Source organism: Emys orbicularis, chromosome 10, assembly GCF_028017835.1.
Source record: "Emys orbicularis isolate rEmyOrb1 chromosome 10, rEmyOrb1.hap1, whole genome shotgun sequence".
Classification (NCBI taxonomy): domain Eukaryota; kingdom Metazoa; phylum Chordata; order Testudines; family Emydidae; genus Emys; species Emys orbicularis.
In genome coordinates this window covers 61066541-61354898 of record NC_088692.1, presented here as the reverse complement: position 1 = coordinate 61354898, position 288358 = coordinate 61066541, and the positions used below count along the sequence as shown (strand labels likewise).

General features: G+C 47.0%; 1 protein-coding gene and 1 pseudogene across 1 annotated transcript; one reads left to right on the top strand and one right to left on the bottom strand.

The window, feature by feature from the left end:
• The first annotated feature begins 118277 nt into the window (after positions 1-118277).
• On the top strand, positions 118278-135990 carry LOC135885075 (paired amphipathic helix protein Sin3a-like; annotated as a pseudogene).
• A 19991-nt stretch (positions 135991-155981) lies between these two features.
• On the bottom strand, positions 155982-288135 carry LRRC49 (leucine rich repeat containing 49). Its single transcript, XM_065412155.1, has 17 exons — positions 287998-288135; positions 285549-285611; positions 282689-282776; positions 282098-282295; positions 280266-280368; positions 276503-276706; positions 264638-264704; positions 250558-250701; positions 244671-244732; positions 222358-222505; positions 205064-205147; positions 184977-185131; positions 170130-170367; positions 168198-168383; positions 163295-163404; positions 160366-160519; positions 155982-156185 (listed from the first exon to the last, which is right to left on the bottom strand). Exons 1-17 carry the CDS (start codon positions 288133-288135, stop codon positions 155982-155984), a joined length of 2346 nt encoding a protein of 781 aa, XP_065268227.1.
• Between the last annotated feature and the right edge of the window lie 223 nt (positions 288136-288358).

Here is a 288358-nt window from a genome sequence, read left to right as displayed (position 1 = left end):
CCCGCCCCCTGAGTCCAGCTCCAACCACTAGGCCTGACCACCTCCATCACCTTTACTGACACCATCACTTCCATAGGAAATGGCACTGAGGTTGCCGGGGGAACAGGCATTCTCAGGTTGCCAGGAGCCATTGTTCTATTTACCAGGACAGTCCGATGCCAGGACAGTGCCCCTGAGCGCTGGAGAGGACTAGGGCTGCATTAGGACACCTGAAGTACAGCTGCTGGAGAGTCAGCAGAACCGCCCGGAGACAGCCACGCTTGCCTCCCAGCCCGGGAAGCCCAGAGACCCAGAGCGTAGACGTCTCTCAGAGCATCTCTGCCAGCAGGAGACATTGGGTGAGGAATAGAGCCGTCCCGCCTTCGGGCAGGAGCCATTCAGGAGACCCAGCGTGGGGGGAATCGGGCTGTGTGTGTACAATGTCTAGCACCGCAGGGCCCTGATCAGGGACTGAGCCCTCTGGGCACTGCCGAAATACAAAGGAGAACAGCAGGGCTGGAGGATTTACAGGCTCTGTGTGAGGAGGGCTGGTTGGGTTGAGCCAGCAGTGAGTCCCCAGTAACACAGAGCTGCGCTAGTGATGGAAGATCTATTTTGTCTTCCCTACTTAGCACATTTCAAAACTTAGCACTGACCAGCTGCAAGGATCCTGGCGGGCCCTGGTATGGTTGTAGCAGCAGACTCAATGTTCGGGAAAAGCGAGATATGTGCAATAGGCAATGTAGTTCCATCTGGGCACCAGCCAGCTCCTGTGCCCCAGAGAGCTCTCACAGCTTACACTGAACCAGGGACAAAGGGGGCAGGAGGTTGGAAGAGAAGGTGGCAGCCTGGGACCCACGAGACCCATGGTCATTTCCCAGCTCTGCCACAGATGCTCTGCGTGGCCTTGGGCAAATCCCTTATTCCCTCTGTGCTGCAGTTCCCTGTCTGTTCAGTGGGGGTAGCAGCCAGGCCCTGCCCTGCAGGGGGCGGTTAGAATAAATGCAATCGAGGTTGGGCAGTGCTCTGATGCCACGGGGATGAGGGCCAGGATGGTGCCTAAGACAGACCAAAAGCAAGGGGGAGCTACAGAGCCGGTGGTGAGAGGGGTTTGGCCTTTGACAGTCTGCTCTGGGTGGGGAAGGACAGGCTCTAAAGCCCCGGCCAGGCCAAAAGTAATCTGGGCTGGGGCATCCCATGGCTGGGCAGTCACACATTGGCTGGCTTGTGACTCGCCTGCCCATTGTGACACGCCCCCTGCTGGCTGCCAAAGCCTCATCCCCTCACTGCCAGGCTAGGCTCTGGCAGAGCGAGAGCTGGCACGTGCCGCTGGGAAAGCTGATCCGGCCGTTTCAGCTCCGCCACTGGTAGCAGAAAGTGGGTGGCCCATATACACGCTGGCTTCTGCCCACTCCTGACTCCAGGTAGGAGAATCTTCTATTGCCCGCCTCTGCTTTTCCATTGCATCGCCAGCCACACCGAGCCTTCCCCGAGCTCCTGGCTGGGCGGTGCATGTCTACCAAGTGCCCCTTTATCCCCCCACCTAGAGACTTAAGAAATGCATAGGGGAAACTGAGGCACCCCTACAGTATTCAGAGGAAACATTAAGAACAGTCCCACTTTGTCACAGTGAGGGAGTTGGGGGGCAGTGAGCCAGACACCCACATCTGCACTTCACTCCTTGTCCCCAGGCAGCTCCAAACTGAAACTCTCCAGCCCCTTCTCTCTGGCCTTTGTCTCTTTCCCGGGCCAGGAGGTCACCTGATCTTTGTTCTCCAACACCTTTAGCTATCCCCTTGCAGGGGGGAAGGGCCCCGGACATTAGTTGCCAGGAGACAGAGTGTTGGCCATTTATGCACACTGGCCTTTATCCCCCCACCTAGAGACTTAAGAAATGCATAGGGGAAACTGAGGCACCCCTACAGTATTCAGAGGAAACATTAAGAACAGTCCCACTTTGTCACAGTGAGGGAGTTGGAGAGTCTGTGGGAAGCCCCCTCTCTTGTGAAATCAACCACCCCCACACGGTGCGGGCCGCTCCAGATCGGGGGAAGGGGCCAGCTGTGAATTTGGAGTCAGATCCTGGTTTGGATCTGAATCCACCGGCGCTGCAGAGCGTTCAGATGTGGGGAGCTAGCTCCCGCCCGTGCCAGATCACAAAGTGCCACTTCAGCCAGACGCCTGCCAGGCTCTGGCAGGCACCTGTGTGGAGCTGCAGCTGGGCCCTCCAGAGCCGAGCTGCTGCTCCTCCTCTCTGCTGGCCAGCCAGCCGCAGCGCCTCAGCACCTGCCCGCTCAGCCCCACCTCAGTGCTCCTGCCTCCCCAATCTCCTCCCTGGCGCTGCACTTCGCCCCCTGCACCTGGCATGTCAATACCCAGCGGGGCCGGGAGCCAAGCGTCCCGGGAGCCATCTGTAAGGTGCTGATTCCCTCCTGTGCTGGGCTCCAGCCAATCCACAAGCCAGGAACTGGCCTTGTGACTCCCAGAGCAGGTATATCAGTCTCACAGCAGCAGCTCAGTCTGCTCAACATCACTCCAGGGCCAGGAACTCGCTCCTGCCTGACATAGGCAACAGGCTGAGCCTGCTCCAGCCCTGTTCCTAGTCCTACTCCAGCCCTGGTCTCGCTCCAGCCTTGCTCCACCCATGCCCTGCCCCGCCCCCTGAGTCCAGCTCCAACCACTAGGCCTGACCACCTCCATCACCTTTACTGACACCATCACTTCCATAGGAAATGGCACTGAGGTTGCCGGGGGAACAGGCATTCTCAGGTTGCCAGGAGCCATTGTTCTATTTACCAGGACAGTCCGATGCCAGGACAGTGCCCCTGAGCGCTGGAGAGGACTAGGGCTGCATTAGGACACCTGAAGTACAGCTGCTGGAGAGTCAGCAGAACCGCCCGGAGACAGCCACGCTTGCCTCCCAGCCCGGGAAGCCCAGAGACCCAGAGCGTAGACGTCTCTCAGAGCATCTCTGCCAGCAGGAGACATTGGGTGAGGAATAGAGCCGTCCCGCCTTCGGGCAGGAGCCATTCAGGAGACCCAGCGTGGGGGGAATCGGGCTGTGTGTGTACAATGTCTAGCACCGCAGGGCCCTGATCAGGGACTGAGCCCTCTGGGCACTGCCGAAATACAAAGGAGAACAGCAGGGCTGGAGGATTTACAGGCTCTGTGTGAGGAGGGCTGGTTGGGTTGAGCCAGCAGTGAGTCCCCAGTAACACAGAGCTGCGCTAGTGATGGAAGATCTATTTTGTCTTCCCTACTTAGCACATTTCAAAACTTAGCACTGACCAGCTGCAAGGATCCTGGCGGGCCCTGGTATGGTTGTAGCAGCAGACTCAATGTTCGGGAAAAGCGAGATATGTGCAATAGGCAATGTAGTTCCATCTGGGCACCAGCCAGCTCCTGTGCCCCAGAGAGCTCTCACAGCTTACACTGAACCAGGGACAAAGGGGGCAGGAGGATGGAAGAGAAGGTGGCAGCCTGGGACCCACGAGACCCATGGTCATTTCCCAGCTCTGCCACAGATGCTCTGCGTGGCCTTGGGCAAATCCCTTATTCCCTCTGTGCTGCAGTTCCCTGTCTGTTCAGTGGGGGTAGCAGCCAGGCCCTGCCCTGCAGGGGGCGGTTAGAATAAATGCAATCGAGGTTGGGCAGTGCTCTGATGCCACGGGGATGAGGGCCAGGATGGTGCCTAAGACAGACCAAAAGCAAGGGGGAGCTACAGAGCCGGTGGTGAGAGGGGTTTGGCCTTTGACAGTCTGCTCTGGGTGGGGAAGGACAGGCTCTAAAGCCCCGGCCAGGCCAAAAGTAATCTGGGCTGGGGCATCCCATGGCTGGGCAGTCACACATTGGCTGGCTTGTGACTCGCCTGCCCATTGTGACACGCCCCCTGCTGGCTGCCAAAGCCTCATCCCCTCACTGCCAGGCTAGGCTCTGGCAGAGCGAGAGCTGGCACGTGCCGCTGGGAAAGCTGATCCGGCCGTTTCAGCTCCGCCACTGGTAGCAGAAAGTGGGTGGCCCATATACACGCTGGCTTCTGCCCACTCCTGACTCCAGGTAGGAGAATCTTCTATTGCCCGCCTCTGCTTTTCCATTGCATCGCCAGCCACACCGAGCCTTCCCCGAGCTCCTGGCTGGGCGGTGCATGTCTACCAAGTGCCCCTTTATCCCCCCACCTAGAGACTTAAGAAATGCATAGGGGAAACTGAGGCACCCCTACAGTATTCAGAGGAAACATTAAGAACAGTCCCACTTTGTCACAGTGAGGGAGTTGGGGGGCAGTGAGCCAGACACCCACATCTGCACTTCACTCCTTGTCCCCAGGCAGCTCCAAACTGAAACTCTCCAGCCCCTTCTCTCTGGCCTTTGTCTCTTTCCCGGGCCAGGAGGTCACCTGATCTTTGTTCTCCAACACCTTTAGCTATCCCCTTGCAGGGGGGAAGGGCCCCGGACATTAGTTGCCAGGAGACAGAGTGTTGGCCATTTATGCACACTGGCCTTTATCCCCCCACCTAGAGACTTAAGAAATGCATAGGGGAAACTGAGGCACCCCTACAGTATTCAGAGGAAACATTAAGAACAGTCCCACTTTGTCACAGTGAGGGAGTTGGAGAGTCTGTGGGAAGCCCCCTCTCTTGTGAAATCAACCACCCCCACACGGTGCGGGCCGCTCCAGATCGGGGGAAGGGGCCAGCTGTGAATTTGGAGCCAGATCCTGGTTTGGATCTGAATCCACCGGCGCTGCAGAGCGTTCAGATGTGGGGAGCTAGCTTCCGCCCGTGCCAGATCACAAAGTGCCACTTCAGCCAGACGCCTGCCAGGCTCTGGCAGGCACCTGTGTGGAGCTGCAGCTGGGCCCTCCAGAGCCGAGCTGCTGCTCCTCCTCTCTGCTGGCCAGCCAGCCGCAGCGCCTCAGCACCTGCCCGCTCAGCCCCACCTCAGTGCTCCTGCCTCCCCAATCTCCTCCCTGGCGCTGCACTTCGCCCCCTGCACCTGGCATGTCAATACCCAGCGGGGCCGGGAGCCAAGCGTCCCGGGAGCCAGCTGTAAGGTGCTGATTCCCTCCTGTGCTGGGCTCCAGCCAATCCACAAGCCAGGAACTGGCCTTGTGACTCCCAGAGCAGGTATATCAGTCTCACAGCAGCAGCTCAGTCTGCTCAACATCACTCCAGGGCCAGGAACTCGTTCCTGCCTGACATAGGCAACAGGCTGAGCCTGCTCCAGCCCTGTTCCTAGTCCTACTCCAGCCCTGGTCTCGCTCCAGCCTTGCTCCACCCATGCCCTGCCCCGCCCCCTGAGTCCAGCTCCAACCACTAGGCCTGACCACCTCCATCACCTTTACTGACACCATCACTTCCATAGGAAATGGCACTGAGGTTGCCGGGGGAACAGGCATTCTCAGGTTGCCAGGAGCCATTGTTCTATTTACCAGGACAGTCCGATGCCAGGACAGTGCCCCTGAGCGCTGGAGAGGACTAGGGCTGCATTAGGACACCTGAAGTACAGCTGCTGGAGAGTCAGCAGAACCGCCCGGAGACAGCCACGCTTGCCTCCCAGCCCGGGAAGCCCAGAGACCCAGAGCGTAGACGTCTCTCAGAGCATCTCTGCCAGCAGGAGACATTGGGTGAGGAATAGAGCCGTCCCGCCTTCGGGCAGGAGCCATTCAGGAGACCCAGCGTGGGGGGAATCGGGCTGTGTGTGTACAATGTCTAGCACCGCAGGGCCCTGATCAGGGACTGAGCCCTCTGGGCACTGCCGAAATACAAAGGAGAACAGCAGGGCTGGAGGATTTACAGGCTCTGTGTGAGGAGGGCTGGTTGGGTTGAGCCAGCAGTGAGTCCCCAGTAACACAGAGCTGCGCTAGTGATGGAAGATCTATTTTGTCTTCCCTACTTAGCACATTTCAAAACTTAGCACTGACCAGCTGCAAGGATCCTGGCGGGCCCTGGTATGGTTGTAGCAGCAGACTCAATGTTCGGGAAAAGCGAGATATGTGCAATAGGCAATGTAGTTCCATCTGGGCACCAGCCAGCTCCTATGCCCCAGAGAGCTCTCACAGCTTACACTAAACCAGGGACAAAGGGGGCAGGAGGATGGAAGAGAAGGTGGCAGCCTGGGACCCACGAGACCCATGGTCATTTCCCAGCTCTGCCACAGATGCTCTGCGTGGCCTTGGGCAAATCCCTTATTCCCTCTGTGCTGCAGTTCCCTGTCTGTTCAGTGGGGGTAGCAGCCAGGCCCTGCCCTGCAGGGGGCGGTTAGAATAAATGCAATCGAGGTTGGGCAGTGCTCTGATGCCACGGGGATGAGGGCCAGGATGGTGCCTAAGACAGACCAAAAGCAAGGGGGAGCTACAGAGCCGGTGGTGAGAGGGGTTTGGCCTTTGACAGTCTGCTCTGGGTGGGGAAGGACAGGCTCTAAAGCCCCGGCCAGGCCAAAAGTAATCTGGGCTGGGGCATCCCATGGCTGGGCAGTCACACATTGGCTGGCTTGTGACTCGCCTGCCCATTGTGACACGCCCCCTGCTGACTGCCAAAGCCTCATCCCCTCACTGCCAGGCTAGGCTCTGGCAGAGCGAGAGCTGGCACGTGCCGCTGGGAAAGCTGATCCGGCCGTTTCAGCTCCGCCACTGGTAGCAGAAAGTGGGTGGCCCATATACACGCTGGCTTCTGCCCACTCCTGACTCCAGGTAGGAGAATCTTCTATTGCCCGCCTCTGCTTTTCCATTGCATCGCCAGCCACACCGAGCCTTCCCCGAGCTCCTGGCTGGGCGGTGCATGTCTACCAAGTGCCCCTTTATCCCCCCACCTAGAGACTTAAGAAATGCATAGGGGAAACTGAGGCACCCCTACAGTATTCAGAGGAAACATTAAGAACAGTCCCACTTTGTCACAGTGAGGGAGTTGGGGGGCAGTGAGCCAGACACCCACATCTGCACTTCACTCCTTGTCCCCAGGCAGCTCCAAACTGAAACTCTCCAGCCCCTTCTCTCTGGCCTTTGTCTCTTTCCCGGGCCAGGAGGTCACCTGATCTTTGTTCTCCAACACCTTTAGCTATCCCCTTGCAGGGGGGAAGGGCCCCGGACATTAGTTGCCAGGAGACAGAGTGTTGGCCATTTATGCACACTGGCCTTTATCCCCCCACCTAGAGACTTAAGAAATGCATAGGGGAAACTGAGGCACCCCTACAGTATTCAGAGGAAACATTAAGAACAGTCCCACTTTGTCACAGTGAGGGAGTTGGAGAGTCTGTGGGAAGCCCCCTCTCTTGTGAAATCAACCACCCCCACACGGTGCGGGCCGCTCCAGATCGGGGGAAGGGGCCAGCTGTGAATTTGGAGCCAGATCCTGGTTTGGATCTTAATCCATGGGTGCTGCGGAGCGTTCAGATGTGGGGAGCTAGCTCCCGCCCGTGCCAGATCACAAAGTGCCACTTCAGCCAGACGCCTGCCAGGCTCTGGCAGGCACCTGTGTGGAGCTGCAGCTGGGCCCTCCAGAGCCGAGCTGCTGCTCCTCCTCTCTGCTGGCCAGCCAGCCGCAGCGCCTCAGCACCTGCCCGCTCAGCCCCACCTCAGTGCTCCTGCCTCCCCAATCTCCTCCCTGGCGCTGCACTTCGCCCCCTGCACCTGGCATGTCAATACCCAGCGGGGCCGGGAGCCAAGCGTCCCGGGAGCCATCTGTAAGGTGCTGATTCCCTCCTGTGCTGGGCTCCAGCCAATCCACAAGCCAGGAACTGGCCTTGTGACTCCCAGAGCAGGTATATCAGTCTCACAGCAGCAGCTCAGTCTGCTCAACATCACTCCAGGGCCAGGAACTCGCGCCTGCCTGACATAGGCAACAGGCTGAGCCTGCTCCAGCCCTGTTCCTAGTCCTACTCCAGCCCTGGTCTCGCTCCAGCCTTGCTCCACCCATGCCCTGCCCCGCCCCCTGAGTCCAGCTCCAACCACTAGGCCTGACCACCTCCATCACCTTTACTGCCACCATCACTTCCATAGGAAATGGCACTGAGGTTGCCGGGGGAACAGGCATTCTCAGGTTGCCAGGAGCCATTGTTCTATTTACCAGGACAGTCCGATGCCAGGACAGTGCCCCTGAGCGCTGGAGAGGACTAGGGCTGCATTAGGACACCTGAAGTACAGCTGCTGGAGAGTCAGCAGAACCGCCCGGAGACAGCCACGCTTGCCTCCCAGCCCGGGAAGCCCAGAGACCCAGAGCGTAGACGTCTCTCAGAGCATCTCTGCCAGCAGGAGACATTGGGTGAGGAATAGAGCCGTCCCGCCTTCGGGCAGGAGCCATTCAGGAGACCCAGCGTGGGGGGAATCGGGCTGTGTGTGTACAATGTCTAGCACCGCAGGGCCCTGATCAGGGACTGAGCCCTCTGGGCACTGCCGAAATACAAAGGAGAACAGCAGGGCTGGAGGATTTACAGGCTCTGTGTGAGGAGGGCTGGTTGGGTTGAGCCAGCAGTGAGTCCCCAGTAACACAGAGCTGCGCTAGTGATGGAAGATCTATTTTGTCTTCCCTACTTAGCACATTTCAAAACTTAGCACTGACCAGCTGCAAGGATCCTGGCGGGCCCTGGTATGGTTGTAGCAGCAGACTCAATGTTCGGGAAAAGCGAGATATGTGCAATAGGCAATGTAGTTCCATCTGGGCACCAGCCAGCTCCTGTGCCCCAGAGAGCTCTCACAGCTTACACTGAACCAGGGACAAAGGGGGCAGGAGGTTGGAAGAGAAGGTGGCAGCCTGGGACCCACGAGACCCATGGTCATTTCCCAGCTCTGCCACAGATGCTCTGCGTGGCCTTGGGCAAATCCCTTATTCCCTCTGTGCTGCAGTTCCCTGTCTGTTCAGTGGGGGTAGCAGCCAGGCCCTGCCCTGCAGGGGGCGGTTAGAATAAATGCAAGCGAGGTTGGGCAGTGCTCTGATGCCACGGGGATGAGGGCCAGGATGGTGCCTAAGACAGACCAAAAGCAAGGGGGAGCTACAGAGCCGGTGGTGAGAGGGGTTTGGCCTTTGACAGTCTGCTCTGGGTGGGGAAGGACAGGCTCTAAAGCCCCGGCCAGGCCAAAAGTAATCTGGGCTGGGGCATCCCATGGCTGGGCAGTCACACATTGGCTGGCTTGTGACTCGCCTGCCCATTGTGACACGCCCCCTGCTGGCTGCCAAAGCCTCATCCCCTCACTGCCAGGCTAGGCTCTGGCAGAGCGAGAGCTGGCACGTGCCGCTGGGAAAGCTGATCCGGCCGTTTCAGCTCCGCCACTGGTAGCAGAAAGTGGGTGGCCCATATACACGCTGGCTTCTGCCCACTCCTGACTCCAGGTAGGAGAATCTTCTATTGCCCGCCTCTGCTTTTCCATTGCATCGCCAGCCACACCGAGCCTTCCCCGAGCTCCTGGCTGGGCGGTGCATGTCTACCAAGTGCCCCTTTATCCCCCCACCTAGAGACTTAAGAAATGCATAGGGGAAACTGAGGCACCCCTACAGTATTCAGAGGAAACATTAAGAACAGTCCCACTTTGTCACAGTGAGGGAGTTGGGGGGCAGTGAGCCAGACACCCACATCTGCACTTCACTCCTTGTCCCCAGGCAGCTCCAAACTGAAACTCTCCAGCCCCTTCTCTCTGGCCTTTGTCTCTTTCCCGGGCCAGGAGGTCACCTGATCTTTGTTCTCCAACACCTTTAGCTATCCCCTTGCAGGGGGGAAGGGCCCCGGACATTAGTTGCCAGGAGACAGAGTGTTGGCCATTTATGCACACTGGCCTTTATCCCCCCACCTAGAGACTTAAGAAATGCATAGGGGAAACTGAGGCACCCCTACAGTATTCAGAGGAAACATTAAGAACAGTCCCACTTTGTCACAGTGAGGGAGTTGGAGAGTCTGTGGGAAGCCCCCTCTCTTGTGAAATCAACCACCCCCACACGGTGCGGGCCGCTCCAGATCGGGGGAAGGGGCCAGCTGTGAATTTGGAGCCAGATCCTGGTTTGGAACTGAATCCACCGGCGCTGCAGAGCGTTCAGATGTGGGGAGCTAGCTTCCGCCCGTGCCAGATCACAAAGTGCCACTTCAGCCAGACGCCTGCCAGGCTCTGGCAGGCACCTGTGTGGAGCTGCAGCTGGGCCCTCCAGAGCCGAGCTGCTGCTCCTCCTCTCTGCTGGCCAGCCAGCCGCAGCGCCTCAGCACCTGCCCGCTCAGCCCCACCTCAGTGCTCCTGCCTCCCCAATCTCCTCCCTGGCGCTGCACTTCGCCCCCTGCACCTGGCATGTCAATACCCAGCGGGGCCAGGAGCCAAGCGTCCCGGGAGCCATCTGTAAGGTGCTGATTCCCTCCTGTGCTGGGCTCCAGCCAATCCACAAGCCAGGAACTGGCCTTGTGACTCCCAGAGCAGGTATATCAGTCTCACAGCAGCAGCTCAGTCTGCTCAACATCACTCCAGGGCCAGGAACTCGCTCCTGCCTGACATAGGCAACAGGCTGAGCCTGCTCCAGCCCTGTTCCTAGTCCTACTCCAGCCCTGGTCTCGCTCCAGCCTTGCTCCACCCATGCCCTGCCCCGCCCCCTGAGTCCAGCTCCAACCACTAGGCCTGACCACCTCCATCACCTTTACTGCCACCATCACTTCCATAGGAAATGGCACTGAGGTTGCCGGGGGAACAGGCATTCTCAGGTTGCCAGGAGCCATTGTTCTATTTACCAGGACAGTCCGATGCCAGGACAGTGCCCCTGAGCGCTGGAGAGGACTAGGGCTGCATTAGGACACCTGAAGTACAGCTGCTGGAGAGTCAGCAGAACCGCCCGGAGACAGCCACGCTTGCCTCCCAGCCCGGGAAGCCCAGAGACCCAGAGCGTAGACGTCTCTCAGAGCATCTCTGCCAGCAGGAGACATTGGGTGAGGAATAGAGCCGTCCCGCCTTCGGGCAGGAGCCATTCAGGAGACCCAGCGTGGGGGGAATCGGGCTGTGTGTGTACAATGTCTAGCACCGCAGGGCCCTGATCAGGGACTGAGCCCTCTGGGCACTGCCGAAATACAAAGGAGAACAGCAGGGCTGGAGGATTTACAGGCTCTGTGTGAGGAGGGCTGGTTGGGTTGAGCCAGCAGTGAGTCCCCAGTAACACAGAGCTGCGCTAGTGATGGAAGATCTATTTTGTCTTCCCTACTTAGCACATTTCAAAACTTAGCACTGACCAGCTGCAAGGATCCTGGCGGGCCCTGGTATGGTTGTAGCAGCAGACTCAATGTTCGGGAAAAGCGAGATATGTGCAATAGGCAATGTAGTTCCATCTGGGCACCAGCCAGCTCCTGTGCCCCAGAGAGCTCTCACAGCTTACACTGAACCAGGGACAAAGGGGGCAGGAGGTTGGAAGAGAAGGTGCCAGCCTGGGACCCACGAGACCCATGGTCATTTCCCAGCTATGCCACAGATGCTCTGCGTGGCCTTGGGCAAATCCCTTATTCCCTCTGTGCTGCAGTTCCCTGTCTGTTCAGTGGGGGTAGCAGCCAGGCCCTGCCCTGCAGGGGGCAGTTAGAATAAATGCAATCGAGGTTGGGCAGTGCTCTGATGCCACGGGGATGAGGGCCAGGATGGTGCCTAAGACAGACCAAAAGCAAGGGGGAGCTACAGAGCCGGTGGTGAGAGGGGTTTGGCCTTTGACAGTCTGCTCTGGGTGGGGAAGGACAGGCTCTAAAGCCCCGGCCAGGCCAAAAGTAATCTGGGCTGGGGCATCCCATGGCTGGGCAGTCACACATTGGCTGGCTTGTGACTCGCCTGCCCATTGTGACACGCCCCCTGCTGGCTGCCAAAGCCTCATCCCCTCACTGCCAGGCTAGGCTCTGGCAGAGCGAGAGCTGGCACGTGCCGCTGGGAAAGCTGATCCGGCCGTTTCAGCTCCGCCACTGGTAGCAGAAAGTGGGTGGCCCATATACACGCTGGCTTCTGCCCACTCCTGACTCCAGGTAGGAGAATCTTCTATTGCCCGCCTCTGCTTTTCCATTGCATCGCCAGCCACACCGAGCCTTCCCCGAGCTCCTGGCTGGGCGGTGCATGTCTACCAAGTGCCCCTTTATCCCCCCACCTAGAGACTTAAGAAATGCATAGGGGAAACTGAGGCACCCCTACAGTATTCAGAGGAAACATTAAGAACAGTCCCACTTTGTCACAGTGAGGGAGTTGGGGGGCAGTGAGCCAGACACCCACATCTGCACTTCACTCCTTGTCCCCAGGCAGCTCCAAACTGAAACTCTCCAGCCCCTTCTCTCTGGCCTTTGTCTCTTTCCCGGGCCAGGAGGTCACCTGATCTTTGTTCTCCAACACCTTTAGCTATCCCCTTGCAGGGGGGAAGGGCCCCGGACATTAGTTGCCAGGAGACAGAGTGTTGGCCATTTATGCACACTGGCCTTTATCCCCCCACCTAGAGACTTAAGAAATGCATAGGGGAAACTGAGGCACCCCTACAGTATTCAGAGGAAACATTAAGAACAGTCCCACTTTGTCACAGTGAGGGAGTTGGAGAGTCTGTGGGAAGCCCCCTCTCTTGTGAAATCAACCACCCCCACACGGTGCGGGCCGCTCCAGATCGGGGGAAGGGGCCAGCTGTGAATTTGGAGCCAGATCCTGGTTTGGATCTGAATCCACCGGCGCTGCAGAGCGTTCAGATGTGGGGAGCTAGCTTCCGCCCGTGCCAGATCACAAAGTGCCACTTCAGCCAGACGCCTGCCAGGCTCTGGCAGGCACCTGTGTGGAGCTGCAGCTGGGCCCTCCAGAGCCGAGCTGCTGCTCCTCCTCTCTGCTGGCCAGCCAGCCGCAGCGCCTCAGCACCTGCCCGCTCAGCCCCACCTCAGTGCTCCTGCCTCCCCAATCTCCTCCCTGGCGCTGCACTTCGCCCCCTGCACCTGGCATGTCAATACCCAGCGGGGCCGGGAGCCAAGCGTCCCGGGAGCCATCTGTAAGGTGCTGATTCCCTCCTGTGCTGGGCTCCAGCCAATCCACAAGCCAGGAACTGGCCTTGTGACTCCCAGAGCAGGTATATCAGTCTCACAGCAGCAGCTCAGTCTGCTCAACATCACTCCAGGGCCAGGAACTTGCTCCTGCCTGACATAGGCAACAGGCTGAGCCTGCTCCAGCCCTGTTCCTAGTCCTACTCCAGCCCTGGTCTCGCTCCAGCCTTGCTCCACCCATGCCCTGCCCCGCCCCCTGAGTCCAGCTCCAACCACTAGGCCTGACCACCTCCATCACCTTTACTGACACCATCACTTCCATAGGAAATGGCACTGAGGTTGCCGGGGGAACAGGCATTCTCAGGTTGCCAGGAGCCATTGTTCTATTTACCAGGACAGTCCGATGCCAGGACAGTGCCCCTGAGCGCTGGAGAGGACTAGGGCTGCATTAGGACACCTGAAGTACAGCTGCTGGAGAGTCAGCAGAACCGCCCGGAGACAGCCACGCTTGCCTCCCAGCCCGGGAAGCCCAGAGACCCAGAGCGTAGACGTCTCTCAGAGCATCTCTGCCAGCAGGAGACATTGGGTGAGGAATAGAGCCGTCCCGCCTTCGGGCAGGAGCCATTCAGGAGACCCAGCGTGGGGGGAATCGGGCTGTGTGTGTACAATGTCTAGCACCGCAGGGCCCTGATCAGGGACTGAGCCCTCTGGGCACTGCCGAAATACAAAGGAGAACAGCAGGGCTGGAGGATTTACAGGCTCTGTGTGAGGAGGGCTGGTTGGGTTGAGCCAGCAGTGAGTCCCCAGTAACACAGAGCTGCGCTAGTGATGGAAGATCTATTTTGTCTTCCCTACTTAGCACATTTCAAAACTTAGCACTGACCAGCTGCAAGGATCCTGGCGGGCCCTGGTATGGTTGTAGCAGCAGACTCAATGTTCGGGAAAAGCGAGATATGTGCAATAGGCAATGTAGTTCCATCTGGGCACCAGCAAGCTCCTGTGCCCCAGAGAGCTCTCACAGCTTACACTGAACCAGGGACAAAGGGGGCAGGAGGATGGAAGAGAAGGTGGCAGCCTGGGACCCACGAGACCCATGGTCATTTCCCAGCTCTGCCACAGATGCTCTGCGTGGCCTTGGGCAAATCCCTTATTCCCTCTGTGCTGCAGTTCCCTGTCTGTTCAGTGGGGGTAGCAGCCAGGCCCTGCCCTGCAGGGGGCGGTTAGAATAAATGCAATCGAGGTTGGGCAGTGCTCTGATGCCACGGGGATGAGGGCCAGGATGGTGCCTAAGACAGACCAAAAGCAAGGGGGAGCTACAGAGCCGGTGGTGAGAGGGGTTTGGCCTTTGACAGTCTGCTCTGGGTGGGGAAGGACAGGCTCTAAAGCCCCGGCCAGGCCAAAAGTAATCTGGGCTGGGGCATCCCACGGCTGGGCAGTCACACATTGGCTGGCTTATGACTCGCCTGCCCATTGTGACACGCCCCCTGCTGGCTGCCAAAGCCTCATCCCCTCACTGCCAGGCTAGGCTCTGGCAGAGGGAGAGCTGGTACGTGCCGCTGGGAAAGCTGATCCGGCCGTTTCAGCTCCGCCACTGGTAGCAGAAAGTGGGTGGCCCATATACACGCTGGCTTCTGCCCACTCCTGACTCCAGGTAGGAGAATCTTCTATTGCCCGCCTCTGCTTTTCCATTGCATCGCCAGCCACACCGAGCCTTTCCCGAGCTCCTGGCTGGGCGGTGCATGTCTACCAAGTGCCCCTTTATCCCCCCACCTAGAGACTTAAGAAATGCATAGGGGAAACTGAGGCACCCCTACAGTATTCAGAGGAAACATTAAGAACAGTCCCACTTTGTCACAGTGAGGGAGTTGGGGGGCAGTGAGCCAGACACCCACATCTGCACTTCACTCCTTGTCCCCAGGCAGCTCCAAACTGAAACTCTCCAGCCCCTTCTCTCTGGCCTTTGTCTCTTTCCCGGGCCAGGAGGTCACCTGATCTTTGTTCTCCAACACCTTTAGCTATCCCCTTGCAGGGGGGAAGGGCCCCGGACATTAGTTGCCAGGAGACAGAGTGTTGGCCATTTATGCACACTGGCCTTTATCCCCCCACCTAGAGACTTAAGAAATGCATAGGGGAAACTGAGGCACCCCTACAGTATTCAGAGGAAACATTAAGAACAGTCCCACTTTGTCACAGTGAGGGAGTTGGAGAGTCTGTGGGAAGCCCCCTCTCTTGTGAAATCAACCACCCCCACACGGTGCGGGCCGCTCCAGATCGGGGGAAGGGGCCAGCTGTGAATTTGGAGTCAGATCCTGGTTTGGATCTGAATCCACCGGCGCTGCAGAGCGTTCAGATGTGGGGAGCTAGCTCCCGCCCGTGCCAGATCACAAAGTGCCACTTCAGCCAGACGCCTGCCAGGCTCTGGCAGGCACCTGTGTGGAGCTGCAGCTGGGCCCTCCAGAGCCGAGCTGCTGCTCCTCCTCTCTGCTGGCCAGCCAGCCGCAGCGCCTCAGCACCTGCCCGCTCAGCCCCACCTCAGTGCTCCTGCCTCCCCAATCTCCTCCCTGGCGCTGCACTTCGCCCCCTGCACCTGGCATGTCAATACCCAGCGGGGCCGGGAGCCAAGCGTCCCGGGAGCCAGCTGTAAGGTGCTGATTCCCTCCTGTGCTGGGCTCCAGCCAATCCACAAGCCAGGAACTGGCCTTGTGACTCCCAGAGCAGGTATATCAGTCTCACAGCAGCAGCTCAGTCTGCTCAACATCACTCCAGGGCCAGGAACTCGCTCCTGCCTGACATAGGCAACAGGCTGAGCCTGCTCCAGCCCTGTTCCTAGTCCTACTCCAGCCCTGGTCTCGCTCCAGCCTTGCTCCACCCATGCCCTGCCCCGCCCCCTGAGTCCAGCTCCAACCACTAGGCCTGACCACCTCCATCACCTTTACTGACACCATCACTTCCATAGGAAATGGCACTGAGGTTGCCGGGGGAACAGGCATTCTCAGGTTGCCAGGAGCCATTGTTCTATTTACCAGGACAGTCCGATGCCAGGACAGTGCCCCTGAGCGCTGGAGAGGACTAGGGCTGCATTAGGACACCTGAAGTACAGCTGCTGGAGAGTCAGCAGAACCGCCCGGAGACAGCCACGCTTGCCTCCCAGCCCGGGAAGCCCAGAGACCCAGAGCGTAGACGTCTCTCAGAGCATCTCTGCCAGCAGGAGACATTGGGTGAGGAATAGAGCCGTCCCGCCTTCGGGCAGGAGCCATTCAGGAGACCCAGCGTGGGGGGAATCGGGCTGTGTGTTGTACAATGTCTAGCACTGCAGGGCCCTGATCCGGGACTGAGCCCTCTGGGCACTGCCGAAATACAAAGGAGAACAGCAGGGCTGGAGGATTTACAGGCTCTGTGTGAGGAGGGCTGGTTGGGTTGAGCCAGCAGTGAGTCCCCAGTAACACAGAGCTGCGCTAGTGATGGAAGATCTATTTTGTCTTCCCTACTTAGCACATTTCAAAACTTAGCACTGACCAGCTGCAAGGATCCTGGCGGGCCCTGGTATGGTTGTAGCAGCAGACTCAATGTTCGGGAAAAGCGAGATATGTGCAATAGGCAATGTAGTTCCATCTGGGCACCAGCCAGCTCCTGTGCCCCAGAGAGCTCTCACAGCTTACACTGAACCAGGGACAAAGGGGGCAGGAGGATGGAAGAGAAGGTGGCAGCCTGGGACCCACGAGACCCATGGTCATTTCCCAGCTCTGCCACAGATGCTCTGCGTGGCCTTGGGCAAATCCCTTATTCCCTCTGTGCTGCAGTTCCCTGTCTGTTCAGTGGGGGTAGCAGCCAGGCCCTGCCCTGCAGGGGGCGGTTAGAATAAATGCAATCGAGGTTGGGCAGTGCTCTGATGCCACGGGGATGAGGGCCAGGATGGTGCCTAAGACAGACCAAAAGCAAGGGGGAGCTACAGAGCCGGTGGTGAGAGGGGTTTGGCCTTTGACAGTCTGCTCTGGGTGGGGAAGGACAGGCTCTAAAGCCCCGGCCAGCCCAAAAGTAATCTGGGCTGGGGCATCCCATGGCTGGGCAGTCACACATTGGCTGGCTTGTGACTCGCCTGCCCATTGTGACACGCCCCCTGCTGGCTGCCAAAGCCTCATCCCCTCACTGCCAGGCTAGGCTCTGGCAGAGCGAGAGCTGGCACGTGCCGCTGGGAAAGCTGATCCGGCCGTTTCAGCTCCGCCACTGGTAGCAGAAAGTGGGTGGCCCATATACACGCTGGCTTCTGCCCACTCCTGACTCCAGGTAGGAGAATCTTCTATTGCCCGCCTCTGCTTTTCCATTGCATCGCCAGCCACACCGAGCCTTCCCCGAGCTCCTGGCTGGGCGGTGCATGTCTACCAAGTGCCCCTTTATCCCCCCACCTAGAGACTTAAGAAATGCATAGGGGAATCTGAGGCACCCCTACAGTATTCAGAGGAAACATTAAGAACAGTCCCACTTTGTCACAGTGAGGGAGTTGGGGGGCAGTGAGCCAGACACCCACATCTGCACTTCACTCCTTGTCCCCAGGCAGCTCCAAACTGAAACTCTCCAGCCCCTTCTCTCTGGCCTTTGTCTCTTTCCCGGGCCAGGAGGTCACCTGATCTTTGTTCTCCAACACCTTTAGCTATCCCCTTGCAGGGGGGAAGGGCCCCGGACATTAGTTGCCAGGAGACAGAGTGTTGGCCATTTATGCACACTGGCCTTTATCCCCCCACCTAGAGACTTAAGAAATGCATAGGGGAAACTGAGGCACCCCTACAGTATTCAGAGGAAACATTAAGAACAGTCCCACTTTGTCACAGTGAGGGAGTTGGAGAGTCTGTGGGAAGCCCCCTCTCTTGTGAAATCAACCACCCCCACACGGTGCGGGCCGCTCCAGATCGGGGGAAGGGGCCAGCTGTGAATTTGGAGCCAGATCCTGGTTTGGAACTGAATCCACCGGCGCTGCAGAGCGTTCAGATGTGGGGAGCTAGCTTCCGCCCGTGCCAGATCACAAAGTGCCACTTCAGCCAGACGCCTGCCAGGCTCTGGCAGGCACCTGTGTGGAGCTGCAGCTGGGCCCTCCAGAGCCGAGCTGCTGCTCCTCCTCTCTGCTGGCCAGCCAGCCGCAGCGCCTCAGCACCTGCCCGCTCAGCCCCACCTCAGTGCTCCTGCCTCCCCAATCTCCTCCCTGGCGCTGCACTTCGCCCCCTGCACCTGGCATGTCAATACCCAGCGGGGCCGGGAGCCAAGCGTCCCGGGAGCCATCTGTAAGGTGCTGATTCCTCCTGTGCTGGGCTCCAGCCAATCCACAAGCCAGGAACTGGCCTTGTGACTCCCAGAGCAGGTATATCAGTCTCACAGCAGCAGCTCAGTCTGCTCAACATCACTCCAGGGCCAGGAACTCGCTCCTGCCTGACATAGGCAACAGGCTGAGCCTGCTCCAGCCCTGTTCCTAGTCCTACTCCAGCCCTGGTCTCGCTCCAGCCTTGCTCCACCCATGCCCTGCCCCGCCCCCTGAGTCCAGCTCCAACCACTAGGCCTGACCACCTCCATCACCTTTACTGACACCATCACTTCCATAGGAAATGGCACTGAGGTTGCCGGGGGAACAGGCATTCTCAGGTTGCCAGGAGCCATTGTTCTATTTACCAGGACAGTCCGATGCCAGGACAGTGCCCCTGAGCGCTGGAGAGGACTAGGGCTGCATTAGGACACCTGAAGTACAGCTGCTGGAGAGTCAGCAGAACCGCCCGGAGACAGCCACGCTTGCCTCCCAGCCCGGGAAGCCCAGAGACCCAGAGCGTAGACGTCTCTCAGAGCATCTCTGCCAGCAGGAGACATTGGGTGAGGAATAGAGCCGTCCCGCCTTCGGGCAGGAGCCATTCAGGAGACCCAGCGTGGGGGGAATCGGGCTGTGTGTGTACAATGTCTAGCACCGCAGGGCCCTGATCAGGGACTGAGCCCTCTGGGCACTGCCGAAATACAAAGGAGAACAGCAGGGCTGGAGGATTTACAGGCTCTGTGTGAGGAGGGCTGGTTGGGTTGAGCCAGCAGTGAGTCCCCAGTAACACAGAGCTGCGCTAGTGATGGAAGATCTATTTTGTCTTCCCTAATTAGCACATTTCAAAACTTAGCACTGACCAGCTGCAAGGATCCTGGCGGGCCCTGGTATGGTTGTAGCAGCAGACTCAATGTTCGGGAAAAGCGAGATATGTGCAATAGGCAATGTAGTTCCATCTGGGCACCAGCCAGCTCCTGTGCCCCAGAGAGCTCTCACAGCTTACACTGAACCAGGGACAAAGGGGGCAGGAGGTTGGAAGAGAAGGTGGCAGCCTGGGACCCACGAGACCCATGGTCATTTCCCAGCTCTGCCACAGATGCTCTGCGTGGCCTTGGGCAAATCCCTTATTCCCTCTGTGCTGCAGTTCCCTGTCTGTTCAGTGGGGGTAGCAGCCAGGCCCTGCCCTGCAGGGGGCGGTTAGAATAAATGCAATCGAGGTTGGGCAGTGCTCTGATGCCACGGGGATGAGGGCCAGGATGGTGCCTAAGACAGACCAAAAGCAAGGGGGAGCTACAGAGCCGGTGGTGAGAGGGGTTTGGCCTTTGACAGTCTGCTCTGGGTGGGGAAGGACAGGCTCTAAAGCCCCGGCCAGGCCAAAAGTAATCTGGGCTGGGGCATCCCATGGCTGGGCAGTCACACATTGGCTGGCTTGTGACTCGCCTGCCCATTGTGACACGCCCCCTGCTGGCTGCCAAAGCCTCATCCCCTCACTGCCAGGCTAGGCTCTGGCAGAGCGAGAGCTGGCACGTGCCGCTGGGAAAGCTGATCCGGCCGTTTCAGCTCCGCCACTGGTAGCAGAAAGTGGGTGGCCCATATACACGCTGGCTTCTGCCCACTCCTGACTCCAGGTAGGAGAATCTTCTATTGCCCGCCTCTGCTTTTCCATTGCATCGCCAGCCACACCGAGCCTTCCCCGAGCTCCTGGCTGGGCGGTGCATGTCTACCAAGTGCCCCTTTATCCCCCCACCTAGAGACTTAAGAAATGCATAGGGGAAACTGAGGCACCCCTACAGTATTCAGAGGAAACATTAAGAACAGTCCCACTTTGTCACAGTGAGGGAGTTGGGGGGCAGTGAGCCAGACACCCACATCTGCACTTCACTCCTTGTCCCCAGGCAGCTCCAAACTGAAACTCTCCAGCCCCTTCTCTCTGGCCTTTGTCTCTTTCCCGGGCCAGGAGGTCACCTGATCTTTGTTCTCCAACACCTTTAGCTATCCCCTTGCAGGGGGGAAGGGCCCCGGACATTAGTTGCCAGGAGACAGAGTGTTGGCCATTTATGCACACTGGCCTTTATCCCCCCACCTAGAGACTTAAGAAATGCATAGGGGAAACTGAGGCACCCCTACAGTATTCAGAGGAAACATTAAGAACAGTCCCACTTTGTCACAGTGAGGGAGTTGGAGAGTCTGTGGGAAGCCCCCTCTCTTGTGAAATCAACCACCCCCACACGGTGCGGGCCGCTCCAGATCGGGGGAAGGGGCCAGCTGTGAATTTGGAGCCAGATCCTGGTTTGGAACTGAATCCACCGGCGCTGCAGAGCGTTCAGATGTGGGGAGCTAGCTTCCGCCCGTGCCAGATCACAAAGTGCCACTTCAGCCAGACGCCTGCCAGGCTCTGGCAGGCACCTGTGTGGAGCTGCAGCTGGGCCCTCCAGAGCCGAGCTGCTGCTCCTCCTCTCTGCTGGCCAGCCAGCCGCAGCGCCTCAGCACCTGCCCGCTCAGCCCCACCTCAGTGCTCCTGCCTCCCCAATCTCCTCCCTGGCGCTGCACTTCGCCCCCTGCACCTGGCATGTCAATACCCAGCGGGGCCGGGAGCCAAGCGTCCCGGGAGCCATCTGTAAGGTGCTGATTCCTCCTGTGCTGGGCTCCAGCCAATCCACAAGCCAGGAACTGGCCTTGTGACTCCCAGAGCAGGTATATCAGCCTCACAGCAGCAGCTCAGTCTGCTCAACATCACTCCAGGGCCAGGAACTCGCTCCTGCCTGACATAGGCAACAGGCTGAGCCTGCTCCAGCCCTGTTCCTAGTCCTACTCCAGCCCTGGTCTCGCTCCAGCCTTGCTCCACCCATGCCCTGCCCCGCCCCCTGAGTCCAGCTCCAACCACTAGGCCTGACCACCTCCATCACCTTTACTGACACCATCACTTCCATAGGAAATGGCACTGAGGTTGCCGGGGGAACAGGCATTCTCAGGTTGCCAGGAGCCATTGTTCTATTTACCAGGACAGTCTGATGCCAGGACAGTGCCCCTGAGCGCTGGAGAGGACTAGGGCTGCATTAGGACACCTGAAGTACAGCTGCTGGAGAGTCAGCAGAACCGCCCGGAGACAGCCACGCTTGCCTCCCAGCCCGGGAAGCCCAGAGACCCAGAGCGTAGACGTCTCTCAGAGCATCTCTGCCAGCAGGAGACATTGGGTGAGGAATAGAGCCGTCCCGCCTTCGGGCAGGAGCCATTCAGGAGACCCAGCGTGGGGGGAATCGGGCTGTGTGTGTACAATGTCTAGCACCGCAGGGCCCTGATCAGGGACTGAGCCCTCTGGGCACTGCCGAAATACAAAGGAGAACAGCAGGGCTGGAGGATTTACAGGCTCTGTGTGAGGAGGGCTGGTTGGGTTGAGCCAGCAGTGAGTCCCCAGTAACACAGAGCTGCGCTAGTGATGGAAGATCTATTTTGTCTTCCCTACTTAGCACATTTCAAAACTTAGCACTGACCAGCTGCAAGGATCCTGGCGGGCCCTGGTATGGTTGTAGCAGCAGACTCAATGTTCGGGAAAAGCGAGATATGTGCAATAGGCAATGTAGTTCCATCTGGGCACCAGCAAGCTCCTGTGCCCCAGAGAGCTCTCACAGCTTACACTGAACCAGGGACAAAGGGGGCAGGAGGATGGAAGAGAAGGTGGCAGCCTGGGACCCACGAGACCCATGGTCATTTCCCAGCTCTGCCACAGATGCTCTGCGTGGCCTTGGGCAAATCCCTTATTCCCTCTGTGCTGCAGTTCCCTGTCTGTTCAGTGGGGGTAGCAGCCAGGCCCTGCCCTGCAGGGGGCGGTTAGAATAAATGCAATCGAGGTTGGGCAGTGCTCTGATGCCACGGGGATGAGGGCCAGGATGGTGCCTAAGACAGACCAAAAGCAAGGGGGAGCTACAGAGCCGGTGGTGAGAGGGGTTTGGCCTTTGACAGTCTGCTCTGGGTGGGGAAGGACAGGCTCTAAAGCCCCGGCCAGGCCAAAAGTAATCTGGGCTGGGGCATCCCATGGCTGGGCAGTCACACATTGGCTGGCTTGTGACTCGCCTGCCCATTGTGACACGCCCCCTGCTGGCTGCCAAAGCCTCATCCCCTCACTGCCAGGCTAGGCTCTGGCAGAGCGAGAGCTGGTACGTGCCGCTGGGAAAGCTGATCCGGCCGTTTCAGCTCCGCCACTGGTAGCAGAAAGTGGGTGGCCCATATACACGCTGGCTTCTGCCCACTCCTGACTCCAGGTAGGAGAATCTTCTATTGCCCGCCTCTGCTTTTCCATTGCATCGCCAGCCACACCGAGCCTTCCCCGAGCTCCTGGCTGGGCGGTGCATGTCTACCAAGTGCCCCTTTATCCCCCCACCTAGAGACTTAAGAAATGCATAGGGGAAACTGAGGCACCCCTACAGTATTCAGAGGAAACATTAAGAACAGTCCCACTTTGTCACAGTGAGGGAGTTGGGGGGCAGTGAGCCAGACACCCACATCTGCACTTCACTCCTTGTCCCCAGGCAGCTCCAAACTGAAACTCTCCAGCCCCTTCTCTCTGGCCTTTGTCTCTTTCCCGGGCCAGGAGGTCACCTGATCTTTGTTCTCCAACACCTTTAGCTATCCCCTTGCAGGGGGGAAGGGCCCCGGACATTAGTTGCCAGGAGACAGAGTGTTGGCCATTTATGCACACTGGCCTTTATCCCCCCACCTAGAGACTTAAGAAATGCATAGGGGAAACTGAGGCACCCCTACAGTATTCAGAGGAAACATTAAGAACAGTCCCACTTTGTCACAGTGAGGGAGTTGGAGAGTCTGTGGGAAGCCCCCTCTCTTGTGAAATCAACCACCCCCACACGGTGCGGGCCGCTCCAGATCGGGGGAAGGGGCCAGCTGTGAATTTGGAGCCAGATCCTGGTTTGGAACTGAATCCACCGGCGCTGCAGAGCGTTCAGATGTGGGGAGCTAGCTTCCGCCCGTGCCAGATCACAAAGTGCCACTTCAGCCAGACGCCTGCCAGGCTCTGGCAGGCACCTGTGTGGAGCTGCAGCTGGGCCCTCCAGAGCCGAGCTGCTGCTCCTCCTCTCTGCTGGCCAGCCAGCCGCAGCGCCTCAGCACCTGCCCGCTCAGCCCCACCTCAGTGCTCCTGCCTCCCCAATCTCCTCCCTGGCGCTGCACTTCGCCCCCTGCACCTGGCATGTCAATACCCAGCGGGGCCGGGAGCCAAGCGTCCCGGGAGCCATCTGTAAGGTGCTGATTCCTCCTGTGCTGGGCTCCAGCCAATCCACAAGCCAGGAACTGGCCTTGTGACTCCCAGAGCAGGTATATCAGCCTCACAGCAGCAGCTCAGTCTGCTCAACATCACTCCAGGGCCAGGAACTCGCTCCTGCCTGACATAGGCAACAGGCTGAGCCTGCTCCAGCCCTGTTCCTAGTCCTACTCCAGCCCTGGTCTCGCTCCAGCCTTGCTCCACCCATGCCCTGCCCCGCCCCCTGAGTCCAGCTCCAACCACTAGGCCTGACCACCTCCATCACCTTTACTGACACCATCACTTCCATAGGAAATGGCACTGAGGTTGCCGGGGGAACAGGCATTCTCAGGTTGCCAGGAGCCATTGTTCTATTTACCAGGACAGTCTGATGCCAGGACAGTGCCCCTGAGCGCTGGAGAGGACTAGGGCTGCATTAGGACACCTGAAGTACAGCTGCTGGAGAGTCAGCAGAACCGCCCGGAGACAGCCACGCTTGCCTCCCAGCCCGGGAAGCCCAGAGACCCAGAGCGTAGACGTCTCTCAGAGCATCTCTGCCAGCAGGAGACATTGGGTGAGGAATAGAGCCGTCCCGCCTTCGGGCAGGAGCCATTCAGGAGACCCAGCGTGGGGGGAATCGGGCTGTGTGTGTACAATGTCTAGCACCGCAGGGCCCTGATCAGGGACTGAGCCCTCTGGGCACTGCCGAAATACAAAGGAGAACAGCAGGGCTGGAGGATTTACAGGCTCTGTGTGAGGAGGGCTGGTTGGGTTGAGCCAGCAGTGAGTCCCCAGTAACACAGAGCTGCGCTAGTGATGGAAGATCTATTTTGTCTTCCCTACTTAGCACATTTCAAAACTTAGCACTGACCAGCTGCAAGGATCCTGGCGGGCCCTGGTATGGTTGTAGCAGCAGACTCAATGTTCGGGAAAAGCGAGATATGTGCAATAGGCAATGTAGTTCCATCTGGGCACCAGCAAGCTCCTGTGCCCCAGAGAGCTCTCACAGCTTACACTGAACCAGGGACAAAGGGGGCAGGAGGATGGAAGAGAAGGTGGCAGCCTGGGACCCACGAGACCCATGGTCATTTCCCAGCTCTGCCACAGATGCTCTGCGTGGCCTTGGGCAAATCCCTTATTCCCTCTGTGCTGCAGTTCCCTGTCTGTTCAGTGGGGGTAGCAGCCAGGCCCTGCCCTGCAGGGGGCGGTTAGAATAAATGCAATCGAGGTTGGGCAGTGCTCTGATGCCACGGGGATGAGGGCCAGGATGGTGCCTAAGACAGACCAAAAGCAAGGGGGAGCTACAGAGCCGGTGGTGAGAGGGGTTTGGCCTTTGACAGTCTGCTCTGGGTGGGGAAGGACAGGCTCTAAAGCCCCGGCCAGGCCAAAAGTAATCTGGGCTGGGGCATCCCATGGCTGGGCAGTCACACATTGGCTGGCTTGTGACTCGCCTGCCCATTGTGACACGCCCCCTGCTGGCTGCCAAAGCCTCATCCCCTCACTGCCAGGCTAGGCTCTGGCAGAGCGAGAGCTGGCACGTGCCGCTGGGAAAGCTGATCCGGCCATTTCAGCTCCGCCACTGGTAGCAGAAAGTGGGTGGCCCATATACACGCTGGCTTCTGCCCACTCCTGACTCCAGGTAGGAGAATCTTCTATTGCCCGCCTCTGCTTTTCCATTGCATCGCCAGCCACACTGAGCCTTCCCCGAGCTCCTGGCTGGGCGGTGCATGTCTACCAAGTGCCCCTTTATCCCCCCACCTAGAGACTTAAGAAATGCATAGGGGAAACTGAGGCACCCCTACAGTATTCAGAGGAAACATTAAGAACAGTCCCACTTTGTCACAGTGAGGGAGTTGGGGGGCAGTGAGCCAGACACCCACATCTGCACTTCACTCCTTGTCCCCAGGCAGCTCCAAACTGAAACTCTCCAGCCCCTTCTCTCTGGCCTTTGTCTCTTTCCCGGGCCAGGAGGTCACCTGATCTTTGTTCTCCAACACCTTTAGCTATCCCCTTGCAGGGGGGAAGGGCCCCGGACATTAGTTGCCAGGAGACAGAGTGTTGGCCATTTATGCACACTGGCCTTTATCCCCCCACCTAGAGACTTAAGAAATGCATAGGGGAAACTGAGGCACCCCTACAGTATTCAGAGGAAACATTAAGAACAGTCCCACTTTGTCACAGTGAGGGAGTTGGAGAGTCTGTGGGAAGCCCCCTCTCTTGTGAAATCAACCACCCCCACACGGTGCGGGCCGCTCCAGATCGGGGGAAGGGGCCAGCTGTGAATTTGGAGCCAGATCCTGGTTTGGATCTGAATCCACCGGCGCTGCAGAGCGTTCAGATGTGGGGAGCTAGCTTCCGCCCGTGCCAGATCACAAAGTGCCACTTCAGCCAGACGCCTGCCAGGCTCTGGCAGGCACCTGTGTGGAGCTGCAGCTGGGCCCTCCAGAGCCGAGCTGCTGCTCCTCCTCTCTGCTGGCCAGCCAGCCGCAGCGCCTCAGCACCTGCCCGCTCAGCCCCACCTCAGTGCTCCTGCCTCCCCAATCTCCTCCCTGGCGCTGCACTTCGCCCCCTGCACCTGGCATGTCAATACCCAGCGGGGCCGGGAGCCAAGCGTCCCGGGAGCCATCTGTAAGGTGCTGATTCCCTCCTGTGCTGGGCTCCAGCCAATCCACAAGCCAGGAACTGGCCTTGTGACTCCCAGAGCAGGTATATCAGTCTCACAGCAGCAGCTCAGTCTGCTCAACATCACTCCAGGGCCAGGAACTCGCTCCTGCCTGACATAGGCAACAGGCTGAGCCTGCTCCAGCCCTGTTCCTAGTCCTACTCCAGCCCTGGTCTCGCTCCAGCCTTGCTCCACCCATGCCCTGCCCCGCCCCCTGAGTCCAGCTCCAACCACTAGGCCTGACCACCTCCATCACCTTTACTGACACCATCACTTCCATAGGAAATGGCACTGAGGTTGCCGGGGGAACAGGCATTCTCAGGTTGCCAGGAGCCATTGTTCTATTTACCAGGACAGTCCGATGCCAGGACAGTGCCCCTGAGCGCTGGAGAGGACTAGGGCTGCATTAGGACACCTGAAGTACAGCTGCTGGAGAGTCAGCAGAACCGCCCGGAGACAGCCACGCTTGCCTCCCAGCCCGGGAAGCCCAGAGACCCAGAGCGTAGACGTCTCTCAGAGCATCTCTGCCAGCAGGAGACATTGGGTGAGGAATAGAGCCGTCCCGCCTTCGGGCAGGAGCCATTCAGGAGACCCAGCGTGGGGGGAATCGGGCTGTGTGTGTACAATGTCTAGCACCGCAGGGCCCTGATCAGGGACTGAGCCCTCTGGGCACTGCCGAAATACAAAGGAGAACAGCAGGGCTGGAGGATTTACAGGCTCTGTGTGAGGAGGGCTGGTTGGGTTGAGCCAGCAGTGAGTCCCCAGTAACACAGAGCTGCGCTAGTGATGGAAGATCTATTTTGTCTTCCCTACTTAGCACATTTCAAAACTTAGCACTGACCAGCTGCAAGGATCCTGGCGGGCCCTGGTATGGTTGTAGCAGCAGACTCAATGTTCGGGAAAAGCGAGATATGTGCAATAGGCAATGTAGTTCCATCTGGGCACCAGCCAGCTCCTGTGCCCCAGAGAGCTCTCACAGCTTACACTGAACCAGGGACAAAGGGGGCAGGAGGTTGGAAGAGAAGGTGGCAGCCTGGGACCCACGAGACCCATGGTCATTTCCCAGCTCTGCCACAGATGCTCTGCGTGGCCTTGGGCAAATCCCTTATTCCCTCTGTGCTGCAGTTCCCTGTCTGTTCAGTGGGGGTAGCAGCCAGGCCCTGCCCTGCAGGGGGCGGTTAGAATAAATGCAATCGAGGTTGGGCAGTGCTCTGATGCCACGGGGATGAGGGCCAGGATGGTGCCTAAGACAGACCAAAAGCAAGGGGGAGCTACAGAGCCGGTGGTGAGAGGGGTTTGGCCTTTGACAGTCTGCTCTGGGTGGGGAAGGACAGGCTCTAAAGCCCCGGCCAGGCCAAAAGTAATCTGGGCTGGGGCATCCCATGGCTGGGCAGTCACACATTGGCTGGCTTGTGACTCGCCTGCCCATTGTGACACGCCCCCTGCTGGCTGCCAAAGCCTCATCCCCTCACTGCCAGGCTAGGCTCTGGCAGAGCGAGAGCTGGCATGTGCCGCTGGGAAAGCTGATCCGGCCGTTTCAGCTCCGCCACTGGTAGCAGAAAGTGGGTGGCCCATATACACGCTGGCTTCTGCCCACTCCTGACTCCAGGTAGGAGAATCTTCTATTGCCCGCCTCTGCTTTTCCATTGCATCGCCAGCCACACCGAGCCTTCCCCGAGCTCCTGGCTGGGCGGTGCATGTCTACCAAGTGCCCCTTTATCCCCCCACCTAGAGACTTAAGAAATGCATAGGGGAAACTGAGGCACCCCTACAGTATTCAGAGGAAACATTAAGAACAGTCCCACTTTGTCACAGTGAGGGAGTTGGGGGGCAGTGAGCCAGACACCCACATCTGCACTTCACTCCTTGTCCCCAGGCAGCTCCAAACTGAAACTCTCCAGCCCCTTCTCTCTGGCCTTTGTCTCTTTCCCGGGCCAGGAGGTCACCTGATCTTTGTTCTCCAACACCTTTAGCTATCCCCTTGCAGGGGGGAAGGGCCCCGGACATTAGTTGCCAGGAGACAGAGTGTTGGCCATTTATGCACACTGGCCTTTATCCCCCCACCTAGAGACTTAAGAAATGCATAGGGGAAACTGAGGCACCCCTACAGTATTCAGAGGAAACATTAAGAACAGTCCCACTTTGTCACAGTGAGGGAGTTGGAGAGTCTGTGGGAAGCCCCCTCTCTTGTGAAATCAACCACCCCCACACGGTGCGGGCCGCTCCAGATCGGGGGAAGGGGCCAGCTGTGAATTTGGAGCCAGATCCTGGTTTGGATCTGAATCCACCGGCGCTGCAGAGCGTTCAGATGTGGGGAGCTAGCTTCCGCCCGTGCCAGATCACAAAGTGCCACTTCAGCCAGACGCCTGCCAGGCTCTGGCAGGCACCTGTGTGGAGCTGCAGCTGGGCCCTCCAGAGCCGAGCTGCTGCTCCTCCTCTCTGCTGGCCAGCCAGCCGCAGCGCCTCAGCACCTGCCCGCTCAGCCCCACCTCAGTGCTCCTGCCTCCCCAATCTCCTCCCTGGCGCTGCACCTCGCCCCCTGCACCTGGCATGTCAATACCCAGCGGGGCCGGGAGCCAAGCGTCCCGGGAGCCATCTGTAAGGTGCTGATTCCCTCCTGTGCTGGGCTCCAGCCAATCCACAAGCCAGGAACTGGCCTTGTGACTCCCAGAGCAGGTATATCAGTCTCACAGCAGCAGCTCAGTCTGCTCAACATCACTCCAGGGCCAGGAACTCGCTCCTGCCTGACATAGGCAACAGGCTGAGCCTGCTCCAGCCCTGTTCCTAGTCCTACTCCAGCCCTGGTCTCGCTCCAGCCTTGCTCCACCCATGCCCTGCCCCGCCCCCTGAGTCCAGCTCCAACCACTAGGCCTGACCACCTCCATCACCTTTACTGCCACCATCACTTCCATAGGAAATGGCACTGAGGTTGCCGGGGGAACAGGCATTCTCAGGTTGCCAGGAGCCATTGTTCTATTTACCAGGACAGTCCGATGCCAGGACAGTGCCCCTGAGCGCTGGAGAGGACTAGGGCTGCATTAGGACACCTGAAGTACAGCTGCTGGAGAGTCAGCAGAACCGCCCGGAGACAGCCACGCTTGCCTCCCAGCCCGGGAAGCCCAGAGACCCAGAGCGTAGACGTCTCTCAGAGCATCTCTGCCAGCAGGAGACATTGGGTGAGGAATAGAGCCGTCCCGCCTTCGGGCAGGAGCCATTCAGGAGACCCAGCGTGGGGGCAATCGGGCTGTGTGTGTACAATGTCTAGCACGGCAGGGCCCTGATCAGGGACTGAGCCCTCTGGGCACTGCCGAAATACAAAGGAGAACAGCAGGGCTGGAGGATTTACAGGCTCTGTGTGAGGAGGGCTGGTTGGGTTGAGCCAGCAGTGAGTCCCCAGTAACACAGAGCTGCGCTAGTGATGGAAGATCTATTTTGTCTTCCCTACTTAGCACATTTCAAAACTTAGCACTGACCAGCTGCAAGGATCCTGGCGGGCCCTGGTATGGTTGTAGCAGCAGACTCAATGTTCGGGAAAAGCGAGATATGTGCAATAGGCAATGTAGTTCCATCTGGGCACCAGCCAGCTCCTGTGCCCCAGAGAGCTCTCACAGCTTAAACTGAACCAGGGACAAAGGGGGCAGGAGGATGGAAGAGAAGGTGGCAGCCTGGGACCCACGAGACCCATGGTCATTTCCCAGCTCTGCCACAGATGCTCTGCGTGGCCTTGGGCAAATCCCCTATTCCCTCTGTGCTGCAGTTCCCTGTCTGTTCAGTGGGGGTAGCAGCCAGGCCCTGCCCTGCAGGGGTTGGTTAGAATAAATGCAATCGAGGTTGGGCAGTGCTCTGATGCCACGGGGATGAGGGCCAGGATGGTGCCTAAGACAGACCAAAAGCAAGGGGGAGCTACAGAGCCGGTGGTGAGAGGGGTTTGGCCTTTGACAGTCTGCTCTGGGTGGGGAAGGACAGGCTCTAAAGCCCCGGCCAGCCCAAAAGTAATCTGGGCTGGGGCATCCCATGGCTGGGCAGTCACACATTGGCTGGCTTGTGACTCGCCTGCCCATTGTGACACGCCCCCTGCTGGCTGCCAAAGCCTCATCCCCTCACTGCCAGGCTAGGCTCTGGCAGAGCGAGAGCTGGCACGTGCCGCTGGGAAAGCTGATCCGGCCGTTTCTGCTCCGCCACTGGTAGCAGAAAGTGGGTGGCCCATATACACGCTGGCTTCTGCCCACTCCTGACTCCAGGTAGGAGAATCTTCTATTGCCCGCCTCTGCTTTTCCATTGCATCGCCAGCCACACCGAGCCTTCCCCGAGCTCCTGGCTGGGCGGTGCATGTCTACCAAGTGCCCCTTTATCCCCCCACCTAGAGACTTAAGAAATGCATAGGGGAAACTGAGGCACCCCTACAGTATTCAGAGGAAACATTAAGAACAGTCCCACTTTGTCACAGTGAGGGAGTTGGGGGGCAGTGAGCCAGACCCCCACATCTGCACTTCACTCCTTGTCCCCAGGCAGCTCCAAACTGAAACTCTCCAGCCCCTTCTCTCTGGCCTTTGTCTCTTTCCCGGGCCAGGAGGTCACCTGATCTTTGTTCTCCAACACCTTTAGCTATCCCCTTGCAGGGGGGAAGGGCCCCGGACATTAGTTGCCAGGAGACAGAGTGTTGGCCATTTATGCACACTGGCCTTTATCCCCCCACCTAGAGACTTAAGAAATGCATAGGGGAAACTGAGGCACCCCTACAGTATTCAGAGGAAACATTAAGAACAGTCCCACTTTGTCACAGTGAGGGAGTTGGAGAGTCTGTGGGAAGCCCCCTCTCTTGTGAAATCAACCACCCCCACACGGTGCGGGCCGCTCCAGATCGGGGGAAGGGGCCAGCTGTGAATTTGGAGCCAGATCCTGGTTTGGATCTGAATCCACCGGTGCTGCGGAGCGTTCAGATGTGGGGAGCTAGCTCCCGCCCGTGCCAGATCACAAAGTGCCACTTCAGCCAGACGCCTGCCAGGCTCTGGCAGGCACCTGTGTGGAGCTGCAGCTGGGCCCTCCAGAGCCGAGCTGCTGCTCCTCCTCTCTGCTGGCCAGCCAGCCGCAGCGCCTCAGCACCTGCCCGCTCAGCCCCACCTCAGTGCTCCTGCCTCCCCAATCTCCTCCCTGGCGCTGCACTTCGCCTCCTGCACCTGGCATGTCAATACCCAGCGGGGCCGGGAGCCAAGCGTCCCGGGAGCCATCTGTAAGGTGCTGATTCCCTCCTGTGCTGGGCTCCAGCCAATCCACAAGCCAGGAACTGGCCTTGTGACTCCCAGAGCAGGTATATCAGTCTCACAGCAGCAGCTCAGTCTGCTCAACATCACTCCAGGGCCAGGAACTCGCTCCTGCCTGACATAGGCAACAGGCTGAGCCTGCTCCAGCCCTGTTCCTAGTCCTACTCCAGCCCTGGTCGAGCTCCAGCCTTGCTCCACCCATGCCCTGCCCCGCCCCCTGAGTCCAGCTCCAACCACTAGGCCTGACCACCTCCATCACCTTTACTGACACCATCACTTCCATAGGAAATGGCACTGAGGTTGCCAGGGGAACAGGCATTCTCAGGTTGCCAGGAGCCATTGTTCTATTTACCAGGACAGTCCGATGCCAGGACAGTGCCCCTGAGCGCTGGAGAGGACTAGGGCTGCATTAGGACACCTGAAGTACAGCTGCTGGAGAGTCAGCAGAACCGCCCGGAGACAGCCACGCTTGCCTCCCAGCCCGGGAAGCCCAGAGACCCAGAGCGTAGACGTCTCTCAGAGCATCTCAGCCAGCAGGAGACATTGGGTGAGGAATAGAGCCGTCCCGCCTTCGGGCAGGAGCCATTCAGGAGACCCAGCGTGGGGGGAATCGGGCTGTGTGTGTACAATGTCTAGCACCGCAGGGCCCTGATCAGGGACTGAGCCCTCTGGGCACTGCCGAAATACAAAGGAGAACAGCAGGGCTGGAGGATTTACAGGCTCTGTGTGAGGAGGGCTGGTTGGGTTGAGCCAGCAGTGAGTCCCCAGTAACACAGAGCTGCGCTAGTGATGGAAGATCTATTTTGTCTTCCCTACTTAGCACATTTCAAAACTTAGCACTGACCAGCTGCAAGGATCCTGGCGGGCCCTGGTATGGTTGTAGCAGCAGACTCAATGTTCGGGAAAAGCGAGATATGTGCAATAGGCAATGTAGTTCCATCTGGGCACCAGCCAGCTCCTGTGCCCCAGAGAGCTCTCACAGCTTACACTGAACCAGGGACAAAGGGGGCAGGAGGTTGGAAGAGAAGGTGGCAGCCTGGGACCCACGAGACCCATGGTCATTTCCCAGCTCTGCCACAGATGCTCTGCGTGGCCTTGGGCAAATCCCTTATTCCCTCTGTGCTGCAGTTCCCTGTCTGTTCAGTGGGGGTAGCAGCCAGGCCCTGCCCTGCAGGGGGCGGTTAGAATAAATGCAATCGAGGTTGGGCAGTGCTCTGATGCCACGGGGATGAGGGCCAGGATGGTGCCTAAGACAGACCAAAAGCAAGGGGGAGCTACAGAGCCGGTGGTGAGAGGGGTTTGGCCTTTGACAGTCTGCTCTGGGTGGGGAAGGACAGGCTCTAAAGCCCCGGCCAGGCCAAAAGTAATCTGGGCTGGGGCATCCCATGGCTGGGCAGTCACACATTGGCTGGCTTGTGACTCGCCTGCCCATTGTGACACGCCCCCTGCTGGCTGCCAAAGCCTCATCCCCTCACTGCCAGGCTAGGCTCTGGCAGAGCGAGAGCTGGCACGTGCCGCTGGGAAAGCTGATCCGGCCATTTCAGCTCCGCCACTGGTAGCAGAAAGTGGGTGGCCCATATACACGCTGGCTTCTGCCCACTCCTGACTCCAGGTAGGAGAATCTTCTATTGCCCGCCTCTGCTTTTCCATTGCATCGCCAGCCACACCGAGCCTTCCCCGAGCTCCTGGCTGGGCGGTGCATGTCTACCAAGTGCCCCTTTATCCCCCCACCTAGAGACTTAAGAAATGCATAGGGGAAACTGAGGCACCCCTACAGTATTCAGAGGAAACATTAAGAACAGTCCCACTTTGTCACAGTGAGGGAGTTGGGGGGCAGTGAGCCAGACACCCACATCTGCACTTCACTCCTTGTCCCCAGGCAGCTCCAAACTGAAACTCTCCAGCCCCTTCTCTCTGGCCTTTGTCTCTTTCCCGGGCCAGGAGGTCACCTGATCTTTGTTCTCCAACACCTTTAGCTATCCCCTTGCAGGGGGGAAGGGCCCCGGACATTAGTTGCCAGGAGACAGAGTGTTGGCCATTTATGCACACTGGCCTTTATCCCCCCACCTAGAGACTTAAGAAATGCATAGGGGAAACTGAGGCACCCCTACAGTATTCAGAGGAAACATTAAGAACAGTCCCACTTTGTCACAGTGAGGGAGTTGGAGAGTCTGTGGGAAGCCCCCTCTCTTGTGAAATCAACCACCCCCACACGGTGCGGGCCGCTCCAGATCGGGGGAAGGGGCCAGCTGTGAATTTGGAGCCAGATCCTGGTTTGGATCTGAATCCACCGGCGCTGCAGAGCGTTCAGATGTGGGGAGCTAGCTTCCGCCCGTGCCAGATCACAAAGTGCCACTTCAGCCAGACGCCTGCCAGGCTCTGGCAGGCACCTGTGTGGAGCTGCAGCTGGGCCCTCCAGAGCCGAGCTGCTGCTCCTCCTCTCTGCTGGCCAGCCAGCCGCAGCACCTCAGCACCTGCCCGCTCAGCCCCACCTCAGTGCTCCTGCCTCCCCAATCTCCTCCCTGGCGCTGCACTTCGCCCCCTGCACCTGGCATGTCAATACCCAGCGGGGCCGGGAGCCAAGCGTCCCGGGAGCCATCTGTAAGGTGCTGATTCCCTCCTGTGCTGGGCTCCAGCCAATCCACAAGCCAGGAACTGGCCTTGTGACTCCCAGAGCAGGTATATCAGTCTCACAGCAGCAGCTCAGTCTGCTCAACATCACTCCAGGGCCAGGAACTCGCTCCTGCCTGACATAGGCAACAGGCTGAGCCTGCTCCAGCCCTGTTCCTAGTCCTACTCCAGCCCTGGTCTCGCTCCAGCCTTGCTCCACCCATGCCCTGCCCCGCCCCCTGAGTCCAGCTCCAACCACTAGGCCTGACCACCTCCATCACCTTTACTGACACCATCACTTCCATAGGAAATGGCACTGAGGTTGCCGGGGGAACAGGCATTCTCAGGTTGCCAGGAGCCATTGTTCTATTTACCAGGACAGTCCAATGCCAGGACAGTGCCCCTGAGCGCTGGAGAGGACTAGGGCTGCATTAGGACACCTGAAGTACAGCTGCTGGAGAGTCAGCAGAACCGCCCGGAGACAGCCACGCTTGCCTCCCAGCCCGGGAAGCCCAGAGACCCAGAGCGTAGACGTCTCTCAGAGCATCTCTGCCAGCAGGAGACATTGGGTGAGGAATAGAGCCGTCCCGCCTTCGGGCAGGAGCCATTCAGGAGACCCAGCGTGGGGGGAATCGGGCTGTGTGTGTACAATGTCTAGCACCGCAGGGCCCTGATCAGGGACTGAGCCCTCTGGGCACTGCCGAAATACAAAGGAGAACAGCAGGGCTGGAGGATTTACAGGCTCTGTGTGAGGAGGGCTGGTTGGGTTGAGCCAGCAGTGAGTCCCCAGTAACACAGAGCTGCGCTAGTGATGGAAGATCTATTTTGTCTTCCCTACTTAGCACATTTCAAAACTTAGCACTGACCAGCTGCAAGGATCCTGGCGGGCCCTGGTATGGTTGTAGCAGCAGACTCAATGTTCGGGAAAAGCGAGATATGTGCAATAGGCAATGTAGTTCCATCTGGGCACCAGCCAGCTCCTGTGCCCCAGAGAGCTCTCACAGCTTACACTGAACCAGGGACAAAGGGGGCAGGAGGTTGGAAGAGAAGGTGGCAGCCTGGGACCCACGAGACCCATGGTCATTTCCCAGCTCTGCCACAGATGCTCTGCGTGGCCTTGGGCAAATCCCTTATTCCCTCTGTGCTGCAGTTCCCTGTCTGTTCAGTGGGGGTAGCAGCCAGGCCCTGCCCTGCAGGGGGCGGTTAGAATAAATGCAATCGAGGTTGGGCAGTGCTCTGATGCCACGGGGATGAGGGCCAGGATGGTGCCTAAGACAGACCAAAAGCAAGGGGGAGCTACAGAGCCGGTGGTGAGAGGGGTTTGGCCTTTGACAGTCTGCTCTGGGTGGGGAAGGACAGGCTCTAAAGCCCCGGCCAGGCCAAAAGTAATCTGGGCTGGGGCATCCCATGGCTGGGCAGTCACACATTGGCTGGCTTGTGACTCGCCTGCCCATTGTGACACGCCCCCTGCTGGCTGCCAAAGCCTCATCCCCTCACTGCCAGGCTAGGCTCTGGCAGAGCGAGAGCTGGCACGTGCCGCTGGGAAAGCTGATCCGGCCATTTCAGCTCCGCCACTGGTAGCAGAAAGTGGGTGGCCCATATACACGCTGGCTTCTGCCCACTCCTGACTCCAGGTAGGAGAATCTTCTATTGCCCGCCTCTGCTTTTCCATTGCATCGCCAGCCACACCGAGCCTTCCCCGAGCTCCTGGCTGGGCGGTGCATGTCTACCAAGTGCCCCTTTATCCCCCCACCTAGAGACTTAAGAAATGCATAGGGGAAACTGAGGCACCCCTACAGTATTCAGAGGAAACATTAAGAACAGTCCCACTTTGTCACAGTGAGGGAGTTGGGGGGCAGTGAGCCAGACACCCACATCTGCACTTCACTCCTTGTCCCCAGGCAGCTCCAAACTGAAACTCTCCAGCCCCTTCTCTCTGGCCTTTGTCTCTTTCCCGGGCCAGGAGGTCACCTGATCTTTGTTCTCCAACACCTTTAGCTATCCCCTTGCAGGGGGGAAGGGCCCCGGACATTAGTTGCCAGGAGACAGAGTGTTGGCCATTTATGCACACTGGCCTTTATCCCCCCACCTAGAGACTTAAGAAATGCATAGGGGAAACTGAGGCACCCCTACAGTATTCAGAGGAAACATTAAGAACAGTCCCACTTTGTCACAGTGAGGGAGTTGGAGAGTCTGTGGGAAGCCCCCTCTCTTGTGAAATCAACCACCCCCACACGGTGCGGGCCGCTCCAGATCGGGGGAAGGGGCCAGCTGTGAATTTGGAGCCAGATCCTGGTTTGGATCTGAATCCACCGGCGCTGCAGAGCGTTCAGATGTGGGGAGCTAGCTTCCGCCCGTGCCAGATCACAAAGTGCCACTTCAGCCAGACGCCTGCCAGGCTCTGGCAGGCACCTGTGTGGAGCTGCAGCTGGGCCCTCCAGAGCCGAGCTGCTGCTCCTCCTCTCTGCTGGCCAGCCAGCCGCAGCACCTCAGCACCTGCCCGCTCAGCCCCACCTCAGTGCTCCTGCCTCCCCAATCTCCTCCCTGGCGCTGCACTTCGCCCCCTGCACCTGGCATGTCAATACCCAGCGGGGCCGGGAGCCAAGCGTCCCGGGAGCCATCTGTAAGGTGCTGATTCCCTCCTGTGCTGGGCTCCAGCCAATCCACAAGCCAGGAACTGGCCTTGTGACTCCCAGAGCAGGTATATCAGTCTCACAGCAGCAGCTCAGTCTGCTCAACATCACTCCAGGGCCAGGAACTCGCTCCTGCCTGACATAGGCAACAGGCTGAGCCTGCTCCAGCCCTGTTCCTAGTCCTACTCCAGCCCTGGTCTCGCTCCAGCCTTGCTCCACCCATGCCCTGCCCCGCCCCCTGAGTCCAGCTCCAACCACTAGGCCTGACCACCTCCATCACCTTTACTGACACCATCACTTCCATAGGAAATGGCACTGAGGTTGCCGGGGGAACAGGCATTCTCAGGTTGCCAGGAGCCATTGTTCTATTTACCAGGACAGTCCAATGCCAGGACAGTGCCCCTGAGCGCTGGAGAGGACTAGGGCTGCATTAGGACACCTGAAGTACAGCTGCTGGAGAGTCAGCAGAACCGCCCGGAGACAGCCACGCTTGCCTCCCAGCCCGGGAAGCCCAGAGACCCAGAGCGTAGACGTCTCTCAGAGCATCTCTGCCAGCAGGAGACATTGGGTGAGGAATAGAGCCGTCCCGCCTTCGGGCAGGAGCCATTCAGGAGACCCAGCGTGGGGGGAATCGGGCTGTGTGTGTACAATGTCTAGCACCGCAGGGCCCTGATCAGGGACTGAGCCCTCTGGGCACTGCCGAAATACAAAGGAGAACAGCAGGGCTGGAGGATTTACAGGCTCTGTGTGAGGAGGGCTGGTTGGGTTGAGCCAGCAGTGAGTCCCCAGTAACACAGAGCTGCGCTAGTGATGGAAGATCTATTTTGTCTTCCCTACTTAGCACATTTCAAAACTTAGCACTGACCAGCTGCAAGGATCCTGGCGGGCCCTGGTATGGTTGTAGCAGCAGACTCAATGTTCGGGAAAAGCGAGATATGTGCAATAGGCAATGTAGTTCCATCTGGGCACCAGCCAGCTCCTGTGCCCCAGAGAGCTCTCACAGCTTACACTGAACCAGGGACAAAGGGGGCAGGAGGTTGGAAGAGAAGGTGGCAGCCTGGGACCCACGAGACCCATGGTCATTTCCCAGCTCTGCCACAGATGCTCTGCGTGGCCTTGGGCAAATCCCTTATTCCCTCTGTGCTGCAGTTCCCTGTCTGTTCAGTGGGGGTAGCAGCCAGGCCCTGCCCTGCAGGGGGCGGTTAGAATAAATGCAATCGAGGTTGGGCAGTGCTCTGATGCCACGGGGATGAGGGCCAGGATGGTGCCTAAGACAGACCAAAAGCAAGGGGGAGCTACAGAGCCGGTGGTGAGAGGGGTTTGGCCTTTGACAGTCTGCTCTGGGTGGGGAAGGACAGGCTCTAAAGCCCCGGCCAGGCCAAAAGTAATCTGGGCTGGGGCATCCCATGGCTGGGCAGTCACACATTGGCTGGCTTGTGACTCGCCTGCCCATTGTGACACGCCCCCTGCTGGCTGCCAAAGCCTCATCCCCTCACTGCCAGGCTAGGCTCTGGCAGAGCGAGAGCTGGCACGTGCCGCTGGGAAAGCTGATCCGGCCGTTTCAGCTCCGCCACTGGTAGCAGAAAGTGGGTGGCCCATATACACGCTGGCTTCTGCCCACTCCTGACTCCAGGTAGGAGAATCTTCTATTGCCCGCCTCTGCTTTTCCATTGCATCGCCAGCCACACCGAGCCTTCCCCGAGCTCCTGGCTGGGCGGTGCATGTCTACCAAGTGCCCCTTTATCCCCCCACCTAGAGACTTAAGAAATGCATAGGGGAAACTGAGGCACCCCTACAGTATTCAGAGGAAACATTAAGAACAGTCCCACTTTGTCACAGTGAGGGAGTTGGGGGGCAGTGAGCCAGACACCCACATCTGCACTTCACTCCTTGTCCCCAGGCAGCTCCAAACTGAAACTCTCCAGCCCCTTCTCTCTGGCCTTTGTCTCTTTCCCGGGCCAGGAGGTCACCTGATCTTTGTTCTCCAACACCTTTAGCTATCCCCTTGCAGGGGGGAAGGGCCCCGGACATTAGTTGCCAGGAGACAGAGTGTTGGCCATTTATGCACACTGGCCTTTATCCCCCCACCTAGAGACTTAAGAAATGCATAGGGGAAACTGAGGCACCCCTACAGTATTCAGAGGAAACATTAAGAACAGTCCCACTTTGTCACAGTGAGGGAGTTGGAGAGTCTGTGGGAAGCCCCCTCTCTTGTGAAATCAACCACCCCCACACGGTGCGGGCCGCTCCAGATCGGGGGAAGGGGCCAGCTGTGAATTTGGAGCCAGATCCTGGTTTGGATCTGAATCCACCGGCGCTGCAGAGCGTTCAGATGTGGGGAGCTAGCTTCCGCCCGTGCCAGATCACAAAGTGCCACTTCAGCCAGACGCCTGCCAGGCTCTGGCAGGCACCTGTGTGGAGCTGCAGCTGGGCCCTCCAGAGCCGAGCTGCTGCTCCTCCTCTCTGCTGGCCAGCCAGCCGCAGCGCCTCAGCACCTGCCCGCTCAGCCCCACCTCAGTGCTCCTGCCTCCCCAATCTCCTCCCTGGCGCTGCACCTCGCCCCCTGCACCTGGCATGTCAATACCCAGCGGGGCCGGGAGCCAAGCGTCCCGGGAGCCATCTGTAAGGTGCTGATTCCCTCCTGTGCTGGGCTCCAGCCAATCCACAAGCCAGGAACTGGCCTTGTGACTCCCAGAGCAGGTATATCAGTCTCACAGCAGCAGCTCAGTCTGCTCAACATCACTCCAGGGCCAGGAACTCGCTCCTGCCTGACATAGGCAACAGGCTGAGCCTGCTCCAGCCCTGTTCCTAGTCCTACTCCAGCCCTGGTCTCGCTCCAGCCTTGCTCCACCCATGCCCTGCCCCGCCCCCTGAGTCCAGCTCCAACCACTAGGCCTGACCACCTCCATCACCTTTACTGCCACCATCACTTCCATAGGAAATGGCACTGAGGTTGCCGGGGGAACAGGCATTCTCAGGTTGCCAGGAGCCATTGTTCTATTTACCAGGACAGTCCGATGCCAGGACAGTGCCCCTGAGCGCTGGAGAGGACTAGGGCTGCATTAGGACACCTGAAGTACAGCTGCTGGAGAGTCAGCAGAACCGCCCGGAGACAGCCACGCTTGCCTCCCAGCCCGGGAAGCCCAGAGACCCAGAGCGTAGACGTCTCTCAGAGCATCTCTGCCAGCAGGAGACATTGGGTGAGGAATAGAGCCGTCCCGCCTTCGGGCAGGAGCCATTCAGGAGACCCAGCGTGGGGGGAATCGGGCTGTGTGTGTACAATGTCTAGCACGGCAGGGCCCTGATCAGGGACTGAGCCCTCTGGGCACTGCCGAAATACAAAGGAGAACAGCAGGGCTGGAGGATTTACAGGCTCTGTGTGAGGAGGGCTGGTTGGGTTGAGCCAGCAGTGAGTCCCCAGTAACACAGAGCTGCGCTAGTGATGGAAGATCTATTTTGTCTTCCCTACTTAGCACATTTCAAAACTTAGCACTGACCAGCTGCAAGGATCCTGGCGGGCCCTGGTATGGTTGTAGCAGCAGACTCAATGTTCGGGAAAAGCGAGATATGTGCAATAGGCAATGTAGTTCCATCTGGGCACCAGCCAGCTCCTGTGCCCCAGAGAGCTCTCACAGCTTAAACTGAACCAGGGACAAAGGGGGCAGGAGGATGGAAGAGAAGGTGGCAGCCTGGGACCCACGAGACCCATGGTCATTTCCCAGCTCTGCCACAGATGCTCTGCGTGGCCTTGGGCAAATCCCCTATTCCCTCTGTGCTGCAGTTCCCTGTCTGTTCAGTGGGGGTAGCAGCCAGGCCCTGCCCTGCAGGGGTTGGTTAGAATAAATGCAATCGAGGTTGGGCAGTGCTCTGATGCCACGGGGATGAGGGCCAGGATGGTGCCTAAGACAGACCAAAAGCAAGGGGGAGCTACAGAGCCGGTGGTGAGAGGGGTTTGGCCTTTGACAGTCTGCTCTGGGTGGGGAAGGACAGGCTCTAAAGCCCCGGCCAGCCCAAAAGTAATCTGGGCTGGGGCATCCCATGGCTGGGCAGTCACACATTGGCTGGCTTGTGACTCGCCTGCCCATTGTGACACGCCCCCTGCTGGCTGCCAAAGCCTCATCCCCTCACTGCCAGGCTAGGCTCTGGCAGAGCGAGAGCTGGCACGTGCCGCTGGGAAAGCTGATCCGGCCGTTTCTGCTCCGCCACTGGTAGCAGAAAGTGGGTGGCCCATATACACGCTGGCTTCTGCCCACTCCTGACTCCAGGTAGGAGAATCTTCTATTGCCCGCCTCTGCTTTTCCATTGCATCGCCAGCCACACCGAGCCTTCCCCGAGCTCCTGGCTGGGCGGTGCATGTCTACCAAGTGCCCCTTTATCCCCCCACCTAGAGACTTAAGAAATGCATAGGGGAAACTGAGGCACCCCTACAGTATTCAGAGGAAACATTAAGAACAGTCCCACTTTGTCACAGTGAGGGAGTTGGGGGGCAGTGAGCCAGACACCCACATCTGCACTTCACTCCTTGTCCCCAGGCAGCTCCAAACTGAAACTCTCCAGCCCCTTCTCTCTGGCCTTTGTCTCTTTCCCGGGCCAGGAGGTCACCTGATCTTTGTTCTCCAACACCTTTAGCTATCCCCTTGCAGGGGGGAAGGGCCCCGGACATTAGTTGCCAGGAGACAAAGTGTTGGCCATTTATGCACACTGGCCTTTATCCCCCCACCTAGAGACTTAAGAAATGCATAGGGGAAACTGAGGCACCCCTACAGTATTCAGAGGAAACATTAAGAACAGTCCCACTTTGTCACAGTGAGGGAGTTGGAGAGTCTGTGGGAAGCCCCCTCTCTTGTGAAATCAACCACCCCCACACGGTGCGGGCCGCTCCAGATCGGGGGAAGGGGCCAGCTGTGAATTTGGAGCCAGATCCTGGTTTGGATCTGAATCCACCGGTGCTGCGGAGCGTTCAGATGTGGGGAGCTAGCTCCCGCCCGTGCCAGATCACAAAGTGCCACTTCAGCCAGACGCCTGCCAGGCTCTGGCAGGCACCTGTGTGGAGCTGCAGCTGGGCCCTCCAGAGCCGAGCTGCTGCTCCTCCTCTCTGCTGGCCAGCCAGCCGCAGCGCCTCAGCACCTGCCCGCTCAGCCCCACCTCAGTGCTCCTGCCTCCCCAATCTCCTCCCTGGCGCTGCACTTCGCCTCCTGCACCTGGCATGTCAATACCCAGCGGGGCCGGGAGCCAAGCGTCCCGGGAGCCATCTGTAAGGTGCTGATTCCCTCCTGTGCTGGGCTCCAGCCAATCCACAAGCCAGGAACTGGCCTTGTGACTCCCAGAGCAGGTATATCAGTCTCACAGCAGCAGCTCAGTCTGCTCAACATCACTCCAGGGCCAGGAACTCGCTCCTGCCTGACATAGGCAACAGGCTGAGCCTGCTCCAGCCCTGTTCCTAGTCCTACTCCAGCCCTGGTCGAGCTCCAGCCTTGCTCCACCCATGCCCTGCCCCGCCCCCTGAGTCCAGCTCCAACCACTAGGCCTGACCACCTCCATCACCTTTACTGACACCATCACTTCCATAGGAAATGGCACTGAGGTTGCCAGGGGAACAGGCATTCTCAGGTTGCCAGGAGCCATTGTTCTATTTACCAGGACAGTCCGATGCCAGGACAGTGCCCCTGAGCGCTGGAGAGGACTAGGGCTGCATTAGGACACCTGAAGTACAGCTGCTGGAGAGTCAGCAGAACCGCCCGGAGACAGCCACGCGTGCCTCCCAGCCCGGGAAGCCCAGAGACCCAGAGCGTAGACGTCTCTCAGAGCATCTCTGCCAGCAGGAGACATTGGGTGAGGAATAGAGCCGTCCCGCCTTCGGGCAGGAGCCATTCAGGAGACCCAGCGTGGGGGGAATCGGGCTGTGCGTGTACAATGTCTAGCACGGCAGGGCCCTGATCAGGGACTGAGCCCTCTGGGCACTGCCGAAATACAAAGGAGAACAGCAGGGCTGGAGGATTTACAGGCTCTGTGTGAGGAGGGCTGGTTGGGTTGAGCCAGCAGTGAGTCCCCAGTAACACAGAGCTGCGCTAGTGATGGAAGATCTATTTTGTCTTCCCTACTTAGCACATTTCAAAACTTAGCACTGACCAGCTGCAAGGATCCTGGCGGGCCCTGGTATGGTTGTAGCAGCAGACTCAATGTTCGGGAAAAGCGAGATATGTGCAATAGGCAATGTAGTTCCATCTGGGCACCAGCCAGCTCCTGTGCCCCAGAGAGCTCTCACAGCTTACACTGAACCAGGGACAAAGGGGGCAGGAGGATGGAAGAGAAGGTGGCAGCCTGGGACCCACGAGACCCATGGTCATTTCCCAGCTCTGCCACAGATGCTCTGCGTGGCCTTGGGCAAATCCCTTATTCCCTCTGTGCTGCAGTTCCCTGTCTGTTCAGTGGGGGTAGCAGCCAGGCCCTGCCCTGCAGGGGGCGGTTAGAATAAATGCAATCGAGGTTGGGCAGTGCTCTGATGCCACGGGGATGAGGGCCAGGATGGTGCCTAAGACAGACCAAAAGCAAGGGGGAGCTACAGAGCCGGTGGTGAGAGGGGTTTGGCCTTTGACAGTCTGCTCTGGGTGGGGAAGGACAGGCTCTAAAGCCCCGGCCAGGCCAAAAGTAATCTGGGCTGGGGCATCCCATGGCTGGGCAGTCACACATTGGCTGGCTTGTGACTCGCCTGCCCATTGTGACACGCCCCCTGCTGGCTGCCAAAGCCTCATCCCCTCACTGCCAGGCTAGGCTCTGGCAGAGCGAGAGCTGGCACGTGCCGCTGGGAAAGCTGATCCGGCCGTTTCAGCTCCGCCACTGGTAGCAGAAAGTGGGTGGCCCATATACACGCTGGCTTCTGCCCACTCCTGACTCCAGGTAGGAGAATCTTCTATTGCCCGCCTCTGCTTTTCCATTGCATCGCCAGCCACACCGAGCCTTCCCCGAGCTCCTGGCTGGGCGGTGCATGTCTACCAAGTGCCCCTTTATCCCCCCACCTAGAGACTTAAGAAATGCATAGGGGAAACTGAGGCACCCCTACAGTATTCAGAGGAAACATTAAGAACAGTCCCACTTCGTCACAGTGAGGGAGTTGGGGGGCAGTGAGCCAGACACCCACATCTGCACTTCACTCCTTGTCCCCAGGCAGCTCCAAACTGAAACTCTCCAGCCCCTTCTCTCTGGCCTTTGTCTCTTTCCCGGGCCAGGAGGTCACCTGATCTTTGTTCTCCAACACCTTTAGCTATCCCCTTGCAGGGGGGAAGGGCCCCGGACATTAGTTGCCAGGAGACAGAGTGTTGGCCATTTATGCACACTGGCCTTTATCCCCCCACCTAGAGACTTAAGAAATGCATAGGGGAAACTGAGGCACCCCTACAGTATTCAGAGGAAACATTAAGAACAGTCCCACTTTGTCACAGTGAGGGAGTTGGAGAGTCTGTGGGAAGCCCCCTCTCTTGTGAAATCAACCACCCCCACACGGTGCGGGCCGCTCCAGATCGGGGGAAGGGGCCAGCTGTGAATTTGGAGCCAGATCCTGGTTTGGATCTGAATCCACCGGCGCTGCAGAGCGTTCAGATGTGGGGAGCTAGCTCCCGCCCGTGCCAGATCACAAAGTGCCACTTCAGCCAGACGCCTGCCAGGCTCTGGCAGGCACCTGTGTGGAGCTGCAGCTGGGCCCTCCAGAGCCGAGCTGCTGCTCCTCCTCTCTGCTGGCCAGCCAGCCGCAGCGCCTCAGCACCTGCCCGCTCAGCCCCACCTCAGTGCTCCTGCCTCCCCAATCTCCTCCCTGGCGCTGCACCTCGCCCCCTGCACCTGGCATGTCAATACCCAGCGGGGCCGGGAGCCAAGCGTCCCGGGAGCCATCTGTAAGGTGCTGATTCCCTCCTGTGCTGGGCTCCAGCCAATCCACAAGCCAGGAACTGGCCTTGTGACTCCCAGAGCAGGTATATCAGTCTCACAGCAGCAGCTCAGTCTGCTCAACATCACTCCAGGGCCAGGAACTCGCTCCTGCCTGACATAGGCAACAGGCTGAGCCTGCTCCAGCCCTGTTCCTAGTCCTACTCCAGCCCTGGTCTCGCTCCAGCCTTGCTCCACCCATGCCCTGCCCCGCCCCCTGAGTCCAGCTCCAACCACTAGGCCTGACCACCTCCATCACCTTTACTGACACCATCACTTCCATAGGAAATGGCACTGAGGTTGCCGGGGGAACAGGCATTCTCAGGTTGCCAGGAGCCATTGTTCTATTTACCAGGACAGTCCGATGCCAGGACAGTGCCCCTGAGCGCTGGAGAGGACTAGGGCTGCATTAGGACACCTGAAGTGCAGCTGCTGGAGAGTCAGCAGAACCGCCCGGAGACAGCCACGCTTGCCTCCCAGCCCGGGAAGCCCAGAGACCCAGAGCGTAGACGTCTCTCAGAGCATCTCTGCCAGCAGGAGACATTGGGTGAGGAATAGAGCCGTCCCGCCTTCGGGCAGGGGCCATTCAGGAGACCCAGCGTGGGGGGAATCGGGCTGTGTGTTGTACAATGTCTAGCACTGCAGGGCCCTGATCCGGGACTGAGCCCTCTGGGCACTGCCGAAATACAAAGGAGAACAGCAGGGCTGGAGGATTTACCGGCTCCGTGTGAGGAGGGCTGGTTGGGTTGAGCCAGCAGTGAGTCCCCAGTAACACAGAGCTGCGCTAGTGATGGAAGATCTATTTTGTCTTCCCTACTTAGCACAGTTCAAAACTTAGCACTGACCAGCTGCAAGGATCCTGGCAGGCCCTGGTATGGTTGTAGCAGCAGACTCAATGTTCAGGAAAAGCGAGATATGTGCAATAGGCAATGTAGTTCCATCTGGGCACCAGCCAGCTCCTGTGCCCCAGAGAGCTCTCACAGCTTACACTGAACCAGGGACAAAGGGGGCAGGAGGTTGGAAGAGAAGGTGGCAGCCTGGGACCCACGAGACCCATGGTCATTTCCCAGCTCTGCCACAGATGCTCTGTGTGGCCTAGGGCAAATCCCTTATTCCCTCTGTGCTGCAGTTCCCTGTCTGTTCAGTGGGGGTAGCAGCCAGGCCCTGCCCTGCAGGGGGCGGTTAGAATAAATGCAATCGAGGTTGGGCAGTGCTCTGATGCCACGGGGATGAGGGCCAGGATGGTGCCTAAGACAGACCAAAAGCAAGGGGGAGCTACAGAGCCGGTGGTGAGAGGGGTTTGGCCTTTGACAGTCTTCTCTGGGTACCTGGGCTGTCAGACCCCAGCCAGCCACTGGCATTGCCAGACCTCCCTGATCTCTGGTGCTGCTGCTCTCCCTGCTTCTAGGAGTCACTGCCTCCCCCTGGGCTGAGACTCCCGCAGCCATCATCTCCTGGGGCTGCCATGGCACTGAGCGGCTAGCAAGGCCTGAGACTCAGTTCTGCGGAGGGGTAGGGGGGTGCTATGAAAGCAGTTTCCGTGTTGTTGCCGCGGTGGGATGGGAAGCAGAGATGGGGCCATTTTACATCCTACGGCCAAGGCGCCCAGCAGCTTGAGCAGGCGCAAAGAGCCGCCCGCGTGGGCTGGGAGCTGGGGGAGGGGAGAGTTCGGGAACCCCTGTTCTGCGCTGTCACAATGAGGAGGAACCGGGATGGAACTGATTCTCCCACTCGGGGATCCGGAGACCCCCCCCTGGCTCCAGCTGTATGGACGCCGGGAGGGGCTCTGGCCTGGGGTCTGCAGGAGCTGGGACTAGATGAGCCCAGCGGTCCCTTCCGGCCTAACGTCTGTGACTGTGGGGAGCGGAAGGTCCCTCCCATGAACCCAGTGGGGAAGGAGAAGCTCTAAAGCCCCGGCGAGGCCAGAACTAGTCTGGGCTGGGGCATCCCATGGCTGGGCAGTCACACATTGGCTGGCTTGTGACTCGCCTGCCCATTGTGACACGCCCCCTGCTGGCTGGCACAGCCTCATCCCCTCACTGCCAGGCTAGGCTCTGGCAGAGCGAGAGCTGGCACGTGCCCCTGGGAAAGCTGAGCCAGCCATTTCAGCGCCGCCACCGGCAGCAGAAAGTGGGTGGCCCATATACACGCCGGCTTCTGCCCACTCCTGACTCCAGGTAGGAGAATCTTCTATTGCCCGCCTCTGCTTTTCCATTGCATCGCCAACCACACCGAGGTTAGATGAGAAGGTACCAGCCTCCCTGCCGCTCTCCTGCCTTCTGCTCCTGCCCCTTCACGGGTGTGTCTGAGCAACTCCTGCTGCTCATGAGCCCGCCCCAGCTCCCCCACCCCGCTGGCCTCACCCACCTGCAAACTGCCATGGCCCCAATATTCCTGGGGGAAGGGATCAGGGTCATTTCATTGGGCAGGAAGAATCCTGAGTGGTTGGATCCAGCCTGTCTGCTGTGCAGCTTGTGAACCAGGAGCAGGAGAGGTGGGAGTGACCCAGAGGAGGCCGTTTGGCCTGTGGGATGGGCTGCTGGCCTGGGAGTTCGGAGACCTGGGTTCTAATCCTGGGTGACTTTGAGCACATCCCTTCCCTTGTCTCCCTGCTGGCTGCCTTGGCTGGTTAGAGTCTGAGCCCTACAGCCCAGCCATTGTCTGCAGCACCTGGTGCAACAGGGCCCTGAGCGCAGCTGGCATCTGGAGGTGCTGGTGGGACAGAAATAACTGGGCTGGCCCTGATGCTGAACGGGGCAATCGCCTCTCGTCACTCACAAGCAATGCCTTGTCCTGGCTTCTTGTAGGATGGCTGAGGAGGGCCCCCCAGAGCCCAGGCGCGCCTGGGAGGAGACAAAACCTCCCCCAGGGAAGAGTCGGCGGAAGAGGCCATGGCAGCAGCAGGAGCTGTGTGTGTCTCAGCCCTTCCGTGCCGGTGAGTGGGCGCCTTCTGGGTGGGCGGAGGGGGCTGCAAAAATGGCTGGGGCCATGGCCCTGCATTGGGGTGGGGCTTGGCCCCTGTGGGGGTTGGGTGGCAAGACTAGGGTGTCACTGGGGGGAGAAGACTCCATAGCCCTTGTACTGCTCTGGGTTGCCACGAGATGGAGAGACAAACAGGAAAACCCAGGCAGGGGGGAATGGCCCCTCCTGCTGGCAGCAGCTGCAGCCACTAAAGCTGATCGGGGCATAGCGGCAGAAGCATCAGGTGGAGACTGACTGAATCGCCCACCCCGATCTGTCACGCTGCAGGGTTGGAGGATGTTTTCCACCAGTCGAAGGGGATGCTTGGTGCACGGTGGGTTGTTAAAGCCTAGGATTGCAGGGCGCCGGCCAGAGCATAAGATGCTCCCTGATGTTGCAGTCCCATCTGCTGGCTGGCTCCTTTGTCGCATGTCGCAGCACAGGGCATTTGGGGGGGAGTGTTGACGATGGGAGCCCAGTGCCTGCCCAGGTTACACCCAGTGGCTCTGGCTGGCTGTTGGTGGCAGGAGAGGCAGTCAGAACAAGCAGAACGGGCAGGCTCTGGGTCCCCATATCCCATGCAGACTGGGCAGCTGTTCCCTCTCCTGCCGCAAGGACCAGACCGATTCACTCCCAGTCCCTCTGCCCCCTCCAGCAATGGCCCGGAGAGTGGGGACACCCCTCATGGCCTGACATCGTCCCTCCTTCCAGGTGTGGCGCTCCCCAAATCCCCAGACTGAGCCTGCATGCTGGGTGGGGAAGTGGGGTGGCCGCTGGGAACCAGGGCTCCGACTGGGTCTTTGCTGGGCTGGGCAGCAAAGAGGTGGGGAAGCCGGGGGTCACTGTGCCAGACCCTGCCGTGCATCGGGGCTGCTCCCCTGCTGGGGCGGGAGTGGGGACAAGGGTTTTCTCTAAGATCTCTGTCACCCAGACTGCAGCTTGGCAGACCCAGGTATTACCACTGCTCTGTCTTTGATCAGATTCACCATCCTCCTGCTTTAAGGGGCTATACTTGAATGAGAAAGAGGCCCTGGAGTGCATAGATGCCTTTCTGAAGGACAATGAACAGGTACCAAGAGCCCTCCTCTGACCTGTCAGCTAGTGCCCTGTCCACATGCACATCTGCCCTTCTCCAGATGATGCATGGATTCTAAGGCCAGACGGAACCACTGTGACCTCCTGTATAACACAGGCCAGAGACCTGCCCCCAAATAATTCCTGTTTAAACTTAAGCATCTTAAAAAGTCCCGTCTTGAGTTACAAAAGGTCACCCACCATGCCCCTTGCTCAGTTGTTTCAATGGTCTATTACTTTCTCTGTTAAAAACGTACATTTCCAGTCTGAATTTGTCTAGCTTAAATTTCCAGCCCCTTGTGGACTTGTGCGCACTGGATTTGGCCCGTCCCTAGTGTGACGGGTTGCCCCCCTTTGAGGTGCCACCTGATGTACCGGGATACCACCGAGCCCACCTGTTCTGCCAGCCTGGGCCCCCTTTACCTTGTCTTGCTGGGCTAGGCTCACAAGCCTCTTCCAGCCATGCACTCAGGCAGGGCCACGCCCAGCTGCAGAAAGACACAGACACTGAGATCAGCTCTGGCAAGACTCAGCTGAAGGGACTTGTCCCAGTACTCTGGTGCCCACCTCCTTTGGAGTACAGACCCAAAGGTTTTATGAAATTCGCCCCCTCCCTCGATGTGGAGAGAGGTATGCACAACTCTTTGCCCCTCCCCCCCAGTTACTAATTGCACAAACTGGGTTATGGTATAAACAAGAAATAAGATTATTAACTACAAGAGGTAGATTGTAAGTGGTTATAAGAGATAGCAAACGGTACAAAGCAGATTGCACTAGTAAATAAACACAACACGCAAACTAAGCTTTCCACACTGGATAGATAGGCTCTACATTAGCAAATTCTCACCCTGAGTGATAAACAGGTGGGCAGATTCTTAAGGCACAAGCTGCCTTGGCTTTGCAGCTTGGATTTCCCAGGTTTTCTTACACAGGCTAGGAATCTCTCTCCAGCCTGGGACCATCACTTCTCATAGTTCAATCTTTGTCCCTCAGGTGTTTCCAGGTGTCTTATTGCAGGGAGCATGAGGTCCCCCCCGATGTCATTGTTCACCTTTTATCTCCTCTTCCCACCCGCTGGAAAACTCTTTTGCTGTGACCTGGGTCCAACAGTTCCCATTGTGTAGCGTTCTCTTGGAGAGGTTTCTATTGAGTACAGTTCCTGGGGTAACCCTTCTGCTTATGTGCATTTCCTCACTAAGCCATTGTTTGGCGTTTTTACTGTTGTACCTGAAAGGCTGTTTTGAACCTCACAACATGTTTCAGGAACACAGACATAGCTGAACTTCATAACTTCACATACAACGATAGCACATACAATCCAATGAGACATTAATGTCTAGCAGATAAAGACTTTTAGAATGATACCTTACAATACGTACTTTGTACAAAACATATCCTAATGATATGACAGTGGCGAATATTGGGGTGTCAGGGTGTCCCACCCAGCTGTTCCTCCCACTCTGTCAAGCCCCCAGTAACACTGTCTGGCTGCTTAGCCCCCATGTTGCAGTTCCTCTTTGGACACCTACCCCGTGAGATCTGCTCCCTCTCTGGTCCGGTTTCATACAGAGCTGCCCTGCCCTCCCCAGATAGTCACTCCTGTTACCAGATGAATGGCCTTCTGCCATTCGGCATATCAAAGCCTGAGCAGCACTGGGGGGAAGCTTTCTAACATCTCTCCCACTGGCAGCTCCTTTCCACGCTAACCTTCCTGTTTGTGTCTAATCTCTGCGGGGCGTAGGACGAGGCCCAGAAAATGAAATTTTTGAAGGACATCATCATCCCCAGCAGAGCCATCTGGGCTAGGAGCCCAAAAAAAAACATGGATAATGTGACCAGCAAAGCCCTGCTAGTGGAGAAGATAAAGGTGAGTAAAACACACACTGGGGCTGTGTTACCTGGCGGGTTTAGTGATTGGCCTGGAGATCTCTGCAGATTTGTCTAACTTGAGCTGCCAATCATTGGATCGTGTTAGACGTTTGTCTGTTAGACTGAAGAGCCCATTATCAAATATTTGCTCCCCGTGTAGGTACTTACAGACTGTCATCAAGTCACCCTGTAACCTTCTCTTCGTTCAGCTGAACTAATTGAGCTCCTTGAGTCTCTCACTATCAGACATGTTTCCCAATCCTCCAATCACTCTTGTGGCTCTTCTCTGACCCCTCTCCAATTTATCAACATTCTCCTTGAATTGTGGGCACCGGACCTGGACACAGGATCCCAGCAGCGGTCGCACCAGTGCCAAATACAGAGGGAAAATAACCTCTCTAACAACTGGAGTTTGCCCTGTTTCTACATCCCAGGATGGCATTAGCCCTTTTGGCCCCAGCGTCGCACTGGGCGCTCATGGGCAGCTGATTACCCTGACTGCCAAGTCTTTTCCAGAGTCACCGCTTCCCAGGTTAGAGCCCCCCATGCTGTGAGTGTGGCCTGCATTCTTTGTTCCTAAACATATAACTGTATGGAAATGTAGAGTGTTCCCTTGCACCCAGCTTCCCAAGTCACTGGGTCGCTCTGTATACGCCAGTCTCCCTGCCCAGAGCCCCAACACTCCGCAGTCAGTGCCCACTAGGGAACTAGCAACAAATCTGCTCCGTAGATTTGGCAAGTCTTTGCTCTCCAGCACTGCAGAAAGCTTTCCAGAGCTCACCTCCCTTCCCTGAACGTGAGACAGCGTGGGCTGGTGGGTGGTCCAGTGGGCTGGGGCTCAGCACACCCGGGTTCTACTCCCAGTTCTGCAGTAAGACCTTGGGCAAGTCACTTCCCCCTCTGTGCCTCAGTTTCCCTCCCATGCCTTGTCTCGTCTAGTTAGCTCGTGAGTTCTCTGGGGCAGGGACTGGCTCTCACTGTGTGTGTGCAGCACTGGGCACAAGGGGGCCTGATCTCAGGTGGTGTCCCTGGGTGCTAATGCTGATGGAGCCTTTCAGTGCACTGGCGCGTGACACTGGGGCACTGACCACAGGCCCTGCACTGCGCTCCCCGGCTGGAGCCCTGCACACCATCAAGTCCGCAGTAGGACGACCTGGCTGCCGAGCCCACATGTTGCAGGCCCTGCGCTTTGCTCCCCAGTCGGAGCCTTGCAGGAGCTTGGAGCCCGGCTGGCATTTCCCCACATTGTCTCCCCAGGAGCTGATTCATCACGAGTCCGTCGACTCCCTGACCAACATGGTGCGTCAGCAAGCGATGCTCGCCATCATGGAGCTGAGGTACCCAGCCTGCCCGGCCGAGCCCCAGCCAGTGCTGTGTGCAGCCAGACACTCCAGCCTCTTGGCATGGCCAGTTCTCCAGGGCATTCCCCCCTCTGCTCCTCCCCCATCTTCTGATTCCGCCGGGCACGTGGCACCAGGTGATGGTGCTGGTGCATGTGGGCTGGCACCAGTGGGTAGATGGTGGAGGATTCTTCGGTGCCTGGCGACCTCTCCACGTGGCCTTATGAAGATGTGGGGGAGGGAGTGAGGGGGTTAGGACTGGTCCCCTCTGGGACCCCGCAGGCGATGGCTCTGGGGGGAGAGGGGCAGTTGGGTGCTGCTGGAGCGGAGCAACCGAAGTCACTGCCAGCTGTGCCAGCTGCGTCACACCGGCAGCTCAGCGACCCCCTGTGGCTGAGAAGTTGGGCAGGCTGAGCCCTGGCACGTGGCACTGCCTGTGCCATGGGGGGCTCTCTCTCAGTGCCGCTGGTGCCCTGCTCTGAGCTTCCCAGAAGCCTGCCCATCAGGCGTCCGGAGGTGGCAGATGCTGCGGGCTGGAGCTGGGCTCTCGCTGTTGGCTCAATAGGTTCCCCAGGAATGGGAGGGGGAAGCGGGGCAGGCGCTGGAGCGGCTCTCCCCACTGGGCACTGGCTTCCTGACAGCGGGGCATGGCCACGATCCCGTCTCTGCTGGGGCGGAGGGGGGTGATTTGCGTCAGCAGTGGGCGTAGCTGTTCCTCACTGGCTGCCGCCTGCCACGAGGGGCACGGCTCTGTCCTGCAGGGGGCAAGTAGTCACCTGGCACCTCATTGCATGTGCTGGGGCCATGCTCTGGCAGTGGGGGTGAAGGGGTTAATGCTGTCTGGGCTGTCCCCACCTTCCTGCCCCCCTGCACACAGCTGGGTGCCCTGTCCAGCAGGCTGAGAGCTCTGGTCAAGGGTCAGGGCTTGGATCCCTGCCTGGATTCTGCCCTGCTGCGGGCTGATGCAGCATCTCTCTGCTGGCCTGGACTGTGCAGCCACAGTGCAGATGGCTCTGGTGGGAGGGTCTCTTTGCCCCCAGCGGGACAGGACTGGCAGACTCCTTTGCACTGTGGCCACTTGTTTCAGAGGCACTTTGGTGCCAGCAGGCTCTAGTCTCCCGTCCGTGCCGTTTGCGGGATGTCGTTTCTCGGCGAAGCGCAGCGATCTCTGCCCCAGCTGGTGAGTCCTGGTGGGGTCACAGCAGACAGCTGCAGGCTACACTAAGTCCCTGCCTGTTGGTATGAGAGAAGGCAGCACCAGCTCCCTCCACCGCCCCCTGACCTGTTCTCATCCGCCACCTCCCATCCGGAGCCCCCCCAGGTGTTTCCATGTCCTGGGAGCCTGACGCCAACATTAGCGCATCAGTCCCGCCTCAGCCCTCCAATCCGCACGTGTCTCTTCTCTTAGCAAAGTGAAGCCACCGCTGCGGGGCCTGGAACAATCCAGCCTGCTGGCTACCTGCTTCTCCAGTGTCTCCAGTGTCTTCTCCCTGCCTCCAGCAGAGACCATGCAGGGCGTGGAGGCTGCTCTCTACACCAAGGTAAGCCCCAAATCGGCCACGCGGAGCCGCCCCAAACCGAGTGGGAATCCTGCCAGTCGCTCGTGTACCTGTCCCCTGGGTAACCTGGCATTGGCAGGACTTCAGCTCAGGACCTGCAGCACCAAAGCACAGGCCCCACCGCTGCAGATAAAGGAGTAACTCCCTCATAGGGTAGCAGTAGTAGGCATTTATCCTTCACATGCACCGACAATTAGTGGGGAACAGACACTCCCTTCACAAGCACATTCATCCCCAGTGCCTGGCTGGGGGCACAGGCCTGCGATCGGCTGCTTCAGACGCACACAGGCCAGGGGAACCGAAGCTTGGCTGGAAAACTCCCCCCCAAATGTGCAGTCCTTTCTGACTCTTCCAGTGGGTTAGACTGCATGCAGTGGCCTTTCTGGGGACAGCAAAGGCAGGTGGCGTCCTGTTGCCAGGAGGAGTTTGCAGTAGGTCCCCTGTGGGTACAAGTGAGTGGGTGAGCTGGAATACCAGGGGCTGCTGTGGCCTGGGGGGTGTCACACGCCAGGGCATTGGTTCATCTCCTGGCTGGGTAACGCCACTTGCTCTGGTGTCTCCTCTGCTCTGCACACAGACTCTGAGAGCCATGGACGAGATGGTGAAGGCCTTGGTGTGCGAGGATCAGGAGCCCAACCTTCTGGTGGTGGAGAACATCTTGGAGGTCTGGAGGCGTGGGGGCAGGAAGGGGACTAGTCCTGTAGCTGGGGTGGGGCTCAGGGACCAAGGCTCCATTTAATCCCAAGCATGGGACACTCCCCCCTCCCCCCCTCCCAGTGCCTTTGGCTCCTCAAAGTACGTTCTATACAAAGGTTCTTGGGCTGGAGGGCCAAGTGCCCCCGCTATATCTGAAAAACGTCTGCACGGGGTGGGGGTGGAGGAGTGCAGGATCTGCCGTGTTCTCCACTGAGCCCCCATCTGACCCTGGCATTCATTTGTGTTCACCATGGGCCCCACCAACCTGGCCAGAGCCCAGAGCTAGATTCCCCCAACGTTCTAGTTCTGGGGCCACAGGAAGTAGATTCTGTGGGTGGTTTGTGCTCCAAAAAGAGGGAAGCAACAGAGGGTCCTGTGGCACCTTTAAGACTAACAGAAGTATTGGGAGCATAAGCTTTCGTGGGTAAGAACCTCACTTGCATCTGAAGAAGTGAGGTTCTTACCCACGAAAGCTTATGCTCCCAATACTTCTGTTAGTCTTAAAGGTGCCACAGGACCCTCTGTTGCTTTTTACAGATTCAGACTAACACGGCTACCCCTCTGATAAAAAGAGGGAAATGTCCTTGACAGAGATTCGGTCTCCTCGATTCCAGAGCCTGGGAAGAGGGAACAGAGAAGTGCAGGGCTGGAAGGGATCTCAAGAGGTCATCTACTCCACCCCCTGCACTGAGGCAGGGCCAAGCATTCCTAGACCGTCCCTGATGAGTGTTTGTCCAGCCTGTTTTTTAAAACCTCCGTGATGGGGAGTCCACCACTTCCCTAGGTCACCTGTTCCAGTGCTTAGCCACCCTTAGACTTTTTCCTAATATTTAACGTAAATCTCCCTTGCTGCAGATTAAGCCCATTACTTCTTGTCCTACCTTCAGGGGACATGGAGAACAATTCGTCACCATCCTCTGTATAACAGCCCTTAACGTATTTGAAGACTGTTACCAGGTGCCCCCTCCGTCTTCTCAAGACGAAACATGCCCAGTTTGTTCAACCTTTCTTCACAGGTCAGGTTTTCTAAACCGCTGATCACTTTTGTCGCTGTCCTCTGGACTGGCCCCAGTTTGTTCACATCTTTCTTAAAGAGTGGTGCCCAGAACTGGACACAGTGCTACAAGCTAATACACCTCAGAATGACATTTCCCTTTTTCACAACAGCATCACACTGTTGATTCATATTCAGTGTGAGACCCATGATAACCCCCAGATCCTTTTCTGCAGTACTGCCACCTAGCCGGTTATCCCCCACTTTGTTTTTATGCATTTGATTTTTCCTTTCTAAGTGCGTTACATCACATTTGTTTTGACTGAATTTCATCTTGTTGACTTGAGACCAACTCTCCAATTTAGCAAGCTCATTTTGAATTCTAATCTGTCCTCCAAAGTGCTTGCAACCCTTCCCAGCTTGGTGTCATCCGCAAACTTTACAAGCATACTCTCCTCTCCATTAACCAAGTTCTTAATGAAAATATTGACTAGTACTGGACCCAGGCACACCCCTGGGGGACCCCACTTGAGACACCCTCCCACTTTGCCAGCGAGTCAGTGATAACTCCTCTTTGAGTATGGTCTTTCCATCAGTTGTGCGCCCACTTTATAGTAATCTCATCTGGATCATACTGGCTTAGTTGGCTTATGAGAATGTCTTGTGGAACTGTGTCAAAAGCCTTACTAAACTTCATATACATCATCATATACTGCCTCCTTCCATCCACTAGGCAAGTAACCCTGTCAAAGAAGGAAATTAGATTTGTTTGGCATGGTTTGTTCTGGACAAATCCATGGTGCTCTTCCTTATCACCCTATTATCTCCTCTAGGTTCTTACAAACTGTTTAATCAGTTGTTCAGTATCTTTCTGGGTACCAAAGTTAGGCTGACAGGTCTATAATTCCTTGGGGCCTCCTCGTTCCCCTTTCTGAAGATAGGTTCTGTGTCTGCCCTTCTCCAGTCCTCTGGGACCTCAGCCCTCCTAACGGTTCAGAGATTGCTTTGCCTAGCTCCATCTAGGGTGAATATCATGTGGCTCTGCCAGCTTGAATTCATCTAACCGACCTAAATTGTCTTTTACCTGTTCTCTCCCGAGTCTGGCCTGTATTCCTTCCCCCTTGTTGTTAATATTGTGTTAAGCATCTAGTCGCCATTAACCTTTTTAGTGAAAACTGAAGCAAAAAAGGCATTAAACACCTTGGCTTTGTCTGTGTCATCCATTATTTGCTCTCCTTCCCTGCTGAGTAGTGGCCCCTCAGTTTCCTTTGTCTTTCTCTTGCTCCAAATGCATTTATAGAGCTGCTTCTGCTTGTCTTTTATGTCCCTTGCCAGTTAGAACTCATTTTTGCCTTAAGCTTTCTGATTTTCTCCCTATGTGCTTGTGCTATTTTTTGGTACTTCTCCTCAGCAATTTGTCCCAATTTGTTTCTCTCAGGTCCTGCTCCCCTGGACCGCATCCAAGGAGGTGCATGAGCGGCTGAGGGCAGTGGAAAGGATCACCTGCCTGACGGAATTCATGGCTGAAAAACCCAAATTCAAGGTGAGCAGCCTGTGACCCTGGCCGCCTCCTAACTGCACTGAGCAGCCTCGCGGTGCAGCGCACCCTGGCAGGGAAAACCCGCGCCTAGAATAGTGACTCAGCAAGATCCTCGGTAGGAGTCCAATCTACCGAGCACTGATGTCGATGGGTCTGTCCTCTGACTCCAGTGGGCTTTGGGTCGAGCCCCATAATTCTGTCTCCAAGGACTCTCCCCGCTAGCATGGTTCCCCTAGCACCAAAGTCTGCTCCACAGGGTCAGTGCATTTACACAGGATGGCCCTGAGAGCCGCCTCTGAACCCAGGTGTCTGTTCACCCCCTTTGTCAGTCGCCCGCAGGATGCTTTGGCATCAGCTCCTGCCAGATGAACGCCCCCTGCTCTGGGTGCTCAGGGCCATTGAGCTGCTCCAGCTGCTCCATCCCCCCTGTGTCAGGGCCTCCCCTCCGGCAGCTGGAGGGGGGCGCTTGGATGATGTGCCCCCAGAGGCTGGGGCAGCAGAACAGAAGGAGGGAGGTGGGAGGGGACACACTGAAAGGGATGGGAGGGGCCAAAGGAGCCAGAGCACTGGGGAGTGGGTGTGGGGAGGCTGTGCAGACCCCTGGAGAGGAGGGCAAGGGGCTTGGTGCGAGGTGGGGAAGAGCAGGGAGCCAGCGCAGGGGCTGCAGGAGGGGCAAGGGAAGGTCTGGCAGGAGGGGGAGACGAGAGGACAAGGCTGCAGGAGAGAGCCGGCGGGAGAGAGCCGGCAGGCTGGGGATGGCGCAGAAAGGGAGGGCTCTGGGGAGCTCCAGGATGGAGTGAGAGAGGCGGGATGCAGAGCAGAGGAGTCCAAGGTGACCCCAAGCTCCTGGGCCTGAGGTCAATGGAGGGAGGGGGATGGGAGAAGGGGCTGGGATTAGGCGCTTGCCCTTGAGATGGAGACTGGACGATAGTTCATTCGTTACCCGGGTCCCCACTCGGGAGCAAGGTTTGCTGACTTTGCTGACCAGATTTCCCCGTCCCTGCTGAGCTTTCCTCAGCCCCTGGTGATGGGCCCCACGGCTCCTCCTGCTCTCATTGTCCCCAGTCTCTCTGTGCTGGGCTCTGCCTCCCCCAGTTCTAAGCCATTGCTAGGGCAATGCCAGGGGGACACGCTGCGCTAGGCCTGCAGGGGCGAGTGACTCCCTTTGCGCCCTCTCTCCATCAGGGAGCGGAGGAGTTCAGAGTCCTGGGCCAGCTGGTGGGGTGTGTCACTCTGTGCCATCTGGAGCAGGAGATCTGTCGATCGTCAATGTTGGCATCTTACCACCTCTACTCCTTCATGCTGCAGCTAAAATGTAAAAGCCCTGGAGACCCTTGTCCTTCCTAAATACACTGACATGGGGTCTCCAAACACGGAAAACATATTTCTTGTACACTTCTGCCTTTTCTGCAACCTTTTAAACAGTCTCCATCTAGTAATGAGCCTACACCACTGCTAAGATTTCTTTTGTTCCTAATACACTTTTTTTAAAAAACCTCCTTATTATCCTTAGTCCTGCAAGCCTTGGAGTTTCCCCTGATGTCTTTAGCTTCCCCTATCTATATTCTACTCTTCATAACTCACATAAGAATGGACATACTGACTCAGACCAATGGTTCATCTAGCCCAGTATTGTGTCTTCTGATAGTGGACAGTGCCTCATGCTTCAGAGGGAATGAACTGAACAGGGAAATTTTGAGTGATCCATCCCCTGACATCTAGTCCCAGCTTCTGGTAGTCAGAGGTTTAGGGACATGCAGAGTATGGGTTTGCATGCCCTGATTATCTTGAACCCAATTATACTTTTAGCCTTCACAACATCCCACGGCAACAATTTCCACAGGTTGCCTGTGCATTGTGTGCAGAGATACCTTCTTTTGTTTGTTTTTAACTTGCTGCCTATTCATTTCATAAAGTGACCCCTAGTTCTCGTGTTATGTGCAGGGGTAAATAACACTTTCCTATTCACTTTCTTCACATCAGTCATGATTTTATAGACCTCTATCATATCCCCCGTTAGTCATCTCTTATCTAAACTAAATGGTCCCAGGTCTATACTACAGACCTATATTGTTATAACGACATTGCTCAGGGGTGTGAAAAATCCACACCCCTGTCGGCAGGAGCACCTCTCCCACTGACCTAGCTAGCGCCGCTCCGGGAGGTGGATTAAGAGCTTGTTGGCATAGGAGCATCTTCACTTAAATGCTACAGCGCCGATGCAGCTACGGCGTGTGCTGTACCCAACCAAAAGAGTGAGAACTCTGTTATTCTCCGACAGGCGATACAGTGTTTGAAGTGTAGACTTGCCCCCAGTCTTTTTCATCCTTCCTCATATGGAAGCTGTTCCATCCCCCTAATCATTTTTGTCGCCCTTCTCTGCACCTTTTACAGTTCTGGTATATCTGTTTTGAGATGGGGCGACCAGAACTGCACGCAGTATTCAAGGTGTGGGCGCACCATGGATTTATATAGAGGCATTATGATATTTTTCTGTTTTATTATCTATCCCTTTCCTAATGGTTCCCAACATTCTGTTTGCTTTTTTAACTGCCACTGCAGTTAACTGCCACGTTGAGTGGATGTTTTCAGAGAACTATTTACGATAACTCCAAAATCTCTTTCTTGAGTGGTAATTTAAACCCCATAATTTTGTATATATAGTTGGGATTATGATTTCCAATGTGCATTACTTTGCATTTATCAACATTGAATTTCATCTGCCATTTTGTTGCCCAGTCCCCCGGTTTTGTGACATCCCTTTGTAGCTCTTCGCAGTCTGCTTTGGATTTAACTATCTTGAGTCATTTTGTATCATCTGCAAATTTTGCCACCTCACTGGTTACCCCTTTTTCTGGATCATTTATGACTATGTTGAACTACACTGGTCTCAACACAGATCCTTGGGGGACCCTGCTATTTACCTCTCTCCACTGTGAAAACTGACCATTTATTCCTGTCCTTTGCTTCCTATCTTTTAACCACTGACCCATGAGAGAACCTTCCCTCTTATCCTATGACAGCTTCCTTTGGTTAAGAGTCTTTGGTGAGGGACCCTGTCAAAGGAGTCCAAGGACACTATATCCACTGGATCACCCTTCTCCACATTCTTGTTGACCCCTTCAAAGAATTCTAGTAGATTGGTGAAGCATGATTTCCCTTTACAAAAGCCATGTTGACTCTGCCCCAACAAATTGTGTTCACCGACGGGTCTGATAATTCTGTTCTTTCCTATAGTTTCAACAATTTGCCTGGTACTGAAGTCAGGCTTACCAGGGATCACATCTGGAGACTTTTTTAAAATTCACTGTCACATTAGCTATCTCATACAAAGGCCGATTTAAACGCTAGGTTACATACCACAGGGCACATAAGTCTGTCTGGATGTCTCGTGAGAGCTGCAACCTTTGCACCAGGCAGGCAATTTACCATGTGGTTCTCCCAGTCATCACAAACCAAACTGCTTATATGTCTATTGATTGAATCCCTGGCTTTTCTTTGTAACTGGGGTTCCTACCTCAATTTGAGAGGACATCATGACTTCATCTGGAAGGTGGGTCCCAACTATGGGATCGTCTCCCTCTGCTCTAGCTCGATGTTCTCCTTCCCCGAAACTTTCACCCTCCTCAGCAGCACAGAGGCTGTCAGACTGGGGGTGGGACCACTCTACTGTGTCCCTAAAAGTCTCCTCTATGTACCTCGCTGTCTCCCTTGGCTCCACCAGTTCAGCCCCTCTGGCCTCCTGGTCTCCGAGGGCCAGTAGCTCCTTGGGCCAAATGCCCACATATGCTACCTGCCCATAGGGCTGGTAATCATACATGCTGCATTCAGTGCAATCAACTGGAGAGCCCCATGCTGCTGCTGCCCTTCTGCCTGGTTTATTTTTACTCTTCCAGGGGGGTTCGTTTGTTTAGTTTTGGTTTTGGGGAGGGGGTTATTGGCCTGAGTTTACAGTATGGTTGTTAGATGTACTTGTCTCTCACACACCCTCTCTAAACTTTCTTGCAAAACTCCCGTTTGCTAACCGAACATCTGATTTCTATTGCCTGCTGTCTGTTTCCCCACCCTGGTTCAGCCACAATGATGGTGGGGAACAGTGCAGAGTATCGGCAGTTCCTCGAGGACGAGCAAACCCTGTACGGCTCCTGGGACACCTTGTTCACCAACACCAGCGATATCGCAAGCGTAAGTACAGTCAGTGCTTCATGGGATTGTTGTGCCCAGAGTTATCAGGAGTCAGAAATTAACACCCTAGGAGTCGGGGGAAGGGACAGACCCAGGCGTGTGACTGAGCCCATTCATCTGGGCCAGAGCCCTGCCTATGGCCCACTCCACCTCATAGAATCATAGACCTCAGGAGATCATCTAGTCCAACGCCCTGCTCAAAGCAGGACCAACCCCAACTAAATCATCACAGCCAGGTCTTTGTCAAGCCGGGCCTTAAAAACCTCTAAGGATGGAGATTCCACCACCTCCCCAGATAACCCATTCCAGTGCTTCACCACCCTCCTAGTGAAATCGTTTTTCCTAATATCCAACCTAGACCTTCCCCACTGCAACTTGAGACCATTGCTCCTTGTTCTCTCATCTGCCACCACTGAGAACAGCTTAGCTCCATCCTCTTTGGAACCCCCCACCCCCTGCAGGTAGTTGAAGGCTGCTATCAAATCCCCCCTCACTCTTCTCTTCTGCAGACTAAATAAGCCCAGTTCCCTCAGTCTCTCCTCATAAGTCATGTGCCCCAGCCCCCTAATCATTTTTGTTGCCCTCTGCTGGACTCTCTCCGATTTGTCCACATTCTTTCTCTTGTGGGGGGCCCAAAACTGGATGCAATACTCCGGATGTGAACTCACCAGTGCCGAATAGAGGGGAATAATCACTTCCCTCAATCTGCTGGCAATGCTTCTACTAATGCAGCCCAATATGCCTCCCTACATGCCACATCCCAAGATGCACTGGGGCTCATCCAAACCTGATCCCAGCTCCTTGTCAGGCATGGTGGGAGCTTCCCCAGAGATTAATGCAATAAAAGGCATCATTGCATCTGTGCACCAGCACCAGCCCCTGCTGAGCACTAAAGAGTGTATCCGTGCTGTGCAGTATTGTGCCCCCGTGCACTGCCCGGCTGGCCTCTGCCATGCACGACAGTTCCTGATTGCTGGCTGGGTACTGTGCTGCCCAGGTGCAGTAACCCAGCCCTGTCCCGGCAGAGTGGGGTTTGCCTGCACTCCTGGCTGGGCCAGTCCTGGCTGCTCGGCCACTGACTGGAACCGCTCTGGGCAGCAAAAGGGGTTTCACTGCCAGGTTTGTTTCAGATGTTTGGGAAGTACTTCAATGGATCCGAGCGCATGGACTTCCTCCTCACTGCTATTGACAGCATGAGAGACACCAGCGTCCATGACTCGGTGGTGGCCAGGCACATGCTGCATGGGATCCTGGGGGTCCCCGGCCCAAGGTTGGAGGGGGTAAGAGCTGCAGTGAGAACACCCTGCTGGGGGAGCCCATCCGTGGGAGACTCTAGGTGTTATTGGGGGACAGGTCTCTCGCTTGTGCAATGCGGGGGGGGAGGGGGGTCAGTCTAGGTCAGGGATCTCAAACACGCGGCCCATGAGCCACATGCGGCCCGCGAGGTAATTTTCTGCAGCCCACGAGCCCCTCGCAGCCCCCGCTCCTGCCCTCCCCCAGCGTTTACCTAGAGCGGCTCCGGCCCGACGCGCACCGGGGGCAGGGCAGGCTCCCTGCCTGCCTGCCCTGCCCCCGCGCCGTGCCGGGAAGCGGCCGGAACGTGGGGAAGGGGGGGCACATTGCTGTGTGTGTTGATGTTGCTTCAGGCACCGCCCCCAGCAGCTCCCATTGGCCGCGGTTCCCCATTCCCGGCCAATGGGAGATGCTGGGGGCGGTACCTGAAGCAACAGCAATACACACATCCCGGAGCAGCGCGGGGGCGGGGCGGGGCAGGGAGTCTGCCCTGCCCCCGGTGCGCGCCGGGCCAGAGCCCGCCCCCCGAACTCCTCCTGCAGCCAAACGCCCTGCCCTGAGCCCCTTGCCGCATCCTGCACCCCGACCCCCTGCCACACCCATCCTGCACCCCAACCCACTTCCCTGAGCCCCCACCGCACCCCGACCCCCTGCCCTGAGCCCCTGTCGCACCCCACACCCCTCCTGCACCCCAACCCCCTTCCCTGAGCCGCCTGACGCACCTTGCACCCCTCCTGCACCCCAACCCACTGCCCTGAGCCCCCTGCTGCACCCCTCTTGCACCCCAATCCACTGCTCTGACCCCCTGCCACACCCCTCACCCCTCCTGCACCCCACACCCCAACCCACTGCCCTGAGCCCCCTCCTGCATCCCTCACCCCTGCCCTGACTCCCTGCAGCACCCCTCACCCCTCCTGCACCCCACACCCCAACTCCCTGCCCTGAGCCCCTGCCACACCCCACACCCCTCCTGCACCCCCTGGGGGCAGGGAGGGGGCGGAGTTGGGGTGGGGATTTCGGGGAAGGGGTTGGAATGGGGGCAGGGAAGGGGTGGGAAGAGGCGGTGCAGGGGTGGGGCCTCATGGAAGGGGTGGAGTGGGGGTGGGGCCGAGGGTGGCGGGGAGAAGGTGTCAGTAATGCGGCCCTCGGGCCAATGTACTAGTCCTCATGTGGCCCTTGTGGTCATTTGAGTTTGAGACCCCTGGTCTAGGTGATCACCATGGCCGCTTGTGGCCTTGCAGTCTATGAATCGATAGGCCGGGAACTGGTCCTGTGCTCTAGGTCTGGGGCTGGCGAAGAGGATCTGGGAGGGCAGATGGCTCTCAGGTGCAGCAGGTCCCTGGCACCCCAGATCAATAGCAGTGCGAGGAAGCCGAGGCCTCCATCTCCTCATTTCCCTTCCAGGTGTCGGAGGCTGTGAGGAGTATTTACAAGAACCTGGACTCCATCAGCGAGCCGCTGTCCCGGAAGGAGCTGTTCAGGACCCTTCTCGTGCTGGGCAACCAGTACAGCGAGGAGGTGGTCAGAACCCTGCTGGGCTGCTCGCTGTCATGTGACAGGTACGGGGCTGGGGCTGCCGCCGCTTGCGCTCTGGGTCCCCTGGACTGGTCCCGCTGCCAGGGACAGGGGAGTGCAGAACCTTCCAGAGATCTCCTTCTCCCTGCAGAGCTGCTGCTTCTCCTGGAGGGTTTTGCAGGCTGGCTTGCCCTGGAGACAGGCCAGCCTGAAAAACCCTGTATGGCATCCCTCAGCCTCCCCTGGGGCTGACACTCAGACCCGGTCCCTAGGCAGCCTGCACCAGCAGCAGCGGGAGGGCAACAAAGAACTGGCCGGTGTGAGGAGACCCAGCAGGGTGCCAGTGCCGGGGGGGGGTTACAGGAGGCTGGCGGGGCTCTGACCAAGTGCCATTGGCTCTCTCCCTTTGCAGCGTTGCTGCGGAGATGTGGAGGATGCTGAGATCCCACTGCCAGACCACAGGAAAGATCCTAAAGGAGCTGCTCAACACGCTGCAGGAGCAGCCGCTGGACCACCATCATGTCTCTCAGAGAGAGGCCCCCTGGGCCGTAAGTACCAGCCCCTGCAGCAAGGGAAGGAGCGCCGTGTGTCCCCATCACTGCCTGAGGGTGTCTCTCAGTCTCCCATGGGGTGTAGTCATTGGGCCGAAGAGAGAGAGAGCGTGTCGCTAGCCAGTGCTATAGTCGAGCCGGAACACGCCGAAACACTCTCCTGGTGCTATTCAGCAGCACTCCTAGAAGCACAGGGTGAGAAGGGATCGCAGGGTCAGCTCGTCCAGCCCCCTGCCACGATGCAGGACTTGTTGTGTCTAACCCACCCCAGACAGATGGCTCCAGCCCCCTTCTGAAAACCTCCAGCGAAGGAGTTTCCACAAGCTCCCTAGGCGTCTGTCCCATCGTCCTACTCTTCTTACCGTTAGGAAGCTTTTCCTGAGGTTTAATCTACATCTGCTGTGCTGTAGTTTGACCCCATCGCCTCTTGTCCTGCCCTCTGTGGAAAGAGAGAACAACTTTTCTCCATCTTTTTTTATGGCAGCCTTCCAAGTATCTGAAGACCATTATCAAGTCCCCCCTTAATCTCCTCTTTTCCAAACTACACATAGCCAGTTCCTTCAGCCTTTGCTCGTATGGCTTGTGTTCCATCCCTCTGATCATCTTTGTTACTCGCCTCTGGATCCATTACAGTTTCTCCACATCCTTTCTAGACATTGGTGACCAAAACTGGACACTGTCCTCCAGCTGAGGCCTAACCAGTGCTGAGTAGAGCGGTACTATCGCCTCCCATAACTTGCATGCTATAGCTCTGTTAATGCAACCTAAAATTGCATTTGCTTTTTTTGCAACAGCATCGCATTGCTGACTCATGCTGAGGTTGTGATCCACCACAGCTCCCAGATCCTTCTCAGAAGTGCCACGGCCAAGCTGGTTACCCCCATTCTGTATCTGTGCATTTGATTTTTCTTCTCTAAATGTAGCACCTCACATTTGTCTTTGGTGAATTTCATTTTGTTGTCTATAGCCCGGTCCTCCAATTTACCATGATCCCTCGGAATTTTAGCTCTTTCCTCTAAAGTATTGGTGACTCCTCCTAGCTTTGTGTCATCTGCAAACTTGACCAGTTTGCTCTCTCTATCTACATCCAGGTCATTAATAAAGATGTGAAACAACACCAGACAACAATGTTGTAATCGAGCCAGAACGCACATAGTAGGCAAGCTAAATGACATGATTCACATCTCCGGCACAACTGTCTGTTACAGCCAGCAGTCCTCTGATGCAGTGAAAAGAGCATTAGGAAATTCTTCTCTTCCTAACTACTTCTTTGAGAAGGCTAAAGGTGCTGACGAAGACAGCAGCAGCCGTGCATCAACTGCAGACACAAACACAAAAACAGAGCTCTTCCTGTAATGGAGTTCACTGAGGTGGCTATTGCAGTGAGAACGAACCGTGAAGATTACCCTTCAACAGCCAAAGACCAGCTGGCATGAATTCTGGTTAGTGGATGCTGAAGAAGAGGGATTATCCTTGGTTGTCCTGCCATGATGGTAAGCTTGGATGCCTTAACTGTAGCAAAGTTTCATCAAGGTCTCTCCATAGCAGTAGGATGGTGGTAGTTTTCTGTTTCTCCTTATGGACCTAGCTGAGAGTCCAGATTAACATCTCTGCCAATGAAGATAAAGGAACACAAAGATTCAACTGCATCTGAGGTAGCTTTACAGCTTTCAACAGAAGCAGAAACCTCAACTTTTTGAAGATGAAGTGGTTAACATGACAAAATCAGAACTTGACACAACTGTGCAGGTAAAGCGAATGGCCTATTACATTGCTAAACATGGCAGACCCTACTCTGATCATCCCGATTTAACTGAATTCCAGATACTGCATGGTGTAGATATTGGTATCGGTCTGTGTTCACAATTCAGTGCTACAGACATGCTAGACCCTATCTCATCTGCAATGCACCGAAAGCCTTGCAAATGACGAATGTGCGCACAGATGCCGGAGAGTGACGGAAAGATAGCCATGTCTGTTGATGAATCAACTACTCTGAGCAATGAATCAACAGTTAGAATCTATTTAAAATGTGACACTTTGAAGGATGATTATCCTCACTTCATGTTTCTTGATCTGATTGCACTTCCACATCAGACGGCTTCAGGCACTGTAGATTGTGAGCTGAAATGCCTCAATAAATCGAATTCTGATTACAATTACTCTTGTAGTATTTGCGAGTGATGGTGCTAGTATTATGCTTCGGAAGAACTCTGGCGTAGCGAGCTGTATTGTGAAGAAGTACCCAAATGTTCTAGCGAGGTAGTGTGTGAATCACAGGTTGGATTTGGCAGCTGCTGAAACGTTAAGTGAAGTAAGAGCTGTAAATCACTTGGAATTCTTTGACAAACTGTATACGCTTTACTGCCGGTCACCTGAAACCAAGAAAGAACAAGAAGAAGATGTGAGTATCAGCAGAGGGAAAATTACTTTTTGTAGTGACCCATTATTCTTAGATAAAGTGAAAAGGAGGTAGGGCAGCTGTGCAACCGATTTGGTCTACCAGTGACAGGAATAGTCAATGCCTAGCATGACTTTCTTGACTATACTGGTCAGAAGTGCCAGCTCAGCTGAAACCTCTGTTCAGCTCCACGCGTGTGATTTCATGCAGCACGGCTGAGTGTGAGCGTGGATTTAGCCACATGACTATGATTGTGAATGGCAAATGTGGCAAGCGGCTTATTCCGCATATGTCATTGCTCATGTTTAGCAAGCTACGTGGCCCTTCATTTTCCATGTGGCATCCTCTCAGCTGTGCCAGAACTTGGCTCAGACATCCTTGTTCTCCCTCTGATTCACAGACACATAAATTACAAGATGGAGAAAGACGCTTTGTGGAAATATTTGTAGAAATTAGATAAATGCATTACAGCAGGCCTTTGCTACTACAGCCCCTGTTATGCCTTGATGTATTTTGTGTTACTTGTGTAGCCTACTAGCTAGTTTCAATTTAAAATAAACTTTTATTATTTCCGCCTGATAGACTAATGTCTATAGTGCAGCAGCGTGATTTATTTTGTATTTTCATTAGCTTATAGGCTAAAGTAAAAAGAAAACGTGCTACGCATTCATTGGGTTTTTATCACTGTACTGTCTAGATTTATATCTTTTACATAGTGTGCTGTGTACACATTAATGGCATTTCAGCACAATGATTTCAACAGTTAAAATGAATTGAATAGCTACTATAGGTGTGTGTGTGTGTGTGTGTGTGTGTGTGTGTGTGTGTGTGTGTGTGTGTGTGTGTGTGTGTGTGTACCAGGGGTTGGCAACATTTGGCACGCGGCTCGCCAGGGTAAGCACCCTGGCGGGCCAGGCCAGTTTATTTACCTGCTGACGCGGCAGGTTCGGCCGATCGCGGCCCCCACTGGCCGCGGTTCGCCGTCCCGGGCCAATGGGGGCGGCGAGAAGCGGCGCGGGCGAGGGATGTGTTGGCCGCGGTTTCTCGCCGCCCCCATTGGCCCGGGACGGCGAACCGCGGCCAGTGGGGGCCGCGATCGGCCGAACCTGCCGCGTCAGCAGGTAAATAAACTGGCCCGGCCCGCCAGGGTGCTTACCCTGGCGAGCCGCGTGCCAAACGTTGCCGACCCCTGGTGTATACAATTAAAAAAAAAATCCAATACCTTGTTATTTTGGACAGCCGGCCTGTCTTCAGCCATGCCTGGTTTAGCCAAGAATTACTGTACCAGAAATTCAGTAGACAAATAAAATGTGAATTTGTATAATTCATGTTTATGAAAATCAATATTTTAGTGGCATTCCAGTACCTTCAGATTTTGGACTACACCACTGTCTCTAGCCGAGTGGTTAGGGCACCCAACTGGGAGACCCGGGGTCTAAACTCTGCTCCAATGACTATTTAAGTGTTCCCAAGTAGAGATAGATACCGAATTCCCTTTGGGGGTGGGGCTTAGGCCACACCCCTCTCCTCAGCATTTCCTATTGGCTGGTTTAGGCAGCTCCCCACTCTTAGCTTCATAGATTTCAAGGCCAGAAGGGACCTCTGTGATCATCTAGTCAGATCCCCTGCATGACACAGGCCAGAGAACTGCCCCCAGAGCATTCCTAGAGCAGGTCTTTGAAGAAAAACATCCCATCGTGATTCAAAAATGGTCAGTGATGGAGAATCTATCACCACCCTGGGTAAATTGTTCCAATGATTAATTACTCTCACTGTGACGTGTATGCCTTATTTCCAATCTGAATGTCTACCTTCAACTTCCAGCCACTGGATCATGTTAGACCTTTCTCTGCTAGATTGAAAAGCCAATTAATTAAATATTTGTTCCCCAGGGAAATACCTATAGACAGTAATCAAGTCATCCCTCAACCTTCTCTTTGTTAAGCTGAATAGATCGAGCTTCTTGAGTCTCTCACTGTGTAGGGTGACCAGATGTTCCGATTTTATAGGGACAGTCCTGATTTTAGGGTCTTTTTCTTATATAGGCTCCTATTACCCCCAACCCCCGTCCTGATTTTTCACACTTGCTGTCTGGTCACCCTATCACTATAAGACATGGTTTCTAATCCTTTAATCATTCTCACGACTCTTCTTTGAACCCTCTGCAATTTATCAACATTCTTCTTGCATTGTGGGCACTGGAACAGGACCCAGGATCCCAGCAGTGGGTCACACCAGTGCCAAATACTCCCACTCGAGATTCTTCTGTTTATTTATCCCAGGATCACATGAGCTCTTTTGGCCACAGCGCCACACTGGGAGCTCCTGTTCAGCTGATTATCCACCAGGACTCCCAGGTCCTTTTCGGAGTCTCTGCTTCCCAGGAGAGAATCCCCCGTCCTGTTCCTAGATGTATTCATTTACAATGAGCCATAGTAAAACACATACTGTTCGATTGCCCCCCAGTTTACCAAGCGATTCAGATCGCTCTGTATCAGTGACTTGTCCTCTTCATTATTTACCACTCACCCAATTCTTGTGTCATCTGCAAACTTTATCAGTGATGATTTTATGTTTTCTTCCAGGTCATTGATAAAAATGTTAAATCGCGTAGGGCCAAGACCCGATCCCTGCAGGGACCACACTGGAAACACACCAGTGCAATGCTGATTCCCAGTTTACAATTACATTTTGAGACCTGTCAGCCAGTTTATAACCAATTCATGTGCGCCACGTTACTTTTGTATCCTTCTAGGATTCCGATCAAACTGGAGTGCGGCGCCAACTCAAGCGCCTTACAGAAGTCTACATACATTATGCCAATGCTATTTCCTTTCTCTACCAAACTTGTAATCTCATCGAAAAACAGATCGCAATTATCTTGGCGGGAAATATTTTCCATACACCCATGTTGATTTGCATTAATTAAATTATCTTCTTTAATTCTTTATTAATTTAATCTTGTACCAGCCGCTCCATTATCTTGCCTGGGATCGATGTCAGGCTGACAGGCCTGAAATTACCCAGGCCATCCCGTTTACCCTCTTTAACAATTGGCCCAACTGACTCTCCCTCTGGAGCGTATATGGAGCCTGGGCACTTAACTCAGGGCTGTGAGTCCACTGGGCAGCAGGGCACATGAAGCTAGGCATGGCAACGCTGAGCCCAAGTCCCTTCTGTGGTTCTAGCCAAGGTCACACAGGCTAGGAATTGAACCCAGCATCCCAGGCCTTAGCCCCCAGCCCACCCCTCCTCTCTAGGTGCCTTGGGGGAGTGTGGGAAGGACGAAGGCCCTGCAGTGACATCTGTCTCCTGTTCTTGGCTGCAGGTCACCAGAGTCCTGTACAAGATCCTCAAGCAGCAGGGCTGCAGTCAGAAGGTGAAGGAGCTCTTCCCTCAGCTCTCCGTCGCCCTGCTCTTCCAAATAACCTACACGGTGGAGCCGTCCATGGATAACCAGAGGGTGCATAACCAGGAGGACACGCCCGCACCCCTCAGCCCCGTCAGGTACTGCCAGCCCGACACCCCGCCTCGGTTCTGCACCGTTGCCCGCAGGCACGCGGCAGGGCCTGGCTTGGGCTCGCTCAGTAACAAGAGGCTCGCTCTGCATGCAGGTGTGCGGTGAATGCCATGCAAGCCTTGCTCCAATGTGCTGGCTACGGGGACCAAGCCACGTTCATCCAGAAGCAGGGTGGCTGGAGCATGCTCATGAACGCCGACATGCACCACAAAGGCGTCTTGCTGCTTGCCCGGTGAGTGTCTTGTCCCTGGGGCTGCTGCCCAGAACTGACCGCAGCAGCATCTCCCGTCCCTGGGCCCAGGACACGGCCACATCGCCTTCCCCGCTGGGTGAGACGCGGCTCCCAATCGCCTGCGTGGAACAGGCTGCAGCCTCTGTGCTGTCAGTCGGCTACTTCTCCACCCTGCGCTGCCTGGCGTAAACCGCTTCCTGCGTGGCTCTGGCAGGTGTGGCTGGGCAAAGACAGCCTCCGTCATGTCTGTCTGCAGCGTTGGTGTAGCCCTGTCAGGCTCAGCACATGAGAGAGACAAGGTGGGGGAGGGAATGTCTTTGGCTGGCCCAGCATCTGTGGGTGAGAGAGAGAAGCTAACACAGAAAGCTCCAACACTTGTCTTAGACCAATCTAAGATATTCCCTAACCCACCTTCTGTCTCTCATCACCCAATATCTGGGCACATGAGAAAGGCCACCGAGCCCACCGATGCCCTTCTTTGTCTGCAGTTCTCTTGCAGCCTGTCACGGAGTCCCCGGGCAATGCTCTGGAACTGCTCCCCACAAAGCCAGTCAGGACTTTGGGGAGCCTCCTCTCTCTCGGAGCAGGCTGTCTTCAGGGCAAGAAGCTCACACGGCTTCACCTTCCTGGGTCTCTCCTTGGAGCATTCAGCATATGCCCCTCCGTGCGCTTCCCACAGCGAGTCCCCCCAGGTGGGGTCCTGAGGAAGCCAGAGCGCTTGCCCCGCTGGGTGAGAGTGACTGTCACAGCGTCTCCTCCCCATGTCGTCTCTTGCAGGTGTCCAGCAGGCTCCGGGTGCTCTCCATCACCCTCTTTAAACACCTGCTGGAGCTTGTAAGGGGGCTCAACAGGAGGCGGATGAAGGAGCATGTGCTCCAGAGCCTGGTCCCGCTGCTCCTCCTTGTGCATGATGGGCGTCCCAACGTGTCCCAGGTGAGGCCACGGGCTGGAGCCTGCAGCGGATACCGTTACAGAGTGACCAGTAATTTGTTTTGAGGGGGCAACATGTGACACCCCCCCTTTAAAGGGTCTCGCTGACAGAGGGCAGGTGCTCAGTGCTGTGACAGTCAGGCGCTCAAAATCACTTGAACGTTGAGTGCAGTAGCGCCATGACCATGGCGCCCCACCCAACTGTGGAGTCTTCCCTGCATCCTCTGAGCCCAACGCTCCCCCCCTGCAGCCAGGCAGAGAGATTGTGTGGGGGGAGGGGTCGCCTCACCACTCCTACAGCCACTGGCCTCCACACATTCCCTGGCTGTGCTGGTGGGAAGAGCACAACCCTGGCCATGGCCCCTACCAGGAGCAGGGCTACCCAGTCTCCAGATGGTGCGCAGGACCCAGTGTGCCCTTGGCCAAGCGGCCCGGACAGCCCGTACTAGACATGAGATGCCCAAGCCGCGCCCCCCCCCCCCCCCCCGCCCCAGGTGTCTCTGCACATGCTAGCGCTCATGGCCACCATCACTTGGGAGCCAAATGCCACCAGCACTAATGAATTCACCCTCCTACTCACCATGAGGTGGGGAACTGAGGCACAGCATGAGGCCTAGCGCCTCAAAAGTATTGATCACCCATAGGCATTAGGCACCTAAATCCCTTTGCACCCCTGGGCCTAAGCAACTTGCCTGAGTTCCCGCAGGGAGAGCTGGGAATTGAGTCACGTCTCCAGCCATTGCCTTAGCCACACCACTGCCCTTCCGCAAGCAACCTGGGGCCGGGAAGCATTCAGCACGCACGGCCTCCGGGTAACGAGGCTAGTGGCTTCCAGCTCCCGTAACCATGGCCGGCTCGCCCTGGCCCCACTTGTTTTGCAGGTGTGTTGGGACACCCTCAGCAGTGCTGCGGAATTCCTGAAGTGGCACCAGCTCGGTGGCTTCATCCAGCACAAGGATATCTGGCAAAGCTGTGACTGCCTGGTGAGGGAGCCCTCAGGTCATTCACTGCGCAGCCCTCGCTGGTAGGAGCGGGGGAATCGGTGGATAGGGCACCCCCCATTGCCCGGCTCTGTGCCCACACTGAGCCCCAGCCCCGGGACCACTCCTGGCCCTGGGTGTAGTCCCTCTGCATGATCCCCCCGGCACAGGAAGGAGGGGTGAAAACAGGACGTGGGCTCCACACACCTGGAACCCGGCCTGCGGGACAGAAAGGCCTTTAATAACCTTGTGCTCCCTTGTTCTGGTCCTAGCTGACGCGCTACAAGGGGAGAGCCAACAATTTTCTGTGCCAGACCATGGCCTTTCTGGAGAACCCACAGGCTCCAATTAGAGAAGCGGCCATCAGGTTCATAGGTAACCACAGAGCAGGGGTCCCTTTAGCAGGGGGGCTGGATCTGGTCCCAGGCTCTCCTCAGTCCCTGCCAGCAGCGAGAAGTAACCCTTGGGCTCCTGATTGTCTAATGAAGGATCAAGGGTGTCAGAAGTCCGCAGGAGCAAGCTCACCCCAAACTGCCCTGATCGGCTGATGGGCCCCCTCTAACCCCACTGCTCCCCATGCAGTCCCCATTCCCCCCCCATACCCCACCATGGGCTCTTGGTAGTGGACCCTCAAGGTGCTGTGCTCTCCTTTGGCAACCAGCCCTGTAACCATTCCTGGGGACTCACCCTTTCCCCTGGGGACCCTTGGGAGCGCATCCTGGCCAGCGAGGGGCGGGGGAAGCGAGGGGTTGTTTGGAGGGTGACATTTGACACCTTCGCTGGGGATGCGGGGATGTGACGAGCTGTTTGTATGTGTAGGGCTCACTGCCCGGCAGCTGGACCAGAGGAGCCAGGACAAGCTGGATGCCATCTGCAACGGTGAGTGGTACCTGGTTTGAGCACTGAGCGCTAGGGGGATGAATGGCCCAGGGCCGTGGGCTGGGTTCGATCTCCGACACCAGCAACATGATCTCAGGCGAGAGCCACAAAGGGATGCAAAATGTAGATCCCCAAACCCCTGATCAGCTGCCCCCTCACCCTGTCGTGTCTGCTGGTTGGCATGTGCCAGGCACTTAGCCCTGACCTCAGAGCTGCGGCCTGGCAGATCCCCAAACTGGGCCTGAGCTGGCTGGCCTTTGCAGACGATTGCCCCCCCCCAAACACAGCCGAGGTGGGGTGCTGCCTCCCCCCTTGCACTCACTAGCCCAGTGTTTGGAGCAGTCACCTCCACGTGGGGTGCCTGGGGTCAAGCCACTGCTCCAAATGAGGCCGAGGTGACGTCCGGTCACCTACCTCCTTGCTGCGTGCCCGGACCCCTGGGCAGCGCAGGGCAGAGCAGCATCTCCACATTTGTTGGCGAATGGCGGGGGGGGGGAGTGATATAGATCAGACTCCTCACTCCCAGAGCAGGTTCACAGCTGGGCCTCCCAACCAGAGCTAGAGAATGGCTGAGCTCCCTCCTCGGCATTTCCTGGATGCCAGCAGGGCACCTAAAGTTAGACATAGCCTAACAATGCCCAAGCCCCCTTTGTGACTCTTCCCCTCTCTGGACCTAAGTGCCCATCTGTGCATTGGGGGGAAGGCGGAGGGTAAATACAGGCAGGGATGAGGTGCTCAGATACTGCAGGGACGGGGCAGTCCTAGAAATAGTGAGTGAATGGGGTTCATTGGGACTTCTTGCCTGTGTCTGGAGGCTCCCCCATTTGTGGAGGGCAGCAGGGATGTTTAGTGAGGGTTGCTGGTTGTTCCTGCTAGTCCCCTGCCTCCCGCCTCCCAGCCTGCTGCCTCCTTGTCACAGGCCGAGAGGTACAGCGCTGGCTTGGTCTGCTGGGGCTCTCCAGAGGGCTTTGGCTCTGACCTCCATTTCCTTCCTTTCAATCTTAGACCTCAAAGGCTTGCAGGAGGACAGCAACTCCTTGGTCCAAAGCCTGGCTTATCAGACCACCTTCATCCTGGAGGCGTTCAAGAACCACCCTCCAGCCCGCTGCAGCCTATGCACATTTTTTCAGTGGATAAGAACAACGTGTACTAAGGAGAGCCCGGTCATTGAAGCTGCCCAGCTGCCCTAGCTCTGGGAAAAGCCAACCTCCCTTCCCTGGGAGCTTCGTACCAGAGCATGGCTTCTTCCCCATTGGCCGCCTGCCCTGCGCAGCTATGTGAGTAGTTAACTGCTCGATAGCTTTCATCACCATGTACTTTTTGACAGGTTTCCATGCACTGTGTAGCATTTACGTCCCGCCCTCCGTCCCCGTTTCCGGTTGTGTATGTTTTTGGCGCCGTCGGCCATTTTGAAAATTTATTTTGTATTATTTTTCTGTGTTTGGCCGGGGGAAGGTTGTGTGCCTGTGTTTTGACATATTTAGAGAAAAAGTATGAATGAGTAGAAAGAGAGACTGTAAGGGGTTCACGACTCCCTCCCCTTCCGTCTGGGCGGGAGACCACGCCCTTTGCTATGATAGTAGTATAAGGGCCCTACCATCAATCAAACCCTAACCCCGCCCCTTGGTCCCTCCCACCTGTCACCGGAAGTCCCACCCCATGGGGGTATTACTTCCGGGGTCAAGGTGCCGCCTGACCGGAAGCAAGGTGTGTCACGTGACCCCTCTAAGCACTCCCCCCACCACCCTCTACCAATCAGGAGGGGTTTCGTCCCGATAGGACCGCCCCGAGAGGAGATTTTGACCAATCAGGGGGACTTCCGGGGCGGGGGTGACCCGTCCGGAAGTGGGTCGTGTGACCCCTCTAAGAACTCCCCCCACTACCCTCTACCAATCAGGAGGGGTTTTGTGCCGAAAGAACCACCCCGAGAGGAGATTTTGACCAATCAGGGGGACTTCCGGGGCGGGGGTGACCCGTCTGGAAGTGGGTCGTGTGACCCCTCTAAGAACTCCCCCCACCACCCTCTACCAATCAGGAGGGGTTTCGTCCCAACAGGACCTCCCCGAGAGGAGATTTTGACCAATCAGGGTGACTTCTGGGTTGGGGTGACCCCTCCGGAAGGGAGTCGTGTGACCCCACTAAGAACGCCTCCCAAGGCCTTCTGCCAATCAGAGTGCAGCACCATTACCCCATAAGTCCCAGCGCCAGACAGAGGAGGCGGCCATCTCTTACCAAGGACACGTGTTTTCGAAAGCGCGGAAAGGCTGCTGAGAGGAAACATGGACTCCTTCACCACCCCCGTGAGAACTTCGGACTTTGTTTTAGCCCCAACCGTCTTTGACCTTGTGTGGAGCAGGCGTTACATCAGCGACAGTTCCAAGGAGGACCCTTTGACCCAGCCATTGATGGATACGTCGGAACCCGACCCCGAAACCCTCGTGAGACAGCCCGATGAACGTGACGGCCTCTCTTTGTCCACCCCCTCAGAGGTGGAAGGCGATCGCGGCTCGGGGGAGGCACCGGCGGACAAAGCGAATGGAAAAGATGGCGCTCAGGTAAATGAATGCTTAAGAAGCGGCGGTCGAGGAGGGGTGGGTAATGGGGTAGGAAGCGGGGGTTGCATAAATTAAAAAAAAAAAAAACAAGCCGTGGAGGTGCTTACACGGTTTATTTTCTGAAAATCTCTCAACAGGTCGACGATGCCTTTTTAGAGGCCTTTAAGAACTTATACATTGGAAGCCCTGTGGGAGTAAACATATCGTGCGTCAGCTGCTTTTGCTCATGTCTGAGACACAGATCTCAAGCCGAAAAGGACAAAATGGAAGAATGAACCATCTGAGACTCCCTTATGGTAGAGGTCATGGCATCCATTTTATAGGTGGCTGTAAAAGGTTGTGTTAAACCAGGCGATTAATAAAACTTATTTAAATGTGTCAATATGAATGTGTCCCCTTTCATACTCGTGGTAGTAAAAGACGGTACCAGTAACAGTCATGTCTACACAGACAGCGCTGTTAAAGAAAATATATTACGCCCCCGGGGAAGTTGGGAGCTTCGGCGGGGTCAACCCTCTTTTTCAAGCGGCCAGAAAGCATAGTAAAACTTTAAACAGAAGACAGGTAACAGCATGGCTTTCAGACCAGGATGCTTACACTTTACACAAACCGGCTCGAATACGTTTTAAAAGAAACAAGACCATTGTTTCAGAGGTGGATGCGCAGTGGCAGGCAGATTTGGTGGATATGCACCGGTTCTCTAAACACAACAGCGGTTTTAAGTACATCTTAACAGTGATAGACATTCTATCCAAATATGCCTGGGCCTTAGGCCTAAAAGACAAGACGAGTGGTGAGGTATCCAAGGCCTTTAAAGCTATTTTCAGTGAAGGTCGCGTGCCTCAAAAATTACAAACCGATCGGGGGATTGTTAAAGCGGCATGGAGTTCACCATTTTGTTACCAATAATGAAGTCAAAGCAGGGGTTGTGGAGCGATTTAACAGAACTTTAAAAACTAGGATGTGGAGATATTTTACAGCCCATAACACCTTTCGCTACATTGACGTCTTACCTGACTTTATAAAGAGTTACAACCAGAGCTTTCACAGAACTATACGTACCAGACCCGTTGATGTTAACCCTTCAAATTCTCTGAAGGTATGGAAAATGGTTTACGGAGATGATTTTAAAATAAAACCGGTTGTTGCCCCTTTTAGAAAAGGTGACCATGTGAGACTATCTAAAACCAAAGGCGCTTTTGAAAAAGGTTATGAACAGACATTTACCGATGAGATATTCATAGTGGATGAAGCCTTAACCAGGGGCCAGAGACCTGTATACCGCTTAAAAGATTACGAGGGTGAGGCAGTTACTGGATCTTTTTACCCTGAAGAATTACAAAAAGTAAACCCCAAACGAGACAGGATTTACAGGATTGAAAAAGTTCTAGCGGAGAAAGGAAAAGGGAGAAAAAAAACAGCTACTGGTGAAATGGTTGGGGTGGCCTGATAAGTTTAACAGCTGGGTGGAAGCTTCTCAACTCTGTGACATCTAGACACGAACAAACAAACAAACAAAAAGATTCCTTCTGCAAGGACAGAGAGAGAGAAATGAGTGACGGCGGGTTTTACATTACTTTGCCCAGCAATGCCAGCTCTGCAGTTTTTCCCCAAAACACCAGCTCGAACTTTACAATACGGCTAATTAAGCCCTTGGATCTCCCAGGTGCCTGGGAGGTGGGGTTAGTGGAAATACAATACCCGCACAGCTGGAATACTATCAACGCAGACACCCCTTTCGAAATCACCTTTGGAGCTATAACGTGGAATTTCATCCTACGACGAGGTTATTACTCGACCATACGCGAATTACTGGAGCATATGAACAGCAACGTGGCTCGTCATCCCGGACCGCCTGAGGTGGTCATGAACTACGACCCTGTGGGTAGAAAAGTGAGACTTAAATCTACTGATTTTATGTACATGTTTTCTACTGGTGGGGAGCTAGCTAACATTCTGGGTTTGGGCCACAAACGTAACGTCCAAAAATTTCCCTTCTCGGCAGACATCACAGGAGGTTTTAACTCCTTGTATGTATACACGGATATCGTAGAACACCAGTTTGTGGGGGACTTTTCTGTTCCCCTGTTACGCTGCGTCCCTGTCCGAGGAAGGAACAACGAGTTTGTTACCATCACCTACGACAAACCTCATTACGTCCCTGTCAGTAAACACCACATCGACACCATCACCATTGAAATAAAGACAGATCAGAACAGAGATGTCTCATTTCGCTTCGGCAAGGTGATCGTCAAGCTGCATCTGCGTCCGCGGAGAGAGCGAGGTTTCTAAAAAAGCAAAACCCTATTATGGCGATCCCAAAAAATTATGGCGACCCCACCATCTACAGGAACTATTACAAAGCCCAGGCTGGATACGCCCTTCCTGGATATCATGGGGCCCCCGTGATGTACGGGGCGGGTGTGAGTGGAATATTTCGTAGCCTCTTTCGAAAAGCCGTACCGCTTTTGAGGAGGGGGCTAGAGATTATTAAACCCCACGTAAAAACCGCCGCTCAAAACATAGCTAAAGATGTGGTAGGTCATGTCTCCCGGGCTGTTCTGGAGAAGGTGGGGAATACAGCTTCACAGGAAGGATCGGGGGTGATGTACATTAAAAGGAGGAAGAGAAAGAGAAATACATCATACCCGCAACGCACAGGTCCCCCGAAACCCTTTAAAAGAAGGGCTTTGACTCGCAGGGCCGGCCAGAAGCGAAAGTCCAAGAGGAAGCCTGGGCGAAAGAGGAGACGCGCTCTGCCTGGTAAAAGAGACATATTTTAATCAACATGGCTTTTGTTCACTGCGGGTCTGAAGAGTGCACCAAATCCGAACTAGACTTGTTTCAAATAGCCCCTACGCAGACCAGCATCGAGAAAAGCATCTACATCGAGGTGCCGCCTCTATCGGCCATTACGGAGTCTGCCCCCATTGACTTTTTTATAGCAGGGAATGGCATAGATTATACGGATTTAAACAACACGCTGCTGTACCTGTGTTGCAAGATTGTAAAAGGAGACGGAACTGAACTCGCCGCGGACACCGAAGTGGGTCTGGTGAATTACCCCGTGGCCTCTATTTTCAGTCAGTTGGATGTCACGCTGGGAGACCGCCTCATAAGCCAAAGCAACAACTGCTACCCTTACAGGGCCTTTATAGAATCGGTGCTCAATTACAGCGACGACACCCTCGCCACGCAATTTTCCGCCGGCCTGTTTTACAAAGACACTGCTGGACAACATGAAGAAACAGAGTTGGATGGAGGGAATCTAGGGTTTGTGAGGCGTGCAAAGCTGACGGCCGGGAGCAGAACGGTAGAGCTGCTGGGCCATTTACATAGCGACCTGTTTTTTCAAGAAAAACTTTTGTTAAACGGAGTGGATGTGAAAATTAAACTGACGCGCAGTAAAGACGCTTTCTGTTTAATGGGCAGTGCGGCTGAAGGCTTTAAACTGCGCATTGTATCAGCGTCCCTTTTTGTGAAGAAAGTACGGGTGGCCCCGGGAGTCCGTCTGGGGCACACGGAGGCCCTGCTTACCGCTAATGCTAAATACCCCGTGGACCGTGTGGGAATGAAAGTGTTTAGCATCCCCGCGGGCAGCAGGGTCAGTAACCAGGAGAACCTGTTCTTGGGACAGTTACCCAAAATGCTTGTCCTAGGGTTTGTGGATAACGATGCCTTTAGCGGAAGTTACGCTAAAAATCCCTTTCATTTTAAACATTACGATATTAATTTTGTAGCCTTGTATGTGGATGGTGAACAGATACCGACCAAGCCTCTGCAACCGGACTTCGAGGCAGGACGCTGCGTGAGAGAATACATGAATTTGGTACAGACAGCTGGTAAACACATGAAAGATCGTTCTCTGTTAATCGACCGTGAGGAGTTTGCACAGGGTTACACCTTGTTTGCCTTTGACCTGTCTCCCGACCAGGAATGCGCTGATCACTATTCCCTGATTAAAACCGGGAACCTGAGAGCAGAAATACGTTTTGGGAAGGCTTTAACAGTTACCGTCAATATGATTGTGTATGGGGTTTTTGACAACGTCATAGAAATAAATCAGAGGAGAAACGTTCTGTTTGACTACATGTGAACATGGACACCGTGCAGCTCTCACGTGTCTTATCAACGAGTCCTCACTACAAAACCAAGTCGTTTCAGATAGTCGGTCTTGAGCTGCGTCTTGTAATAAAGAAACCCAAAAAATGTCCCCGTCATAGGATTTTGTGCTTTTTCACAATAACAGGTGACACAGCCATGGAAAAAACACCCGTTAAACTCAAAGGCTGTGCGTATCCCATCAACATCGGCATAACCATCTAAAAAGTAGGGGCCTACCTGTAGTTCCCCACCCTGTAAAGCGTGCCGTATTTGTATATTTTCTTTGTGAGAGATATACAACAGCCACTGAATAGATGGGGTCGAATATCTCTTTTTCTGCCTGTGATAGTTGTCTGGAGGGAGACGAGCTACTGTGTTAGGCTCCAAAATCATAAACCTGTACATAGCCATGCAGACAGAGGCCAGTGTTATGTACCGGAATGGATCTATACACAGTTTTATCTCGGTGAATTTACCAGGTTCTTTCTCTACTACATTTCCCTTCGCCGTCATTTTCATAATCTCTTTTCTGTATAGGATACAGGCCTGTCTCAAAATTTTTACATCCTGCTGACAGTAATATGCGAGCTCTTTCTGCAAGTCAAATGCCTCAGAGCTGTGGTCCCGATACCAGTCGAGAAACTCTGCTTTTTCTCTGGGCATCATGCTTTCTACACCATAGTGCTCCATACTGGGCATAGGCCCCACGTAATTTTGATTTTCTAACATGTTAAAAAAGTGTGGAAAATACCCTTTGCACCCTTCAAACCCCATCGCCTGCGGTAGCTTGCTAAGCTTCATGGGCAAGAAGTTTAAAGAGTCTATAAAACGAATGCCCAGGGCCTTAACTTCCACGCACATTAGTTTACTACCCTGAGTGATCAGTTCTAGGCCCATCTTTTCCTTGAGTAACTGTCTAACAATAAAGTATGCATCATAACCTTTAGAATTGTGTGCTAGGAACGTGTAGTCCCGAAACTCTTTGCCAATAAAGGTCTTCACAAACACATAAAGACACTCATCGCCCTTAAATTCCCAGGATTTTTCTGGCTTTAGGGACATAGCAAAAATGTAATTGGGAGTGTGCACCCCGGTCTCCTGCGTGCATTCGAAATCATAAAAAATATACTTTTCTGAAGATTCAGGCTTTCTAAGGCTGTCCATAAAACAGAGGTGACCGTCTACATCACCCAACGATCAAACCCTGACACTGCTTACACCGTCTCCCTTTACACCTATGCAGCTTATCCACGTAAGACTGACACTTCTCACACAAAGTTTTAGACAGGCATTCAACTTGGTTTTTTGATGCACAGTTGATATGTCTGTCTAAACACTCTTTGGACCGACAATACAGTCTACAGCTAGGACACCGCTGCTGCACGCCCACGCTGTCTGAGCACGTTACGCTCAAGCAGAGGCGGCAATGATACCTGCAAGAGTGGTCGTGGCTGTACACCATGTGGCAAAACTCACAATAATTTTTCGCTCCGAACAACTTTTTTACATCCAGAACCCCATAGTAATGCTCATCGTGCAACAGGATAAAATAAGTCTTGGGGTACACTGTGCCCCCCGTTTTAAAAAAGCCCCAGCCGCCTTTCGCCGTATACAGCACCACCTGTATGTTAACTCCTAAATGCTGTTCAAACTTTGCTACGTCGCTGAGCATAACCTTTTTTTGATCTGACCACCCCAGTTTCTCATGTAACTTTCTCGCCTCTGCTAACAATTCCGCGTCCGTAGGTTTACGATCGGACATGACGGCCAAGAGCCCACCCGCAAAACACAAATTGGTACCGGTGTAAGTCAGGTCTACTAAACACTCTTTTTTTATGAATAATTTGACTATTAAGGATAGTATTTAAAACTCTACGAGCGCCCCCACCCCTGTTTTTTACAACTGTCACAACAAGGCGCAACGTCCCATCGAGATGCAACTCTCTATTGCTCTGTAGCAGTTTTGAGGTCTGATTTAAGAAATCCTCAGCAGACAGCTCATCCCTAGTTCTTTTGACCGAAAACAAAGCGTTAGTTAAATTACGGCTCTCTAAACGTAACTGAACATAATCATCAGGGCCTACCCTACCATTAATGTCATCGAGCACTAACTGTATCCCCCGGTGTATGGCTTCAACAACCTGCTGAGCTGGATTTATTTGCTCAAGATTAACAAAATGAAATTCCTCACAATACACTGACCCCCCAAATCTGGATACTTCACGTTGCCAACTTCTCACTCTCTCCATATACACCTCAGCATTTTCGGGGTTACTTGGGGGTTCCTCTACGGGATCATTAGGGGCATCTTTTACATCATATGCTATTTGAGAGCAAGTCTCTGAGGCGCCTCCATGAGGGTCATTGGGAGTAGAACGGGACCCGTCTAGAGAGCCCTCTGGGGAATTTGCTAAACCAGAGTCTGATTCCGCCTCCCCATTTTCAGACAAGCCAGTTTGAGAGCCTCCAGTAGGGGGCATCTCTTTTTGTTTTTGTTTTTTTTCCTCATTACCTCTTTAGCCCTTTTTAAAATTTTTACAACAACCCGGGCCTGGAACTTTTTGGCAGCCATCTGTTTATCCCCCAAGCGCTGTCCCCCCTTTTGTTTACACATGAGCTGATGTGTACCCTGGAGGGTGCCCCTTTTACCCAGGCCCCTTTTCACGACTAGTCATGCCTGCTCAGAGCCACCCTTTCCAGCCCTTATGTTTTTCAGCATGGCTCTGAACCAAGCATCATATTTTTCCCCATTTCTTTCTAGAATCCCGTTCTTTTAGACTACCCGAGGATACATCCTCCACCACTTTTCTGAGGGAAGCCTCAACCCCTTCCCAACTACTAGAATATGGGGGAGCTGGGACAAGCTTATGGTTTTGGGAGAATGGTTTGTCAGTTCTTGGTTTTTTATTCACAACCCCTAGAGCGCATGCAACAGTGTTTAATAAGCTTTCCAAACACAGCTCAGCACACAGGCCCCGGAGCTTGCAGTTTATATCCACTGAAGTCCAAGTCACACAATCATGGTGCCTTTGGCCTGGCACATCTATGACACAGCCCTCACAATCTTCAAAAAGCTTTTCCCTAAGGCAGTGTTTAAGGATAGCATAAACAGCAACGCGTACAATAGTCCGCATGACTTTTTTACGCCTTCTACCTCTGAGGGGGTGGACAAAGAGAGACCGCCATGCTCATCGGGGTGTCTCACGAGGGTTTCGGGATCGGGTTCCAGCGTATCCAGCAACGGCTGGGCCAAAGGGCTCCCCTCGGTCGCTCCCTCCTCCTCCTCGGAACTGTCGCTGATGTAACGCCTGCGCCACACAAGGTCAAAGACGGTTGGGGCTAAAACAAAGTCCGAAGTTCTCACGGGGGTGGTGAAGGAGTCCATGTTTCCTCTCAGCAGCCTTTCCGCGCTTTCGAAAACACGTGTCCTTGGTAAGAGATGGCCGCCTCCTCTGTCTGGCGCTGGGACTTATGGGGTAATGGTGCTGCACTCTGATTGGTGGAAGGCCTTGGGAGGCGTTCTTAGTGGGGTCACACGACTCCCTTCCGGAGGGGGTCACCCCAACCCAGAAGTCACCCTGATTGGTCAAAATCTCCTCTCGGGGAGGTCCTGTCGGGACGAAACCCCTCCTGATTGGTAGAGGGTGGTGGGGGGAGTTCTTAGAGGGGTCACACGACCCACTTCCAGACGGGTCACCCCCGCCCCGGAAGTCCCCCTGATTGGTCAAAATCTCCTCTCGGGGTGGTTCTTTCGGCACAAAACCCCTTCTGATTGGTAGAGGGTAGTGGGGGGGACTTCCTGTGACAGGTGAGAGGGACCAAGGGGTCAAGGGGTGGGGCTTAAGGGGTGAAGGGACGGGGTTAGGGTTTGATTTATGGTAGGGCCCTTATACTATTTATGATACTTCCGGGTACCTTGGTTCAGGGGAAAATTAGCTCAGCTCTTCCGGGTACCTTGGTTCAGGGGAAAATTAGCTCATCTTGCAGCTCTGTCAGCCCCTCTGGGTCTCTGTCAGGATAGCGGTCTCCATTTGGCTTCCCTGGGCTACTTCCTACATTCGATTCCATGTGTACATGGGTTCCAGGGTTGTTGTTTGCTTTGCTGGGGTAGACGGCTAGTGGCAGCCCCACCAGCTCGTCGGAGACCCCGGCGTCTTGCAGCTCTGTCAGCCCCTCTGGGTCTCTGTCAGGATAGTGGTCTCCATTAGGTCTGGGGTCACGCAGCGGGGAAGAGATGTCCTGCTCCTCCGGCAGCTCTCTCCCGACTGAGCTGGAGGACCAGCCTTTTATAGTTCCGCTTCCTGTCCCGCCCTTCTGCTTCCGGTGGGGTGGCCGCGGAAGTCCTGGTTCTGCCCAACAGGGGGCGTTCATGGCTCCCTCCCTGTCTGTCAGGGCGGGAGACCACGCCCCCTCGCTACAGAGGCCTTAAAGGAAAGGAGTTTAAAAAAAAGAAAGATTGGTTAGGCTTAGAGGAAATGGTTCTAGCCTGCAGTCAGGCCAAGTAATGGTAGAGAGTCTGTTTGCCCAAGGCCATCAATCAGGGCAGGGCAGCAATTGAGTAGGGGCTCTGGCCTACGGTCAGGCAGGTAGAGCACCAGAAGGTCCATTTGCCTGGCGCTTGATCAGGGCGGGGCAGCAAGCAAGTAGGGGGGCTCTGGCCTACAGTCCGGCAGAGCTGTCGCAGTCTAGGGGAGGTTAGCTCTCTGGTGGGAGAGTCAGCACAACTGTCTGGCATCCGGATTCAGGCGGGTGCCAGACCAATGCAGGCCTCCTGACAACCAGGTGGGGAGGCTACCACTCCTGACGTTGGGGTGGTGGGGGTAGAGGAACCCAGGCCCTCCCGCTCCACTGCGTCCCAGCCCAGGGCCCTAACTGCAGTGGAGTTGTCCGACACTGGGTCAGCGGCAAAAGTCCAACCGCAACGTGCTGGCCGGCTTGTAGTCAATAACACAGCTGAATCTGATTTGGCTTCCCTGGGCTACTTCCTACATTCGATTCCATGTGTACATGGGTTCCAGGGTTGTTGTTTGCTTCGCTGGGGTAGACGGCTAGTGGCAGCCCCACCAGCTCGTCGGAGACCCCGGCGTCTTGCAGCTCTGTCAGCCCCTCTGGGTCTCTGTCAGGATAGTGGTCTCCATTAGGTCTGGGGTCACGCAGCGGGGAAGAGTCGTCCTGCTCCTCCGGCAGCTCTCTCCCGACTGAGCTGGAGGACCAGCCTTTTATAGTTCCGCTTCCTGTCCCGCCCTTCTGCTTCCGGTGGGGTGGCCGCGGAAGTCCTGGTTCTGCCCAACAGGGGGCGTTCATGGCTCCCTCCCTGTCTGTCAGGGCGGGAGACCACGCCCCCTCGCTACAGAGGCCTTAAAGGAAAGGAGTTTTAAAAAAAGAAAGATTGGTTAGGCTTAGAGGAAATGGTTCTAGCCTGCAGTCAGGCCAAGTAATGGTAGAGAGTCTGTTTGCCCGAGGCCATCAATCAGGGCAGGGCAGCAATTGAGTAGGGGCTCTGGCCTACGGTCAGGCAGGTAGAGCACCAGAAGGTCCATTTGCCTGGCGCTTGATCAGGGCGGGGCAGCAAGCAAGTAGGGGGGCTCTGGCCTACAGTCCGGCAGAGCTGTCGCAGTCTAGGGGAGGTTAGCTCTCTGGTGGGAGAGTCAGCACAACTGTCTGGCATCCGGATTCAGGCGGGTGCCAGACCAATGCAGGCCTCCTGACAACCAGGTGGGGAGGCTACCACTCCTGACGTTGGGGTGGTGGGGGTAGAGGAACCCAGGCCCTCCCGCTCCACTGCGTCCCAGCCCAGGGCCCTAACTGCAGTGGAGTTGTCCGACACTGGGTCAGCGGCAAAAGTCCAACCGCAACGTGCTGGCCGGCTTGTAGTCAATAACACAGCTGAATCTGATTTGGCTTCCCTGGGCTACTTCCTACATTCGATTCCATGTGTACATGGGTTTCAGGGTTGTTGTTTGCTTTGCTGGGGTAGACGGCTAGTGGCAGCCCCACCAGCTCGTCGGAGACCCCGGCGTCTTGCAGCTCTGTCAGCCCCTCTGGGTCTCTGTCAGGATAGTGGTCTCCATTAGGTCTGGGGTCACGCAGCGGGGAAGAGACGTCCTGCTCCTCCGGCAGCTCTCTCCCGACTGAGCTGGAGGACCAGCCTTTTATAGTTCCGCTTCCTGTCCCGCCCTTCTGCTTCCGGTGGGGTGGCCGCGGAAGTCCTGGTTCTGCCCAACAGGGGGCGTTCATGGCTCCCTCCCTGTCTGTCAGGGCGGGAGACCACGCCCCCTCGCTACAGAGGCCTTAAAGGAAAGGAGTTTTAAAAAAAGAAAGATTGGTTAGGCTTAGAGGAAATGGTTCTAGCCTGCAGTCAGGCCAAGTAATGGTAGAGAGTCTGTTTGCCCGAGGCCATCAATCAGGGCAGGGCAGCAATTGAGTAGGGGCTCTGGCCTACGGTCAGGCAGGTAGAGCACCAGAAGGTCCATTTGCCTGGCGCTTGATCAGGGCGGGGCAGCAAGCAAGTAGGGGGGCTCTGGCCTACAGTCCGGCAGAGCTGTCGCAGTCTAGGGGAGGTTAGCTCTCTGGTGGGAGAGTCAGCACAACTGTCTGGCATCCGGATTCAGGCGGGTGCCAGACCAATGCAGGCCTCCTGACAACCAGGTGGGGAGGCTACCACTCCTGACGTTGGGGTGGTGGGGGTAGAGGAACCCAGGCCCTCCCGCTCCACTGCGTCCCAGCCCAGGGCCCTAACTGCAGTGGAGTTGTCCGACACTGGGTCAGCGGCAAAAGTCCAACCGCAACGTGCTGGCCGGCTTGTAGTCAATAACACAGCTGAATCTGATTTGGCTTCCCTGGGCTACTTCCTACATTCGATTCCATGTGTACATGGGTTCCAGGGTTGTTGTTTGCTTCGCTGGGGTAGACGGCTAGTGGCAGCCCCACCAGCTCGTCGGAGACCCCGGCGTCTTGCAGCTCTGTCAGCCCCTCTGGGTCTCTGTCAGGATAGTGGTCTCCATTAGGTCTGGGGTCACGCAGCGGGGAGGAGACGGGTGGGGGTGGGGAAGAGAACTTATCCTTGCGGCTGCCCCCGGGAAAAGAGAGAGCTCCCAAGGCTCACAGCCCACAGCATGGTTATCTCCGCCTCTCGGGCGGACCAATCAGAAAATGTTCTACAGCTGAGTCATAGAATGCATTTTCCTGAACCAATCCTATCAATCCAAGATTTTTAAACAATAGCCCTCTCCCTCCCCTCCCCTCACTACGCACCCCCTTTAACTGCCTTATTCTTATCTAAAAACACAGGCCCCAAGCATCTTTCCCGATAGATAGATAGATAGATAGATAGATAGATAGATAGATAGATAGATAGATAGATAGATAGATAGATAGATAGATAGAGGGGGTGTATGGGGATAGATAGATTAGATAGATAGAGGGGGTGTATGGGGATAGAGAGATAGAGGGAATGTATGGGAATAGATAGATAGATAGATAGATAGATAGATAGATAGATAGATAGATAGATAGATAGATAGAGGGGGTGTATGGGGATAGATAGATTAGATAGATAGAGGGGGAGTATGTAGATAGATAGATAGAGGGGGTGTATGGGGATAGATAGATAGAGGGGGAGTATGTCGATAGATAGATAGAGGGGGTATATGGGGATAGATAGATAGATAGATAGATAGATAGATAGATAGATAGATAGATAGATAGATGGGGTGTATGGGGATAGATAGATTAGATAGATAGATAGAGGGGGTGTATGGGGATAGAGAGATAGATAGATAGATAGATAGATAGATAGATAGATAGATAGATAGAGGGGGTGTATGGGGATAGATAGATTAGATAGATAGATAGAGGGGGTGTATGGGGATAGATAGATTAGATAGATAGATAGAGGGGGTGTATGGGGATAGATAGATAGATAGATAGATAGATAGATAGATAGATAGAGGGGGTGTATGGAGATAGATAGATAGGGGGAGTGTATGGGGATAGATAGATAGATAGATAGATAGATAGATAGATAGATAGATAGATAGATAGATAGATAGATAGATAGAGGGGGTGTATGTGGAGAGAGAAAGAGGGAGAGAGAGAACCCCATTGGCTTTAAGCCCTTTTACATTTTATGGGACTTTTCTGTAATCTCAGCTCCTTGAACTTTTTCGTGGTCCGAAGCAAACAACAACCCTGGAACCCATGTACACAAAGAATGGTTGTGTAGGAAGGAGCCCAGGGAAGCCGAATCAGATTCAGCTGTGTCATTGACTACAAGCCGGCCAGTGTGTTGCAGTCGGATTTTCCCCGCTGACCCAGTGGCAGGCCACTCCGCTTGTATTAGGGCCCTGGGATGGGACGTAGGTGAGTGGGAGGGCCTGGGTTCCCCTACCCCTGGCAACCCACCATCAGGAGTGGTAGCCTCCCCACCTGGTTGTCAGGAGGCCTGCATTGGTCTGGCTCCCACCTGAATCCGGACGCCAGACGGTTGTGCGGACTCTCCCACCAGAGAGAGAACCTCCCCTAGACTGCCACAGCTCTGCTGGACTGTAGGCCAGAGCCCCCCTACTTGATTGCTGCCCCACCCTGATCAATGGCCAGGCAAATGGACCTTCTGTTGCTCTGCCTGCCTGCCTGTAGGCCACAGCCCCTTCTCGATTGCCGCCCCGCCCTGATTGAGGGCTCTGGGCAAAACCCCAGGCTGCAGGCCTAGATAAAGGCCTACAAAAGGTACTCGGGCTGCAGAGGGGCAGCCCAGAGATAGGCAGAGGCAGCTGGTCCAACCCCCCTTGCCGATGATGCGTGGTTTATATACTGCAGTCCGCCCCAGTGAGCGGGGGCTAGACAGTGACTGGCAGTAGCCACTGAGGCAAGGTGTAGTTAGAGGGTTGGGGGTTCCCCATGGCCCCTGGACACCCAGATAGTGGGTTACTGCCGGGGGCAGGAGCCTGACGTAGAGGGGCACCGGGGTCTGGGAGGTACACCGGGACCAGCGGCAGGCGAGACACCAGCCTGTAGAGGGCACTTAGAGGCCGGAAGAGGTCATCCCTCACCGGTGAATCGTTGCCCTGCGACACAGACTCTCTGTCTTTGCTCGGTCTGACTGCAGGCCTGAACCATTAACACTGAGCTAATTTCCCCCTGAACCAAGATATCCCAGAAGTATCTGTGACGGTGTACCCCATAAGGCTTTATGGGGAGGGGGTGCTTATAAATGTATGTATGACATAACTGGAATATGTTTTGTGCTGCCTGTGCCAGGTAACAGATCTCCGTAAAGGTTATGGTCTACTATATCTATTCATCCTATTTGTACATATATATGTATCATTTTCTACTTGAGGTTAAGAATATGGGCTGTATGCTTGCTTGGTTTCTAAGTAAGCTTTGGGAGGCATTTGGTCAGCTTCTTTAGAAAGGAATTTGCCAGGTTAAGTACCTGATCAGGAAACACTTGGGGAACAATGCATCTTGGAATGCTCCAATCCACATAAGAAGTCTTCCTGGAGACATGCAAGATACCATGTGGACAATGGCTTCAGCCTGTAAAGACTGAGTCATGCAGGGACATGTGACTTGCCCAGGTGACTCCAGAACTCCATCTTGGAGCTGGACTTTGCATAGGAGGGAGGAGGGAGGTCTCCACCCACAAGAGAGAGTCTATTTAAACCTGGGGGAGGCCCCTCCATTTTGTCTTCAGCTGGCTAAAGAAGGAGCCTCTCCACCCCCCCAGGATACTTGAAAGAAACTGAAACAAAAGACAGTGACTACAGGGGTTGTGAGAGATTGCTGGACCCAGGCTAAAGGGAGATTAGCCTGTAAAAGGGAGCATTCTGGAACTGGTGAGGAACTTATCTGTATTTAGTTTGATTAGACATAGATTTGCGCATTTTATTTTACTTTACTTGGTGACTTACTTTGTTCTGTCTGTTACTACTTTGAACCACTTAAATCCTACTGTCTGTATTTAATAAAATCACTTTTTATTTAGTAATTTACTCAGAGTATGTATTAATACCTGGGGGAGCAAACAGCTGTGCATATCTCTCTATCAGTGTTATAGAGGGCGAACAATTTATGAGTTTGCCTTGCATAAGCTTTATGCAGGGTAAAACGGATTTATCTGGGTTTAGACCCCATTGGGAGTTGGGCATCTGAGTGCTAAAGACAAGAACACTCCTGTGAGCTGTTTTTGGGTAAACTTGCAGCTTTAGGACAAGTGATTCAGACCCTTGGTCTGTGTTGGAGCCAGACAGGAGTGTCTGACTCAGCAAGACAGAGTGCTGGAGTCCTGAGCTGGCAGGGAAAACAGGAGCAGAAGTAGTCTCGGTATATTGGATGGCAGCTCCCAAGGGGGTTTCTGTGATCCAACCCGTCACAGTATCATAGCGAGGGGCGTTGTCTCCCGCCCAGACGGACGGGGAGGGAGCTGCAAACCCCTTACAGCCTCTCTTTCTAGTCTTTCATACTTTTTCTCTAAATATGTCAAAACACAAGCACGCAACCTTACCCCGGCCAAACACAGAAAAATGGGGACGGCGCCGGCAATGGGGACGGGGCGTGGAAACCTGTCAAAAACTATATGGTGATGAAAGCTATCGAGCGGTTACCTACTCACATGGGGTTGTCAGGGAGGGGTAGTACCTCTGATGGGGGAGCAGTCGTACTCCTAGGAGTAGCTCATCCACTTTGGTCCCCACTTGACAACACCCAGCTCTCACCTGTGGCTCCAAGTAGCTGTCAGCATGCGACAGCGGCCACACCCCGGAGACCGTCTCGACTGGCGGGCTAAACCAGGTGAGGGTAGCCGATGAGTATGAGACTCTCGGTGAGTTAGGGCCTGTCTACCCATTGCATGTGAAGGCTGGATCCGGCTGACTGAGTCAACCTGGTTCAATGGTCAGGAAGGCGATGACAGCAAGCGTTGTGGAACGCTTAAGAGCACGACAAGACACGTAGGCGTCCTGGTCATCCACTGCGCCCTGCCCTATCTCCAGCCATCTCGACTTCTGTCCTGCCACTGGATACAGATAGGAACTGGGAAGAGAGAGTGAGGCTGACGTCGCGCAACTCTCCCTCACTTTAATCCAATTCACGCGCAAGTCTCGACATCATATCATATCATATTACATCATATCAAGTCCTGTGGCGATGGGCGAGCGACGAAGCAGCAGGTGTGGATACACTGGGAGCTGTAGCCGCGGACCTGCACATAGGCGGCTCAGGCATAATGGTCGTTCCTCACTGACCGAAGCAGCAGTGGAGCTCGGCATCTTCTTGAGCGACTGAGCAGCCCTATTCAGGATTGCACTGCTCACCTCCGTAGAACGAGGAGGGGGCTAGAAAAGGTGCCCTAAACATTGCCTGCTTCACCAGGGCCGGCTTTAGGAAGTGCGGGGCCCAATTTGAACAGTTTCGACGGGGCCCCAGCAAGGATGACTAAAAAAAAAGCCACTTAAAAAGAACCCTTTCATTTCTTCCATGTATTATTTATTTTCCATGACTATATAAATAATAACAAAATTATATATTACATACATTGCATCATATATTAATTAGCTGATTTTCACTTTCATATTAGGAAAATAATTTATATTTTGATAGTTGTACAACTGATTTTCTTCAATAATGTTTATTTTATTAAAATTTATAAAATATTTCCTTATTAATATAAAATTGTGCCCTCCTCCCCCCCACCCCCCAGCGCCTCCTGGCCCGCGGAAACAAACCCTGCTTCCCCAGCGCCGCCCCGCCGAAACAGCTGTGGGCCGAAAAGGAAGGTTGGCGGGGGGGGGGGCGGGGGAAAGAAACGGCACACATAGGGTGACCAGATCACAGCAGTAAAATAGGACCTGACCCCTCCCCGCTCGGCCCCACCATCACACCCCTCTTCACCCCCTAGCCCCCCGCTGGCTTGCTGCATCCTTCCTAGTCAGTCCCCCACCCACCACTTGCCTCCTTTCACCTTCTCCTTCCCCTGCCAGAAACCCCCATGCCCGCCCTTAGAACCCCTGCTGGCTCACTGCTTGCCTCTTTACCCACCCGCCGCTTGCCCACCCGCTCACCCCCCCCAAAGTATAAAGCCTCATTCAAAGACCCAGGGGTCACTATATTACTGCACACAGCAGTCAATCAGTGCAGTTGTAGATAAATCGCTGCATTATGCATTTTTGTATAACTTTTATATGACTTTGTATTGAATCTTGGTAATGTTATAGCTGGCCCCTAAGGTAGTATAATTAAGGTAAAATAAAAATGTCTTTTTGCTAGAAGTAGAATAAGATCTTCCCCCCACTTTGTAATCAATTGACCTGAATGAATGAGGTGTGAATGAGGAAGGTGTGGAAGGCAGGCACTTCCAGACAGCTGCAACCCTTGGAGAGGGGCTGAGAGCCAGCCAAGGAGAGCTTTGCCCAGGGCTGAGTGGGACAGAGTTTGGGTGCAGGGTCCGGGCTGGGGCATGGTGTGGGGTGCAGGATGGGTGGAGGGGTGCAGGCTCTGGGAGGGAGTGCGGAGGGGTGGATGCAGGCTCTGGGACAGAGTTTGGGGGCCGGAGAGGGGGTGGTGGGTGCTGGGGGGGAGGGGACTGCCATCACATGTGGCTTCCTTCCTCCCCTGCTGCCCCTCACCATAGCCTCGGTGGGGGATGGGGCTGCCCCTTGCCCAGTGTTTGCAGGAGTGGTGGCTGGGGGGAAACCCAGTCAAACTCTGGTTTTACTCTTTCGATGATGGGTCACTTTAACCCCTTACAAACCCCTTCCCGCCTCTCTCACCCCCCTTTTCTACTGGGCTTGTTTGATCTTTCTGGTGGAGCCAGATGAAAACCACAAACCCCAGCGAGAGCAACAGGCTGGAAGACTAGACTGAACCCCCACCACCCACCCAGCCTAGTCCATCCCAGAGCCCAGGACTGAGGGCAAATGTCCCCCCACCCCCGGGCCACCTGCTTCCACTCCTGGCCTCTCCTAGCGCCACCAGCGATTCTGTGTGCCTGCATCGGGTGGGATTTCAACCGGACCCCCCCCTCGCTAAATTCACCCCTGTTTTGCGACCACTCTGCACCAAGAGCACCTTCCTTCCCTGCCCTAGAGCTGCTGGATGGCTAGAAAGCTGAGCTGGGTGTTTGATCGATCCGGAATATTATCGTGGCCCCCCCCAAAAAAACTTAATGTCCACACAGCTTTGGGGGGGGGATATTCCTCCCCCCCAAAACCGGTCTATTTTATTGTTGCAGGGCAAATGAAGAAGCCAGAGTAATGGAAATATTCAGCCCCTACAGTGGTCTTGCAGCAGGGGAAGCAGAGTTGATGGGAAGGGAACTGGTTTGGATAGGAGCCCCCGTCCCCCTCCTTTGCAAAATAATTTGGAGAGGGGAATCAGATCACTCCGTGCCTCAGTTTCCCTCTCTCGGGGGAGGGGGGAGAGATAAAAGTCTCAGCCTGCCGTGTTGCAGACCTTTTGCATTCTCCCCTCTGGATGTATTTGATTTCCTCCTCCAAACCTCCCTCTCTCTCTCACCTGGAATTCACAGCACTAAGTACTGGCTCGGGGCTTTCTTCCTGGGTTACATGATCCCGAGTTTAGTTTTGAAACAGACACAGGCAGGCACAAACTCACCCTCAAACAGCAACACCACCGAAAACCACAAAACCAACCCAATATTACAAACCTATGGGGAATCACGGGGTCAAACACTCACCGACCGAAGCCCCAGCAGCTGCTAAGGTGAGTGAGGTCCACTGCAGAGATTCCTGTCTCCCACCGGACCGGAAGCCCCCTCGGTGTCTCCTCCAGGTGAGTGCTGGGGGGAGGGGAGGGGAAGGCTGCAAAGCACATGTGCCTTCTCCCCCCCTCCCACTCCTGACCTGCAACAGCCGCTGCTGCCTCTGCTTCAGCCCCCTGCCGGCCAGCGTCTCTGGTTGCCTAGCAGCAACAGCTGCTGCTTCCCGGAGAGCCACAGAGCTTTGCTTCAGGCAGGGACGCTGCCCGATCTGCGCGGGGCCCTCTTAGGGGCGGGGCCCAATTCAGGGGAATCGGTGGAATCGGCCTAAAGCCGGCCCTGTGCTTCACCTTACCCTGGCCAGCACACCGCGGCTGGCGGGGATCCCACAAAAGCGGTCGAACAAAAACAAAAACAAAACTTAGAGTGACACCGATCGCTATTGGCACATGGAATGTGCGCACGTTACTGGACAACATCACGGCAGACAGACCGGAGAGAAGAACAGCACTTGTTGCTAGAGAGCTCGCACGCTACAATATTGACATTGCAGCCCTTAGCGAAACTCGCCTTGCTAATGAAGGACAGCTGTCCGAGTCAGGCGGTGGCTATACATTCTTCTGGAGTGGCCGCAGCAGTGATGAGCGTCGCGAGTCTGGAGTTGGCTTCGCCATCAAGAATCATCTTGTTTGGAAACTTGCCAGTTCCCCCAAGGGTATGAATGACCGGCTCATGACAATGCAGCTTCCGCTTCAAAAAGGAAAACAAGCTACTTTGATCAGCGCATATGCTCCTACAATGACCAACCCAGAGGATGTGAAGGATAAATTCTACGAAGAACTAGATACTCTGCTATCGTCAGTGCACTGCACAGACAAGCTGATTCTGCTTGACGATTTTAACGCAAGAGTTGGATGCGATGCCGCAGCCTGGGAAGGAGTCATCGGGAAAAATGGAGTGGGAAAGTGTAACAGCAATGGCCTGTTACTGCTGAAAACTTGTGCAGCACATGACCTTCTGATCAGCAATACGGTCTTCCGCCTTCCTACCCGTAACAGGACTTCGTGGATGTATCCCCATTCCAATCACTGGCATTTGATCGATTATGTCATCATCAGGAGAAGGGACAGACAAGATGTCAGGGTTACAAAAACTATGTGTGGCGCTGACTGTTGGACGGATCATAGGCTCATAGTATCCAAAATAAAGCTCCGTATCATGCTGAAGAGACAACCACAAGGCTGTAAGGCTCTCAAAAGGATCAACGTGTCGAAGCTGAAGAACAGCGGCATCACTGAAAATCTAGCGGAAGACCTAGAGAATGAGCTTGCTGATCTTCATATTGAGGATGACGCTGAGAAAGACTGGGAGCGATTCCGCAACACTGTCCATACAGCTGCATCGAAGATATTGGAGCCCTCCACATGCAGGCAACAAGACTGGTTTGATGAAAATGATGCAGAAATCCAGGCCTTACTTGCTGAGAAACACCGCCTGCATCGTGCATATCAAAACGATCCATCCTCAGTGGCAAAGAAGACCGCCTTTATCAACGCTCGCAGAACAGTACAGAACCGACTGCGCAAAATGCGGGACTTGTGGCTGAGCGTCAAAGCAGATGAAATACAGGCATCTGCGGACAGGAACGACTATAAGCAGTTTTATGAAGCCCTCAACACACTCTATGGTCCACAGTCTTCTGGGAGCTTTCCCCTCCTGAACTCTGATGGTACTGTGCTCCTTACAGAGAAGACGCAGATTCTCCAGAGATGTGCTGAACACTTTGAAGCAATTCTCAATCGCCCCTCAGTCATCAATGACGAGGCCATTGACAAGATGCCCCAGGTTGCAGTCAATGACTCCATGGATGCTTCACCAGAAGAGGACAAAGTGAAGAAAGCTATCAATCAGCTGTCAAGTGGCAAAGCCCCAGGGTCAGATGCCATACCAGCAGAGGTGTACAAAGTCGGTGGACCCATGCTGCTGCAGAAACTCACTGAGCTGTTTCAGTCCTTCTGGAAGCAGGGAACCATTCCACAAGAATTTAGAGACGCGTCCATCTTGCACCTCTATAAGAGGAAGGGCAATCGCCAGGTATGCGACAATCACCGTGGAATCTCGCTGCTTTCTCCAGCGGGGAAAGTTCTTGCACGGGTTCTGTTGAACTGATTGATCACTCACCTGGAGAAGGGCTTACTGCCAGAATCACAGTGTGGCTTCTGCAAGGGACGTGGGACTATTGACATGATCTTCGCTGTGCGTCAGCTACAGGAGAAATGTCAAGAGCAGAATCGTGAACTCTACACAACATTTGTGGACCTCACGAAAGCATTTGACTCTGTCAGTCGCCAGGGCCTGTGGAGGATCATGTCGAAATTTGGCTGTCCAGACAGATTTATACGAATGGTACGTCAATTTCATCACAGTATGATGGCTCGTGTCCTGGATTACGGTGAAACATCTGAGGCCTTCCCAGTCACCAACGGCGTCAAGCAAGGGTGTGTTTTAGCACCCACTTTGTTCAGCATGATATTCTCTGCCACTCTGACTGATGCCTTTCAACACTGCTCTGAAGGAGTAGGCATGAAGTATAGAACTGACGGGAAACTATTCAATCTGAGGCGACTGCATGCCATCACCAAGGTGAAGGAAACTGTACTTCGAGACTTTCTCTTTGCCGATGATTGTGCTCTGATTGCTAGTACAGAGCCAGAAATGCAAGCCAATATGGACACGTTTTCAACTGCATGCAACAACTTCGGTCTCACCATTAACATCAAGAAGACTGAGGTCATGCACCAGCCAGCTCCCCACGCTCCGTACTCAGAACCGTCCATCACTGTAAATGGACAGAGACTTCAGACAGTGAACCACTTCATGTACCTGAGCAGTACCCTTTCCCGAGCAGTGTCAATCGATGATGAAGTAAACTGCAGAATTGCTAAAGCCAGCTCTGCATTTGGCCGATTGCGCTCCAATGTTTGGGAACGTCGAGGGATCAGCCTACCAACGAAGCTGAAGGTCTACCGAGCAGTGGTGCTTCCAACTCTGCTGTACGCCTGCAAGACGTGGACTGTCTATCGGAGTCATGCACGAAGGCTCAATCACTTCCACATTTCCTGTCTGCGAAAGCTTCTAAAAATCAGATGGCAGGACAAAGTGCCCGATACTGATGTCCTTACTAGAGCCAGTCTGCCGTCAGTTCACACATTGCTGATGAGAGCCCAGACCAGGTGGGCCGGACATGTCGTGAGAATGTCAGATGAACGCATTCCTAAACAGCTCTTCTACAGAGAACTCACTCAGGGAAAGCGCTCCCATGGAGGACAAAAGAAGCGGTTCAAGGACACACTGAAGACCTCTTTGAAGTCCTTCGAGATCAACACCGCCACATGGGAAACCTTCGCACTGAACCGTCCAGCATGGCGCAGCCTCATTCACACAGGCAGTAATACCTCTGAGGTGAGGCGTATTGCTGAGGCTGAAAAAAAGCGTGAGCTGAGCAAGTCCAGAGCTGCTTGTACATCATCGACAGTGCCATTACATGTCTGCCCGAGGTGTGACAGGACGTTCCACGCCCAAATCGGACTGATCAGTCATCTTCGGACGCACAGAGCCCGGTCATCGAAAGGATGAGTTGTTGAGGTCTTCATCGATAACGATGGACGAACATCACTCACATGCAATCCCCCACCCTGTACATAGCAATCCTCTGTTTCATTCTGATGTTTTTTGATGTACTTTAATGCTTTTATTCATTTTATTGATTAAATAATTGTAATTACAGTAATACATCAAGGTATAAAAGATCTACACATCTTGTCCTGTACACAGAACACAGACCGCTCCAATGGATCCCACAACCCATACAGCGAGAAAGCCGTAGCAAGCGTTAACATCTCCAAAATCATATCAGGGCAGGAAAATACACCTGCTGTTTGCAACACTTGTACAGTATAGACACAGGGTGAGGGCTAGACAAAGTGACCACGATTAGTCCTGCTCCATCTCTATGTGACGAAGTGGGGGGTTTTCTTGTTTTCTGTGGAGTTTCAATGGTTTGCATGCAGAGGGGGTGGGACTCAGTTTCCCTGGGTGTTACTGGTTTAACGAGGTGAGGGGAGAGGGAGTGTGTTTTGCAGAGGACCGGAGAGAGGACGTGGGGACCCAGCCAATGGCTGGGAGGATGGATACCCCAGTGACCGGTGACCTGGCGACCTGGTGACCCAGAGGCCCAGCTGAGGAGACGCAGCCGGTTCTGGCCAGTGGGAGGACAATGGGCTGCAGAGTGAGGACCCAGTGACCTAACCAGCCGGTTCCAGCCAGAGGACAGAAGCAGGAGAGGAGGCCCCGGTTTACGACCCTGTTTACCTGGAGAGAAGACAATGGACAGAGGCGGGGCCTGGGGCCAGGGATCTCAGATGCCCAGCTGCGAGCAGGGGGGCTCTGGGCTGGAGAGGGGAAGCAGGCAGAGCCCACCTGGATGCAGGGAGACTGGGATGTGCTGTGCTGAGGGAGGCCAGGCCTGAGGGTCAGGAGAGGAGGCCCCGGTTTACGACCCTGTTTACCTGGAGAGAAGACAATGGACAGAGGCGGGGCCTGGGGCCAGGGATCTCAGATGCCCAGCTGCGAGCAGGGGGGCTCTGGGCTGGAGAGGGGAAGCAGGCAGAGCCCACCTGGATGCAGGGAGACTGGGATGTGCTGTGCTGAGGGAGGCCAGGCCAGAGGCCCAGAGACTGGGATGTGCTGTGCTGAGGGAGGCCAGGCCTGAGGGTCACCCTCAGGCCTGGCCTCCCTCAGCACAGCACATCCCAGTCCCCACGTCCTCTCTCCGGTCCTCTGCAAAACACACTCCCTCTCCCCTCACCTCGTTAAACCAGTAACACCCAGGGAAACTGAACACTGTGCTGTGTTCAACTCTCAATAAACCCTCCTGTTTCATGCTGGCTGAGAGTCACTCCGGTCTAGGGAACAGGGTTGCATCAACCCCTTCGGGGGTGGAGGCCCCGGGGGTCCAGAGCGAGTGGACTCCCTGAGGGGGCCCACAGCAGAGACAGACGTGCTAAGGCTCAGAGAGGTGCGGATCCAGGAGGTGGAGGGGCCTGACCCCGAGAGAGAGTGGACCCCCAAGAAGGGCTGTCTCACTAAAAGGGGCACCCCCCACGGACCGCACGGGGCCAAGAGTGGGCACGATCTGTGAGTCCGTGACACTCTACTGTCTGGGTTTCCATCTACAGCTGTTCACACTGGAAATGCAGGACGGGCTAAGGTTAGCCCATCACCAAAAGAACCTTAATGTAAAGCAGTGCTCCTGCCAGTGCCTGGTGGGGATCATGCAGACAGACTACACCCCAGGCTGGGCATTGTCCCAGGGTAAAGCAGGGCTGTAGTGGAAGGTGGAGGAGCCCCGGACGAACAGGGTGAAGCATGGGACAATTCAGCTAAGAGTTGCAGGGCTGGGCACCAGAAGAATCGCCGGGTGGAACTTTGGGGTATGGCAGGGAGGGGTGGAATGAGCCCCGCTCTGGGTCAGTCCCAGTGCCATTGGCCCACTGCCTTTGAAGAGGCCACCGATGAAGGCTATTTGTCCTACTCCCCTGGGTCCCGCAACCCAGCTCTCCCCGGAGAGAAACTTTGCCTTGGAATCTTAAAGCAAGTGACTTTGTTGTTAGGGCTGAAGGGGGTGGTGGGATGGGAGACGCTGTCAGCTCAGAGAAAAATCTGACCCTTGTGCTCTTTGGGGGATCGTACCTGAAATGGGGGTCAGCGGGAGGTGGAAGGGCTGAGTGTAAAGGACCAGGAAGGAAACAGGGTCCTGGGAGAGAGTCAGTGCTGGGACACCCCATTGCTCATAAGACTCCACCTTCCAAGTAGTGCGGCCCCAGGTCTGTAACCCTTACGCTGGGGCACACTGCCAAGCAAAGTCTCCTGCTGCAGGCGCACGGCCTGCCCAACATAAGGGCTGCAGAACAGGGCCCTCAGAAGGGGGGTTACTACTCTGTCCTGAGGAGCATGAGGGATGGGACCGCTCGGAACCACAGCCTTCCCCCAAGGCTTTGGGGGCTAAAGGAGTCGGCTTCTGAACTGGACACTGTGCCCTGTCACCAGTGATTAGTGGGAACGGGGCTAGCACTCTGGCTCTACGGTGCTAACAGCTAATCAGGGATCTGAAAGGGGTGAGCCGTGGGGTGCTAGACTTAGTCAGCCCTGCCCCTGCAGTGCACATGGTAGCAGATGGGGCAGAGTGAGTCCCAACTCCAGGAGGATACCACAGCCAGTGCTGCGAACGGAGCTGCACGGCCCGTACGGCTGGGAAAGGACAAGGGTGGTCATGGGGGAGAAAAGAGCCTGGCAGAGACAAAGTAGCACGAATTCCGCAGAAACAGGGCTGCAGCAACTGAGCTCAATTGTCTCCAGTGTCCGTTAGGGTGGATTTCCCTGCGCCCAGCCACATAGGAGAGCTCTGCATGAGCAGGGGCTGCACAGACAGCAGGTAAAGGAACAGGGCCCCTGAGTGCCACGCTAGGGGTACATGCAGTGCCCACAGCCATTCCAGGGAGGCAGCTCAGACTTGTAACTTACATCATCATCTCCCCACTGGTTAGTTTCACCATCGTTCTGCAGGAGGCGCCATTGCTGCAAAAGCCCTGAAGGCTACCTGCACTGAACTGTCCCTCCCAATGAAGGCCAGAGCCTGGAGCCGCTCCCTGAATTCAACCCCCTTCTTGTGCAGTGGGTAGGTGAAGGCAGCCAATGGCCTGTCAAGTCTTGGATGGTTTCAGGGCCAGAAAGGGGGATGGAGAGAGAGGGGGTCGGGGAGAGGTTACATCCACCTTGGGCTCCTCTCTGCATTTCTCCCCGAGTTACTAAGCTACAGCCTCTCCCCGGCACTGGTGCCAATGCTGAGGAGACTCTTGGGAGTGAATTGGTCTCCTGTGCCCTCGCTGTCCTGCCCTGTTACCTGCTTCCCACAATAGACAGACACAGTTAAACTCTCCCAGTGTCACAGTTACTGTCACTCACTGCCCCTGCATGGAGGCATTTGTTCCCTGTCTTCCCAACTTATATGGTAACCTCACCCAAAAGAACCTCTTGATTTGTTCTGTCCTTTCGCCTGTATTGCCCCCTGAAAGCACAATCACATGCAATCACTAGGAGGCAGATTTTGAAGACAAGAAACCAATATGACTCCACATTTCTTCTAAGAGGCTAACGCCCCCAGCTACAAACAATAGCAGGGGTACGCCAGAGGGTGTGCTACGAGTTACTGCCCCGCAGAAGGGGTGCAGCATATATAGTTTAGGGGAATGTGCTTCCCCTTTGATTGTACATTACAAGGCTGCCCCTTATTCCCATGATTAAGCAGCATTGTGCTTTCAGCTGGGGCTGTTCCAGGATTTGCACTTTCGCATAAGGCATGTCGGTGGGGGGTGTGGTCTGGACCCGGTACCTGGAATTCCAGTCTCCAGGGCTGGCGAGCTGCCCAGCACTACGGGTACAGGCCACGAGTCCTGGGGGGCTCGTGGCATTTCTCAGACACTGGGTGGCCTATGCAGATGTGCTCAGCACTGGCCTCCTTCTGCTCCCACTCAGGTCAACAGAACGGTGCCTTCCCTCCCGCCCGCCATGGGAGCAGAGTTAGGCTGCCGCTGAGTGCTCTGGACTACCCCATCCAGAGCGTCCCCTCCTTGCCAGGCCTTTGGTGGGCAGCAAGCCCCTGTAGCTGGCACATACAGGAGAGCGGAAGTACAAAAGGCGGGCTGGAGAACTCAGCTGGGAGGCAGGCGCCGGAGGAGCCAGACGCCTCCTGTGAGCTCCGAGCTTGGAGGCTGCTGCAGACCCCGAGGGAGCCGAGGACTGGCCAGAGCCATTTACAGACCCAAGCAGGGAGGAGCTGCAAGCGCTGACAGAGGCCTTCTTCCCCAACGACAAGGATGACCCTCTCCAGAGCCAGGTACACCCTGAGGGGGACCTGGGAAGTGGCCCAGGGGTAGCCAACCCTTGTCTGGCTGCAGAGTGAGTCAGCACGTTGCGGTCAGGATCCCTGCTGACCCAGAGGCAGACTGCTCTGCCACTGCTAGGGCCCTGGGCCGGGACACAGTGGAGTGGGTGTGCCTGCGTCCCCCCGCCACCCCAAGCCATGGGTGGCAGCCTCCCCCTCCCGTAGGCAAGACGCCTGAGCTTGTCGGCCCCCCACCAGAGCTAGGAGGCCCGACTGTTTGCTGCCTAGCCTGAGTGCAGGCCTGAGCCAGAGACTCTTTGCTGCCCCACCCCGACCAGGGGCTGGGGCTCCGTAACTGTTTGTTGTTCAGCCCTGATCACAGGCCCAAGCTCACGTCTCCCGTCACCCCGCTTATTCCCCATGTCAGGCGGCCCACGGAGACGTAGTGGGGCGGATTGGTCGCCCACAGACCCAGAGGGGGAGGAGCCACTCCCCCCAATGGACTGCAGCAAGATAACTCATGTAAGGTTGTCACGGAGTCCCCGGGCGATGCTCTGGAACTGCTCCCCACAAAGCCAGTCAGGACTTTGGGGAGCCTCCTCTCCCTTGGAGCAGACTGTTTTCAGGGCAAGAAGCTCACACGGCTTCACCATCCTGTGTCTGACCTTGGAGCATTCAGCATATGCCCCTCCGTGTGCTTCCCACAGCGAGTCCCCCCAGGTGGGGTCCTGGGGAAGCCAGAGGGTCCTGCACCCCCACTTTGCAGTCAGACGTGACTCTTAGCCAGCCAGTAAAACAAAGGTTTATTCGATGACAGGAACACGGTCTAAAACAGAGCTTGTAGGTACAGAGAACGGGACTCCTCAGCCAGGTCCATTCTGGGGCCCAGCGAGCCAGACAAACCCATCTGCATTCACTACTCGTCCCCAGCCAGCCCCAAACTGAAACCCCCTCCAGCCCCTCCTTTCTGGCCTTTGTCTCTTTCCCGGGCCAGGAGGTCACCTGATCTCTTTGTTCACCTTTAGCTATTCCCTTGCAGGGGGGAAGGGCCCTGGCCATTTGTTGCCAGGATACAGAGTGTCGGCCATTTATGCACACTGGAGACTTAAGAAATGCATAGGGGAAACTGAGGCACCCACACAGTATTCAGAGGAACCATTAAGAACAGTCCCACTTTGTCACAAAGGTTTCATTGGAAAGATTATGTTTTACTGAATATGGTTATCCTATTTGTATGCATATAACAGCCTCGCACCTGAAGTTAAGAATATTAATTATTTATCTGTATTTCAAACTTTGCTACCTTGGGTGACACTCCCTGCTAACACTTCAGGTATAACAATGGAGAAGCCAGCCAGTGCTGATGGCCCATCAACAAGGACAATAGCTGGTGAAAAGGTCTAGCCTTCCTGTGGACTTGCCTGGGCTCAGGGACTCTGTGATGCTATAGGGTCAGGTGGTCTGGTCACCTGATACTGGACTCCATCTTGGAATACCAAACTTTTCCACTGGGAGGTGGGGGGAACCAAACAAAGAGTTCCCACTTTATGTCAACTCTATTTAAGGCGGGGAAGAAAAGCAATCAGGGTCTTCAGTTCTTCCTCCCCTGACTCCAGCACAAAGAGACACTGGAAAACACCTGAGAACAAAAGACTGGACTGAGGGAGGAAACAGCTGCTGATCCAGGCTGGAAAGGCCTGTGAAAGAATCTGCCTGGAACAATATTTAGGGTGAGAAATATTAGTTGTAGCCAATTTCTGTAGTGTACTAAGGATAGCAAGCCTGTTTTGTTTATTTACTGAAGTGATTCTGCTTGTTACCACTTATAACCACTTAAAATGTACCTTCTTTTAGTTAATACACTTTTCTTGTTTATGCTATAAGCCAGTTTGTGCAATTAATATCTGGGCAGGGGCAGGGAGCCGTGCACATCTCTCTTCACACTGAGGGAGGGGGCAACTTTCATAAAACCTTTGGGTCTGCACCCCTTAAAGGGGGAGTCCCTGGGTGCTGTAATAAGCCCTAAAGCTGGTCTCTGTCTGTGCAGCTGGGCGTGGCCCTGCCTATGTGCTTGGCTGGGAGAGGCTAGTGAGCCTGACCCAGGAAGATCAGGTAATAGGGAGCCTAGGCTGGCAGAAAGTGGGGGAACTCAGTGATTTCCAGGCACATCAGGTGACTCCCCAAAGGGTGCAGCTCGTCACAGTGGTGACCTTGGGCCCTGAACACAGAGCACCCTGGGGATACCATGTCCCTGGGCACCATGGGCCGCGATCCTGGCCTCAGGTTAGGGGCAGACATCTGGGCTTAGGAGCAGTGTCAGCGGGGCTCAGTGCACCAGCCAGTCACCCCAAGGGCTGCAGCGCTGGGTCCTGCTTTCACCCATCCTTGGGCCTGATCATCTACCCCGGGGACCTGCCCCAGCAGCTGCTGTAGTGCAAAGCCCTAGCGCAGACGGACTAAGCTGCTCGGGGTTTGTGCCAGGGCAGCTGCCCCCGGTGCCAGTCCTGCCTGTGGCCCTTCACCCTGTCTATGCTGGGGGCCACCCTCCTGCTCCCCCTCCACCGGGATTCTGGCTCTGGGGTCCCTCCTAAGAGCCTTGGCGCTGAGGCCAATAGTCCCAGGCCAAATCCATCCCTGCCTCAATAACACAGCTTCCAGCCAGGAGGGAGCAGGCCCCAGCCCAGCACAGAATGGCTGCTCCCTCTGTCTACGCAGCACCCGTCTCCCTCCCCACAAGAGCTGCCCTCACCTGGGGGCCCGAGCTAGCCCCGTCTGGGCCCTGGCGGTGCCGCCACGACCTGTTGAGCTCCCAGATGTAGACGGGGTGAGGGATGGCTCATGGAGGGCATGAGATTGTGCTCCAGTGGCTGGGCCCAGGGAAGATGTCCTGGGCTGGATGGGGTCTGGATCTCAGCTCTCTGGACTGGCGGCATGGCAGGGAAGAGCATTCCAATGCCCTGCTCCAGAGCTGTGCAGGGGCTGGGCCGTGCCAGTTGCACCAGCCGTAGGCTCTTAGAGGCTCACATCGGCGTCAACGAACCTGCTGCACTAGGACTTTGGAGACACGCTCCTTCCTGGTGCTTTCAATTAACTCCTTGCGGTGGAGCCTCTCCTGACTTGACTGGGAGCTGGGTGGAGGGGAAAGGATGCAGGAGCTAAAAGCGTTTCCCGGGGAGAGGTAGGGCGCTGGAGCTCAGCCCGCATGCAGGGAAGAAGGGACTACAAGGAGCTCCTTCAGCCTTACACTCTTCCTCCATTCCTAACTAGGACGGGTGTCTTGGGGAGCAGCTTGGAGAGTGCCCCTGAACTGAGCCTTGGGAGGGTTTGTCTCTGTCCCTTTCTGCAGCTTCCCCTTGTCTCCTCTCTGCTGCTTCTGGCTTGTGTGGGGTTATTGTCATGCCTGTCTGCTGCCTAGCTGCAGGGAAGTTGTGCAGCCATGAGGTCTAGTGGTTGAAGCTCAGGAGCAGGGAGCTGAGGTTCTGTTCCTAGCTCTGGTGTTGTGTGACCTGGGGGAGTCCCTGGCCTCCTTTGTTTCCCTGCTAGTTAGTTGGTGATAATGATCCAGACCTGCTTTTGAACACAGTGGATGAAAGACCTTTTATAGGGATCAATATCACCGGAGCTTCAGCCTCCAGGTGCCTGGGATTTCTTCTCCCTCCTCTTCCTCACACTGTGGTTCCTCAACCCCTGCCAGCTCCATGGCCAGAAAGAGCCCCTGCCCCTCCCCCCCATGCATAGCACCTGCTGCCTCTGCCAAGCTCTCTCACACCATCACTGCCAGCCAGGACTCTGGGGGAGGACAAGGCTGTGGTGCTGGCCAGGGGGATTGGCCATATGGGGTGGGCCAGGGCACCCCCTGTGACGTTGCCCTCCATATATTTATGGAAATATGCTTATGAGTGTAAATATAATGTAACTGGAATATGCTTTATGCAAAAGGTCTCTTGTAAGGTATCATTACAAAGCTTATAATCTACTGAATGTGTTCATCCTGTCATTCTTGTATCTGAAGCTAGAAATATGAAGTATTATTCTGAAGTCCTATTGTAACTATGCAAAATGTGGGCTATTAATGGTGGCTTGGAATCTTGATGGCTTCCATTAACTAGGACAATTGGTTGTAAATGGCTCTGTTTACTTGTAAGCCTACCTGTGTGCCAGCCAGTGGGTAATGAAGTCTCACAGGACATGTGAACATATCACATGATACTGGAATCCATCTTAAACCTGGTGCTTTTCCATTTAGAAGGAAAGGTGGGAACCCAGAGAGAGACAAAGGATTCCTGCCTTGTGCCAAAGCTATAAAAGGGGGTGGAACAGAATAAAGGGGGCTGCAGTCATGAGAAAACCCCTAGTTACTACCAAAGCTGGAACTAACAAGAACTATACCAAGGGAAAGGATTGGGCCCAGACTAGGAAGGAGTCTAGTCTGTGAAAGATGCTTATTGGAACATCTCTGAGGGTGAGATTTACCTGTATTCAGTTTCTTAAATGTATCAGGCTTAGACATGCGTGTTTTCTTTTCTTTTGCTTGGTAACTTACTTTGTTCTGGCTGTTATTACTTGAAACCACTTAAATCCTGATTTTTATACTTAATAAAATCCCTTTAGTTTATTAATTAACCCAGACTAAGTGATTAATACTTGGGGGAGCAAACAGCTGTGCATATCTCTCTATCAGTGTTATAGAGGGCGGACAATTTATGAGTTTACCCTGTATAAGCTTTATACAAAGTAAAATGGATTTATTTGGGATTTGGATCCCATTGGGAGCTAAGTGTCTGGGTGCTGGAGACAGGAGCACTTGCTGAGCAGCTTTGGGGACATGGACCAGACCTGGGTCTGTGTTGCAGCAGACTACCATGTCTGGCTCAATAAGGCAGGGTTCTGGAGTCCCAAGCTGGCAGGGAAAACAGGCTCAGAGGTAATTCCAGCACGTCAGGTGACAGCCTCAAGGTGGTCTCTGTGACTGAACCCGTCACACCCCCTATTCTCCCGTCCCTTAACGGACAAAGAAGACTTAACACCTATCCTGGTACCCCCCATCCCCCCCACTCCTTTAACTAGGCTCCAACAAGCACCTCTGTAGGTGCTGCCCATAGACAGAATATCTAATTCCCCACCTGGGTACAATTGTCTGTGTGCGCTCCCCTTCCATCTGTGCAAAAATGCACCTTCATGGGGGGGGGGGGGGGAAATAAGAATACAGATAAGAATCTGTTTCATAAGCCTGGAATTCCAGAAGTTAGCTGTTTTGAAAGGTACAGTCCAGTTGTGTACACTGCTTTTCACTGCATTTGTATGCAAGAAAAACTACCTTTGTGTTTAAATATAAATCAAAGGGATACAGTGTACTATTTATTGTTTGAAAACAGTATTTTCTATGCTCAGTTTTAAAAGGTTTTGGGGGGAAAAAAACAGAGGAATACTGCATTGACGCTGATTTAACAAATATTAGAAGGGATAGGCTAATATGCATGTGTTATCACTGCCCTCTCCTGGAATAAACCAGAACTGCTGAGTTGTAAACCGTAGGTCCTGCAAACCCACTAGCTAACTTTTGCTCAAGTGGTGGGGCCTGTGCTTTTGGAGCAAGAGGATCAGGATTTATTCTTGCTGTCCTTGTCAATGCTAAGTGACCACACCTAGTACAGCATAAACACAACCATCCGGAGCTCAGATACTGCAGCAAAGGTGCTCAGCGGGCGTTACCTGCTAGTACCTAGACAGACAGAACCCTAAAGTCTTAAGGGACCAGCATTTTGTTATAACAGATTAAAAACTCGAATGCAGTTTTTAAACATTATGGTCAGAAAAATAAATATATTTAAGAGATCTGGGTGAGGGAAGGAATTAAGAATTAAAATTCCAATAAGCTCCCCTCACAAAACGCTCTTACTGAATTCCCCTGCTCTGTTATCACACACTCATTTGCTTGGGCAGGTTAATCTGCTGCACATCTCTCCAAACCTGCACAGGAAGCAATAGTGGCTGGTCAGGGTTTCCCAGCTGCTTATGCGGCCAGTGCATGTAATGACTGCAGCGTGCATGCCAAGTAATTGGGACATCTCCCAGGAGACTGACTGCATCTAGCGACTGGGAAGGGGAACAACGGCTGCTCAGGTGAAATAGATTGCGGGGGGGATAAAACCCATTAATCAGAATGCCTTTGGCTAGCTCCAGGGGGTTAAATCCAAAGCTCTGCCCTTTTAATACTGAAGCTGCCACAGAAAAATTAAAAGAAGAAATGACAGTGGAAGGGAGTGAAGACCATGTTCTTATCATTTATTATCTGTATTGTAGTGACACCCAGGAGCGCCAGAGATGGACCGGGCCTCATCGCGCAGACGCCGAGAGTTTCCAATCTAAGTACAGGAGTTTAAATCGCTTCAGACTCTTCTAGCCAATAGTCTAATAGATGAACATTGGCTCTTACTGACGTGGTATCCAGTGAAGAATAGTCTCCTGTAAAAATAGCCTTTAGCGGTTGCCAAACCACTGATGGTAGTTCACGTTTATAGGACGCTTTTTGTCCTGAACATTACACACTTACACGTGCAAGACTAATTCCCTGCACTCCTGAAATGCAGCCCGCTATGGGTGGAACTCAGCAGCTGTTCAACAATGGACAGTAACACCAACACAGAAGCTAAAAGGCAGCGAAGAACACCCTGGCTAGTTGAACTAGCAGGGGACTCTAGGTAGGAAGAATGCAATTATCCACAATGGACTTTTACCCAGAGACCATTTCAGCTGGGCACAGGCAGGTCTGGATCAAAGCCATACGGGGAAACATCCCCCACCGCAACCACCCCAGCAGAAGGAGACCCACCCCCTCCCAAAGCAGAGTGGGGGCCTAGGCTTTTCTGAGGCTGGGTCTCCGGCCACCTGGCTTCCTCCTTGGCGCGAGCGGTTGCTGCTCCCCCTCCACTGCAGGCTGGCTGCAGACTCAGGCAGATATCACGGTTACCCTCAGCAGCACGGCTAGCAGGAAGACTAGAAACGACAATGAAAGCTGAGATACTGGCATCGCCACATGGACAGGGGTGGGGAGAGGCAGCACCTCGTCCTGGGCCTCTCTGCCTTAACCCGGCCAGGGGACAAGCACTTGTCTGTCCGTCTATTGCTGTTTGTGGGGCACCCTTCGCTGTAGCCTCTCAGCCCCAGCTGGGCACAGAAAGCCACCTGCTGCCGACCATTCTCCCAGGGGGCGGCTCTGCAGACCCCACCCCAGGGCAAGCAAAGGAATCCAGGCCACGATCTCCTCCCCCAGTTCCACGGGCAGCCCAAGGACGACGTCTGCTGTCAGACAGGAGACAATCCCAGAGGGGACTTTGTTGGTGGGGGGGATCCAGATCCCACAGCTTGTTTCTCACAGGATGTAAAGCCTCCTGCTTCATGGTTTAAGCCATTCTAACTCGTAGGGAGAGGGCTGTGTAGGCTCTGTAGACTCTGGGCCTGGCCCAATCTGGCAGCGTCTACGTTCCTAACAGTAACAGGAGTACTTGTGGCACCTTAGAGACTAACAAATTTATTAGAGCATAAGCTTTCGTGGGCTACAACCCACTTCTTCGGATGCTCATGCACTGTCCCAGTGGCAGGCATGTCTACAGGCTTCTCATGAATGGGATCTGCTTCCCACCTCCTGTCCAGCCCCAGCCATGCCTGTGTGGTTTCAAAGCTCCTTCCACATGCACAGCTCCGTCGCCGCCTGGGCGATCCCGTTCACACGGCAGCACGATGGTCCCGGCCAGCTGGTGAAACGTGACCATGAGAGACCTCCAGGCTCGGAACAAAAAATAAACCAATAAATCAGATGTTACGGAGAATCTGGAGGCGAAAACAGGAGAAAGAGCGACAGCTGGAAAGATCAAAGCACCCTGCCCTGCTCCTGACCCGTTCTCTCGCTCCAGTGCACGAGAGAGAGAAGCCGAGTGAATGAGGATAAGGGGTGTCTGCAGGGGAGTAGCCCCCTGTGGTGTGTGCGTGGTGCTCACACACACCCCAGAGGTGGCTGCATTTCACAGGTGCCGGCTGTACACAGGGTAGTTGGAAAGCATTGTGTGAGCCTGCTTTTATAGAGCACCCAAAGAGCTGCCATGTGTAGAGCCAGCACCCCTGAGGGCAGCCCAGAGGACAGCAGAGGAGGGGGATTTTTGGTTAGGACAGTGGGGCAAGCCCCTGGCTTAGGGAAGCCCCCTGGGAGCTGCATGCCATCACTGCTGAGTTGGTCTCGTCACTAAGGCGCGGCAAGGAACTCGGCAACGCACGGGGCGGGGTGCTGGGGGGGAGGGGGAGAACTGAAGCAGCCCCACTGGAATTGGAACCTGCTGTCCCAGAGCGTTTATTAAAGCCGGACTCAGAGACTGTGGCACCCGGCACCCCCTGTCACGAGCCAGCTGGAGCGGGCCCGATCCCGGGCTGCTTGCATGCTCCCAACTCCCATTGGCTTCAAGGCGAGCTGGCTTTGAACATCAGCCTTCCTTGTGCTCTGTCTTAAGTGCCCAGGGCCGTTGCTGGCCATTCCCCTAGCCTGGCAAGGGAAGCCATTTGCAGGGCACAAGAACCAGGGGATTGTGTCAGCCCAGCTACAGTGCTGCTCCTTCTCCAGCCCTGTCCTCTATTAACCCTTTACGCATACAGACGTAGCTTGCACAGAGGCTTAGATCGTATGGTGGGAAGGCCCATTGTGATCGCTAGCCTGAGCTCCTGCATAGCACGGGCCAGGGGACTGAGCTGAATTAATTCCTGCCTCAGTATAGCAGATCTTTCGGGAAACCAGCCAGTCTCGACTGAAAAATTGCCTCTGCTGGCTGGGTAACCCGGATGCAGACGAGCCAGCCCCAGCTGTGCCGAGGACTTGAAAACCGGCCCCGGAGCCCCTTCCTATTCTTACATATCTCAACTGATTCCAGTCCTGTCCAGAGTCGGACGCCCTCAGTGGCAGCCCCTCCGCACTGCTGTGCTAATGTAGGAAGGGCACCTGCGGTAGCAGCCAGAGCTCCTGGGTCCTCAGCACACGTGCTGCCTTGCAAGGTAAAGGTGGGGAGCAGACCTAGGGCCAGACTCAGACTCGAGGGCTGCACGCCTGCATCGCCCAGACGTCAGTGGGAATTCTGGGTGCTCAGCCCCTCTGAGAACCAAGCACCTGGTGTTTCAAGTCACCGAACCCCAGGTCTGTGCGGTGACATACGCTCCCAGACAGCCCTTTGTAATGAGAGGTGCTGGGTGAAGCCCAGACACCAGACAAAGCAAGCATGGCTCATTGTTCAATATTACAGCAGCTGGAGGACCCAACCAAGAGTGGGGCCTCCCTGTGCCAAGCACTGCACAGCCACACAGCGCGAGACAGTCCCTGCCCCAAAGAGCTCACAGGCTAAACAGACAAGACAGACAAAAGGTGGGAGAGGAAACTGAGGCACAGAGCAGGGAAGTGACATGCCCAAGGTCACCCAGCAGGCCAGTGGCAGAGTCCCCTGTGACTCTCCTGTGTCCCCGTCCAATGCTGTGACCACCAGACATCCCTGCCTCCCATCACCCCATGTATTTGCTCTGGTTAAGCAGCTCCCCCTTCCTCTCCTCAGCGTTAGCTTTGCAGATGGGCATATTCCGGGGTATCTCTCGTCATACCAGGGTTAATTACAGCCCAGACTCACCCCCTCAAATTCCTGAAACACTTGCCATCCTCCAAGGAGCCCAACGGGGAATAATTTCTCCCACCTCTGAAATGCAGCCAGCTCTGGGGTGCAACGTGACAGGCAGGTGAAACAGCATGCTGCCCCTATAGGAGGGGAAATGTTGCCTGATGACACAGAGCCAACTCTCTTACACTTGAGAGAGGTGCATTAGTCTCGTCTGTGTTACCGGAGTGCCTCCATTGTGCGGGGGGCTGTACAAACCCACACCAAAGAGCTGGTCTGTGGGCCCAAGCGCCCACAGGCGGGTACAGCGAGAGAAGGAAGCAATGGGACAATCCTGATCAGCACCATGGCAGCTGGTGGGCTGCACCTAGGGACCAAAGAACAAGTGTGAAAAATGGGGATGGCGGGGGGGGGGTTAATAGGCGCCTCTATAAGACAAAGCCCCAACGATCAGGACTCACTGTAAAATCGGGACATCTGGTCACCCTGGCTGAGCTCAGAGCCGGAATCATTGTCAAGTGTGTTATCAGCATCACAGCAAAGGAGGGATTTGCAGGACAAGGAGCGGGTTTGTGGGGGTTTCCAGGGAGCTGTTGTGTTAATTTCAAAGGATGAATGGCCCAGACAGTCAGAGGTGTGAACATGAGCCTGTTACCACCCCAGGTCTGGGGTCCAGAGACCTCGGCCTGCTTAGTCCCATGGCAAATGCGCTCGAAAGTTCACGCCAAAGGCTGGGAATTATTGATCAGGGGACACAAGAGAAACAGGTTCAAACCCAAACCCGAAAGCCTTCTGCGATTGACGCGGAGTGGTTCTGCAGGAGAAACGATCCAATGTATCACAGGGCATTGGCTAGAGTCGCTTATTCTGTCCCTCTTAGCAGACAGGAAAGGGTTCGTTCTGTAGCCGGATTGCTGTGAATGGGGGTCACTTTCCTGGCTTTTGACCCAAAAGACCGATGCAGAAGGAGGAGAAGAGACAGGGTAGTAAAGGTGGGGCAGTATGGCTTTCCACCACCTTCTTAGGATACAAGTCACTGGCTGATACCTGGGCTGGCAGGTCGGCCTCCCCCCAGCTCACTTCCCCAGGCTGGGGTGTCATCTGGCTGGTCTGGCCCCTCTCCTTCGCTGGCAGGGCAGAGCCGGGGGGGACTGTCTCCTCCTGTCATGCTGGTGTTGGGCCGTGCCAAGAGCAACACCACCACATGCCCAGTTCCACCCTCCCTTTTCTCTCTATGCAGATGCTTGTGCTCTTGCTGCTTTGGTTTCAGATTTGCTGGTGGTGGTTTGTGTTTGTATTGTAATAGCACCTAGCCCCGTCCTGGACCAGGACCTCACCGCTAAGCATGCTGCAAAACATCCTTTTGCAAATGTTTTGGTGTGTGGGAAGAGCATGGAAACGAGCTCTTTCTAGAGTAGCACGAGGTGCCCCCAAACATCAGCAAAATAGTGAAGTAGCTTGCTAATAAATCCACAAAGTAAACACTTGAAAGCTGTTTCGTCTACTTTTTCTGCTGCAGTGATTTTTGTCAAGTAACGAAATGGCCAGAGGAGAAGTGCAATAGTTCAAGTGGATGGTGATCCCTCTTTAGTGTGACAAATCATACGCTTGTAAGCTCCATTTTAAAAAGCAAAACGTGTCACTGGTACATTGTAACGCCCATAAGACTCTACACTTGCACCTTTTCCACTACCTGGAACTGCACCCTAAGCATCAGAGAATCGGGTGGAGGTAAAGGAGCAGTGAAGAGGACTCCAGTTGTTGTTTGACTTCACCTACTGCAGAACTGCAATCTTCTCTCATTGTGCATGTGGCAGTTTAATAATGAAAAGCAACCCTACAGTGTGGCAGGCAGCGAAGAATACCTTAAGCAGTCCAAACTGCTGGGGAAATTTAGCTGCACAGAATGCATTACTCAAATTGGAACTGATTTAGAACCGTGGGACCAAACTCCCCACCCCATGTTATTTTTCAAAAATGCCACAATCTATAATAGAGACAAGGGAGGTGAGGTAATATCTTCTTTGGGACCAACTTCAATCTAGAATAATCTCTAATCAGAAGTGGTTAAAACCTCAATTTTATTTAGGTCTCATCTGAAATATAGGAACTCCACAAAATCACGCCGTGCCATTGGGTCCCTATTGACCCAGAAGGAAGAGTGCCATCTACTGAATTATTAATACAAATCTTTGCACTCCACTGCGCTATCGCTGGAGATTCTCTCTGTATACTGACTATACCTGAGTCTGCTTAACTTACAAGATCACACAGCCTGAGACTACCTAGCTTCGTGCCCCACTGTAAAGAAACAAATCACCTTTTCCAGAAAAGAAGTTGCTTGCTGATCCAAATCCCAAGTGCCATCTTCCTCTAAAATAGAAAGCTGGCTCAGATACTCTCTATAGAGGTATCAGTGTTACCAGTAGTTTTCCTTCCCTCACACTAATGCAGTGTTTGGGTGTGTGGCTAATCCTCTGCCTTCTCTAACCAGTGATGTTAAAGCTTCTTATCAACAGACTTCACCAAAGCTGAGAGTTAACAGAACTTAAAGCTCACGCTGATGGTTTAGAGATGATTTCAAAGCAATCTGTCAGGGGGGAAAAGGGAACCCTGTCTGAATAATGTAAATCGGGTGACAAAACAGCCTTAAGTGGGGGTTAGACATGTTACAGCAGAGAGATCTATTTCACTGACTTGTGCCAAGTACTGTATGTGGCTGGATAAAAATAACCATTGCACCACTTGTAGTAGTACTTCATGTCTGGCAAAGTTGGTTACCTTTATCCTGTGCTATTACATTAATTAATGGTTTCAGTCTTTGTGCCATTTGATGCTGCTGCAACCAGCAAGAGGATGGCAAAAAGCTTTATGGAGATGGTCATTTAGATCCTGAAGGGAAAGAGAGCAAACACGAAAGGCAAGGCTTGAAGGGGAATTGTCTTCGAGACAAGAGCACGAGTGTCAATGTGCCTGCATGCCCCATGTGTAACTGTATCCCTCTAATGCTAGGCATGGGAAGAAGGGAGGGGTATGGCACCCTCCTCTGGGGTGGCCCTGCTTTCCTAGAGTTCAGGCATTACATTTAATGTCAGGTTCCCTGTCTCGGATTGTAGCTATACCCGGGGAGCTGATAGAAGAAAAACCCCGCTGTGCCTGCTTGCCTAATAGCCCAACCACTAACAGCATGATGGCACATCAGTAACCAGGCTGTAATTTAACATTGCACTTACATATTGCCTTTTAGCAGAGGATCTCCGCAAGCACTTGTCACAGTTTCAGGGTAAGTGCACCTGTATCTGCCCTCTGGTCTTAAGCCATTATATGTCTCTGGGCAGGGACCTTTATCCTAGTCCCTTCTGCCTGAGGGCTTTAAAGCTGCCAAGCTCCCTGCCTTGTGCTGTGATATCCCCAGCATACCAGGCTGCCTAAAGCCCAGCACGGGTGGTTGCTTTCTCTCCAGGGGCTATGCACAGTATAGTTACCACCTGGTTCCTTCTAAGCAAGCACATTTATTCTTAAGGTAAAATAATTACAGAGAAAACATCAAATCCCAGGTGGTGTTTGGGATTTGGCTGGTGCCAGTGGAGGTGGCCGTGTCATCTGAATCCCTCTCTCTCAGGCCTGGTCTGGACAGGACATTTCTCAGCATCAGGATCAGGATCATGAAGGCCCAACAGCGTTACGGTGGATCCTGAGGTCCCGAGGAGATGGTGGATGTGGCAGCCATGCGGTGAAGTTCACTTCTTCCTGTCCACCCATCTCCCAGTCAGAGCACTTCATTCTCCCCGAAGGTCTTTTTTCTAACGGACCCCAAAGGGAGCGATGGGTGGAATAATCCTTCCCCTTATTATTTTGTCTACCAATTAGACCTCATTTCCGACACACCAGTTTTGGTCCCTTGATTTCCAGCCCCACAGTTCTCTTGTTGACCAGGCATGATCTTAACACTGTCCTTGAGTTACTAGTTGGCCTTTCTGTTTGGGCTCATTCAGTCTGTCTCCCTTTCCTCAACATTCCCTGTTATGAGTTATTGGAACATTTGATCAACTTTTTATCCACTTACCCAAAGTTAAGCTTACAATCGGGTTAGGCGTACGAGGCCCAAATTATTACAACAGGCTCCACTAACCCGGCTGGATCATAACGTGGTGGCTTGTCTTGCTCTCTCCTCCCCTTGAGCCATTTCTTTATCCCTTCTTCTCCCTATGATTTTTATTCCCCCTTCATCTTCTCCCTCTCTCTCTCTCTCTCTCTCATTCTTTTCTATTCTCTTCCTCTGCACCTCCTCCAACCCCTTTCCCTAGGGCCTGTGGGCTCTTCCCCCCCACCCCCCGCCTCTTTCTTTCCTTCTGTCCCTTTTTGGCTCTTCCTCCCGCAACCCACTTGCTCCCCATTCCCCATGGGTGTCTTTCCCTAGTGCCTGTCTCTGCTCCCTGCCTCCTCTTCCTGCTTTTTCCTACCCATATAGGTACACACCCATGCACTTTCTCTCTGTGTATCCACACACTCACACAGAGTGACTGAGGAAGAGTCTAATTTAGAATGAATCAAAGCTCTTGACTCCCTTAAGGAAAAGCTGCCAAACTATAGGATGGTCCCTGGCTCCGGCTTTCTGATCATCTCAATGTTCCTTTGTAACAAGAATACCCCCCAACCCCAGGCAGTATTGTCAGGGGCATCTGCTCTTCCAATGTACCACTGAGGAGCAGTTTAGTGGCCATGAGAGATGCAAAGGCAGTCTAGAATTGTTCAGTGGACGCATATTTTCACTGGGCATTCCAGGGACTCAGTCAAAGGGGTGGGAAGCAATATGGCTGCTGCTAGGTCTCTGATCCGTGTGTGAGGAAAGTTCCTCTCTCTCTACAGTCTCTCCAACAAGCATTACCAAGTGTTCGTCATTCAAAGTGCTTTAGCAAGGTGGGTGAGGAGTATTATCTCCATTTTACAGATGGGGAAACTGAGGCACGGAGAGGGGGAGGTCAATGTTCTCAAAAACAGCTACTGATTTTTGGGTGCCTTCATTTCTTGTGCCCAACTGGCGACACCTGGGGGCTGATTTTCAGTGGGGCTGTGGAGCCAGTGTTCCCATTGCCTTCAACTGAATTTGGGGATAGAGCTGGTCTGGAGGTAAAAGACCTCTGCATGGAGAGCCCTGGCCTTCTGCGGTGCTCTGAGGATGTGCAGGGCTTGAGGGTGGGCCTTGTGGCTTTGTTCCCTCTTCGCCCCCTACCAGGATGATGTGGAGGTATCTCAGCTAGGGTCTCCTCATGGAGATTTCCTCCCCCAGAGCCTTCTACCATGGCTTTGACCATGGGGGTGGGATGACTTAGCTGCAGAATCCCAAGAAACTGCATCCTGAAAACAATTCGGGTCAGATCAAAACCCTCATTGGACAAAGGATCACGGTGCAGTATGAGTGAATGGAGAGAACAAGCAATGGCGGTGTGGAACTTTCTGTACTCTGCTACTTTCTGGAAGCCAAATTCTGCAACATGGGAAATTCACAGGGCCCAAATTCTTCTCTTACAGAGATGTATCTTTAAATGACTGCCCTTGTCTGATTTCTAGCCCCATAATAGCCCATGCTTATTAAACTCTTAGGGAACAACGTGAATGCCTATTGAGCACATTTGCAGAAGTGGAGATAGAGAGTGTATATTTTAATGCATTCTTGAGTTCAAGCTTCTCTGGCTGCTCACACTTCTGGGAATGATTTCAGCAACTGTTCTGATCATCAAACAAGTTGTCACAACGAAGGCCCTGATGTTACAAGCTGATCATTGTGGGTGGCTCACTGCACCTAGGATGAAGCTCACCGAAGACTCTGCGGGCGTCCACCTACACGGAGCTGCTAGCAGGGTTTGAGCCTGAGAGTGTGTGAAATGGGGTCCCCTTTCTACCTAGGATTCATTTACAATGCAGCTGATGTAACAGTGACAACATAGTGGTGTGAGTAAAAATATTTGAAGGTGTAAAATTGCCATGCAATGGGGTCAAACTCAGTAGAAATCCCAGTGCTATCACTAATTAAAATGGATTAATCATCTCTCTTGCGTGCAGTGATGACTATAAAGTAGCACATTAAAGGGAGATGTTTGTAAATGCTGAGATGAAAAAGCCATATTCTTTCAAAGGTCCCAGTTTTACAATGAGATGAGTGTGGGTGGACCCCTGCGGCTGTACGGAGCTCAAACAAGTTTGGGGGCCAAAGCCACTGATCCACATGGAAGGACTTTTGTGCATGTGCAGAGCCCCAGTGAAGTCAATTAGACTATTCACATGAGCAAACTCATGCGGAAGTGACACAATCCCGCAAACGGGTTCACTTTGGTGGATCCCTGCATGCGTGTGGCAGACTCTCCTTGGCTTCCATGGAGCTCCTTGCAGGTGTAAGGACTCGAGTGCACAGGGCAGCTTGTGAAATCCTGGCCAGTGTTTGCAGGGACAGGGCCAGATTTAAAACAAGATGCAACAAGTGAGTGTGACAAACACTAGGAGGAAAGGACCTGTGAAATGAGAGTGACAGGAACAAGTTCAGCCTGGGCCATGGGCTAGTTGTGTGTGGTTGGTTTGTGGGTGTTTTTTATAACATACATTACCCTGCATGGTTCTGTTTGGGACTGGTGTGTGTGTGTTTCTCATCTGTATGTGTGTGTGTGTTTTTTCTCATATCTCTGCCTGTTTGTAGTCTGTCTCAGGTATTCCTGTGGCCCCATTACTGTAGGAGCTGAGCACCTCCCAATCTTTAAGGTCTTTATCCTCACACCACCACTGGGAGGCAGGGCAGGGCTGTAACCCCCACTGCAGGGGTGGGGAACTGAGGCACAGAGAAGGTAGGACTTCGGTGGGATTTAGGTGCCTAAACCCGTGAGGATCTGGGCTCAAGTGACTGGCCCACCCTGGCACTGGGAGCCTGCGGCACAGCAGGGTCTGGTTCCCCCGGCAATCCCGGGGCTGATCCAATGGCTGTTCACAGCCGGGCCCGGGGCCCTTCCCCAGAGCAGTGCGAGGGACCCCGCCGGGGTGCGCGCCCTGCTCTCTCCCCGCAGCGGCCACATGGGGGCAGCAGGGGGGAGTCCGGGCCAGGAATCTGGGATTGCCCGTTGCTAGGCGACAGGGCGAGGCGGGACCCAGGCCCCGCCCCCGGGGCGCTCACTCCCCACCGTACCCCGCACATGCGCAGTAGCCCACAGGTACAGGCTTCCCCTGTTGCCGGACTCCGGAGCTGTGGCTCGGCCCGTGTTCGCGCTGTTCCGCGGGGCCATGGCCGGGTCCCAGGTGCTGAAGCGGCGGCGCACCGCGCTGGAGCGGGCCGAGAAGTTCCTCTCCGAGCCCCGCTTCCCCGACTGCAACCTCCGGGGCAGGTGGGAGCCAGACCGGTCCGCCGCGAGTTCCGCCCCCTCCGGCCGGGAAACAGCGGCCCGCGGGCATCCCCCGGGCCGGGCCTGCGTTCCCGTTCGGGGCGGGGTCCGGCCGCCTCCAGCCCCTGCGGCGGGGCTTGCCCCCCTCCCCCACTCAGCGCCCTCACTTCCAGCGCCCCTCCCCCCGGTGCCTGGAGCGGCCCGGCCCGGCGTGCCAGGACCGAGGTGGGCGCGGGGCTGGCTCGGGACGCTGGGCGGGGGGGGGGGGGGCGCGCTAGCTGTGGAGCGAGCCCCGCTGGCCGGCGGGGGACCCGAGCCGCCACCGGCCCCTGGTTCCTGCTGGCCCGGCTATGAGCACGGGCCGGGATCGGACGGGTCTGGATGTGGAAAGCGACGTGGCTTCTCCCCCGGGAAACCCGCTGCTCGGGCTGTGGGTCTGCCTGAGAGTCGCAGTGACTCCAGCCGTGCCCCGGGGAGGGGGGCGATCGGGTGGGGTGTTCCCACCTGCTACAGCCCGGGTGTCGCTGCTCTGAAAGCTTGGAGCAGGCGGGGGAGAAGGGACACTTGCAAAATCCTTTTTGTGCGTTTAAAGGCTTTAAAAATCAAAGGCTCTGCTGCTTTTTCTTTCTCCTTTGCTGTTTCACTCTCCAGTTAGGCTGGTCAGTTTCAGTTTTGCTGCTTCCTTCTCTCCGGTTCTGACCAGCCTTTTGGGTTTCTCACAGTGTAGGACGGAGGTTCTTCTTTTCACCCTGTGGAGCAGCCCATAACAGAGATCCTCTCACAGACCCATCTGCCTTACCAGCACCACAATCTTCCTGTTATTTAGCTCTCAAATATTTAAACAAAAAGACTTTTTTCATAGACCCTACCATGACTGCATCTGTTCCTGGCAGCTGTCACGTAAATCCTTGCTCCTAAGGCTTCGTCTTCACTACCCGCCTGAATCGGCGGGTAGAAATCGATCTCTTGGGGATCGAATGATCGCGTCTCGTCGGGACGCGACAATCGATCCCCGAATCGACGCTTGTACTCCACCAGCGCAGGTAGAAGTAAGCGCCGTCGACGGGGGAGCTGCGGCGGTCAATTTGCCGCCGTCCTCACAGTGGGGTAAGTCGGCTCGGATACATCGAATTCAGCTACGGTGTTCGCGTAGCTGAATTTGCGTCTCTTAAATCGATTCCTCCCCCCTTCCCCAGTGAAGACGTAACCTATAACTGGCTCTGCTCAGGAGGACCCCAGCGTCGAGGCTGAACCTCATTGAAATTAATGGGGCTTCTGCGTAGACGCACAGCCCGTCCACTTAAAATAAATTGCAGGATTGGGGCCTGAATCTATGCATGCACAGGAAGCTAGATGTGAGATCAACAGGATTGCCACATGTGTGTGTCCCCCTCCAATCCTGCCATGGGGCTCAAAGGAGTCAGTCTGCGTTGGGTGGGAGAAAGTGGGAACCAACCAGCCTCAGAGCGATACAGTAACCCCTCGCTTAATGTTGTAGTTATGTTCCTGAAAAATGCGACTTTAAGCGAAATGATGTTCAGCTAACCCAATTTCCCCATAAGAATTAATGTAAATAGAGGGGGTGAGGTTCCAGGGAAATTTTTTTCACCAGACAAAAAACTATAGGCTGTATTATATAGCTATACACACAGTATACGTTTTAAACAAACAATTTAATACTGTTCACAGCTATGATGATTGTGAAGCTTGGTTGAGGTGGTGAAGTTAGAGGGTGGAAGAGGAAGGGATATTTCCCAGGGAATGCCTTACTGCTAAATGATGAACTAGCACTCGGCTGAGCCTTCAAGGGTTAACACGTTGTTAATGTAACCTCTCACACGAGGGAGGGGAGACAGCATAGCAGACAGAGACAGACACACACCTTGTGTGTGGGAGAGAGAGAGAGAGAGATGCACACTGCCCCTTTAAGTAAGCTGACCCACTCTTAAGTGCATTGTCTTTTTAAGTGGATCAGGAAGTTGAGACAGCAGCTGCTGTCCCAAGCTCTCTCTGTCTCCCTGCTCTATATGGAGAAGGGGTAAGCGGGGTGCAGGAGCAGGGGAGAGGGGGGACACCCTGATATTAGCCCCCCTTCCTCCCCTGCACAGCAAGCAGGAGTCTCTGGGAGCAGATCCAAGGCAGAGGGCAGGAGCAGCACATGGCAGTGGGGGGAAGGACAGCTCAACTGCCAGGAATTGATACTCTGCTGGGTGGCTGCAGCACAGGGAACTTAGGGGAGCGGGGAGCTGATAGCGGGGCTGCCGGTCCACCCTGGTTCCAAGCCCCCACAAGCTAGCTGCAACGGGCTGCTCTTCCTGCAAGCAGTGGACAAAGCAGGCGGCTGCCAAAGGACGTTAGAAGGGAGCATTGCACAACTTTAAATGAGCAGCATTTGATCCGTAATGGTATGTGGTATGTACAGGAGAGAATGTTCACCAAGGAAAAGAGACAATGGATGTAGGGAATCGGAGATTCCTTGTCAGAGAAACATGTGATAATATAAATTTGGGTGTCTGCTCTGATGGCTCAGAGAAAAGATCCATCAGTCTTCTGCTTTGCTCCTTCACCTAAGGTTTTGAATGATACTTGGGTCTCCTTCCCTTCCCGGTCTGAGGATTCTACCTTCGTTAGCTCCAAGAAGACACAATACGAAGAACACATCTACAGATGTGAGGACGAGCGTTTTGAGGTAGAATTCTTCCAAAATCATTTCTTGGAAAGCCTGGGATTCTATGAACTGGTTAGCTATATGGTATAATACTGCTTAAATACTGATGCCCGGACTTTTTTTCTTGGTTATAGGATCATAGAGTCATAAAAATGTAGGGCTGGAAATGACCTCAAGAAGTCATCAAGTCTAGCCCCCTGCACTGAGTTGGACCAAGTAAACCTAGACCATCCCTGACAAAAGTTTGTCCAACCTGTTCTTAAAAACCTCCAATGATGGGGAGTTCACAGTCTTCCTTGGAAGCCTATTCCAGTGCTTAACTACCCTTATAGTTAGAAAGTTTTCCTAATATCTAACCTAAATCTCCCTTGCTGCAGATTAAGCCCATTACTACTTGTTCTGCCTTTGGTGGACATGGTTATGCTTCTACCTAAGGACTGTTCAACCTCTGTGAATACAAGAATCAAAATCCAAGTAACTGCTTCTGATCACCAACTCCTTCCCCTCCAACCCATTGACTTTATCGTGGTCGGTAGCTTTGGCACAGCTTTCTTTCTCTTCTCTTTAGGTCATTCCAAATGAAACTGTTCAATGGCAGATGCATAATTGATGCTTCCTTTTATTAGTACATAGAGGCTGAAATATATTTCTGTGTTAAAAATCTGAAAAATGACATTCACAGAGTGTTAAATGATTGACACTCCAAATGGAACTCAGCACAGCAATTATTTGCCTATGCTAAGATTTATCGCTTCCTTTTGTAGTAATGCTGTCAATTGTGTACCTCCCACCCATGGAAAATCTTATTTCCTGAAGGAAGCATTTTAGTAGCCTGTAACTTCTTGTGAAAAGAGGCAATACTGTATAGGAAGCAGATGAAATATAGGTAGATTAGAACAACCAAATGTGGAAATATTAAACCATTTCTCAAGTGCCTCCTGTTTTATGTGCACAGCATTACAGAAGTATTAAGTTCTTGTTTTGGTTCACTTAAATGTTAGGGTAAGTCGACACTTAAAACACTGCAGCTGTGCTGATGCAGTGCTTAAGTGAAGAAACTCCTATGCCAACGGGAGAGCTTCTCCCATCAGCTTAGTTAATCCACCTCCCCAAGACGTGATAGCTGTGTCGATGGGAGAAGCTCTCCCGTTGACATGACGCTGTCTACGCGGGGGATTAGGTCGATGTAACTGCGTTGCTCAGTGTGGATTTTTCACACCCCTGAGCAACGTAGTTACACCAATATAGGTCTGTAGTGTAGACCCGACCTTTATTTCCAGAAAGTAATATTGTACTATGGCTAACACATCTTCCCTTTCAGCTGGATGTTGTCTTGGAGACCAACCTGGCAACAATCAGAGTCTTAGAGGCAATCCAAAGAAACTCTCCCACTTGTCTGCTGAGGAGCAAGCCAAATTCCGGCTGGACAACACTCTGGGTGGCACGTCGGAGGTGATCCACCGCAAGGTGCTGCAGAGGATATATGCTGACAAAGCGGCCGACATCCTAGACGGGCTGAGGAAAAACCCATCTGTTGCAGTTCCTATTGTGCTGAAAAGGTACTTCCCAGGTTTCGGCATTATTACTTGTGTTTGGGTAAAACTCATCGTACGCTAGGCACTATTCAAACGTATAATACACACAGAGGCTCCAGTTGAGGAAAGCATACAGTCTGAGAAATGCGGATGCTTTTTATGTTCTAATAAGTTGTTGCGTTTCATAGTACCCAGCTACTATTGTGTCTAGTAAAGCCAAAACATCACTGGCCCTGCTGGCAGGGTATGGATTTTTTATTTTTCCTACCCAAGATAGGGCAGTCTTGAGTTCAAAAATCAAGCTGGGGTGGGGTTCTGTATTGTCAGTTTTGGACACAACTGAGTTTGATCCCATTATAAATCCCATCTGTGAAAGTAAACAAGGCTTTGACGTGTAGAGTCTGTATTGGATTCAGGTTCCAACTCAAAAATTACGATGTTCTACTGCCAGCCAACTGATCAGAAAAAGGAAGTGAGTGCACAATATTGAGGGGGGGCCAGAGACCGCTCTCTTGAATAATAGTTATAACGGGCAATTTCAACTCCCCACATATAAAATGTCAACCTCTGGAGAAGGTGAGGAGAAGGAGTTTTTCAATATTTTAAATGATTGCTTCTTGTAATAGCTAGTCTGTAGCTACACAAGAGGAGAGGTTATTGATTTAGCCCTGAATAACACTTAGATGCTGAATCAAGAAATAACTGTGGTCAAACCATTGAGTGGTAGCGATCACAATATATAACAGTCCAGCATCCTTGGTGGAAGGGATTATACCAAAAATTAGTACTGAGATACGAGATGTAGGAAAGTGGAAGCTAAGTCAAAAGTTGGACAATTTTACAATCTTTAAAGCATAGGTTCCTGATCTATAGACTACAGGTCATCAGTGTGGTCTTGAATAGAAAGAGAGGTGGTTGACAGAATCTTCTTATACAGCCTCAATCTCTGCTATGAATTGAAGCAAATATGCCATTACTGTATATTGAAAAAACTAACAAATCCCCCACCTAGCTGGAATTCTGTGTTGTGGTCACCCTATCTCAAGAAGGACATCTCAGTAATAAAGGACTCAGAAATGGGGGGGAAGATGAGGCATGGGAAGACTGTGAGAAGTGATTGATGGTAATGAGACTGTTTAGGTTTGAGAGATAGTGGTATCAGAGGCGTTTTTACAGAGGTATACAAAATCTGATTGCTGCTGCTATTTACCTTTTCATATACGGACAAGGGGATATGAAAATGTGAAAATGAAAGGCAGGAAATGTAAAATTGATGAAAGGAAGTACTCTTCTCTAGTACCATCTGTGTAGGACTTTTTCTCTTGTGTCTTAGAACCTTAGCACAAGACTTTCCGAACTTCCCTAGCTCTTCCTTTTTTTACCCTTGAGGGCAACCATGGTAGAGTGGAGTAAGAGCCAAGCCCCCTAGTGGTCACCACGTGTCACTCTTGAGTTTAAGTGCTGTCTTCCACCCAGTTCCTTGTTGAGCATGGTCAGTGAGCTGTAAAGAGAAGGTGGAAATTGAACTACAGTATTCAAAGAATGTGCGGAATGTGCCCCTACTAAACTGGCTGAAGGGGATAGTCCATAAATGAATGGAAACTAACCTTTGTGTTCTTTATAGCTTCTCTGTCCTCCTGGCTGGTTCTGGATTTACACAGCAAGAGGCTACAACAGCATTTTGATGGAACCGTGTCATCATACTTTTCCGATACATCTCTAACAATGTAGAACAAAGGATAATTAGAAATGAAAGTAATTCCCTTTAGCATTGTAGTTGCGGATTGTCAGATCTTTATTATGGTGGCTCCCTAATGTCCCCGTCAGAATTGGGGCCCCGTTATACAAATGCAGAAAGAGAACTCATGTCCGGAAGGACTTGCTTTTATGTTGCATCATGTTGAGGACGTCTGCAGTCTCCAGCAGGTTCTCTACTGAGGCAGGGCATAATGTGAGAACTAGACGTAAAGAAATGAGAGATGAAAGGAGAGGGGTAAGACTGTGAGGAGGTGCTCTTAGACACCAGGGTATGGACATGGTATGAAAACTAGATTAGAGGAGGGATATAGGTTTGCGAAGGGACTGCCAAGTAAGAGGTACTTCTGGGATCTGTGTGCTTCTAGACTCCTGGAACGTTCAGCAATTATATCTCTGCAAAGTTCCTATGTCTCATCAAAAGTATGTAGGCTGCCTAGATGTAAATTGTGATTCCTTAATTCTCAGTGAAGAGAGAGAGAGCTGGTTTTTACATTATGTCAAGATGTGAGAGGTCGAGGGTTGTCTGATTCCCAACTTGTGGTGTTTTTCCTTTAAACATGATCAAGTTGGTTACAGTGCACTCTTTGTGAAGTGACAGAATGGACTTATTTCTTCTAGGCTAGGTATAAGCTGGCTGAGAGGTTCAGAGTTTTGTGTATGCCTGTGTTGCATGGGGTGAAAAGAATATCTAGTTACAAGACCATAACAAGTATCAGAGAAGTTTGAGAGCTCTGAAATGTCTGGCAAGTGGTTAAATCCATGTATTAAATAAATGATGGGATGTCACAGATACCAGGGACTCTTTGGGGCAGCTGGTTACAACAGTTGAGATTTCTGTTATTTGTAACTTCTCACAAAGCAGAATTCTGGGATATTGACAATGAACTCAGACCCAGTCCTGGGACTCTGTAGGAGGTATACAGGGGGAAAAAAAGTTTGGTTTATGTTCTGTTGAATGCCCTCATCATCACCCTGGTTAGTGGGGTATAGCCATGCATTTGTGGCCTATTTAACCTTCTGTAAAATAACATAGCCACAAAACCAATCTAAAGATTCATGGCCATTCCTGGAGAATTTTGCTATGCACGTTGTACCTCATTTGAAGTCCTTCTGAAACTTTCTGCTGTTTCAGTGGGCGATGGGCACTGAGCAGAAGCCTTACTGCCTCCAGCTTGTCTGGTCTAGGTTTTTATCCTACACCCATCAATGTGGTATCTTAGCATCTCTTAGCTTCTGTTTGTTTTTTGTTGCTGCTAAGGTTAAAGATGAAAGAGGAAGAGTGGCGAGAAGCCCAGAGAGGATTCAACAAGGTCTGGAGGGAGCAGAATGAGAAACATTACCTGAAATCCCTGGATCACCAGGGCATCAGCTTCAAACAGAATGACACCAAGGCCCTGTATGCAATATGTGTAGGCCCTTGACACCAGAACTTGGGTTGTTGTGATGGATAATGTGAACTCTGGCCCTTCCCCCATAGGGTTTGGGGTTGTAATGAAAGAGGAAATCCAGTTCACTGCCAGTGCTTTGTACAAGGGTCTTAAAGACATGGTAAGTTGCATATGTGAGACTTACCCATGCTCTGTGTATTTGCTCTTCCTCCCTCAGAGGCAAGAGCAGGCATCAGAAGATAATGCTGGAGTACCCATAGGCCCACACCTGTCACTAGCCTATGAGGACAGGCAAATCCTGGAGGATGCTGCTTCTCTTTATCATCCACCACGTGAAACAGCAGACAGGAATTCAGAAAGAGGACAAGTACAAAATCAAGCAGATCATGTACCACTTCATTCCGGACTTGCTGTTTGCTGGGCGGTGCGAGCTCTCAGACGTGGAGGAGGAAATGGATGTGGATGAAGCCACTGGGGCTGCGAAAAAGCACAACGGAGTTGGGGGCAGCCTCCCTAAAGCCAAGCTGCTGTTCAGCAACACAGCGGCCCAGAAGCTACCGGGGGGAGGGGCGGAGGGGGGACGAAGTGTACAACCTCTTCTATGTCAACAACAACTGGTACATCTTCATGCAGCTTCACCAAATCCTATGCTTGCTGCTGCTGAGGATTTGCACCCAGGCTGAGCGGCAAATCGAAGAGGAGAACCGGGAAAGGGAATGGGAGCGGGAAGTGCTAGGCATAAAATGAGACAAGAATGACAGCCCAGTGTGTGGATCTGGTACTTGATCTGTTTCCTGGTGTCTTGAGGAATCTGTGTTCCTCCCTCTCACCTGCCTTTAGGTCTTGTCTCTGTAAAATCCGGTACCTGCATTTTGGTAGTTTCCAAAATGTGAAATATAAGGATGCTGGTGGGCACTGAATGTAGCACAGCATGTTATCAAGGAGGAGATCTCTAGACCTGACCCTGGGACTTGGAACATCCTACTTCATGGGGCTGTGGGCGAGAGGCCTGGTATTTTGTATTGCTTTAACACTCCTTGCCAGCTGAATTTCTTAATTTTGGATTGCGCTATTTTTCTACCTCATGAATTTACAAGTTGGATAAAAATCTTCTCTTGCCCCAAGCTTGTTATAAACTATCTCAATGGAGGAGTCAGCCCCTGGCAATTGACAAAGCAGTCAGTTTTGGCTCTGGTATTAAAACGTGTGTGTCCTTTTAAACTGGTGTTCAAATGATTTACCGACTAAAGAAAGCAGGGCAGGCCAAACCCAAGTAAGTCCAGGCAGTCCTATGTAGACCAGTAAAGAGCCTCCTTGATCTTCCATTTTCTGTTACAATATTCATGTAATCTGAGTGGTCTCAGGAAATATATGTATTTAGAATTCTCCAAGGGCTGGTTTCCTTAGTGGTGATAATGCTACAGTACTAAACTGCCTATGGCTGCCTGTTTCCTGCCAGCTAAAACCAGAGTAAAGTAGCTAATTTGGATTAAAGCAAAGGAGGAAGTGTGGACAGTCTTTGTTGGCCTTGAGGGATGCAGAGGTGTTTGAACCTATAACAATTAAAAACAAACAGAAAACACAGAGAACTTTTCAAATTCCCTTTAAAATGGCATTGTTCCTTAACCAGTATTTTTAACAACTTTATTTTCATCTTCCCTTGATGCCTATACCGCAGTGATGAGTGTTAGTTCAAAACTGGGTGTACCCTGAATGGCTTTTTTCATTTTCTTCCCCTTTTTACTGTGTTTCTGCTACAGCCCACAAAATCTTTTAGAAGCTACATTGGCACATTCAGCTTTGGAAAGGCGGTAACTGTCCGTGTAGCTTGCTCTGGATAAGGTGCTGGAGAAACAGGAGACCTGGGTTCTAGTCCGAGCTCTGCTACTTAGTTACTATGTGACCTCGGGCAAGTTGCTTCCCCCAACCCCCTTGGTCTCTGTTTTACATTCTTCAAGGCGGGGACTAGTTGGTTGTGTGTCTGAATGGTGGCAAGCACAGAGGGGTCGCAGATATAGTTTGGGACCTCTGGGTGCTAGTGAAATACAAGTTAATAATAATGTGCAATGGGTATATTTCATAAGAGCCTTAGGACATATCTGCGTTCATATCTTTTTGGTGAGGTCTCTGCTTTAATGGTGTGCATAATGTTGTTTTGGTAGCAAGAACCTCTTTAGTTCTCTTTAGTTCTGAGAATTTTACCACCTCTGCCCTCCTCCGTGAGGCCTCTGATGGGTTACAGACCTGGCATTAATTTGAAAAGCTCTCATTTAAAGTCTTACAGTGTTGTTCCTCATTTTATTGACCATTCTGGTAATTCATCAATTTGTCTGAGACCTTCAACATGTGGTCCTTTTGCTCCCAGAACTCATAGTGGGCCTATAGGAACTGCCTTTGTGGGGTGTTACAATGTAGTTCATGTTGCACCTTCTCTTCCTCTAGTGGATATTGATGTGGAGGATTACTACTCAGCTTTCAGAGGGGTAGCCGTGTTAGTCTGTATCAGTAAAAACAACGAGGAGTCCTTGTGGCACCTTAGAGACTAACAAATTTATTTGGGCATAAGCTTTTGTGGGCTATAACCCACTTCATCAGATGCACGGAGTGGAAAATACAGTAAGCAGGTATAAATATACAGCACATGAAAAGATGGGAGTTGCCTTACCAAGTGCAGACTGTCCTCCACTATCCAAGAGATGCCTAGTATGAGATGGGACCACATTTGAAGTGTTCTCTTGCTCTTAGAAAACCTGAAGCATTTGTAAACACAAGAACCAAAACTGTAAGGACTCTTGGAAAAGGTTCTGTATTTCTTTTGAATAACAACTTCCTTCTGGATTTCACACACGCTGGCTGGCTCTTGAAGCTGGTATATTTGTGGCTTTCAGCTGCTTGTTGTCACTTGAACTCTGTAAGCCCAAGTGTCAACTCTCACATGCTGGCTACCTCGATGATCCAATTTCTATGGAGAATTGTTAAGCACAAATTAGAGTATAAAGACAGGGCTAAAAACAAGTTCTTAATTTCAGTTTTGACAGGAAATCAGCAGTCAACCGGCTCTTTATTTCAATTTGGGAATATAATTAATAATTAGAATTTGATTTAATTATTTTTAATTTCCCCTCCACAAACAACCAACTAATCAACCTTTGGATTTGGTGTAGCGATTCCATGGCAAGAGAACTGCCTAACAAGCCCTTCCCGCGTACCTTGATGGTCTAAATCTTTGCCAGCTGTCAGGCTTTTCCTTCATAATGCTCACTTAAAGGTTATTAATCCGTAGTTACTTTGTATGTGTGACTGTACTTTGCCAGCATCATTATTTATTTTAAAGGACACAATGTTTTCCAATGGGTGTAGTAGTAATTCACAATAGAAGAGGCTACTATGTTCATAACCTAAATAATTGTTTTTTAGTTTTAATACTTAGATGGCTAGAATTTTTTTTTTGCTGTGGTTTGACCAGACAGAGGTTTGAAGCAGGAATTTTTAAGGGTATGTTCATTTCTAATCTGCATTGATGGACATATTCTTTAGCTGGTTCTGAGACTTGCATGGTGCATAGTGGAGAAGAACTGGAAATCTGACCAATTCTGCCACAGCGTATATGTATGTAGGGGAGATAAAATAGTTCCTCTCTCATCAATTATAGCTTTTGACATAAGTGTTTGCATGCAAACATGTAAGTCTAGAAGTGCAGGCAAATGATGAAGGCTCAGCCTGGCTTGTTTTGATTAATGTCAAACTCTGCTTGTTGCCACATGGAGAAGTTTATTTTGGAGATTTTCTTAGTGTTCTATTTTGTCTACGGCCTGACTGCAGAAGGCAGGTTGTCCATAGTGCACACAAGTGCAAAGCCCTCTGACTGACTTGGGTTGGGGAAAGGGGGCTACTGCAGTATACAGTGCACCAAGTCCAGAGGCATTTAAAACCACTTCACTAACTCCTCTTCTCTGTGTCCTTCCTGCTCCCAGCTTCAGCACACAGTGAGCGAGGAGATCTGCATGCAGGTGACAGAGCTTTACCTGTCGGAGAATAGCAACGGAGCTACCGGAGGCCTGCTGTCGTCACAGTCATCTCGGGCCCTTGTGGAGGCCACGTACCAGCGCAAAGCCGAGCAGCCCATGTCAGACGAGAACTGTTTCAAGGTAAAAACCATATCTGCCTGCAGTGACGCTTGGAGGAGGACTCCTGGAGGAGCTTGCTGAGAGAGGAGGGGAAGAACGAAGGCTCGCTGAGAAAGGAGAATGGGCTCAGCTTTTCATTTTACGTAACTATCCAAATATCCCAAGGACCTCTGGACACCTGTGTGCTCCACAGCTGTCATAGAGCTTGACAGGGCGACCTGATTGTGCATTCTAGCCTGGTGGAGCTGCTGAGTACCTGCTCTGTGACTGTCGGTCTTAATATAGCCCTTGGCGGGGCTTGCATCAATCCAGACAGGAACTGTAGAACGAACAGAAAAAACAGATAAATATTTCTATAAAGAGTTCCTCGGAAATGGGACATTTGCAAGGAAGATGGAAAAATACGTATCCTGAAGTAAAGCTGGGATTTGTCCCTGTATTTCCCAGTGTCCCAAAGCCAGAGTAATACTGTATTGAGTGATTGCTGTCACTAGGCTTTTAATCTCTGTCTCTCCCTCCCTCCCGTGGGGTGGGTCACTGACGCTTTCCACCTTTTTCTCCATCTCATCCATTGTAGACTGTAATGGTCTCTTACTAATATTTGTCACCTATGCGTTAAATAAACCTGACTCACAGTTCAAATCAAATTCATACTTCTTGTCACTGTGAAATCAGAAGTGGCCGGGCCCATCTTGAACTAGTGAAATTCATTGATAATGGCTTTGATATTTATAGGGTGTCTCTGTGTTCCCGCTGAGAGTCTCAAAATAAGCAGGGAAGCAAAGAATTGAAACTGCACAAATTGATCAGAAAACAGCATGCTGCTAAAAGGGGTCCAGCTCCTTGCTTTGCCTTTATAAACATCCCAATTTCGAGCTAACTCTGTGGGTAACAGAGATTTTTTCTGATCGTTAATAAAATACCAACCGTTCACTGCAGCAATTCATGCTTTTTTCTTCCACCTCTCTTTAAGTATGTCATGGTTCTCTATCCAGGAATTCTCTTCTGCCCATATATGTAGAATAATTTCTTTATCCTTTTACCCTCTGTTAGATTAGCTCCTTAGTGATCTAGAACTTTCCACTCATTGTCAAAACTCCTTCTGTGTTCAGATTGTGTAACTGGGGCTAGTATCCCCCCGTTGTTCCCAGCAAAGTGGAAGGCACAGTATTATGCTGGAGAGTTGCATAAAGTTTATTGGATTTATTTTTCTGAATAATTGATTACTAAGTCCCCTTCCGCATTCTGCTTTGTAGCTGATGTTCATTCAGAGCAGAGGTCAGGTCCAATTAACTATCGAGCTGCTGGACACCGAAGAGGAGAACTCGGATGACCCCGTAGAGGCAGAGGTAAGAGCCGATTGTCCTCGGAGTTCAGCTGCAGCTATTAAGCATGTAAAGTTTAAATGGGGGTATAACTGGATGAAGATGGCAGAGCTGTCAGTGTTTCAGATGCTATAGTTTATGACCTGCTTCTAGTCCTACAGGACACATTGATTATGTGACACAGTGCACTCAGTGAATTGCTTTGAACAAGCCTTGTTGGCATCTCTTCTTAACAATTTCAAAAACCAGACAGTGCAGGTGCATATAGGGGGAGGGATAGCTCAGTGGTTTGAGCATTGGCCTGCTAAACCCAGGGTTGTGAGTTCAATCCTTGAGGGGGCCACTTAAGGATCTGGGGCAACAATCAGTACTTGGTCCTGCTAGTGAAGGCAGGGGGCTGGACTCGATGACCTTTCAGGGTCCCTTCCAGTTCTATGGTATAGGTATAGGTATATCCATCCATGGGGGGAGAGTGAGTGGGACCTGTGTGAAATATATGGAGTCTCCAAAGATTGCTTTTCTTTCATCCACTTCCAACCAAACCCCTTCAGAGTTGGGTTTGAATTGTTTGATTTGGCAGATGTTGGTTAACCCCTTGTGTTCTGTGCCCAATTTCAGCGTTGGTCAGACTACGTAGAACGGTACGTCAGCTCTGATTCTACCTCTCCCGAACTTCGGGAACACCTGGCCCAGAAGCCGGTTTTCCTGCCAAGGTGAGTGAACAAGCTGTGGCTGTGAAAAGTGACACACAGACCACAAGTACCCATGTCAGCAGAGGGAGAAAATCTTACTCTGTCACAGTGTTGGCTATTGCAGTCTCTTGTTTGTTTTTAGTACTCTGCCACTTTAGAAGACATTAACCTGGGAGTAGCATATGGAGACACAGTGCAGCTGTTTATTGCAAGAGCCCACCCTGGGCTCCTGCTCTCCAGTGACTGAGGCTTTGTCTTCACTACCCGCCGATCCGGCGGGTAGCAATCGGTTTATCGGGGATCGACTTACCGCGTCTGGTGAAGACGCGGTAAAATCGATCCCTGATCGCTCTGCAGTCGACTCCGGAAATCCACCTCGGCAGGAGGCGGCAGCGGAGGCGGCGGCAGCGCGGCAGCGGTCGACTTTCCCGCGTCCTCACCGCTAGGTAAGCCGACCTAAAATACGCAACTTCAGCTACGGTATTCACGTAGCTGAAGTTGCGTATCTTAGGTCGGACCCCCGCTGTAGTGTAGACCTAGCCTAAGAGAGGGCATAGTCCACAGGCAGCAGAGAGGTCAGGGTTTGGGGAGTCACCAGCCCTGGGTTTTTTTTTTGGAAATCCTGCCTTTGCTTACAATAGCCCTCTAGCTGAGTGCGGAAGGTGCTGAGTCAGTGCTTTTCGCTAGCAGGAAGTTGGTTGCAAAATAGCTTTGAAAGGCCCTCACTCTCTGTAAACAGCTGAGATCAGTGGGTTGGCTTATGGTAGGCACATGAGCCTAACCGACTTTAATTTGTGACCATTCCACTCTAAGCAATACTTTGGGTTCCGAAGGGCTGGCCTGGAGCCACCAGATATGCCCAGCCTAGTGGACAGAGAATGAGCACTAATCCCAGCAGGGATTCTCTGGTTTACAGGAACCTGAGGCGGATCCGTAAGTGTCAGCGTGATCGGGAGCAGCAGGAGAAGGAAGGGAAGGAGGGAAACAGGAAGAAGTCCATGGAGAATGAGGAGAGTTTGGACAAGCTGGAGTGTAAATTCAAACTGAATTCCTATAAGATGGTGCACGTCAGGGGTCGGCAACCTCTGGCACATGACTCGCCAGGGTAAGCACCCTGGCGGCCGGGCCAGTTTGTTTACCTGCTGCGTCGGCAGGTTTGGCCGATCGCGGCTCCCACTGGCCGCGGTTCGCCGCTCCAGGCCAATGGGGGTGGTGGGAAGCCGCGGCCAGCACATGCCTCGGCCCATGCTGCTTCCCACAGCCCTCATTGGCCTGGGACGGCGAACCACGGCCAGTGGGAGCCGCGATCGGCCGAACCGGCCAACGCAGCAGGTAAACAAACTGGCCCGGCCGCCAGGGTGCTTACCCTGGCGAGCCGCATGCCAGAGATTGCCGACCTCTGGTGTACATGATCAAATCAGAGGATTACATGTACAGGAGGACTGCTCTGCTGTGTGCTCAGCAGGTAGGAGTTGAGTGAAAGGAATGGGATGAGCAGCTGGTGTTTCCCTGAACCTCTTGCTCCCAAAGGGCATCTGGGGAGAGTCAGATAAAGTGTCCGGGGTGGCGGGGGAGGGGTTGTTCTCCTGTAACATTTAGTAGTCTTCATATTGCTTTGAGGACTGGACACGACATAGTTTAGTCCACTGGACGCTGTAAACTTCCTCTGAATGTTCCTGAGATGTAACCCTTCCTTTCCTCCCCCTCCATTTTCCAAACTTTCCTGTTAGAGTAGGCAGCTGTTAGCATCCTTTTACTCGTAGGTTTCTTGCCTAGGGGCACCTCACATTGGTTGGTAATCCCCCTTGTTAGGGTGGGCCTAAAAAGGGGGATAGCAAAGAACTGAAATGCTGAAAAACTGACCCGTGTTCTGACATAGCCTTCCAAGCTCATCTCATCAAGGAGCTGTGCCTCGTCCCTGCAGTCACTGAGAGTGGGAGTCTAGGGTTGCTCCCGGGCAGCGGAGCACTGCAAACAAATATACCAGCTGCTTGAAAGTGCTGGGTCTGGGACTAGGATAGCCGCAGTGATGTCATAATTACAGAAAGGTCCAAGGTGGATAAAAATTGGGAGACCTTTTTTAAAAATTAAATAAAATTCCTTTTTAAAATTTTTTGTTACTTATAAGTTTTTCTTTTTTAAAAATGAGCCAGTTTAAAATGAAATCAGAATTTAATACAAAATATGTTGAGGCCTAAACTTAGAAGATTATAATAAGACATTTAAATAACAAATAAATATGCTGAATCCATGACCCTCTCTTAAAAAACAACAACAACAAAACCCCTTTGAATTAAAGGCTTCATTTCTATATCAAGAAAGAGTCAGGGAAAGAATCTAACTTTTGAGGTCAAGTTTCAAAAATATGGTACAGTTGGTTAGCATAGGTAATTTAGGAGATTGTCTTCTTTTCAAGAGACATAAGCAAGACTAGAAATTTAAGCCCCAGTTACTTTCACTTAGGCATATTTGAAAATTTTCCCAGACCAACCTGAAATAATCAGTTTAATTCACTGACTACAGTTAATCCCTCAATTTAATAAATTATTTAATTGTCAATGTGAAGCATCTTTTGATAAGAGAAGTTTGTGTCTAAAACATTTAAGGTTGTCTTGTCTAATACAAATACATTTTATATACTGTTTTGGTTGTTTAAATTCCAGTTACCATTCTAATGCAGGTTGACACAAAACATGAGCAAAAAGTTAATTATCTAGTAAATAAGCAATATATCGTTCACCATTTTCTAACATACTAAAAGTGTTTGGTTAATAAGAATCTGAAAATATAGTTATGGTGTACACTTCTAGGTAGCAAACAGATGTACCAAATCTACTGTAAAGTGTCTATTTAGTTGTAAGTCAAGGTGTTTTAATGGGTATATCAACTAATGAGTGCATCTTTCTTTAGAAAACAGCTGAAATACAAATGCTGATTTAAATCAGTCCACCCTGGAAATGTCACAATGCATATTTTCCCAGGACTCAGAAGTTCAGGTTCTAACAGAATAGCACAGCAATGGGAATATGTGTAGTAGTTACTGGGACTGACTACTGTAATTAAGTCAGTGTTAAACTTAACTAACCCTTTATTAAATTACTCATAACTTTACTCCGATTCCTTTTTGGTTTGAAATTTCTTAGGCTCTGTTTCGGTCCAAAAATAACTTTATTTTAGTGGGGGTGCCGTGTGCATGCGCGCATGTGCTGTGAGAGGTTGGGAACAAATATATCCGTCTCAGCACTCCCCTCTTCTATTCCAGCTGGAATTCTTGCACGCACGTGAGACTGTTTCTGTATTGTTTTTTATAAACCCCTGCATTGAAGGCTGAACACAGACTTGCATCACCTGACACTGCCATGAATCAGGGAAAAGATATGAGAAGCTTAGCATTATTGCAGCGTTAGGGTTCTAATCAAGCAGTCAAGTCAGGAACTTCTGGAAATTACTTCTGTTGAGTGTTTAATTCTGCTCTGGTGCACATGTATGTTTTGTGTGTCCCTGTTTTGATCATTAGCAGAGTGTTGAATCCATTTCATACGATATACAGGATATACACTGTGGCAGAGTTAACCTTCTAGTTCAGAGTTCAACAAACATTTGATGATTTTTGAATTTGATGACTTCTGAGCACTTGATTTCACGGACTTAATTTTCATTAACACTAGGCTTTGGGGGATTTCCAGTTGGGGAATAAGGATGGCTGTGCCTGCTTGTTCATACACTGCCTCCAATTTACTGACGCTTTCCCTTGATCGGTCGGCAAGGGTCAGTGTTTGTATTGCCAGTTCCCCAGCAGAGCTAAACATCTCAAATCTGTTGGCCTAGGGAAGTGGATTTGTTTTCACTTTTTAAGTGTTTCGGGATCTTTTGTCTCTCCCATTTCTGTAGTCCCATGAAAGAGTGAGCAAGCGGCTGCACCAGCGGTTCCAAGCCTGGGTGGACAAATGGACCAAGGAGCATGTGACCCGTGAAATGGCAGCTGAGACAAACAAGTGGCTAATGGGAGAAGGGTTGGAGGGTTTGGTGCCCTGTACCACTACCTGTGATACAGAGACCCTGCACTTTGTGAGCATTAACAAGTGCCGTGTCAAATACGGCACAATATTCAAGACACCGTAAAGTCCCTGAGCGAGGGAAGATCACGTGGTGTGTGTATGTGTGTGCGTATCAAGGAAACGAGGAAGATGCCTTTCTCCCCTCACTGTGTATCTCCGTAACATGGCCAGTTGACTAGTGCACAGCTGGTACAGCCTGTCACCAGCGGGATTCGGTTTAGGAAAACGGATCTCTACAAACCTAAGCTGGAACTGTTGCCAACAGGCCTCTGACTTCAGCGTGCACTGTGGAGGGAAGGACCCTTTTCAGAACTGAGTGATCCTAGAGAAATGCAGCTAGCTCATATGCACCAGCACTTTTGAGACTAACTCCTCAATGGCCTGAACTTCAAGGGAAGAGAACTGGATGTTGCATACATCCTGACCGGAGTGGTGCATTTAAAGTTATATGCTCAGATATGTCGTGAAACCCAGAGGTGCCTATCACAACTGGATTCTCCTCTGTTAGACTGCTGCAGGTTTGCCAGGATCTCACCCGGGGTCACCCAGCTCTGCAGTCCGGCTGTCGAGAACAGCATCTCCTGGATCTGACCCTCGACTCCTCCCTCCTTCACCCTGCTGGACTCCTGATTCAACCAGCTCAGATTGGTCTGTCCTTTCTAGTGCCAGCGGGATTGTTTTGTACCTGCTTCTTTACTAGTCTCTCCTAGTGCCATGCACCAGCTTTTCACACACATACGCACACACAGCAGAAACAACACAATTTTAACATGTTCCCCTTCCTCTTTTGTAAATAAATGTACATATTGTCAATTTTTTTCCTTTTTTTATTAAAGGAAGTATGCTTGATGTGCTAGCATAACTGTACCAGCTTCTTGTGTACCATAGTACCAGGTGGCTTGAGAGTTAGTACCAACAAACAGACCTATGGAGACATTTATTACACTTTTTACCAAAGGGAGTTATCGTTGTAGTGCTTTTGTGTGGAAACTGTTCTCTCCTTTCTTTTGTAAATAAAAATACATCTTGGTTCTTATTGAGGAAGACACTCGCTCACCCACGGCCCTGCTCCTGTTCTGAAAGGCACCATGCAGCTTGCAGTGCGGAGAGGGGACATTTGACCATTTTATTATTGGCTTCATAATCTGAAGTGTTGCTGAGCTACCTAGCTGGAGTTGATTGTGCTTATGTATTTTCCCTCTCAGTATTGGAGAAAACATCCTAAGTACCAAACCAGTATTTCATTAGAGCTGCTTTGTGTATGTATCTATGTCTAGGTCTGTGTCTGTGTGAGAGAGAGAACGGCAAGGCGGGTAGGCTGTGTGATGCATTTCACTAGTGAAATCCACAAATGGGATATATATATTTTTTAAGCATAGAAGTTTAGTGCTGGCAGATATTTAAGCATTGGAAGATTTTGGTTTTCAGACAAGTTGGCATGGACTTCGTAAGCCACGACAGACCCAACTGCACTGTCTCTCCTCCTCAAAGGAGGCAGCCTTTCCTTGCACAAAACAATGCTGCCAGTTGAGCCCGAACAGCTTCTGTTGTCCCAGCTGGAGAGCTGTGAATGCAGCTTTGCTGCTTTTCAAAGTCCACTTCTGAAATCTGTCCCAGAGATTTCAAGACAACTGGTTGTCCCCTCAGAACTGAGCTCTCTTACCTTCCCCGGCAGAGAGATGGAGAAATTGGGGAGAGAGGGTCGGGGGAGGGCAATCGCTCCAGCCTTTGTGCAGCCTGGGAGAGCAGAGTGGTGAAAATGCATGGCCTATAAGGGTCACTAGTCATTGGCAGCCAATATACAGAGAGTAATTCCAGCCATTGTGATGAATGGGAGCCTCCTATGGAGAGAGGAAAAGAGAGTAAAGAGCCCACAGGGGAGTTTTCAGAGTTTGCCAGCAATAAGTTACCTGTCCCGTTTCTCCTCCTTTTGCTGTGTTCAGACAGGAAGGGGGTTTTATTGTGTCCTCTTCCATTTCAAAGGTTTTACACATGCTCCCCTGTGCCTCACCCCACCCTCAGGTGTTTCTTTTTAATGTATGTTAAAGCTGATCTGGAAGTGGAAGTCAGGATGATTTAGACTTTACCAGCTTGGAAGTAACAGCTGCTGCTACTTTGTGGGTGTTTTGTCCAAGAGTCTGTGCCTGCATGTTATTTGAGCGGAATGGGGTTAACATGGCGGGATTCCTGCTGTTCAAGGTACCCGGGGAAAAAAACCAATAAAACACAAGGAGATCTCCTCCTGCAGCAGGGTTTTCACCTACCGCTTTCACCCCTCCCGATGTCGGACTTCTGAGCTCCAAGCTCTGATCCCAGCCTGTACAATAGCAAGATTTCTTTTTACTTTAAATTGCTTTTTGTATTCTGTAATGTGATCCTTGGCCACCTATCCATGTGATGATTTCTATACAAATGTTGTAAACTTGACTGTAGTGCAGTATTTCCATTAAAATATCAGGGCTAATCATTGTGTACAGATTTTTCTTCCTTCTTGATCATACACAATGAGATTTTGAGACACACTCTCCTGAGGGAAGGGAGGAAGATGCATCTGATGGAATCACTCCTTTAATAAAAACAGAAGTAGAGGTGGTGGGAGAAGATAGTAGTAGACCTGAAAGTTTGATCTCTGTTTAGGACACTCACAAATGACCAATGTTTGACTTACCCTAGCAGATAAATGTAAGGGTATCGCCTCTGGATTCCAGATACTAATTTGTAAACAATTCCCAGTTCCTGTTCAGAGGTGTTAAACTCTTTTTATTTTGTAGCAGTTGCAACATTTTGTGGTGGTCGAGAGCTAATAATTAGCCACCTCTTCCGCTGGAGTTGGGAGGTCATCCCAGCTGCTATAGATCAGAACAAATAAGGAAGTTATCAGCCCTGTAAATTTCAGTTCCGCTAAAGCTGCTGGGGGAAGGGGTTGCCCCCCTCCCCCCAAATCCCTTGAGTCATTCTGGGAAATGGGGTAATACAATTTACCAGCCAGTGGAAATGTCAAAAAAAAATCTATCCCTCCGTCTTGTTAGCAGCAGGGCTGTTAAGTAACAAATCAATCCTTTTTGGTTCCTTAACAAATTAACAGTTCTCTTTAGCCTGATTCTTTTTTGATTTAGAGCTGTCTTCAGCACTCCCTTTGCCTACATCCAGTGCTTCGAGATTGAGGTCTATCACATACACAGTCATGGTGTTTAGGGCCACTAAACACCCAGCCCCCTTGACGTGAACGTTGCATTTTTTTAGCCTAAATGGTAACATTGCACTTTATATGGCTCAGTATTTTGTGGAAGAGTTTAACAGTTTTTCCTCCCTGCTTTCTGTCTCTTCCCGTTGGGTGAGGAAGCCCCATGGGGTACTTGTGTTGTATAAATACTGTACACAGGTAAAACTACCAGAAAAGCTCAACCAGCTGTCATTGGGTATCCAAAGCCATAAGCTAAGGAGCACTGAATACAGACTGTAAGTCTATTAATAACGAATAGGGGGACCCGAGAGATGCAAATAATGGCAATGTCGGAAGGTGCTCTAAGTTACTGGATAGCCTGTCTGGTTTTCAATAGTGCTTTGAGCCTCCCTTTGAAGTCATCCCTTTTGGACTCTGAATTTAGGGATGCCAGCAAGCAAGGGTCATAGAGCACAATGATCCCTTCTGGCCTTAGAATCTTGTCTGACTGCCTGTATAACCCAGAACTTCCCCCAAAACATTCCTTTGGAACTGCAGCTTTAAAAAAAAAAAAATCCCCAAAAGATGCGTGTGGAAGTGCAGCCCACTGCCCCACATGCATGTCTGTAAAGCTGGGCCGTTGGAGTACTTTCAAGGGAGCCAGAAGATCTGGTGAGTGCTGTCTTGACTCAGTGATGCTGCCAAGCGTGTTTGTGTGGCCAGACCAGGAGCACTGCAGCGTGTGCAGCTTCCTTCGCCAGCGGTTGGTGACAGGTCAGCAAAGGTTTGTGACTTCAGGGTAGCCATTCTGTGTCTCCAGGCAGTTTCTTGCTTGTCTCTGTAAGGGCTGCCACATCTTACTGAAGGCTGAAAATCTGAGGAAGCATTTGCCTCTCTGGTGCTTAAAGCTGCAGCGCTGTCAAAGGTTCTAAAGAATCTGTTGTTCCTTCCCCTCCCAGGCAAAACCAGATTTCTGTATCTAGGTCAAGCCAAACAGCTGCTCGCAAACCACCGTGTTTGCCTTTGCACTTTGTGATGTCCCTGGCATGCTGGATTAGTGACATGGTACTTGAGGCAATTAATCCTGGCATTGTCTGGTAATCAGAGGAGTTTCACCAAGGGGTGCTTTAAAACTTCTCACTCTCAGCTTCCAGGAATTTGATGTTTCGGCCCGTAAGCGGTCCCGTCTTTGACACATATGGAGACTTTTCCCAGTTGGGTGGTAGAGAATCTGTTGGAAGTACATGTTCCCAAGGCAGCTGTAGCACCTCTCTCCTAAGCTGCTTTCTGGAAGGTGTCCCAAATGAAACCTAGTCTCTTTGGATTCCCCTAGGAAGTGGCTGTGTAGTAGAAGCAGTCTATTGGTCTTCCAGGAGCATGTTTATAAAACATCACCTCTATGACTGCAACCCCACCCTCGTATCTTCACATCCAACCAGCAGAACTTGCATGGAGGAGGGAGTTGGCTTTGTATTGTCCAAGCATTATTAAAAGTCTGCCTTGTGTGCATTTACCCTATTTTGGACCCGGATGGTGCAGATACTGTATTCTCATTCTAGATCAGTGGTTCCCAAACTTTAACAACCTGTGAACCTGTCAAGGCTCCTTCCCCACTCTGAACTTTAGGGTACAGATGTGGGGGTCTGCATGAAAACTTCTAAGCTTAACTACCAGCTTAGATCTGGTCCGCTGCCACCACTCCCAATGGGCTAACTCCCTTCCCTGGGTAGCCTTGAGAGACTCTTCCACCAACTCCCTGGTGAACACAGATCCAACCCCTTGGATCTTAAAACAAGGAGAAATTAACCACCCCCCCTCCTTTCTCCCACCAACTCCTGGTGGATCCAGATCCAATCCCCTTGGATCTAAAAACAAGGAAAAACCAATCAGGTTATTAAAAAAGGCTTTTAATTAAAGAAAAAGGTCTAAATCATCTCTGTAAAATCAGGATGGAAAATAACTTTACAGGGTAATCAAACTTAAAGAGCCCAGAGGAACCCCCTCTAGCCTTAGGTTCAAAGTTACAGCAAACAGAGGTAAACACCTTAGCAAAAGGTACATTTACTAGTTGAGAAAACAAAGATAAAACTAACACACCTTGCCTGGCTGTACTTACAAGTTTGAAATATGAGAGACTTGTTCAGAAAGATTTGGAGAGCATGGATTGATGTCTGGTCCCTCTTAGTCCCAAGAGCGAACTCCCCCCAAAAACAAAGAGCACAAACAAAAGCCTTCCCCCCACCAAGATTTGAAAGTATCTTGTCCCCTTATTGGTCTTTTGGGTCAGGTGTCAGCCAGATTACCTGAGCTTCTTAACCCTTTACAGGTAAAAGGATTTTGGAGTCTCTGGCCAGGAGGGATTTTATAGTATTGTACATAGGAGGGCTGTTACCCTTCCCTTTATAGTTATGACAACTGTATATAGCTATGGTAGGTCAATTTGACAATACGAAAAAGGTGAACACTGAAAGCAAAGGGAAGAAATAAGATCTCCACAAAGCAAGTCATCCTTCACTTTCACTATCTTATGGTCTTGTTGTTCTAGTTTTCGCTGCTCTTTGCATAAACCCAATAGTGATGGCAGTATTGTAGCATTGTGTCTGCACAGGTAAATTTTCTACATATACATGCCTGCCAAGGGGTTGCCATCCTGTCAGGAGAGGTTTTCATGCTCACCTCCTTAAATTGGCAGTTATGAGATTTGCCATGTGTGTACAGGGTCCATAGTTTCCAAAGGATCACACAGAGAATACAATTGCTTTAATAAATATTGTGTTCAGTAGTCAATCCATGAGGCAGCTGGAGATCCTTTCTCCATTCCCCTTCCCCATTCCCCCTTTTCTCCAAAGAGGCAAGCCAACTCCTGTCTTCCAGATTATACAATACAGTGAAAATTCACTTTTGATTATAATGATTAATGTCACCACTATTACCAAATTGTTAGCGCCTGGACTCTAATGCATCTCTGTAGGGACTCCATAGTGTAGATCTACACGGTAGCTTCTTACTCCTTGGTGACCTGACAGTCCTAAAATATGTATTTTACACTAACTATGACAGTTGCATGATGTTTATTATATCTTGTTGATAAGTGTTGAATTAGTAGGAGGGGGAAGGTTACGTTTAGTCCTCTTTTGTTCCCATCACTTTTTAAATCCTTTTATGACTCCATTAGGAAAAACAGGAAACTCGAGATTGGTATAGTGGGCTTCCCATCTATACGCTGTGGTTCAATGCCTGCTGCATGGATGCAGGGAGAGCATAAATGGAGTACACTTCTTAATCTTTTAACTTGATATAGCAGCTAGCTAACAAAGCCACAATGATTCATTATTGGCAAGTCAGAGCTACTCTATATGCTGCCACGGTTTGTTTCACTGAGTGTAAATTATGTTAATACCGTAAAGTCAGTTGCATACTCAAATAAGAAGTCTAGACTATGTGAATGTATATAAGTAATGCAAACATAACATTCACAGGCACAATTTCCTCACCACTTTGAGAATGTATTTTGAATTAACTTTACAATCACTTGTCTAATGGTATATTATAAATAGATGGAAACCATATGTGAATCTGGGCTATCCTCCCTTGTGCTTAAGAGTTAAAGGCCAGTATTACATACAGAAAGGTTTTTGTTATCCTGATCCTCGTAAAGGTATAGTTCTCACAGTTTTGAAAAGGTTACTGCTGTTTATGTTATCCACATCTAGCATTCCAGAAAGAGAATGAGTTTGTTTATGATCTGTTCAGTGTTCATATATGAAGCCCCACATGTGAGAGGGGTAAAATGAAGTGTGACTAATGTCCCAGCATTTCACATTGAGGACGCTAAACTGAAGGGAATAATTTGTCTGAAACTAAAAAGTTCTCACATTTATAGATGTGACAATTTACTAAGCTCCAGTAAAATGCACCTGTAATTACATATCGATAGACTGATTATACACTATATACCAGGGTAAAGTTCTATTCTAGTCTATATAGATTCTTCTACCTTTCTCATCACTGTAGTATCTGAGCATCTTCTATTAGTGGATTAAGTAACATGACTAACATCTGTCAGATGTTTGCTCTCTCATCACACAAAACTACTTTTTTCTCACTATTATTAGGAGGAGGCCAAGGAGGTCAGTATGAACCAAAGGATACGCAAACTAGGCAGGATTAATCTCTGGCGCAACTCTATTAACCAAAATGTAGTAGCACCAGAGATTCATTTGGTTCCACTCTCTTGATTATATTCTTCTTTTGTACTGTACCTTAGCCAATTAATGTCCAAAACACACTCAAAGCCATCAATTTTATTTTTGCAAACAAACTGTAGAGCATACTAGTGCATTGGGTGGCCTCGAGTCAATGCAGTCACCAGGTGGAGAAGCCTATCTTGTACAATGGCACTCCTTGGGTACATTGCTTCCAATGTAATCATTGACTAAGGCCTTGTCTACACTACGAGAGTACTTCGATTTTAGTTAATTCGACTATGTGGAATCGATATTACTAAGTCGAACGTGTGTGTCCACACTAAGGACAGTAATTCGACTTTGTGAGACTTTGTGAGTCCACACTAACGGGGCAAGCGTCGACATTGGAAGCGGTGCACTGTGGGCAGCTATCCCACAGTTCCCGCAGTCCCCCCCTGCCCATTGGAATTCTGGGTCGAGCCCCAAATGCCTTCTGGGTAAAAAAATGTGTCGAGGGTGCTTTTGGGCGCCTGTCGTCATCCGTCCGTCACTCAAGCCCTCCCTCCCTCCCTCCCTGAAAGCGCCGGCGGGAAATCAGTTCGCGCGCTTTTCTGATTACTGACAGCGCGGACGCCACAGCAGTGCGAGCATGGATCCCGCTGCGACCATCGCTGCAGTTGTGGCAGTTCTCAACGCCTCGCAGCTTCTCCTCCACCTGTACCAGAGGCAGCTGCAGATCAATCATGAGAGGAGGCTACGGCACTACCGTGACGGCATGAAGTCGGACACTAGCTCCGACCTCTCTGAGAACATGAGACCCAGCGCCCAGGACATCTCGCTGTCACTGGGTCTTGTTGATACTGTTGAACGGCGATTCTGGGCCCGTGAAACCAGCACGGAATGGTGGGACCGCATAGTGCTGCAGGTCTGGGATGAATCCCAGTGGCTGCGCAACTTTCGCATGCGGAAGGGGACTTTCCTCGAACTGTGTGAGTTGCTGTCCCCTGCCCTGAAGCGAAAGGACACCCGGATGCGGGCAGCCCTGACTGTCCAGAAGCGAGTGGCCATAGCCCTCTGGAAGCTCGCAACGCCAGACAGCTACCGGTCCGTCGCTAACCAGTTTGGCGTGGGCAAGTCTACCGTGGGGGTTGCTGTTATGCAAGTAGCCAGGGCAATCGTCAAGCTACTGCTATCTAAGGTAGTGACCCTGGGAAACGTGGAGCTCATCAGAGATGGCTTTGCCGAGATGGGATTCCCAAACTGCGGTGGGGCTATAGATGGGACTCACATCCCTATCCTGGCACCGGACCACCAGGCTAGCCAGTACATCAACCGGAAGGGCTACTTTTCCATGGTGCTGCAAGCACTGGTGGACCATCGGGGACGTTTTACCAATATCTACGTTGGATGGCCTGGCAAGGTTCATGACGCTAGGGTGTTCAGGAACTCTGGTCTGTGTAGACGGCTGCAGGAAGGTATTTACTTCCCGGACCACAAAGTAACTGTTGGGGATGTGGAGATGCCTACAGTCATCCTCGGGGACCCTGCATACCCGCTAATGCCCTGGCTCATGAAGCCCTACACTGGCGCACTGGACTCAGGGAAAGAACTATTCAACTACCGGCTCAGCAAGTGCAGAATGGTGGTGGAGTGTGCTTTTGGCCGTCTCAAGGGCAGATGGAGAAGCCTACTCACTCGCTGTGATCTCAGCGAGACCAATATCCCCATTGTGATAGCTGCTTGCTGTGTGCTCCACAATTTGTGTGAGAGCAAGGGGGAGACCTATATGTCGGGGTGGGAGGTTGAGGCAAATAGCCTGGCTTCTGATTACGTCCAGCCAGACAGCAGGGCGATTAGAAGATCACAGCGGGACGCACTGTGCATCAGGGAGGCTTTGAAAGCCAGGTTCCTGACTGAACAGGGTCTCCAGTGACTTTTTACTTTGTGGACAGAGATGCTGAACCTGCCCCCGTTTCTTTACCCAGTTACCGTTGACTATCCTTCCAAGTTACATACCCCCTTCCCCACCTTCCCAACAAATAAAATCTGTTCTGTTCTGTTAATGAAGAAGGTTCTCTTTTTTACTGTTTTCGCGGGAATGTTTTAAACTGGGGACGCAGACTGTGGCGGGGGGCGGGCTTACTGTTTTGATGCAAATGATGCTTCTAAAGTCCGGGAATGACAGGCTCCGCAGTGCTGCATTGGTTGTTTCAACGCAGCCTGCCAGCAGTCCTGGGCGGGACTGGATGTATGTGTCGGCCAAGTGACTTTCTGGCAGGGGGCGGAGGGTAACAGATCCCCTGCTGCGTGGCTCTGTGATCCAGGATAAGGACCGCGGCATAGGATCTCTAACTGCCCTCCCCCGACACAAAGTCACAGATCAATCCCCCTCGCACCCCAGAACAAGAAAACCGCCTCCCAGACTGACCAGGGTAACTGGTGACTGTGCTGTGTATGTGTCCTGATGCTGGACCTGCCCCCGCCTCTGTAGCCTGCTACAGGTGACTGTCCTGTCCAAGTAACAAACCCCTTCCCCCCCTTCAGACAGAATCCCCTCCAAAAGACACTCTCGGAAACAGTACTTAACAGAAACCGATGTTTTATTACGAACCGCACATGAAAAGGGGGGGGGGGAAGGAAACTTGGACATGGGCTAGTGTGAGATGGGTAGGAAAGGACTTTTCAAACTTTGTGGAACGAGAGCCTTCCAGTGCTGCAGCAGTGTGCAGGGGCCGACTGAAAGTTTTAACGGCCCTTGCCGCCCCTCCTTCTTTGTACTTTTGGTGAGGGGGGTGTGGGACTTGGTGGCGGGGGAGGGCGGTTAGAGATAGACAGCAGCAGTGCTCTGTCCTCCTGCCTCCGGTCTTGCAGAACATCCACTAGGCGCCGGAGCGTCTCCGTTTGCTCCCTCATTAGTCCAAGCAGGGTTTGAGTAGCCTGCTGGTCCTCCTGGCGCCACCTCTCCTCCCGTTCCATGACTGCTCTGTGCATTTGTGACAAGTTCTCCCTCCACTGTGTCGTCTGGGCTGCCTGCTCTCGTGAGCACTCCATAAGTTCATAAAACATGTCTTCACGAGTTTTTCTCTTCCTTCTTCTAATCTGCGCTAGCCTCTGGGAGTGTGATGCCAGGCTGGGTTGGGAGACAGTCGCAGATGTGTCTGTTGGAATGGGAAAAAGGGAGTAAATTCCTGAGACAGATAAATGAAGTTGCTAACAAAGAGCATAGTCTTTCTCTGTGAACAACACCATGCACTGCACCTTTCACATGCGCACTCAGGACAAGGTCGAATTTTCGGCCCTCGCCTTATGTGTCTGGGGTCCTGCAGTTGCGATCAGAGAAGCGTTGCAGGACACCTCTACTTCTGCTGCGGGAAAACATGGTAAGCCGTAGACTTGTGGCAGCTTAAACATGTAATAGTAGCACTGGGCTCCTTTCGCACTGAATGCAAGGCCACTCTCTGCTGGCAGCAATCAGGGAAGCATGAGCTCTGCCCCTGTCCCACCACCTCGCGGCTGTCCCCGGGAAAGATCCCTGTATGCTGCCCCTCTGCCGCCTCCACCGCGTGGCTGTAAAGCAGTCCAAATACTAACATTCCCCTCCCTAATTTAAAGCAGGGCGTCATGTGTGACATAACCCTCATGAGGATCTCGGAGACCGAGAGGGGAAGGATGCTGCGTGAATGCATGCAGAGGCCTGGGCCATATGCCGCCATGCTGTGCCGCGCACTGATCCCCGACTACCTCATGGACTCATGGCGTGGGAACGTGTGCTACCACGGGGGACCAAACAAGATTGCCCTGCCGTTGAACCTCGTGCGCATGCTGGAGCGGTACCTCCAGGAGAGCTATGCGGAGCTATCACAGGAGGACTGTCTGTCCATTCCCGGGCACATTGACCGCCTTTTCCTTTAAATTGAGCATAACGGACTACAGAGTGGAGGGGCCGTGTTGTGGACTAATCATGAATATCCGGACAGTACTTGATTTTCTATACATAGTTAGTAGAAAAAAGTTTACTAAGCCAACTAAATCATGAACAACAAATTACTGATATAGTTATTATTCCTGTTTTGTTATTAATAAAAGTTTCTATGTTTAACTGAGTGACTGAAAAGCCCATTCTTAACAATATAAATATTCCACTTATGTTAAAATGAAATGTTTAGATGTTTAAAGCACTCACTGCTTGATCCTTCCCCTGATTCGGTGTCCGGGGTAAGGGCTGTGGACGGTTGGTAGGGGATCTCGGTAAGGGTGATGAAGAGCTCCTGGCTGTCGTTGAAATCAGCGGTGCAAGCGCTGTCGACTGCCTCGTCCTCCTCATCTCCTTCCTCATCTTCCCCGTCACCTAACATTTCCGAGGAGGAACCGGCCGTGGACAATATCCCATCCTCGGAGTCCACGGTCAGTGGTGGGGTAGTGGTGGCGGCCGCACCTAGGATGGAATGCAGTGCCTCGTAGAAACGTGATGTGTGGGGCTGGGATCCGGAGCGTCGGTTTGCCTCTTTGGTTTTTTGGTAGCCTTGTCTCAGCTCCTTGATTTTCACGCGGCACTGCGTTGCATCCCGGCTGTATCCTCTCTCTGCCATGGCTTTAGAGATCTTCTCATAGATCTTTGCATTCCTTCTTTTGGAGCGCAGCTCTGAAAGCACGGACTCATCGCCCCACACAGCGATGAGATCCAAGACCTCCCGATCAGTCCATGCTGGGGCCCTCTTTCTATTAGATTGCACGGCCAACTCTGCTGGAGAGCTCTGCATCGTTGCTAGTGCTGCTGAGCTCTCCACGCTGTCCAAACAGAAAATGAGATTCAAAGTGGCCAGACAGGAAAAGGAATTCAAATTTTCCCGGGGCTTTTCCTGTGTGGCTGGTCAGAGCATCCGAGCTCAGACTGCTGTCCAGAGCGTCAACAGAGTGGTGCACTGTGGGATAGCTCCCGGAGCTATTACCGTCGATTTCCATCCACACCTAGCCTAATTCGATATTGCCATTTCGAATTTAGCGCTACTCCTCTCGTTTTCGAGGATTACAGAAGTCGAATTTAAAAGAGCTCTATTTCGAACTAAGTAGCTTCCTGGTGTGGACGGGTGCAGGGTTAATTCGATGTAACGGCGCTAAATTCGATATAAGCTCCTAGTGTAGACCAGACCTAAGGTGTCCTAGCCTGAGCTGTTTTCTGCATCTCTGCTCAGAGAGAATCTTCGCTAGCTGAAGATATTCCAGCTTGCAATATGTCTATGGGTCATATAGTCTGCAGACAAGACAATAGATGGACAACCCACATCAGTGACTGGATCCCCAGACACCACAAGCAACCACTGGACAGACCGAAAATGTGCTGGGCTGATCCCATGACAAAACTCTTTGGCCAGAAATGGAAAGAACGTGCTCACAACAAAACAGAATGGTGTGGCATCGACTTGCATTCGTGGAGGGACAGATGAGCACAAGCTGGACAAAGACAAAGAAATAGGTCTATCTGTTACCACCAGGTAAGAAGAAAAATGCTTTCCTCCCCTTTTAAATCTCTCACTCTGTTTACTAGGACTTTCTGAACCAGTACTTCCCAGGTGTGGTGTCCATCCACCTCTCTCTCTAGACACACACAGCAAATATGGCAACTCAGAACATGAGTGGTAACATAACACTCTGATGTTTTCCCATGGCTCCTGTAGCACATTTACAATGCTGGACCAAATACAGAAGTGATGCATGAGGTGGTATAAGTTACATATTGGTAAGTGAGAGTAAGGAAGTTGAAGCTGGTGTAAGTTACATGCCAGAGAACTGGAAGAAGGAACTGTGTGGGGTTTTCTTTACCTGCACCTTCTTTCACCAACTGGTTATCTGCTCTTCCTGCTATACTTTATTTTGACACAAACCCCCACACATCTTCCTGATGATTGTGGGGGAGGGGGAGAGACAGGACAGGACATCACTTCAACTCCCTTAGACTTGTGCTCAGAAAGCCAAACTCAGAGGTGATGCGCAAGTGGGTACTAGTTACACAGAAGTAAGCTGTGACATATACCTTCCTCCCCACTCCTCAGTATGTAAAATAACCAGCTTAGACTCACTTCTTAGTTCAAATCACTGTATTGCCCAATAGTAAACAGTCACAGCCATTGTATTCGTTCCCCTCATCCTCCAGTTTTCTCTTGTTCTGTGTGTATAACTCACCAAAACTTACACACCCCAAGAAGAAAAGGGGAAGAACTAACATCACTGAATCAGATATAACCACTGTTGTATTATAAAAACACAAATATAAATAGCCAACATTTTTCTTTAAATCTATAATCATTTAAATTCAGAGAAAAAATAAGAGAAGAAATAGACAAACACATGGCTTTTGACAAAAAATATAATCTAGAGAGAAAACATTTACACCTGAAACTGTGTTACAAGACACAGTATGGCTCACTCAGTCAAAACTAACTGCAACCACTCCAATGTTGAACTCCCACTGAGCTGCTCTCAAACCAAATTCTTCACACAAATAGTTTAGTGAACAATTTCAAATAGCAAATAATTAGTTTTATTTTCTTTAAGAGCTGGTAGTTCAACTATGCAAGCACATAAGTATAGCAGAAAGAAGCAAAGTAACCTACCAATTTGACTGATGAAAAATGCATTGCTGAAGACAATGACTATCAAAGTAATTGTTAGTTAATTCTCTTGTAGAATGCATTTAATATTTATGTCTGGATGTTTTTTGTACAACAGCTTCAGTATAGCTCCTTCTATAGAAATCTAAGGTTTTAAGGGCTTTTTGTTATAATTAATGTGATGAAAACAGAATCACTCATAGCTGTGAGCCAAGGTACTTCTGAATTATATCAGAGACTAACAGGATGGAGAACAAAGAGTTGATCTTTTTCAAGATACAAATCTAAACTCTTTGTCCTGGAAAGCAAAGCAGCTTTACTTACTTTATTGCATATAAATAAAACCTCTTCCTAGTGCTTTTCTCCACATAACTGGCAGGATTGTCTTGTGGTTCCTATCAGATGAATCACCACTCCTTTTGTTCTGTAGAGACTGGATATATGAGTGTATCCACAGCTCTGTTCTTTTTTAAGATCCCATATCAAAAGGAGCGTAGGAAATATTGCTCTGCAACTGAAACCTTGATCCTCAGCAAGGAGAGCTATGCATAACAAACAATAAGTCCAGCAAAAATAAAGTATTTTAAATGAATTCAGATAATGGTCTAATTAACACACGGAGTAAAAGCAAGAAATAGACATATCTGTCCTTGTCCTCAAAGGAAAGATCTTGTCTCAGATAACATATAAAGCAAAAGCTTCACAAATAACCCAAGACAAAGTGGGTTTTCAGAAGGTTTGGAGGTCAAGATCATACTGTACCTTTTCCACCTTTAGGAGTATTTCAGATTGACATAGGCAACAGAATTGTGATTTAAACATGCACACAAAGGTCTTAGTTAAACCATCCTCAAACAAGACAGCTTTGCACATAATCAAGTGGTAGATTCATCACCACTTGGAGTCTTTACATTGAGCAGGGATGTCTTCCCAAATTATACCCACTAGTTATCAGGCTCAATAACGTTCACTTACTTGAGAAGAAGAATTTCCTTCCACTGCAGGAATTATTGGTGGGTATTCTACGGCCTGTGGTATGCAGTGTGGTCCCTTCTGGCTTGGAGATCTATGGATGTATGCATCATTCCAAATAGCAAGGCTCATATTTGCCTATTATATATTAGGCTTTTCATGCTGAAAAAGAACTGCTTTTCCAGAAGTGAAAATCAATGTATTTTCTCAAGGTGGCACATGGCCTTCAACTGGACCCGAGTTTACATATGGAATGTTAGAAAGAGTTAAACAAAGAGGGGCCTGAGTTTCACAAATGTTGAGCCCCTGCTGCTCATGCTGATTTCAAATGGAGTTGTGGGTGCTCAGCAACTCAGGCCTCTAGTGATTAGCACAGTGGCTGCAGTAACCAAGCACACATTTCTGTCCGAATGGACTGAAGTAATTTCAATATGTACATTAACACCATATAGTCTATTCAAAATGTTATTTAGACTGTATTGCTGTTAAAATTATAAGCTCTTATTTTAAAAACCACACTACTGTCCAAAACCCAGTTGTTTCCTAAACAGCATGTGGAAATTTAGGGGGGAGTGGGGGAAAGTGACTGAACATATTAGCCCTACTAAAAAAAAATTAGTAACAGTTATATAACTGTTCCAATTGTAATGTTTTTCATTATAAACTGATCAGCTACTATCATTTAGCCAACTAATAATCCTACCATGACAGCTGTCACTGAAGAGGACAATTTGGGCAATGTGGACCTGCAGCATTCACACCTCATAGTGAACACAGCACCCTCAAGAAAGGAGGTTCTACAGCCCACCCTTGTATTTTCAGGGTCACTTCATTCAGCTTTATCAGGGTCCTTAACTCAAACCACAAAGTCCTGAAGCAGGACCATACGTCTTAAGGGCTTAATATTATTACAGCCCTGGCTCCCTCTGGAACCAACTATTTCCAGGGTGACTCCTTCCAGCCCTACAGATTATTTTTTTTCTAAAGAGGTTTCAACCTTTTATTGCTGCTGAATGGGAGCAAACAGAACCTATCTGCTCTGGCTACATCATGGGAAGAGCTCTGCACCTCCACACAGCTGGTGATGTTTCTGTCCCCCATGCAGAAGCAGGCTTGAGAAGTTTCCCCCCACAGGGCCCCCCAATATGGACATGCTGCAACAGGAACTGATGTACCCACAAAGTTTTGTAAATGCACATTTTCCAGATCATTTCAATACCCAAACTGCATTTCTACAGTGTGAACTCCACTTTTCTTAAGATTTTGTAGGGAATGGACTGTCCCTTATGGAAAAGTACTACAGGATTTTATAGAAAATAACTTTTCTATTGGGATTTTTGGATCATCCTAATGATTTCATACGTAATATCCCTGCTATAAATTGAATTGGATGGTTCAAAAAGCCCATTGAAAGGAGATCATTCTCTATTAAATTCTACTGACTGGAGTAGTTTATATAGACTTCTTAAAATTTCTATAGGACCCAACTGATTTAATCTCTATTAAATTCTGCAGGGATTTAATATAAAGGGTAAGATCCCAGGCATCATAGTTTTCCAGTTGAGGAATGAAGGTATTATACTTAATAGCAGTGAACTAAAGCATGAATTAAAGAGCAGAAAAACATACATAAAACAGGAAGAACTTTTCTGAAGCAGGGAAGTCAGCTATGATGCTGGCAGGCTAAAGAAGTGCTCAGAGTCACCCAGGCCTTTGTCACCCTCAGATTGCCCTACTGTGATGTGCTCTCAACATGGAGCTATTTCAGACCACTCAGAGGCTGCAATTGATGCAGAATACGGGACCTGAATTGCTTCGCTGGGTTGGTGAGGAGAGTGTACTACACCAATGCTCCCATGACTATATTCAGAGCCGGTGCTAGGCATAAGCAGACTAAGCAATTGCTTAGGGCCCCGAGCAGCTCAAGGGGGACCCCTATTCACTTTTAATTATGTGTTGTGAGGGGGACAAAAATATTCCTGCGAAGGGCCCCCAAAGAGCTAGCATCAGCTCTGACTACATTGTCTCCCTCTAGTCACTTCCAGCTACATTTCAAGGCATTGATATTGAGTGAAGATCCTATATTTTGAGTCTCTACAGGTGCTCTGACAGCTGAGGCCTTATCTATACACAAGGAAAAAATACAAGCTGATTTAGTAAACCAGTGCAACCCCCTAAGTGGCCATTCTTATTTTGCTTTAAGAGTATTTTATCTCAGTTTAGCAGATTTGTAATAGACTTAAGATAAAAGGAAATAATCCCCGTTTAATCCACGCAGGCTTTTATATTGGCTAAATCACACCTGGGTTCAATTGGTGCAACTGTCTCACGTAGATGAGCCCTAACCGTTGAAATCAGTTGGAGCACTTGAACTGACAGTCGCTACCTTTAAATATCTAGAAGCAGCTGGCAGGGTGTTGTCAGGGGATGTCCCTGTACTCTGAAATTTGTCTCTCCCATAAGAGCTCCCATCAGCTGACTTCTAGGGCAGCATGCACCACACATCTCTGCAGGCTTTTGACTGATGGTTTATTTTTTGGGAGGTGGGGGAGGAAGACATTAGGCTTGTCTTTTGTGAACTATGTTTTTTAAAGTCTCTGTGCCCTGAGAAGCAGTGAAGGATGTATTTTTAATCAATTGAAAAATACATAAATAACGCAGTTGGCGGGCAATGGTGACTCTAGGTGATAGCCAGGCACATTTCCTTACCAAACGTTTTTTGTCTCTTTAGGGAGTGGTTAAGCAGTTTGAAGCAGCGGCAGGGGAGAAGCTGCAGCTTTGTTTGAGAAATTACTAGCTGGCTGCAGGTTAAAACACCGGACTGATTTCCTGGAGCCGTGAAAGAGAGGCTGCATTTCTGTGTGTGTATAAACTTTTCTACTGCTTTTAACCATTTTTAAAAAAATGTATTTGTTCTTAGCAATAACAGGATTTGTATGTATAAAGGGGAAATGCCTCCCCTTCCTCAGCAGCCATGGAGAGCCCTGGGCATAGTGGAAGCAGTGCACTTTTGCTCTGTGAAGGCTGGGCATGGCTAGGAGCCTGGGAGCTTGCATAGGGGGTCTCTCTGCATTCCTGGAGGGGTGAGGATAGGTGGATCTCCTACTCCAAGGACAGGGAGCACCAGAAAATCACCCCCCAAACAGGGTACAACCAGAGGGGCTACTCAGTTGTGGAGTGTAGAACTGGGGGCAGGGGAGCAGAGACTTTCCTGCCCTCATATCATAAACTATCTGGGCTTGGCACTGGAGACAGGATTTGTCCTACTGCAAATAAAAAACTCTAAAAAAAGAACATCCCTCAGTCTCAGTTTACCCATTTCTCTCCCACAAGGAGTCTGAATAGGGTGACCAGATCACCACACTAAAATATCAGGACACACTGGTGTGCCATCAGCCCCCACTCCTCCCAGGCTCTGCCGCCACTCTGCCCCAGGTCCCTCTCCATCCCCGCTCGGCCACCCCACCGTGCCCTTCCTCATCCCCCGGCTACTGCTGGCTTGGTGCGTCCCTCCTCAGTCCCCCACCCACTGCTCGCCTCCCCGTCCGCCCACTCGCTTGCCCGCCGCTCGCCTCTTCACCCCCCTGCCCACCACTCACCCCTACCGTGCCTACTTCCCCTCTGCCGGGTGGGTGCTCGCCCACCCACCACCTCTTCCCGCCCCTGCACCGCCCTCGCCCCGCCCCCATTCCAACCCTCGCCCTGCCCCCATTCCAACCCCTTCCCCCAAGTCCCTGCCCCTGCCCTGCCTCTTCTCCGCCTCCTCCCCTGAGCATGCCGCATACCCACTCTTCCCCCTCCCTCCTGGAAAGCGCTAAGCGCTTGCCTCCTTACCTGAATATCGGGACAAATGGTCCTGATCATACATTGATCAGGATGCGGGACAAAGGTTAAATATCGGGACAGTCCCGATTTTATCGGGAGATCTGCTCACCCTAAGTCTGACCATTCTTAACTGCTCAAAAGCCAGGGCCAGTACTGTGAAAACAGTACCAGCAAATGAGGTGCTACACTCTACATCTGCTGAGAAGACAACTATCTACAGTACATTGTTAAGGCCCAGATTTTCAAAGGTATTTACGTACTTAAACACGCAGACAGACACCCAATAGGATTTTCAAAAGTGACTAAGCCCATAGGCACTTAATGGGATTGTGCCTATCTGCATCTTTAGGCATATAAATATCTTTAAAAATCCAGCCCTAAGCACTAAAAAGGAAACATCCTGTTTCAAGATGGAATTTAATATATTGTTTCCATGTCTCATGTTTCAAAGAATGTGGGGGTGAGCTGGAAATTCATCATTTACTAGCCAGAAGGCAGAATAAATTATATAAATATTTTGTATGTATCCTAACAGAACAATGATAAAATTCATGAAAGCCCCCTTATTTTACTTTGGTATTTTACACATTATAGTTCACATTTATAAACATATAAAAGAAAAATAATGAAAAATATCTGGAATTAAAACTAGCATCGCAGTATGTTTAGTTGAGGATCTTCAATTAGTTTTATTTTGGTAAAATGTACTCCTTTTATAACAATACTGAACTGACAACATGCAGTTTTACAATCCATTGTATTAAATAATATTAAGTCTTAAATGATTAGGCTCAGGGAGTGTAAACATAATAATTTATTAGCTTCTGCTCATAAAAAACAATATTCTGAACTGTGAATATTTTTAACCACAGCAGCAAATAGTCAAAAAGGAAACAACTCAAAAGTGTTCAATAAAAACCATAAGGCAAGCATCAGAGTGTGAACTTCTTCCTTTAAACCAATGCTTTAGCACTATAGCAGTAGCATCAGCAACAACAAAAAGCAAAAAAGAAGACTTAGTAAACCATGGCACAGCTGTCAAGTTATTTCTATGTCATCACTTTAGCTAAGGATGCACCGTTAGAATTTTATACAAGAAAACTTGTATAAAAGAAAACTTTTGCTTTGAAAACTAGAGAGAGAAACATTAGCTGTAAAAACAGAGCTCATTGAATTTAAAGGCATCCTTTAAAAAGTGTCCTACAGTGATGGTAATTTTATATTCTTTTGTTTTATGTCTTTGTGAAACATAACATACAATACTGACCAATAGCTTGCAAGTCAGCAGGAATCAACTTTGCTATTTTTGATCAGTGATCCGCTGTAGGCAGAGTTTCATGTAGGAATTTTTATTACGTATTTCTATCACCGCATCCCTGACAAGCTCAATGAACATCTGAGGCCACAGCTTCTGCAAAGACTCATTTTTCATATTGATATCAGCAGCTTCTTTCACTAAGTCTTGTATGTATGTCTGGCAAAATTTCTTTCTCTCCTTGATTTCCTGGATGGGAGAACCATAATAGATGACATAAGACAGACAAAAAAGGCTAAATAACAATAATGTTTTATTAAAAAGGGCCAAACGAACTTTAATGAATCAAAGAAAATAGTGATCTGCACAAAAACAGAACACTCCATGCTTTTCTCTAACAAATGAATTTAATTGCAAACTGTACAGCCAGGTTTTTTTAAATGAATAGGGCTATAGATCCAAGCTTTATAACCATTTAACTAACTCAGGGGTAGGCAACCTGTGGCACGCAAGCTGATTTTCAGTGGCACTCACACTGCCCGGGTCCTGGCCACTGGTCCGGGGGGCTCTGCATTTTAATTTAATTTTAAATGAAGTTTCTTAAACATTTTAAAAACCTTATTTACTTTACATACAACAATAGTTTAGGTATATATTATAGACTTATAGAAAGAGACCTTCTAAAAATGTTAAAATGTATTACTGGCAAGAGAAACCTTAAATTAGAGTGAATAAATGAAGACTCGGCACACCACTTCTGAAAGGTTGCCGACCCCTGAACTAACCACTCTCAAATTGTTTTTTCTGAAATTCCATTTGGAAGTAACAATGTTAACTTTCTCTAACAGAATTGGAATGTTTTGTTGCTGTGGGGGATAGGAGTGATAGCATATTATGCAAACTATTAAATTTTAGATTATTTTTAAATCTAGGCACTGCAAACGCATTGACAGAGAAAAATATCTGTTTGCCTACTGCGCTGCTGTTTGAAATTTTACGTAAACTACAGTAGGGAGAAATAAACCGGTACACATATACCTTTCCATATTTTCTCTGATGTGTGCATACCATGCAAGTAATTTCCCACAACTGTGAAAATTTAAATCAATAGAAATAAAAAAAATGCTAACAACCCATAATTTCACTCAACTGTGAAAATGTAAATAAAAAAATTGAAACAAATTGTGATGGGGCAGAGCGGCCCCACAGTGGTACAGCAGGGGTTAACCCTTCTCTCCTAGCAGAGGAAGCCACGCCCCGGAAGCTCTGCTGGGCATGCTCCAACTGAAGATCAGATATAAAAGCCTGCAGATCAGATCAGCCTGGGCTGACCGCTGGAGGAGAAGGACGCACGCCGCTAGCTTCTGCAGAGGGAGGGCCTGCGAGCCAGGATCTGGGAGGCAGCTAAGCTGAGCCACTACCTGAGACCCCGACAGAGGGCGTCACCGGGGAGGAACAGACCGGAGGACCCCCTGCCGCAGAGGAACTGGTATTCACGGTAGGAAGTGACCCAGGGGAACTATAGAGATAGACTGTGTTAAAGCTGTATTGACGCTCGGTGTGTTGAGGGCGGATCCCCGCCGAGCGAGTGGCAAGGAAAGCTTGCCAGTACCTGGGTCAGGGCTCTGTGGAGAGGGCGGGCCCGAGTCCCCCTACCCCCTCATCCCCGAACCGTGAGGGATCTTATATGGACTCTGACCACTAGGCCACGCTACCCCGCTTGTAAAAGGGTTTATATAGACTCTGGCTGCTGGGACACGCTACCCCGCTTGTAAGGAGGTTTATGTGGACTCTGGCCGCTGGGCCAGGCTACCCTGCTCGAAAGGGGGTGTATATGGACTCTGGCCGCTAGGCCGCGCTACCCTGCTTGAAAGGGGGTTTATATGGACTCTGGCCACTAGGCTGCGCTATCCCGCTCGAAAGGGGGTTTATACTGACTGACCGCTAGGCCGCGCTATCCCGTTTGTAAGGGAGGTTATATAGACTCCGACCGCTAGGTCGTGCTACTGCTCCAGACAGGGGGACAGTAGAGAGGAAGGCCAAGCGGGGCGGACCCAAGGACTGTAGAGTGGTGAGGCGCCGACACCCCATTCTACCCCTGCCACAAGGGGGCGCTGCGGTGCCAGGCCTGCCACACAAATCCTTAAAATAAACATAAATATTTCCACTGAAATTTATAAAAAAAATAAACATTGAATTCTGCCAAGCCTATGTACAACATACAGTATGCACTGTACAAAAGCCATCTGAACTTCTAGAAACTAACTTCATGACAAAAAAATACATTTTGAGTAACTACTGGCACCACATTTTAGTCATTCTTCAATTATACTAATTCTTTTTTATGGAGGATTTCCAGAAAGTGCCATAAAAAGTTGTCCTTTGAATAGTTATACTGGTGCTAAATACCTAATCCATCTGATTTACAATATTGTTAAAAACATTAGGTCATGCCTTGGCCCATGAAAACAACACAGACCATTTTTTATGGGAGAAAAAGGAGAGTAAATGCTTTCCAGCTGCTTAGTTTGAAAACTTAATAATCAATAAACCTCATCTACTGTCTTCAGTAATTAGGTCTGACTTGATCACATTTAGTATGTTAGTTTAATGTTAATGTGAAGCGGGAATTGGCAGTTCTTGCCTATCTTGCTTTTCCCTTGTGACAACCAATAAAATCGGCAGCCACATATGGAATGAAGGACAAGGTGTGAATTACTATACTGGTAACAAACACATCTATAGTTTTAATGTAATCACATGAACACCAAAGCATTATTTTATTACTGTCCTCTATTCTGGTAAAGTGCAAACAGGAGTAACTCAGTGGCTTACGCCATTAATTATTTTAATTACCTTTACCATTTAGCCATCACTACTACTCCTTTCAAGACTAAACAGCTTTAATATTTTTAATCTCTCCCATCACACCTCCATGCTATGTCCTTTTTGAGATGAGGTGACCAAAACTCAATGCAATAATCAAGCTGAGTATGTACTATTGATTTACTTACCAGTATTGTGATGGGATTTATACACCTCATAAACCTGAGGAGTAAGCAAGGGACAAACCTGGGTACTAGAATGTATCTCAGTAGGGACTGGAGACAGCTGCTATTAAAGGCTGTCCCCTCAAAAGGAAGAGGAGGGAAAAGATGTTCTTTTGCCCTGCTTAAGGACAGAGGTTTGCAGCCAGAAAAGCAGACCTAAGATGGGCTTGGTTGAAACAAGACAGTCTGTCATTTTATTATTATTTACATATGGGCTGCACTAAGATTTCCTCTACTGAGATTTAAACAATTTTTGTCATGGCTCTATTCTATATTGAACAATACTAACCCCAGTATTGGATCTATAAGGCACTCCACTGTTAACCTTTTCCCAAGCTGAGAAATGATTATTTATTTCTACTCTGTGTTTCCTGTCTCAGTCTTATTTTAACACACCACATGTATCTCGCCACATGATAACTAGGTCTCTACCAGTCTCTTTGGAGGCACTGTATTAAAAGCCTCTGTCTAAATTAAAGGATTCTAATGTGTGAGAGAAATCACTATACCCTTATAAAAGCTGTGCTTATTTAACCCTATCGTATTCCATTATTCTAGGTAGTTTAAAATTCCAGTTTGAATGGTACCAAAAAATTGGAGAGAAAATCCAAGTAAGGCTGTACTTGCATACTCCATGTACAAGTCCTGGATCCTGAATGTATGATCCAAGTATGTTTCACAGTATGGGTAACACCCTTTTTTAAGGGATACAGCGCTGACCACCTTGCCGTCTGGTATAGTTGCTATTTTTATACTGTTTGATCATGTGGTTGAAAAACAAACCAATATGACACACAGGGATATGTAAAAACTAACACTCTAAAGACCCCCACTAAAATTGACCTATAATATTTCATGGGTAATCTTTGTACACAGGGCTAGTAGAAGGATAAGTTAAAAGGACTGTCTGATGACAATTTCTTGAAATGCTTAAGTCTGCAATGCATAGTCCAGAACTCAGAGAGGGAGCTCACAAGCAGAGCAGAACTGGACTGAGAGCTTCGGGGTGCGGAAGGAATGACAAAGATTGCCCTTGGTTGAAGTCAGTGGGAGGAGCCATGCCGGCACATCTGAAAGCAGAAATTGGTCTATATACTTATTTTTAATAAAACATTATTTTTAACTGTGTTCGATTATTAAAATTTACAGATTTTTCATGGCACCGTTGCTATAATATGGATGTTAGTCACTGGGTTCCAGAGAAGTCTGGAAGTACCCTGTAAACTCTTTCAGTTGGTGAAAGTGAATAACATTTCAGGCAAATAAAATATATGAAAACTGATTAAAAATTAAACAAGCCACCCAAAAGAAAAAAAATATATATTTGGAATGTTTCAGAGTATATGATCGTCACAGGATCCTCAAACTAACACATTTACCTCAAGCTTTTCTGTATGAAACTCCCTTGTGGTATAATTCAGTATAGCTTGATTTGCATTTTCTCCTCCAACTCTTCTGCTGTCATTACTTTCTTCACTGACAATCCCAGATTTCTTCCCCTTTGCCTCTAGCATATAACAGAATTGCTTCTTCCTGTAGAAAGACAGTAAAAAGATTTACAGATTTAATTATCTGAGACTTTATTAAAGCGCAAATGCTTTTCAGTCATTTTATGTAACGCCCCCCCTTTTTTTTGGCGGGGGGGGGGTTTGCTCTGAACATTGAGTTTAGGAGTTTTTGGTTTATTGCATCCTGCTGCCTTGATATATACAGAAGGTCCCAGAGATATCCGTCCATTATTTTGTCCCATCACAACTGCAGACTATTAAGACAAATGCTTGTTTTGACACATACCATAACAGGGCTCCAAAATGGAAAAAAATCATACAACTTAAAGGTACTTAAAGTAAAAGTATCCACAGAAATCTAAAAATACCATCGAAACTTCTTTTCCACAAACTTTTAAACACCTTTTATTTTACGTCAAAACTCAAAACTGTTAATTGTCATATATTTCAACTATAAAACACCCATTAAAATTATTTCCGTGTCTCTAGTATGTAACTCAGTAAGTGCTGCCCAACACATGACACTGGAATCAAATAAACAGTACACTTACATGTTTGGACATCTTCAATCATGTCCTATATCAGCTCCCTATTATCAGAAATGCATATATATAGTACATTATAGAACTTCGTTCAACTTGTATGCTACATTCTATTTGTGAAATCAAGAAGAAAGTGCTCAATATTTCTGCAATGTACAGAAAAATTTATGGTTTTTTTTAGTAATTTTATACAGTGGGATCTGTTTAATATTTGTCATTTTACTTAAAGGGATTTTCATAAGAGTATGTTAACCCATGTGTTCTGGCCAAATTCTTAGTTAATTATATTTTGCCTACGTAAGTTTCAACTGTCTTTGCTTTCTGTCCTAAAACTTCTAATCAGTATTGCTTTATATTATTAAATAGATGCTTAGGAGACCACAGTTCAGTGGTGAATGAAGAAATCCATATTTTTATATACCATTAGAGATCTCTTATCTCTCTTAATTACCTTGCAAGCTCTCTAGCAAGGCTTAATAAATGTTTACTAAGTACTTTGAGATCCTTGGAGGAAGCAGTAAAAGTGTAAAGAATTATTTGTATATTGTAAATGTGAAAACAACAGTACATGACGGAACAGACCTTCAGAAAATAAATGTAGGCAAACCTACTTCTGCTTGTGACAGAAATGCTATGGAGAAGTGGAACAAAATAAAGTAATGTTAGTAAAAGTATCTCTCTTCCAAAACAAAACATTTCTCACAGTTTAAGTAAGCAATATATATACGCCAACAAATATCTGCAGGGTTGGGGACATCAAGGGAAGCAGTTGCCCCACTCATGAAGACAGGGACAGTTCAGCTGGTCACCCAGTAAAACGTTGTAGTGGGTAAGTTGTGGGGGACAGGGATGGAGACAGCACTTTTCGGGGCACAAGCAATGCGTGGGAGAGCAAGACTCCATGTGAGCTTAGCACAGGAAGTGCCGGTATGTTATAGACATGTAGGGGGTTGCAGGACAGCAGTACTGGGGAGTGGAACTAGTTGGACCGGTTGTCCCTGAGAAAATATTAGAAAATCTTCAGTGTAAATGTCTTAAGGAGATGTGGACTTGTTAAGGTCCAAACAGTAACAGGCTTCACACCCCGGCACTTCCATGGATTCCAAGAGAAGAGCTCAGTAGGGCAGATCATAGCAGGCACTTACATTGTGGACCTTTTAAATGCCATCACCTCTAGCATTCCCTAACTCCATTCCACTTCTACACTGCTTCCCTTAACATCCTCTGCTGATCCCCCCCCCCATCTGTTTCCTTCCTATTCTCATCCCCTGCATTCTCCTCTTTTCCACGTTGCCCTGTCTGTATTCCACCCACCCCCTGTCAGTTTTCTGCCCCAGGCAATTTAAGCATTTTAAAATTAAATGTTTATATTTCTGAACATTAAAAAAAAAAAAAAAAAAAAACATAAAAGGACCAGAAGAAAGCACATGACCCTAGTGGGAATAAGAGTTAAGAAAATAAAAGCATTGACTTTTGTGGAACAAGAGAGAAGCGAGCAAGGCATCTCATTCTCCCTCCAGACCTGGTCTGCACCATCCCCCACAAGATTTGGAAGGTATCTGGTGTCAGGAAGGCTATGGAGTACTAATTCTGATTAGAGTGGGTGCTCTGCAGCTGCACCTGCTAAGTAGCACTCATTGAGTGTCCTAAACCAACCAACCAAACAAACCTAAACCAACTAAACTTGCCGTCTCTCCTGTGTGGTCCCCAATGAAGAACTATCAACAGTTTTTATAACCTGTAAAATGCAGAAAGTAAGATCAAACTTGGCCTTATACAAGCCAATATGAAATTTACTTTTGCTCTTCTTCATTATGTTAATATAATACCCCAAACAGTCTAATTGTATGTGTAAGGAATTAATGTTGGTCTGAATAAATATAGGTCGAGCCTGTAAGTATTTCTAGTGCACACTTAGAGTACAGGACCTTTGAAACTATGAGCCACTGAAATATAAAGTGGCATCTCCCTCTGTGATTATTTTCTGTATCATCCTAGAAGTTCACTGCACATATCAATTTGTAATTGAGCTTTTTGGGTGTTTTCTCTATTAACTACTTTATTTTATAAAAAAAAGAAAATCAAGTTCTTTTTGAAAAAACTGATTGATTAATCTAACCTAACCAAAAGGAAGGGTGGACTGATTTAACTGTTAATTTTGTTTGTATAAGTGTGTTAAGAATTAAGTTATGGTAAAAAATATCATTTCTATGGTTATAAAAGCATTCCATCTTAAGCCGTTTAAAATAACTTTTTACCTGGATTCTCCAAGTAGTGAAAGCAGGCGATACTGGGGCAATTCAGAAGATGCTACATGTGCGAGAATGCCAAAGAGCCTTTCAGCCATTACTATATCATTCTGAGTAACCTGTGAAAAAAATAGGAATGGAAAATTTTCACAAATAGTAAAACCTGCTCATGTTCAGAAATGACCAGCACAAATCAAATCAGTTAAAATATGTGCTATAAAACACTGCATTCCAGAGATATTCCAGGCATATTTAAGGAAAGGAAACAATATATCCCTACAACTTTTTCAAAACTTAGATTGACTTTTATTGGCATCTTCAATATATTCAAAGAGCAATCACACAAGTTACTTTTGCTTCTTTTACTTATTTTCTACCAACTCTGGAAACTTTGATGCATACAATATGATATTCTATGTTTCAAGATACTGCTCATTAAATGACCAGTTCTTCCATCCTGAGTGTTCCAGCCCACACAGATTAATTCTTTACCATGTTGCATAAATTTACAGAGATATACTGGAAAAGTTTCTGATCCAGTTGTGATGCAGAAGTGAAAGGTCTCTAAGCACTTAAATGATGGAAGATAAGCCATGGTCTCTGTGACTTTGGCAGCACTATGGGGCACTCTTTACAGAAAGATTTTTTTTCTGTAAGGGCTAACTGACTGGCGGCCTTTCCCAGTCCAGTAAAATTAATTCTTCCCCGTAATACTTTACTTTCCTAAACATGAACTATACTGTTGCTCCAGCATAAAATTACAGCTGTGTTTTTAAGATAATTTCAAACTGTTGATGAAATGACACCATGTACTTTAAACATCTGTGTTCAAAGCCCAATTCTTTTCCCCTCCAAACTCTCTAATGATGCTCACCCCTCCCGACATCTAAATAAAATCTATTCAATTTCAAATAAAAAATGAGCAACACAAACATTCCCCTTGTCTGATGTCTTCTTTCCCAGCATCGTGTTATGCTACTGTAAAATTCCCCAAGGCAGTCATTGTGTGCTATATGCAAATGTTAAATAAGAATGCTATTCTTTAGTGAAACCTCTAGTGTGTTCTTGGTACTATTTACCACCAAAGGATGTAATGGTAACAGCACTTTGGGAACAACAGATGCATTATCAATGCTCCTTACTAGCATATAATAGGTCAAGAAAATATGCATACAATACTCAATCAATCTATCCTGTCATTTGCAAACTATACAAAATGTTTAACAGCAAAGATGTAAAGTTCCACAATTAAATGTACACTGGTTTGTTATGTTGTCCAGGGGTTTGTCTAGATTAGGAAAATTTACACTTGTGAAACTACATTAAAAGAGGGTTGGGCACTTCACAGCCAGCCCATATAGTAGGGTGAGGTCTGGGAGTAGAGACCCTTTGCTGGGGGGAGGGGAGGGGTTTGGTTAGCACACAGCTCTTCTCTCAAGCCTGGGTTTGGCTTGTGGATAAGTTTCATGGCTTTTCTTTCAAACCTGAGTTTGTTGACAGAGCATACTGGAAGGCCTAATTACTTAGACTTTTTCTGAGGAGTTGTGGGATAAGCAGGGAGGATTTATTTTCTATTTTGTTATTGTAGGCTGAAGAACTCTTTAAAATCTAAAAACATGTTTGCACTTTAAATGGTGCAGTAAATGTTGCATGGAGATACAACATTTAAATACATACATAGAATAAATTGAAAACAAGCTTTTAAAAGCCATATTCAGTCTTACAAATCCAAACTTTTTAACAGGCACCTTTTACAAGAGTTCATGATCAGTAAATTTAAAAAGGGAAAAAAACAACCTTATACTCTGCTACTTATTAAAAAATGTTCTCCTGGGGTTATTTATGTTTAAGAAAAAGTCCACACAAAAATAGTATTAGAAGTTTAATGACTTGTTTTCTTTTTAAGATATAGCACAATTAAAAGGAGGCATTTTTGCTTTCTATTTTCCTCCACGTGGGAGCTTTTAGTTCAGTTTAGCTCTTTAACCCTCTCTTCCTATGTTGCATGATTAATATGTGCTGGATACAGCTAAAAAAAGAGTAAATTATAGAGTTCAAATTTCTATAGACTTTATTAGTTATCTGATAGAGTCAATTAAAAACAAAATATAATGATGAATTTAAAATACTAGACATTTAATTTACTATTTCTCATAAGATTTTTACAATGTAATTATTTAAGTTTCTGGTAGATATTTTGTTAATGAGAAATATGGAAAAATAAATATAACTACTGCACTTTAGCTTCCTAACATCCATAGGTACAACTTTTTGGAATGATACTCCATATAGACAGCTCAAATCACTGTAATCCTGAAATTGGTATGATCATTTACACAAATGCAAAGTGAGATTTCAGTCCTACAAGGTGTTGAGAATCTTGGCCATGATCCCACAAAACACTTAATTGTAAAGCACCTGACTAATCTCATGCTTAAGTTTAAGTATGTATTTGAGTGTTGTATCAGGGCTATAGTTCTCAGCACCTTGCTTGCTTGAGCCCTTGGTGCACGACAGATGTATAATTTATCCAGATCAGATGGTAGCTTTTACACCCACTTTGCACTGGTGCAAATGGGTACACAAGGTGCAGATGTATACCAGTATTAATGTACTCCCTTTCTTTGCACTTTAAACAATTAATGATTTTGTGTAAGAGGTAAAAAAATCAAGGGTTCCATTTCATGGAGTGGTGATGAAGAAAATATTTGAGATTTTATGGATATGCTGTAACTGGAGTTAAAAAATACTATATAAATAATAATGTGCTGTACTAAAACCAGCTGTCAAGTATGCTTATATATATTAGGGCTGTCGACTAATTGCAGTTAACTCACGCGATTAACTCAAAAAAATTAATCGTGATTAATCGCAGTTTTAATCGACTGTTAAACAATAGAATACCAATTGAAATTTATTAAATATTTTTCTACATTTTCATATATATTGTATTCTGTGTTGTAATTGAAATCAACGTGTATATTATTTTTTATTACAAATATTTGCACTGTAAAATTGATTAACAAAAGAAATCGTATTTTTCAGTTCACCTCCTACAAGTACTGTAGTGCAATCTCTTTATCATGAAAATGCAACTTACAAATGTAGATTTTTTTTTTTGATAAATAACTGCACTCAAAAACAAAACAATGAAAAACTTCAGAGCCTACAAGTCTATTCAGTCCTACTTCTTGTTCACCCAATCGCTAAAAAGAAGTCTGTTTACATTTGCAGGAGACAATGCTGCCCTCTTCTTATTTACGTCACCAGAAAATGAGAACAGGCATCTGCATGGCACTTTTGTAGCTGGCATTGCAAGATATTTACGTGCCAGATATGCTAAACATTCGTATGCCCCTTCATGCTTCAGCCACCATTCCAGAGGACATGCTTCCATCCTGATGATGCTCATTAAAAAAAAATGCATTAATTAAATTTGTGACTGAACTCCTTGGGGGAGAATTGTATGTCCCCTGCTCTGTTTTACCCTCCTTCTGCCATATATTTCATGTTATAGCAGTCTCAGATAATGACCCAGCACATGTTGTTCATTTTAAGAACACTTTCACTGCAGATTTCACAAAATGCAAAGAAGGCACCAATGTGAGATTTCTAAAGATAGCTACAGCACTCAACCCAAGGTTTAAGAATCTGAGAGGGATGAGGTGTGGAGAATGCTTTCGGAAGTCTTAAAAGAGCAACATTCTGATGCGGAAACTACAGAACCCGAATCACCAAAAAAGAAAATCAACCTTCTGCTGGCGGCATCTGACTCAGATAATGAAAATGAACATGCGTCGGTCCACATTGCTTTGGACTGTTATCGAGCAGAACCCATCATCAGCATGGACACGTGCCCTGAAATGGTGGTTGAAGCATGAAGGGACATATAAATCTTTAGCGCATCTGGCATGTAAATATCTTGTGATGCCGGCTACAACAGTACCATGAGAATGCCTGTTCTCACTTTCAGGTGACATTGTAAACCAGAAGTAGACACCATTATCTCCTGCAGCTATAAACAAACTTATTTGTCTGTGATTAGCTGAACAAGGAGTAGGACTGAGTGGACTTGCAGGGTCTAAAATTTTACATTGCTTTATTTTTGAATGCAGTTTTTTTTTTTTTTTTACATAATTCTACATTTGTAAGTTCAACTTTCATGATAAAGAGATTGCATTACAGTACTTGTATTAGGTGAATTGAAAAATACTATTTCGTCTGTTTTTTACAGTGCAAATACATGTCATAAAAATAAGTATAAAGTGAGCACTGTACACTTTGTATTCTGTTTTGTAACTGAAATCAATATATTTGAAAATGTAGAAAACATCCAAAAATATTCAAATAAATGGTATTCTATTATTGTTTAACAGTGCGATTAATCACACAGTTAATTTTTTTTAATCGCTTGACAGCCCTAAATACATATATTCAGTGCCAATATTTAAATTTCTTTCAAACATATTATAATAAACCAGAGAAAAACTTGTTACAAGAAACTGAAGAGGTGAAGTGTATGAATTCTTTAAAATTAAAAAAAAATACAAACACAAACTGATTTGTGTTTCTTTATCATATGTACTCAGGAACAGGGTTGAATTGTCTTTTTCAATTACCAAGAGCTATAGCAACAATAGGTATTTTTGGGGGCTACATAAGTAAAAACAACAGATTTAGTTTGACGAATGCAGAGCAGAGTAATTTATGTGGGGAGGTATATTTACATCTTTTTTACTTTTGCATAAGAATGAATGGAGTGGCTCTATTAATTTTATTAATATATAATCAATATAAATTTATGAAATAAGAATCTGTTCTTTACATTAATGAGCATTCATTTTATAAGAATAATTTTGAGAGGGAAGTTATACGTTCTTTGTATTCCTAAAAAAATATTACTTCCTCTTACCTCAGTTCCATTTATCTTCTGCAGATTAAAATGGTTCAGTCTAAACAGAACATAGTATTTCCAGAGAGTAAAGTTGACAACTGGATTTCCCTGAGGATCAACTGTCAACTGTTCAATGCGACGCACCTGTGCTAATGCATTAAACTGCTGCAACGTAACAATATTTGTCTCCTTAAACTTCAGGTGCTGTAACAAAAAACCAGACATGAACTATGTTATACTTACTGAGGAGGACACATAATAGTAAGGCAACACAACTGTGTTACAGACATCAAGCTCAGTGTTAGATCAGATCCATTCCATGCTACTTCAATTCTCCTTAGACATGAATAACCAGCTCTTGGGCCCATCTAAGCAACTGGGCTCACTTGATGTGTAGAGCTTTTAATACCTCTTCAAAACAATGTGGCACATGATGCCTTCCCCTCTTTAAAAAGAAGCCCTCTCCCTTTTGTATCCAATAAATTAAAATAAAAACTAGAAAATAAAATAAAAGATCTTAGTGATACAGACATCTGGTGGTCTCCGAGTGGGAAAACCTTAGCATTTACAATCTTCTTCACTTGAAAGAATAAGTGCACAGTCATAGCTAGTCTGTATTCTTCATGAAAAAAAATGATGAAAATTCATCAAGGGAGTATTAAAGCATGTAAAAATACAATAGGCGTTAATTGGTTTGTAAGTTTTCAGAAAGGTGTGACCATAACTTTTTCAAGTATGTATAATGCTATGGTCACTTAATACAGACACTTAGCCTTAACTGTTTTGATTAAGTTACAGGTGTATAGGATTCAATTCCCCAGTTTTTTGGATGATTGGTTTATCACACATTTATTATACCATCATTGTGATTCCTTGGGTTTAAATTGGGTCATTAGCAATAAGAGGGGCAAAACCCCACGCCCCTCTGTAGAAGTGTTGCAACAACAAGATTTGCTTAAACTTTGTATAGAAAGAAGAGTGGGATATTTCTACACTGTAAGCAAGGAAATAAGCAAGAAATATTTTGAGTATGTAGAGTCTGATTGCTTCCTGATTGTGCCAGCTGTATAGGTCATGGAATCACTCAGTTATTCTGCTCCTTCCAACACTGCTTCAGTAGCACCCCTAAAAGGAGGCCACGATGAGCCAGATAGCAGAATGAGATTTTGAGGGGTTAAAAACCTTTGCTGGGATTTTGAAGTCGTAGCTGGAAATACCTGCCTGAGCTGAAGCAAGGTACGCTCAATTAAGCTCAGAACCTTCCAAAAAAAAAAGCATGGGGTATCTTTATGAGAAGGAGAGACAGACGTTTGTTGACCAGAAACCAAGAGAGGGAACTATGAAGGCACATGAGCCTACCTGTTTATACTGTTCTAGTTAGTTTTATGTTATTTGCTTTGATTTTACAGACCCAAATTGCCTGGAGGGAATGTGGCCAGAGACTTTGCACATTTACGTTTTTTCGGTTAAGCAAGAACCACAGAACTCCAGAGAGTTATTTGCTTAACCAGCACCACCTCTGACCTCTCTGTCTCCAGCTGTTCAGATGACGGCCTTGATACATAAACAAATACTTCTTGATACATGGAAATAATGGATCAACAATGTAAAAGTATTGTATTTCCATCTCACAATTTAGCAACCCTTTTCTATTTTATGAAGGGCCAAAAGAAATGTTTGTGTCAGAAATAAATTTCCAACCTAAGAGGAATCCCTCAATTCCCTTTGAGAATTCTGACTCAAGTCTCTTGCTCAATCAAGAAGGCCTTATCAAGTTAAAAGTACAATATAGACAAAACTGAGGAGTTATATAAATAACCCAAACTCATGTACATAAGTGAGGATAAGCTGAAAACTAAAGGTTACTTGACCAAAATAAGGTGTTAATAAAGATCATTCATATATTCTGTAGCTATTCAGACTGCTGAAGTCTCAGAGAAAATGTCTTACCACAGAATTAGGAAATCTGATCTTCAGTTTTGGTAGCACTTGAACAATTTCATCAAATTCTATGAACATAAAGGAGACTGTGATGACAGTTCCAGCTGTCTGAACGCTCCAGTTTCGATCGAGGGATTCCAGAGCTCCAGAACCATACAAGTAAAGAGTGTCTCCTTCCACTTCGACTAAGTGAGAATCGAGGACAGATAAGCCTTGTACAGCATTGCTCAGTATTGTGTCAAGAGACCTGTGAGGGGAAACAAACAGATGTAATATAAAAAAGATCTTTTGGGGCATTTGATTGAAGTGAATATTAATATTCCAGAAGTCCTACGCTTTACCAAAGCCTAACCTCTCAAAAATATCCACAATTTTGGGTTTCCAACTTGAGACACCTAGACCTTGATTTTCAGAGATGCTATAAATGCCATCAAATAATATGGATGCACAGTATCACTGGAGCTGGGCACCCCAACTCTGTGGCACCCAAAATTAGCAATCATTTTAAAATTGTGGCTCAAATGTTTGACTATTTTGTGTTGGTTTTGATTGCTACAAACAAAACTTCAACACACGCATTTGCTCAAATGACTTTACATTCAAATTCAGGGAACAAAACTAAGGACTCGATCCTGTGAAAATTTACCCAACATGAATAATTTCTCATGCAACTAATCCCGTTACATTGGTAATTGTTTGCAGGATCAAACCCTGTTTTAAGATCAAACACAGACTACAAAACCAAAGAAACAGGGATAATAATGCTATTAACCAAAAATGTTGAATAAATAGGCAGTTTCATTTTTTCTTATAAATTGCATCATTCACCCTTAAAAACCCTATGCCATGTCTTCTGACCAAGACATTACTTGACTTAAAGATGAGAATACTAAGTCATTGCCTACACACCTTGGGTCTTATTGACCCGATTTAATCCTGTGGGACTGGAAGCGAGGATGACTTCTTAACAGCCTAAGGCTCTAGATTAATTTAATATTAAAAACAGTGAATCCAACTCCATGACTAACTGCTTTATCTGAACACCCTGTTGTATCATCTACAATCTTAAGTCACACACACATGGGAAAATGTCTTGTTAAAAGTATTTTCTACTTACAACTATTCTTTTGGGGCCTGATTCAAAGCTCATTGAAATCAGCAGGAAATCTTCCATTAAATTCTATGCCATAGAATCTATGGGCTTTAGAATAGGGCTCAGAGTGATGGTCACCCAGCTCCAGGCTTGGTTTGGGGTTTTTTTCCCCCCTTGATCCATCTTGTCATATTGAAGTAACAATATGTCAAGGTGCTGTAGACAGCCATTTATAGGTTTCAGATAGAAAAAAAAACAGTAACACTGATTCTTTCAGGGACCATTGTTTAGGCCTGGTTTATTTCTACCAAGCAAGAATCATTTTTACCCAACAGGGCATTTTCTCAGGCCTGCAGTAAGGGCTATACACACAGGCCACACATTTCAACTACTTCCTTACCCTGAAAGGGCAAGGTTATTGCTCCTTAAAAAGAGCCTGTCAAAACCTCTTTTGATTGACCAGCACTACTAAATTTTTGAAGATCAGCCAGACACTTAAGTCTAATAGCCTCACAACTTTCCCAGCTTCTTCTGGCCTGAAGGAAATCTAACATTTTAAAGTGACTAATTCTGGTGGTATTAAAATAAATTATAGCCCAGACCCATAGCTGGAAGAACCCCCTTTTTTTTCTTCCCAACTAATCAGCATCAAATGTGCTAACTTCTGGAGAGGTAGGGCTCAATTTTTCACAAACTATATGTTGGCTCACTACTACTTAATAATTTTTTTAAAAAAAGGAAAAAGTCTTGTACAGGTGTGTTGAATTGTCTTCAAAGATAATATATCAAATTCCAGCTGTGCATTTTCTCTGCTAGATATCTTCATTTATTGTAAATCTTCATTTCTCTTGAGAGACAGTGTATCATTCTTGAGAAAGAAGATGAAGAATTAAAGTGGACATATCTTTCACTCTAGCATCCACCTATACGAGTAGAGCCAATTGCTTTTTATCCATCTCCAAAGCATTTTTGACTTTCTTCCACTTTTACAGCAGTCAGACTTCAGATGTGCAACTGTCACCTCTCCCCTTTGACTATTAGAACTAACTGCAAAAAAATTTGATGAAACTTTCTGTGTTGAAAAATTCCATTTTGTTGAAAAATTAATCAGGAACATTTCTCAGGACCAAGATGGATTTTTTTTTATTTTTATTTTTTGAGAATGGAGGTGGGAGGGGGGCGGGGCAGCGCACGGACACACAGCACAGAGTGACTCTACAGCTGAACTGTTAGGGCATAGATATTGAAGACCCAGATTCAAGTCCCGTCTTCAAATCAGGCAGGGCAGGGATATGAGCCTCTGTCTCCCACTTCCCAGGTGACATCCATAACCACCAGGATGTACGTGTGAGTGAGGAAATTCAGAAGATCTCCTGTTTATCCCAATGTGGAACAAAAACAAATGTCAAAATACTGAAATTTTTTGCAAAACAGAATTGTTGTTTTCTGGCTAGCCCTACTGACTATTCAATTTTAGCACAGAGCATAAGAGAAAGCTATTCTGTTTCTCTAAAAGTTCTGACTGGTTTGATCAGGGAAGAGGGTTTATACCTCACACCATCACCCTCCACACCAAAGCCAGCTGCTGCAGTTTATCACAGCGACATGGATTCAGAAGTATCTCCACTCTCATTGCATTATTTAATTACCTACTGGCCAGATAAAGGATAAAAATGTTTCCTTCACTGATTGGGCTGGAAGAAATGTTCTTGTTTTGTAGAGGAAAGAGAATACTAAGATTTTATAGAAATAAAACAAATTCAAAATGCAAAAGGTGGCTGAACAGCTTAAAACTCACTCAGGTGGGAGCCCCGTAAGTTGGTACTAGGCATACAGAGGGAGAGAGATCAGTCTTTAGTGCCTAGATCACCAATACAAAAAGTTAAGACACCCAGAATTGCATGAAGACATTCTAAAAGGTGCAGATAAAGTTTGCTTTGTTTGAATGTTTTGTATAATCTGACATTTTTGTAATTTTTTTTTTAAATAAGCAGTATGATTTCTACAACACTGATTTTACAAAATTAAATTACAACTTTCAAAAGAGCATGAAAGTTTATTTTATACATTGTATTTTATTATAGTAGGTTTGGCTAAAAAAAGTCACAACATTCATAGTCAGGAAATTACCAAAAATAAACCAACTTCACAACCAGTATCCAATGTAAGTAAAGAAAATATTACACCAAGATCTTTCCTATAACTGCATGGAAATTTTTTTTTTAAGTTCTATTAAAGAAGAGTCTTCTCAAGCAGTCAAAACAGTGAATCCATTAACATATTAATGTTAATCTGCTGCAACTGTAATATTTTGCATCTTGTATTAATTAAGATATAATTTGCACAAGTGATTTAGAGTTTGGATAGAGGATTTCGTTGCAACTTGTTCCCCACTGAATTTGAAAATGAGAGGGTCCTTGATTTGTGTAAAAGTAATTTCTGATGATCAATAAATCAGCACCTCCTGTGGTTATGAGGCAGTACATACTTAAAACATGCAGACTCACCACTTTACTCACTCCCTGCTTTAATCCTAAAATAGCTGATATATGGATATTCTAAAGCTATGTTGGATATACTGTGGAATTACTGTATTAAATACCCTGGCTGTACATGGCAATATCAATATTAGGATACAATAATGTTTGAATAAGGTGTCTAATGCTAACAGTGGTATTATAATGAAGTTTTGAGATGTTTGGTTAGAGGAGCATTCTAATAAATCCAGTTATTTAGCTATCGTGGTGGTTAGCTAGTTAGATAGCAACAAAAAATAAAAATAAAAAAATAGCAGCATTGCATCTGGAAAGCAGAATTATACTTCAAACATTTTGTGGTCACACAACTGAGAAACAGAGTCAGAACTCCAAGCAAAGGAAGTGTGGGAGTGGGAAATCATTTGGCAACCGTTGATATAATTCTAGACTAGAGACTGGAACATTTTTGTAAATTACCAGCTGAAGGATCTATGGGTTAGTGGCAAATAACTGCAGAAATCTGGGACCGGGGACAGCAACTCCGGACTGTAAAACTATTGTTCATCATTTGCATGATCAATGTATAACTGTGGCGTAAGTATTACTAGAAATTGTGTAATCCTGTCTTTGTACGGTTGACATAAATCAGCTCTTGTCTATCACGGATTCCTACCACTTACGAGCATTCTTATATGTGCCCTGGCTGAGATGATTTAGTTGGGGATTGGTCCTGCTTTGAGCAGGGGGTTGGACCAGATGACCTCCTGATGTCCCTTCCAACCCTGATATTCTATGATTCTATGTGTGAGAAGTTGCACTAGAAATAACTGACCTATTACTACTATGACAGAGCAGAATAAAGGAAGAAGGGTGGGTTGGAATGACGTAATTCTTTACATTTTGAAAGCACAGTTTTCTGAAGTACATTGAACAAATCTGCCTTTATAGCAGGACATTAATACCTCTCAGATTACTATTGGTATCACCTTCTCTGTGGAAATAAGTAACAAAGAATTACAATTAAAAGCTTGATTTGGACATGGGTTTTATTCAGTTGAAGCCTTTTCCCAACTTAATTAAATTTAACAATTTTATGTGATTCATAGAAATCAGCAAGAGTTGTTTCATTCAGTCCTCTTTTACTTTTAATATTTATTTCAAAATTTTTAACAGGTCTTTGTGCTCCCTTCAATTCTGAAATCTTACCATTGTTCTCTCATGCGAAAAGAGCAGTGTATATTTCACAGGGGAGGAGACTAACTATGCAAGTGTATAGTCACAAAGAACAATAGGGCCAACAGGGGATGGAAAGGGATTAAAATGAATGAAAAATAGTGATCTAACTTCCTAAATTGTCTAAAAGTTTATCACAACTTTGAAGTTTGATATACTTTAACTCACTCTCAGTTTTGCCCAATTAGTAGCAAGAATTCCTTTATAACAAGGTAGAGATAATGCCTCTGACACCACTAATGAAACTAAAAGAATTATGCAACCATCAATGTACATAAGTAGCAGGAGTCCACACCAGTGCACCTTATGCAGGATCTGAGCCTTTGTCTGCTACTTATGTGAATGTGAGATTACGTGTCTCTTTTTTTTTTCCCCTGGCATTATCAGAAACATTGTTCTCTGACAAATCATGGCCTAAATATCCATCTAGGCATATTAGACATAAATTGTTTTCTTCTAAGTAGTTGTACAATAAAAAAAAACACACCAGATTACTGCTTCTCAGGGTGTTAGATATAACAGATACTGTATATTAGAATGAAAATATTACAAAAGATGTTAAAAGGAACATTCAAGTTGCTAGGTCCTGCACTCAAAAGTTAGGAAATGTCAGAATTAAAGTTGCCCATGTAACATTAAATTGCCCCTCCTGTGATTATTAATTGTGATACAGTCTTTATGTATATGATCATATAACTTTTTCTACAGGACCCCTGCCTCATTCAGTCCACAGAATGGGCAGTGATCAATTAATGAGCTACTAATCAATAGCTGTTGTTTTTTCCTCATTGTTCAATGTCCGGTCATAGGCCTTATTTCCAGCACATTATTCAAACCCTGCTCTGAAGATAGAATTAATAATTCTCTCATGGGCTTTTCCACTATAGTAGCTGAGTGCTTCACACATTAATTTAATCTTTGCAAACTCCATGAAATGAGTGGCACTATTATCTCAATTTTACAGTTGGGAAGCTAAGGAATACAAAGATTAATATCAAAAGCATCCACTAATTTTGAGTGCCCACTTTGAGATGTCTAGGACCTGATTTTTCAGAATACTTACCATTATATAGCACTTTATATATTCAAACATAGAATCCATTAACTTCAATTGCAGTTGAGAGTAGACTGCATTTGATAATTTGAAATCTTCTGATGAAAGTGCTATATAAGAGCCAGGTATTCCCATTAATATTAATAATTGATTTTTCAGTTCATTAGCCGAACTGAAAAATATTTGGTTGGTTTCAAATAGAAACTAAATTTTTTTAGTTTTTCTTCAACGAAATAACTGGAAAAATTTCATTCGGATTGAATGGAAACACTGAAACAGTTTTGACATTTTCAAAATGAAATGTTTCAATGTTTTCAAAATTTTTGTCTACAGTTTTATTCCAGGCAAAACTATACAATGAATTTGACCCAAATTCATTGCAGTGCTCCAAAAAGTGCTATTTGCTGGAAACATTGCTCAGATCTAGCTGTGAGCATTCAGAACTTCTTCAAAGAGGTCCCAAGGGTCTGAAGTTAGACCCCCAGAAAATGAGGGAACACACGATTGATTAGTCATAGCCTTTAAAAAGTATCGTTTAAATGACTTGTTTAGTATCACATAGGAACTCTGTGGAGATAGAATCCCATTCTCCAGGGCAGTACTCAACTGCTTTAACCATGAGTCCTCCCTTCTCTTCCTGCAATCCCTTACCTCATTCGCTACACGTAGGGTTACCATTCATCCGGTTTTTCCCGGACATGTCCGGCTTTTTGGTAATCAAACACCCGTCCGGGGGAATTGCCAAAAAGCCGAACATGTCCAGGAAAAATACCGCCGGCCGGGCACTTCCCCTCCCACGGCTGCTGTGCTCCTCCCCTGACTCTTCGGCTCTGTTTAAGAGCCGAGCTGCCCGAGCGCTACCGGCTTCGGGCAGCCCCCATGCCTCCGGAACCTGAGCCGCCGGCCGGGCACTTCCCCTCCCGGGCTCCGGCTGCTGTGCTCCTCCCCTGACTCTTCGGCTCTGTTTAAGAGCCGAGCTGCCCGAGCGCTACCGGCTTCGGGCAGCCCCCAGGCCTCCGGAACCTGAGCCGCCGGTCGGGCACTTCCCCTCCCGGGCTCCGGGGGCGCAGGGTCCAGAGGCATGGGGGCTGCCCGAAGCCGGTAGCGCTCGGCTCTTAAACAGAGCCGAAGAGTCAGGGGAGGAGCACAGCAGCCGGAGCCCGGGAGGGGAAGCGCCCAGCCGGGGGCGCAGGGTCCGGAGGCATGGGGGCTGCCCGAAGCCCGAGTGCTACCGGCTTCACGGTTTGCCGGGCAGCCTCCAGACCCTGCGCCCCCTGCTGGGCGCTTCCCCTCCCGGGCTCCAGCTGTGCTGGGGAAGCGCCGGCCGGGGGCGCAGGGTCTGGAGGCTGCCCGGCAAACTGTGAAGCTGGTAGCGCTCGGGCAGCCCTTTTCGCGTGGCTGGGAGGGAGGAGGGGGAGTTAAGGCGGGGACTTTGGGGAAGAGGCGGGGAAGGGGCGGAGTTGGGGTGGGGCCGGGGGTGGGAAAGGGGCGGGGCCAGGGCCCGTGGAGTGTCCTCTTTTTTTATTTTTTAAATATGGTAACCCTAGCTACACGCTTTGCAACTTCTGCAACAAATGAGGCAGGAGTCCTACAGACAATAGCCTCCTTTACAACACTAGTCTGCCCCACCCTGGACTGGAGCAGCTATTACACAGGGAAAGTTTTTCTGGGTGCTCCCATGAGCCCTGGCCTGCAGCATGTTCAGTTTGTTTGTGGGGAAGGTACATGCTCAGTGAGGACAGAGTTTTTGGAGATTTTAGCTGTTAAAACCGAAGTTCTCTCTACTGAGCATGTGTGAACTGCTATTTTTTCAGAGGCTTATAATGGTGGCCAAATTTGGGCAGATTTTCACTGGGACAGCAAAAGGCACATCCCTGAAATCACCCCCCTGCCAAATTTCAAGTCCCTGGTCCAAAGCATGGGGTACTTGAACATTTCAAACAAAAGGTCCCAAGAATTTTTTAACATGGGGAAAAAGCCTTGTTCATGGAAATAGCCGAACCATTTTGGCTGAAATTTCCCTCCAAAATATTTAGCCTGAGGCAGACACCCGGCACGGAAAATTTCAGCCCAAATCATTGAAGTTGCAGTTATAAGCCACTGAAAATGGGGTCTTATAAATAGATGTTTCGGGCAACCTTAATAGGAGGCAGTGCTACCAGCCCCACCCATAGTACATAAAATATGCATAAACTACTATTATGTATATAAATATATATATATATATCCTTTTTGCAGCAAACTTTCATAAAAGAATGAGCTTACATTTACCTTCTTTCTCATTTTTCCTTTCCTTTGGTCTTTTTATTTCTTTTGCTCACTAAAAATAGCTACCCCTCGGTCTCTTTTAATGTGCCCCCCTTAACCTAGTAATTCTGTATTCAATATTTTCTAAAATGTAAGTATTTAAGAACATCATTTATAACTTTTCCTCTCGCTTCAAGATTCTATTTGCTTTTCAGAATCTGCCTCTCTTCAGCCTCTTCTCTGTTCCCTTCCAGTATACGCTATCATTTATTACCATATCCTTCTCCCCCCCATCTCACACACAGAAGACCCCACTATGGCACTGTTCTCTCAAATTTTTCTAAATGTACTACCCTCTTTTTCCTATGATCATTCACTTCCTTTCCAACACTGTGTGAATGCCAGGGCTATAAATGGTCAAAGTACTGTATTCTCTCCATTTTTAGAGGCCTCCTAAGGTTTGTGAAAACCCAAAGATTCTTTTCATAGCCCATACAGGGATGATGCATAGACATTAAAGAATAGATCTATGGGCTGTAATTATCCTTTCATGTCTTTTAATGCTTTCAGTGGAGCTATGTCAATTTACACAAGCTAAAAAATCTGATCCTGCTTTTTACAAGCAGCAAACATTGGGGGTGTATATTCTTTCTTCAATGCACTTTTATCTTCTTACACAGTTACTTTTATAACTTCCAATAATACAAGTATCATGTATCAACTAGAATACACTGCTAGGAGATGACAAAAAGATATTTGCTGGCAGGGACATGACTCCACTCCCTCATCTCTACACATGAATACTGATAGTAAGTAAATCTACCATAGGTATACTTGGTCCTGCCTCAATGCAGGGGACTGGACTTGATCTCTGAAGATCCCTGGCAGCCCTAAATTTCTATGGTTCTACAATGGCAGAGCACACCTTCCTTTTATGATCTTTTGAAAAGACGCAGATTTTTTTAAGGCCAGAAGGGACCATTAGAACCTCAAGTCCAACTGCCTGCAAAACACAGATCATAAAATTCCGCCCAAATACCCATGTACTGAACCAAGTAACTTGTGTTTGTCCAAAGCATATCTTCCTGAAAAGCATCCAGTCTTTATATGGAGACATCAAGAGATGGAGAATCTACCCTTCTCTTGGTAGTTTGTTCCAATGCTTAGTGGCTTGAAGGCAAAGCAAACTTGAAAATAAACATTAATTTATTGGAAATCTGTTCCCACCTCGACAAGTGTGGGAAAGATGGAGATTGTGAATAGATCCCTTAGGAACAATATTTTCAAAACTTCTCCCCCCCCCCTTTTTTCCAATTAAAAAAATAGATACATTTCAACTAGCCCTATCTAGGATATTACAAGTGGGACTGAATGGGACAATGACCACCTCTTGTGAAAGCAAATGCTATTTTAGGACCCCTAATCTGAAGACAGAATTTGGTCTATTTTCCTTTATCCAGCATGTTCAGACACCAGTATGCCCACTGGTAGCTAATATCTGGGACCTTTGCAGGTCAGCTTTCCAGTGGAAGAGAAATCAATGCTGTAAAGATATAATAAACTGCCCTTTCTCCCTCAAGGCACACCAGACTTTAAGCAATCTCAGTACTTCCCAATAACTTATTGATCTAGAAAGCAAGCTTCCTGTGTACCCCTTTATACCTATCAACTGAGAATTGAGGTCCCTCTCCTCTCACCTCAATTAAAACTACTCACGTACACCTAATAGTAGCCAATGTAAAAGTAGGAAAAGCCAATGAATGGCAGCAAAGCTGTGCTTTCTGTAAACTCTGGGGGTATATCTACACTGCAGTAAAACACCCACAGTTGGCCCTTGTCAGCTGATTTTAGCTCACAGGGTGTGGGTTGCAGGGCTATAAAATTGCAGTGTAGACATTAGGGCTAAGGCTGGAGCCTGGGCTCTGGGACCCTGCCTCGTGGGCCAGCTATGGGTGTTTTATTGCAGTGTAGACATACCCAAAGAAGTTTGGTGGCCTTTTATTCTGTTTTTCATTTAGTTTTGAAATTGTAGCAGAAGCCTGTTCAACTTGAACTGAAATCTTTTCATCATCATAACACACATCATAAAGGGAGTGTAATGGGCTCCCTTGATAAGCTCACATTATAAGGTATAACAGTGTCCCATGATTATTCTGAATCACATCATATTGAAATGGGAACATAACATGAGTTTTCTCAATAATCTTCCATAGCAACATATTTTAACAGGGACTGCATTTTAAGTTTGTATTATATTTGTAATGGACTTTGAATCACTGTAAAACAATACATATACAATATTAGAAAATGCAACATCTGCACTTGCACACTGTTAAGTTTCAGCTGAAGTCTGTTTGATTTTTCAAAATGTGAAAAGGCAGAAGGATCACAGTAGCAAACTGTGAGGAAAGTTGAATTTTTAATCAAGTAAGCAATTTTAAATTTGAATAATTTAAAAAGCACATAGTTTTGTAGCTGTATGGCTACATAACTAACTTAAAGTTTATGTAGAAAACAACATACTTGAATGCTTTGAAAATATGTACATCCACTATTTTTGCAAGGCATACCTGGAACATTATATTGGTACCTTCGTTTGAACAGATTTAATATAGAATACTGCTGATGGATATATATGTTTGACCTATTTACAGCTGCCCAATCAGTTCACACTTTTTTCTTTTAAAACATCTTGTATCCAGGCTGACTTTTAGGCCTGTATAACAAACAGATGCTGTAACAGAGGGCACTCTGGCAGAACACTAATGACAGCAGTGGAATCAGGACAGCTTGATATATGATTTTTGTACAAAAGAAGAATTTATATCAGGAGTACCAGAGTTAGACACATCACTACACTAACTCTGCCTTAATAGTCTACTATCTTCGGAACTATTCTAACTAAAAAGATATAATGCAGATACCAATATAAAGCAGCTCAACTTTAGGCTTAAAGCCTTCATGGCACATGATACTACTTTTTAAGATCCAAGTTTTTAATTTAACAATAGTAAACATGTTCAATTGTTCTTTTGAGATTTTTATTGAAGGAACTGGATGCAAAAGTAAAAGTGTGAGATTTATTTACAATAAAGAGTGAACAAATACCTAATCATAAATTTATCAGTAGCAATCATGAATAATATTTAATGCTCAAGCACATATTCATGCATACCTAGCTAACATGCAGAAGCAAAAAAGTCACCTAGATCCTTTTAAATTTTGATAAAACACTAATACTCTGATCAGTTTAACATGTTCTCTAATTTTTACTGATAGAAGCTACTGAATGCATCAAAGTGAAAATGCAGAAGAAAAATCAGCCTAAAGTAAGCCCTCAATTTAATGAGTACTCTATATTCAGCAGAAATCATACATGGGCTCTCAAATGAGAAAACACTTCGAGTGACTGGGGGGTAAGGACATAAGTTGATGAAAGGATGGAAAATGGAAGATTTTCTGAAGTTCCACTCAAGCATCCCGTCTGCTAATTAAAGCTCAGGAGAAGCCTATGATGCACGTTTGTTTTGCAGGAAATGCACTTAAAGTCCTGGAGAAAACCAGACTGGTACTTCTCTAGTCATACAACAACATACACAACCTTTCGCCATGTATATCATGCATAATGTCATACTTGAAACCCCTCTTCCATTTACAGAGAGCATAGCCTAACACATAGCTTTGACCTAATCATCTTGAGAGGCAGTATGGCAAAATGGATGAGATGGATTTTCTTTACAACTCTGTCAGAAATTATCTTGTCCAACCTCATAGATGCTCAGTTATTTCATCTGTAAAACGTGGGAAGGATACCTAAAGCTTTACTCAATAAGGGTGGGAAGTGCATAGAGTTATTCCAGTCAGAAAAAGAGGAAAGAACTGAACTCATGGTTTCCTTGACTTCGCACAGTGCACTCTCTTCTTCGCTAAAGAGTATTTTTGAAAGGGTACTCTCTCATGCACACTAAAAAACAGCAGCTTTGTTTAGCATTTAGTAGAAATTGTGAAGTTTTTTGAAGAGAAGGTCTAAAAGACTTTGAAAAGGGGGAAGTGAATGGCATGTCTACATCTGTGTGAATTTTGAAGTTGGGAATGCTATAATTTTTGTGAAAAAGGGGTAATGATTTTGAGAGACATCCCAGGCAAAATTTCTGAAAAGTGAATTTTACCATTTATTTATTTTTCCAGAATCACTTATCAGTGATCATAATACCCTTACAAAAATTCACAGATGCCTCCTCAAGGAGTGCTTTCCATTTTTAGTTTAAAGCAAGCCACTGTTGCAGCTCCAGAGAAGTTTTTCAGGTCTTGTCAAATGGCAAAAACCTGGCTCGACCCCACCTATGGTGCTATAACTATCAGTGTCTCCATAATATCTACACTCTATACAACTATCTCAACTGTTTAGGGCCAAGATGAAAATGTGTGCATGTGTGTGAAGGAGAAAGGGGGAGAAAGAAAGTGGATTTCATAGCTGCTATGTATGAGAGAGGCTTGTGCACTATGACCCTCCTGAATGAAAGCCATGTATTGTAGCACCTGGAGGACCTCAAAACAGGGAGCAATATTACATACTACAGGTGACATCCTGGATACACTGAAATCAGCAGCAAAACTCCTACTTAATTCACTGGGGCCAGGACTTTGTTAAAAAACCCAGGCATGAGTTAGGTACAGTTTTGTATGTGATCTTTTCTCCTTTTTAATGCTCATTATCTCAAAATATCTACATTGTTTTAACACAGGTTTTTTGTATTTAATCCCAATTTAGTGTAAAATTTGTGTTATACCGAATGAAGGTAAAGAGGCATGTACAAAGAAAATAAGTATTGTCTTTGTATGTGTTTGAAAAAAAGATGAACAGTGAAGATTTTCAAAAGCACTTAAGTGACATAGTAGCCTAACTCCGATTTACAAAGAGGCTCCTAAATGCCTAAGTCCAAGTATAATTGAAATCAATGCAACTTAGGCTCCTATCTGCCTATGTCACTTTTGAAAATGGGACTTAGGCTCCTAAGTCTCTTAATCACTGTTGAAAATTATAGCTCTAGTCAATAATCTTCGGTTCCCTGCTTCTGGATCTCAAACTGCTCCTTCAGTCCTAAGTGTCATCAGTGGCCATAGGCATATTTTTCAGTCTGTATTTCGCTACATTCTTGTGAATAGCTCTTTCAAATATGGACCCAACCACTGTTACGAAAGCACCTGTGAGCTACATATTTATAACATACTCTTTATGGAGCCACAATTCCTCTTGTAGATCACTTGCAAGGTACCGCTAGTGGAGAATGCAGCTGCTTGCTTAAACAATGGTGCTAGATGTAGAGAGCACATACACCCATTCTCCAAAGTCTTCCTAGGCTTCTTGATACATGTCAAGGTATTGCTTTTGACCTACAAATTCCTGACTACCTACTTAAGTTTTCCTATATAACAGACTTGGAGCTGCTCTGTAATAATTCATGAATACTATATGTTGACTGGGTTATTGGGGATGTTTATAGTATGAATATATGTTGGTTCTGTAGTAAGAGCATTGTCCAGAAAAACAAGCAAGAAGGAAAACAATGACTCAAGGTAAACTACCCTCAGTAAACACTTACAGATTGTTAAGAGACAGTGCTGGACAGGAAAAGACCCAGGAACACAAGAAAAATCAAAAGGACTATAGCAGTTGAGAGAGAAAGAGAGACAGAGACAGCGTGCGCATAGTTTGTTTGGTTTTAAGGAGGGTAGCTGAAGGGGGAGTGGGGATAGGGGCTGTTCTGGGAAACCAGACTGACACGCAGACACTCACTGGGTATTTGAAGAAGCTAGACCTGCCTACGTTATCATCAGGCAATTGTGACCCTCAAATAAGAGGCACACATAGGTAAGACACTTTGTGGTTTGAAAATCCTTTTTCTCTTATGCTTCATTCCTTCTTACCATTAAAATAAACAATACTTTGATATTCAGGATGCTGTCTGGTCACTAGACACAGCCATTGGTCACAGACTCCCAAAGGAATGAATGCATGTACCAAAACCAGTCGGACCTGCAGGGGTAAGCACAGCTGATAGACAGCACATTGTAACCCAGAGCCAGGTCTGAGAGAGAAAAAATGGAAACCCATCCCAGGAGAGGTAAAGGCACATGGCCTGACATTTTTGGGGGGGTCAGGGGGAAGGGAAAGAGAGAAAGGAAGAGGGGAGGAGGGGGAGAGAAGAGAATGGGGGGGGGCACTCAATGAAACAAGAAAGGGGACAGAAGTGCAGCTAGCCTTGTAATCGTGACAGCAATGACAGCAGTTTCTAAACACTGTTCATAGGGATCAGTCCAGGCTACTTAAAAGACCAGTTGTCTTGAACTCTAAAGTTGAGACTGTTGAGATCAGCTGGGTGCTTTTGTACATGCACTTCACCCAGACTGACCATGTTGAAGTTGTTCAGGCTACTGAATCTGTTCTATTTTTTTCAGACTCTACCCTGAGCAAGCCATGGGAAGAATGTGTTAGTCTGGAGTGGAGTCCATCTGAGGTAGACATTGTTCAGTAAGTCCTGAAATTGTTTTTTTTTTTTTAATTATGTAGAGTGCTAAATGGACACATTTTAGAAATCCAAAAATAAATACACATCTTTATATACATACACTACTTATAGACGTATATACACACACACACACTTATATGAATGGAAGGATTAGTGTTTCCCATTTTTATTATATACAAAACGTTAGCTAGGAAATATACTTCCAAGAAAATACTTGTATACCTGGTTTCTTCAGGAAATACATATGCGGCACTGCCATTAATCTGACAGGAGTCACTGTCTTTTTTATCTTGATTTGAAGAAGTCACAAGGGCAACTCGATTCTGCTGAATCTCCCATTGGCGAGCAATGTTGCCAATTGTCAATCGTTTCTTTTCCTGAAACATGATATAAAAGCCACATGAAATTCTCCGAATGCATTGCTAGTATGTTGGTTTGCACCAGAAGAATACATTCCATAGTCAAACACTAATTGATAGATGGGAGGGGGTGCCTTACTCCTCCTCTGCTCCTGGTACTTGCATGCTGGACGGGCCATGATCTCGCCCAAAATTATCCTTCCTGAAACTGAAGCCTCATCACTGAAAGAATAACACAACCACTAACTAATCCTCAAACACTGGAGGGAGGCGGGAGAACTTTTGCTCTGCTTTAGCAAAGAAGAGTAAGCTGTCTCTCCCAAGATCCCCCTTCCCTTTAACTCATGGGCAACAGCAATTTACATATTGACTTTTTTCTGTAGATGTAGAAAATTTGACAAGGGATTAAGTTCAAAAGCTGTCCCCTTTTTTCCTTTTGTCACCAAAGGATTACTCCAAGAACAGCATTCAAATGACATACAATTCCAGACAATTAATCAATGAAATAATCAATTATATGTTATATTAAATGTTTTATGTTGTTGTATGTTCACGCAACTCAAGACAACTGTCCGTGTATCGGCCTTTTAATACACCCAGCTGTCTGTGTGGAACTCATTGACTGTGAGATTTAAGTGTAAGGCAGGGGAGGGCAAACTACGGCCCACAGGCCGGATCCGGCCCATCAGGGCTTTCAATCCAGCCGTCGGGATTGCCAGCCCCGTGGTGCAGCGGGGCTAAGACAGGCTCCCTGCCTGCCCTGGTCCCGTGCCGCTCCCGGAAGCAGCCGCCACCATGTTGAGGGCTCCGTGCGCTACCCTTGCCTGCAGGCACCGCCTCCCACCGCTCCCATTGGCTGGGAACAAGGAACCACGGCTAATGGGAGCTTTGGGGGTGTTATCTACAGGCAAAGGCAGCATGCAGCGGAGCCACCTGCCCCACGCCACTCCCAGGAGTCACTGCCGGGCATGCTGGCCACTTCTGGGAGTGGCGTGGGGCCAGGGTAGGCAGGGAGCTTGCCTTAGCCCCACTGCGTGCTGCTGCCACCCTGGAGCTGCTCAAGGCAAGCGGCGCTGGGCCGGAGCTTGCACCCTGCACCCCTCCTGCATCCCCTGCACCCCAACCCCCTGCCCTGAGCCCCCTAACCCCCGGCCCTGAGCCCCCACTGTACCCCAACCCCCTTCCCTGACCCCCCTGCCACACCCCAACCCCCTGCCCTGAATCCCCTCCTGCACCCCACATGCCTCCTGCACCCCAGCCCCTTGCCCTCAGCCCCCTTCCCGCACACTGGACCCCCCCACACACCCTGCACTCCCACCCACACCCCAACCCCCTGCCCCAGCCCCAGCCCTACGTTCATGGCACTGCATACAATTTCTCCCCCAGATGTGGCCCTCGGGCCAAAAAGTTTGCCCACCCCAGTGTAAGGTGACTGTTGATTTTACTAGCTCATGGACCTGCTTCTGAACTGTTCTCAGATTGAAACTTTAAACAATATAAATGTTTTCAAAAGGTAAATTAATTGCTTGTTTCAGTTCGGTTGATTTTGCTGAACCAGATCTAACTGGCATGGCTTAGCCATCCCACTGTTACAGTGCTTCTTAATGAAACTTGAATAGATATCAGTCTCTGCTATATAAAAGGGAAAAACTGCAAAGAACTAAGTACAAAACACCATCTCTTTCTATAGAACATCAAGGTTATAACACATTGACAAAAGCCAGGAATGTCAAACATTAGTTGATAATATTTCAATCTAAGTCATGCTGCCATAGTAGGGTTGCCAACAATCTAATCACACAAACCCAAACACCCTTGCCCCGCCTCTTCCCTGAAGCCCCGCCCCTGCTCACTCCATCCCCCCTCCCTCCATCACTTGCTGTCCCCCACCCTCACTCACTTTCACCAGACTGGGGCAGGGAGTTGGGGTGCAGGAGGGGGTCTGAGGTGCGGGCTCTGGGAGGGAATTTGCATGTGGGATGGGGTGTGGGCTCTGGGCTGGGGTGTGGGAGGGAGTGAGGGGTGCTGGCTCTGGTTGGGCGGTGCTTACCTTTGGCGGCTCCCAAAAGCGACCGGCACATCCCTCTGGCAGCGGCTCCCTAGGTGGGGAGGGCCAGGGGGTCTCCGCGTGCTGCCCCTGCCCGCAGGCACCACCCCCACAGGTCCCATTGGCCGCAGGTCCAGGCCAATGGGAGCTGCGGAGTTGGTGCTCGGGGCGGGGGCAGCACACGGAGACCCACTGCTCCCCCCTGCAGGGCCACAGGGACGTGCCAGCTGCTTCCGGGAGCGGCACGGAGCCAGGGCAGGCAGGGAGCCTGCCTTAGCCCCGCTGTGCCACCGGACTTTTAGCGCCTAAAATCTCCCAGTTTGGCTTCAGTAGCCTCCGGGAGATAAGCCTGACTCCGGGAGACTCCCAGCAAAATTGGGAGAGTTGGCAACCCAATGCCATAGAAATGGACCCTTTGAATTAAATGCATAGAAAAAGATTCTAAGGCATGTATACTCTTGCCCTGCAGTTTGGACTACTGGGGTTTGAACAGTAGTGCACACCAAAGTGCTGCAATGTAACACTCCCCCGTGGATGCCACAGGCACAAACTAAAAGGTTCCTGTTCACCGTCTTACTGTAATCCTGTTTGAAGAGGATTACATTAATGCAAATTAGTTCATTCCAGCAGTGCCCACACAGAGCAGTTACAGAGCGGCACTTTGGTGCACATTTACACCCCTCTATTCTGAACTGAGGGGCAGTGTAGAGAAGCCCTTAATTTAAAATGTGCAAGCTCTGGTTGGCATTTGTCAGAATATCAGTGTTATTTAAAGAAAATCTGTAGGGAACTACACAGAGCTCTTTTTAAGGTCTGGGAAAAGTACAGCAAAATGCAAGGTGGAACAGATTGTTTAGCATAAGTAGTTAGCACATATTGTAAGGAACTGTTCAAGCTAGAGTGACCTGCTAACACCTCTGCAACTTTTTTATGGTTGGCTAGCTATTCTTTGTCCACATTTTATTCAACTGCTAAATCAAAACCTGATGAACTTTACAAGTCTTTCAATTCCAGATTGTTTTTACTTTGAAAAGTAACAATGTTTCTACTAATCAGAGAGTTGTTTTTAACCTTCCTTCTTATAAAATAAAGCAGCTGGTCAACATGACTAACAAGGAAAAGCTCTCAATAAAAATACTGAATTCAATGAAGCCATTAAATGTTTAATAATTTATCTAAAACACTGTTGCCATTGTTTTATTCTTATTTCAATGTTTACTACACTGCAATATATTACTGCATGCTTTCACCTCTTGTTTATGAAATTCTTCATCTTGAAATACTGTTAAATTTTCCACAAACTCTATGTGGGGCTACACTTTGAAATGATTTGGACCATGGTGTAGTATATGGTTGCCCATTTTAGACACGGTTTTATGCAAACAACACATGGTGCTCCAAAACATGCACAGGCACCTGCATGAACTTCTCATTTTGCACCACAGAATCACTTGACAACCAGCTATCTACCTACCCACTGTTATATCCTACTGTGCATCTAACAGCCACGAGTCATCACTTTAGCTGTATGTTTCTACTAAAATACTTAACCCAGAGGGGGGCAAACTACAGTCCTGGGGCCACGTCTGGCCCACGGGACCCTTCCCTCTGGCCCCCGAGCTCCTGCCACGGAGCGGGATCAGGACAGGCTTGCAGAGGAGCCAGCCCAACTCCCTGGCAGCATGGTGAGCAGGGCGGAGGCTAGCCCCTGGCCCCTCCCCTTCTGCTCTCCTCCCTCCCTGCCTCCCTCGCAGTCACAGTTCCCCCAGCACCTGGGCAGTGTGGCTGCAGCTCTGTCCGGGCGGCATGGCTACAGTGCTTCAGGGCGGCACGGTCAGGGAGAGTTCTGGAGAGGTTGCAGGGGGGCGGTCAAGGGGCCTGAGCCCTGCTGCCAGGGACAGTGACAGAGCAAGCCAGGGCCCCCCTCCACCTCCAGCATGCTTGGCCCCTGTCCCCAGCAGCCAAGCCCAGACAGGGAGCGAGCCCTGCCCGACTGCCAGGGAGAGCAGCCAAACGAGCAGGGCAAATGCTCAGGGAAAGGACTGAGCCCCCCCTTTCCCCCACCCCACAGGTAAAGTGGAGCGGGGAGAGCAGGGAGGGTTGGATAGGGGGCGGGGGGGCCGCAGGGGGACGGTCAGAGGGTGGGGAGCAGGGGAGATTGGATGAAGGGGGTCCCGGAGGGGGGGGGGTCAGGAGCTGGGGAGCAGGGGGGATTGGATAGGGGACAGGCGTCCTGGGGGAGGGATGGTCAGGGGGCAGGGAGCAGGGCTGTTTGGATAGGATGTGGGAGTCCTGGGGGGCAGTCAGTGGTGGGGAGCAGGGGGAGTTGGATGGGGGTGGGGGTTCCAGGGGGCTAGATAGGGAGCGGGGGCCAGGCCATGCCTCACTGTTTGGGGAGGCATAGCCTCCCCCAGCCTTCCCTACCCAGCCCTCCATACAATTTCTGTACCTGATGTGGCCTTAGGGCCAAAAAGTTTGCCCACCCCTAGCTTAAACCCTAACCCTAGCAACATTTGGCTTCAGATTTAACAGCTCATTTAGATTTAGGTGAAAGGGAGCAGTTTGCAGCTCCTTTAGAGCTATGTTTTAGGCTACTGGTTTGCAGACTCAGGAAGAAAACAGTATATTGATTTACATTTGGAAAGTTATCTTTACAACCAAAAAGGTTAGAAGCTTTAATTATTTTTTAAACTAAAGCTTACACTTTGTAGTAAGGAACAGATTCTGTGACCTGTTCTGTAAAATGGAGCTATTAATGTTTTGACATCTACGTCAAGCACTTTGACATCCACAGAAGAAAAAGCCCTATGAAGTCACTGGTGCTGGAACAATTTTTATAGTGTGGGTGCCGAGAGACATTAACCAAAAACTGTAAACCCTGTATATAATGGAAACCACTTCAAGCGAGGGGGTGCTGCACCACCCCTGGACCCTTAGTTCCAGCACCTATGTATGAAGTGAAAAGTAGTATTATCCCCATTTTGCAAATAGGAAAAATCAGAGACAATGTTTGAATGATTTGCCTGTGTAGCACTGTAGAATACTAGGTTAGGCCTTAGCCTGTGAACCAAAAGACCTCAGATCAATGCTTGCTGGATGTGTGACCCTGGCCAAGTCCCTAAAGCTCTGTTTCCATTTGGAAAATTAATCTTTTGGGCAAGGACTGCCTATCACTATGTGTTTGCATAATGGCTACCCAGGGGGGATATGTGGGCACTACTGTAATGCAAATAGATAATAATTTAGCTACAGATGTGAGAAGAACTTAATGACTGTACAGTTCTTTGAAAAGAGAAAGCAGTATATAAACAAACAATACTTGGCATTTCCTGACTTAGGTGCTTATCTATGTAGCCTAAACATTTTCTTTAAAGAATTTTTTGTATGGAATTGTTTTTAACTTACCCATTCATTGTTACACAATAAAGGGGTTAAAGCCAAAACTTTGAAAAGCACATCATCACCCTCAGCCTGTAGTTACTGAACTTAACTGTGAAAGGTTCATTTTCCCCCTTTCTAAAGCAGGGGTTAGTCGACTACATTTTAAAGCCTTATGAGAATATGAGTTTCAAGATGCCTAACAGGAAAGGTCTTCACAATCAGATTTAAAGTCTATGGGAACTACAGCAGATTATTCAGAGAGGTAGAATTTAAAATGTTTCTACTGGTTTTCAAGTCTTTGCTACTTTGAGACATGTATACTATACATGCACTGGGGAACACCAGTTGAGCCAATAAGATCTTTGAAACCAGTACAAAAACTTTTTAAATGCAACCACTACATATGACAAAAAGACTGAGAAATAATATAAAATCATATGAGCAAAACATAAATTGCAAGGTTCAATTCAAAGGTTTACACTACTCTTCCAAAGGGTTTCAGATTAAAACCAGCAGAATTACATCTCTTTGGAAATTAAAGAGATTTGAAAGGTAGGAATTATTTTTTCACTGGAAAACAACTACGAATGAGAGACAAAGCCCTTATCAGTCAGTGTGAACATCTAATTTAGTTCAAGTTTATCAGACTAAACCATTATTTTGACAGCCTTCTGTATATATTACATCTCGTGAAAAGAAACCAATGCTGTTCTCTATGGCTAATTGTTTTGTTCATGCTTTAGCTAATCACTAACATTTTATATAGCAAACTTAGAGACAAGCCCAGGAGTTTACTGAATAACTGCTATTCAGAAAAGGAAACAAATGAGTTTCAGATGAAGATTTCCATTAAAGAGAAAGGAATATTGAGAAATATGACAGATATTTTATTTTGTAACCACACCGTGAACATTATCATACAGTATATTGATCCATAAGACTGGACCTACATAAGAATACACTACATAAAATGTGTTCTAATTAACCAAAAATGACATTGGGCCAGATTCACCTTGGGTTTCTGCCAACATAAACTCTGCCACACAAGTCCTTGGTGGTGGAAAGACAATCAGGGGTTGATGTCACAGAGGTGTAAACCACCTCAGCATCCATTACAGTGGGGAATCATTGAATGCCAGTGCCACCCAAAAGCGGACAAGATGAAGCTGGCATGAAAATGGAGGTTACCTGTCTGTAACTGAAAGTTCTTTTGAGACGTGTGGCCCTTATCTGTATTCCACATGTGGTATGCATGCACTATATGCCTGAGTCCAGCAATTCTAACAAGCAGTGTCCGTTGGCCCACACCTGCGCAGTAGATCTCCTCATGCTCCCAACCGGGAGTATAAGAGGCAATGTGTACTGATGCCTCTGAAGTTCCATTCCTTACCATAAGTCCAACAGGACCTGAGGCAGAGGGGATGGAGGGCAGGCAGTGGAATATAGATAGGAACCACACTTCTCAAAAAACTCCTAGTTACAGGCAAGTAACCGCCATTTCTTCACTGAGTACTAGTCCCTACATGTATTCCACATGTGGGTAATTGACAAGCAGTGCTCAGACTAGAGGTTGAGAGGAAGCCAGCAGCAAAGATGCTCACAACACTGCAGTTCCCACTGCTGCAACAGCAGCACAGGCCTGAACTAGCATGTATCATCTAGCGAACATGCAGACGGAGCTCCAGCTGGCTGCTCTGCATATGTCTAATATTGGAACATCCTGCAGGGATGCTATACAGGCAACTTGCACCCTCATGGAGTATGCCCTGACTCCATCAGGAGGAGGCAGGTGAGCTAACCTGTAGAACACAATGATGCACCCAGAAACCTACCTATAGATTCTCTGAGAAGATATCATTTGACCTTGCAATCTTTCTGGTACGGTGAGAAAAAGTCTTCGTGATATTCTAATAGGTTTGGTCTGTTATAGGAGCAGCAGTGATCTGTATGCTATGTATAACCTGTATGCTCAAAAGGTCTGTTACACTTCCCCCGCCCACTTTTGTCTCCTCTCCCTCTCTGAATACATGTGAAGTGGCTTTCCCCCTCCTCCTCCCTCCTGGAATGCTTGTAGGATGAATGGGCTGCTTGAACAGCTGGAAGATCAGAAAAGCTCCCAGGTAGACAAGATGTCTGGCACTGTGATTAGGCAGCGATCATACGCCCAAGGCATGGACACTGCCCGAGGTGGAGTGTGACCAACCAGACACGGCCAAGTCATCTCTAGTCGCAGGCCATGAGGAGCAGGTCCTTAAAAGGGGAAGGGGCCATGTGCTCGGGAGTGCACTCCCAAGATTGTACCTCCCGTGAAGGCCCTTCGCCTGGACCGCCTGGCCAGTGGTTCACAGCACTGCATTCCATCGTGCCTCGGGAAGACTTACCTTCATCGCACCGTCCATTTCTGCACTGTGGGACACTTACCTTGAAGGATCCTGACATCTCCAGTGCCGTACCTGTCCTGGGAGTGTGAGTATGTGAGTGTGAGACACACACCCCTTTTTTGAGCTTAGCTATCAGTATAATAAACATGCTGCTTTCTGCCAAACTCTGGTGGGTCATTAGTCCTCCCTAAGCTTACTAGCTGACCCAATTTCGGGTAACATGGTCCTCTGCGGGTAGAATGCCAGGGCACATCTGACGTTGAGAGAATGAAATCTTTTCACTTTGACAGAAGAGTCGGATTTCAGAAAAAGAACAGGAAAGTGGATACTTTGGTTGACATGGAATTCAGAAATAACCTTAGGGAGGAACTCAGGATGGAGCTGAAGGGATTCAAGGAGGGTCTGCCATGAGTGCTCCCAACTCGCTCACCCTCCTGGCCAAAGTGATAGCAACTAGAAATGCAACTTTCATGAACAGATGGGACATGGAGCATGCAGCCAAGGTTTAAATGGTGGCCTGGTGAGTGTTGACACGATGAGACTGAGGTCTCACTCAGGAGTAGATTTGACCACTGTTGGAAAGGTCCTGACTAGGCCCATCATGAATATTACTGTAGTTGAGGAAATCTGTGGACACAGGAATTCTGACTCAGGCCAGATGGCAGTAAAAAGGAACTGAGGCCACAAAGCAGTAAGAAGGAACTGGAGACGGGTCAGCCTGGTATGCCTCTTATACCTTCGGTCAGGAGCATGAGGAGATCTGCACATGTGCAGGCCAATGGACACTGCTTATCAGAATTTCTGGACTTGTGTGCATGATTCACATGCATATCCACATGTGGAATACCCACATGAAGAGAAGGAAGAGAAGCACATGAAGAGAAGGATGATGACTCAGCACCTCACAGCATTCCTGATAAGTCTCCTGTGTGAGTTAAAGCTCACCCAGACACACATCCCCTTCCTAGATTAAAAGTCAGAGAAGGAAATGGCAATGTCATTCACCCAAATGGGGAGCAGGTGATCGTTCCTGGGTAAAAGGCGCATCACTAATACAGGAAAATGAAATGTATGCCTATATGCAACAGGATCTAGTGATGTTAGCCCAATATCCTCACTATAATTTGGAAAAATATGTATTCATATAGAAAATAAAAAGCCTTTATCAGAATTCCTCTGTAGTATGTAAAGAATTAGTGTACTTTTCCTTTTTCCTAGTTATTTATACTTAAGTACATAACCAGCACTAACATTCAAAATGCCTGTTTTTATTTAATTGCCTCCACCATCCCCTTATCATAACTAGTCCAAAGGGAAGTAATTTTGCCATTATCATATTTACTAATTTAGAAGGCTTCTTGTGGAACACATGCGTTAAATACCAAATCTGGTAGAGACCCTTTTTCTGGAACTGTAAGGCCTCATGAAGAAACATACATAATACTTGATAATACTATCTGACAAGAAAAGTATTGGAACATTTCCACCAAACTCTTTCAGAGCCCTCATAGTACCTCATGGTTTCCAAAATATTTACTTTGTTTACAATTTTTCACAAAATGTTTTTAAACTAAGAAACTTGGAACTCTAACCTGCCAAGAGAGTTATTAAATACTGAGTCAAAAAAGCAGTTGAAGTAAGCCACAAAGAGGCTATGTAATTTATTTCTCATTTAAAATTGGAAATAAACAAAGATACAAGTTCATCAGATGCAATTTTAAATTAAATGTGTATATACAATAACAACATACACAGAAAGCAGACAAAGAATAAAAAGTGAGTCAAAGGGAAATTACGTGCAAGAACGCAACGTGGCCTGCCTATTCATGCAAAGTACCAGAATGTCCTCCAAAGACAACAATACAAGCACCAGTGGAAGCCTGGATAACAAATACTGAAAAGAATAATTTCATCAGGATAGTACCAAATGCAATTATGATGGCAACCAGCATTGCAAATGGCGATATTTTATTCTATTTGAAAAACTAAGTAGTAATCGGCTCTCTCTATATATCATTCTATATACTGACAGGTTCCATGCCCTCTTTTTGATTTATGTCCTGCCCTCTAGTTTCATTTGTGGATATGTACGCTTTTGGCATGGCAGCCATTTGGAATTCATTTTATTTTATTTTCTATGGGGAGTATTGTGCTTGTGTGTTGTTTTATTTTCACATTTAGAGCCAGTTTAAAAGTTAAGGCTTTTTTAATTTTAATCTTGTGATTAAAAATTCTCTCTGCAAAAGTTAAGTTTTCAAAAAAAGCAGGAGAGCTATTGGGAAACATGCTGCTTCAAATATGCCACATGCTCATCTCTCTCCTTACCACAGTTACTCAATCCTTCATGTTGACACATGGCTTTTGTCTTTTTAAACTAATTTTTTTTAGGAAACCACATACGTAAATATGGGCTATCTATAGTGACATTTTCCTCTGTGCTTTAAATATTTAGAAAGTCTTAAATTATTCTTTCAATGACAATAGTAGTTTTAGCAAAAAGGAGGAGATGTTTCTTCAGATAACAAAAGTGAAAAGGGCCAATCTTTGAATAGCTTCTCTTTTTAAACTTTCATTTTTATTGTAAAACTGCTCTGTAAATGAACATTTAATATATTAAGTTCTTATTTTTATCTTTGTTTTTTTAATCAATTAAAAATGCCAAGCTGGATACATTTTATTTTTAAATTTTACTTTTATTGTAAATGTGTTTTGCATATTGACATGTCCTTATTTTTATATCTTTGCCTATTAAGCATTTCGAAAGTTATGACTTGTGTCTTTTAAAATAACACACATTTGTAAAGGGAGATATGATATTCCTCAGGAACTTATTTTTTCACAAATTACAAACTATTTTATAGGGTTTTTTTCTTACTATGTCCTTTGTTTAAAGAAAAAATTGCTGAAATCTTTCTAACTGGGTTATGACAAAGGGGTGCCTCTGCTGCAAAATGCTGCTTTCTTAGTGTCATGTTTACATCCAATATAAATATTTTTTGGTTTCAAATATGATATAATCTCCTTTGAAGATGCCTCTGTAGTGTTTTTTTTAAAAGGGTGAGGGGCTGTTGTCATTTCTGGACCATTGCTTCTCTGAGAATATGAGTAAGGAAGGAAAGGAAATGCCCACTGAAAACTCTTGATTTAGGCTGATCATAGGGAGAAATCTGGGAATAAATCAAACATGTGTGCTTGCACAAGAGGAACCTGGGAAAGGCTGTGGAGAAATAGAAAATAGAAAAAAGCTGAGGGCAGTTGCTCCCTTGCATGCCTGTTGCCACATGTGCTCCAGTGAAGTTTGCTCCCTTTGAGGTTCCACAGTAAGCAGGAAAGGGTGACTTCTCTCTTCCAGTACTGCAGAGGAGTACTCCATGGTGAACTTCATGTCAGCAGAGTAAAATGGGTCAGAAATGTGGAAGGAAGGAGGCCTAGGTTAAGGGTGACCCTTCTGTGGCTCCAGCATTTTTGGAAATGGGGAGAACATTCAGGAGTACTGAATTAGAAGAATACATAGTCTGACACATCAGTGAGGCATCTTTTCCATCTTGAGAGTCCCTGTTGCTTTTCGATTTCATCTTCTGTGCTGGTTGGCCTTCTTGTGAGCCCTCAGCTGTGAAGCTGCTGATCTCTTGTAGTGCAACTAAACTAAAATATCCCACCCAACACCTTATTCATTTGAAAGCCAATTAAATTTAAAGTTTTGGTGGCAACTGATCATTTTTATGCCACAAAATACTCAGATAAGACCCTGTCAAATGGAAGCTCTTACCCTGTGCAAGCCTCTAGAGGCAGAGAATTCTGGGACAGGTTTTTCTAGAAAGCACTGGATTCCACCTTCAAGTGGTGGAGAGGAAGAAAAACCCACCATGCAGACAGACAGGCATGAACAGGGGGAAAAAAGGTGAGTTAGAACTTGTGAAATGAATATGGGAATGTTTATGAAAATTCAACAGTTGTTATTAGCATGGTAAGCTTGATGGCAGACACTTTTGTAAAACAGCAACAGTTACCTTATTAAATGGGCAGTATGCCATGACATTTCATTTAAAAGGAAGCAAGGTAAATTTTATAGTTTTCTCAAGAAAGCTTGTGGAGGAAAATATATTTTATTGCTGAATACAACTCCACAAAATTTCCATTCATTGGCTGAATTTTTACACTTCGCAAATTATTTCACAGCCACTTAATCCCACTGTTAGATCTGTGGGAAAGAAAGTTCCATTAAAGTAAAACAAGAGTCTGAAACAGAGAAAACAAAATCTAAACACACAAGGATGGAATGGAAATTTACATAGAAGAGAGATAAGAATCAGCTTTTTGAAGCAAATAAAAGAGAACAGCAGTTGGCTGTTATGCTTCTTTATCCCCTTGAAGACAAGAAAGAAACCTTCACTAAAAAGAATGAAAACTTCAATTTCCTGTTCAAGCTTGAGCGAGTATGGCATTACACATTAACAATACATGCCCCTTTCCTCCAATGGGAATTTTCATTGGCAAAATGGTTTGAAAGATCTAGGGCATCAAGAAAAACAACAGCATCTCCTACTGTAAGGAAGCATACCTCAAAGCTTAAGAAATAGAAATAAAAATAAATCACACTTTCAAAAATTTCTGTTGCTCAGTAAGTGGGCCAACACATCACCACCAAACCACCAGATGTATGTGTCTGTGTGTACTTCCCTTCTCTATGCCAGTAGGAACTGACACTAAAACTTCAAAACCAGATACATTTAAAACATATCAGTCATCTATAGTAAAAATAAAATAAACTATGCAAGTATTAATTTTTAGAATGTGTGTGTCTGGGGGGGTATTTTCTGGAATCTGTTTTTGAACTGAACAAATCCAAACTCAGATAAATCTGTTTTAATAGGTAAGATACAGAAAAACAGAAGTATACTAGACACACTGTTGGATTACCATATAACAATTAACTCCACCTCTTTATCTATTTACTTTTTCCTATTTTTTAACCTATTGCTTCCAGTTTACAATATGTACTGTTAAAATTCTGCATGTGTCCCTTGGTTTGAACAAAGTCCAATTTTACACACATGCTATATTTCTCACCCCACCTCACCTCCAGCTACTCCTTTTCTTTTAAACTCCTAAATGGTGGATATTGAACCCACATTCTCCAGATCCGTGATACGAAATCTTACCTTGACAAACCACAGCTTACCTAGCCAGTACCCTAAGTCATGGGTGAGTCACCCCTTCGCAAGATTCTTCAGGACAATACTATCCCAAACTCTAGTAGAACCTTTTCAGTACTCAACATGGCCAACCATAAGATAGTGCTGTCTCACCTGATAAAGGTAGCGGGCCCAGGGTACTGTGTTAAAATGGTTTTAGTCTTTCCTGGGGAATCACACTCAACAAGCTGTAATAGGAAATTGCACTTCCACTACTAGACCTCTCATGTGGAGTGTCCCACAGGGATCAATTCTCTTACTAGTCCTATCCAACATCTACATGAACTAGTCAGACAACATGGACTCAAGCATCAGCAATATGCAGATGACACATAGCTCCATCTATCATTCACCACTTATGGCTATACCACTACCCGAAGATGGCCAGTTCTTGGATGAGATCAGGTCATGGATGAAGAAGAGCTGGTTGAAGCTGAACCCGAATGAGACAGAGGCGATATTGGTGGAACAGTCTCCTCCTTTGATTAAAGGTACACCCCACAATTGGTTAATTCAGTCTGTAGCTTAGGAGTGCTCCTGAATGCCTCACTAATAATGAGCTCTCATACAGCAGTGCTTTCTACAGTCTCCAGTTGGCTAAGAGACTCCATCCAAACAATGACCTAGCCTCAGGTATTCATGCCCTCATTAACTCTCAGCTGGACGACAGCAATATAACATATCTGGTAGCACTTAGAAAATTCCAACTGCTATAGAACACTAGTACATCTCCTCAGCAACACTGGCTATTGTGAACATATCAAGTCTGTCCTCTGCTCCCTACTCTGCCTTCCCTTAGACTATCAAATCAAGTTCAAGGTCTCAGTCCTTATTTCAATGCACTCAATGACCTGGCTCTAGGGTATCTAAAAGTTTGACTAAAGCTCTGGGGTGAAGCACATGGTTGTCAATTTTGCTCCACTGGCGCAATGGAACTCTCTACAACTCAGGGTTGCATGTTTTGTAGCTTCTGTAGGCTGAGCACATTGCACCCAGCAGGGGCACTTTACATTCCGCAATTCTCCCCCACAAGCTACCTCTGTACTGCCTCCCATCCCCCTCTATTTCAGGGACTCCCTGACACTCCCCCCATTTCTCCTCTCCCAAGATTCTGTGTCCGTCCCCCCCATGGCACCCTCTATCACATGCTAGGGGACTGTCAGAGAGAGCCCTCTCCCCAGACCACTGTTCCTCATTCTTCCCCACAAGGCAGTGGCTCAGTGCAACCCTCCATTCCCTCCTTCTTCCCATGGCAGGGCCTCTGTGGGTATGTCTACACAGCAAAGAAAAGCCCGCGGCTGGTCTATGCCAGCTGACTTGGGCTCACGGGTCTCGGGCTCAAGGTTCTCGGGCTGTGAGGCGGTTTCATTACTTTGTAGACTTCAGGACTCAGACCCTGCATGGTGGGAGGGTCCCAGGGCTTGGGCTAAAGCCCAAGTCCTGAAATCTACACAGCAGTGAAACAGACCCTTAGCCCAAGCTCTGCAAGCCTGAGTCAGCTGGCACGGGCCAGCCATGGGTTTTTCTTTGCTGTTTAGACATATCCTCTGTGCACCTGTTTCTCCCTCCTCAATTCCATTCCTCCCCGATCACATATCTCTATCTTCCTCAATCCCCGCTTTCCCCTCTCCAACTCCATCCCCCACCCCCAAGGGCTCCACTTTGTCCTCCTCACCTCCACTCCCCTAATCCTAGGTCCCTGCTTCCTCACCCACCTACCCAGTTCTCCCCTTTGGGTCCCTGCTTCTGTAGGAGCTGGATTTTATAATGTACTATGAGAATTAATGTATAATTTGATTTCATATTGTCAGCCACCCTTTTTGAATAGCAGAAAGGAATGACAGACCAGAACAATCCTTATGACTAATTATGGTCATCCTTTTGTTTTAGAATAAGTTATAAAGCTACTATGGTTTCCTATATGTATTACAAATTAGGAAGTAAGAGACAGGATTCTCTATTGTGTCTATGTTAAGTAGATTAGAGGAACATTGAAGGCCTGGGTCTCACTGTAAATTGTCTTGGTTATTGATTGTAAAACTTAGCAAGGTTTAATTTGCAATACCCTTTTGCTCAATATAAAATACTACTGTTTGTATTCTCAATCTGTTTGTGTGAATGAGGAATGTATGCATTAGAAAAAGATAAGGTGTGAAGGCCATTGTTATAGCCAGAGTCAAGGAAGAAGGAGTGAAGAAACTTAAAGGACATCAAAGAATCATCAACACGCATCCATAATGAAGGGCAGATTGACGACCCTGAGGTAAAGGCTGGCACCCCTAAAGACAATTGATTAAATCGGAACAAAGGACAGGATGACCCTCTCGGAGGTGTATTGGAATGTTTACACCAATTAAGAAGTAACCGGTCACAAAGTGACGGGTTCGTCTTGCCACACTCCAGGAGCATCGGATTGCGACCGATAGAACCCCGCTCCCCTCTGCGACCAATGTGGCTGGCCACTAGATTGATCCAGACTCTGGACTGGTAACTATAAACATCACTGCCGGAGAGAGAGAGAGAGAGAGAGAGAGAGAGAGAGAGAGAGAGAGTGTGTGTGTGTGTGTGTGTGTGTGTCTAAAAAGCACATGCTAACTGTGGTATTCTCAATAAACGCTGTGTGTATTTACCTTCCTCTATAAAGATCCCGTGTGCTTTGTATGAGCATAACATTTTCATCATCATCACCATGCCAAATCTTCCCATCCCCTTGCGGGTCATTGCTTTGTCACTCCCAGTCACACACTTCCCTCCCTCTGGGTCCCAGCTTCTCTCCTCCGTTCAATCACCAAGTCCTCTTCCCCCACTAACCCCATGTCCCTGCTTCTTTCACCACTACTACAGTACCCCTGTCCTCTCTGAGTCCCAACTTCCCACCTCCCGACCTGTGGGACTCTGCTTTCCTGCCTCATCCCTCCAGTCCCTGCTGCTCTCTCTCCATGCTCACAGTTGCCCCCTCTTCCTCCAGTCCCCATTTCTCAAAATCACTCCACTTCCCCTGACCCTGGATCCTCACTTCCCCCTACAAACCCTCCCTGTGAGACTGATTTATGTTAGAGTTCAAGATACTGACAAATCTCCCCGTGCCGAGAGTTAAGCTACTACCTCTGATATATGTCGGCGGCAGCAGAGGCAGATGAGAGATTCCTCTGCTTGCAGCACCAGGCAGTCTGCGAATCAGGCTTTTCCACTGGTCCAATTTGCTCTAAAAAATCAACAGACTTATGCCCATCGATGCTTAGAACATCTGCTGAAATTTTAGAATTGATCAGATGTGGTATTCGAAAGTTATCATCATGTTACAGACAGAAATCTTAATGAGTTGAGTGTTAGACTTCACTTTGCACAGACAGTAAGGGCAAAACTTTTGTGTGCAGGAGACCGATTTCCTGGGGGCTGGCCCAAGACTGTGGAATGAACTCCCACAGAAATTAGGGCCTGGTCTACACTACCCGCCTGAATCGGCGGGTAGAAATCGACCTCTCGGGGATCGATTTATCGCGTCCCGTCAGGACGCGACAATCGATCCCCGAATCGACGCTCTTACTCCACCAGCGAAGGTGGGAGTAAGAGCCGTCGACGGGAAGCCGCGGAGGTCGATTTTGCCGCCGTCCTCACAGCGGGGTAAGTCGGCTGCGATACGTCGAATTCAGCTACGCTATTCGCGTAGCTGAATTTGCGTATCTTAAATCGACCCCCCCCTGTAGTGTAGATGTAGCCTAAGACTATCACAAATCTCAGCACCTTCCGTTGTAACTGCAAAGGTGCATTTCTTTGACCTACTTTTCTTTGACAAACATATGGCAATATGTGTACCTATAGAATGGAGCAAGCAGTGTATACTATTCCACTGGTGCTGGTAATCATCTCCAGGGTACCCACCAGTACCACTACACATTTCTATGCTCATTTGACCTGTGAACTCATCTATGGAGTTGTCATAACTATAAAGGGAAGGGTGTACAGTGCTATGGAATCCCTCCTAGCCAGAGACTCCAAATCCTTTTACCTGTAAAGGGTTAAGAAGCTCGGGTAACCTGGCTGACACCTGACCCCAAGGACCAATAAGGGGACAAGATACTTTCAAATCTTGGGGGGGGGAAAGGCTTTTGTGTGTGTCCTTTGTTTAAGGGGTTGTTCGCTCTTGGGACTGAGAGGGACCAGACATCAATCCAGGTTCTCCCCATCTTTCTAAACAAGTCTCTCTTATTTCAAAATTGTAAGTAAAAGCCAGGCAAGGCGTCTTAGATTTACTTTGTTTTTCTCAGCTTGTAAATGTACCTTTTACCAGAGTGCTTATCTTGTTTGCTATACTTTGAACCTAAGACAGAGGGGATTCCTCTGAGCTCTTTAAGTTTGATTACCCTGTAAAGTTATTTTCCATACTGATTTTGCAGAGATGATTTTTACCTTTTGCTTTAATTAAAAGCCTTCTTTTTAAGAACCTGATTGATTCCTCCTTGTTATAAGATCCAAAGGGGGTTTGGATCTGTATTCACCAGGAGTTGGTGAAAGGAAGGAGGGGGGAAGGGTCAATTTCTCCTTGTTTAAGATCCAAGGAGTTTGGATCTGTATTCACCAGGGAATTGGTGAAAGGTTTCTCAAGGCTTCCCAGGGAGGGAATCCATCGAGAATGGTGGCAGCGGGACCAGAGCTAAGCTGGTAGATAAGCTTAGAAGTTTTCATGCAGGCCCCCACACTTGTACCCTAAAGTTCAAAGTGGGGATACAGCCTTGACAGGAGTATTGCAGGGTTCTAGTCTATGAGGCCTACTGGTAATGTGCCCACTTTGCCACTGGTAATTACTGGAAGAGAGTTTGTTGGTGGAGTTCTTACATGGCTAGTGAGATCTTTAATATTTTGGCTACTCCACGGTCTAACCCCATCAAAAATGGTTTTCTACTTAAAATTTTGCATGTGTTTTGTTCAGATAGAGGAGAATTATTTGACTATATTTAAGGTATACCTTATATTATGTGGATTATAAGAGTTGGTAAAATAGAAGCTCAATTTTTTCAAAGCTCATAATGCACAATATACACATGCAAAATCAACTTCCATGTGTGCACACGAAACACCAACTTGTGTGCGCAAAAGTCTGCATCTACTTTTGAAAGTTTGGCCCTAGATGCAAGTTATGGGCCAAATTATGCCTGGATGCTCCAGGGGTGCAGGATGGGTGGGGATAAGAAGCTTTATATCCTTTGTAACAGCCAGATACAAATGTAGTCTCTGTGCTCAATTGTGTACAAAGACTGATTCCCTTAACTTGCCTTCCTTGGGGTGCAAGACAAATCAAGAAGGCATGGAGGAAGTCGGGCTATGGCTCTGTCCCATCTATGTACCAGCTGCTCCACAGCCCTGAAAGTTCTCTTGGAGTTCCCCCTTGGGCTGTGCAGAAAAATTTGAGCACCTAAGATCAAGTGCTCGCTTTGAAAACATTAATCAAAAATGGTTTCCAGAAAAACCTGAAGATGGGACCCATATTTCTGAAACTGACAGCGGCAGATGACACCATCTGGCACACAAGGCTCTTAGTCAAACTGTCAAGAACACTCCCAGCATGGCTAGTCAACATCATTGACATTCTCTTCCCCAACAGAAGTTTCCAAGTGCACATAGGAGACAGAGTTAGCAAGAGGAAAAGTCAAACCAATGTTCTATCCCAAGGATCTGTGCTGGCACCCATGCTTTTCAACCTATACACAAACTTATGCTTTTCACTCTGTTCTGCAACTTCACATACACAGATGACATTTGCTTAGACGTCTAAGCATGGTCATTTCCAGAACTTGAAGATGCCCTAAACGCTGACTTGATTGAGATGGCTGAATACTGCAGTTGGTGTCATTTACAGCCAAGCATGTCCAAGAGAATTTCGTGTGTGTTCCTTTTTTACAATGACAGAGCAGACCAAGAATTCAATATTCTTCTCAATGGACATCACTTGAAACACAAATCCCACCCACTCTACCTTGGAGTCACCCTAGATAGATCTCTCACATAGCTTAAACACCTGAGGAAAACTGTGAATGAGCTGAGGACGAGTAACAACCTTCTAAGCAAATTGGCTGGCACTTCACAGGACACTAATGCTCAAACTCTGTGAGCATCCAGCTTAGCCCTCTGTTACTCTGCAGCAAAATATTGTGCTCCGGTGAGGCTCCATCTGTCTCATATCAAGTTGGCTGACACACAACTACACTCAATCACAAGCATTATAACCAGGACAATTCGACCCACACCAATACTGTGGGTCCCCATGTTAAGCAACATCACTCCTCCACAATCTGTCTTGAAGATATTACAGCTAGAATGGTTGAGAAAATCAGGGCAAAACTTAGCCTACTGCCATACACAGACCTGTTCGACCACCCAAGAGCACACTTTTCATCAAGGCACCTGCTGTGGGCCCTCTTGCCTTGCCCAGATTTCTCTGTGACATCATTGTGGCATGAGGAATGGTCCGCACGTGAAATCAGAAACCAGTCTCTTATAACTGACCCTGACCATGCATGTACCCAGCTCTGATTTGCCATGCTGCTCATGGACCATTCTGAACAGATTTCAAATGGGCCAGGATCAACATGAGCGAGTCTTCACACCTGGGGCCAATGAGAGTCTGTGGCCAAGGACTGACAATATTACACATCACTGACGATTGCCTTCTTACCAGATTTGATGGTGGTCTGAGGGCTCTGCACTTTGCTCATGAGGTTGCCACAAATTGGCTTTGGCAAGCTCCGCATCCAAGAAGAAGAAGAACTGATATGTCAGTTTTGACTTATTATCATAGGTGTCATTTTTCTTTAGGTTAATAATAAAAGTAGGTATAAGTAAACTACAGTACCAAGATATCAGAATCTACCTTACTATGGTCAATACAACTAAGAATTTTATGAAACTTTATCTCATCTCAATTAGTGTTAGAAAGAACAGAAAATACCTTTAACAAGGTCTGTTTGTGGCTTTCACGCTTCTTCTCTTCTTCTTTTCTTGCTGCAACAGATGCCATGCGCCTTTCTTCTTCCTAGATGAAGAAAAAAAATCAACTTTACTAAAGCAGGAGTAACCTATGGAAAATGTAATTGACAAGCTTGTAAATTCTGATGTTTGAAAGGCAAATATATCTTCAGTGTCTATTCACCAAAGGGTGACATGCAGGCACTACTAAACATGGCTTGGTAACACTCTTATTTCTATCTTTATCTGACAATTTCCAAAGCTAACACTTCTATTCAGGATGTGAACCTGAATGCTGTGTCCTGTAACGTTTTTGGTATAGAAATGTAAAGCTTTCTGTATGCTAAATAAAAAGTGTTAGTTATTCATTGAAATGTTTTAATAAGTAAAATATACTCCCTCCAACACTTTTAGTGTTTACACATTCAATTTTTATACCAAGAATTTACAGGAGTTTTGTAGTTTAAAGGTGATCTGAAAAGGGAGGGAAAAAATGAACATGTTCCCTTTGTTGCTTCTTTAGAATATATAAAGGCAGCCTGAAAGTTTTTGTTGTTGTTTGGTTGGTTTTTCTTTTTTTAAAAAAAATTCTGCTTGGTTTTTACATTCAAAATTCAGATAATGGAAAACTGGAGCAGTGATTAACTTATATTTACTTAAAGAACTTAAATAATTGAGAGGAGCAGCAGTGTTTAGTTGGACTGTTTGAAACTCTGCTGTGGTTTTATTAAAAACACAAATATTTCTCTTACTAAGGCTTAAAAATATTTTACATATATTGAATTTTTTTTTATTATTTTATTAGCACACACTTATTTCAATGACTTGCATTTAAATAAAGCATACCTCTGTAAAAGATTCAGCACATCCACACCTTCAATTAAGGTGTTACAGCTCACAAAATATGTTGTGAGAATGACTGCACCACAAGTAAAGTGGGGCAGAGTTTGTCTGGGGCTTACCCAAGGAAGGGCAGCTCTGCTTTTTTTGGGGGGGGGGAAGAGGGAGGAAGGTGGAGGTCAGAAACTGCTGTAAAAAAGGTGTTCAGTGGTCAGCTTTGCACGAGTGACTCTAATATCCCCCCCCTCCCCAGGAATGTGCATAAAAGTACGAAACCTAGGTGGGGCAAGTCTCTTTGCTCCACGCAGTGAGGAAGCATCCACACCTTCAATTAAGGTGTTACAGCTCACAAAACATGTTGTGAGAACTCCCAGTGGATCCCCAAGAAAACCCAAGGAAGATTAGACTTGACCTTCCTGATTTTTCAATGCTGAAAAATAAATAGAAAAACCAAACAAACAGAACAAAACAAAAACAATGCCAACAAACAAATAAACCAAACCCTTTATAAAATATTTCAGGGTTTTTTCCCTACACCATAATGAAGCAAAAAAGAGGCAAAAGCCCAGATCTTTAAAGTCTTTTGTCTTTAAGCATTATAACAGTAAAAGAAAGATCTACTTTTATTACTTATTACTCTGGGCTTTTGATTTTCTTTCCTGGTTCTTTCCAGCAATTTATTTTCAACAATATATAGCGTCCTCTAATTTTAGCAAGCTGCAGCAATTGTGTGAAGTTTCTTTTAGTGCTGATTCTTGTTATAGTAGATTTCTATCACTATGATACAATAAGCTAAATTGAAGGGGGAGAGAGATTAGGGTTTTTGTATTTATATAATTATTACTAATAAATAACTTTCCTCTTGTTTATCTATTTTCACATATTGAACAGGAGTACTTGTGGCACCTTAGAGACTAATTTCAGAGTAGCAGCCGTGTTAGTCTGTATCCGCAAAAAGTCTCTAAGGTGCCACAAGTACTCCTGTTCTTTTTGCGGATACAGACTAACACAGCTGCTACTCTGAAACCTTTCACATATTGAGTAATTCTAATGCTATCACCCTGATATATGCAGAACAACTGTCTATATAGTCATAACACATTTGAATATTGTTTAGAACATTATTTATTAACATTTTACAAATGAAACAAAAAATAAATAGTTAATCAATCCTTGTAATCTAGACCACATTTCTGGCATAAACACTTCATCTTGTATGCAGTAACAGTAAACAATAAGATTTTTCTAGAAAGGCTCCAGTTTTCCTCAGGCCTCTGTCCAGGCACCCAGACCAAACAAAGAGAATAATTTCTCAAGGTTAAGTAGGAATTTATCCCAACTATTTCAGGCTGTGCCGTACTACACATTGTGAGTAAAAATAAAACAGGTCAGGAAGCCAATTAGCCAATGCCAAGAAAAAAAATGAGACAATTTAACAGACTCAGATACTTTAAAAAATTGCTACTCAAACAGGGGCGCCATTTGGGGGGGGGCAGGGGGAGGTTCCAGCCCCCCCGAGTTTCGTATCACAAGCTGGGAGAGACGTTGCTCGCTCCACTCCCCCCTCCCCTCACTGGCCTATTATTTGCTCAGCAAAAAGACTGTAGAGGTGTATCTGGCAGAGCCAATAGCAGGACTGGTAGCTTCTGCTGCACTTTTTCATTCCTGAAACAAACATGCTCAAGGAGTGGTGTTGGGAAGGAAGCTCTCAAGCTCTGTGCTTTGGTCGGAAGATGCTTGCTATAGATTTCATCATGATCTGCCCCTTACCTTCACATGTCTGTGACACCCTGGCACCCCATATTCATCACTGTCACATAATTAAGATACGTTTTGCACAAAGCATGCCTCGTGAGATATTCTAAAAGTCTTGATCTGCTAGACATTAATATCTCTTTGGATCATATGTGCTATCATTGTATGTGAAGTTATGCTATGTATGTGGTACTAAAACATGTTGTGAGGTTGAGAACACCCACAAGCAGCCTTTCAGGTACAACAATAAAAAAGGCCAAACCATGTTAATGGCTTATTGAGGAAATGCACACAAGCACAAGGATTGCCCCAGGAACTGTGTACAATAGAAACCTCTCAGAGATAGCACTAGGCGATAGGAACTGTTTGACCCAGGTCACAGCAAAAGAGCTTTCCAGCAAGTTGGAAGAAGATATAAAAGGGGGAAATGACATCATGACTGGACCTCACTCTCCCTACAACACCACACCTGAAAGTACCAGAGGAAAAAGACTGAAGGGCGGGAGGGGAGGGAGCTAGATTTTAAGTGTCTTTGGGCAATTAATGCAGTAGAAATCTGGCAACCCTGAATACACATATCTAAAATGTGAAGTTTGACAAGTCATGTTCATTTTGCTGATTTCTCCCAACCTGTTCCTACAAATCCCATAATCCACTTCCTCATGGCACTCTTCAATTCAGTTGGAAATTTATTAGTTCGCAGTACCAGTTCTTTAGTTGAAACAGTCCCGCATGTACACACACACTGCTGAAGGTTGAAAGAATTCCGCTTTTCAGATGTGGTTTTCTGTTCTAAACTTACACATAATCTTAAAATATAGCTTTAATTGGTGTTTGTATATATTTTTTCTTTCAGGGCTGTCGATTAATCGTGTGAGTTAACTGCGATTAATCGCACTGTTAAACAATAGAATACCAATTGAAATTTAAATATTTTTGGATGTTTTCTACATTTTCAAATATATCAATTTCAATTACAACACAGAATACAAAGTGTACAGTGCTCACTTTATATTATGTTTGATTAAAAATGACAAACAAACAAAATGGTATTTTTCAATTCACCTCATGCAAGTACTGTAGTGCAATCTCTTTATCATGAAAAAGAACTTTCAAATGTAGTTTTTTTTGTTACATAACTGCACTCAAAAACAAAACAATGTAAACTTTAGAGCGTAAAAGTTCACTCAGTCCTTCTTCTTGTTCAGCCGATCGCTAAGAGAAACAAGTTAGTTTACATCTACGGGAGATAATGCTGCCCACTTCTTAATTACAGTGTCACTTGAAAGTGAGAACAGGCGTTCGTATGGCACCGTTGTAGCTGGCATTGCAAGATATTTACGTGCTAGATGCACTAAAGATTCATATGCCTCTTCATGCTTCGGCCATTGTTCCAGAGGACATGCTTCCATGCTGATGACACTCGTTAAAAAAACATGCATTAATTAAATTTGTGATTTAACTCCTCGGGGGAGAACTGTATATCTCCTGCTCTTTTTACCTGCATTCTGCCATATATTTCATGTTATAGCAGTCTCGGATGATGACCCAGCACATGTTGTTTGTTTTAAGAACACTTTCATTGCAAATTTGACAAAATGCAAAGAAGGTACCAATGTGAAATTTCTAAAGATAGCTACAGCACTCGACCCAAGGTTTAAAACTCTTAAGTGTCTTCTAAAATCTGAAAGAGATGACGTGTGGAGCTTGCTTTCAGAAGTCTTAAAAGAGCAACACTCCGATGCGGAAACTACAGAACCCGAACCACCAAAAAAGAAAATCAACCTTCTGCTGGTGGCATCTGACTCAGACGATGAAAATGAACATGCATCCGTCTACACAGCTTTGAATCGTTATCGAGAAGAACTCGTCATCAGCATGGACGCATGTCCTCTGGAATAGTGGTTGAAGCATGAAGGGACATATGAATCTTTAGTGCATCTGGAATGTAAATATCTTGCAATGCCAGCTACAACGGTGCCATACGAACGCCTGTTCTCACTTTCAAGTGACACTGTAATTAAGAAGCAGGCAGCATTATCTCCCGTAGATGTAAACTAACTTGTTTGTCTGAGCGATTGGCTGAACAAGAAATAGGACTGATTGGACTTGTAGCCTCTAAAGTTTTACATTGTTTTATTTTTGATGCAGGGTTTTTTTGTACATAAGTTCAACATTAATGATAAAGAGATTGCACTACAGTACTTGTATTAAGTGAATTGAAAACTATTTCTTTTGTTTTTACAGTGCAAATATATGTAATAAAAATAAATATAAAGTGAGCACCATACACTTCGTATTCTGTGTTGCAACTGAAATCACTATATTTGAAAATGTAGAAATAATCCAAAAATATTTAAATAAATGGTATTCTATTATTAACAGCACAATTCATCACGATTAATTTTTTTAATCATGCGATTAATCACAATTAATTTGTAATTGCTTGACAGCTCTACTTTTTTTATATGGGAATTAGATATAGTGCTTTTGTCAGCTAATTTCTAACTTATTATCTGCAAAAAAAACACTAAAATTTTCAGGTGCCTAAAATGTAGCCCCTGGAATCACAGTTAAAGTTGGACACCCCTCCCCCCAAATCTGAAATGGCCCCTGTCCTTCAAGCAGCCTAAAGACCCGATCCTAACAGGTTATAAATCTCCTCGACTCTCAATGAGAGTTACTTGTGCTAATCACCTCTCAGAACAAGTCCAATAAGATATAACAATCAAGGTTTTGGGATAAGAAAAATGTTGTAAAGTTGGAGGGGAACAGCTCTTGTTTTCTTTAGGTGACTGATCTTACACCCATAAAAGACAATGGGAGTGTTTCCATTGACTTTAATGGGTTGGATTAGGCACTTAAGAGGTAAGTGTTGCTAAAAATCCTGCAGAGCACAAAGCTGGAACATAAAATGCCTCCGAGAATCTACTCCCCAGTAAATATTGGTTCTAATATAGAACATTTATGACTGGACTAATCAAAGGCTGTCAGTTGTGAATAAACTTAAATTTGCTGTAGACCTATGTTTTCTCTTCACCTCTCCCACCACTTTTGCAGACTGTAATTCTAATACCACAATATTAGATTATCTGGTATATTTTCACAATGTTTCTACAAATAAATTCATTACTAAAACAAAACTAAAAACTATACAGAATCAGTAGTTAAAAGAAAAAAATATCAGGAAATGTACACATTCCTATAATGAAAATATAGAAGATAATAAAGCACCAAATTTGGTGTTTTCTACAGATTAACATTCGTACAGTGCTTTGAAAAATGTAAAGTTCTGTATATATGTTAAGTACTCTTCTTACTCAGAGGGCAGTTATAACATATTATTTCATTACATCCCAACATTGTAAATGGAAATATTTGAGAGTACTTTTTGTAGGCAACTAATTTTACACAATTTTTTTGGTAAGTAAAATACAAATAAAATGAGTCTGTGGTATTCAATTTATGTCTGAATCATAGTCCAAAAGATTCATTTTAATAGTTAAACTGTTCCTGCCCCCTATTGTTCCAGTGATTTAACTAGAATTAAAGAGAGAGAAAGCAAAGGGTCTTTTCTGCAGACCATTGACTAGACTATATTAACTATATTCTTCATATAACATTGCTACTTACTAATGCTCAAGAAACCACATATTTGTCCCTAAATACAGGCATTTGGTAATGTTTGTCTCATATCAGGACAATTAAATAACCAGTAGAGCCATATTAGGCTAAATGTTCCTTGTTTACAGAAATCCAAATATTCTCATAGCACAGTATTTTTAGAACACATATTTTCCAAGTAACAAAGAAATGTTAGCTATGAAATGAAAAGCAAAGAGGTTCTCCAACACAAACATTTGAGAAGTATACTTTTTAAACTTACCGTATATACTCGTTCATAAGCTGAATATTTTTGGTAAAAACGTGACGCATCAAAGAGCAGGGGTCGTCTTATAAACGGGTCTACACCAAAATGTGATGATTTTAAACTCTATGGAATCATTGAATTGAATATCTAATACATTGTTGTTTTGTTTACCTGGAGCGTCTGCAGGCACGGAGTCCCTCAGCTCCCAGTGTCCGTGGTTTGCCGTTCCCAGCCAATGGGAGCTGCGGGGCCACTTCCTGCAGCTCCCATTGGCTGGGAACGGCAAACTGCGGACACTGGGAGCAGAGGGGCTCCGTGCCTGTGAACGCTCCAGTTAAACAAAACGTCCAGGCCCGCTAGCGGCTTACCCTAACAGTCCAGGAACCAAAGTTTGCCAACCCCTGAAATATAGGGTCGGCTTATGAAAGGGTCATACAGTTTTTGCTATTTTTACCTAACCATCTTGGGGGGTCGGCTTATAAATGAACAGGCTAATGAACGAGTATATATGGTAATTTTATTTACTTCATAACCCCCTGAAGTGTTTATATAAAAATATCTTCCAAAACCGTCAGAGAAAAGTTTTTTTGGGGGGTCCCTTCTAAAATAGAAAGCGCCTGTAAGAAACAACAGACTTTTAACTTTTCACTTCCATTTTTCAGAAACTTAAGACACTAACAGAGAATTTAGGCAATCTCAAAAAATAATCTTGATATGTTAAAACTACTGTACAAATATAATAATTCATTTTAAGCTTTAAGTAATGTGAAAGCATGCAAATCAATTGTATAGTTGCTTATTTTAAGATGAAATAAACAGGAACTTCATGACACACTTATCCGATTAAACTTCACTACTACTAAGTCATTACCACAGTATCCGATGGAAAATGAAGTAGAGTACAATATTCTTTAAAGTATGTCCACAAAAGGACTGTTTCTGTGTGTGTGTGTACACAGCACCTAAGATAAAGGGGCCCGCAATCCCTGACTGGGGATTGAGAACTGCTGCAAAATAAATAGAGTACATCGCAGCCACTCCAGGACTACACATATCACAAATACTATGTACACACTATCAGTGCAAAACAGAAAAATGTTAATTAAATGTTATGTTTACAAAGTTAAAACACAAAGTTTTAAGAATCACAAATATTAAGATTCTCATAACATTAAGTTTACCTCAATTACACATCCAGCATATTAATAATAATATCCTCATATAAACGGTCTAAAATAGCCCTACCATAAAATATATACATAATGATAATGGGGACAAGTTTAATGATACTATGATTAAGACAACTTTATAAATTATGCATTTCCTATAGATTTTGTATTTAAATATATCAACTTGACATTTCATTTATATGTTTTTTTTTCTTTTAAGTTCTTTTGGTCTTTTAAAGACAGACACTATTACTCGCCTTCCTTATTCAGATTCCTCTCAACTTCTCCAACGATCTTCCCTCATCCTAGGCTACCTCCTCCATCTTGGTCCACCTCCCTCATTTAACTGCAAACTCAGCCCCAAAACTGTCTCCTCATTGCCCCATTCCTAATGCCAAGGCTGAGGGATGTTGAGAAGAATACTGACTCCAGCAATGCTGCATTCACTTGGCAGCTCCATCCTCCATTGTGCAACCCAATGTAATGGAAGTAGTAGAGAGCAGCAAGGAATTGGATGAGCACACCGATGGAAAAGATGCATTAAGATTTAAAATTATAATCCACTCAGCCATTTATGAGTTATATATCCTGAACATTCCCTCCAACACACACTTGTGAAAAAATTAAGGAAACTACTAGGGAAAAAATAATAATATGGATGCATGGTAGAGACCTCATAGGTAAAATTGTCATTCTTAGTAAATCGCTAATGTTTGCAAAGCACAGGGAAGATGAAAGATAAATGTTAAGTACTATTGTTAATTTGTTTTCATGGTAAGTTTGATACTTCCATCCCTTTAAGCTTCTCGTGAAATTTTCTTTAAACCTGAAACTTCTCATGTGTGGTCTTTACCTCAAGCACATTTGGGGGTGGGGGGTTTTGGTTAGTTTCTTTGGGTTTATTTGCTTTAAGAGGAAACTTGTGTTTAACTGGACTAGACTTTAAAAAAAATGAAATCCTGGACTCGGGCGGGAGGGATGGGGGAGAAATTTCTTTGTTTTTGTAAAGCCATACTAAAAAAATTACTCATGCCCGAATTAGTAGGCTCCTTAAAATAAATCCAGAAGCCCGAGCTTCACTGGACTCATATGCCAGGTTGTAAAAAGTTTCCTTACACCCAAATCAAGAAGAACCTGGAAGATCTTTTGGTCTGAATGTCTGCAGAGAAAGGTTAGGAATAAGAGAAATTACAGAGATGAATGTGAATTTTCAAACTCAAGGGGTGTAGATACTAAACATAAAATAGAAACAGTAACCCATTTATGAAAAATATATTTAGAATACATTGCAATCATGATAGTTCATCAAAATACAAAAATGAGGCTAATTTCCCCAAAATTGATTAGTTTAAGGTTGCCAGCAGATATACCTTCAACACAAAATGCCTCATTAGTATACTATTTAAAAAAACAATCAGTAAATTTAAAAAACAATACCACTCACCATCTTGAGGCAGATCAGAAACCCCCAGCATACACCTACAACTAGTTAACCACTCTGACCACATTCACTATCCAAAAATTGGACATTCTGGACCTTACAATATCTCATTCACTAAAACAGATTGTATAAAATATGACTTCAACTAGTCTCCACAAAGAACAGAGGAGAGTTGACACATGCATCAAGTGTATTACTTCTCCATTGTTAAATATTTCAAAAATTTTGAAGAGTAGTTTACATATTTATAATCCCCTATCTAGTTTGGGTGGATTTTTCATAGTTTTGGCAGGATACAGGGACAGCTTTAAGGCTATTTGTGGAAGATTGACCTTGAATTTCCTGACTTTCACCATACATAAATATTAAACAAAAAAACTTTTTTAGAAGACTGGAATTTGAATAACACGTTTTAAACTTTGAAGGGAGTGAAGGTCAGGAAATTTGGAGTTACAGATCTGTATGAAATGGTTTGTAGAAAATCACAGAGAAGGTATCGTTTCAACATTTTTTTCCTCTAAGTATTTTGTTTGAGACTAGTAGGTAGCATTACCACACACTCTAGTACAGAGGTTGGCAACATTCGGCATGCGGCTCGCCAGGGTACGCACCCTAGAGGGCCGGGCTAGTTTATTTACCTGCTGACGCGGCAGGTTCGGCCGATCGCGGCCCCCACTCGCCGCGGTTCACCGTCCCGGACCAATGGGGACGGCGGGAAGCGGCGCGGGCCGAGGGATGTGCTGGCCGCGGCTTCCCGCCGCCCCCATTGGCCCGGGACGGCGAACCACAGCCAGTGGGGGCCGCGATTGGCCGAACCTGCCGCGTCAGCAGGTAAATAAACTGGCCCGGCCCGCTAGGGTGCTTACCCTGGCGAGCCGCGTGCCAAACATTGCCGACCCCTGCTCTAGTACAAAAGGAATCTCCTGACAAAATATAGCACTTAAAAATCTTAAAAAGGTAGATAAATATCAAATAAGATAACTGGAATTCCACATATGAAATTATGCTAATTAAAAATAGGAAATATCTAAGATCTGCACAAGTTTTGCAGGTCTCAAGAAACTCACTGTAAATACACGGGAAACCCTCAAAATTCCTCTAATTTTCTAGTACAAAGTCAGTACAGTATTTACTTTGCCAGAGTTTCGTTGAAAGAAGCTTGGTCTTCTTAGAATACATAAGAAATTTACAAAATATTTTTCATTTGTATGTATACATTAGATATGTTTATTTAATAACATCACACAGGAAAGCAGAAATATTGTGGTAAACCAGACACTGAAATACATGGGGTTTAAAAGTTCTTAAAACTAATAACAGAATATTCTAAGAGGGTGATGAATTTCTGCAATAACAAATACACTGCATACTAAATGTGACTTTGGAACTTTGTATCTTAAAATGAAATCTACTTAGCTGAATGAAGGTTTTTAAGAAACATCAATAGAACAAACAACTTGAGCCATCGCTACTCTGTAACTGGGAGAGACAATAGTTTCACAGCAAGCATTACCGTGCTTCAAGGGTAAAAGTGTGTGTTGAAAGGACCAGCACAAGGCCTATGACACCACTTAAGTCCTATTTTGAGAGCTGAACTGATATTAAGTGGTGCATATACCTTCTTACAGGGATGAATTTCATCCTAAATTAATAGAATGAACTTTTGCTCCAAAGTTACAACAGATTACAGGAATGGAATGCAATTTTTCATATTTCTGTAAATATTCCTTATGATTAAGAAAGCATAAGAAAAAAATCAAAGTTAGCAAGTGACACCCACTAATCATTTTGCCATTGTTCATTCTTTTACTGTGGTTCCTAAAGATTGCCTTCATTCTTCTTCTAGCCCTACTTCCCTGGATGTCTCTCTGTTCTTCTAATATTTTAATCCTCATCATAAAACTGCCTCTCTTTTATTCTTCCTACTGCTATGTTCTTTCAATGATTTGATCTCTTTTCTTCTTGATAGTCCAATATTTTATTGGGTTGAATATGCAGGAAGATAAGAGAAGACTCGAGGGATGTGGTTTAACCAGGCTACACCTTTAATCATTGATCTGAAAAATATCTGACAATGCTTTGTACAGTGTAGCTCGTATCTCTTGCTAGAGAGCTGCCATCAGCCCTTCCCCTCTCCAAAGTGGGTCCCAGCATATTGGTGGGACCCCACTACCCTCTCCTTGTCTGAGTACTAAGGCTCTGGGGAAAGGAGATGTCTTCTTCTTGTACCAGATATTAGAAACCCCAACAGTGTTTCCCAGCTTCTTTAGGGGATGCCTTCCCCTGAGTTCACTTCCAATTCCAGTTTATCAGGGGATGAAACCCCTATTAAACAAGTATCTGCAATGGACATCTGCCAAGATGCAACAATCTGAACCTTACTTTCACTCCCACTGGGTCCCTCAGTTGGTGTGGGAAAGATGGAAAAACCCATCCCTCTTGGCCAATCTGGCAGTGAAGAAAAAATTCATTTCCAGTCGCAAATAGCACGATGCCCACAGCAGACCCCACAAAAAACAGTCCCATGACAATCCTAGGGGAGGAAGAATGGGGGGCTGCTTTTCCAGCATGCAATGGTGTCCTGACCCCTATCCTCTGTTGCACACGAACCACTGGGCTTTCTCAGAGCTATTGCCCACTCACTCCCAAATGGCTAAAGAGCTGAAGGGGGAACCTTCCTTAAAGGGGCAACAGTACTTTCCCTCCCTGCAGGTCCAATCACTCTCACCCTTGAGGATTCAGGTGTACTTTTCACTCCGTAACAGCCATGGTGATTTCTTTGTATTTCCTTGTTGATTCTTATTTTTGCGTTTTATTACTGTGTCCTTTTGTTACCTTCACCCAAAGTGTATTCAACCTTTAATATAAAAAACAAGAAAGTGACTATATCTGTAGGTCTACCATGCTAGCAGCTGCCCCTGATGCTAATATGGCATAACATTGATAGTAGCACTCCAGATACTAATTGCAGCTGAACCCATTGCCATGCGGTAGGGCATGCTGGGGAGCATTACAGATGAGCGCTGAGTAGGATGATAAATAGAGCACACCGGGATGAACCTTCTTTTCCCACTTTAGGGTTATTTTATTTTATTTGTTGTATGTTTATCATTATTATTATTCAAGGAGGTGCTTCTAGTGAATGCCACTACCTGAATATCCAGTGCCAAGGATAAACCAACTATAACTCCAAGACTGTGAACTAGCTTAGCTAGTTGAGGACAGCTGTCCACCCATATTTCCATAGCATGTCTTATATAAAAATATTCCAAACAGAGAGTTCTGTTTAAATATCTGTAACAAATATCTTATATAGGTATACATTTATGTTCAAGAACATACGTTAATATATTAGAACTAAATAAAATACAACTACTGATACTAGTCAGCTCTGTGATCTTGGGGAACCAGGGCGCAGTATCTAGCCTGTCTGACTCATGAAAGACATCTCCCCCCCACCAGTATCTGCATGAACCAAAACCAATCAGAGAAAATGCTTGCAGAGAGCAGTGAAGGGAGTTCGGAGACACACCTAGACCCCTCCTGACAAGGGTCACAAGATTAAGACATCTCCATTTGCATACAGAATGGAGAGCAGAGACAACTCCCCTAGCTTCATCTGCATGAAGGATGGGACAGGGATTAGCATACAGAATGAAGAACAGAGAATCGCACTGAACTCTGGGACCAGAAAAGCAGGGAAGCCCTGCATCATGGGAATCTCTGCACCAGATGTTCATGAACCTACACCTGCTCACACCCAGCTCAGCAGTTATCGGCCCAATTCTAGTAATGAATCCGTGATTGATATCCAAAATACTGAAGCAGCCTAGTTTCATTGTGAGCTCCCTGGAAGAAACCACCACCCATAGCCAAGAGTGATCAGCTCCTATTGTCTAGCCTAAAGAAAACTCTTGAGTCATCAGTTTACCCTTGAACCATTGTTGTTTCTCTACAAAGACCTCTACCTATGTTCAAGTAAGTGTTCTGATGCATAGACCCAAACTCTGCATCAGTTCCACTGGGACTCCATCTTCTCCTGACTGATCGTGCTGGGGACTCTGCCTGTCTCCAGCACTCAGGACCCTGAGCTACCACCACTACCTGGGAACCCCAACCAGTTCAAGCCTCATGGAGTGGGTGAGACCCCCTCTTTCTCTCTCTCTATTTTCCTTGGTTTAGCCCTCCTTGTGTAGTTATCACTATTATTCAATAAATAACTTTTATGGTTAAGCTGGTTGCTTCTCTCTCTCTTGCTGAACTTTACTCTTTTGTGTTTTTAGTTTCCCCCATTTACTCTGCAGCAATGCTTCTTTTACCTAAGCTAAAAATCCCTGCAGCACCCAAAATACTGTGGGGTTTGCTCACCAAGTAGGTTACTATCAGTACAACTGTGATGTGAGAGTGGGGATAGGGACGTGCTGAATCTGGGACACATAAGGGGGGGGGGCAGCTTGAAAGTGCTGTTTGACCCGGTCCGCTCAGACTTCCTCTATTAATGTATGTGTGGGTGGATGTGTGTTCATCTGGTTCTGGGGCTGGAGGAACCCAGCCCTAGGGAACCTAGGTCCTGCAGGATAGCTCCATTGGGAGGGGACTTGCAGAAGGGAGAAGTAGAGCTCCATATGAAAACACAAGTGAGACAAGCAGTACATTGATAGAATTACAGACCTCCCTCCCCCCCCCCCCGAAGAGTAACCCAAATAAATGAGCATACCCCAAAGTAACAGGCAAATCTGGTAACTCTACCTAAGTCATAAAAATCTGAAGAATGGCCTGGGATACATATATGAACTATAAACTCATAGGGAGATTGAATGCAAAATATAAAACAGTACACTTCTAATACCCAATAAGTTCATATCATCTGTATCTTGGAGATAACATGCTGCTCATTAATGGAAGTTATAGCATTTTGGTTTGATGTAATACAGGAATGAACAAAGACATGCCTCCTCAGAAGATAGAGAAGCCAATTTTTTTTAAGTTTTCCTGATCTACAACTGTTCTTTGAAAAAATGGTATTTGATTAAAAAGGTGTATCTCCCATTATTTTTGATACTAGCCTCTAAGGTTCCTAAAATATGTGAATTAAGGGACAGGATTATTTCTTCTAATAATTTATTAGGAAATTCCTGAGAAGTCTGTTTTTCTCAAAGTTGCGAGGGAGATTTTGTTTGGGGTCTTTCTATAGCATTGCCCTATCAGTGCTAAAACACTTCACGGGTGGAAGGTCTCTCAATGAAAAAATGTAACAGCGCCAGAAGGGAATTCCATTCTGAATAAAATAGGAGAACCAATTCCTTATTCTGGAAAAATTTTCAAGCAATAATAGCATGGCAAAGCTTTTTAAAATATATGTATTGTACTTAACAGATTTTGTTGGAAGGGCAAATTACATACATGGTACACAGTCCATATATTTCTTTCTGGTTAACTCCTCCACAGTAAGTAGGCTTAGAAGGAGTAGATTTTTTTCAGTAAATGTCAGTAAACGTCAATTTCACCGTACGCACACATATCAACAAAAAATATTTTCATAGATAATAATCAAAATTTACATATAGGCAAAGTAAGAAAAATGCTGCTTGAGAATTTATTAGAGTTTGATTTAAGGATATTTACTTTGTATATTTTGACATGATGTTTACAATTTGTGTTTTAACAGTTATAAAGCTTTAACTTTTTGAATCTCACCATCTACTGTCATTAAATAATTACTGCCTAACCCCCTTGTTGTCTGACCATCCAGTAATAGGGTGTTCAGGGGGGCTGGGTGGATTAGGGCTTAGTGTACCTGGTTTCCAGACACTAGTTGCAGAAAAAAGGGTGGGGAAGGACAGAAATGCCTGGTCCCTACCCCAGAAGCGTCATGGCCTCAGCCCACCTATGGGCCTAGTTCTCAAGCAGGATGTGGTAGGGGAACCAGGGCCAACCCTCTCCATGGGATCCCAGCCCAGGGTACTGTGGGAAACAGCACCAGAGAACCCAAGTCTGCCACCCTGGACCACTTCCTATCTATCTGCTCCTTCAGCTTGGGGAATGGTCCCCTAAAGTTCAAACAATCAGAAGTTTAACAGAGTTCAAATGAGCAGAGCCTCTCAGGACCTGTCGGTTCTCAGAATTTAAAAAAAAAAAAAAAAGGTGGGCGAGAGGTAGGTTAGAGAAAGCACCGCCTGTGGGGCTCACCAGCACCATGGTCCCATCTCAAGCTCAGCCTTCAGTGTGGCTTTCAAGAGAATGGCCTGCCTTTCCCCCAGACTGTTTGCTCTCCCTCTCATTGCCTGGATTTCTGAGCTTCTTTTTAACCTGTACCTCCAGCCAGAGCATGCTCTGTAGGCCTGGCAGGGCAGGACTACCTGGGCCCAGTATTGCCCTTTAACTCCTTTGGGCCCAGTGTTAGATTTGTATACCCCATCACAAAAACCCCATAATTTCCTGCAACTGTGAAAATGTATATAGATAAAAAACAAAAAAATGCTTAAAACCAAAACATCAATGTTATCGAAATTACAAAAAAATGAATTCTGTGAAGCCTATTTATAAAGCTGCACCATATTCAATTCAAATTTAGACGTTTTCTACATATCTGCAAACTGTTGTAAAAAGGATATCTTTGATTTACTTTTCTCAATGGTAGATGGCAGAAAAGGGCCATTTTCCTGCTTTGAGAGAAAAAAAAAAAACTTACAAAGTGTGTCATCCAAAAAGGTTCAGTTTATTTTGTCAACTGAAGTTTGAGGGGTGAAGAGCTAAAGACTTTCAAATCCCATCCCAATTATCTACAGGTTAAACAATTGGATAGGTTTGTTTTTCTTAACTGGAACTGGTGTGGACAAGAGATATACACTTGCAGCCCGAGGGTAATATTTTCACAGTCCAAACATGACTTAGGAGCCTAAGTCTCATAGGAAGTTAACAGGACTTAGGTGCTTTTGAAAAATGTTACCCTTAGCCTCTGCTCTCACTTCAATGAAAACTTTTGCCAGCAGAGATGGCATGCCAAACAGAAATGAAGGGGAATATGCAGTAATAGCACCCACTATAAATAATTTTCAGACCAACAGCTTCTACAACTTTCTTGCAGAAGAAATGAAGGAATTTCTAAAAGAGCAATGACCAGGTCTATTAGTTGTCTGCAAGGCAAAGCAAGACTGGGGAATTCAGGATATTCAGGTGGGCCATACAATAAAGGAGAAAAAAATTACAATCCAAGTAGAGTTTTGGTCTATTCATCAAGTGAAGTTAGACAATGACCACTCATAGAAACATCAAGCTAGATATTGCCCAGTGTATACCAGTGCAACATGCTGTTGCCACTCAGAACACCTGAATTCAGTGTTGCCCACTCAATTTTATCATGAGCTTCATGATATTTGGTATTTTTCTTACAGACCTAGCTCCTGAAGTCATATATGTGAGAAACTCAGCTTTCATTTAAAAAACAAAACAAAAAAAACAACAGAATTTTAAGTCCTCATGCTTGTGGGAAAAGCTTGAAAATGTGAAACCGTAAGGCTCAAAAACCTGAAGGCACATAACGAATGATATAAATAAATCTCATGGTTTGGGGGGGGGGCAATTCTTTTTTGGGGGGGAGGGGGAGCCTTGAGTGCTTAACAATACTGTGGATTTTAAGACAACTATGGGACAAAAAGCTGGCAGAGATCAGACATAACAGAGCTGAGGAACTCAACAAGGATGTGGGCCTAGTTAGTTAAAGGTATTAACAGAGGGCTTGTTCTTCCAACAGGTGATAACTCACCAGTATAGTGGTTGTGAGGACATGTACTGTTACTTAAATCTGCAGAAGGAAGCCAGGAATGACTGGGATGGGGAAGGTTCTAGGCAGAAGCACTATACTGAACCAAGGAGTCAGTAGTTTTAGAGATAATATATTTTCCTTATTGTAATAACATTCTTTGTTCAATGTTTAGAAGAAAATACCTCTGATATTCTTTACCATTGTTAGGGAACAGTTGTCACAGTATGGGTGAATAAAAATAAATGTGTTAGAGTTAAGCAAGAAAAATACATACTCATGTAGTATAAAACAAAACCAAGTTACAATATTGTAATGTTCAAGTTATTCAGAGGTAGATATAACGTACAAGTTTTTCCATACATAGAGCCTAGCAATCCTATTCGCCAATTTTAATGCTTACAGCATCTGATGAATACTTTTTCAGAAAGTTCCTTACCGTGATTCTCTTCATATCTAACTGTCGGAGCTGCATCATATGATGGAGAATAGTGTTCTTGTACCATGTCTCCTGAGCTATCGGATTGCCATCAAGGGTGATATCAGACAGGGATGAGGAATCAGCAAGGCACAGAATGTTGTCAAAACTGCACATAAAAAAGGGAATTGCTTTTAACGCAACTGAGGAATCAATTTTCTTCACAAAGACATACAAGCTACAGGAAGGCATTCTCTAAACGCTAAATATGCTTACATCAAAAGTGTGTTACAAATGAATATGAATTGTTCTTGCTTCCCTCCCCTCTATCACTAATTCTTTAGGAATTGGTAGTTTTTTGAAACAGGATCTCTGAACATGTTAAGCAAATATTTCAACAAGGCATTTAAAAAATAAATGAGTAGCAACAAAAACTATCCTTGCTCAATTAATTTCATGATTTGATAACACTATTGCTCTTCATTTTATATCTTTATATATTGGTTGATGTCAATTAAAATAAAATAATAAAAATAATAATAGAAAAGGAGTTACAAGATGCATTTACTATTTGTAGCATGACGTTAGCCCTGTATTCACAAGATACTGTCTCTTGGAAGAATCAGAAAACTGAAGTTCATAACCACTTGCAGGCATTATAACCCCCAAAATAAGAACGATTGTCATTTTCTTGGCTAAATTTTACTTTGAATACTTAATTTTGCCTAAGTAAATTTCCCCACTACCAGCATTGGAGAAAGATGTTATTTTTCTTAATTTACTGTCCTAAAAATATTATATAGAGCTTCTCAGCACTGCTAAACATCTGCCATAATTCACTTTAACGGAAGCTGATTCAGTGGTGGGTGAAGGGATTCCTTTTTCCATAGTTCGCACAGTAGTTTGGAATTTTTCAAGATCTTAAAAATATAAGATATGGCAGCATTTTTTTACCTAATTAGAATCACAGAATATCAGGGCTGGAAGGGACCTCAGGAGGTCATCTAGTCCAAACCCGCGCTCAAAGCAGGCCCAATCCCTAGACAGATTTTTGCCCCATATCCCTAAATGGCCCCCCTCAAGGATTGAATTTACAACCCTGGGTTTAGCAGGCCAATGCTCAAACCACTGAGCTATCCCTCCCCCCTGTTCCAAACTGCTGAATCGTGTGAATTAAAGCAAAATAAGGAATTAATTCAGGATCCCTGTATCATAAAATATACATTGTTCCTTTATTTTGACACACCTTTTTTTCTGATATTTAATAATGTGCAAGAACACGCACTGCTCAAATATTTTGTAAAAAATAAATTCTTAGTAATAAGACCTTAGTACAGTGCTCATCTATTTATATATTTTCTGAGAAGAGTGCAAAGACCACTAATGTTTGTGTGTATTATAAAATGTGCAGATTAGTGAAGTTCTGCTCATATTTCATGTTTCTGAGGCTAGGTCTACACTACGGGGGGGGGGGGGTCGACCTAAGATACGCAACTTCAGCTACATGAATAGCGTAGCTGAAGTTGCGTATTTTAGGTCGACTTACCTGGCTGTGAGGACGGCGGCGAGTCGACCGCTGCCGCGCCGCCGTCGACTCCGCTTCCGCCTCTTGCCACGGTGGCTTTCCGGAGTCGATGGCAGAGCGATCAGGGATTGATTTTATCGCGTCTTCACTAGACGCGATAAGTTGATCCCCAATAGATCGATTGCTACCCGCCGATCCGGCGGGTAGTGAAGACGTGCCCTGAGTATATCAGAAGTTGATGGATATTTTTCTTAAATGCCATTAGTTAGATAAGAGCCTACGCTTGCCAGCATCCGAAGGACATTTCCAATCGTATTATTATGTACATTTATATGTCCTCTATGTAAAACTATGGCTGCCAAAATTTCATTGAAACCTGGCTATGTGCTGGTCTAGTTAAAAAACAAATACTATATGAAAATACAAGAAGACTCCTTTGAGAAGTGGAGAGACAGATTCAAGACACCCTTTCTAATCCTTCAAAAAAGGAAAAGCAGACAGTGGAAAAATCCAAATGTTCTAAGATAAACATTGTAAACAATAGCAAAAACATTTCTATATGAAGGTATAACAACATGCTGCCGCTTCGATCTGTGTATGGAAGACCACTCCATGCAGAAAAAGGGCTCTGGTGCCTTCATCCTCCCAGAGGGCAACAAAAAATATTGTGCACCCTACAGAAACTGCAGCCAAAAGGGGACCTTGCAAGTATGGCTCCATTGCAGACACTGGAGACCAGAGCCGTAGGAGAGGTCCAAGGCCTCCATGCAGATGGCCAGGCCTCCTGCAAATCCTGGGCGAGACATCATATGAGGTGCCTTACCACCCCATAACAGTAGACCTTTGTGCGGATACAAAATTTGTATCTGCATCTGATCCACAATCCGCAAAAATGGTCCATGGATATAAAACGGATATCCGCAGATTTGCAGGGCTCTACAGAACAGCGCAGGAGAATGTCTATAAGGAAATCCTTACAGAGTTTCTGTGAATGATAAATCCCCTCTTTTAAAAGACAACTATTTAAACAAGGGGTGGGCAAACTATGGCCCACGGACTGGATCCGGCCCGCCAGCCATTTTAAGCCAGCCCTCATGCTCCCACTGGGGAATGGAGTCTGGGGCTTGCCCCGCTCCAGCCCCGGGGGGCGCAGGGTCGGGGACTGCTCCACGTGGCTCCCGGAAGCCATGGCATGGCCCCCCTCCGGTGCTCCAGCCAGGGATCAGGGTTAGGGGCTGCTCCACGAGGCTCCTGGAAGCAGCATCATGGTCCCCCTCCGGCTCCTATGTGCTCCAATGGCCCCCTCTGGCGCTCCAATGGGAGCTGCAGGGGCAGTGCCTGCCGACAGGGCAGCATGCAGAGCTGCCTGGCTGCACCTCCATGTAGGAGCCGGAGAAGGGACATGCCGCTGCTTCTGGAAGTTGCTTGAGGTAAGTGCCGCCCAGAACCAGCACCCCTGAGCCTCTCCCCAACCCCCTGCCCCAGCTGTGATCCCCCTCCCACCCTCCGAATCCCTCGATCCCAGCCTGGAGCACACTCCAACACCCCAAACTCCTCATCCCCAGCCCCATTCCAGAGCCCACAACCCCAGCTGGAGCCCTCCCCTGCACTCCACTCCCCCGCCCCAGCCCGGAGCCCCGTTCCCCACCCTGAACTCCTCATTTCTGACCCCACCCTGGAGCCCGCACCCCCAACCAGAGCCCTCCCGCACCCCAACCCCAATTTTGTGAGCATTCGTGGCCTGCCATACAATTTCTATTCCCAGATGTGGCCCTCGGGCCACAAAGTTTGCCCACCCCTGATTTAAACTATGATTCTTTAATATACACAAGTGCTATGATTTAAATATCAGCCCAGGGCAATTATGCCACATGACCATAGAAAACCATGGTAGTGTTAAAGCATCATGTTATTACCTAATAATCATGCAGTTAATACTTGCGACCACAGTATAAAAGATTACAAATATCTTCTGTATTAAATGCTTCCTCTTTTGGTAAACTTTAAAAAAGTATTTTCTCCATCCAGTTGCTAGTTTTATGAGTAAGTACTTGTTTCAGTACTGCATTTTCCACATTTCTCAACCGACAGCTTGATCTACCTTATAGATCTACAGGACACATATGACTAGACTGCAAATATGTCTACATTCCATACAGCAAGAACTGCTTTGGTATGCTGTCCTTTGTGACTCACAAGATCAAAACAAAAGCTACTTCTTTATCCGAAGATACATATTTCTAAATACACTATATTAAGTCTTGCCGATTTAAAACAACTTACAAAAACAAATGTTAGTATAAAAAATTAATAAATGGGCAAAACAGGTTTCACATAGTGATACGTTGCTGAAAAATATAACACAATGAGCTACATAAAAGGTGCACTCATGGAGTGGATGAATGGCACTATGTGCAAAAAGTTTTAGTAATACCCACTGCACTAAAACTGGATAATGAAACTCGTGCTGGTGAAATTATTTGAGAAATGATATAAGCAATGAAGAACAGAGGAGAAAAGACTATTGGGATTTGTTAATAATTACATTTTGCACTTCTATAATGTCTTCCTTCTGAGGGCCTCAAAGAATTTTACAAAATAAATGACACCAAGCCTTATTACGTTTTCTATCACATTTCTGTGTAACAACAAACTAATGGATATAGCACCTACAAGAATGAACCCATGTGATGGAGCACCATAAGCTCTAAACAAAGGAGTTACTTGGCAAAGGGGAAAAGCAACATCCTTTCACATCTAACTATATTTTAATGAAGGGAAACTGATCAGCTAAAAGCTTTAAATACCTAATGTGAAAGCCTGGGCCTAGTGAAATCAGTGGAAGTTTTGGCACGGACTTCAACAGAGCCAGCATTTCACCGACAGAGAATCCTGTGGCACCTTATAGACTAGCAGACGTATTGGAGCATAAGCTTTCGTGGGTGAATACCCACTTCGTCAGATGAACGTAGTGGAAATTTCCAGAGGCAGGTATAAATATGCAGACAAGAATCAGTCTAGAGATAATGAGGTTAGTTCAGTCAGGGAGGATGAGGCCCTCTTCTAGCAGCTGAGGTGTAAATACCAAGGGAGGAGAAACTGCTTTTGTAGTTGGCTAGCCATTCACAGTCTTTGTTTATCCTGATCTGATGGTGTCAAATTTGCAAATGAACTGAAGCTCAGCAGTTTCTCTTTGAAGTCTGGTCCTGAAGATTTTTTGCTGCAGGATGGCTACCTTTAAATCTGCTATTGTGTGTCCAGGGAGGTTGAAGTGTTCTCCTACAGGTTTTTGTGACTGAATGACTGCAGAGTCCATGGTGTGAAAAAAACTCCGAAGTAGAGGGGAGAAGGGAGAGTAGTGGAGCACCCACAGGGACAACCATATTGAAGAACCTCAGTTACTGCACAGGGTGATTAATCTTCTCATTCTTCGACGAGTGTCCCTCTGGGTGCTCCACTTTCGGTGACTGTAGAGCAGTGCCTCTTGGTGGAAGGGAGGGGCTTTGGAGTTGCAGTGGTGGTGGATGATAAAACTGTATGTCCAAATGAAGCGTTTGATGACATGTGCTGCTCTATGGCATAATGATGGGTGAATGTATGGGCTGACGCCCAGGTTGCTGATTTACAGATGTCCATAATGGGCACATTGTTGAGGAAGGCTACTGAGGCAGAGAGTGCTCTGGTGAAGCGTGTGCAAGTCCCCGGTGGGGGTTGTAGCTGTTGATGGCAATAGCAAAAGTCAATGCAGCCGGAGAGCCATTTAGACAGCCTCTGTTTGTATATGGCGTCTCCCTTAGATCATTCCGTGATGGAAAGAAATAACTTTGGTGACTTTCTGAAAGCCTTCGTCCTCTCAATGTAAAATGCTACACCCTCGGACATTCAGGGTGTGAAGCATTGCTTCTTGTTATTCCCGTGAGGTTCTGGGAAGAATGATGGGAGATGGATGGGTTAATTCAAATGGAATTATGAAACTACCTTATGTAAAAATTTGGGTGTCTGGTCTTAGGGTAACTTTGTTTTTGAAAAATATTGTGTGTGGGGGGGGGTGCTATGAGGGCCTCGTTTCTCATTGAGCGGATGTGATAGCAATGAGAATGGCCGCCTTCATCAAGAGATGGAGAAGTGAACACGTCGCTAACGGTTTAAAAGGGGGTCCAGTAATGCATCGCAGCACCAGATTGAGGTCTCATGATGGAGTAGGGGTTCGTATTTCAGGGTAAAGGTTATAAAGACCCTTGAGAAAGCATTTAATGGTCAGGTGGGCGAAGATCGAGAACTCGTCCACTTTGCGTTGAACGCCGAGATTGCTGTGAGGTATACTCTGATCGAGCTCATTGAGAGACCAGATTTCTTAAGTTCCAGTATGTAGTCCAGTACCAGTGGTAAAGGAGAGGTAGTCGCCACTTTTTGTCTATTCTGGCACCATGTATGGAATCTCTTCCAAATTGTGTAGGCAGATATGCCAGACTTTCTGCTGTTTAAAAGAATGTCCCTTTCCTCCTCTGAACAGGTCATTTCACTGTCTTGAAGATGGCTGTGCGCCCACCATGCACTCTTTCCCTTCTACCACATCTCCGGTCTCAGGACGCAGGCCAGGTCTACCACCCAAACCTGGCAAGACTCGACCGGAAGGCATGACTACTCCATGATTCCAAGAGGTAAGGAAACCACATTTGTCTGGGCCACAGGGGGTGGGGGGTAAGGGGTTATCAAAAATGACTCTGGTGTTGTCGGTCCTGATCTTGTGTATGACTCTGGAATAGGAGAGGGGTCGGGGGAAAAGGTGTATAATAGGGGTGCATCCCATCTGACGAGAAAAGCAAAAGTGTGGGCACTTGGCATTTTGGGATGTCACAAAGAGGTCTATAGTTGAGACTCCCCAGTGTTTGAATATGATCTGTAGTACTCTGGTGTTCATTTCCCACTTGTGGGCCTAGGAAAGTTTTCTGCTCAGTGCATCTGTAGTGGTGTTTTGACATCCTGTAGGTAGGAGGTTGAGATGTCAGTGTTGTGGAGGATGCACCAGTTCCATAGTAGCATGGCTTCTGTGCACCCTACTTATCGGTTTATATAAAACATAAAAGTGACGTGGTCTATCAGAACCTATATGGCCTTGTCCCTGATCATGGGTAGAAAGTGTGAGCATGCACTGCGGACTGCCCACAGCTCCAGCTGGTTTATGTGTAGTGTTGATTCCGATGGGGACCAGAGGCCTTGAATCATGTGGTTGTGCAGGTGTGCCTCCCCCCATCCCAGCCCTGCAACCTAGCAGAGAAACGTCTGTTGTGAGTATCATTGATGGAAGGGTCTGTATGACGGGAACTCCTGTGCAAACATTGTGTGGTTGAGTCCACCAATGTAGATAATTTTTTCTTTGGTTGGCATCATAAGACGCTTGTTTATGCTGTGTCTGTGTGGAATATACACTGTCCTGAGCCACCCTTGCAAGCATCGCATATGCAGTCTGGAATATTTGACGACAAATGTCATCACTAACATGTGCCCTAAGAGTTGGAGGCAGATCCTGGCCAATGTCTGTGGGCTGACTTGTGGTGATTAGATTGACTAGAGTGGTAAATCTGCATCAGGGCAAAGAGGCAGTAGCTTCCAGAGAGTCCCTGTCATCTGGGGTGGATCTGGAATGGGACTGTCTGCCCCGCTCATTCATGGTCTCTACCACCAGAGAGTTTGGTGTAGGGTGTGAATATAGAAATTCCATCCCTTTGGAAAGGACACAGCATTTTTTACCCACTCTTTTGCAGGTGGGCATAATTGTTGCTGGGGTCTGCCAGATGGTCTTGGCTGGGTCCATAAGAACCTTGTTTATTGGGAAGGCAATCTTGAAGTCTGGAGAACGTCCAGCAATTTATGTTGGGACTCCACCACTTCTTCCAGCAGTATCGCCAGGAAATCTGCAATCCTGTATAAAGTCATCCCCCATTGTGGGTGGTGGGGCATGATAGCTTCATCCGGAGAAGAGGATGAAAAATTGGCAGCTGGTGTGACTTCCTGATCCGAAGTCTTCTCCAATTCCTCTACTGCCTCTTCTGGAGGTTCAGAGGGTGATGGAGAATGCCTCAACCTCTCCTTGGGTGGACTGGGAAGATAAGGATAGTGTTGGTGGTACGTTGCCCATGGGTCCCAGTATGGCCACTGTGGTGGAAATGGCATAGGTGGCAGCATCCATGGATGTCTGTACCATCCTTGAGTTTCAGGTCTGGGGTGGTATTCATGCGCTTTGGCAGACCTGGTCTGGTAGCTGTGTGGAAAGGCAAGATTTCCCCGATATCATCATCATCATCACTGGATAAAGGAGGAGCTGATCTGGGTGGGGTGGTAAGTTGGCACAGTACCAAGTGTGCTGGAGTGAGCTCAGTACCAAGGAGTGGAGATTCCAGTGCCAAGGAGACCAGAAGATCTTTATGGCAGAGAAATTGCTGCAGTACCAAGAGCAATGGTACCAAGGAGGGTGTTGTCGGTGGTATCGATGCCTTTACCTCAGTTGTCGGTGCCAACGGTCATGTGCTATGAGCTGTGGAGGCAGAAGGTGGCACCATAAACTGCAGTGCTGCCAACCTGCTTGGTGCCACATGTTTGAGCGTCTCCAGCAGTACCGAGACAAGGATAGTAGGTTTCCCTTTAGTGCCTTTTTCCAAGCCAGCCCGCTTAGGGTCTTTGGCTCGCACAGTACCCTTGGTACTAGATGGTCCCACTACCTCAGAGGTTGATGGTCTTGGTGCAGTCTATACCAATAGGGTCTGACAGATTGGGGAATGTCTCTTTTTGGCAGATTCACGAGGAAGGGAGGTCGGCACCTGCTTCTTTGTCACCTTTTTGGCGGAGTGCTCCTTCCTCTAAGAGGGTGTTGACGAACCTCTGTCAGATGCCACCGTTGGAGACCAATGCCCAGAAGGGGTCTGTGATCCTGAATCGGACACTGGGTGCAGAGACTTCTCCGTCATGAGAAGTTTTAGGTGTAGGACCCTTGCTTTCCTAGCGTGAGCCTTGAGATTGTGGCAGTGTGAGCACTTTTGTGGTATGTGTGTTTAGCCAAGGCAGTGGACACACTGAGGATGGGGAGCCGGGCATGCCCCTTAGAATAGGGTTTCTCCCAAGAGGGCGGGTAACTATACTACACTAAGGGGTATCCTAATAACTGAAAATTAAAGTCCAAAGATAAGATTTTTTTTTTTAAGAAAGAATGAATGGGGGAAAGGTAGGGTAGTAAAATACTGGCTGTTAACTATTGATTAACCAGTATTCTAAAGTTAAAGCTAGACTATGATAAGCTCAGAGGTGCTGCCAATTGCTCAGTCTCAAGCCAAGAGCCATAGAGAAGGAACTGAGGGAGGTTTGGTCGCACAGCGCTATGTAACCACCTGAGACAGCGCGAGACAGGGACAACACAGGTGCAACCCAACAAGGCACTGCTGCTAAAAATCTCCAATTACAAGAGCAAGGGTGCAGATTCACCTAAAGTGGAGCACCCACAGGGACAATCCTCAAAGTAGTGGGGGGTTTTCCCCAAAAAGAAGGGCACTACAGTTCAAACTATCATATACCAAATTAAACATGTTCTTGAAGGCTCTAATGACTTGTTCAATTTTTTTTCTTCTCTAATTAGAGCAGGAAAAAATGTGTCTATATCCTAGATATGCCAGTCATCATGAACTAAACTCTGGAGATCTACAAAGAGCTATAAATATCCATCTGTAATACAAATGCACAAACAATACAGACTATGAGTAGTAAAATATTTCCCGCAACCGAATGAAGTACTGTAACCATTATTCTCTAATTAGCTGTTGGTTTTGATTATGACCTATACGTGCATGTTTAAACAGACTTTTTAAGAAGAAAAAAAAAAGATATATTTGATATTATCACTTCTCTAACAACAGATTCTGCAAGGATCTCCCCAAATTACTTTGGTGACATAACATTCCAAAAATATTTACAAATGATAGAAGAACATTACTAATACTAAAGATTTTCTTTGATAAATAATAAATACTAAGCCATTCTTGACATATAATGAAATATATTTTTCCTAATTAACCTGCAAAAAACATGAGAGGAAGGATTGTCTTGCCATTCTTGAGGAGGAAGGATTGAGATTCTCCCTGTGAAATTCATAACGTTGACCATGTCCAGTGTTTAAAGGTATCAAAAATTCCAGGCTAATCATAAAATATTTTAATACAGTATTTGTTTAAATAAGTTACTTTACAAACTACACAGGGTTTTTTAAATAACAGTAATATATACAATCTTCTCTCTAAAGGAAAATAAACCAATTTTTCAGTAAGTTTAAAATGTCCTACTTCCCAGAAGATGGCTCAATTTCCTGTTTGAGGCAGGAGATGGTAAGGGGCATTGGACCATAAACATTGGGACAATTTCCTCTCATATGACAGGCAAGCCATGAAGGGGGACCTCTCTCTCCCTCTAATGACTTAGCTATAGAGCTGGGCAGAAAATGGTTTTCCTGTCTCATGAACATTTTCAAGACCTCCACAATGTTTGTGCTCCATATCTGGGTGAAACTGAGACCTTTTCAAAGTTTTATGTGGAATCGGGGGAGAGGGAAGAGAGAGAGACACCCCAGAAAAGCCAACATATCCTAGATATGCCCGATTCACAGCAGGAACATGAATATGAGTCTCTCACATCCCAGGGAGTACCTTAACCACTGAGCTATTGACTATTCTTGGGTGGGTGTCCCCTCATGAAATTCTATCCTGGACATAAGAAACCATCCTAACAAAAGTTCCAGTGAAACAGACCCTCTTTTCCCTCAAAAAGTTTCAGTTTCAACTAATGAGCATTTTCTGACAAAAAACATTTCATCTAAAAATTCCTGACCAGCTTTACATAGCTAGAGCCTTAAAAGAACAGGACTCTTCAGCCCACTTCTTAGTTCAATAACATTGCTAAGAGTATAACAGCAGAGTTATAAAAGAAATTGGAGGAAATATATTTTTGAAGAAAAAAGATTTAGTGGGGAAGCATGTAAAGATGCAGGCAATAACTGGACTTAGTTATCAATATGTATCCTCTTGTTTATTGAAATTGTGTCAGTGGGAAAAAGAAGATAAATGTACAATTTTCTTGAAACTAAATTAAAAATTCAATTTTAGATCTATTTAACTTTACCATAGACTTCAAAAATATTTTGTACACGTTTCTGCCACTTTCATTAACGTAATGAACTCCACAATAATCACTTTTACTGACTTTAAAAGATATTCTAAGGTATTATCTCAACTCAATTACAAAGTGAGAATGAGCATGAACAAGGCAGACATGAGTCAAACTATGGCATCAAATTCTTTAATGTTATTTATATAATCAAATTGCTTGTTTTATAACAAAAATTATGTATTTCTATTTTTACTACTCAAATATTTTGTTTAAAATTAAGGTCTGGTAAAATACCTTGGTTATGCTTCATTAAGCTAAGAAATGCTTAAACATGCTACTATGCAATTCTAAGAATGATCAATTTAGATTTTTGCTGGACATAATACTGAACTAAAATTATTTTTAAGTTAATAAAAAACTATAAAAGATTCAAAACTCAGTTAAGGAATACACATGAAGATTTAAAATTACAAATAAATACAGTTTAAAATTAAAGGGTATTTACTCATTTAGTTACCTGCTAAAACTATATTTTGGAATTGTGGCCTTTCCTTGCTACACTTGGCCATGTCAAAACCACCTAAAACAGGAAAAGGAATTAAGAGAATGCAGATTCCAGCATTATGCCGGGTGTTTCTGATATGATCAAATGATGCAAGAGAAACAAACGTGACCTTTGATAATTATAAAAAGGATCTCAATTAACCTTTAAAGCTGATCAGTCTGTTGGAAAAAATACAGTGCAATATAAGGCTCAACTCCATAAACATTTCCTCCTGAGTAACTTTATTGATCTGAGCAGCCTCAACAATTTCAGTGGGATTATTCATGCATGACAACATCTTTATGATCAGGCCAATAGTCTGCAACACATTCTGATCACCTCGCTGGTAATTCCATAATCCAAAGGGAAATAGTGTATTTTCAGTAAAGTTATTATTTATACAAAATTTGTTTCCTTCTAAAAGTTTGTTATGCAAGAATGTCTGTAAATAGAACAAAACTGTTCACAATCTTACATCAATGATATTACTGATGATCAGACAAAATGGTGTTAAGCACAATATGAAAACCTAAACAGACATATTTGTGGACTGAAAATAATAACTGCATTAAAATAATTCCTCCTTCACTTACTGAACAAATCTGATTCTGTGATTTCCTACAACAGTTAACAATATAAGCACCTAAGAATCAATCTTGCCCCACTCAAGTCAATGAGAGTTTTGTTATTGATTTCAATGGGAGCAGAACTAGGCCACTAAGGCCAAGGAGGAGTGTAAAATTACACTTGCTTTATGTGCTGGTGGTTTGATACGATTTTAAAATATTGTATTTAAAAGTGTATTATTCATTTTCAAGTTAAGCAATCACTCGAGGGATCAATAAACATTGATCTTGTAATAAAGTTGTGCAGAGTATTTTGTATTATTACTTCATACGTTCTATCAGTGCATCCTGCTCTAATCATTCTGTTAAACATTAATCTAAAAAGACCCCTAAGATAAATATTATCAGGAGGGTACCAGTTTTTAAACTGTCCTATAGACATACAACTTCATTCTGATGTCCTCCACCCCTTTAAAAAAAAAGTGAGAAAGGGATTTTATTTCTAATGCACAGAAGAGCTCTACATTAAGTTTAAAAATAAGTTACTGGCCCCAGGACTGGAGTTTGAGGAAGTCCTGAGCTCTGAAGACAGGGGGCTCCTGGCTGGAATATTTAAGGGAGAAGGGTTCTTATAGATTATATATTTTGTTTGGAGTCTGAAGTGTTTTCATTAATGTGGGAACAACCTTTGCACTTAACTATCAGTATGGACATTAACTGATCATTAAAGACAAACTTTCTCCAAGCTACAAATAATGTAAGAGTCCTGTGATATAAAATCCATCATCTTTATGCCTAATTTCTTCTGCACTGCTTGAACTGGGGAATTAAAGTTCTGTCTTCATGCTAAGAAAGATCATTTGCAAACTGTAGTGGAAAAAAATAAAAAACAAAAAGCCCATCAAGAGTCAGTAATCTAGAAGGCAAAGTACCACTTACTTTAGGATGGCTGGAGACTGTAGAAAAAGTCAACAGCAACACTAGAAGCTTCTTTTGTCCAAGATGAAGTATTTACTAAAATAATGGTAAAATCTGTATTGTATTATTGACGTGTTAGGGTGCACAGTCTCTTGGACAAGCATCTTTTTATTATTTTAATCTAAATAAATAATAAATACAATAATCTTTCATGCAAAAATAAGAAGTCTGAAGAATCAAATGTAAGGAATAAATGTTTACGTGCTAGGGTTCCCAGTAAGGTGAAAGATAGCAGACTACAAGTTTTTTGGGTCTGATTTTTTTTCCAAGAACTGGGCATAAACAGTGAGAAAGCTCTGCTATATTGTTAACTGGGTACAGCTCCCTGAAATAGAGAAGAAAATGGTAGAACACAAGAGGTATTGTTACAGATTACTGAGACCCGAAACACATTCCGTGGACATCAAGGGACAACTGAAAGGAATACAGGGTTTGTTTGTTTTTTAAACCTAAACCTGGGCTTTCCACCTAGGCAAAAACAAAATACTTCATCCCTGACAAGTAGCACATTCTAAGACATCCATGCAGCAATGCTACATCAGGCTATACTAAAAGATGACTGACCTACCCGGTATGTAAAATTTTATTTTAAGATGCAGAGTCTGTATCCTTTTCCTTTATTGATGGAAAAATCTGAAAAGGTGGCAGGTGACAGTTCTCATAGCCTTGGATAAGTTCACTTAGGCAAAAAGTGTCAATTGTGGCTGGCCAAAATAAGACACTTAAATAGGTGGTCTCATTTTGAAAAGTGCTGAGCACCCTCAGATTCCATAGGCATCAAGAGAAGCTAGGGATGTTTAGCACCTCTGAAAAATTAGTTACAGTATCTAAATGTATATCTAAGTACCTACCTCTTGGCACCTAGGTCTGAAAATGTTCGTCATAAAGGTAGGCAACTAAATCCATATTAAGGGACCTAAAATAATAGCCTGATTTTCAGAGGTGCTGAGCACCTGGCAGCTCATATTGAAGTCAATCCATGTGCTCTGCACCTTTGAAAATTAGGCCTTTTTGATGCATAGGTTTAGGAGCCAAGTTTGAAATTTTTACCCTCAATTGCTCTGTGGCTTAATTTCCACTCCGCAAAATAAAAAAGTTCCATGCGGCATAAATAAAATTTTCAAGTTGCGGAAAATATTGCATAGCGTACGAAAACGCAAAGTACTGTACTGTAGTGCGGTGTGCGGAGGAATACAGCAGTAGCATCTCCTACAAGGGAAGGCTTTGCGCTCTCACAGCCTCGTGTTATTTCAGTGATACTGTATTTCTGTTATTTCACTCTATTATTTCATTCAAATCATTCCTGGAAAGCGACCAAGTGATAGCAAGAGTGCAGGAACAGTTTGTAAGCGAAAGAAGATTGATTTAGAGCAGAAAATGTTGTAATTGTTTGTTTTTTATGCTTGCATAATATACGTTTCCGACTTACATAAAATTTGGGTTACGCAAGGCTTTCCGGAATGGAACGATTGCGTAAATCGGGGAGTGTCTGTATATGCAGAATGCAAAAACAAACAAAAGCAAACGCCTTCAGGAAACTACTAAAAGAACTTTTTAGAAAGGTTAGTTGTGTCTTCAACCCCTTATGATAAATGTGTACTGACATGCTCTGAGCACTTCAACATACCTCAGAACGTTAGTGAAGGAACTGAAACAGATGTCCCTCCTTTTTCCTTTTTTTAGGGCATGAACCTTAAAAAAAAAAAAACTCCTTATAGCAAAATGTGCTTTTAATTTTTTTTTTGTTTAAAAAATAATAAATTAACAAGTAAATCCTCAAAAAGCCAGTGCTAAATGAAGAAAACCCCTCTAACTATCACATCGTCTCCAACAATCCATTTCTAAGGACTTGTCTTCAATGAAGTATTAGCTTCAGTTATCTACACGTGAGCGATCTCCTCTTAAGTTAGCCTGGCCTGAGTGAGAGTGGTCTCACAGCAAAACACTGGAGCAGCCCAGAGTGACTGGATTAGCAGCACAGAGTAGCTGTATCCCCACGGCATTACTAGTTCAGGAATGGGGAGCACTCAAGCTTTAGTCCAAACCCCCTGACAGGTCAGCTGGCTCAAGTAGGAAGCACCAGTTAACTTGAGATAGATTTTTGTACATGGATAGGATGGAGTTGGGTTAGAGGCAACACTCTAGTTATACCTCAAGCTAATACTGCAATGAAGAGAAGACCTAAGCAAGTTATGCGCAAGTAGCGACAAACAAGCTCTAATGTGATATTTGCCAGCATCCTGAATATTTGCAAATCAGGATTCAGACTGTGGCACAGCACAGAGATAGCCCTAAAAGATGACCCCTTACACCAATACAGGCTATGTTTCAATACTCTCTTCTGATCGCTTTGTTCACCATAAAGGTGTTGCTGACCTGCTTGCAGTTGCATAATAGAAAGCTGTAATAGATGACAGTGTTACAATGGTTCCAATCATTCCTCTCACTAAGTAACCAGATGGGGAAATTGCTCCTCTTCTCCAAAACCCACACCTGAAGGGGTCACACCTGTACCCAGCCTGTCTCTGCAATGCTAAATAAATATGATGATTTACAACATCGGTTCCCAAACTGGGGGGGCGCACCCCTCTGGGGGGGCATGAAGAAATTCCAAGGGGGACGCGAGGCTGTGACATTTTCATAATGAAAAACCATTATCATCACCGTAAAAAAAATTTATTTATTTAATATAGACCAACAGACAATAAATTATACATATTCTGTATACATAATAATAACTATTCATAAAATTGTCCAATTACAGGCCTATATTATTTAACTACAATAAAGTATTAACAATCTTCTCATTTTTGATTATGAATATAAGTAGGCAAGAATAAAGGTATAACAAAGTACAGTAATAATAAAAATATAACTATAAATAAAAGTATATAACTGCAATGTTTCCAAATTTCATACCATGAAATACAAATATTTTTTATTTTTTTGCCTTTCGACGTGTAGGAGTGCCGTTTCGGTCAGTGGGGAGGCTGAAGAACGATGTAGAAAGCGATGGAACTTTAAAAAACGTCCTAGCTCGCTCGCGAGAGTATTTGAGACTGTTCTATCGTGGGAGCGATTACCGCCACCACTCACCATGCAAGACCGGCTACTTGCCGGACTGGTGGTGGAGTATATATAGGGCAGCACGCGTCCGTACGTAATAGTAGTAGTAGTAAATAAACATTCAGGATAACTCAAATTAACTTGCGTCAGTTAATATTAACGAATCAGGACAATTATTTTTATAGATTTTTTTTTATTAGTATATTATGGCTGCGATTAAGAAAAGTAAGTACGATGAAGACTTCATTCAGTATGGTTTCACCGTCGTGGAAAAAACCGTGATCGATTATCCTCAATAAGTAGTATGCCACGCAATTCTCAGCAATGATGCCTTGAGACCTAGTTGTCTTGAGCGACACTTGACAAAGAACTACAGCGCTTTGAAAGACAAACCAAAAGAGTTTTTTGCTGCTAAACTTCAAAATTTAAAATGCATGAAGCTAGACACTACTGGAGCTTTTCATCAAGCGTCAGCCAAAGTGGTAGAAGCATCTTATGAACTGCCATTGCTCATCACTAAAGCCAAGAAAACGCAAATAATAGGAGAAACTCTTGTGAAACCTTGCTTGTTGAAAGCAGCTGATATTGTGCTTGGTGCCGAAAGCAAGAAAAAAATATCAGAAATTTCGCTTTCCGACTATTCCATGAAACATCGCATCGATTACATGGCAAAAGATCTAAAACTTCAAGTTGTGGAGGCAGTGAAAGCTTCTCCTTTTTTCACAATTCAGTGCAACGATATCACTGATGTAGCACAATGCTGTCAGTTGCTCGTCTACGTTCGATTCATTAATGATGGAACTGTGAAAAAAGAACTGCTTTTTTTGAAGGAATTGACGACCACATCAAAGGCTTCTGATGTTATGAAAACGGTTGCTGACTTTTTTGAAGAAAATGGACTTTCATGGGAAAAACTGGTTGGTGTATGCACAGACGGTGCTCCAACAATGCTTGGCTCTCGCTCTGGATTTGTGACATTGGTGAAAGAAAAAAATCCAGCCATAACCATGACTCACTGCATCATACACAGACAAGCGTTGGCTGCTAAAACCCTTCCAGATGACCTACGTGACTCGTTGAATTTGGCCATCAAAGTTGTCAATTTTGTGAAGAACAGTGCTTTAAATACGAGACTTTTTGCAGCTCTTTGCGCGGATTTGGGAGTGAATCATAAAATTATTTTGTTTCACACGGAGGTATGATAGCTTTCCAAAGGGAACATGCTTTTGAGATTATTCGAACTGAAAGACGAAGTGGAAATTTTCCTCAAGCAACAGAAAAAAGAAGAATTATATTGTGCGTTTATGGACCAAACGTTTCAACTTTTACTGGCATACCTCGTGGACATTTTTGAATCTTTGAACCATTTCAATTTGAAGCTGCAAGGAAACAACGCTGCAAACATTATAGCACACCACAATGCCATCAAAGCATTTACAGAAAAAAATCAAGCTTTGGAAACGTGGAACACAGGCTCAGACGCCTAACTTTTCATCTTTTCCAACATTTTCATGACTCGCTGAAAATGAAGGTTTCCAAGAACTTTGTAAAGAGGATGCGAAGAACAAAATTGTGTTTCATCTGGACTGCCTTGCTGATGAATTCATCCGCTATTTTCTAGACAACTTTTCTGGCAAACCCATTCATAAATTAGCATGTAATCCATTCAACGTTGATGTCGATTCATTGCCAGTAGTATTGCAAGAACAAGCACTCAAAATGAAATATGATTCAAGTGCGAAAGATATTTTCAAAAACTTAAGACTGGAGGAATTTTGGATAAAATATTTCCCAATTTACCCAAAAGTTGGAGAAGAAGCACTATGTATTATTCTTCCGCTTTCGTTGAGTACCTCTGTGAAAAAAGCTTTTCAAGTTTAGTCATAATAAAAACGAAACAAAGGAATCGACTGGATGTCGAAAACTATTTGCGTTGCGCACTTTCATCTTTCAAACCTAGGATTTCCCAACCGGTGAAGAAAATGCAGCCGCATCCTTCACATAAATTCATTTTGTTTCTGCTATTTCTTATTTTAAATTACATTTTTATTAAATTTTTGTGCCAAGAAAACTATTTGTGCTTATTTTTAATTTTAAATAAAAAATTTTATACCAAGTTTGTGTGTTTATTTTTAATTTTTTAATTACGAATTGAATTTGTTAAAAGGGGGGGTTGGATGATGGTAAAGGAAAGGTGGGGGGCGTGAGGGTTTCTCGAAAATTAAAAAGGGGGCATGATGCCGAAAAGTTTGGGAACCAATGATTTACAAGATGCAGAATAAAAGACAGTCCTGGCCTTGTAAAGTTTACCATCATTGGCAAATCAATTTACATCTTCAAGACACGGAGTAAAAATAGCCTTCTTGGTTTTCATATTAAGAAATCCCAGTAATAACAACCCCTCTCTCGCTCTCTCTGAGCTCTAGTGGCACAAGTTAAATAGTTCTGCTCTAAAAGAAAAAAAAATTCTCAAAGTTCTGCCTGATACCAATCTAGATGAGAAGTCTGGATAATTCAGCAATAGTCCAAAAAATGATTTTTTTATTCTGTGTTTGTACAGCACCTAGCACAATGAGGTCCTTGTCCCTGACTGGGGCTCCTAGGTGTTACAATAATACAAATAAATAATAATTAATAATAGTTTATAAGGCACCATCAAGCTGTGTTGTGATAATTGGGCCTACAATATTTTCCCTAATTGTGAGCTCAACTGTAAAAAGCTTGCACTCACCCGCCCCTGGAACTTCAATAGGTGTAAAAAATGCATGAAAGTTCATAAGATGTCACAAAAACTTATTGATGGGAAATGGTACGAAGTGTTGATGGGAAATGGTACAAAAATAACTCAATTAGTCCAAACAAGAAGGCTTAGTGATATAACTCAAGACCTGTTAAGATCATGCTTAGTAATCAAAAAAAGTGTGGAACCAGAAACCAGTGAACCAAAATTGGTATATTGGAAACTAGTTCTAATTGGTGGACAAAATAATGAGAGGATGGGCTATTTCACCCACCATTCCCTTGGTGGGTTCTTAAAGAAAGAGACTTTTGGGAGAAAAATTGTCTAATGGAGTGAGCTTCACCATCATGGCTGCCAGCCCCACCATCTCTTGGAACCCAGGGCCTTCGTCATCCTGATCCTGAGAGTCCGGTCCTAACCGGACCATGCCAGAGAGAGGGACCCAGATGATATCGCCACCTCTACCGGCTCCAACTGAATCCCGAACACCACTTGGGATGAAACAGGATTGGACTTTAACAACAACAGCAACAACTCCAGCTCATCTCAACTAACTTCTTCTCCTTTTCCCCAAAAGGACAGTTATTAACCTCTTTAAGACTGTCAAACAAGGAGGTGGAGGATTTCCTTCTAAAAACTCTCCAGCTGAAGAGAAGGGGAACAAGGAATATTGTTAAAATGAAAGCCTTATTTAACAAATACTTCACATTAAATGTTTTAAGTGTTTTTCCTTCTTTTCTATATCTTTAATAAAAGGTTAAAAGGATTCTTAATGGTGTGTTTGCCATGTTACCAACCCCCCAAACCTTGTTTAACACTGTTTAATATTGGACAGTGACTGGGTTACGTCAACACCTTTAGCCCTTATATTCCATCTAATTTAATGTAACAGGTGCGAAGGCTATCAGTTTGCCTGACTACTAAATCTGTCCAGGCTGAGGATGGAAATAAGACACTATTTTCTTTGTTCCAGTCCCCAAACCAGTTCTTGGTTTGGTTTTAACTTATGAGGTCTTAACGACATGAATACTTGGGAACTCCTGTACAAAAGATTTCTTTAGGAACAGTAGCATTCTGGGGCCTCCTCTGAAAATGAAGAGGAAAGACTCTCTCATTAATATTAAGACCGTAACAGCTTGAAATATATGTCCTCATCTGTAACGAGGCACGTTACAAAGACATTCCGATTCATACATGTCAGTGTTCATCAATACATGATGCAACAGCTCTTGCTGCCATGTGACAAGCACCAAACTGATGCTCCAATGTGAACTTTTGCAATGTCAAAACAATTCATTCTAAATTAGTCTTTTTAAAATGTTCTATACCTCCTTGGGAGATATTCTCATTTAACATAAAGACCGTATTATTACATCTCATTAAGTGATTTTTTTTAATCAGTCTGATTAACTGAATCTAAGAAAACTAAGCTGTGAATACAACCAGACTTTTGCAACGTAACTTGCTAGCAGAAGTAGCAAGTTATCATCGGGTACCTATGGGTAAATGCTTTAGATCATTGCATAAGTATTGTCGTTTGTTTGAAATAATTTTCGTCTTTTTCAGACACACATACAGAATTGCTTCTTGAAAAAATATTTTCAAAATTTACCACAAGGCATATGGTAAATCTAAATAAATAAATAAGTCTTGAGAATATATACAAAGGGTAGTGGGAACTTTCATGCTTGCTGATCTTACTACAGCAATACTCAATGTTAAAATTGTGTCTGAAGTTCCCACTAAATTTGCCAATTTTCAGTTTAAACATCTTGGTCAAGTCAAACTGCATCAGACAAAATATCTGTACACAATTGGTCATAAAAACATATTGTTTAAATTATTTCCCTGATACGAAACATGTCACACGTCAGTTACGTAACACAAAATATACATTCAGTGCTGTTTCACCTCCTCGGTGAAATGCTGTTGTTCAATGGCATGCCAACATTTCAAAACATCAATAAGCCAAATGCCACCACCATCAAGATGTTATAATGGTGACTGGCAAGTAAAGTGTTAGGTTGGTCCAAACATAAGGTTCGCACAGTGGATAAGTGCAATTTTCATCTGATTTCAGATTTTTTTAAAAACTGATTCAACTCTAAACCAAAAACCAAACTAAACATTATGTACTTGCAAGGCAATGTTTAAGGAATGTATATCCCACTTAGGGACAAATTCTGAGACTGAGTTGTGCAGACATAGCTTCACTGTAATCCGGCTGAATAAATTATAAAAGCAAGCAAGATATTTGTTTGAAAATCAGCTACAGATTATGTAAACAATTGGATTTTCCAAGCTTCTTTTTAGGTCCTTTTCTCTCTTTGTATACTGCAAAAATAATAATGTTATAATTTTGTATAAAACATTGTGGGAGAGGAGGCTGAGAGCTGGATGAGTTACTAGGTCAGTTACATAAAATCAAAGTAATTACCACTGACTGCAGCAATACTTCCTGGTGACTCGGGAACTGGCCACTGCAGTTCTCCAACTGCTAAAACCAGGCTAGGACATTTGTTGGCAGAACAGAAACAAAAAGCATGTTTGAAATTTGGGAACCAACCATTATTCAACAGAAATAAAATGCTAATCTATGTCTGCTACTATCCAAATTTAAAACATGAAGCAGAGGCACAAGAAGATTAATTCATGTGCAATATCTGTAGTTTAGTAGAAGCTCATATTTCATTTTCAAACTTTTTTTTTTTTAATACCCAGTAATTTTAGGGGTAAATGCTGCATCACTGCATTAAGAACATAAGGCTCATAAACAAGTAAGTTGGACGCCTTTGCAAGGAATAAAATGCAGGTCTGTATAAAATACTCTAATTTACTAGTATAATAAAAATTTATGATAATTATAACATAAATCATTCCTATGTTTCATCTCTACAAAGAGAATAAGTACAGCAAAAACATCCTGGTCTTTCCAGCAATAAAGGAATGCAGTACCTTTTTTCTAGGTCTCTAATAAAATCATTTGATGCTGTTAAATATAGAGCTATGGAGAAATCTATGATGAAGATATATGAGCAACCATAAGTTGCTTTCTAAGGAAAAGAGTGCATGCAGTACTTTTAAAAATCAAGTTTTTTTTTTAATTTTGGGATGTCTATAAATACAGAATCTGGTAACATTTGAAAATACAATGAGAAGACAGATGTAGATGACAAACGTTTCTATACATTTATAATGAAACATGTTCATCAGTTCTTAAAACAACAGAAGTCTTACTGAGAAAGCCAAGTTACTATGTTCTGATGGCCCGGTTTGAAAGAGTGACACAATAATGAATACAGATTGCAGCCTTAGGTAACAAAAGATGTTCAGAAAGCAATACAAATTAAGAATAATCTAGTCACATTGATTAAACAGATTTTCATTCAATATTTTATGTTGAAATGAATGTATACAGTGATGAATGTAAACATAAATGTAACTTATATACTGTTAAACAGATACTTAAATTAACACTAAAATTATACAGTATTTACAATCCTATTTTCTATTTTCATAACTATAAACTGTATGGTCATCTTTAAACAGAACAGTAGAATTTTCATAAATATACTGTACATTTAAAGGATGAGGGTTTAGAGAACTTCGGATTCACACATTTTGTATAATCCAGACATTGTATATTTCTTATTCAATCTGCCATATTAGAAAAATTTAACCACCTGCAAAGTATTCCAATTTTAACTGAATACAGCTACAATATTATACTTAAGTTACCGATAAGAAGCAAACTGCTAGCCCCCTTACCTTGATATATTGTTAAAGCTGAGAAACAGATGCTGGAGGCAGGGCAAAGTATCCACATCTTTCTAGAAAGAAAGAGAAGCATAAATTCAGCAGCTGAAAGAGAACATCTTTTGAACCTCTCTACTTGTCCTGATGATGAAATATACACATTTCTATTTTCTGTAACCTTGCTGCAACATTGATTTCTGTTGAACATGCAGCTCCATTCCTCTCTGGTGCAGACTCCAAGGGAGTGCTTCAGTGCAGATATATCTACTCTGCAGAACAAGCTGCACCACTTGCAAGGTAAATAGCGTTAAAGAGAATGAGACTGCTGCTAACCTTTTTTAAAAGGCTTTCAGGAAAGGAGCCAAGGTGCTTGCCTCAGCGTTTAAGCTTCAGGGAAGGCATACTGTAATCAAACTGCATAAATAAAAATTTGATTTTGTGACCATTCTGCACGAAAGCTTCAAAGTGCAAACTCATAAATTAGCTTCCAAATTGCAGTGGCTGTACTGTCAGTGAAAGATTTAAGTAAGGATTCTCTCCTATCAGCCAACTCACTATCTTTTAAATTATATAAAAATCTACACCATATGCACTAAAAACAACATATAGATGGACTCTGGAGTCCAGTCTTCCAAAATCTATGTATTTTAACAGTGTAAAATTGTTACTTGTGGTTTTACATGCTACTATAAACCTTTTAGAATACTTGAAATAGTATCTAATTCAACATATTAATAAAGCAAGTAAGAGCAAGCTGTATTCGAAAAATACAAATCCACATTTACTAGGGATTGCGGTTTGTCATTACCCATCCACACACTCATTTATGCCATTAGGTGCATCTCCCTACCCTGTAAAAACCCATTCTCCAACTTGCAGCTTGTGGATATGAACACACCCAGTCCAAGTGCTTGGAGACTGGTGCAGGGGCAGGCAATTTGTATTTTTCCAGTAGCTAGGCCCATATTCCCACCCTCCATCAGATTTAGTCTCCATGACTTCTAGTTGTGATTATAGTTGACATAGGGAAAGAACAGGGCAAAAATACACCTAAAGGCTAGATATTAAGAGGTTGTGTGTACGGTGATTCTTACTCAAATCCTCAGTGTCTAGCTGATCACACTACTGTGGGATGTGAAGGAATTTTCTTTGGGTAGCAGTTTGCCACAGCCACAATTGTTTGCTTCTCCCTCTAGGGTTGCCAACCCTCCAGGACTCTCCTTGAGTCTCCAGAAATTAAAGATTAATCTTTAATTAAAGATTATGTCATGTGATGAAACCTCCGGGAATATGTCCAACCAAAATTGGCAACCCTATCATGGGGTAGCTTGCAAGCATCACAAACATGGGTGTAAGTTTACCCTAAGTACTATAAGGAAATCACAGAGTAACTGAAGTTCTGTTTCATGAATTTAGCTCATTCAGGCATTGGCTCTATGGGATTTATCTATTAGAGTCATAGAGCAGGAGCCCTTGTGGAAAGATACACAACTTGATTTGTTGAGGGGTCCACTGGGAGTGGGACAGGGAAGGGGAGGAGGCCAAGAGGCCCATCTGCAGGGACAAGAGCCCAGCTGGGGGGAGGGGGTTGGCTAGAGCAGGGCAAGGGGTCCAGCTAGGGATACAGCTCAGACTAAACTTTTGGAACCGATCAGATGTCAGATGCAGTTTTCAAACAGACAGACAAAGGCCCTCAAGTTGAGCACACGGCCACACTTTGGCCAGTGAGAGTCTCAGCTTTCAAGAACAGTACGTTTCTAAGCCCTCATGGCATCAGAGATAAAGCTTGAGAAGAACACTACTAAAGGCTCAAAAATGAGATGGCAAAGAAAAGAAATTTAAAAAAAATATTTTTAAAATAATATATTTGAAGACAATCTCATGTGTTTGGGTGCCCGACATGATTTCTGAAATATTGGGGTTAGCAATACAGCTGTTTAAGTTTATCTAAGGTTTGAAGTTACAACAAAGTTATGACATATCTTTATTCCATAATTACTCTGTCAAGTTATATTAGGTATTGCCACCAATGGCACTATCAAAATACAACCTATGCACAAGAAAGCTAATCCATTTTAGTACCAAAATTAAGTGATAATTCTACAATTTTAGTCCTATAGCATGATTCAACTGTAAGGAACAAAACCAAGAATTATTCTGTGCTATCACTGGTAAAGAAAATCCAAACTGTCCTTAAAAATAAAGCTGCACAAGAAATCCAAAAGGGACTAACTAACAATATTTAAGAAATATTTCTTTCAAAAAATAATAGAGTGGATTGCAGATGTTTGGATAGTTGTCACATGGAGTTGTGGGATACTTCCATCTGACTACTGGGACCTGAGTCAAGTGGGGTTGCGCCTACACTGCAAAGTAACAGGGCTCACACCCTGGGTCCCAGCTTAACTCAAGCTTGGACCTTCCAGTGCTGTAGAGTCCTGGGACCCTGGGTCCAAACCCTAGATTAGCACAATTGCAGTGTAGACACAAGGGGGTTAGGCATGAGTCTGGGCTCAGGCATGAGCTTATGTTGCAGCATAGACATATCTTCAGAGTCCCCAAGAACTCCACATACAAATCGGTCAGTTCAGTTAGCCCTCCAGCCAAGTCATAAACAAACTTATCCCCTTCTGGGGTAGCAAAACTCCAATTAATCAAGTCCCAACAAACAAAAAAGTTGTTCTGTCCTTCAGTGGTTCCTCTTCAACCAGCCTTCTGGGTCCTGTACCCATCCCCTCATTGGGTTACCTTTGAGAGTCTTTCTGGCTCTGGAATAGAGCACTCCACCCCCAGGCTGGTTCCCCTGGAGTACATTCTCAGCTCTTGCTGGGCTCCATTCCTTCCATCCTTCCCTGCTCCGGTATGGAGCACTGGGCCTCAGGCTGGTTCCCCTGGGATAGCAAACTTCCTGCAGACCCTGGCTCAGGGCCTTCCACAAAAGCATACCCACTCCCTGGGTTCCACACCAAAATAGATCTCTCAGCCCTCTTATGAGGCTATTGGAAATAAATTTCCCTAATAATTTACTAAGGTTTACCACAACTCAGTTTACACAAAAGCATTCCTTTATTAGACCAAAGGCCATTTGGTGTTGATTACACCCAAAATATAAATATACGCATACACAAACTTATACCCAACATCCTAGTACAGCGGTTCTCAAACTGTGGGTCGGGACCCCAAAGTGGAGTAGCCAGAGCCAGCATTAGATTTGCTGGGACCCAGGGTTGAAGCTGAGGCCTGAGCTCCACCCTCACCCAGGCAGTGGGGCTTGGGCTGCGGCCCCTTCTCTTCCAACTTGGGGTGGCAGAACTTGGGCTCCGGACTCCTCTCCCTCCACCCAGGGCGGCAGGACTCAGACTCCAGATCCCAGGGGGAGGGCATGTAGTAACTTTGTTGGCAGCAGTGGGTCACGGTGCAATGAATTTTGAGAACCCCTGTCCTAGTATCAATCCAGTTATAAGTATTGGCCAAAACATACCCCTCTGGAGTCACAGCATGATGGGAGACAAAGAAACTCCCAAAAACCTTGTTTTTTATACACTATAATAAACAAGTGATATTACTGCTGGTTATCAGACCTTAGCCAAAGCCAGAGGAAGTAGTTTTAAGACTGTATCCTGTCCTTTTTCCCCAGTCAAGACAAGACTAATGGCTGGGCCCCCTTTCTCAAGGTTTTCTTCTTATTTTATTTTGCCATATTTCTTCCCAATAACTGAACTAAGCATTTCTTTTTAAACAACCCATATATAACCAATTATTTACTGCACCTGGTACCCAATTAAGCAAGTTTTCTTTATTTCTATTACCTCATCCCAAACGTTAAATAAGATAATGCTGGTATTTCAAGGGTCACAAGAAGTTTAATACAAACAAGCTCTTCTTTCCCGTGATCTCATTCTTTTTTGGTCACATGCTTTTAGTCCTATCACTTATGCTAACATTCAAACTCAATTTAAAAAAAAACACAGTTCAACCAGGCCCAGTTTAGGCCTATATTCCTGCAGAGGCCCAGGTGTCCATTAAGCTATCATCTGACCCCTATAATCTCACCCCCTCAGGTTGGGAAGCAGCTAATTAATTATGGCACAGGTAGACTGGCCCCATCTCCCATTAAAAGTGCCAGTCACCCTGTGACAGAAGGTTACAGTAAAAAATATAAAAATAATATACTGCATTCATTAAATAGTCAACACCTCCTAGAACACAATTTCTAATACCTTTGAATTAAAACAGGCCAAAGAGAAAGCATTTTTACTAAAATTAAAATGATCCAAGACTTGCCTGAACTGAGCATGAGGATATTTTTTCTTTAACCAAGCCAAAGTAGATTGGGACCAAGAACGGATATCACAGATATTGTAGCCCAAACATGCTAATTCTTAAAAATTTAGAATATTAACTGTCTGGGTATAATTTAAAGAAACAAAAATATCTACCATACACTAGTCAATCATTATTTCCATGTTCTCATTGTTTCAAGGAACAAAAACAATAGTGGATAATTTGGCATACTACATGAACAGTTAGACATCCAGGAGATTCAAGAAAATATTCCTGAGGGAAAGAGAGCACGGACTAAGCATGAAGCTGAGCAGTAGTATGACAAAGGAAATTTTGATTACACAATCAACATTTTTGTTACTGTCGACTTAGGGATTTGTTTTTAATATCCTTCACTGAATGATAGAAAACAAATACATAATCAAAAACTCACAAAAAAATGCTGAGCAAAATCTTGGCATCGCTAAGTCAATGACTAAATTCCCAGATTCATAGCAGTACCTGAGGTAACTCAGACCTACTTAAAAAAAACAAACAAAAACAAACAAAAAAACAAAAAAAAAGCCCTAAGTGCACTAAGAGTTGCAATCTACTTGTAAAAGACGATCCTATCTACTTGGGAAAAAAGCAGTCAACATTCCTACAGGGAAAGCTCCATCACTCCCAAGGAGGAAGTTCTATTTGCATGTCATATCTGACCAGAGAGATGTATACAGAATTCTGCTGGCTGCACATGTTATAAAAGAGATTGAATTTAAAAGGACCAAACTGCTCATTTCCTCAAATCTCAGCTCAGCCACATAGACTAAGAGCGGACTTTGCTATTATTATGAGGAAAATAAAAAAAAAAAAAAAAACAAGCAAACAAAACTGGAAATAGGAGCTGAGGCCTCCATTTTCTATTCAGCAAAACTGACAGTTCACTTTTGTCAGAAAATCATATACCAGTGGTCAGATTAGTTGACATGATCTAAGACACAGCTCAAGGCAAGAGCTCTAATAAAGAAGAAATTGGAACAAGACTCACTGCATATATTCACCTCTCTCCTTTGTTGTCATGTTCCATTTGTTTCTTTCCAAGCAGGGGAAAACATTGTTCTAGGTATTTAGCAAAACAGCATTCTTTTATGCAATGTGCTCTTATTATTGTATTATGAGAATGTTACAACTGCTTTATATTAAGGTTATGTAGTAAGAAATTGAAAATATCTTTTGTAGAAACAGATCTTTATTGCTCAGGTACTTTCTCACTGACAAAATGTTGGACACTGATGGCCTTTTCTTTTTGAAAGCATTGGTTAATGTTAAGTGAAACAGCAAAGTTTAAAATAGTATTTTTAGTTTTCTTTTAAGATCATACTGACTTTCTCTAACTGTCATATTAAAAAAAAGAAAGGCTACTACTAAAAAAGCACTTTATACCATCAATAGCCATGATTTTTAAATTTAGGGTTTAAATTTAGTTAGTATATTGTTTACTATATTTTTAGATACCTACTCAATCTATGCACCAGAATTATATAGCTTCAAGATTTTCTCACTTTTAGCACTTTAATTAGTATAATTATAATTGTGGGGGGAGGACAACAAATATCAATTGAGTTTTATCACTTACCATGGAGGTGATTTGATTATGACGAAGGTTAAGTTCTGTCAGTGAATCCAGTCCATTAAGATTTTCTACATAGCTTAAAAGGTTTCTGGCAAGATTTAACACTCTGAGTTCACCCAAATGATTGATATTTTCTATTTTAGCAATCTGTAACGAGAAGTATAATTAATAGCATGCATATTGTGCCTAGTTTGCTTAGACACCTGTTAGATATACATTTTAAAGCAATGGAGATACTAATATAATTCTACATTCGTTTTTATGTAATTTTTAATAGTCTGACATTTATGTGTTTTAGGTTGCCTTCTAATGGATTTCCAGCAGCCCACTGGAAATTACACAGTATCATCCAGTTTACTAATGTTCTTTCTGGTCACAGTCACAGTCTGGTGTAGTCAAATCAGCAGTCCTTATTCTTTATCATCAGAGACTCTGTGTATTTCTGCTATATGGGCCAAATATGTGCTGCTTCTTAAATGTTCTGCCTGAGAGCCTTACTTCAAACCAGACTTGCAAATTCATTCACTTGCCTTAGGCAAGCATGGAGCTTCCTTGGGTTAGTGCGACCCAGGCCATCAATTTCTGCAGAATGTAAGTTTTAACTGAAAAAATAAGTCTAGAGCCCTTATGATTGTGAAGAGAACCTTAAAAAAGGTGAACAGAATACAAAGAGGCAGTAAAATGGTAGTGAACAGCTGCTGCTATTATATTACTGGGCCTAACTGGGGAGCCGCAATGACTGCCTCATTTGGTCTCAGAGGGAATGTCTTTGGCCAGCTGAGGGGAGAATGGAAAGTCCTGCCATTCACTGAGCTGAGTCCATTGCACCAGGCATACATGTGCTAGTGTAACTGTAGACATTGATCCAGGCAGCTAGGACCATGCTTCATTGACAATAAACCTGGCTGGGTGCCTTCGCAACTATACCAAGTCTTGTGGTCTTTTTGGGCAGATCAATCGAGGTCTGCTGTGTCAGCTATCTGCACAGAGCTGGGACAGCATACATCAGGAACAAACACTCAGCCAACGACTAACTACACCAGGCAGAGTTAAGGGTTCTTTAAATGTTAAATTGTTTACTGTTATATGTCTGAATTGAGAATACTGGTGTGTCCACTATTTCGGCAGTTGTCTCAGGTTTTATTTCATGACAAAAAATTCCAAATGAAAATATATACAAAGCCAATAGATAACAGAACCAAAACATCATTAATCAGATTAAACATTCCCTAAACCAATTTGATTATAGTAACATGAGAAAAATAGTAACGGGCTTCTCCTCACTGATGTATAATAGTTTAATATTAGTCTTCTCTGAAGAAACAAAAGATATTTTAGAAGCACAAGTAAAGATCAACTCTTAATATACTGGAGCACCAAAATAATAGCAAAATTCACAGTGAACATTATTGTTTAAAATTGTGTATTCAGACAGACAGATTTGTGAAACTGAAGCCAACAGCAGATGGTTAGCGCAAGTACACAGCTTTCTGCAAATGGCTGTCTAGCTATAACTACAGCAAACTGCAATGCACAAGTTCTAAATGGTCCTAACTTCTACTGGTACTGAAGAAATCTGTTTCATCAATAATTTATAGAGATGTTATTTATAACTTTTCTGAGTCAAAAGCCTGTGTCAACAGTAATGGAATTCCTTCCCTCCTTCCTATCACACTTTTTTTTTACATAAAGATAGACCTGCCTTTAGCCATTATTTTATTTTTAGGTAAGAAGTCATTGCCTTTTCATTTTAGGCCATTACAAATTATATTCCCTTTAACAGATGTAAATGATACAGATCTAACTTCCTGCAGACTATTTTCTACTGACCATAAACAAAAGTAACTGATAATCAGTTTTTCAAGCTCCTTTTTTGCATTAGGTTTTAAATAAGAATGGGAAACGTTGATTTTAAATAAATGTATAAAACAATACTACCCCGTATCTTCATGTTGTTTGTTTCTAAGAATTACTGGATATTTGACTACTGAGAAAATTTGAAATGCTCATAGAGTCAACATAAAAATGCCTTAAAAAAGATTTTTATGCAGCACATAACTCATCAATAATGGAATACCACAAAGATAGCATCAGTTTATGACAGATATGTCTTGTGTACATTCAAAAAAGGTCACTGTTTGCTTAAAAATAATGCTGCATATTTCTTATATTTATGTTGTTGAGCTTTCAGTTAGGAAAGCATGGCAAAGAATTAGATAAAGGACTACACAAAGCAATTCCAACAATAATTTTATTTTTTTAAATGAAATGATATGGCATAAAATCTATTCTATATGCAATAGGCCAAATTTTCCTGTCAGTTACACGTGGGCCAACTCCATCCATTTTGATGGGGCAGCCTGGGTGTAACTGGAGGAAAGAATTTAGCCCAATATGTCTATAGCTAAAATACCTTTGGAGAGATTTAATGAAATACTGAAGAGCATACCTATCAATTTAATGAAAGGCTGTTGCTTTGCTACACAAGGGATCAGAACTAGTGTTCAGTCCCTCTCTTCACAGGACTGCTCAGGCTTGGAAGCACATTGCTTAGAAATGAAATGTTGACCTGAATGCAATGCTGCTGTAGCCGTGTTGGTCCCAGGATATTAGCGAGACAAGGTGGGTGAGGTAATATCTTTTATTGAACCAACTTCTGATGGTGTGAGAGAGAGACGCTTTCGAGTTTATACAGAGCTTTTCTTCAGGTCTGGGAAAAGTGCTCCCAGCATCACAGCAAAATGCTACGTTGAACAGACAGTTTAGCATAAGTAGTTAGCACATATTGTAAGGGGACCATTCAAGATAGAGTTGCCTATTAAAACCTCTGCAGTCATAGGACAAAAAGAGGGGGTTAATGGGTTACAGATTGTTGTAATAAGCCATAGATCCAGTGTCTCTGTTTCGTCCTTGATTTTAGTATCTAGCAGGGTAACGAACAGAGAGCCACATTTAAGCAGTAAACAGAGTCATCAAGCAGGAAGGGAAATAAAGGAAGCTCAAACATGTGACAAAAAAGCCAGCAAGGAACATCCTTCCACACAAACTCTTTGTCTCCTAGTGCCCAACTGGAAATGTTTTTTTCAGGAAAGGGACTGAAATTATAAAAGGATGGGACTAATATCCCAAGGCACCCCTTTCTCTCTCCCTACCTATCGCCTTCATGACACTTGAGGCAACAAAGGAAGCGTTTGTTGGACTCTGGAGGGAGGGGTCCTGACCTACAGGGTTTGGACAGTAAGACTGCTGAAAACGTGGTGAGAAACTCTGCTTGAATCTGATATAGTTTGTTAAGTTAGGCATTAGTAGATGTCTTATCTTTTTCTTGTAACCATTTCCGGATTTTATAGATTCATAGATTCTAGGACTGGAAGGGACCTCGAGAGGTCATCGAGTCCAGTCCCCTGCCCGCATGGCAGGACCAAATACTGTCTAGACCATCCCCGATAGACATTTATCTAACCTACTCTTAAATATCTCCAGAGATGGAGATTCCACAACCTCCCTAGGCAATTTATTCCAGTGTTTAACCACCCTGATAGTTAGGAACTTTTTCCTAATGTCCAACCTAGACCTCCCTTGCTGCAGTTTAAGCCCATTGCTTCTTGTTCTATCCTTAGAGGCTAAGGTGAACAAGTTTTCTCCCTCCTCCTTATGACACCCTTTTAGATACCTGAAAACTGCTATCATGTCCCCTCTCAGTCTTCTCTTTTCCAAACTAAACAAACCCAATTCTTTCAGCCTTCCTTCATAGGTCATGTTCTCAAGACCTTTAATCATTCTTGTTGCTCTTCTCTGGACCCTTTCCAATTTCTCCACATCTTTCTTGAAATGCGGTGCCCAGAACTGGACGCAATACTCCAGCTGAGGCCTAACCAGAGCAGAGTAGAGCGGAAGAATGACTTCTCGTGTCTTGCTCACAACACACCTGTTAATACATCCCAGAATCATGTTTGCTTTTTTTGCAACAGCATCACACTGTTGACTCATATTTAGCTTGTGGTCCACTATAACCCCTAGATCCCTTTCTGCCGTACTCCTTCCTAGACAGTCTCTTCCCATTCTGTATGTGTGAAACTGATTTTTTTCTTCCTAAGTGGAGCACTTTGCATTTGTCTTTGTTAAACTTCATCCTGTTTAACTCAGACCATTTCTCCAATTTGTCCAGATCATTTTGAATTATGACCCTGTCCTCCCAATCCCTCCCAATTTGGTATTATCCGCAAACTTAATAAGCGTACTTTCTATGCCAATATCTAAGTCGTTAATGAAGATATTGAACAGAGCCAGTCCCAAAACAGACCCCTGCGGAACCCCACTCATTATGCCTTTCCAGCAGGATTGGGAACCATTAATAACAACTCTCTGAGTATGGTTATCCAGCCAGTTATGCACCCAGCTTATAGTAGCCCCATCTAAATTGTATTTGCCTAGTTTATCGATAAGAATATCATGCGAGACCGTATCAAATGCCTTACTAAAGTCTAGGTATACCACATCCACAGCTTCTCCCTTATCCACAAGACTCATTATCCTATCGAAGAAAGCTATCAGATTGGTTTGACATGATTTGTTCTTTACAAATCCATGCTGGCTGTTCCCTATCACCTTACCACCTTCCAAGTGTTTGCAGATGATTTCCTTAATTACTTGCTCCATTATCTTCACTGGCACAGAAGTTAAACTAACTGGTCTGTAGTTTCCTGGGTTGTTTTTATTTCCCTTTTTATAGATGGGCACTATATTTGCCCTTTTCCAGTCTTCTGGAATCTCTCCCATCTCCCATGATTTTCCAAAGATAATAGCTAGAGGCTCAGATACCTCCTCTATTAGCTCCTTGAGTATTCTAGGATGCATTTCATCAGGCCCTGGTGACTTGCAGGCATCTAACTTTTCTAAGGCCTGGTCTACACTATGACTTTAATTCGGATTTAGCAGCGTTAAATCGAATTAACCCTGCACCCATCCACACAGCAGAGCCATTTATTTCGAAATAAAGGGCTCTTAAAATCGATTTCTGTACTCCACCCCGACGAGCGGAGTAGCGCCAAAATCGATTTTGTCAATTCGAATTAGGGTTAGTGTGGCCGCAATTCGATGGTATTGGCCTCCGGGAGCTGTCCCAGAGTGCACCATTGTGACCGCTCTGGACAGCAATCTGAACTCGCATGCACTGGCCAGGTAGACAGGAAAAGCCCCAGGAAAATTTGAATTTCATTTCCTGTTTGCCCAGTGTGGAGAGCACAGGTGACCACAGATACCACAGATACCTCAGCTCATCAGCACAGGTAACCATGCAGGCTGATAATCGAAAAAGAGCACCAGCATGGACCGCACGGGAGGTACTGGATCTGATCGCTATATGGGGAGAGGATTCAGTGCTAGCAGAACTTCGTTCGAAAAGACGAAATGCCAAAACTTTTGAAAAAATCTCCAAGGGCATGATGGAGAGAGGCCACAATAGGGACTCAGATCAGTGCCGCGTGAAAGTCAAGGAGCTCAGACAAGCCTATCAAAAAACAAAGGAGGCAAACGGTCGCTCCGGGTCAGAGCCGCGGACATGCCGCTTCTACACCGAGCTGCATGCAATTCTAGGGGGGGGGCCGCCACCACTACCCCACCTGTGACCGTGGATTCCGGGTCGGGGATAGTCTCATCAGCTACACCTGAGGATTCTGCGGATGGGGAAGAGGAGGAGGAGGAGGAGGACGAGCTTGCAGAGAGCACCCAGCACTCCGTTCTCCCCAACAGCCAGGATCTTTTTCTCAGCCTGACTGAAGTACCCTCCCAAGCCTCCCAAGCCAGTAGCCAAGACCATGACCCCATGGAAGGGACCTCAGGTGAGTTTACCTTTTAAAATATAAAACATGGTTTAAAAGCAAGCGTTTTTTAATGATTAATTTGCCCTGAGGACTTGGGATGCATTCGCGGCCAGTACAGCTACTGGAAAAGTCTGTTAACGTGTCTGGGGATGGAGCGGAAATCCTCCAGGGACATCTCCTTGAAGCTCTCCTGGAGGTACTCCAAAAGCCTTGCCACAAGGTTTCTGGGCAGTGCAGCCTTATTCCGTCCTCCATGGTAGGACACTTGACCACACCATGCTTGCAGCAAGTAATCTGGTATCATTGCCTGACAAAGCCTGGCAGCGTATGGTCCCGGTGTTTGCTGGCATTCAAGCAACATCCGTTCTTTATCTTGCTGTGTAATCCTCAGGAGAGTGATATCGCTCATGGTAACCTGGTTGAAATACGGGAACTTAATTAAGGGGACAGAGGTGGCCGTTCCTACTGGGCTGTTTGCCTGTGGCTGAAAAGAAATCCTTCCCTGCAGTTAGCCAAGCACAGGGGGGGGGGAATTGGCCCTGAGCTTTTCGCGTTTGGCTAGCAGGGATCTTCCCTGTTACCAGCCACGCGGTCGGGGGAGGGGTACATTGATCATCCCAGGGAATTCATGGCGGGGGGGGCGCGGGGGGGTTAGTTTGGTTTCTGCAGGGATCTTCCCTGATACCTGCCACGCGGTGGGGGGAGGGATAAAGCGATCATCCCAGAGAATTGGATGGTGGGGGGGTTAGTTTGTTTTCTGCTGCTGAAGGTTAACAGGAAAACCGCAGCAGTCAACAGGCTTTGCTTGGTGTGTGGGAAAGGAGGGCGCAGAAGCCGAAAGACAATGGCTTACCATGGCTGCCTGCAAGCTGAATTCTGTTGCCCAGACCTGCGTCTGTGATCTCTAACACCAAAGCCACAGGCACTCAATATTAAGATGGAAAATGCGACCTTGTACTGAAATCACATGTGCTATGTAATGTGAATAGTGTTTTTCACCATGAAAGAGTATAAGCATTGTTCTGTAAAATGTATCAGTTTAAAAACTTCTCTCCTTTCTTTCAACCCTCCCTCCAGCAGCTGCAAATTTTTCAAGCCTCCCTCCTCCGTCCCGAAGGCTATCTCAGATAAGGCGGTGTAGAAAGAGGACGCGAGACGACATGTTCACAGAAATAATGGAATCCACCCGCAATGAAAGAGCTCATTTGAATGAGTGGAAGGACACTGTATCTAAATTTAGGAAAGATGCCAGTGAACGTGAGGTCTTGAGGGACGCTCGAGATGAGAGGTGGCAGGCTGCAACGCTGGGGCTGCTGCGTGAGCAAACGGACATGCTCCGGCGTCTGGTGGAGCTTCAGGAACGGCAGCAGGATGACAGAGTGCCGCTGCAGCCGCTGTATAACCTCCCTCCCCCCTCACCATGTTCCATATCCCCCTCACCCAGACGTGTAAGAACGCGGGGGGGGAGGCTCCGTGCACCCTCCCCACTCCACCCCAGTGGACAGCCCAACCAAAAGGCTGTCATTATATTGAATTTGTTCAGTGGCCTTTTACTTCCCTCCTATCCTCCTCCCAAACCTCACCCAGATTACCTTCTTGGTTCTCTCCCTATGTTTATAATCACTTAATAAAGAATACATGATTTTTAAACGATAGTGACTTTATTTCCTTTGAAAGAAAGCTGGGGGAAGGGGGAGGGTGGGTTGCTTACAGAGAATGAATGAGTCAATAAAGGGGGCTGGTTTTCATGAAGGGAGAAACAAACAGAAATTTCACACTGTAGCCTGGCCAGTCATGAAACTGGTTTTCAAAGCTTCTCTGATGCACAGCGCTTCCTGGTGTGTTCTTCTAATCGCCCTGGTGTCTGGCTGCGCGTAATCAGCAGCCAGGCGATTTGCCTCAGCCTCCCACCCTGCCATAAAGGTCTCTCCCTTACTTTCACAGAGATTGTGGAGCACACAGCAAGCAGAAATAACAATGGGGAGATTTCTTTGGCTGAGGTCAGAGCGAGTTAGTAGCGATCGCCAGCGACCTTTTAAACGGCCAAATGCACATTCTACCACCATTCTGCACTTGCTCAGCCTGTAGTTAAACAGCTCCTGACTCCTGTCCAGGCTGCCTGTGTATGGCTTCATGAGCCATGGCATTAAGGGTTAGGCTGGGTCTCCAAGAATAACTATTGGCATTTCAACATCCCCAACGGTCAGTTTCTGGTCCGGGAAGTAAGTCCCTTGCTGCAGCCCTTTAAACAGAGTAGTGTTCCTGAAGACACGAGCATCATGAACCCTTCCCGGCCAGCCCGCGTTGATGTTGGTGAAACGTCCCTTGTGATCCACAAGTGCTTGTAGCACCATTGAAAAGTACCCCTTGCGGTTTATGTACTGGGTACCCTGGTGCTCCGGTGCCAAGATAGGGATGTGGGTTCCATCTATCGCCCCACCACAGTTAGGGAATCCCATTGCAGCAAAGCCATCCACTATGACCTTCACATCTCCCAGAGTCACTAGCTTGTGTAGCAGCACCTCAGTGATTGCTTTGGCTACTTGCATCACAGCAGCCCCCACAGTAGATTTGCCCACTCCAAATTGATTCCCGACTGACTGGTAGCTGTCTGGCGTTGCAAGCTTCCACAGGGCTATTGCCACTCGCTTCTCAACTGTGAGGGCTGCTCTCATCCTGGTATTCTGGCACTTCAGGGCAGGGGAAAGCAAGTCACAAAGTTCCATGAAAGTGCCCTTACGCATGCGAAAGTTTCGCAGCCACTGGGAATCGTCCCACACCTGCAACACTATGCGGTCCCACCAGTCTGTGCTTGTTTCCCGGGCCCAGAATCGGCGTTCCATGCCTATAACCTGCCCCATTAACAGCATGATCTCCAAAGCACCGGGTCCCGCGGTTCGATAGAATTCCATGTCTATATCCTCATCACTCTCGTCGCCGCGCTGCTGTAGCTTGCTCCTCGCCGCCTGGTTTTCCAGGTTCTTGTTCAGCATAAACTGCACGATAAGGCGCGAGGTATTTACAATGTTCATGACTGCTGTCTTGAGCTGAGCGGGCTCCATGCTTGCCGTGGTATGGCGTCTGCACTGTTCACCCAGGAAAAAGGCGCGAAACGGTTGTCTGCCGTTGCTTCCTGGAGAGGGGGGAGGATATACCCAGAACCACCCGCGACAATGTTTTTGGCCCCATCATGCATTGGGATCTCAACCCAGAATTCCAATGGGCGGAGGAGACTGTGGGAACTATGGGATAGCTATGGGATAGCTACCCATAGTGCAACGCTCCAGAAATCAACGCTAGCCCTGGTACATGGACGCACACCGCCGAATTAATGTGCTTAGCGTGGCCGCATACAATCGAATTTATACAATCTGTTTCCCAAATTCGAATTATATAAATTCGGATTAATCCCGTAGTGTAGACATACCCCAAGTGATTTTTAACTTGTTCTTTTTTTATTTTATCTGCTAAACCTACCCCCTTCCCATTAGCATTCACTATGTTAGGCATTCCTTCATATGCCTCACTACTGGTACTCACTTAAAAACTCTCTCTGTAGTTAATAAACTGGTTTTACCTATACCAGTGTGTTTTAAACTGAAGTGTTTGAAGAACTATTTGAGATAATACACTGGCATATTGTTCCCTTTAAGGACTTAAAATATTTTGTACTGTCCAAGAGAGGGCTGGGCAGTACAGGACATACATTTTTGGTGGAAAATCTGAGACTGGGGGGGAGTTCAGGGTAACTCTGCAATATAACCAAGGCTGGTCAGAGCCAGAGTGAAATCCCAAGTGTGGCTGGCAGGCTGCAGTTACACACAGACACTCAGGGTGTGGCTTGCATGCTAGAAGGCTGTTTGTGAGATGCCCAAGTGGGAGCTATTTCAGTAAGACATTGTAAGGCACCCAAGGTTGAAGGCCGGCAGGGCTAGCGCAACCCATTATGCGACCTAGGCAGTCGCCTAGGGCACTAACATTTGGGGGGCGGCGACCGGATCTTCGGCCGCCCCGGTTGTCGTCGGTATTTCGGGGGCAGGACCTTCCGCCGCCTCTGTCGGGAGCGGCATTTCAAGGGCGGGACCTTCCGCCGCCTAGGGCGGCAAAAAAGCTGGCGGCGCTCCTGCAGGCCGGGATGACTTAACTGCTCATTAGTCTGGATTGTACCCTGGTATGTCACAACCCCCTATGAAGTTGCTTCAGTGGTAGTGCGACAGCAGGAAATCTTAAGCAAGAGCTTTCACTGTCACTGTCACTCCACAAGGTTGGAGCTCTGGCAAAGATGGTGCTTAAGCTATTGGGGAGTTGATGGGTGGCGGGGAGTCAGCACTGGCCCTGGGCATCTAGGGCATCATGGTCCCATTTCCATGAAAAGGTATCAAAGAACGTGTACCCAGGAAGTGTGCCAGACGGGCCAAGGAAAGAGGTACTGCTGGAGCCTATTCAGACCAAGAGATGCTTAAGAGCACATGGGTCTAATCTGCTGAGACCCAAATGCAGCAAACTGATGCGTGTCCAGCTGGGGGACCTCTACCAAGGCTATGTGTGACACTCAAGTTTACTGAAACTTCTGTAAGAAGAGCAGCAGCAATCTCTCTCATTCAGACACTAGGAATGGGATTGGCCTTTCTTCTGGGTCATTACAACATTTACAAAGGGATGAGAACTAACAACTCTTTCCCCAAAGATTATAAATACCCTTATCTTCCCTTGAGTTCAACAAACACATCTGAACATCAAGCCATTATTCTCCTTCTGTCTCTGTTTCCCATCTTTAGAAAGCTACACTACACAAATACTTTCTTTTGTCAACTTTAAGTGATAAGTACTATTTTTGTTAGCAGAATTCTGGCAAACAAGATTCCCTAGTAAATAATATTCTTGGGACAAGAGTGTTCAGCAATCAGGCTCACCCTGAACATGATTCTTTGTTATGGATACTGAGCCAAGTCTTGGGAGTGAGAGAAAGGATAACTTTAAAGGGGCCATTTGTGGCTTGATCAAAGTTTTTTTGTGAGCATAAAAGCGACTTCAACCTTCCTCAACACTTATGAACTTTGTTTATTAACAAAAACAGTGAACAACTAGCTTTTTATACAGTGTCAAGTTTTCACCTGACAACAATACATTGCTCAATGTCCTGGTGAGGTGAATATGCCTCAGGAATTACTAGCAATTTAAAACATGCACAGACACAAAGAGATAGGCAACAATGTGAAAAGTTCTGCTTTGTGTTCCAACTTTACTTCAACAAAGTCACTCTAGGGGAAGGTAATTGTGGTTAATGATATTAAGAAAGGAATTACTATTGGACTATAATTAAAATTGCTCACCTAGGGTCTAATTCTGCATTCCTCACTGACTTAAAATCAATGGGACTACTGACAAATTAAGGTACTAATCAACATGAGTACGGGTGGCAGGATCAATGCCATAATAGTCATGCAGCTGTTTTGACAAATATATTAGTTATTATACTATAAATGTTTTATATTGTTGATGGGTCCAATTTGTTCAGGTTCTCTATAGCTCCATTGGATGACAACGTGGCTTTTTGTTAAAGGTGTGGTTACAGAGGCTATGCCAACAAAGGGAATTCTGTACCTATGTTGCATCATTAAAAAGACAACTTGCCAAGGTTATCAGTCATTGCAACACAGCAAAAACAATTATTGTATTTAGTCCTACTGGAAAGATTGCATATTCAAAACCCAAATTTAATTTTGGATCATACAGCAATACTTGACTTTGGACCCTTCTGTTTTGTTATTTTAGTTGCTATGTTCCGGAGTCCTGGATTACTTTCTTTTAATGTTCTGAAATTTAATTCTGTGTTTGAAAGGAGATTATTATGGCATGTTTGGTTTGGAAATTGTACATTTTCAATACTAATATAAAAATCAAAGGCTACCTTAAAGAAAGATCCCAAGAATCTCAAGATGGAACAAAAATATATAGTCTTTGTTAATTAATAAAAACAAAACAAACAAACAAAAACCCATGGACTCCAAACAACATAACAATAGAATGAGAACTAGAAAAATTACACTTTTTCATGTTATAGCAAATCTGCCTATTTTCTTACATAATGGTTTATATAATCATAAACATTTTTGTTTTAAAAGTATCCATTGATCTTTAAGCAAAACTCCCTCTTCTTCTGTGTGCATTCGTACAAAATTAAAAGGAATATGTATAACACAATATTTTTAAACATATAGCTTCCTTGTGAAATTGACAAATACATTTACAAAAATTACTGTGACTTAATATCAGACCTCACCTATCCCCAAGAGATGTAGGTAGGTAGGGAGATGTAATTTGTTAATGTAATATAGTTTTACACTTTGCATACTTTCTATTCAATGAGAAACATCCTGCCCTTGAAAAACAGCAGCAAGCTAAATATACCGTTTGAAGGTCCCAACCATGTATATGCCTCATATTGACATTGTTAGCCCTTCTCAACTAGAAAAGTAACACCCATTAACCTCTTCAGTCTGGATTTCTCCAGTATTCCAACTCCTGGTACAAGATTTGCAAATAGCTACATAGACTTCATGTACCAGCAGCTGGATCAGGCATCATGTGCACAACTCTTACTGAAGTTAAAGGGAATTTCACAAATATATCTGATAAAAGAAGCTGATTAGATGAACATTTAAAAGAGTTGTGTATTTGTTGTTTTTTTAAAAATATACTTTCATTAATAATTTTCCCCGGCTGAATTTCCATTTTTGCTTATAACCACCTGTGCCTGCACAATTCTTTGTATCAAAGCTTAGGCTACAGATCTAGACCAAAAGTTTCAAGAAAGTGTACATGTATTTGCAGCCACAAAAATGTGTGCATTTGCATGCCTAACTTGCATGTGCATTTACTGCAAGTATATAACATTACATACAAGTAATGATATGGATGCATAACTGGTCGTTCTCAAACACACAATCCCCTAAAAATTTAGGCCCTCTCTAAAAGTAGACACTGACTATGTTTTATAATGCCCCATCACAGTGTATTTGAGCACATACTACTACTCCTAAAAGTTCAATAAAAAAAGCTAATCCAAAGGAACAATTATATTTTCACATATGTAAATTGTTCATTAACGCTTTTATGTAGGTATTTCCATTCCCCACTCTCTACAAAGTGCAGCAGTAACACAATAAGGAGCAACATCAGTACATAGCCTTGTCAGATCAAGAATCCAGAGTATTCACACATTGATTTTACATATTCAGGATAACCACAGATTATTTTAAACAGCTCAGCTATTTAAACATTTTGTATCACACATTTTACATTTTCCAAAAGATTACTGTATCTGACTTACTTATCCTTACACACTTTCCACTGGATACATCAGAAAAAGTACTGAGAACCTTACAGTCCCCTTCCTCTCTCTCTTAAACATATCTATTATAATAATACTTTGCACTTAGATAGCCTCTTCATCAAAGTAAATAGAAGCAATATACAGAGATGATTACATATCCCTATTTTAGAGACAGGGAAACTGATGCATACTTCACAGGTTAAGTGATTTGCCCACGTCATATTGGATATTCTTGGCAAACCTGGGAACATATCCTAGATTTCCCAAAGCTCAAGCCACTGCATTAATCACAGACAATACTGCCTCCCTGTATTACTCACTGTACAGATTTTGAATTACTGTACTTTATGCAATGAGTCATTTGTAGGGTGACCAGACAGCAACTGTGAAAAAACGGGACAGGGAGTGGGGGATAATAGGCGCCTATATAAGAAAAAGTCCCAAAAAACGGGACTGTCCCTTTAAAAATGGGACATCTGGTCACCCCTGTCATTTGTAAAGTGAGATACAGCAGATGCAATATTTCATTGGTTACTGTAACCATTTTAATTCTTCTACCATAAAAATGACTGCATATTATTTTAGCTACATCACAGCTATTTTGCATTAGATGAGTATGTTATAGCTCTAACTGAACTGATCCTGTTATTTTTAGTTGTATGAGTATTTAGTAAGTTTATTTTTTACTTTTCATAAACTTCTGCAAATATAAGAAATTAGAGACCAAGATCCAAAATAACAACATCATGCTCCCTTTGATTAATTTATAAAGCTCTGTGAATTCCCTAATAAAAGCAGTTGCAAAACTATTAAATCCTCCTTCATAAAAGCAATATTACAGGAAACCACATCGGAGATGCAACATGTCTAAACCAGTGTTATTTGCAAATGGTTTAAAATAACAGATGTACTTACTGTACAGTACCTGATTTCCATGAAGATCCAAAACATCAAGATTTTTCAAGTTCTCCAGATTTGAGATTTTCTTTATTCTGAAACATTTAAATGTTGACAAAAATTGTTTTTCATTTTAGATTAAAGTATTTTCACATTTCTTCTACAAACACATTTAGCTCATCATCTATTCCTACCAAGTATAAGAAAATAAGAGGATAACTGTCAACCAACTGAAATGAATAAACTTCTGTATATAGCCCATACCCATTCAAGACATTTTAGGAACCCAATGATACAGGTGTTGAGTAAAGGCTAAAGTCATAATACCAGGATGCTACTGCCACTGGGAAAGAGAAAAACATAGCGCCTTTCTCTATAAAAAGTAATGTAACAACATCTGTTGTGATTAATTGAGGAATACTGTTTTAGGAAGTTAGAAACGAGACTGCCAAAAGGTCACCACCAGAACCAACTTACTTCATAGGAATTACAAAATGAATTTAACAGTTATTCTGGGAAACACTACTTAATTAGTAAATCAAAATAATTATAACAAAAGAGGGTCACTGAGTGCCACTGTTACAGTTTTCTTATATACTTTCTCCCCCAAGTGTGGCCTGTAACTATGTAATCGTGTATTAACTTTTTGGTGTCTGTCAAGCATTCAGTATGGGAATACATATGCAGTACAGGTCTGATTTTCACTCAACAGGATGCTTCCTTGACAACAAGCTAAAATAATACTTAGGACTTACACACATATATGTATGTACTCTACTCAAGTGTCTCTGTCTGTCTGTCTACACACACACACACACCCCCGAAGTGATTTTTTATATATATATATATATATATATATATATATATATATATATATATATATATATATATATATATATATAAAGCTCTACCCACAAAGCAGAATTACATTTTCCCAGAAAATTATTTTTTGTGTTTTAATTTTAAATAAATATATCACAATTTATGTCAACTAGAGTAAAACTAGTCAATCCTTTAACCAATTTATAAAGTTTCTGAGCTCTCAAGAGACCCTTCACTTTAGGTGATGCAGAGTGGTGTCCAACCGTCTAAGGCTGGAATGAGGAACATCAAGAGGAGGATTTAAAAGCATTTAGGAGTATGGGTTCTTTTCCCCAAACCCCAGACTGCTTTCCTGAGGCCACTTCCTTTTCTTCAGTGACTATGTCTCTGTTCTAGAAGTACTGTTCTTGGAACAGTATTGCTAACCTACCTATAAAACCTTAAAGGGCCAGTACACCTTTTTACAGTAATTTAAAAAAAACAATTACATCTGTTGAAGTTCTGTGAGATTGTTACATTTACCCTTAATTCTGCAATTCTAAAATAATATCTGAATCTGTCGTATCAAAGATAAAGTTTACCCAAATGACCCACTTTGTTGTGAAACAGCCTTTGCACATACATTAAAGGCCCTAGGAAATGGATCTTCCATTATTATAGCAGGTGTGCATTTACCAGTATATCAAAAGAATCTGGTGCACCAAAAATTATCATCCAATTTATTTTACACCACTTTGAAAGTGAACAGCTTGCATCCATATCCATTTCACTGTGACTGATATGAGAACAAAGGTTAACTTGCTGACTTACCTTTTCCTTTCTCCCCTTGGTTTACCATCTACACATCCTAATTTTTACATCTTCCGCCTATTGCCATACTAGGTGTTTTTATTTTAATCCTCCCTCCCTTTATTTTCCATGGTCTCTTGTTCTGCAAGATTAAGTGCTTCCTTCTCCTTTGTTGTAGTTGCTATGTTACAATCTCCAGCCTCATGCCTCAACTCACCCATTACAAATATAGTACTTGATAGAAAACGCTAGTTCCAGCCATCACATGAACTTTACTCCCCAAGCCAAAACTATTTAAAAAAAATTAGACATTAACTGTAGGGTATTTTGCCTGCTTTGAACAAGTATATTCTTTCATTTACCGTTAAAAACATATTCAATTCACCAACCCCCAAACTTGCCACTAAGGAACCTGTTGCTTAGTCTACTCTAGAATGTAATGAGATCTGAAGCAACAGTTCAAAATCCTCATCCTAATTCAGCCTTAAAACACTAAATAAATGCACTGACTACTGTATTACAGAAACAGCCTGAAACTGCAGTTTTAGCAAATGGCATATTACAGAGAGACTCCTTAATTTTAGAATAACAATTTTAAATCTAAGATGCATTTATACCAGTTTTAGTCTGTGTTACAGCTCAGGCTAATTAAAAGAAAATATACAGGACAAATTATGTCTATAGTCTTCAGTATAAAAAATATGAAATATACACCGCTACCTCGATATAACGCGACCCGATAGAACATGAATTTGGATATAACCTGGTAAAGCAGTGCTCCGGGGGGGAGGGGGGGTGGCTGCACACTCCGGTGGATCAAAGCAAGTTCAATATAACGCAGTTTCACCTATAACACGATAAGATTTTTTGGCTCCCGAGGACAGCGTTATATTGAGGTAGAGGTCTACTATTAAACTGTAACTAATAGTGGCCTGTTGGTCTAGTTTCAATGTAGCACACTGCCACTTTGGGGGAACAGGAGAAAAGTCTTGACTCTCTTTCTGGTTGTCAATAGTAATACAGATCCAGAGTGCTCAGCCTCTGAGGAGGGGGGAACTGGAAACGAAACACTTTCTCCATAGAAAACCCCACTGGTTGAAGCAGAACACTACTGGCAAAGAGCTGATCCTGTCCCTTCCCAAGGAAACCAATAGTGATGCAGGCTTTTGAGAGTTTGTAGGAAGGGAGATTCTAGTGAGAAAAGCACTAAGAATATTAAACTGAATATCACTGGACTTCTTGTAAGTAATACAAGATGTCAAAGGAAAAGTAAAGGGAGAAGATTTCTGTGGTTGGCAACATCGCTTCTCAAGCACATTTCACTCCTTGTCAAGACCTAACTCAGAGCTCTGAGGAGTTCTACTATTTTACGGCTTTTTTTTTTTTTTTTGGTTCTGTTCCGTTTGCTGAGATTCCAACCTCAAGTCACCATACATTATTATATAGCCAACAGCATCATCTACTGGCAGACTGTATTAAACATCCCATGTACGATTCTTCAAGAACAAATTAGAAAAACTAGAACAAGGTGAAAAAAGGGTTCTTTCTAGCCATTTAACTCTGATGTTATTACTATTCAGAAACTTTGACCTTTCATAGCACTCTTAAAAAATGATTGTTTTATGTCGTACTAGGCATCATGCTTAAAATTCATAAGTAAAATATTTAATGCTACAGTGCAAAAAGCTAAGGCCCCCAAATAAATAGGAATAATACAATACATTCTGACAACTCTATAGTGGTTTGGGGTTTTTTTACATTAGAAAACACTTCCTTGGTAATCAGGTGGATAAACCACCTAAAATTTGCTTAATGATTCTTCCAATGCAAATGATAAAGTGCAGCCTTTTGCTGGAGATGGTCGATATGAATGACTTGAACAAACACCGGGTCCCATCATACAGCCTTTAGTGACACAACTACGCCTATTGATTAGATAGGAGTACTCATATGAGTAAAGGTTTCAGGATTTGGTCTATATTTTTGCAAAGTTATGCTACTTGCCGGTTGTATTCCTACCACCACAGCAGAATCCATGAACCAGTGGGACAATCCACTATCCAGTCTATTTACTGTCTTCCCATCTAAAGATGAACTACTTGTAGGAAATATTTAAACTGGCTGAAAGGGACCATTTAACAGCCTACTTTGTGTGCAGAAAGACAGAGACCTTCATCGGTAGCAGAGAAACGTGCAAAATATTAAAAACTACTTTTAGAGACAAACTTCAATGACAAGATTACATGGGCTCATGTGTACATTTAAAGTAGGAAATTTTTATGGAAATATTGATAAAAGTTTCATGTAAAAAAGTACAGCCGGAAAACATGGCTGTAAGAATTGGAGCATGTATATCTTCTGTAATGTCTTCAACATTTACTACTCTAAGATGATGAATTGATATGCAGTTAAAAAAAAAAAAAAGGAAAGTTTGATGACTGGAGATAGATTGTATGAGATTAGAAATGGCTAAGATTACTTGTGACTACCACCTTGCTGCAATGAAGTCTGAGGCACACATTAGCTTGTTCTGTAGATTAGATTCTGGCAATAACTAGAGAAAAACTTTCTTCCGGCCTATACACTGAGTGAAAAGTTAATATTGACCTTTTTAAAGAATTCAGGCAAGAAAGAAAAGGTCCAAATGAGACCTTTTTTCCGGTAGAGTGGAATACTGTTTTTGGCACTACGCTGGTTTTGGCAAGATCAGCTTTAACTCTTTAAAATAAAAAACCTAACAAAATTAAGACTAAACTATTCTTACAAAAGCTAAATACAAAGGAAAACATTGAACAATACTAAAGCAAATGCAAAGAACACCAACAGCTGGAAAAAATGGAACAGAACTTGATGGAGCAATGTGCACCCAATGGGTATTTAGAAAGGAAATGGCCAATGCTCGGAGCATGTTAGAGCCTAAACTGGCTTTCTGCAAGTTCCTTTTCAACATCTGTTAAGAGTGGACATCTGGAGAAGACAGAAAGAATGGAAAGTTCATTATACAAAAATAGAATAGGTTTGGTTTTACAGAACCTTCTTCTGTTATATCTTTTGCAAAAAGAAATGAAAGTTGGGATGGTTCAGCTATGGTCCTGTTTTAGCTGAGGAGGGATACAGAAACATAGTTCGGGGTTTGTCCCATCTTAATATTAAAAGAAAATCATAAATAGAGCAGTCTTTAATAAACATTGGTATAAATGTGGGAAAAGTGGAACACTTATGTACTTAGTGGGACTGTTATTGTTTCCTCAAGCTTTTTGACTAGAAGTATCCTCTTGTTTAAGAAAAAAATTACAAAGGTTGAGTTTTCCTGGGACCCTGCAGTTGAGAAAACCCTACTGAGAAAATATATTCCAGCAAAGAAGGAAAGGCAACCTCTCCCCTTGGCATGACAGCCTTATTTTGGGAAAAAACAAAATGCTCTCAACCTCATTTTGGCTGACTGAAGCGTGGGATATAATTATTATGGAAAGACTGACTGATATTACATGCAATTAATACATGATTATTAAACAGACGGGTCCCATTCTTGAATTAATGTGAACAAATGGAGGACTCACTCGCTAAGACTAAATCTTTTGACTTTTTTTAAAAACAACTATTTTTCTTAATAAAAATGGAAAAAGTCTTATTATTTTTAGCCAATACACAAGCATTACTATGTTCCTCCAAAATATATAAAAGTTAATCTGTAGACAGCTTGCCCAATTTTTGGTTATTTAAAAATATTTGGGATAGGGTTCTAATTTTTCTTTAAGTTAAGTTTTAGTTTTGTATTGTGCGTTCCTGGATGTCAATACAATTTTTTTTTGTTTTCATGTAATATTCTTAGAAAAGCACTGTACTTTGGACAGACTGTTTCATCACATTTGATATCCTGATTGTGTGCATTATTACCACTGTTGCAAAGTTAAAAAAAGTTTTTGAGAAAAAAATATAAAACCTGATGCCTAAACATAATAGGCCAGATTTATTGTTTATGGCCTAGCTCCATCATCTTTGTTGAGTTATATCAATGATGAATTTACCCTAGTGAGATTGAATAATCTCACAAATAAAACATAAAATAGCTCAACCAAGTATCAACAAGTAAAAAAACCTCCTCTTAATCGGTGTACATGTGAATGTATTCATAACATCCTTGAAGGCCTTCTGCTTGAAACAACCACTCCAGTTCCAGAAAGAAAAGAGTTAAATTTGTTGCTCTTATGTGTTTTTCTGAATTTTTTTAAACCACTAAGGGAAGATGAGGGTAAGACAGATAAGACACCTGTTTTAATGAGTGTTTCCATGGAAACTTCCTGGAATGGTGCCTGGTGGCTTATAACCCAAGGCCCTTCTCTATTTTCATTCCTTTCAAACTAAGCTGATTTATGTTTATGTATATTCCACCCTCATCAGTAAAGTGAAAAAGTATCCATGTCATAGGAGAAACTGAGATTTGGTTTGAGCTGAGGGGACAAAGAGGGGAGAGAGAGCTTTAAGATTCAGAGAGGAGATGAAAGAAAGAGTCAGAACTAGGAATTCCCTCAACATAGTACCATCCAAAAGGAGGTAAACACAAGTAACAGACTGGCAAGCTTGGCAGTTAGCGACAGTGAACAACTACTGGGGAAAACTGGTAATTCTCACCTTATTTCAGTGAAAGGTAGTTCAGTGTCCAAGGCATCAGGGGGAAAACTCCTGTGCCAAAGAAGATTTATAAAGAAGTCCCTAAGTGATTAATTTCTTTAAAACCAACACCTAGTATTCCCTGAACGGGTTTGTCCAAAATCAAAAGAAGACCTGACTTGAATGCCAGATCTGAGACAAGAATTGATCTGAAGTAGATGACTTCTAGCATCTCCCACAGATAAAAGCCATTAACAATGAGAACCTAATAGCGTACAGAAATTGATACCTAGGAGAATTCAGAGTTAATCCAGTTAATCCAGAGAATTCCCACTAAATATCATGCCTCATCTAAGCAAAGTAAAGTGTTAAAATCTCAAGCTTAAATCTTTTCCTGAAACCTGATATCCAGCCATGTGTACGGTGCTTAAGAGTGAAAGAAATTTAACTTCACAATCCTAAAACTGTAGAGGCATTTACTCCACTGAAATCTTCATACTTGTATATTTACATACTTTAAATTAACTGACATTCTAGGGTTAGTTTTGAAACAGATTCATTCCTATGCTGATGGGCCAGAATCTGTTATCAGTTACAATGATGTAAACTAATTCAATTTACAGTAGAACCTCAGAGTTACCAACACCAGGGTTACGAACTGACCAGTCAGCCACACACCCCTTTTGGAACCCGAAGTTCGCGATCAGGCATCAGCAGAGATACAAAAACAAAAAAAGTACAGTACTGTGTTAAATGTAAACTACTAAAAAAATAAAGAGTAAGTTTAAAAAAAGAATTGACAAGGTAAGGAAACTTTCTGTGCTTATTTCATTTAAATTAAAATGGTTAAAAGCAGCATTTTTCTTCTGCATAGTAAAGTTTCAAAGCTGTATTAAGTCACTGTTCATTTATAAACTTTTGAAAGAACAACCTTTTTGTCCAACGTTATGAACATTTCAGAATTGCAAACAACCTCCATTCCCGAGGTGTTCGTAACTCTGAGGCTCTACTGTAAACAGAACAACTTCAATTTAAACTGATAAAACTGTGGTCAGAATCGGATTTGATTTCCTCCACTTGACAACAAAAAGCACTAAAATGATATTTCTGTACTTACTAACTGGTTCTTTTTTATTCCCTGTTTTATTTAGCACATGCCACAAACCTGCTGTAGTTCAGAAAAAGTCTAGGATTTCTGTTCTTCAAAAAGAGAAGACGGAGAAACTGTGCTTCCCTTGTACAAGCCAAAAAGACGTTCTGCAGCTCCATTAGATCTTTGATTAATTTACAGTAAATTTAGATTGTTAAAAAATTAGCTCTTCTCCTTTCCCCAATATGCTTTCAGAAATATTATACAAAGCTTAAATATTTTCCACATAAATTCCCATCTTATTGTATTTTTCAGTAACAAGCAAAATCAAAAGTCTTGTGTCGCTCTTGATATTATATACATGTTCTCAAAGGACAGATGTCAGCAGTTCCCAAATGTAAAAAATATTGGGCAATAGCATGAAGTTGGTGGCTAAGGATTTAGAAGAAACTAAAAAACAAAACACAGAACTCAGACTTCCAAGACCCTCAGTAAGGCTAGGGTTTTTGTCTGTTTTTACTAGAACCTGAAATTTTGCCAACACACCATAAAAAATATTTTTAAAAAGCAATCAAATACATTTTTCCCATTTATAATCAATCGCTGTCCTGAATGCCACATTCACACCCCCACCCTCCAGTATCTTACTCTTGGTCCTTTTTTCCCCCATGATGTTTGTCATTTCTGATCCTGCATTGCATTGTTCTAGACTCTTCTTTTCACAATTTTCAGTCTCTATACAATTTAGCACGTTTCCATGGTTTCCTTTCATTTTTGAGGTTTCTCTTTTCCTTCTTTATTTTCTGCATCTCTATTTCAGTGTCTTTACTTTTTGTTTCTTGCTCATCCTACTTAGGAATACAGGAATTTCCATATTAGATCAGAACAAAGGTCCAGGTGGGTCAGTACCAAATACCAAATGCTTCAGAGGAAAGTAGAAAATCCTCATAACAGAGATGCCATTGGGATATACTTGTATCTGCTACCTGTCCTCTCCATTCTGTCTTCTCTTTCAGACCATTTATTTTTCCTGCTCCATTTTTCTTGCCATATTCTCCGCTTAGATCTGCCACATCTCTTTCCCTTGATTTAAATGTGCACTTTCTGTCCATCCACATCTATTCTGTGCAAGTTTTTATATCAAGCTCATCACTGTAGCATCTGATCATTATCCAGTAGTGCATTAAGCAACATGAGTACATATTTGTCATGTATTTGTTCTTTTGTTATGGCCCTTATTTCCTATGGGATATTGTTCCTGTGGGATATTATTAAAAGGGATACTCTAAACCTTTTCTCTGTCCCCTGCCTCCCTCCCCCTGTTCCCTTCCCCTGACCATGATCCAGAAGTCCTACTCGTTTCCTAATTAAAAGGCCTCCACTCTCTCTCTTAAATTTCCAGGTGGAACAGGAGTGCCAATCAGAAGTGCTAACATGTATATCCTACAGTGCAGGAACACTCTTAATCTCAATGTTCTGCACAGACGAGCATCCCTCAGCTGTGTGTAAGTATTATGAATAGTGTATCAGAAATCATAGCTAGTAGCATCATGAAGGAAAAAGGCCCAAATGCAAGTTGAAAGATAGGCTCACCCTTAACTATGCTTTAGGCTACTATTCACCAGTAAAATGTGCTGGAGGCATAAAGTTAAAACTGTGAACTCTAAAGACCTTTGAGGATTGATTATGTCCTGAAGTAATTTTATGTTTTTTAAAACGTATTATACAGGTGCAATCTTGAATATATACGTAAAATTTCCTGTTTATTTATGAAATAATATATTTAATATATTTTAGCCCCAACCTGATACACAAGAGACTTGTTTAGGTCTCTGAAGTTTCATCCTAAAGATTTCTATTAAGATTTTTGACAGCCAAACTATTCATATCACAAAACAATTTTTCACTCCTAGGAAATTTTGTTGATTGGTTGGTTTTGTTTTGGTTCTAGAATTGAGAATTGCACAGTAAATACAGTACTTGAATATCTGCTGCGTTAGCATATGCAATGTATGTTCTGCTCTGTTAATACATAGCATAGCTGTAATGCACGATGGCCAAAGCAGGCTAGTGGCAGTCCAGAGCAATGGTCAAGTATGCACAGGTGGTGGGCAGCCAAGAGGTCAATAGGTATCAGAGGCAGTCCAGGGCACTGGTCAGAGTTCTCACAGAGGTCACTAGTTAGGAGATCCAATCCAAGGGGCTGGGTCAGCAAGTTTAGGCAATGAGCTGACAACTCAAGGTCAGGCAACACAGCAAAGCACCCAGGCAGGGTCAGATGAGGCAGCAAGGCAGTAAGATAAGCTTATGCAAAAGTAGCAAGGCAAGGCAATGGCCTGTTGCTCAGACAGCTTGCTCTTCCTGCTGGGGAAGATATATAGATATATAGCCCAGATATCCTATGAGAATGCTGTCTGTCCAGCCAATCAGGGGCCTGGGACATGGCTGCGGTGGGGTTAAAGGCTTAAGCACTAAGGCTGGTGTTCAGCCAGTTCAAGGGTGATGGTTCAGTGTTCTGTCATGGCACGGAGGCTAGAGACACCATCAAGAGACTCAGCAGAATGGGGTTCAATACTGCCGTCCTGACAATAGCTAACCAGAAAAAAGTATAAGCCCCATGCAAGATCACTGGCAAGATCAGATATAATCCTAAAGCTTCAGCAGACAAATATTATAGTTAGAGAGTACCTTACTTTATATGAAATATTTCACATTCCAGTACATATACTCCCTTTCTCAAAGAGCATAACTACAGATTAAATGGCGATAGCAAACATGAATAGATGTTTAAAAGATGTTACTAAATAGCATCAAAATCATAATGATCTAAAAAAATCCTTAAAAAATAAAATAAAAAGTAATTCACTATAGAGGAACAGAATCTTTCATTCCACAGCACACCCCCCAGTATTACTGCAGGACATAAAAAAACAAAAAGATCACAAAATAGGACTAACTGGTTAGCCCACTCAAGCTTTTGTCATTTAGCATCAAAGATGCCAAGCCCTATTGTGTTAGTTAATTTCTTCAGGTTTAAGATGCACTTTTCAGCAGGGCTGTACTGGAGCAACCTATGCCCTATGCACATCAGAGACCCCACAGTGGCTCTGTCCCCATGCCCCCACTCCCATGCTATGGCCACCGCTTCCTCTTGGAATGGTTGTGGCAAAAAGGAGGGTAGCAGCTTAAGACTCCCATTTTCCCCCCACCTCAGGCTCCCCCTCACCTCAGAACAGTGGGTCCTGAAGTTAACACCCTACTGAGATGCAGTTCACCTCTCTCAAAGCTTGCATTTCAGGCTGACTGCAAAGTCAACCAGTTGTCACTGCACAAGTTATATTTGGGTCACATTTTCAAGTTTTTCTTTAATGAGCGCCAGAAAACAGAGGGCTAGAAAATTATTTTTTACATTTAAATGAAAGCTGAGATTCTGATGTAACCACATAACTTCGGGAGCTGTGAACTTAAACCAGCCTTTGTTCTCAGAATAATGCAGCTATTATTTAAAAAATAACCATTTTACTGAAAGTGAGCACGTCAACAGAAATTGCTAAAAATTCTTGCACAATAATCTGAATTTGTGCACTCCTTGCAATATCCATTGTCCTGTATTACAATGTAAATATAAATTGTTAATATTTCAACTTTTAACGTATTTGTTACACTGTCAACAAAACTGTATAATCAGAAGCACTATCAGACTCAAGATCATTCATATTATTTAGCTCTACTTACTAATCTGCTCCTCCATATTTAAACGTGGTATAGCCACTCCATTGTATCAGAAAACTATATTCAAGTCCCCGGGCACAGTGGCACAATGGGACCCAATTTCACATCAGCAAACCCTAAATTTCACTGAAACATTTATTCTACCATCATGAAATACCTCGCATTCGCATCCTCCCTTACTCATACAAAGCCATGCACATCTCAGTTAAAAATACTTATTCATTTACAACTCATCATTATTATTTTGACATTTTTTTAAAACTATGCTCTCCAAGTAGTTTAGCTCCATTCCTGTAGCCTCCGCTCTCCTTCCTCCAATATATGCCAGGAAAGGGGGAGACTGTAGTCAGTTTCTGAAGCTCCTTTCCACTACTCCCTAGGACTTCATTACTGTGCTATTCTCCACTTGGCTTACACTTCTCACTCCCTCCATTCTCTAGCTGCAAGCTGAACTCCAGCTCTTGGTTCTCCAACCCCTGCTACCTGGATACATCAAACAGTACAGGGATTATGCACTGTAATTCAATTAACGCCCTCTTGTGGGGAAAGCTAGAGAGCAAGAGGCACCAGCAGGCAGTTTCTGGCAACACAAGGATACAAAAGTTGTTCAACACCTGGCCGCAGACAAAATGGCAAATTCCGTAGCAAAAATGCTGAGTTTTGTGGCATTTTGGAAAAATGAAAAATCCCAGTACCATGCTCCACCTTGGTCTTAAGAGATGAATGAAACAGTTTGCAGTTCTCATAACTAATCTGACAACCAGGACCTTTAAAGAGAACAGATATGATGCAGGCTACAGGTGTTACACCATAAATAAAATATACAGATCTATTCAATTTTTTTTTTACCTGTTCTTCCCCAAAAGGAGGACACGTAGAGACCTCAGAGTTGAAAGCCCACTTATTTCCTCTATCTGATTATCATATAAATCTAAGAAAACAAGATGCTGCAGATTAGAGATATTCTGGATCCGAGTTATAAAGTTATGCTGGAAGTTCAACAGGCGAAGATGTTCTTCCCCATCGATAACTGGACAAACTGTCAGCTTTTGCCTGAAAAATAAAGATTATAAGTAATAATTTTGTAATCCATTATTAGAAAATTAAAAAACGTAAAGTAGGTGATAGAACAAACTCTCCCTAGTAAGAATGAAATATATTTGTAAAAATATTGTGCAAATGTAAATTATATCACAGAATCCTGAAGAGATCATTACAATTTTCAATATTCCATTTTTGTTTTGTATTTAGTGTTCTTTTAATAATCTTAACTACTCTGATAATGAAACATACAGAATAAAGTCATTTCATTGCACTATATTGTTAAACGTCATTTATTTTAAGAACCGTTAGAATTACAAGATGTTAACTGAACTTAATATATAAATTTTGCACCAAATTATATTAATAAGTATGGCCAGAGACTTCAAAATGTTTCGTAAAGCCTTTCTTTTAATCATCATTTATTTAATTGTTACTCAGCAGTGTTGCTACAGAGTCATCATCTCAGTATCAGCCCCTTTGTGTCAACATTATCATCTTCCAACAGCCAGTGGCTGCCTGGATACCATATCAGCAGTCCATATTTATACTAATGCCAATCAAAAACTATGCTTTTACTATTTTGGGGGGATTAATTGGTTTATTGAACTTTTACTTTATAAAATTAATAAATGAAACAATACACATTAAATATGACAAGTAAAAACAAAACAAGTCTAGGCTATACACAAAAGTAAAACAAGTTGTGGGAGTGGTACTGCAAAGGGTTACAGCCCTTCTGATAGTGGCTTCTAGGAAGAATCCCACTGAACTCATGGGACTCCTTGTGGGAGTAGCTACATGCTGGGATATAAACTTTTGCAGGCTGGAGAATTTATACTGTTTTACTATTTCATTTTTAACACCTTTGCTTTTTTATTATTATTCTAAAAGTTATGCCACTATAGTTATGTAGCCAGAAATGACATCATAGCCACGATATGCAAGCCCAGAAATTCATAAAACCCGATAGACAAGTTAACAAGTGAGGGTGAAATCTTGGCCCTGCTAACCATAACAAAACTCCCATTGACCTCAATGGGGCCGGGGTTTTACCCTGAATGTGTAGATAATTTTTCTAATCTTTCTACTAGTTAGGAACTTGACTTTTAAAAGAGTTATGCATCATTAATGCAGGACTTTATCAACCTTTACATGAAAAGGAGCAGAATATAATATTTTTACAATTTAAATATGGGATGCCCATTTATAAGGCATCTATTAGGGATGGAAGAATCAAAACAAGTTTGCACTAAAGAAGAGAAAAAATTCTCCTTTAAACAAATGTATATAAAATTAAGATTTTGCAAAATTCACAAATTCTACTGTGACTTGTCACCATTTTTTCCAGACTGTTGGACAAAAGATAGTTACAGGGCACTCCACTAGCTTTTAGCACCGGCTTCAATTTCTACCTAGGGTTTTGACACCAGCTGGGGAGCTCCAGTGCATATTTTGACATGTTCACTCACGTTGTGACATGCTTTCTCTCCAGTGTTTCAGTATCTGCCACAGCACCTGCCCTCCATGTTTCAGCACAGTATTTTTCTTGTAAAACCATAAACAATGCATGAACAAGCTTTCTTGGTGGCACTTAGGGTGACCAGACGTCCCGATTTTATCGGGACTGTCCCGATATTTACTTGTTTGTCCCGCATCCCGACCGATGTTTGGTCGGGACACTGGACAAAGAAGCAATTTTTGCCCTCCGCTCCGGCTCGCGTCCCCCTCCTCGCCCCGACTCCACCTCCTCCTTCCCCCATTGGATAGCTCCCCAAATCCCCGCCCTGGCCCTGCCTCTTCCCCACGCACACCGCTTGCGTGCTGATCAGCTGTATGGCGGCGGCGCAAGTGCTGGAGGGAGGCCGGACACCAGCGTGTGTGGCGCGGCCGCCATGAAGATTAAGAAGGTGGTGCGGTGCAGCAGCTGCGCCTGGAGGCCAGCGGAGGAGGGATGTGTGGAGGGTCGGGCAGTTGCTCCGAGTCCGCGCCTCTCTCTTGGCACGGCGGCTGTGGGGGGTCCGGGATGCGGGCGCTGTAACCCGAAACCTCCTGCCCGTGAGTGGAGCGGAGGCGGCGGGGGAAGAAGGAAGCGGCTCGGCAGTCCCACACACACCAGGGGGGAGCGCTCCGGTTTGTTCACTGGAGCTTATGGCAGCTACAGGGTGGGGAAGGGGCGGGGGGTCTGTGCCTCCTTTGCGGGGCTCTCTCGGCCCCGGGTGGGTTCTCGCTGCCCCCTGCTCCTGCGGCCTTCCCGGCCCCACTCCCCGGGACTTTGCCTCCTGCACCAGCCTTTGTGTGCGGAGGCGGGACAAGCCCGTGCCTGGAGGGAGGCTGGCTTTTAGGGCAGAGGAGCAGCCGAGCACTGTATCTCGGATTGCAGAGCCGGGGGCCCAGCCAGTGGCTGCAGAGGGTTGCGGCGGGGCGGGGGGCGCGCTCTGGCGGCTTTTTTTTTTTTTTTTTTTTGCTCCGCCCCCCCCAGCGTCCCGATATTTCATCTTTGGCATCTGGTCACCCTAGTGGCACTTCTTAAGTGTTTTACTAAATATTTCTCTGTACACTGGTGCCCGAGCTAGGGTGTTCCTGCACCTCACATCTCTCTGGCATTCAGACCCCTTGGTGCATCAGTGCCTGCTCCTTGTTACTGATGCCAGAAAACAGTATAATCAGTCAGAACATTTATGATGTGTCACCACCAAATTTGGGGGGCGGGGGAAAGGGAATGTCTTGGAAGGAAGGAAGGCTGTTCAGCTTCTCCAAAGCATATTACTATGGCAGAATGACGTCCAGGATGCATGATCACGTTCCCTGCATTGCCTGACTCCAAGTTAATCATGATCTTCATACATACTTTTTCTTTTGGGTCATCTCTTGAGCATCTTAACTAGGGGGAAATAATTATCTATATGGAAGAATGTTATGGTCAGTGCATTGGACTAGGACTCAGGAAATTAGGGTTTAATTTTTGGCTTTGCTACAGACTTCCTATGTGACCAGGACTAACTCACTTAACCTCTCAGTGCCTCGGTTCCTCATCTTTAAAAAGGTGATAACCATACTTCTCTACCTCAGAGGAGTGTTGTGAGAATAAATTTTTGGTAGTACTCAGCCACCACAGTAATGGAGGCCAACATGGACATGTCTTCATATCTGTGCACCATCTACCAAAATGGGGACCAAATTTTAATTGGGGCCTCTGGGCATTACTTGAATAATACTAATTAATAACAACAGAGACAGTCTTTAGTTTAAAGATTCTGGCATGTCAGAATTCAGATTACAAAGCAATCTATAGGAGTTAAAATGCAAACATTTTCCCATTCAAAAATAATAAAAAAGATATCTATCAAACTTGAAAAAAAATTAGCTCTCAAACTGAGACCAGGCACGAATGAAATATTTGTCAAAGTTATGATAAATTACATTGAAGTTTTACATAGAAGCTTGCAGTATCCTGATAGCGTGACACAATTTTAAAAAAATCCTTCTGAAGTGCAGTCCACATTTTCCTCATCTACACAACATGATACTTATACCATTCTCAAATTTATCTTATCGGAACATTCCTCACCTTTCAAGGGTCAGCCTATCAGAATTCAGTATTTTTTCATCAGCAGCACGATGCAGAATGGGAAATGCTGTGATTGATGTACTGCTCCCAAAATTTATGTTCTCTATTAGAAAATCATACAAAAAAATAACTTGAATTAGAAATTTTAAAAGTTGCTTTATTAATTCTGCAGAATAAAGGTGGAATATTCCTATGTGCCAAAAATTAAAAGATATGCATTGTTCACATGTATGTTAGGACTCCATCATGGTACTTAAGTGACTCTACCCAATGTTTATACTAGAATGAATATTTACCCATGTTTTCTCTTGTGCTATTTATAAGTTACTACAACCATACTGTACATATGCTTTTAGAAACGTAACTATTAATTTGGTTGATTTTACACAGCTTGATACCAACTGATTGTTTAGAGTATGTTGTAAATTTGGAACCTGCTCGAAGTTACCTTTATTTGTATTAGTCATCAGGTTACAGGTTGCATTCATGGATTTAACTGCAATATCTGAACTCTGAGGAAGACATCTTCCAAATGAAACAGAGGTGAACTAGAATTATTTTATTTTACTTCACCCCAACTCTGAGCCTATAACTGGCTATGCATGAAGTTAAATATTTTTAAAGGGGGAAACATGTCATGTGGGTGTGTGGAAGATGATATTTTAATTTTAAAAATACAACAAAATGAATCAGCCTAACATTATAAGGTTTAGTCAAGTAAGTGCTGAATGGAATTACTCACAAGGTCAGGAGTTCACAGCACCTTATAGGAATGGGCCCTATGTCTCTCTCTCTGTTATGGTGAAAGAAAGGAGGGGCTATTTTGATGACATAATTTAATTGGTTACTCTGGAATCTATAGTTAATAGTTAAATAATTGGCGGGGAGGAGAAGGGGCTTAAAATTCATTAAAACACATACAAAACAAAGCAGCCTGCAAACCTCTGACTTATTTGGAGAACGATTAACCAAAAAAATATTCTTCTGAAATAGGTCACTATGCCCGTACCCCACCATAAGAATGGGGGCTCAAGTCCTATAGCTGATCGCACAAATTCCTCCTTCCCTTATAATTAAAATAAGTTTAAATTGGGGTTGGGGTGAGGAAGAAAGTTTGAAAGAAGCAACAAAGAATAGTTTCTTTGACACATCAAAAAGTTCATTCCTTCTTGCTTTAAGCCTAAAGTCAGACTAGACATACTGATGAATACTGTGATTTGGTAGAATTCTTGTTTTTAAACATAACACTTTCAACACTTTCCCCTAATTTTTATGCTAAATTCCTGGAGCAACCCAAACTTTGTTTTTTATTTCTTTGTGGGCAGCAGAAAGGGAGAGTAAGATAATTACCACCAAAAAAAAGAAAGAAAGAATGATGGGGGGGAGAATATAATGAATAAATAGGACCAAAGAGAAAATTAAATAAGTTTAATCATAGCTGTTTGGACCAATACATGCAAGATCAAAGACGTGAAAATCAATCTGAAACTTAACAGGAAGCCTGTGTGGAGTACAGTACAATACTGGACAATGGTTCATACAGACAATACAAAATTTAGGGAAGAAGAAGAAGAAGAAAAAAAATCTACATTTAAAAAAAAAAAGATATAGTTTTACATTAAAAGGACAACTAACAATTTATTGATAAGGCTCATTCTGATCCTCATAATACAAAAACATAAAGGAGTAGTAGCCAGTGCTTTCTGTTTAGCCACACATACTGGCAGCTGGAGTGGCATAAGAAGTTGTAACCTATAACTTTTCCACAAGACACATAATTAGAAAGAAAAAAATTTGACTACTTGTCAAAACAGACTAGTCTCCATAGTTACCTGAAATATTTGGACCGGCACTATGACAGCCCTGTCGGGTTCTGGATTTTGTAGGAGTATGAATAGAAGAATCCCCAAATGCTGATAGACAGCCTCCACCTTGTTTCAATTCCAGACCAGAAAGGTCTGCCAAATTGGCTGCTACTGGGACATACACCTGCTTATTACGCACCAAAGGGGTCAATAATCTTCCATCTCCTGGAGCAAAAAAAATAAAATAAAATTACCAGAAACCTGCAGTTCATTGCACAATAAAATAAACCACAGGCGCTGACTTTCCAAAGTGCCAAGGGGTGCTCGACCCCTGGCTCTCACCCAGGCCCTGCCCCTACTCCACCCTTCCCTTAAGCAGCAAACATCACCAAGATTACATTATTACAATGAATTTGAAAACAAACAAAAAATAAAAACTAGAGCTAGTCTCCCCCGTGGCCATGCACCCAGATGAGAATACAGTCAAGTCTGTCATATGCCAGAAATAATTAATTTTTCAAGTGTGCTCAGTGTATGAAATAAGTTCCTGTTTGCTAGTCACACTTTCTTTCTATAATTAACGCTGTTATAGAAGTTAACTAGAAAAGGAAACTTTACCTTGTTTTCCTGAATAGTTTTTTTCCAGATCATGTTGCAAGAGTCTGTTGTGGAAAGACGACTGGTCTTTATTTACCCTGAATTCAAACTGCAACACAATGTTTAAAATATGACATAAATGAAACAAGATTTTTAAACACACATTGTTTTACAGTTAACTGTATAAATTTGGTACACAGTTGTTATAATTTATTTAAGATAGATATTTCTTTTCTGAGGAATAATAATTAATAGCAGATTTACTCCATGTTAAAATGTATTATTCACTTCAATAAGGCAGTAATATTCAGATTTCACTGAGTAGTACCAGAAAGACTTCATATGACAGGTTTATTGAATAGGCATATTATAAATATCTAAAACAGATTAGATAAATAGATGCGGATTTAGATGCGGAACTATTAAATTAGATGCGGAACTATTAACTAAGGTTTGTAACCTGTCCTTTAAATCGGCTTCGGTACCCAATGACTGGAAGTTAGCTAATGTAACGCCAATATTTAAAAAGGGCTCTAGGGGTGATCCCGGCAATTACAGACCGGTAAGTCTAACGTCGGTCCCGGGCAAATTAGTTGAAACAATAGTAAAGAACAAAATTGTCAGACACATAGAAAAACATAAACTCTTGAGCAACAGTCAACATGGTTTCTGTAAAGGGAAATCGTGTCTTACTAATCTATTAGAGTTCTTTGAAGGGGTCAACAAACATGTGGACAAGGGGGATCCGGTGGACATAGTGTACTTAGATTTCCAGAAAGCCTTTGACAAGGTCCCTCACCAAAGGCTCTTACGTAAATTAAGCTGTCATGGGATAAAAGGGAAGGTCCTTTCATGGATTGAGAACTGGTTAAAGGACAGGGAACAAAGGGTAGGAATTAATGGTAAATTCTCAGAATGGAGAGGGGTAACTAGTGGTGTTCCCCAAGGGTCAGTCCTAGGACCTATCCTATTCAATTTATTCATAAATGATCTGGAGAAAGGGGTAAACAGTGAGGTGGCAAAGTTTGCAGATGATACTAAACTACTCAAGATAGTTAAGACCAAAGCAGATTGTGAAGAACTTCAAAAAGATCTCACAAAACTAAGTGATTGGGCAACAAAATGGCAAATGAAATTTAATGTGGATAAATGTAAAGTAATGCACATTGGAAAAAATAACCCCAACTATACATACAACATGATGGGGGCTAATTTAGCTACAACGAGTCAGGAAAAAGATCTTGGCGTCATCGTGGATAGTTTTCTAAAGATGTCCACGCAGTGTGCAGAGGCGGTCAAAAAAGCAAACAGGATGTTAGGAATCATTAAAAAGGGGATAGAGAATAAGACTGAGAATATATTATTGCCCTTATATAAATCCATGGTTCGCCCACATCTCGAATACTGTGTACAGATGTGGTCTCCTCACCTCAAAAAAGATATTCTAGCACTAGAAAAGGTTCAGAAAAGAGCAACTAAAATGATTAAGGGATTAGAGAGGGTCCCATATGAGGAAAGATTAAAGAGGCTAGGACTCTTCAGTTTGGAAAAGAGAAGACTAAGGGGGGACATGATAGAGGTATATAAAATCATGAGTGATGTTGAGAAAGTGGATAAGGAAAAGTTATTTACTTATTCCCATAATACAAGAACTAGGGGTCACCCAAAAGAAATTAATAGGCAGCAGGTTTAAAACAAATAAAAGGAAGTTCTTCTTCACGAAGCGCACAGTCAACTTGTGGAACTCCTTACCTGAGGAGGTTGTGAAGGCTAGGACTATAACAATGTTTAAAAGGGGACTGGATAAATTCATGGTGGCTAAGTCCATAAATGGCTATTAGCCAGGATGGGTAAGAATGGTGTCCCTAGCCTCTGTTCGTCAGAGGATGGAGATGGATGGCAGGAGAGAGATCACTTGATCATTGCCTGTTAGGTTCACTCCCTCTGGGGCACCTGGCATTGGCCACTGTCGGTAGATAGATACTGGGCTAGATGGACCTTTGGTCTGACCCAGTACGGCCTTTCTTATGTTCTTATAAAATTATGTTCATTTAAAATATTTCATTATCAACAAGAAAATGGACAGAAGGTACAAACAGTACTGCAGTTAGCCTGAGGTTTTCAAAGCTGCCTAGAGAATTTGAGCAACCACTTCCCATTAAAATTAATAGCTACTGGGTGTCTACATTATTTTGTTGGCTTTGAAAATGTCAGCCAAAATATGTTATTTATAAAACAGATATCCATTAAAAGAGTAATTCTATTGAAGATCAACTTTATTTTTAGAATATAAATGCAAGAATTCAGTAGATTAAAATAGATAACCTCCAATGTCAAATCTTGCATGGGCAATATACAATTATTTTCAGGGTAGTAGGCATGACTACAGTAACAAGAAATCAGTTTTCCTTAACAATAATGAGTCAAACACATCCTGGAGACTGGCACTGGAGGGGGAGCAGTCTCCACTTGGCCACTCGTCCACTTCCTCAAGCACATAGGCAAGAGGAAAAAGATGGGAACTGAGACTTGACTGCACCCCCACAATACACTGGCCAGCATAGCTGAACTGGGGAAACATGTACTGCACCAGATAGACTCCCCACCCAGAGTAGGAGGAAAAACAGAAGGGAGACACAACAAGATGCTGAAACTTATTCTGGGTTCCCCAGTGCTTTTATTTTATATAGCACCTGTCCCCGATGGCTGAAATAAATCATTACAAACAAAACAAAAATACTAAAAACTAAATATTAAAAACTATTTTAAAAAGGGAAATCCTAAGTACAAGAGTATTTTTGCATCTGTATTAACTAATACATTTGGAATAACTAACTCAGTTATGTTTCAGGAATTAAAAAAAAATGTATTTGGATCTTACTGGTTTATTTCTCTCTGCCACTGATGAGGTTTGGATAACCAGATGAAGCCCACAGTTGTTAACCTGTAAATTGAAAAAAAAAAAAAAAAAACAGATTGCATTTTGCAAAAACTGGATGCTTAAAATAAAAGGCTAAATATACCTTATTAATGAGGGAAATTCTCTGAATATAATAATTCATCCAATAAAGAAGGCTGTCTTAGATAATACTGTCTGAATGGACAAAAGTATATTCATTTATGGCAATCTGTACTCACTGACCCACCCCATCATACTTTCTTTCCATTTTACACTCAAATGGAACTCTGGTCTACACTGCATGCATCTTTTGGCAGTATGTAGAGCAGGAGTGGGCAAACTACGGCCCGTGGGCTGCGTCCAGCCCATCAGACGTTTTAATCCAGCCCTCGAGCTACTGCCAGGGAGAGGGGTCTGGGGCTTGCCCGCTCCGCATGACTCCTGGAAGCAGCGGCATGTCCCCCCTCTGGCTCCTATGCATAGGGACAGCCAGGGGGCTCCACATGCTACCCCCGCCCCAAGCGTTGACCCTGCAGCTCCCATTGGCTAGGAACTGTGGCCAATGGGGGCTGCAAGGGCAGCAGCATGCGCAGAGCCACCTAGCTGTGCCTCCGCATAGGAGCCGGATGGGGGACATGCCGCTGCTTCCAGGAGCTACTTGAAGTAAGCACCGCCCAGAGCCTACACCCCTGACCTCCTCCCGCACCCCGATCCCCTGCCCTGATCCCCCTCCCGTTCTCCAAACCCCTCGATCCCAGACCAGAGCACCCTCCTATGCCCCAAACCCCTTATCCCCAGCCTCACCCTAGAACCCGCACCCCTCATCCCCCCCTCACACCCCAACCCCCTGCCTCAGCCCGGAGCCCCCTCCCACACCCTGCACTCTTCATTTCTGGCCCCACCATAGAGCTCGCATCCCCAGCCAGAGTCTTCACCCTCTCCCACAACCCAACCCCAATTTTGTGAGCACTCATGGCCCGCCATACAATTTCCAGACATAGATGTGGCCCTCGGGCCAAAAAGTTTGCCCACCCCGATGTGGAGTATGTACTCAAATAGCCCCCCAGCAGAGGTTTAAACAGCAGTGTAAACAGTGAAATAAAGACACATGTGAAGGGTGTGACTATGTATGTGAGTACATACCTTACAGTGCTCTCTACTCACCCAAGCTGTGACTTCCCATCTAGAATGCTATTTTTAGTCATGTACTGTCCCCCTGCCTCCCAGCTGCTGGAGCCTTTTCCTTGCGTCGGAGTCTTTTCCTACAAGGGAGCTGCTGGAGCCTCCCCCCACAGCAGGAAAAGACTCAGCGGGGGGGGGGGGGGGGGGCGCGAACTGCTGACTCACCTGTTAGAGCTTTTCACATTGAGACATGTAGCTATACACCTGCAGTATGGCTTGCTCTTCACTGAGGTACATAGCTACACATACCCTATACCCCACCGAAAGTGGTGTGTGATGTAGATGTAGTCTTAGTATTAAAGCACACAGGTAGTTACATTAGATCTATTTTTAAATGGAAAAACATGCCTCAGACTTTTTTTGAAGGACAGATATCAGGTTTTTTAAATGTTTATTATTTACATTACAAAGCTTAAAGCTAATCTTCCAAAACATTTCTAAAATAATAACCACAACTGTTTAGTAGGAATGTACATAGCAGCTCACACACCTAGGGGGCACAGTATGAAACATACACACATGTAAATATACTTCATCCTCCTGATCATAATCACTGCTAGTGTACTATACAACTTGGCAAATTTTAAGCTGTCACTGTGTTGCAGTGTTCCCCAAAACATATGTACAGTAATACAAGCAAGCAGCATCCAAGGGCAACCAAACAGCCGCTGTGACTACCTGCCCACCTGCGCAATTCCCCATCTCTAGGAGTACGAGATGCAAAAGAAAAAATTCGAACAACATTTAGCACTAATACAGTAATTTACACATTCGAAGTCCTGACAAAGATAAAATTTTGGCTCGCGTTTAGCAAAGGGAGCAGCTTGCCCAGCCTGCGTTTTCACAGGTGCGGGAGCAGCCTCGGCGTGAGACGGGACGGGGGAGAATCGTAGTCTCCTGGCAGGTGGAGTGGGGCTGGGCACGGCCTCGAAGGGACAGCAAGCCTGGGCATGGGTGGGGGGATCCTGCGGCCCGCACCCGCAGGCTGAGAGAAGAGGGGATGGAGCCATGGCCTCTACGGGGTGTAACAGACCCAGGGTGCCGGGGCATTGCCCCTGCACTGGGCGCAGACGGGCAGGATATATGGGGCGGGGGACCAGGGAACCCGGCGGCCGCGGAAGGGGCACAAAGTTCCCCCCTCAGGCAGCCAAGATCCGAGGCATCCAGCTCACAAGCCCCGCACCTACCACTGGCGGCCCCCCCCCCACGGCTGCTGCTAATCTTCCCCCCTCACCCCCGCGGCACCTACAGTGCTGGGCCCGGGCCTGCCGCCGCCGCCGGCCCGGAACTTGCTGGGCACCATGGAAACGAGTCTTCCCGACCGGCCACCACCCCGCGCGGCCACCGCCTCTTCTTTGGCAGGCGGAAACCTCTCCCGAGTCGCCATAGCAACCACCACTTCCGGTCCAGCTCTTTGGCGCTCCGGCTACCCGCCCCCCGGCGGCGGCAGGTCGAGCTATAGCAAGCCGCAGCCTGAGCTAAGCTAACGGGCCCTGGAGGGGCAGGCTCCGCGGGGAGGGGAGCGCTGGCCGCGGTGCTGAGCGCCGGTTGCGGGCTCTGCTCTCTGTGCTGCCTTCCCCTGGTGCCAGGCCCTTGTTCATCTCACGTCA

What these genes read in the sequence shown, in the direction of transcription:
- LRRC49 (XM_065412155.1), bottom strand. Translation starts at nt 288,135, where the DNA reads ATGGCGACTCGGGAGAGGTTTCCGCCTGCCAAAGAAGAGGCGGTGGCC. An exon ending in TGCCGGTCCAAATATTTCAG is followed by an intron (nt 280,369 to 282,097) that starts GTAACTATGGAG and finishes ATTTTCTAATAG; the next exon opens with AGAACATAAATTTTGGGAGC. An exon ending in GATAGGCTGACCCTTGAAAG is followed by an intron (nt 276,707 to 280,265) that starts GTGAGGAATGTT and finishes TTTATTTTTCAG; the next exon opens with GCAAAAGCTGACAGTTTGTC.